The sequence below is a fragment of the Marmota flaviventris genome, chromosome 1 (genome assembly GCF_047511675.1).
Source record: "Marmota flaviventris isolate mMarFla1 chromosome 1, mMarFla1.hap1, whole genome shotgun sequence".
Lineage (NCBI taxonomy): Eukaryota > Metazoa > Chordata > Mammalia > Rodentia > Sciuridae > Marmota > Marmota flaviventris.
Genome location: NC_092498.1, coordinates 192,184,870 through 192,452,346, shown reverse-complemented (window position 1 = coordinate 192,452,346; position 267,477 = coordinate 192,184,870). Strand labels below are relative to the sequence as shown.

At 43.1% G+C, this 267,477-nt stretch overlaps 5 protein-coding genes, 1 long non-coding RNA gene and 1 other non-coding gene across 9 annotated transcripts; 4 read left to right on the top strand and 3 right to left on the bottom strand.

Moving 5' to 3' along the window:
* Positions 1–7,073: 7,073 nt before the first annotated feature.
* On the bottom strand, positions 7,074–28,481 carry Crtap (cartilage associated protein). The gene is made up of 7 exons (XM_027932455.3): positions 27,926–28,481; positions 22,401–22,550; positions 19,051–19,222; positions 12,344–12,472; positions 9,966–10,111; positions 9,005–9,088; positions 7,074–7,635 (listed from the first exon to the last, which is right to left on the bottom strand). Exons 1-7 carry the CDS (start codon positions 28,394–28,396, stop codon positions 7,582–7,584), a joined length of 1,206 nt encoding a protein of 401 aa, XP_027788256.3. The 5' UTR covers positions 28,397–28,481; the 3' UTR covers positions 7,074–7,581.
* Positions 28,482–41,111: 12,630 nt separating this feature from the next.
* Glb1 (galactosidase beta 1) lies at positions 41,112–133,479 on the top strand. Its single transcript, XM_027932161.3, has 16 exons — positions 41,112–41,330; positions 65,663–65,832; positions 67,504–67,654; positions 68,154–68,214; positions 69,735–69,829; positions 76,833–77,013; positions 80,747–80,805; positions 83,006–83,127; positions 83,217–83,257; positions 88,053–88,165; positions 102,134–102,208; positions 105,224–105,313; positions 108,860–108,973; positions 111,415–111,546; positions 113,718–113,972; positions 132,898–133,479. Exons 1-16 carry the CDS (start codon positions 41,250–41,252, stop codon positions 133,165–133,167), a joined length of 2,010 nt encoding a protein of 669 aa, XP_027787962.3. The 5' UTR covers positions 41,112–41,249; the 3' UTR covers positions 133,168–133,479.
* On the top strand, positions 41,554–49,578 carry Tmppe (transmembrane protein with metallophosphoesterase domain). 2 transcript variants are annotated; one of them, XM_027932163.3, is made up of 2 exons: positions 41,554–41,634; positions 43,446–49,578. In XM_027932163.3, the coding sequence occupies exon 2, from the start codon at positions 43,554–43,556 to the stop codon at positions 44,919–44,921; it is 1,368 nt and encodes a 455-aa protein (XP_027787964.3). In that variant the 5' UTR covers positions 41,554–41,634; positions 43,446–43,553; the 3' UTR covers positions 44,922–49,578. The 2 variants fall into 2 exon arrangements, with proteins under 2 accessions (XP_027787964.3, XP_071475805.1); XM_071619704.1 differs by having other exon boundaries at positions 41,570–41,634; positions 43,961–49,578.
* A 1,519-nt stretch (positions 133,480–134,998) lies between the features above and the next one.
* On the top strand, positions 134,999–173,015 carry LOC114090306 (uncharacterized). 2 transcript variants are annotated; one of them, XR_003582319.2, is made up of 7 exons: positions 134,999–135,259; positions 135,331–135,437; positions 160,219–160,352; positions 163,429–163,529; positions 163,869–163,964; positions 165,759–165,882; positions 171,406–173,015. It is a non-coding gene; the product is annotated as an uncharacterized lncRNA (long non-coding RNA). The 2 variants fall into 2 exon arrangements; XR_011709242.1 differs by having other exon boundaries at positions 163,869–165,882.
* On the bottom strand, positions 158,024–163,746 carry Ccr4 (C-C motif chemokine receptor 4). The gene is made up of 2 exons (XM_027932461.3): positions 163,685–163,746; positions 158,024–160,960 (listed from the first exon to the last, which is right to left on the bottom strand). Exon 2 carries the CDS (start codon positions 160,908–160,910, stop codon positions 159,828–159,830), a length of 1,083 nt encoding a protein of 360 aa, XP_027788262.1. The 5' UTR covers positions 160,911–160,960; positions 163,685–163,746; the 3' UTR covers positions 158,024–159,827.
* A 13,223-nt stretch (positions 173,016–186,238) lies between the features above and the next one.
* On the bottom strand, positions 186,239–251,055 carry Trim71 (tripartite motif containing 71). Its single transcript, XM_027932085.3, has 4 exons — positions 250,204–251,055; positions 205,486–205,653; positions 192,392–192,526; positions 186,239–187,690 (listed from the first exon to the last, which is right to left on the bottom strand). The coding sequence occupies exons 1-4, from the start codon at positions 251,053–251,055 to the stop codon at positions 186,239–186,241; spliced, it is 2,607 nt and encodes an 868-aa protein (XP_027787886.3).
* Positions 251,056–263,513: 12,458 nt separating this feature from the next.
* LOC114090414 (U6 spliceosomal RNA) lies at positions 263,514–263,620 on the top strand. Its single transcript, XR_003582340.3, has one exon. It is a non-coding gene; the product is annotated as a U6 spliceosomal RNA (small nuclear RNA).
* Positions 263,621–267,477: the final 3,857 nt, after the last annotated feature.

The following is a 267,477-nucleotide window of genomic DNA, read 5'->3' as shown; positions in this document are numbered from 1 at the left end:
TCCCCTCACTAGGCAGGAAAACTCATCTTCCAGCTGCTACAATGCTCATAAGCACATAACTGTACACTCCTCACCCAGAGAACTGTCTTCACCCAGGAAGTGAGACCCATCTTCTACCCTGCTAGACTGGATATATAGGGATAGAAAAGACCAGACTCCTCGCCTCCAGCAGGGACCAGCTTAATGGTGTAATCTCCAGGGATCCCAGGAGATCAGGATGAAGCTGGTCCAACGAGAACACATCCTTGCTGGCTCCTTCCTGCTTCCCTCCCACCCCTTCTCTTGAGAGCACTCCATCACTGGCATAAGGCTTTGCTTCAAGGGATCTGGACATAGCACAGTGATTCACACTCAAACTCTTCCTCCCTACCCTTCTACTCCTCCTCAATCCAAAATCTAAACTCTTTCGCTGTGTGCTCTGGGATTCTTGGGTTAACATCGTTTAAAAAAAAAAAAATTGTTGTGTTATCAACTTCTTCTTCAGAGAGCCGAGGTCTGCACCCACCATAATGTGGACTTCTTTGTTTGGGGCTGGCTAGTTCCTCCCTTCTTCTCTCCACTTTCTCCTTGCTTGCCCTTTAGAGACATGCATGGTGCCGTTGCCATTGGCAGGCATCAAAGAAGATGCTTTGAATCCAGTTTTGAAACCGATTCCAGACTTTTTTTCTTTTTTTCCTAGTGAGATCCCAGATCTCTGAAAGAGAAGCTTCCCGGGGAGAGGAATGAGCCCCTGCTGCCTTACCATACCTCAGCCAGCTCCCGGCTAGCCAGGACCGCCTCTGCTTCGGGCAACCCAGGAGTTCTTGGTATGAAGGTTCTGCTTTGTTAGATGACTGTCAGAAATTTCATGGACCTGAGAAAACAGAGCTCATTACAACATGTGTCCTGAAATGACTGGGTGTGGCTAAGATATTCCCATCCAGTGGATAGAAAAGAAAACAGTAATAAGGAAAAAAAAAATTAAAGTGGTTTTTGTTTGGTTTGGTTTGGTTTAGTATGAGGAATTGAACCCAGGGATGCTTTACCACTGAGCTACATCCTCACTCCCTTTTTTAAAAATTTATTTTCTATTTTGAGACAGGGGCTCACCAAGTTGCTTAGAGCCTCACTAAGTTGCTCAGGCTGACCTCAAACTTGTCATCCTCCTGCCTCAGCCTCCGGAGTGGCTGGGATTACAAACGTGTGCCACCACATCTGGCTAAAGTGATCTTTTTAAAGTGTCTGTTTCCAATTATTTTCCAAGTTCTAATTTTCTTTCTTTTTTTTTAATTTGCTTGAATTATTTTTTTAAATTTTATTTATTTATTGGTATGTGGGGCTGAGCATCAAACCCAGTGCCTCACATATGTCAGGTGAGCGCTCTGCCGCTGAGCCACGACCCCAGTCCAAGTTCTAATTTTCTACAAGAGTGAGATCATACATACCACCCTGAAAAAGACAGCAGTAATAACTTTTATAATTTGGTCCAGGGGCAGCCACCCCTAAGTGAGAGATGAAACTCTGGGATCCAGTTGGGATCTATTGGCCACAATTGCCAAATTCCTTCCTATTCTTTTCTTGTAAAATGAGACACCAATATCTTAGCATCAGCTCTAAGAAGATACTGAACCAGATCATTCATTCAACAAGCAACCAAAGCCAGGTACCTGTTGGGGGACAGGTATAGGTGCTAGGGTATTCCTGCTCATATGCCTTCCCTGGAGAGCAAAGCACTCTGTCCATAACCATCAGTGCTCCTGACTCTTATTTTTTGGCACTGGGGATTGAACTCACGGGCACTCACCACTGATCCATGTCCCCAGCCCTATTTTTTATTTTATTTAGAGACAGGGCCTCACTGAGTTGGTAAGCACCTCACCATTGCTGAGGCTGGCTTTGAACTTGCAGTCCTCCTGCCTCAGCCTCCCAAACGGCTGGGACCACAGGCTTGCGCCATCACGCCCGGCTGCTGATCCTGACTCTAATTTCCAGGTAGGAATGGGTCAGTGAAGGCAAAACTGGGTTATTGTGGTGTCTTCTTTTGCAGGGAGATGCCACAGGGACAGGCGTGGGGACCAGTCGTGCCCCCGGCTACAGACACAGGAAGACCAATGCACAAAATCTTTGAGGCCTACTTTAGTCTCCTCCCCCCACACCCTTGTACATAGTTTAAACTCTCCACACTGGGTCATTCAAACCCAGAGTCACCAGAAAAAAGAAGTCGCTGTTTGGGGGATGGCAGATGATCAAGAGTTCAGACAGCTGCGATGAAGGATTAGTTGTGGTTTTTTCTCAGTGCCTCACTACAAACTGTGCTGCAGACCCATGTTCAAACACTATTAAATGAGAATGTTTTCCCTGGCACCGATCCACCTTTTCTCCACAGTTTAAGTATTGAATTTTTTTTTTTCTCAAACTGAAGTAGCTTCGGTTTACAGCTCACATTTAAAACTTAAAAACGTTATTTCCATAAATGTTGGCAGAAACCGGCCACCGTTTTTTATTCCATCGGCAGTCATAATAAAGTCTTTCCCATTGACAATCTAACAAATCATTTTCTGTTTGCCACTGAATGGGGTTCAATAAAATTTTTGTGCTCTTAAAATTCCCTTAATAAGAACTCATAAGAGCACACATTTCCTTCCTAAGGCAGCCTTTGTGGTCTGTCCCCAGCGATTCTCCTTTTAGATCCCAGAGGTGAGCAAAGGTTAGTGGCAGTCTCAAAATTTAGAATATTCACGTGTCAAACAGGATATCTTGCGCTACATTTCAGTCCGTTGGTCATTTTTAAATATGTGCATATTTATAAACCGCCCCTCAGCCCTGAGCAGTGACCATGAGGGGTGGCCTTTGGACCTTCATGGTGGGTGTCTTCCACTTGGATGCCCGAGTGGCAATGGGGCTGGATAGACAAACCCCAACGGCAGTCATCTCCCCAGGACCAGCCTGAGGAAACCAAACAGGGAGAGCATTGTGTTCCGTGCCGTTGGGGCAGAGGGAAAATGAGGCATCTTAGACCTGGACCCTCCTACAAAGCTTACAAATGTGCTTGGTTTTTCAAAAGACCAAACTGATGCTGAACCTATGGAGTCTCAATCCAGAAGTCTCCTAGGCTCTTCCAAGAAACACACTCAGGGAGCTGTTGGGTTGAGCTATTGAGTGCAGCCTCACACTGGGGTTTCATGGTAGTTTAAGAGGAACCAGCCGCTTAAAAAAAAAAAAAAATCTGGTTTTGTTTTCTTTGAAAAAGGTTTAGTAACTCAGCTCCTTAGTCAAAGATGTTGACCACACTGTCACCAGGGGATATTCCTAGGGTAGAGGTAGAAGAGTCCTTTTATTGTGTATGTGTGTGTATGTGTGTGTGTGTGTGTGTGTGTGTGTAGGGGGGGTTCTGGGAATTGAACTCAGGGGCACTCAACCACTGAGCCACATCCCCAACCCTATTTTGTATTTTATTCAGAGACAGGGTCTCACTGAGTTGCTTAGTGCCTCACTAAGTTGCTGAGGCTGGCTTTGAACTCGCAAATCTCCTTTCTCAGCCTCCCAAGCCACTGGGATTACTGGTGTGCACCACCTTGCCCAGCTGAGGGGGCCTTTTAACCCTAGTGAAAGGGGAACAACTTCAGAGAGTGAAGGAGGACCTCCCCCACCCCACTATGTGGAACAACATCCTTTACTAAAACTCACCCCAGACTCTAAGGATGAGGACCAAATGGTAGCTCTGCAGGGCACATGGAGGAGGAAGCAGGGAAGCCCAACCCAGGCTGGTCCCTGTGGATGTTTCCTGCCATCCGTTCATGCAGCTGGGGAGGACAAGTGCAGTCAAGAGCTACAAGGACAATTAAGCAGCTGCTGGGTACACTATCTGCACATACTCAGGAACCCCAAGAAAGGCATCTACTCACTGGGTCCCCCACTCCTTCATAGTCTTGCTTTATGACCATCCTTCCCACTAACTTCAAAAGGAAATTTTTTCCTGGTGGAGTAGAGGGGTGGGGCAAGGACAGATAGAAGAACCCAGCAATCTGTGGGCAAAGACCATCTCCCTTACCAGGAAGCCATATAATATCTGACTCATCACTGGGCAGGAGGGCACCCCCAACTGGAAGGATGCTGTGGTCACAAGTGCACCCATTAAAAACACTGACTCTATAGGCACCACTGTCATGGTGCATGCCTGTAATCCCAGCGGCTTAGGAAGCTGAGGCAGGAGGATCTTGAATTCAAAGCCAGTCTCAGCAATTTAACAAGGCCCTAAGCAACATAGTGAGACCCTGTCTCTAAAATAAAATATAAGAAGGGCTGGGGAATGTGGCTCAGTGATGAGTGCCCCTGGATTCAATCCCCAGAGAAAAAAAAAAAGATAAAAAAAAACACTGACTCCTTTGGCCAAATAGTCCCATAGGGGTACGAACTGTTGCCTGTAGGTTATTTCAGCCAGACAGGAGTGGTAGGTTAATGTCATGGGCTGAGAACTCTAGAAGATGACCTGCCATGGGGATTCGGCGGATGAAGGGTGTGAGGGGAGCAGGCAATGAAGAAGTACACATAGAAGGATCTAGAAGTTGCAATAGTATGGTAGAGGGTGAAAAAGAAAGCTAGAAAAACACAAATGTGTTTATTACACCCAACTAATCACCATGCTACCAAGACCCAAAACATCATCTTCTTTTGTTCCTTTCCGGGGCACTATGGGAAAAATCTTGTCTCCCAGTGGGGCGCCTATAATTCCAGGGATTTGGGAGGCTGAGACAGGAAGATCATAAATTCAAGGCCAGCCTCAACAACTAACTTAGTGAAACCCTAAACAACTTAGTAAAACCCTATCTCAGAATAAAAAATAAAAAGGGCTCAGGATGTGGCTCAGTAGTTAAGAGCCCCTGGTTTCAACTAGACAAGTAGTTTATGTGAAGGAATAAGTTCTAATAAAGTTGTTTCCAGAACCCCACACTTTCCTGGTTTTCCAACCCCCTTCTCAATCTCTTTGGCTGATTTCTCATTTCATAGAGAGCCTGGTACTCTTTCCAATTTTTGTTTGTTTCTTTGTTTTTTGTTGTTGGTGGGGTTTTTTTCGGGGGGGAAGGTACTGGAGATTGAACTCAGGGGCACTCGACCACTGAGCCACATCTCCAGCTCTATTTTGTATTTTATTTAGAGACAGGGTCTCACCGAGTTGCTTAGCACCTTGCGGTTGCTGAGGCTGGCTTTGAACTCCCGATCCTCCGGCCTCAACCTCCCGAGTCTCTGGGATTACAGGCATGTGCCATGGCACCCAGCTTATTTGTTTGTTTGTTTAGTACCGGGAATTGAACACAGGGGCACTCAACCACTAAGCCACATCCCCAGCCCTATTTTGTATTTTATTTAGAGACAGGGTCTCACTGAGTTGCTCAGCCAATGCTGAGACTGGCTTTGAATTCATGATCCTCCTGTCTCTGCCTCCTGAGCTGCTGAGATTACAGGCTTGTGCCATCGCACCCAGCTCAAATTAACAAATTGAGCCTCACGGCTTCAGGTGTTATTGCCATGCTGATAATTTGACAGTCAAACTCCTCCCAGATCCCTCACAGCCGAACTCAGGACCCCAGCTGAAACATGTTGGCTACTGGTGACCCACAGCTCTTTTTCCAAAACTGCCCGAAGCTGAGGGCAGTTTTAGAAAAGGGCTGAGGGTCACCAGTAGCCACATGTTTGCCTTCAAAGATTTCTATACCTCCAGGGAACTTCCCACAGCCAACAATGGACTGTCCCGGATTTCTCCCGAGAGCACCCCCACAATAAACAATGTGTGCTCATGTGATATCCCTGTCTCCAGCTCTGCTGGGGACCTCACCTCAGAAATCTCTCCAATTCTGTTTGCAGCCTGGACCTCCCATCCCAATCTCAGACCACAGGCTTTGCACCAAATTCCTTCCTCCCCACATACAGAATCTTCCCCATTTTAGTAAATGCAACTCCATCTTTCTCTTCATTCAGGCCCCAAACCTTGACGTCATCCTTATTCCTCTGTCTCCTACTCCAACCCAAACTGTCAGCAAATTCCACAGACTCTGCTTTCAAAATAAATCTAGACTCATGATTTTCACCACTGCCACTGCTATGGCCCCAGATCCAGGCCTGTGATCTTCCAGTATCTCCTCGTGGCTCTCCCTGATCCCACCCCATTCAAATTCATGTTTCCTACAATATGGCAGCTAGAGTGATCCTTGAAGAGTTAGTCAAGACACTCAAACTTCCCAATGGCCTGCACCTTACTCAATACAAGCCAAAGACCCTGCACAGACCAGTTAGACCCGACACCCTCTATTCTGGACCCTGACTCATAGACATGTCTGGCCTTTATTCCTTCTGCTCCCCCTTGCCTGCTCCTCTGCTTGGCCTCCTGTGGTTCCCTGGTCACACCAAGCACGTTCCCACTTCCAGGCACTGCACATGCTGTCCCTTCTCTGCCCTGAGACCTGCTGCCCTAAGGCCTCTGTTCTATTGTCACCTCCTAGATGAGCCGCCCAGAGCACACTGCAGCCTCATCTCTAGGACTCCTTACCCTCTTCCTTGCTTTATTTTTTTCCCATAGCAATCATCACTGTCTGATACCATGTGTATATTTCTTCCTGTTGGCTGGTTGCCTTCCTTGTCCTATAGAATGTAGGCTCTGTGAGACCAGGATTTTTTTTTTCCTGTTATTCTTTGCAGTATCACTGGTACCCAGGTCAATGCCTGGCAACAGCAGATATTCAACAAATATTCGTTGAAAGAATGAATGAAACTAGATTCCCTCTGGCTTTCTTCCATTTGCAACTCTTAAGACTTATGACGCTAAGACTTTAAGACTGAGAATTGTTCTCAAAAGAGGTTGGCTGATCCTTATAAGATTTTTGGAGATTGAAAAGTGTTGGGGAAAACCCATATTTCTGTATTCTGCATATTCACCCAACTTGTTTTTCAATAGGTGCAAGAAGTGGTACAGGTTAGATCAAATAAAGACCATCAGGAGGTTTGGAGAAATTTAGCCTTTGCCTACTTCCATTTTTTTCCTGGGTAGGAGAAGAGATTAAAATCTGGAAGAGCAAAGGGACCAAAAGGAATTTACACAATTATCATCTTTTAAGAGTGTTTTTCTTATTTAAAAAATAATACTGATTTTTTGGGGGGTGGGGGGGACAAACCATGGAAAACTGCCCTTCCAGCCAAAAGTAAGAAAGGCATGTATGAACACAGAGAAAACAGATGCAAATTCAGGGGAGACAGGTGTGAACATGGGTAAGACAGGTGTGAAGAGGAAAAGACAGGTGTGAAGAAGGGAAGACATGTGAACATGGGGAAGACAGGTGTGAAGAAGGACAGGTGTGAACATGAGGAAAACAGGTGTGAATGCAGGGAAGGCAGGTAGGAATATGGAAAGAGAGGTGTGAACATAAGGAAGACAGGTGTGAATACAGAAGACAGGCTCACCCTGGTTAGATGTAGTGAAAGAGATGGGGGCTTCCCTTTTACTTTGTAAAGGGAAGGCTTTGAGGTATCAAAAATCTGGGCTTTTGGGAAAAGGAGGACAAAGAATCTGTTTCCTGAACTTCGTAAGGAAGTCTCTTTGGTTGCCCGGGACTAGTCAGTCTCCTCCAGGTCCAAGAGGTCATCCACATATTCCACAACCTCTCCCTGTAAGAGACAAAAGGACACCTGTGTGATTTACCTGAACATAAAAGCGCTGGTGGGCAGAACTGTTTGCAAGAAGCCACTGCTGGCTGGCTGCTTGGGCCAAAGCAGGTCTTCTCCACTGGCCTGGGGTCCAGAGGACGGACCCTGCGGAAGGTATCTCAGCTCCCATTCCATGTGAACTCCATGCCAAGCACTCTCTTTCCCACCCCACAGCCAGCCTCCGTGAAGTGGACAGTTCAGCCACCCTCTGTAAAGTCCTCTGGGCTTCCCTCCCTTTCATCTGTCTCTTTCTGCCTCAACCACCAGACCACATCTCCCAAACCACAGTAGCCAACATTGTTGGTATCTGGCCAGCATAACTGCCTTTGGAGACTGGCCCCAAAGTATTCCTGTGACCCCTCAGTCTCTGCTTCAACCCAACCCAAGACTTAGACCCTCACATCACATCCTGGTTTACAAAGTGCTTCCACTTACAACCCTGGGAGGGGGATATTATTACTTCTGCTTCATAAGAAAAGAATTGAGGCTCAGTTCCTTCATGCTAGTGATGGATCTGTCCTACACAAATCTGAGCACAGAAGATTCCCTGATGATGTCTTGTTCGGAGGTGTTTCACCTAAAACCAGGAAAGTTTTAGGTGAGAGAGCATCCTGGAGGCTGGGCCTCTGGGTCTAGCCTCACAGGTCACAGAACTTTTGGTCTCCCAGACTCCTCACCTATAATGTGAAGGGTCAGACCAGAACAGGGTCTTAGGGTTCTTCCAGCTCCAACATGGTAGGTCCTCAGCTTTTCTAGAAAGCAGTTTTCAATTTGTTCCAAACCCATCTCTCTAAATAATACTCCTAACGATGGCTTTTCTGTGGCTTCACTGCCCCTCCACTAAATGGCTAGTCCACAACCAGTTTAGACTAGTCAAAAAAGGAGTTGGCTAAGAGACTTAAGACTTAATCAAACTTAAAATGCTTACAGCAAGGACATCATTTACCAAAAAAAAAAAAAAAGATAACACTCTGATAGAAAAATTGGAAAGGGGAGTTGAAGTATTTTCAGAGTGCTGAGCCATTGAAAATTCACTGTGTCTTTATAAAGTTAAAAGATGATGGCTGGCTGGGTGACTGCTGCAGATTCCTGGAGCGTCACTCCATACATGGCACCTTCGGGAAACGTGGCACTGCAGCCTGGGTTTCCTAGAAAGCCGGGCTCCTCCATGCCAGCGTTCTGCCTTTCATTAAAACACTCACAGCAACTGTCTTTCTCAAGGTCCCCTTCTGTTCCTTATTTCAGGGACGCCCCAGCCTTGCAGTGACTTTAGCAAAGGCGTGAGTAATATTTTCTCTCAGCCAGACGTGTGCTAAGCATGAAAACTTACCTCATCATCATCCATTATATTTTCCTTAGCAAAGTCATACAGCTCTTTCTGGAGGGTAGTCACATTAAAGAACTGAACTGCTTCCTGTTCAGACAAACAGAGAACAGCTTATAGGACCCACCTTTCCATGTCAGAAATGGGAGGAGGAGGAGGCAACGGGTATGGGATTTCTTTCTGGGGGGACGAGAATGTTTAAAAGGACAGAGTGGCAATGTTTGGAGAACTCTGTGAGTACAGCAACAGCCACTGAATTATACACTTGAAAAAGGTGAAGTCTATAGTATATGAAATACATTTCAATTTTTTTTTTTTTTTAAATAGCCACCTTGGGTAAAGGAGAGGAGTTTGTGAGCATGTGTGTAGTAGTGGGAGAATGAGATGTGAAGGAAGATGTATTTATGACAACCCAGGACAGCATATAAAAATCCCAATGGTCTTCATCCCAAAGATAAACCAGAAAAGATCTCTCGAAAATCACACATAATTAATGGAGTCCTTAACAAAACATGCAAAACTTTGAGTTTGTCCATTAAGGAAATTAAATGATAGTCTGTTCACAAGAGAGCCTACCCTGGTGCTATTGAAAAATATTAGTAAAGTGAATCTGTGGGTATGGCCTAGAAAAGTCTTCATGCAAAACAGTGTGTGAAGCAGGATCCTATTTTTTTAAAAAAATACAGGCTGTATATACGTGTAAATGTGTAGCCTTATTATAAAGTTCGGGATAAAGTGAAGGTGTGAGATTTTGAGAGAATCTCACTTTCTAAGTAAAATATTTCTGTTAACATTTGACATATGTCATGTTTACAGATTCAGAAACCAGAATAAAGCAATAAAATGTTAAGACCAAAACACAACAGAAACCAGTTTGTTCCTGAAAGAACTCTTTCTCTTAAGTCTTCTGAAAGTCAGGCTGAAGAGAAGGAAAGGAAAAGTCAGGGCCTGGCTGCAGGGCACTCACTGGTCTGGGCTGGAAATGCTCGTCCGAGAGGCCCCACTTGTCCCTGTGGAACTGGTAGTACACCAGGTTCTGCTGCATGACCTTGTCATTCTGGTCAAAGAGAAGATAGCTGACCGCACAGGGGGCTGCATTCTTCAGGTCACTCACTGGATCCGGGAAAGAAGACGATGAGCAAATCAGCAAGCCTTGTCCTGCAACCTCCCCCCAGTTATCCCCAGCTCTAGCTCTCCTTCCTAGGGTCATGAATGAGCCCCTTCTTTGCAGCTCCTGCTCTGGAAAGCCTGTGACTGACTGCAATCAAGGTGGAAGGTCACAGGTAAGGACTCCATGCAGCCTGGAGGCCAGATTCCTTGGTAGGCAGATGCCATGGCAGTCCTGCCCAACACTTCAGGCTCTGGGGACATGGGCTGGTCTCAGGCCCCTGGCACCAGCCAAAGAAGGCGGGGTCCCACACCCTGGACTGTCCTGGGCTCAAAGCAGATAAGTGGCTCAGCAAGAAGATCCAGTTCCTGGGTCTATAATCTCCAGATACAGGTGGGCCCCTACAACTAAACCAGATTTGGAAGATGAACGACGGTGGATCCTCAGAGATGGAAGAAATTTAAAGTCATTGGGTCCTGCTGCCTCGTAGGACTGGGGTTCCCACCTCTGCTTCTGTATTTAGCTTTCAACACTTTCAACAAAGGATCTGAAGGGTTAGAATTTACCTTGGGAGTGGGGCAAACGGGAAGATATAATGATACAGAAGACCCAGGGTATTCATTCTGTCACGTTCCACTCCAATTTAAAACTGAGGAAGAACATTTCTGCCAATGCTTTGGTTGGTAGGTGTGACCTGAGCTTGGATATGAATAAATTGTGCCACCCAGAGGTTATTTCTTGTAATGACAACTTCAAACCCAAGCTTAGGGGCACTTACTATTCACAAGGCCATCAGGGCCACTAAAGGGTTCAATCGTAAGGAACAACACTTGCCCTTAAAAAACTTAGTGAGGTCGGGTTGGTACCTATAATCCCAGAGATTGGGGAGGCTGAAGCAGAAGGATTGCAAGTTTGAGGCCAATCTCAGCAGGCCTCTTCAAGGCAGTGAGTTTTATGTATACTCTTTATAACTCCAGAAAACAAATACTTTGGGGGAGTAACATGCAAAGCTGGAGGTTTTGGTCTACCAGTGTTTACAAGTGTTTGCCACAGTTTTTGACATGCAGGGAGATTTTGAGCTGCCAGAGCCAGGATACATCTACAATACTCTAAACGCCTAAGACTCTAGCTTTGTGCACTCAAAAAAGGCCATGGAAACCTAATGGACTGTTATGTAACATACAGGTATATATATATACATACATACATATATACAGGAAGAGGTAGCATGGCTTCATGCTTTAGGCACAGACCTTGGAACTGTGCAAATCTTTAATCTTCAACAGGCAAAGATTTCAATGTGTCCTAAGGAATGTAGGAATGCAGTAAGAAGGATACAACAAAGAACACAATAGCCCCACCAGGAAAGGAAAGCCACAGAAGCTAAGGTCCTCTCTCACTCTTCCCTGGGGCATCCCTAAGACCTGCCAATCCTGATTGAGAACAGCGAGACGGGAGGCATCTATTCCAGCCAGAATCCTGCCACCTCTGGACCCTGCTACTTCCCCACTAGAACAGAACTGTTCCTGCTGCATCTGTCCATGACAATCCTCCAGTACTTGTAACCAAATTGCCAAGGTGCACCCTGCTCAAACAAGTGGCACTCGGCACAGTAGTGGGGAGCAGAGGCTAAGGCTCAAAGGACAGGCTCTGAGTCTCACTCTGAGTGACCTTTTCTTCCCTTTGTCCACTTGGAATGTTCTCATTGACACACTCCAATTTCAGGTCCAGGGAAGACCGGGTGGAATGAGGCTCTCACAGTGTGAAAAGTAGAGCTGATTTTGGGGAGAAAGGGAAATGACAATAGAGAAAATGAAAAATGAACCCTTGCAGGGTAGAGTTGGCTGAGTGCCAGTGTGTGACTGATCACCCTCCGCATTTAGCATCCATTAGCTCACTTGATCCTCAAGATGATCCTGAGAGGTGAGTACTATTACTGCTGCTTTACTGATGAAGAAATGGAAGCATAGAGAAGTCAGTAAATTAAAAAGTTGAAGTTCAAACCCAGGCAGTGTGGTCTCAGGGTCTGTGCCTAAAACATGAAGCCATGCTACCTCTTCCTACACAGCACGTCACCAAGGCTGTCAAGGTGGCTGATGAACTCTCAGCAACCACAGGTAAAGGCTGTCACCTCTATTCTGCTGACAGGGAAGCTGAGTCTTAGGAGGATTAAACTGAGGAAACTGAGTCTTTGAGGATTAAATACCTTGCCCAAGATCCCATAGAAAGTTACTTACACTTATAATAAGCAAACTGCAAATAATGATACATGGTTGCAACAAATTTCTCCACCGGATAGCCTCCTATAACTGGGGTGAGGCTCTCTTCACACTGTATTTTGCATTCCAGAACTTCTATGTAATGATCTGAAAAAGAAAAAAAAAATCCACAAATTTTCAGAGCAGCACATGCATTGCTCACTTCTCTTCTTCCTTCTTCCTTTCTCCTTACCATCCTTCCTTTCTTCCCTTCAGTGCTGGGGATCAAACCCAGGGCTTTACATATGCTAGGTAAGTGCTCTACCACTGAGCTGTGTCCCCAGCCCCATTATTTTCTTAATACACTACTTCTGCCTTCCATGAAAATGAGAAAAATATAAAAAAAAAAAATATTTGTAACATTTACAATAAGAAGCTAAAATATTTAATATACAAAACTCCTTAAGATCAATTTTAAAAAAATGAGGGGCTGGAGTTATGGCTTCGCGGTAGAATGTTTGCCTAGCATGTGCAAGGCCCTGGGTTCGATCCTCAGCACCACATAAAGTAAATAAATAAAATAAAGGTATTGTGTCCAACAACAACTAAAAAATAACTATTAAAAAATGACAAACACCCTCTATAAAAATGGCCAAAGTATGTTAACAGAAAAGAAATTCGAAAAATAGTGAATAAACATTGTGAAGAGTTGCTATACCTCTTTTGTAATTAAGAAATATAACCTGGGACTAGGGAAACAGTTTACTTGGTAAAGTGCTTGCCTCACATGCACAAGGGTCTGGGTTCAATCCTCAGTGCCACAAAAAAAAAAAAAAAGAAAGAAAGAAAAAAAATACAATCTAGCTCAGAGAGGTGGCACACTCCTGTAATCCTAGCTACTGGAGAGGTTGAGGCAGGAGGATCATGAGATTGAGGCCAGAGTGGGCAACTTAGTGAGACCCTGTCTCAAAATAAAAAATAAAAAGGGATAGGAATGTAGCTCTGTGGTAGAGCACTTGCCCGGCATGCACAAGACCCTGGGTTCAATCACCAGTACAAGGAGAAGAAGAAAAAAAATGATTTAAACTGGGGGCTAGGGATGTGGCTTACTGATAAAACACTTGCCTAACATAAGACCCTGGGTTTGGAGGGCCTGGGTTGTGGCTCAGTGGTAAAGCACTTGCCTACCATGCATGAGGTACTGAGTTCAATCTCTGGCACCACATAAAACAAACAAACAAATAAATAAATAAATAAAAACAAGGTCCTGGGTTTGATCTCCAGCAAGGCAAAATAATAATAATAATAATAATAGGCAAAATTTTAAAAATTTATTAGCACCAATGTTAGGGAAAGAATGGTAAAACTTACACTTATATTCTATTGGTGGAAGCAAAACTGGAACAAACAGAAATTTGTTTTGGAAGACAAATTTTGCAAAGTTAACCAAATGTTAAAATATACATATCCTTCTAACTTGGCACTCTACTTCCCTGAAATAATAACAGCAAACTTAGAAGCAACCTAAATGCCAGTCGATAAGTTCCAGTACATCTAAACCACAGAATCTATATAACCTTCAAGAGAATAAGGCAAACAACACATATAACATATATATAAAACATACAACAACATAGAAAGATGTCAAAGACTACATTTCCCAGCCTCCCTTGCAGTTAGAATGGGACCATATGACTAGTTGTAGCCAATGAAATGTGGATAGCAACAACTACTAAATATTTCTTCAGGCCTGGTCCCTAGTAACTCCCAGGTGATCCTGCATCCCCCCTTTTATCCCTTTTACACAACAAGAAGGAAAAGACCTCAGGATGTTTGCATATATTTTTATTGGCAAGACTGTAGAGAAAAAGCCTCTCATATATCACTGGTAGGAATGCAAAATGATACCTTAAAATACTAAATAGTTTACAGAAACATTAATTCTTTGAACTATTAACCCAGTTCTATAGACTTTGAAAACATATCTCTGTACTTAGCAAAAAAGAAAAAAAAAAAACTTCAGTTATCCATTTCAATGTAATATGTAATAGCAAATGATTGGACAACCCAAAAGTTGATGAATAGCAAGCTATTACAGTCTTGTTGTTAATAAATAACTTCAAAAAAGAAAATACTAACTAAATTGTAGAGAGACTAGAAAACACCTTAACCAAACAGATATCACCAATAAAAGAGTAAGCAGACAGCATACATGTCTGAATGTGATATCCTAGGAAGGTTACTTCTACAGTGACCCAATCAAAAAAGCACATCCTGGAGAAAATTGTGAATTACAGGACAGAAACCCAAATTGAGGAATATTTATAAAGTAACTGGTCTAAATACCTTAAAATTTCACTGGCATACAAAGACAAAGGAAGGGTAAGGACCTGTTACAGATTAAAGAACACTAAAGAAACAGCACAACTAAATAGGAAATATAAGGCTGGGGTTGTAGCTCAGTGGTAGAGTGCTTGCCTAGCACGTGTGAGCCCAGGGTTCGATCCTCAGCACCACATAAAAATAAATAAATAAAATTAAGTTATTGTATCCATCTACAACTACAAAAAAAAATTTAAATAGGAAATATAATTCTGGACTGAGTCCCATACCAAGGAAGAAAATGTGACAGAAAGGACAAGATTGGGACAACTGTCAAAATTAGAATATGGATGGTAGATTGAACAAAGGTACCTAAATTAAAGTTCCTGAATTTAATTACTGTGAATATACACATTAAATTTTTGTCCTTAGGAAATATAATGAAGCATTATGGGTAAAAAGTCAAGATATCTCCAATCTACTTTAAATGGTTCTGAAGGAAAAATAATTACACACACAATGCAGCTGGACAGAGTGATAAAGTTAGCAGGACATAATCAATTTTAAAAATTGGTAAATCTGGGTGAGAACATAAAAGTATCTAGTACTACTTTTGCAACTTCTTTACAGGTTTTAAATTGCTTACAAGTATAATCTAGGCTTAGCTGTTTCCCCTTATTCTTGGGGGGCCACATTCTGGGACCCCTTTCCCATGCATGTCTGAAACTGCTAAACCCTATATATATTATGTTTTAATACCAAACCATAAAAAAAAAAAAACTGTTTTCTGGTATACATGCATATAATAAAGTTTAATTTATAAATTAGGCACAGTAACATTAACCATAATGAAACATAAAATAGAAGAATTATAACAATATACTGTAATAGAAGTAATGATAATGTGGTCTCTCACACTCAAAATAGCTTCCTGAACTGAACTCATCCTTGTGCTGATGTGAGGTGGTACCATGCTGATGTGATGAGAAGTGAGGCAGATGACAGAGGTTTTGTGATGTGACACCACACGAAAGCCATGTGAGCACAAGCACTGTACTAAGGTGGCATACATCTGCTAAGCAGGACAGCTTCTAAGTGACTGCTGGCAGGTAGGATATACAGTGTGGATATGCTAGAAAAGGAATGATTAGGGCTGGGGATGTGGCTCAAGTGGTAGCATGCTTGCCCGGCATGCGTGCGGCCCAGGTTCGATCCTCAGCACCACATACAAACAAAGATGTTGTGTCCACCGAAAACTAAAAAATAAATATTAAAATTCTCTCTCTCTCTCTCTCTTAAAAAAAAAAAAAAAAAAGTTTAAAAAGAAAAGAAAACGAATGATTCATGTCCCAGGAGTAATGGAGCTGGATGGTGATAGATTTTATGACACTACTCAAAACTTATTCACTATTTATTTCTGGAATTTTCCACTTAATATTTTCAGACTGTGTCGGGCACAGTGGGTCATGCTTGTAATCCCAGAGGCTTGGGAGGCTGAGACAAAAGAATCGTGAGTTCAAGATCAGTGTCAGCAACTTAGCAGGGTCCTAAGCAACTCAGCAAGACCTTATCTATAAATAAAATATAAAAAAGGGCTGGAGATACAGCTCAATGGTTAAGCACCCCTGGGTTCAATCCCTGGTACCAAAATATATGTGTGAGTGTGTATTTTTTTTTTTTTTACTATGGTTGACAGCAGGTAACTAAAACCATAGAAACCACGAATAAAGGGGACTGCTGTGTATCAAATATAGGTAAGAGAGACACAGCAGACACTATGTACTGTTGTAAAAGAGTCTTATTTCCCCAACTCCCATTTAAAAAAAGAAAAAGAAAGAAAGAAAAAGAAGATTAAAATTGGACCTGACCAAGTGTCTACATGCAAGTACCAATTTATAAGAAATATAGAGGGCTGGGATTGTGGCTCAGTGGTAGAGTGCTCGTCTGGCATGTGTGAAGCCCTGGGTTTGATCCTTAGCACCACATAAAAATAAATAAATAAATAAATAAAGGCATTGTGTCCAATTACACCTAAAAAATAAATATTAAAAAAAAATAAGAAATATAGAGCATAGTGGATCATGGAGATACAATCAATACACTCTACACAGTAAGAATCTCTATAGGAGAAATAATTCAGTTGTTTCAACAGCAAGGCGGAAAAAAAGATAGAGAAGAAACTATAGATTAAGAAAGACTTAAAAGATAACAAAGTAGCCAGGCATGGTGGCTCAAACTCAGTACCACACACACACATACACACACACACACACACACACACACAAAAAAAAAAAAACAGAATGAATTTGCTATAGTACAGATGAACCTTAAAGACATTATACTCAGTAAAATAAGTCAATCACAAAAGTGCAGATACAGCATGATTCCACTTACATGAGATAGCCAGAGTAATCAAATGCATAAAGCAAATGCATAAAGAAAGAAAGAAGGTGGCTGCCAGGGGATGGGTGGGGAGAAGGAAGGAGGGAGGTATTTATTAACAGGGACAGAGTTTCTGTTTGGAAGGATGAGGAAGTTCTAGATACAAATGACAGTAACAGTTGCACAATGATGTGAACATACTTTAGGTCACTGGACTGTTTATTTAAAGGTGGCTAGAATGGTAAATTTCATATTATATATATTTTACCATAATCAAGATTTTAAAACTAGAATCTATCACAACATGTGGACCTTATTTGGATCCTGATTCAAACAAATGAATAGTAAATTATTGATGATGTTTTTTGGTGATGTGGACACTGAATAGTTGATGGTGAGATTAAGTAACTATTGTTAAAATTCTTTTAGGTGTAACAGTGTAGTGGCTATGTTAAAAAAAAAAGAGTCCTTATGTTTTAGAGGTATATACTGAAATATTACATATGAAGTGACACAGCATCTGGAATTTGCTTCAAAATAACCTGAGAGAGGGCTGGGGTTGTGGCTCAGGGGTAGAGCACTTGCCTAGCACATGCAAGGCCCTGGGTTTGATCCTCAGCACCACATAAAAGTAAACCATAAAGGTATTGTGCCCTACTGCAACTAAAAAATAAATATTAAAACAAATAACTAAATAGCCTGAGAGAAGAGAAGTAGATAAACTCCAAATGGCCATGAGTTGATAGCTATGAAGCTGGATCGTGGTTACCAGGGATTCATTGTACTCTTCTATTTTTTTACAGGTATCAAAAATTTTTTTTTTCAATTTTTCTATAATAAAAGGGGTTACTTAAGGGGGGGAGTATTTTATAGAAAAAAGAGATTTATGAACAAAACATGACTTCAAGAAAACAAACCTCTCTTTGAAAGAGCTTCCATTCTGCAGGATCTCTGAAGAGCCGTTAACCATTAACATGCTCAGTGACTCTGCAGAGGGAGACACAGCACTCAGCCCACTCCGAGACTTATTTAAGGAGCACTGTACAGAGATACAATACTCTTTTTTATCTATGGTATGGTCCAGACTTCTTTACCCTTTTTGTAAGGAACAGTTCTAGGTTCAGGGTCCTCAGTCCATTTTGGGAACTCCTCTCTTGGCCATTCCTCTCATGTACTGGAGTGACACTGCCCAATGAAGGTGAAGAGCAAATGTCTGGGCCCTCCAGAGAAATCTGAGCTATCTATGGGGTGGTGTTTTAGGTTTTCTTTCCTTCTTCATTTTTTAAAAATATTTAAAAAAAATTTTTTTTAGTTGTAGATGAGCATAATACCTTTATTTTATTTATTATATGTGGTGCTGAGGCTGGAACCCAGGGCCTCACACGTGCTAGGCGAGAGCTCTACTGCTGAACCACAACCCCAGCCCTCCTTCTTCATTCTTCTTTCTTATGTTTTCTGAACATCCTATAAGAAGCATAGCTTGGGAGGCTGGGGTTATGGCTCAGTGATAGAGTGCTTGCCTCACACATGTGAGGCGCTGGGTTCAATCCTCAGCACCACATAAAAATAAATAAAATAAATAAAGATATTGTGTCCATATTAAAAAAAATCTTAAAAAAAAAAAAGAAGAAGAAGCATAGCTTGTTTTATAGTCAGAAATTTTCAAAATGTTCTTAGTCATGTTTATTATACTCTTCACGCTACCTCTGTAACAGTTGGAAGATGGCCATCATCCAAGTTATCTTAGTAATGGAAGTTGTTACTGAGTTGCCCTAGGACCTATTTTTATCTTTCCAAAAGCCTTGGGGAATCTGTAATCAAGCAGGGCTGATACAGCAGTCTATCAGCTCTTTTACCAAGTTGAAGGCTTATCTAGGTAACTGTTAACTTCCCCCATATACTCATTAATATTTAAGCTCAAAAGTTCCTCAAAGGCAGCTCAAGACACTCAGAAGGCATGTGGACAGAGGGTAGACATCTGAGAAGACAGATCCACAAGGGGGATGGTCCCAGTTAACACCAGGATGCAACCCACCACCAACCTGCTATGGAAAGGTAGAAATCTTTGAAGTCCTTGATCTCCCGGGAGCCCTCGCAGGCTGCGAGGCATTCATAAAAAGCTTTGAAGAAATCAGGAAGGGCCAGCTCCATGTCTGTGATGGACGTCCTCCAGTTCTCACCATTGTAGGCCCGCACAGCTCGGATGAACAGACTCTGAAAAGCAAGAGAAGCCATGAAGTTTGCTCCCAGGCAGGAAGGGAGAGAGGCATGACCCCTCCAAAAGAATGGTGACCATCACCAAGCTCTGCTCTCATTGGTCCTAAAGAAGCCACCCCATCCTTAACAAAGATTGGATTCATAAACCAATCGGTGACTTGCTTTATATCTAGATTTCCCTACACTGTTCGTTATAGGTACACTTCTCATACAGTTTAATTCAAAAAGAAACAGGTGTTTGATAATAAAATCAAATTCAAATCAAAGGGTAAGGTAGTGAATGCCTGCAATCCCCAGCAGCTCAGGAGGCTGAGGCAGGAGGATCACAAGTTCGAAGCTAGCCTCAGCAACTTAGTGAGGCTCTAAGCAACTCAGTGACACCTGTCTCTAAATAAAATTTTAAAAAAGGGGTGGTTATGTGTCTCAGAGGTTAAGTGCCCCTGGGTTCAATTCCCTGTACAAAAAAAAAAAACAAGGGGAAAAGTGACAAATCAGATCTGCAGTTGCCAGGAGTCTGGGGCTGGGGCAAAGTCCTGACTCCTGAGAAACAGCAGGGAGCTTGTTAGGGTGATGGCAATATTCCACATTATGATCACAGTGGTAGTTATAAGACTGCATATATTTGTCAAAACTCATCGAATTATATACTCATTGAATTGTAATTCAAAACTCATTGAATTAGTAAATATATTGTAAATAAATGAAACCTCAATTAAGCTGAGTTGAGAAACTGAAAGGAGAAAATACAAGTTTGAGAGCAGGTGCCTGATACCCTGTTCCTCCAACAATAAAGAAGGCAGGAGCAGTGTGCATCAGCACCAGCTATTGGGAAGATAACCAGGTGCCTGAGAGTGGAGACTTGACTGACTTTCTGCTGATTGATGATTGGACCAAATAAAAATAAATAAATAAATAATTAGGACTGAGAAAGCAGCTTGGTCTCCAAGAAATAAGTAGAGATCCTGGATAGAAATGAAAGCCTGCTGACTTGGAGAAGCCAAGACAGGCCTTGCAGCAAGCCTGGGATGCTCCACGTGGACTTTATTTTCAGCAGCTCCTGGATGGGGACCTATGAAAGCCACTTTTGACCTGCACTTTTCCCCAACCTTCAGGCCTCAAGCAGAAAGGATGGATCTCCTGGAGCCCGCTAGGCAGGCAGAATTCCCTGGAAATGAGACAAGCAGAGAACTGCCTGAGAACAGAGAACAGGAGCCTTCTGAAGACTGGGTAAATGAGCAGCAACTCCAGGCAGTAGCTTTCCAGAAGCAGCGTGGCAGCAGCAGCAGCAAGAAGGAAAGCCAGTAGTCAGGAAGATCCTGAGCATGCAGGAGGCAGCCCAGCCACAGCCAGCAGGGCTCCAACCAGGGACCAAAAGAACCAGCGGACTTCCAGGTAAGCACTCTTCCATGGTGAGCTCAGCTCTGCACCCCAAATCCAGTGAACACAACAACGAGGAATGCATGAAGGCACATGGCCTTCTTAAGGAAGAATAGGAAAGGGGCAAGCAGCAGACAAGAGGTTTCAACAACTTTTGGAAAGAAGAAAGGCAAATGATCATAGGGGAGGGTCTGGGGGGGAAGTGAGCTACTTACCCTGTTGGCATTTGCAGGCACCAGAAACCAGGAAAGGCAGGGAAGACACAGAACTGCAAGCAGAACTGAAAGCCTGTGCAGACTGCTGGAGCCTAGTTCCCTCCCAGGACCACATTCCCCCCAAAGCCACTCTTCACTACAGACTAGTAGTTGATTCTAGAGACTCTGCCCAGAAAGGCTGAAGAGTCAGGGACCAGGCACAGCAGAGGTTGAGCTGAATGCATGGGACTAAAATTTCTGACTCAGCTGGGAGACCCCTGCTGCTATCCACAGACTGCCTCTCAGGGGCTGCAGACAAGCGTGGGCTCCCCACCAGCCCTGTAGAAAGCTGGCCAAGTCTTCCCTGGAAAACTAAAAGGTCCCCCATCAGTAAAAAGTGAGCTTGTAGTCTAATCATACTACTGGAAACCTGTGGCCGGCTCCTCCTTTCAATACATCCCTGTTTTCAACCTTGTCCTAACCTTCCCTGGTGCTCTGGCTGATGATACCTAAGTGACAGTCCCTGGCCATAATTAGTGCTCAAAAGAGATTCTTATTATTGTTATGATTAATTATCATCAGAACTTTTTGCAGATGCATAGATTTAAGTATCCCCTCATTTGTCAACTCCTCTTTACTTTAATTTTCACCTTAATACATATGGTGTGTGTGTGTAAAATATGTCTCCTAGTTTCATCAAAATGTGAGGTGTATTTTTCTTTTCTTTTCTTTTTTTTTTTTGGTACTGGGGCTTGAACTCAGGGGCACTTAGCCATCCCCAGCCCTTTTTGTATGTTATTTAGAGACAGGGTCCCACTGAGTTGGTTAGGGCCTCACTAAATTGCTGAGGCTGGCTTTGAACACATGATCCTCCTGCCTCAGCCTCCAGAGCTGCTGGGATTACAGAAATGTACCACCACACCTGGCTGCAGCTCTCTTCTTGAGGTGTATGTTTCTATTCTGGCTGTTCCTGGTCATTTGGTGGTGATTTCCAAAATACGTCTTTACTATCTTAAAACTGAATGATCAAATGATCAAATTTCAAAAATGAATAATTTAAAGGAAAGATAGCTTTAAAATCAAGTAAAGTAAAAACTTATTTTAAATGGATCAATTTTCAGCTAGAAAGCCAAAATTTCTATTATCATAATGTTCATCAAATGTCACCCGAAAAATCACTAGAGCCAGGCATGGTGGCACATGCCTATAATCCAGCAGCTCTGGAGGCTGAAGCAGAAGGATTTTTGTGTGTGTCTGTGTAGTGTTGGGGACTGAACCCAGGGCCTTATGCATGAGAGATGAGCACTCTGCCAACTGAGCTATATCCCCAGCCCTGTGAAGTATAGGATGGTAAATCCAAAGCCAGCCTCAGCAACTTAGTGAGGACCTAAGCAATGAAGTGAGACCCTGTCTCAAAATAAAAAATAAAAAAGGGTTGGGGATGTATCTTAGTGGTTAAGCACCCCTGGGTTCAATTCCTGGTACCAAAAAAAGGGGGGGAAAAAAACAACACTAGAAATTGCTTGGATGTCAACAGCTGTTTACTGAGATACACTTCTTAAACAATTCACATTGCACTAACCGCTACAAAAATCTGAATATACCTCATAGGACTTGGTTTCCAAGTCTTTGATGTAGTCTTCGGCACCAGGCAGGCTCTTGTAATACGCCATGTTTCTCTTCATCATTTCGTCATCAGGATGCTTCAGGAGAAAGGTGTGAGCTGCTGCAATGGCCTTTGGGAGATTATTTGCCTAAGTACAAAGAAGAAAGATGAGGCTGCTGAATGTATGCATGCCGAGCAGAGAGTTTTGTAAAATAGGAACTTGTTTTCAGTAACAGTCCTTTAGTGACTTTGGTACTAAACAGTGTCTCCAGCTAAGGGCTCAGTGACTTCCAGGGCCCCCCAGAATCTCATCCAGCCAATCTGGATAAGTGTTTGTCCCCACCATTTGGATGGCCTTACAGTGCCTTTCCCATCTGCGCTGGGCCATCTCCACCCTGTCTGTGTCCCTGGAGGCTGGCCTGTGTGGGCTTTTCCAAGACTCCCTTCCTTGCCCTCTCACTTCCAAAGAGGCTCACCCATGAAGAGCCCAACAGGAGGCTCGGGCTGCAATGTCTCTTAACTGAAGGTTACATATTCTCTCAAGATGGCCCTCTCCATACAATCTCTCCTTTCAGGTTCCGGTAATTGCTCTCTCCCTTACCCCTTTGACTGAGGCTTGGGCATGCCCTACTAGTACTAGACCTGAGGACACAATGTCCCTTGTGGGTTCCCCACATGCCACACCCACCTTTGTAAGTAACCACTGTAGTAAACATCCTTCAAATTACTCAGTATGTCTGTACCACATCTTTTCCGCTGGAACCTTGAAAAATATATTAATGTTTTTCCCCACTTCACACAGAACCTTCTGCTTCTATTCTCAAGTGATCCCAAATACCTCCTCAATGACTCATCCAATCACTGGGGAAAAATCTGTAGAGACCCTCCTATAGGCAGGAACCCTTTCTAGGAAGTGGATCTTTAACAATAAGCAATCCCTGCCTTTATAAACAATACACCTGAATAAGTTCTCCCTTTCTCCCAGCAACCTCAATTAAGAGACTCTCTCGTGTGTTATTCCCACTTTTCACACCTTCCCATATTCTCAGCTAATGCGTCCATCTCCCCTCTCCCCTTCAATCCTTGGAGGACACAGTTGTGTGCCACTCACGTCTATATTCCTGGGCCCTGGTACAGTTCCTGGGACAAGGCAGGACATAGTAAGTATCCAGGATTTGAACATAATGACATTATGGCTATAGGACATTTTCATAAAATTAATTCATATGTTCCTTATTCTCTCTCTCTTGTTTTATTTTATTTATTTATTAAAAGTTTTATTTATTTATTTACTTACTTACTTATTTATTTTTGGCACTGGGGATTGAACCCAAGGGTGCTTTACCCTTGCACTCCATCCCCAGCCCTTTTATAAATTTTTAAATTTTGAGACAGAGTCTTGCTAAGTTGCTGAGAGTCTCGCTAGTTGCTGAGGTTAGCCTCAAACTCAAGTCTCCTGCCTGGGTCTCTCGAGTTGCTGGGTCTATAGGATGTGCCACTTTGCCCAGCTCTCTTCTCTTTGAAGCAGAGGCCAGCGGGTATAGCTCAGTGGAAGAGTGCTTGCCTGGCATGTGTAAGGCCCTGGGTTCAATCCCAGCATTGCAAAAAATAAACAAATGAAGCAGCAACCAGCTAGCTCTGAGTTTCCCTGACTCAGGACAGAGTAGGGGTCTGGTCAGAAGGCAGAAATAATCCATATGACAAGCAACTTGCGCGGTTCAGAGAATCTAGCAGGTTTGAAGAAAGGAGGAAATAGAGGACGAAGCTTCAGAAAAAAGCTTGATTGACAGGGAGAAAAGAAAGAAAGGAAATCCCCAAGCTGGGAAAAAAAGTTTAGGAGCCGAAAGGTCCAGGGCACTGAAAATTCAGGGCTAGCACCCTGGTCAACGGTGGTGCCCAGAAAGGTACACAAGAACAGGTGTGCTGTGGAGGAATTTTAAGCAGGAAGGCAGTCAGGGAGGCAGATACCTCCCTGTGGGGATGCATGATGAACAACGAGGGGGCCCCCACATTGTTGGAATCATGGCTCAACCTGGTAGGAGTCAGGGTTGTCACCATGCATGCAAGTAGAGTCTCTTTCAGCAAATCCAGAGTGACACTCAGAAGCAGAAATTGGAGGGTGAGATTTGGAGAAAGGAAATAAAGGATATCTGAGAATCATAGGGTGGCACACATCTGTACCATACTGCTCCCTAATTGGAGCCCAGTCATTTTTTTTTAATGTTTTTTTTTCTTTTTTAGTTGTAGGTGGACACAATACCTTTATTTTATTTATTAATATGTGGTGCTGAGGATCAAACCCAGGGCCTCACACTTGCTAGGTGAGCACTCTTACTGCTGAGCCACAACCCCAGTCCAGAGCCAAGTCATTTTTGAGATAAGGCCAGTTGCTGCGTTGGAGAAGCAGTGGCTGGAGACAATGACAGGCTCCCAAATGTCAATGCTGATATTTGGGGAATATCAGCCTGTAGCAAATGGAAATGCTTGTGAAAGAGTGTCACAGACAGAAAGTTCTCTACCCTCTATACCCAGCCAGAAAAAAACCTAGTTCATCAGCCAGAAAGAAAGGAAGGGAGCTGAATGCAGCCTTTTAAAAGCATTTGCCAATGAAATTAGAGTCTCATTCTCCAAAGAGCCCTCAGAAAAGGGCATGGAGTGGGCTTTTTAAGGTTCCTGACCTAGGATCTGACTTTTGCAAAATGGAATCTCCTCCCGAAGAGAAAAGGGTAGTTTTATTTACATTGACTCAGGCTCTGCCAGCTGGGACATGAAGACACATCTTGGCAGCCATGGAGAGAACTTCCAGATAGTGACAGGGACCTAAAGTAGACTGGTCACATGAAACCGATGGTAGTTTGAGGGTAAACAGCATGGCCTTTTTCCTACAAAATCACACATCCAAGCCACATCACCTCATTCCAACAGCCTGAATTCATTAGCCTCACTTCCATGTTCAACTTGGGCATTTGTCCTTAATTGCCAAAACAGACCTATGAATCAGAACAGCACAGTCGCATTGACCCAAGTCTTCCCCAGCAGGCAGCACCATCTACTGCCAGCCTTCAGGTGACAGGTGGAGTGTGTGTGCTTGTCACCAATCTTTTTTTTTTTCCCCAGCCATAAAGAGTTCAAGAATATGCTGGTTACAGTGGCACGTGCCTATTAATCCCAGCAGCTGGGGAGGCTGAGGCAGGAGGATTGCAAGTTTGAGACCAACTTCAGCAACTTATCGAGCCCCTAAAGTCTCAGTAAGACCTTGTCTTAAAATAAAACATAAAAAAGGGCTGGGGATGTGGCTCAGTGGTTAAGTGACCCTGGGTTCAATCCCTGGTACAAAAATAAAAAATCAAAAGTTCAAGAATGTAAATATCTTTGAAGGAAAAAAATAATCAACATCTCTACCAAAAAAATGATTTTTTGAGTTATATCTTCAGTTGAAACAAATGGAGTAAACATTCATGTTTATTAATAAAATTCTTAACTTTCTCTGACCAACAAGAAATCTTACCGTGCTAAGACACATAGTACTTAACTAACTTTTAAGTGATGGTTAAGGCAGGAGGATCTCAAGGGGTTTTGAAGAGATGTTACAAACCTCCTAAGCTCTGCAGGCTACCATGATGGAGAAAACCCATGCCTTACATTCATGTAACACTAAATGCTCTCTCCTGCTTCTCACTATCACTTCTTCAAGTTTATCTGTATATTAGTGGGTATGGTGACACAGGCCTGTAATCCCAGCAACTCAGGAGGCTGAGGCAGGAGGGTCACAAGTTCAAAGCCAGCTTCAGCAATTTAGTGAGGCCCCTAAGCAACTCAGTGTGACCCTGTCTCTAAATTAAATACAGAAAAGGGCTGGGATGTGGCTCAGTGGTTAAGTGTCCCTGGGTTCAATCCCCAGTACAACTCCCCCCAAAAGTTCATCTGTATAAGAAGTCATAGTGGGCTGGGGTTGTGGATCAATGGTAGAGTGTTCACCTAGCATGCTGGAGGCACTGGGTTCGGTCCTCAGCACCACATAAATGTAAAATAAAGATATTGTGTCCACCTAAAGCTTAAGAATAAATATTTAAAAAAAAAAAAGAAGTCATAGTTTCTACTATTCTCCAGGTTAAAAAAAAAAATGTTTTCACATCGATTGTGTGATTTAAATTTGGTTCAGACTGTATCTGCTAAAAAGCTATTCAAAAAATAAGTAGAAAATCTTTTTTTAGCTTAAAAAAAGTCATGTGATGCCAGGCATGGTGAAGTACATATATAATTCCAGAGACTTGAGAGGTTAAGGCAGGAGGATCTCAAGTTCAGGGCCAGCCTCAACAAATTAGGAAGGCCCTGTCTCAAAATAAAAAAATAAAAAGGGCTGGGGATGTAGCTCAGTTGTTAAGCGCCCCTGGGTTCAATCCCTAGTACCAAAAAACAAAAAAATAGTGTGAACCAGCTGTCACTTTCAACACTATGGAATTTTATTAAATTCATGCCCTCCCCTTCTATTTTAAAACTGTTTTTTATTTTCAGGAAAACATTCACAAAACTGATATTTTATGTAAAACTACAACTAAGCTTTTTTTTTGGGGGGGGGGAGTATTATGTTACTGCACATATGAATGCAACATATATGTGGCTCTGTCTCAGTGGAAATATAAAAAACAGAATTTATAATCCAAAGACTCAAAAACAAAGCAAAAAACACCTATACCTCTGGTGTCTGGGATATGCCCTGAAGCTGTTTTTATAGTCATTAGAATAAATGCGATATATCCCCCTAAAAATCTTTTTCAAGCAGAAAAAAAAAACAACAAAAAAAAACGGGGTGCCCTCTTGGCCAAACCTTATGAGGTCCTACCAAGTTGCACTATCCAGTAACCTGAAATACAGTCCATTCTTAAAACTTGGTGGGTCCCCAGAGTAAGGACTCAAAGGACAGAGAATTGCAATTTGTGGCTATTTTTAGCCAGCAATCACAGACCGAATTTAAGCAGCCATAAAAAGGAGGCAGTGAGCTGTGTTAAATTTTAGATGAGAGAGCAAGCCCAGGGGTCAGCCCTGATGAATCACCACGCAAACACCTCTAAGCAGAGATGTGTCCTCCCAGAGTAGTTGCCCCACCCTGGTCTCAATTCCTCCTATTTAAGAGACACTTGCTAGCTCCTCGGGTCACCTTCCGCTTTACTAGAGCAAGTTCTAACTCCATTTTAAAAAGTCCACTTAAATGGTATATACTGAAAAGTCTGTCCTCAAATAATAGGTAACATTCATCAGGCATTTTTGTGGGTGCCAAACACTGTTCTACGTCTTTGGTACCCTCTACCTTAGAAAAACGCTTCAGGAAAGGTATTTTCATCTCCTTACAAAGAAGGAAGGGCAGGATTTGGAGGCGACCCGTGGCACCACTGAGTGGGTGAGAGCGGGGTCAGGAACCCGCGGTGGAACGTGGCCCAGGGTGAGGGGCGGGGCCCTAGCCTGGGGGCGGGGCTCGAGCCGTGGGGCGGGGCCGAGCCGAGCCTCGGGGCGGGGCGGACTTGCCTTGAAGTAGGCGAACTGCAGAAACTTGTAGGGTTCTCGGCGCTGGAAGTCCGCCAGTACTTCGCGGCTGGGCTGCGACTGGCGGAAGGCCGGCAGGCCTTGCTTGCAGCGCTTGAGGCAGTGCGCGCGGCGCAGCAGGCCCCCGAACAGGCGCAGCTCTGGGTAGCGGGCGAGGCCGGCGGCGGGCTCCGGCTGGGGCACCGAGCTGCAGTTGCGGTGGCAGAAGGCCTCGCTGTCGCGCAGCAGGCGGTGTAGCCGCAGGCTGATCTCCAGGTAGCCCACGCTCTCAGCCCAGTGCTCGCCGCTGTACTGGTCCAGCGCGTGCCGGTAGGCAGACTCGAGTGGCATCAGCTCGTCGCGCGGGAAGCTGCGGAAACTGTAGCGTTCGTATTGGGCGCGCCCGGTGCGCCACGCACAGCCTGCGCACAGAAGCGCCAGCAGCGCCGCGGCCGCCCGGCGCCCTGGCTCCATGGCACCCGGCGGAAGGAAGGAAGGAAGGAAAGAAGGGAGAAAGAAGGAAAGGAAGGAGGAGGACCGCGCGACGCAGCAGGCCGAATCTTGGGAGGCGGGGACCCAGGCCGCCGGCCCGCCCCGTCCGGCCGCCACTCCCCACTTCTCCTGGGGATCCGGGCGACAGCTACCGCGTGGAAAGGGTGCTTTAGGGAAGGTGCTCAGCTCCCTGGTTCTGGCGCATTCCCAGTGTAGGTTCCCGCGCTCTGCGGTTCATTTTTTGGAGGTTGCTGTCGGCAAGCCAGATGCGGCCCTACAGCATCATAGATGACTGATACTTAAACTTGTATAATCACTTGAAAGACTTGTGAAAACACAGATTCTTGGGCCGCGCTCCCAGAATTTTGATTCAGCAATTCTGGGGAGGGGGGAGCTGAGGATTTGCATTTCTAACGAGCATCCCGGTGAGGCTGATGCTAAGGTTTTGCGGACTATACTTTGAAGAGTGCTGTCATCGACCTCAGTTTTAGAGAGGATGCATATATAAAATTAGGAAGGATGACAAAGCACTTTGTAAGCTGTGTAGCTAGTCAAGTTAAAGATGTGCACGCCTTATGACTGCCACTCCACTTTTCAGAATATAATCTTGAGAAACTTTTGCGAGTGCATGGAAAGATATGAGAGGAATGTTAAAAGCAGCACTTTTAAAAAATCTATTTTTTTTTTTTTTTTTGGTGCAGATCAAATCCAGGACCTTGAGCATGCTAGACAAGTGCCCAAGTGTTGCCCCAGTTCCCAAAATAATAATAATAATAAAACTAGTTTAGAAATAATTCACAGTAAGAATAGAACAACGACAAAATACAAAAACAAACTCTTACACACCATTCACTAAGATTCACAATCTGGGAGTTGGGTGTTTAGCTCAGTGAGAAACATCTACCTAACCTGTACAATGCTGTGGGTTTGATCCCCAGCACTGGGGGGGAAAAAGTTGGAAAGATAAATCAGAAAACTCAACATCTAATCTATATTTGCTATTCCAGTTTTGTCAACTGTCCCAATAATGCCTTTTCTAGCACTTTTCCCCCTGGACAAGATGCAGTCCAGGACCATGGTGTCATCTAATTGTCACCTCTGTTTCACATCCCCTAATCTACGCTGGTTCCTTAGCTTTTCTTGTCATGCCACAGGCATTTTTTTGAAGAATACAGGCAAAACCAGACATGAGATACCACTACACATTTATTATAATGGCCTAAATCCACCACACTGGCAGCTTCAAATGCTAACCAGGATGTAGAGCAACAGGTACTCTTCATTCATTGTTGGTGAGAATGCAAAATGGAAATGAGCTATTGAGCCATGAAGAGACATGGCAATGAATGCATATTGCTAAGTGAAAGGAGCCAATCTAAAAAGGCTGCATGTGGTATGAATCCAATATACGACATTCTGGAAAAGGCAAAATTGGGAATATAGTAAAAGGATCAGTGGCTGCTGGGGCTACATAAAGAAAGAGATGAAAAAGCAGAGCACAGAAGATTTGGGGAGCAATGAAACTATTCTGTATGATACTATACTGGTACACACATGGCATATATTTGTAAAAACCCATAGAATATACAACACCAAGAGTGGGTTACAATGTAAAACTGTAGACTTTGGGTGCTAATGCTGTGTCAACACAGGATACATTAATTGTAATACATGCACCACTCTGATCACTGATAGAGGGGTTGATTGTTCCTGTCTGGACACAGGGGTTCTATAAGATCTCTGTCATTTTCCTCAGTTTTACTGTGAAACTAAAACAGCTCTAAAGAAAGAGTCTGCCTGGGCACAGTGGCACACACCTGTAATCCCAACAGCTAGGGAGGCTGAGGCAAGAGGACTGTGAATTCAGAGCCAGCCTCAGCAACTTGGCAAGACCCTATCTCTAAATAAAATACAAAAAAGGGCTGTGGATGTGGTTTAGTGGTTAAGTGTCCCTGGGTTCAATCCTTGGTACCAATAAATAAATAAGTAACAAGAAATAAAGTTCATTAAGAAAACAGGCAATTTTGTTTTTTTATAAAAGCTTCTTCTTTGGGAGGTCACTTTGTTAAGATGTCCACTTTTTCCACTTCATTTTTTATTTTGTAATTGACAAGTATTTGTGATAAATTCAGCAACATTGTTCTCAATAGCAGAAACTTTGTTCATATACAGAATTTTTTTAAAAAAGTGTGTATGCATCTAGGAGAATATTTAAAGCAATGAGAAGTGAAAGAACGACAGCTATACATAACAATTCAATCTGGGGGCATAGAGGATGGTTCCAATTGTTTAAAGTTTAAAATATGCAAAAGAACACAATATGTATTTAGAAATATAAATAACACATGGCCACATCCTCAGCCCTTTTTTTTTTTTTTTTTGTATTTTTCCTTTCTAAGGAAAAAAGAAATGATAAACAGAAATTTTATGTGTTTGTTTGCAAGACTAGAGTTTAAACCCAGGGCCTTACACTTACTGTGCAAGTTCTCTGTCATTAAGCTACCACTCCTACTGTAATAAACAGAAACTTTGGATGCTGGTTTTCTATCCAGTTGGGAAAAGGAAAGACATGCTATTGGGAGAAGTTCAGACTCAGATGAGGGGATGGGGAGCGAGTATAAGGATGCTCACCTGCATCATTATTTTTATATATTTTGTGAATATTATTTTATATCTTATAATTTTTTAAAAAAATTTTTAGTTGTTGATGCACCTTTATTTTTTTATTTATTCATATATATTCAGCACTGAGAATCAAACCCAGTGCCTCATGAATGTTAGGCAAGTGCTCTACCACTGAGCTACAACCACAGCCCTCATATTTTATATGTTAATATTATTATTTTTTAAAATTTTTGTAGCTGTAGATGGACAGAATGCCTTTATTTTATTTGTCTATTTTTATGTGGTGCTGAGGATCAAACCCAGTGCCTTACACATGCTAGGCAAGCGCTCTGCTGCTGAGCTACGGCCCCAGCCCTTGATATTATTTTAAAAATAATATTTGGGAAAAGAAAAATTTGGGGCTGGGGTTGTGACTCAGAGGTAGAGTGCTGATCTAGCATGGGTGAGGCACTGGGTTCAATCCTCAGCACTACATAAAAATAAATAAAATGAGCCTGGTGCGGTTGTTCATGCCTGTAATCCCAGTGGTCCCAGAGGCTGAGACAGGAGGATCATAAATTCAAAGCCAGCCTCAGCAAAGGCAAGGAGCTAAGCAACTCAGTGAGACCCTGTCTCTAAATAAAATACAAAATAGGGCAGGGGATGTGGCTCAGTGGTCAAGTGCCCCTGAGTTCCATGCCAAATAAATAAATAAACAAAAATAAAGGTATCATGTCCAACTACAACTAAAAAATATATTTTTTTAAAAAAAAGAAAAATTTGCACTGGGCACAGTAGCAGATGCCTCTAATTCCAGCTACTCAGGAAGCTGAGGCAGAAGGATTACCAATTCAAGGTCAGCATCAGCAACTTATCAAGACCCTGTCTCTAAAGAGTTTTAAAAGGGCTGGGGATGTTTGTAGCTCAATGATAGGGTACCATCATGTTCAATCCCCAGTACTACAAAGAAAGGAAGGAAAAGGGGGGGGGGGGGGGCGAGACAGGGAAGAAAGAGATTGAGGGAGGGAGAGAGAAAGGAAGAAGATTGCTATAGCGATTTGAAGAAAAAACAGGTGAATGGGATGGTAAAGGGGAAGACATGAAGTGACATCTAAAAAGAGTTCTGAAGTGGGGAAAGAGCTGAGCCATGTTTACATGGCTTCCTGGAGCCTCTTGCCCTGTGACTCCACGGTGGCCATCTTGCTTGGCACTTGAGATCCTTCATGTGTGGAGAATATGAAAAGGCCGATGCCCTAAGTCAAACAGACACACAAAGAAATGTCCAATCAGTAGGAAAAAATTCAGTCCTACAAGCAAACAGACTCAGTGGCTGAGCACCTGCTGAGTTCACTTCCTGGTACCAATAAATATATAAATAATAAATAGGGTTGGGGATGTAGCTCGGTTGTAAGAGTAGTTGCCCTGTGTTTACTGGCCCAGTAAGGGAGTGGGGGAACTTGCTAATCAATTCTCTCTGTCTGCAAAGTGTTATTTGCATTCTAGTGTGACTAATAAAGATAATTAAATGAAGCAGCATGTACCCTGAAGGGGAAATGATTGGCTGCAGAGCAATTTCATCATGTTCAATAAATAAGGATCTCATCTAAGCTCCTAGAAAGCAGATCTTGTGATAAAAAGGAAACATTCATTCTTTTTTTTTTTTTTTTAAAGATACAGTGCATGACAGTGAGAGCAAGAAGAAGAAGAAATGAGGCAAGGAAGGCTGAGAAGCAATGGAGCCGGATGTTAGATCACCATGCAGGCTACATCTTTATGACAGCTTCAAAGATAGACAGCCAGCTTCTTAGCAGGTGTACTCTTTAGACCACATGGAATGTCTGTACAGGCTCTACGGAGAATCTGCCCATTGAAACAGTGAATCAGAGGAGAGGAAATTTATTTGCTGGCTTTTTCCCACCCTGGTCTTCCATTTCCCTGAACTTCTCCATGAGAGTTAACTTGCCTGCTGTTCTGGGCTGCACTGCCTTAGACTCATTGGCAGCCATGTGGAAGAGACGGTGCTTCATTCCAGTGAATCCAGAGGCATACGGAGGAGCCAGAGAACACAGATAGTTGGCTTTGGGTAGTAGATATGCTGTAACAACAGCTGCAGTGGAACAGGCAGCCTAGAGTTGAAGAGACAGGTGACTAAAGAATTTGAGTATCATATAAGCCGTCTGATAACAGCAATCATAGAGTTTATCATCAAATCAGCACTGAAACTCTCTGACCTAGAAGTTGCAAAGGTAAATCCATCTTGGGGCCTGTGCAGGTCCTGTCAAAAGTGAAGTGGACCATATGGTGGGGGTGGGGGTGCATTGCCAATTACAAGAACTTATTCTGCCTAGTGAATGTCTCAAAGCATAATTCTGGTCTATTATTACCCTTTCAGACCTTTGTCTTGGTGTGGCCAGACCTTCTGATCTTTGATGAGAAACCGGAGATCCAGATGGTGTCAATTCTCCTGATTAAATGTTGACAACTACAGAATTTTTTTTTTTTTTTGACGGACACAACGTCTTTGTTTGTATGTGGTGCTGAGGATCGAACCCGGGCCGCACGCATGCCAGGCGAGCGCGCTACCGCTTGAGCCACATCCCCAGCCCAACTACAGAAATTTTTTAAAATTTAAGATACCAATAGGCCAAGCCAGGTGTGGCAGCCTTTACCTATAATCCTAGCAACTACAGAGGCTGAGGCAGGAGGAACATGAGTTAGAGACCAATCTCAGTCACTTATCAAGAATCTATCTCAAAATAAAATAGAAAGTACAGAGCTGGGGTTGTAGCTCAGTGGTAGAGCGCTTACCTCGCACGTCTGAGGCCCTGGGTTCAATCCCTAGCACCACATAAAAATAAATAAATAAAATAAAGATAAAAAAATAAACAAATAAAAATAAAGATATTGTGTCCATCTACATATAAAAAATTTTTTTAAATAAAATAAAAAGTACAGGGGGTGTGGTTCCGTGGTAAATAACCTCTGGGTTCAATACACACAGTACCATAAAATAAAATAATATACCCAGTGGGCCAGAATAATGTTAAATCGAATTTTTTTTTCTGTACCGGAGATTGAACTCAGGGGCAGTGACTACTAATCAGCCCTATTTTGTATTTTATGTAGAGACAGGGTCTCACTGAGTTGCTTAGCACCTTGCCTTTGCTGAGTGAGGCTGGCTTTGAACTCAGATATCCTCCTGCCTCAGCCTCCTGAGCTGCTGGGATTATAGATGTGTGCTACCACGCCCAGCAGTAGTCGTAACTTTTGATCTACTCAGAAAACTATGGTGATCATTTAAGGAAGAGGTAAATCATACATGCAGATGTGGTTATAAAAACAGAGAAGTTGGCTAAATAAATCTAGGAGACCCAGGTGAAGAAGAAACATCAGGCTTTGGAAATAGAGCAGATGTAAAAGGGAAAATAGAAAAACAATTACCAAAGATACCTCCAAACTTGCAGCTGAGAGACAGTGGGAAGCAGATGCCCTGGACAGATAGGAAAATTATAGTAAAAAGATAGGAAAGAAGAATGTTGCAAACAAAGTCATTTTCGTTTTCCCCTAAGGCAGGACTCCCCAGGGGCATTTGATGTTTTCAGGTGTCTCAAACTCCTGAAAAGACAAACGGGGACAAAAGCACCCTAAAACACATGACTGTCATATGGCTTGGTTCAGTTCCTGATATGTAACTATTGACTTTTATTGGAATCTGTGGGGAAACGGTTGGTTCATCATTTCATAATTTTATCACTTTTATTATTTCATAACCATACCTATCAGCTTCTTGCACAACTTAACCCCAAGACAAGGGGTTCAGGACTTTCTGGGTAAAAAACTTAATGATAGGAATCAAGATAAGGGATTGCTGCACAGTAGAATGGTCCACATTTTTTTGCTGAAGATTTTATTGTTGTTGTTTTTTACTTTTTTAAAAATTTAAATTTTCAAATGAGAATTCCTGTATGCCCTTTACCTGCTTCACCAATTATTAACATTTTACTTCATTTACTTTATTACTTGCTTGTATTTTAAACTTGTGATATATGTGTATTATGTATGGTATATAATTACATATACAGGTATAAACATGGAACTATTATCATCTGAGAGTAAGGTGCAGGCACTATGCTTCTTTACCCCTAAAGTATTTCAGGGTACATGTTCTAAGAACACAGCCATAGTACTTATTGAAATTAGGAAATTTAGTGTGGCTACAATGTTATTTTCTAGTCTGTAGTCTATACTCAAATTTTGTTAATTGTCCCAATGATACTTTAGAGTTATCTGTTTTCTGATCCAAGATCTAATCCAGGATCACACATCACATTTAGTTGTCATATCTTTTTATTTTTTTCACCTTTAATATATATCAATTAATTACCCCTAAAACCTATTTCAAATTACAATCATTTAAATGGCATTTTAAAATATTAGAAACTTCAAACTGTTCCTGTCCCCAAACCCTTGAAACTAAAAAAAAAAAAAAAAAAAAGAACTTGGAGAACAAAGTTTGTTTAGGGAAAATATGAAAATATGAATCAGGCCACATATCAAAAAATCTGATGAAAAATTTTTGTAGCTAGTTCAGTAGGTCGGAATTTTCCTGCTAGTTCCTAAAGCACAGATAGAGAAAGATCTTTCTGCATGGCTCTGATTAGACCTACATTGACTAAGAAAATTAGAGTGAACACTTTGAACTGATATTTTGTGTGAACTTTAAAGCATCCAGCACAAACTATGTCTAATTTGCATCTCTATTTCCATCTATCTTTATAGTGCAAAACAAAGTTGTTGGGTGCAGAGCAGGCTGAACTGTGTTGTCTGCAGGGCAGGCTGAACAGATGTTGGCTGCAAGATAGCCCACTCACTCAAACCCCCCTCTATCTGGTCCTTTATCACCTGTTTGCCTCAAGTCTGAACATTCAACCCTGCTTAAGGCTGAACACTTAACCCCCCCTTGGGCCAACAAGGCAGCTTGCAGACCCAGAGGCCCCATTAGATTTGGGCTATAAAAACTCCCTCCTGCCAGGCCCCCCTCTCTCTTGCTCTTTCTCTCTTGCTCTCTCTCTCTTGCTCTTTATCTTTCTTACGCGCGCTCTCTGTCTCTCTCTTGCTCTTGCTCTCTCCCTGTTCATCTCTTCTCTTTTTTTTCTCTCTCTCTCTTTCCTTCTTTCCTTTCTCTTTGTTGCACTGCTGCAATAAAGATCTTTTGGTTGCTCCGAGTGTTGTGGTCACTTTCCTTTCAAAAGTGAAACCTGAAAATTCCAAATGTTCTTGTGTATAAACATTTGAATCTAGGAGTCCCACACTTGGGATACAAAGTAGGTTTAGTAAAAGGGTGAACTCTGCAGAGTATCAAAAATGTCCAATAAAAAAAGTGTTTCAGCTCAAAAAAAAATATTAGAAACATAAAGTTAGGCAAAATTTTACACTGATTAGAACAAACATTGGGAACTGAACTTTGTTAAGTGGGAAAGTTCTGCCAAGGCCAAAAAAGAAAATAGAGCAAAAAGTCAGATTGGTTCTTAATTTGTGAGCAGAGTCCGTTAAGGACATAAAAACAAAGTGTTCATGTATATTTCTGGCCAGTACATGTCTCTCCCCTTGTTGTTCTTATCCTACTATTGAGGCCTCTGTGCTTCTCAAACCACCTTTAGTGAAGGATCAGGTTTTTGTTGCTGTTGTTTATTTATTTATTTTTTAGTTGTAGACGGACATAATATCTTTATTTTATTTATTTATTTATTTTTTGATGTGATGCTGAGGATCGAACCCAGTGCTTCCCATATCTGACACAAGTGCTCAACCACTGAGCTACAACCCCAGCCCTGAAGGATCAATTTTGTGTCTTTTTATCAGTGCTCTTTTCCATGTATCAAGGACTATTTTATATAAAATATAATGAAAATAAATTAGAAAAATGAAATGATAATACACATACACAATTCCCATCTATGTTTTTATCTTTAGATTCAACACACTTACTTTCTTAAATTGGTATAAGTTTCTAAGTGCCATATCTGAATTTCTGTATTTATCTCATTGCACTGATCCACGGACCACCCTTTGAGTAGTACTGGTCTGTAATAGCACAAGTACCACATTTAGTTGTGTATGTGGCCATCTTTCTTACTAGAGATGAGTCTCTACATGGTAACATTGCATATACCCGGCAGCCTGCGGCAGGGGACTTTGTATCTCATCATATTCTACATATGCATGTGAACAGGAGCTCAAAATAAAGGATAAGTGGAAGCACCGCCTTAGGAAAGTAACTCAGACTCTAAAGTCAGCAATGTGAACCAGACATGGAGGCCCACTCCTGCAATCCCAGAAACTGAGAAGGCTGAGGCAGGAGGAGCAAAAGTTTAAGGTCAGCCTCAACAACTTAATGAGACCCTGCCTGAAAATTAAAAAAAAAAAAAAAAAAAAAAAAATTCAACTACAATACAAAGCCAAGTACTAAGAGGCCCTGCCTGAAAATTAAAAAAAAAAAAAAAAAAATATATATATATATATATATATTTTTTTTTTTCAACTACAATACAAAGCCAAGTACTAAAATCTCAGAAACAAACTACAATCTATATTCTCTTGGCAAGCTTTACTATAAAGGGCCAGATAATAAGTATTTTAGGTTTGTGGGCTCTGAAGTCTCATTGCATTGACTTGTCTGTGCCACTGTAGTGTGAATAAAGCCATATGCAGATAATTGGAGGCAGTCGTGTTCCAATAAAATTTTATTTATGAATACTGATATTTAAATGTCATATTTTTTTTAAAAAATATCATATTTTAGCAGAGTATGGTGGTGCATACCTGTTATTTCAGCAATTCAGGAAGCCAAAGCAGGAGTATTGAAAGTTTGAGTCTAGTGGGCTGGGGCTGTGTGTAGCTCAGTGGTACAGCTTTTGCCTCCCACATGTGAGGCACTGGGTTTGATCCTCAGCACCACATAAAAATAAATAAATAAAGATATTGTCTCCAACTAAAAAACAAATATCTAAAAAAAAGTAAAATATAAAAAAGATCGGGGATATAGCTTAGTGGTATGGTGCCCCTACATTCAAGTCCCAGTACTGGGGGAAAATCCCATATTTTCAGTCATAAGATGATTCTTTTGATTTGTTTTCATTCATCTAAAAAATGTAAAATCTATTCTTAGCATGGCAGACCATTCAAAAGCAGGCAGAGGGCTGGATTTCGTCCTCTGCTCTTTAGTTTGCCAACTCTGCTCAAAACCCTGTCCATCTCAGTTCAGCTAAATAAATCTATTGTACATTATAACCTTGAGTCTATAGGCTGGGGAAGGTGGAAAAAGTTGAATTTGTTCTGTGCTAAAATTTTTTTTAGTTGTAAATGGACACAATATCTTTTTGTATACTTATTTATTTTTTAAATTTTTTTTAGTTATACACGGACACGATATCTTTTTTTTTCCACTGTTATATATGGTTAATGATTCTTCGGACACAATATCTTTATTTTGTTTATTTTTATGTGGTGCTGAGGATTGAACCGAGCACTCTTTCACTGAGCCACAACCCCAGCCCCACTTATTCATTTTTTAAGGTGGTGCTGAGGATTGAACCCAGTGCCTCACATGTGTGAGACAAGCACTTTACCACTGAGCCACAGCCCCAGCTCTGTGCTAAAAATTTTTTAAACTTCATTTTGCAGTAATTTCAGACTAGAAAAAGGTTGGTGGGGTGGAGGGGGTGGGGCGACAACAGTACAAAGAATCTCTTCACTGAGTCCCCAAATTTGTTAACATTTTCCACATTTACTTACCTTTCCTGCGTTCTTTTCATGCCTAGACTACCAACTCTTGAATCCTGTTTTCTCTTTCCACATTTTTAGTTTTGGGACTTTCTCTTTCCACATTTTTAGTTTTTTAGTTTTGGGACTGGTAGAGTCAGTTGCAAAGATCATGTCCTTTTGTTTCCAAACACCAAGAACATTCTCTAACATATCTACATCATTGATCAAAATCAATACAAAACTACTATTTAATCTTTAGATTCTGGGCCATTATGGAGATGAGGGACATTAACATCGATGCATGATATTATCTGATCTACAAATCTAATTCTGATTTCATCAACTGTCCCACTAATATCTTGTATTTGCCAACCATTGTCTCTGGTGACTCCCACCACCACCACCATTACCCAGTGAATTTGATGTTGTTATGTCTTTTTCACCAATGAAGAAACTACAGCTCAGAGAGATTATGCAACTTGTCCACAGTCAGATAAATGGTAAGTAGCAGAGGCAGAATTCTGACTAAGTTGCCTGTCCTGAAGTCCTTCCTCTTTTGGGGGGGGTGGGCGGGATGTTGGGAAGGAGTAGTTGGGATTGAACCCAGAAGTGCTTGACCACTAAGCTATATTCCCAGTCTTTTTTAATTTTAGTTTTGAGTCAGGGTCTTGCCAAGTTTCTCAGATTGGCCTTGAACTTTTTATTTTCCTGCCTCAGCCTCCTGAGTAGCTGGCATTACAGGTGTGTGTCACCTTTCCCAGCAAACTCTTGCTCTTCAGTACTGGATTAGAATTGCAGAGTTAAGAAAGGACTTCACAGATCAAGGAGGGGGAGTTGGCATTATATGCATGAATAGAAGGAAAATCAGTGACTGATCCTGTCCTGGTCTCTCAAGGAAATGTCCAGTGGGAGAGGGCATGGGCAAACAGGAGGTTTGGATATGTTGTTATACAATATGAAAAAGTTTTTTTGCAACATCAAGAGATAAACTAAGATTACTATTTTGACTCCTTAAAAAGTAAAAACTTTTTACTTATTAAAAAAAAAAAACTATTAGATACAAAAAGCAACACAAAACAAATACATGATATAAGGAGTTACAAGGTGACAAGGCCCAGCAAGGGCAAGACAAAATAGGAAGGCCACATTGGAGACTTAATTGAGAAGAGAGCTCAGAGGAATCTAACTAAAGTCTGGTCAAGGGGAGAGTCTTTGTCAATAGCATAATTAGACCACACGTTTGTTTTTCAAAATAAAAAGTTAACAAAATTAAAAGTTAGACAACGACATCTAAAAGATTGGATTTTATGTTATGTAAGTTTTAACTCAACACAACTGGGAAAATTTAAATACATATACTTAAAAGCAATATCCCTAGAGTTTTCTTCCCTTAAATTTTTTTTTAATTTTTTTTTTTTTTAGTTGTTGACAGACCTTTATTTTTAAATTTATTTTTATGCGGTGCTGAGAATCGAACCCAGTGCCTCACACATGCCGGTCAAGTGCGCTTCCACTGAGCCCCAGTTGAAACTTGGGTAGTGAAAGAACAGCGGGATTTTCAAAGGGTGCAGGGAAGCAACCAGGAAAAAGAGGGTAACTTTGCATTAAAGTCTGGAAGTTTTCTGAGGCCCGGGACAAGTTAGTTTACAACGAAACCTTTCTCCAAATGTAAAAATAGTGCTGTTCATGCCCATTTGACAGATCTGCCCACAATGCAGAGATGACAAGAGAACCAAATGCAAAACTGAAAGGTGGGAGGCACTGCTGCTCTTATCACTCAAAACTCCATGAAATAAACTGCAGACCCAACTGTTTTGGAGGGTGACATTCGAATAAATTTTGCCACAGCTGAATCACACTTCTAAATTTATCCGTAATTAGAGCAATGGTTCTCGAACTTCAGCATAGATCATAATGAGTTGGAGAGTTTGTAAAATTAGAGATAGCTGGGTTTCATACCCCCACCCCACCCCAGTTTCTGATTCAGAGTTTTTTGGGAGGGGGCTCCAGAATTTGCATTTCTAATAAGTTCCAGGTGATGTCGATTTGGTTGGACCATAGACCACACTTCGAGAACCCGTGCTTTAGAGTTTTAGGATCGGAGTTAGGTTTAGTGTTATCAATTTCGCCCTTGAGTTCTCTCCAAGCCGCCAAGGTAAAAGGAGACCCCTTGGCAATGTCCAGCTCCCGGGAGCGTTATCAAGCTGTTGACAGTAGGGCCTCTCGATCGCCATTCCAAAGGGTTCTCCCCTAGGCCGTCACTAGCAAAAAACAGATAACCCTGCGCTGGAATCACGCGGAGGCGCATGGCGAGGGCTCTCCCTTTCACCTCAACCCCTGGCTCTGCTACCGCGGGGTGGAGCCGGGGGCGGAGCAGGCGAGGGGGCGGCGCCAGGCTGCGGGTCCTCAGCCAAGAAAGGCCGAGCGGCTGGCCCCGGCGCCGACTGCGGAGCCGAGAGGTTGGAGAATGGTTATGATTGGGGTCCTGGTTCGCATCCTCTCTTTGATGCTGGCGCCGCTGCTGCTGGGTTCTGCGGGCGGCTTGCTCGTAAGTCTGCGGGACTCCAGCGCTGGGACGCACTGCTGGGGGCAGGCTGATGGGAAGCCAGACTGAGGCCGTGGTCACTTCAGGTCCTGGCAAAGCCGGGAGCTTGAGACCCCGGAGTGTCCCCGAGCAGGCAGGCAACAGGCCGAGCTCAGGCAATGGACTGGCCTTCCTGTCGGGGGCGGGCCGGGCAGATCGGGCGGGGCGCGCGTCCTTCCCTGTAGCTGGGTCGCCTGTGTGTTCCGCTCGGACTGCTCCTTTTGCATGGACCTACTTCCCCATTTGTGTAACGAGGTGGGGAGATGAGGTGCGCCTAAACCTATTCAATTTCGGATTTCCAGGAGAGGGAATCCAAGTCGCGCGGGCTATTGGAGGGCTCAGTGGACTCCGGTTTGGTGCGCCCTCCCTTGCCTAGTTCCGTGCTCTGCGGAGCGCTCCGGAAGGAGATAAATGGGGTCAGGAGAGGCCCCCTCAAAGATGAACCTTGTAATGTTTTTCTGGAGGGTGATCTTCCTTTCAAACATCTGGTCTCCTCCTCGCCAATCCCCCGCCGCCTGCTATTGGGCATGGTGTTTCATCGCGTTCGTGGGACCCTTTTTCTTTAGGGTTTTGCAGGCCAGATTGAGGGTGGGAGGAGGCAGGCTGCAGGTGGGCACCAGCGTTGACAGATCGTGGTCAGAGAGGCTGTTGGGGCGTGGGGGCGTTCACCTGGGGAGCTCTGCGTCACATCTGCGGAAAGAGAGGGAGTAGTTTGGAACGCGGCAATTGCCTCACTGCACGTTCAACAAATCAACTTCGGTTGGGTTCCTCCAGAGTTCAGGTGCATTGAGTCTGGGCACCTTTTAATACAGGTTGGTGGGATTTGAACCTGTTGACTTATGAGTTACACCCTTTGATAAAAGGCTATCAATACGCGCCCAGAACAAAGTTATTTATCTAAAACCAAGATGGAAAATCTTAAGTATTTGGAAAACAGCTGCTGAGAATATTTTCATTTTGGGAAAAGGTTGTCTCAAATTGGGTATTGGCAGCTGCTGCTCCCTCTCCATCTGTCTGTGGTTCTCCTGCCCCCATCTCTCTTGCCTCCCCCCCGCCCCCCTTATTAAACATTTTTTTTTTGTCATAATTGAAAGGTCTAGAGGAACTCTGAGGTTGGAGCTAGACTACTATAAGAAGCTGTTGAAGGTGGAACTGGGAAATAGTTCAGTGGCAGAGTGGAGTGGGGGATGGGAGGAAGATCTTAACCAGTATCTGAAGAGGGGTAGATAAGGATTTGTGGATGAAGAACAGGTCTACAGAGCAGCCCTCTGGGTAATAGATCATCACTCTCCTAAAGCATCATTAAGTGGGTGGGGTGTACCCTGTCTGAGGCCCTCAAGGGGAGGCCAGCATCACTTCAGGAATTCTTAGGTGTCCCTTCTGGGCTTCTGTGTCTAGAGCTGAAGACTAGAGCCAGCAGCCTAGCTTTCCTTTATTGCCTTGTTTGCATTTATTGCTTTCAATGTCCTGGACAAAATTTGAAAATATTTATCAATTTCTTTTAGAAGTAACAAGACTATTACATAGTAATAAACATATTCTTATGAAAGATAATAGTATTTCTCAATATCAGGGTGCAGTCACATTGTTTTACATTCTGTGTCTTAATAAGAGACATTTTTAAATGTACTTCTGCATTTAGTCCATTACCATATGACATGTCATGTAGCTTCAGGTGCATACAGTAGAAAGCTCTACTGTATATGCATGACAGTGAGAATGGAAAAAGTGGTGATGGCTTAGTAGTAGTATGAAAATAGTGTCTGACTAAATGGATCTTCTGAGAGGGTGTCACTTGAGAACTGTTGATGTAGAATAATGTCTTTCTTATTTTAAAAAAAAAATGTTCAAGCTTACTGTGGAGAAAGTTTAAACATACAGAACGCTGTGCAAAAATAAAAGCTGCCCATCATGTCACCATGCTGTGTGTTTGTATTTAAATAACAATAGTGTAGTACCTGACTATATGAGTGGCTTAGATTTGAGGCAGGTTGGGCAGATATTAGTGGCCATCGGGTTTTGAATGGGGATAAAGCGACTCTAATATCCCACAAAGCTGACACCAGTTCCTGGTTGCAGGCCGAGCTGACCTGGAAGCCTCTCGTTGGCCACTGTCCTTTCTAAGGAACTCGCCTTCCAGAGCCCGCCTGCACAGAACTGGTGGGGACTCTTCTAGGAGCAGAGAGAATGGCGTACTTCAGGCAGCTCTCCCTGGGCTCGAAGGCTGCCCTGGCTGCGGTCACTGTCTTCGTGTCCATGATCCTCTCCCGCTCCTATCTGGCACAGAGCCTGGAGCTCAGGGCCTGGCGATGGCTGTTCCGCCTGCAGCTTGCTCTCTTTGTCAACTCGCTCATGCTCATTGGTTCCCTCTACATCTGGCGTAGCACAGTGAGCAACCTCTGTCACCCCCCAGCAATGGAGTCCACCTGTTTCCAGCTTTGGAAACTGGTCGTGATGGTGTTTCTGGCCCTGGCCCATTCCAGTTTCTTCACCATGCTCTTTCTGGTGGCCGAGGAGCCCTACTTCTTTTCCCTGGCGGCCTACTCCTGCCTGGGTGCTTACATCATCATGGTTTTCTTCCTCTGCATCCTCAGCGGCATGGAGCAGGCCTACCAGCTCTTGGCCTGGCGCAGCGGTAGGATCGTGGGCAGCCTTGACAAGTCGAGGAAGCTGGTGCTCAGGCCCGCCCTGGCGGTGGTGGTGACTGCCGTGCTCAGCATGATGGGGCTCCTGAATGCTGCTAAGCCCCCAGCAGTGAAAACCGTGCAGCTGCCCATCCCTCAGCTGCCCCTCTCTATGAACAACCTCAAGATCGTGCTCCTCTCTGACATTCACTTGGGGCCCACAGTGGGCAGGACCAAGATGGAGATGTTTGTGAAGATGGTGAATGCATTGGAACCCGATGTCACGGTGATTGTGGGTGACCTCTCTGATTCAGAAGCCTCTGTCCTTCGGACGGCTGTTGCTCCTTTGGGCCAGCTTCATTCACGCCTTGGCACCTACTTTGTCACGGGCAATCATGAGTACTATACGTCGGATGTCAGCAACTGGTTTGCACTGCTGGAGTCCCTGCGTGTCCGGCCACTTCACAATGAGAATGTGAAGATTTCTGCCACGGGGGCCCAGCGTGGCGGTGGCGGTGGTGGTGGTGGTGGTGGTGGTGAAAGTGAAGACTGGATCTGCTTGGCCGGAGTGGATGATATCGAAGCAGACATTCTGCACTACTCTGGCCATGGCATGGATCTTGACAAGGCCCTGGGGGGCTGCACCCCAGACCACACCATCATTTTGCTAGCTCACCAGCCCCTGGCTGCCAAGAGAGCCCTCCAGGCGCGGCCAGATATTAACCTGATCCTTTCTGGGCACACACATGCTGGGCAAATCTTCCCGTTGAACGTGGCAGCATATCTCCTGAACCCCTTCTTTGCAGGTCTCTACCAAGTGGCCCAGACTACGTTTGTATATGTCAGTCCAGGGACAGCCTACTATGGGATTCCCATGAGGCTGGGGAGCAGGGCAGAGATCACAGAGCTCATCTTGCAACAGGCTCCCTGAACCAGCCCTGCCCTCAGTACCCCTGCCCTCCCCTACCCTTCCCCCTCTGTCCCTCTTCAGAGTTATTTGCCAGCTTTACCCCTCCAGCCATGACAGCACCCCCTTGGTCACAAACCTAACATGAACAGTGATTTGTAGTGGGGTTGCCTGGCAAGTTCAGGCTGGTTTAATTCTTTAAGTGGCTACTTGCTTTTTGGTATGCACCTATGAGGCCACTTAGGTCACCTATAAGAGGACATGCTTCTGTTTTCCAGTTGGTGTGAAGTGAAGTCCTCCTGCAGAGCTCACAGGGAAGAACCCCAATGTGGAGTTGCTCGTTTAGAACCTGAAAGGGGTAGGAGTGTGTCTTCCTCTTGGTGTTTTTTAAACCTTCTTTAGGACTTAGATCTAGAACCTTTCTAGAGGTGGTATTGGTAGGTAATGTGGGACAACAGGTAAGCTCGGAAGCCCCTTGGATTGCTGGAGAATATTGTCTTATTCTGCTGGGTTCTGATGGAATCAGCTTTATTGAGGGCATTAGCAAAAACTGCTGGAACACAGAGGGCCTCTCGTGTTCAGGTCTTGAGTAATGCCGTTTGTGCTCTTGGGTGGCCTGGGATGGGGCTGCTTGAGCAAAAAAAAAAAAAAAAAAAAAAGAGCTCTCTGGCAGATGATGGTAATTCTGCTGCTTAGGACCTCGGGGTTTTACCTCCCTTGTCTTTTATACTTGGGTGAGGTAATTAGGGACAGGTGGCCTCTGTATTTATAGATGAGGAAACTAAGAGGCAAGGCACCCACAACATGACAAGGTATGTTGAAGGGCTGGGGACGTAGCTTACTGACATAGCGTTTGCCTAGTATATGCAGGGCCCTAGGATAGATCCCCAACATCATGAAAAACAAAGACAGGTTGGAGACTTGGGGCTAGAAGCCAGGTCTGCCTCCTACTGAAAGTTCTTTCCACTGTCTGGTGGTTAAGTAGCTTTATCATTATATTTGAGTATAGAGTCTTGCACAGTTAACTGCAAAAGGAGAACAAACCAGAACCTGATGTTCCTTCAGAGTTATTTGCTGAAGTCTGACTTCAGTTTACCCACCACTACGTGGAACAGAGCCTACAAGGAAATTAGCTAGTTTGGGTGTAGGCTGTTAACATTTGAGGAAGAGTCAGGAAACTGGGGCCCCCTACTTCTCACCCCAGGTTGGGGTCTGATGAGAAGTTAAGGTTCACAATCCACCCATGGGGAAGTTGAAGCTTTCATGGGGTGTGGCAGGGCTCTATGCCTCTTGCAGGGCCTTTCCAGCTTCCCCTCCTGAGCCCTGGAGTTCAGGAACTGTTCTTCCTGCTGGGCAGATTCCAATCCACCTGTCTTGCCCCAGGAGAGCTGCCCTTAGACTCTGGCAACAGAAATAACAGGATCATTCCTTAATGACCTCTAGACTCAGAAAAAGAAGTAGGGGTGACTGCCCTGGAGTGATTCCCAACCTCTTGGCCTAGACCTTGCCAGAAGAAAGAACCTTGGACTTTGGAATACCAATAAGCCCTCCTCTTAGAAAGGATTGAGAAATCTGAGGGCTTGGGCTCAGTGTTAACTTCTGAGTAATTTTTAGACATGGGGCTGACAGGCTTTCTGACAGGGAACACAGACACACTCTGATGGGAGGGTCTCACTCTCCTGCTCACTAGTGGGGCATCATAGGTCAGTGAGGTGACCTCACAGAACTGTGGCTTTCAAGATTGTTTCGTTGGGGTGGGAATCAAGACATGGTGCCTGAGTTCCGTGTAGCACTGTGCATAGTTATGTGAATATATCGACAACATGTGAGCTTGCTAAGGAACTATCCTGTGCACAGGTGCCCAGAGAATTTCTGGAGCAACTGATCCTGGGGAATGTGGGTGAATAGCATTCCACCTGTTACCAGGGCCCCGTGAGATGTTGCAGCAGCAACTCGTGGGAAGTCATCTTCCCCTCCCCATGTTAGTCTTCTTGTGTATGCTCTGCCTGGCAGATGGAGTGTCTTCGCGTTTTCTTTGTTCTTCTGGGTTCTCCAGAACCCCATCCCTTGTTCCTGGGTAGCGAAGGCATCAAAAGTGAACCATCCCGTCAAGTTTAATAAATGTCTTTGAGGTGAAACTGATGGTTTTCTTATTTTTTTTTCCCCCTGTATAGAATTTCAGAGCAATGGAAGGGACCCTGGAGAACCTTTTTATTTTATTTAACCCAGGGGTGCTTTACCACTGAGCTACATTCTCAGCCACCACCCTGTCCTTTTAAAATTTTTTATTTTGAGACAGGGTCCAAGTTGCTTAGGTCCTCGCTAAATTGCTGAAGCTGGCCTTGAACTTGGGATCCTTCTGTCTTAGCCTCCTAAGTTGCTGGGATTATAGGCATGTGCCACCACACTTGGCTGGAGAAGCTTTAAAAATAATGATAATAATAATAATAATAATAATAAAAACAACAACAACAACAAAAAAGTTTTACAAATGGTGGAATTCTAGGAATGGACACAGCACAGCACCCAGTTCCCTGACTCTCTTTGCAGGGTACCACTGCCAAGCCTGCCACACCTCCAACTGCTCTTCCGAATGTTCTCTCTCCTTTGTGACCCAGCCTCAGTTGGGGCATCATTCTTACTGCCTTTTTCAGTTCTCCTTTGTTTGAGATTGCACCTGACTAGGCTAGTTGTTGACATTTCATTCCTACCTTTTGGTTCTGTTGATAGCGACTGACTTCCCTGCTGAACTTGATATTTTGCTGGTTTCTGGATTTCTAGATCTTTCTCAAGTGCCCTGTGCTTGATGAAATCAGCCTTCATCAAGTTCTGTTGTTTATCTTGGATCCTTGTCTCTCTTGGATGTCATCATTTTGTGGTCTGTGTACCCTTCACCCACTCTGAACTCCTTGCTTGATGGATTGCTTTTCTATTAACAGAAAGGAAGTAAGGCCACCCTAGGAATCCAAGAAAAGGCATTAACATTCTCTTATTCTTGGTTTGTATTCCCTGACTTGGGGTAGGGGGGTAGGGGAGAGGATGTTCCCAGAAGAAATTTCTCTATTATTGTTCAGATGTGTCCCTGTTGCACCCTTTGTCCCTCTGTTCAATGCACTGAATGGACTAGTTTTCTTCATGCTTGTGGCTGTGATGAAGAACCTTACTTGAAGCTTGATCATTCTGTTTTGTTTTTCTATTCATTAGATGCAAATTGAAATGTAATGCTTTTTATAATTAATAATAGCATGTGTTATATGATATTGTTATAAAATACAAAAAATTAGGGCTGGGGATATAGCTCAGTTGGTAGAATGCTTATTGCATGCACAAAGTCCTGGGTTCAATCCCCAGCACCCTCTTCCCCCATCACACACACACACACACACACACACACAAAAAATATATATATATATATATAAAAAATTAATTCTGCCAACCATTTAAAACATCCATCCAGCCTTTTCTTCTTTGATTTGTTTTAAACTTTTTATTATGGAAATTCTCATGAAAGTAGAATAGCATACTGACATGTCCCTGTCACCCAGCATCAACATTGTGACTCTCCTGCCACTCTTTCCCATCTGCCCTTTTTCCACACTCTTTCATATTTCTTTTTTAGCATAAGCATATTAAGTCTTAGGAAACGTAATTTTTTCCCCCATAAGCAATTCGGTATAAATCCTTTGCTTAAAAAGCATAACCATATGCCATTATGATATCCACTAAAAATAACAGTGGTTCATAATATCATGTAATATCCAGGAGATTTGGAGCTAGAGAAGCCAGATCTTTTACCTCCCAGTAAAATATTGGAACTTTCCACTCTCCTTGAGATCAATTCTTCTCAATACTGTCAGATATATGCCTTCAAGTGGAATCTTGCTGGATCATAATGGCAATCATTCTGTTTTCATTTTTTGTGGACCCCACCTCCCCCCACCCCGCCGCCATCCCATACTGCTTTCCAGAGCAGTTGCACCATTTTACAATCTCACCAACAATACATGGGGCCCCAGTTTCTCCACATCTTTGGTAACACTCATTTTCTGTTGCTTTTTTTTTATAGTGACCATCCTAATGAGTTGATATTGTGATTTAAAAAAAAAATTTTGTTTTTAGTTGAAGGACCTTTATTTATTTGTATGTGATGCTGAGAATTGAACCCAGTGCCTCACGCATGCTAGGCAAATGCTCTAACACTGAGTCACAACCCCAGCCCTTATATTGTGATTTTGATATGTGTGATGTAGAGCAGTTTTCACTGCCGATTGGCTTTTTTTTTTTTTTTGTACCAGGAATTGAACTTGGGGGCACTCAACCACTGAGCCATATCCCCAGCCTTATTTTATATTTTATTTAGAGACAAGGTCTCACTGAGTTGCTTAGTGCCTCATACTATCTTTGGAGAAATTTCTATTCAACCCTTTGCATATTTTCAAACCTGGTGGTTTTGCTTTTGAGTTGTAGGATTTCCTTATATATTCTGAGTATTTATTCTATCAGATACTTGGTTTGCAGATATGTTATGCAATTCTGTGGGTTGCCTTGCCTTTTCACTGTTGATTTGTCTCTCTCTACCCCTAAAACCTAGGGGTGCTCTACCACTAAGCTATATCCCCAACCCCTTTCTTTTTTATTTTGAGACAGGGTCCCACAAAATCACCCAGTCTGACCTCAAACTTGTGATGCTCCTGCCTGAGCCTCCTGAGCAGCTAGGATTATAGACATTTGTCACTGCACTGGGCTTGAACTAATTTTGGATGTCCTTTCCCCATCAAATGATCTTGGCACCTTGGTTGATAATTGTTTGACTGTATACAAGAGTATTTACTTCTGGCCTCTGTTTTCATCCATTGTTTAGTCTGTAGGGCATTGACACTGTTTTTGATTACTGTAGCTTTGTAATATATTTTGAAATAAAGAAATATAAGTCTTCAGACTTTGTTCTTTTTCAATATTGTCTTGCTCTTTGGGTTCTTTGAGATTCCATATGAATTTTAGGATGAGTTTTTCTACTTCTGCAAAAATGCCTTTGGAATTTTGATAGGGGCTGTGTTGACTCTGGATCATTTTAGATGATATGGTCATTGTAAATATATTAAGTCTTCCAATCCATGAAGACTGAAGTAGTGTTTTGTACTTTTCACTGTGTAAGTCTTTTGTCTCCTTGGTGAAGTTTATTCCTAAGTATTTTACCTTTTTTAAAATTTATTTTTATTTTTTTAAAATTCATTTCCTCTAGTAACTGGGGATTGAACCCAGGGGGAGCTCTATCACTGAAATACACCCACAGCCCTTGTTATTTTTTGAGACAGGTCTTGCTGAGTTGCTGTGGGCTAGCCTCCAACTTGGGATCCTCCTGCCTCAGCTGTGGAATAGCTCTGAATATAGGCGAGAGCCACACCCAAACTTCTTGATGCTTTTGCACATGGAATTGTTTTTTCTTATTTCCTTTTAGGATTGTTCAGTGTCAGGGTATAGAAATGCAACTAATTTCTGTGTTGATTTTTGTGTCCTTCTACTTTACTGAATTCATTTATTAGTCCTAGCAGGTTTTCTTTTCTTTTTTTTTTTTTTATGGAATCTTTAGTGTTTTCTGTATGTAAGACCATGTGACATACAAAGAGGTAATTTTACTTTCTTGTTAGTTTGAATGCCCTTTTTTTTTTTTTTGGTGTAGTTGGACATAATGCCTTTATTTTATTTACCTGTTTTTATGTGGTGCTGAGGATCAAACCCAGGGCCTCGCACATGCTAGGCAAGCGCTCTACCGCTGAGCCACAACCCCAATCCTTGAATGCCTTTTCTTTCTTTCTTGCCTAGGTGGTCTGTTTAGGACTTCTAGTCCTCTGATGAGTAGAAGTGGCAAAAACAGGCATCCTTGCTTTGTTCTGTTCTTATAGGAGGAGATTGCGCTCTTTCCCCATTGAGTGACTTTAAGCCTTTATTAGGTTGAGGTAGTTTTCTTCTTTTCCTGGTTTGTTTTGTTTATCATGAAAGGGTGTTGTGTCTTGCTGGGTGTGCTCTTTCTGGCTCAGCTGAGTTGATCCTGGTTTTGCCCTTCTTTCTGATAATCCAGTGTATTACACTGATTGCTTTTTCATATGTTGAACCATTCTTGCATTCCAGGAGTAAATCCCATTTGATCATGGTATATATTCCTTTTTTTTTTTTTTTAAACGTACCTTTATTTATTTTTATGTGGTGCTGAGGATCAAACCCAGTGCCTCACACATGCTAGGCAAGTGCTCTACCAGTAAGCCATAACCCCAATCCATATTCCTTTTAATGTGCTGTTGTATTCAGTTTGCTAGTATTTTGTTGGGGATTTTTGCCTCAGTGTTCATTAGGGAGATTGGCCTGTGGTTTTCTTTGTCTTTTTTTGGCTTTGGTATTAGGACAAAATGGGCCTCATAGAATGAACTTGGAGGTGTCCTCTTCAGTTTTTTTGGAAGATTTTCAGGAGAATTGAATTAATTATTTAAATGTTTGGTAGAATTCCCTAGTGACACCATCTGGTTCTGGGTTTCTCTTTGAGGTTTTTGGTTACTGATTCAATCTCCTTACTAGTTATTGCTGTGTTCACATTTTTTCTTTTTAAATTTTTTTTTTTCTTTTTAATACTGGGGATGGAACCCAGGAGCACATTACCACTGAGCTACATTCTCAGTCCTTTTTATTTTTTGAGACAGGGTCTTGCTCAGCTGCTTAGGGGCTCACCAAGTTGCTGAGTCTGATCTTGAACTTGGAATCCTGCCTCAGCCTCCGGAGTTGCTCGGATTATAGGTGTGTGCCACCACACCTGGCTCTGCTCAGATTTTCTACTTCATGATTCAGTCTTGGTAGGTTGTGTGTTTCTAAAAGTGCATTCATCTCTTGTGGGTTACTCCAAATGTCAGCATATGGCTTCTCTTGGAATTCTCTTACAATGTTTTTTATTTCTATGGCATCAGTTGTAATGTCCGTCTTTCATTTATGACATTTATTTTTATTAAACCATCTAGCTAAAGGTTTGTCAATTTTGTTGATCCCTAAAAAAATCCAACTTTTATTTTTTGCACAGGTTTTCTATTCCCTATTTCACTTACCTTTGCTCTAATCTTTTATTTCCTACCTTCGCCCAACTTTGTGTTTAGCTTGTTCTTTGTCTAATTTCTTGAGGAATTACAGTATTATATATAGTTCTTCTGTTTGAATCAGGATCTAAAAACAAGCTCCCTTTACTGTGTGCGACATATTTCTTAAGTCTCTAGTCTGTAACATCGCTTATTATGTTGCCCTTCTTTGTTCAAGTTATCCGGGTTGAATGTCTTGGAATTTCCTACATTTTATATTTGTGGTGGTTTGGGGGCATGTTCCCTCCCTCATGTTTTCTGTGGACAGGTGGAGCTAGCCCTCTGGAGAGGTTAGAGCGAGAGGCTGGATGGATTCAGGTTCAACTCTTTTGGTGGGAAGACATCATTGCCTGGGTGATGCTAAGACTGACCAGGAGTCATCAGCTCCATCTTGCCACTAGAAAGTTCCTCATCTTTCATCAGATGATGATTCAGCAGTCGTTGGTGATTGTTGCCTATAGTCCTAATTTCATCAAGGGTCACAAAATGGCAGCTTTTCAATTCCATCGTTTCTTCTTTATTTACTAATTGTGGTTCTCCACTAAGAATTCCCCTGACCAGTTGGTTACTCAGCAAAAGTGTATAGCATAAGCAAGGCAGATAGATGCTAGATTCTTTCACTTTACTTTTGAGTTGTTAGAATCATGAGCTGATACCCCAGAAACCTTCCAGCATGACCAGTAAGCTTCTGTTTTGGGTAGGTGAGAATTTTATTATGAATGTGGATATTTTTAGTTTAGTTTTTTTTTTTTTTAATCAAAGAGGTCTTTTGATGCTCAAAATATCTCATCTTTACCAATTGGAGTCCCTTCAAACTGGCGTCTGTTAATTTGATGTGACCATATTTTAAAAAATATATAATTTTGGACTTATTCTGTACATATTCTGCTATAGTTTTAGATTAGTTTCATGAAGAAGTTGTCCTGGTTCCTTATAGTGAGAAATATTTAGAGATCACAGTTTAAGTGCTAGATTAGCAGCTGGGTTAGATCACTACTAGGTTAGATTGCTTAGATTAGCTTGTTCCTGGACAGTATTGTTTTTTAAGCTCTTGCCCTGGGTATTGCTAGGAAATAAAATACTTGTTTAGAAGGAGTGGGGGAAGCAAATGTTAAGTGCATTTTAGTATTTCCAATTCAAGTGGAAGATTACTAGGTTTTTAAAATAGACTTTTTAATGTTTTGAGCAGTTCTAGGTTCACAGCAAAACTCGGTGAAAAGTTGTAGATATTTCCTCTATACCCCCTGAATACAGGATTTTTTTCTTTTGGTTTCTTTTACACTGCAAATTTTGATTCCTGATAACCTGATGTAATTACCTTTTTTGTTTTTTTTTTTTTTTTGTACCAGGGATTGACCTAGGAGTACTTTACCACTGAGATACATCCCCAGCCCTCTTTTTTATCTTTTATTGTGAGACAGCATCTTGCTAAATTACTAAGGGTCTTGTTAAGTTGCTTAGGGCCTCAGTAAGTTGCTGAGGTTGGCTTTGAACTTGCAATCCTCCTGTCTTAGGCTCCCGAGTTTCTGGGATTACAGGCGTGTGCTGCCATGCCCAGATGTAATTACTTATTTAGTGTATCCTACTACATATACTTTAGATTGTAAGTAGCAATATCAACATTATCACTGAGATGAAGACTACTGAATGTAGTTTGTTTTGATTTTTTTTTTTTTTGCCTGTATGATTTAAGCTGTACTTTTATCTATAGGCTAAAGAGTCAAAATTGTACTTCATATTCACTTGGAATATTTTTTTGGTATGGAAAATAAGGTCTATTTTTAACTTTTAAGAATTGTTTTAGGGCTGGGACTGTATATAACTCGGTGGCAGAGCACTTGTCTGTCACATGTGAGGCACTGGGTTAGATGCTTAGCACCACATAAAATAAAGGCATGCTGTCTGTCTATAACTACAAAAAATTTTTTTAAAAAATTGTTTTAGCTGGGCATGATGGCACACACCTATAATCCCAGCTACTAGGGAGGCTGAAGCAGGAGGATCAGGAGTTCAAGGCCAACCTGGGCAACATAGTGATATCCTGTCTCAATAAATAAATGTTTTATATTTTCAAATTTTATTTGTATAAAGCTATTTAATTTGAGATAAAGGGGAAGAATTAAATTTGTAAATGTCCATAAGTCCCAAAGGATTGGGAACCAGTTCAGAACTCGTCCTTCTCCATCTTTCATTGTCTTGTGTTGTTATTTACCCATCTTACCCACAGACTTTTGGAATGTGGAACAAAAACATTTTTGTCATAAGACAGGCATGAATAAATTGAATGGGTAAGCAGGTCACCTACAGACCCTCTCCCTGTCACTCTTTTTGGTACCAGAGATTGAACCCAGGGGTGCTTTACCACTGAGCCACATCCCCAGCCCTTTTATATATTTTCTTAGAGACAGGGTCTCACTGAGTTACATAGTGCCTCGATAACTTGCTGAGGCTGGCTTTGAACTTGTAATCCTCCTGCCTCAGCCTCTGAGTCACTGGGATTACATTTAAGCGCCACCGCCCTCGGCTTCCCTGTCACTCTTGACCATCACTGTGGTCTGTCTGTCTTGCCTCTCTAGGCTGGCTGAGGAGACATTTCTATTTCACTTGAATCTTTGAGACGTCTGAGATCCCATGGTGTGGGATCTAGCCCTTCCCACTCCACTTCCCTCAGTTCCTCTTCCCTTAGCCCTGGGTGCTAGCCAAGGAAAAGGATTGGGTCTCTGCCACCATGGAGCCAAATAGCTCATGCCAGAAGTTCCCCAGGCTCTTGGGCTTCTGGGGTGAATGGAAAGGAGGTACTGGGGATAGAGATCTGCTGAATGTGTTTTCCAGTTATCCTGGGGGGACTTGAAGATAAATCGTCTTCACAGAACCAGCATGACCCTTGACCTGTGATATCACTGAGTTACTTTTCTTTCTTGCTTTCTTTCTCTTATTGTACTAGGGATTGAACCCAGGGATACTCTGCCACTGACCTGCATCCCCAGCCATTTTTATTTTTGAGACAGGGTTACATTAAGTTTTTGAAGTTGGCCTTGAACTTGTGATCGTCCTGCCTTAGCCTCCCAGGCATGCATCACCATGCCTGACTTATTTGTATTTCTTTATTCAAGTCCAAGGAACATGCTTAAATAATGAAAATGTACTTTTAATCCTGAGGATTAGGAAATCTGATGATGTGAATACTGTGTTGTTTAATGCTTTAATGTTTATTTACCACTGAAATAGCTTTAAAAAGTTACATTGGCCAGTATTATGTTCCTGATATGTATTTGACCCAAGAATGTTTGCTTATACTGCTGTTTTCCCTCCAGTGATATACACGTTATTGGGGTGGGAGTGGGAGGTCATCTAGAAGGTATGAGTTTGCTTTGCTTAGAATTGCTTTTTGTTTTATAAGTTTTCTGTGACTTCATGCATTGCAAGTATTGTTGCTGCTACACCTCTGCAAGTATGAAATAAAAGTCTATTTCTTCAGTATTTTATTCCAGTGCCAATTCATTTCAAATGGATAGTTTGCACACTGGGAAAATTTGGGGCTGTTTGGGCTTTGGGGGAATAAACTCTAAAGGCAATTTTCTCTTTTTCCCCTTGTTCCTCCTCCTCCTCCCTTGTTTCTTGATCACCTTAGTTCTCAATAGTGCCCCAGTTTAGGAAGCTCAAAAGAAGCTGGCTCTAGATCTTCTCAGGTCCTTAAATATAGGGAGGCGTCACTTTGGGTCCATGAGGTCGGTTTTCCCTGTCCATGTTGGCCATGACAACAGTTATAAGCTGTCTCTGTTGATGCTGCCTCTGACCTGTCTTTGCTGATCCCCTCTGTGCTGCTTTTCTAGATGCCTATTTCAGAGACTTGGCCCTACCCCCCCCCACACACACACCCATCCAAATAACACAGTGTCCTTCATATATCAGGTCAGAAGACAGTCCATGAATGTCCCTGACAGTGAACATAGCCCTGGGGCAAGTGGAAGAAGGTATACTGTTGTCCCGCCCACTTACAAACTGCTTTTGATCCTTTTTATCTGTAGGATTTGAAAGATTAGAACATTAGCTGCAAATCAAGTGCCAGAGGCTATGGTATCTTTTCCAGGAGCTTCAGCACACCCAGGTGGTAGCCGTATTGGAACTGTACTTGGCTAATTAAATAGCTCACGGTCATTCACCATCATTGGTGTTTTGTAGAGACTCAAAGGTGCCATGAATGGGGATAGGATGGCAGTCATCTTTAAATCTCAATGGAAAGGGCACTGAGGGCTGCAATCCCAGGAGGACTCTGTGCTTGCTTCAGATGTATCTTGGGAGTGGGGAGTGAGCAGTTCTGGAACCTACACAGAATGGCTACTCTTACTCATCGTGAGGGTTCTGCTGGCTGTTAAAACCATCCCGATTTGAACTCGGGACCAGGGAAATAACCACAGGCTAGTGCTTTAACTTGTTGGACCTACCCTGAGAAGTCTTTAGCTGAAGCTCCTGTCATCCCCTGGCTTAAGAGTAGTGGGGGCGAGTGATAGCATTTTACCTACCTTGGTACTTGTGCCAGCTCAGACTGTCCAGCAGTCCACAGAAGGCTTTGGATACCTGCTTACTGAGGACACAGGTATCCTAAGTCCCACTAGGGAAGATGTGAGCTGCGGGAAATTTGTTGTGGGTACTTAGGTTGGCCTTTTTTTTTTTTTTTTTTTTTGAGGGGGTTACCAGGGCTTGAACTCGAAGGCACTCCATCCACCACTGAGCCACATCCCCAGCTCTATTTTGTATTTTATTTAGAGTCAGGAGTCTGAGTTTCTTGACCCCTTGTCATTCATTGCTGAGGCTGGCTTTGAACTCAGGATCCTCCTGCCTCAGCCTCCCAAGCCACTGGGATTATGGGCATGTGCCAACACACCCAGCGGGTGGCCCTTTTTGAAGGCCATCTTTCCAAGCTTTCCTTTCATCCAGTTGGCTGTGTGTCAGAGACCTGGCTCAAACCTGGGACCTGAATGAAGACATGGTGACTTTCCACTGCTGACAAGTTCTTAACTTTTTTGTCTTGTTAAACATGTCAGGCAGCACCCTTGCCAACTCCCAACCATCTTGTCCCATAGGGATGCTGAGGTTTAAGAGCCATTGCCTAGGTTCACTGCTGGTTGCCATCTGGCCTTGCTGGTGAATGTAATTGTGTCCACCAGCAGCAGCTGCTGCTTTTTTTGAGGGGGTGGGGGTGGGGGTTGGTTGGTACTGGAGATTGAACCGCTTAACCACCAAGCCACATCCCCATCTTTGTTAGTTTTTATTTGGAGAGAGATTCTTTTTTTTTTTTTTAATATTTTTCAAATATTTATTTTTTAGTTGTAAAGTTGGACACAATACCTTTATTTTTATTTATTTTTATGTGGTGCTGAGGATCAAACCAGCGCCCTGCGCATGCCAGACGAGCTCGTTACCACTTGAGCCACATCCCCACCCCCTGGAGAGAGATTCTTGCTCAGTTGCCTATGGCCTATGTAAATTGCTGAGGCTGGCCTTGAACTGGCGATCCTCCTGCCTCAGTCCTGAGTTGCTGGGATTGGAGGCGCAGACCTTGTGTCCACCATCTTCTGCCTGGTAGAATGGCCCATCTTGATTGTGCCAAGATCTCATCAACCCCAGTGATACTGGGAACATGGTGTTATGGCAGCATCTCCTGTCATCCCTTGCCTATAGAGGACAGCACCACTGGTGTCTCAAGGGTGCCATGGCCTTCCTCACTAATACATTCATGACTGAAGGGAGCAGTCTCTGGGCTTCTCCTGGGGAATATGGTCTGGTAGTAGGTTCATTGGTCATCTTTACATTCCCACCTCTCTGGGCCATCCCGTGCCTTTTTTGGAATGCCAAGGCAGACCTGACATCATTTCATTTCCTATAGGCCACTACCATGTCTAGGTTCCAGAGAGCTGTCCCAACAGCATGGGGCAGGGTTCAGGAGCATTTTCCAAGATAACCCCTAAGTCAGGGGTGAATACACAAGGTCAATAACTTCCCCCCGTCTAGCTTTGTATTCAGCCCCCTCAAGATCCATTTCTGTTGTCCCCTGTGGCTAAATCCTGGACCTTACTTTTTCTGGTTGGAGTTGTGGGTCTCTCTGAACGTTGCCATAGAAGCCTCTGGCCTTCACAAATGTCCTGAGTGATCGGCTGACCTGAACCTGTCAGTTTTCTTCAGAGCTCCCAAATTTGTTAACCAAAGCTAGTCAACCTCACAGCCCTTAGTTGCTAGTAGTCCAAGGCCGCTGAACACGTGCCAGCCCCCTCCCATCTACACCTCCTCACAATCCTGCACAAGTGAGGGACTCGGTATTAGCTCACACTGAGCACCATAGGGTTCTTGTTATTTGTCATCTATGAAAAATACAGGTGCAATGGGTTGGGTGTAGCTCAGTGGTAGAGCACTTGCCTGGCATGCATGAGACCCTGGGTTTAATCCTCAGCAACACACATACTTTTTTTTTTAGTCATAGATGGACACAATACCTTTGTTTTATTTTTTGAGATGCAGAGTTTTGAACCCAGTGCCTTACACATGCTAGGCAAGTGCTCTACCACTGAGCCCCAACCCCAGCCCCAACACACATTTTTAACCCAGGGGCACTCCACCACTGAGCTATATCCCAGCCATTCTCCCCACCATCTTTTTTTTTTTTTTTTTTTGGTACTAAGGATTGAACCTAAGGGCACTGAGCCACCGAACCATATCCCCAGCCCTTTTTATTTTATTTTTTTATTTTGAGACAGGCTCTCATTAGGTTGCTTATAGCCTTGCTAAGTTTCTGAGGCTGGCTTCAAACCTGCAAGCCTCCTCCCTCAGCCTCCTGGGACGCCGGGTTTACAGATATGTGCCACCTCATCCGGCCCATGTCCAATGGTTAGTACAAATGGTACCAGATATGGTCTAATCTGGGATCCTCTGGAAGCAGAACTTGAATCAAGGCCTTGGGTACAGGTGGCTTGAGGAGCCATCTAAGAGCACAGGAGTGGGCTGGGGTTGTGGCTCAGCAGTAGAGCGCTGAGCTACACTCCATAGTAGCATATTAAGATATTCCTCGTTGCTTTAAAAAAAAAACAAAACAAAACAGGAGTAAGGGACAAAGCCTACATAAGAATGTGTAGAGTGATTATCACTCTGGGTAACAAGAACATGATTTTGCCAAGACTTTCCTGAAAAGTATACAGAGTACCTCCAGAGTTGTCTGAAAGGTAAGAATGTAGTTACCCACCCCTTTCTGTCTGCTGTTGGTTAAGGTGTACCCCAGAGGTGTGGACTTGCCAGCACTCTTGGGCTAGGACACTCAGTAGGCTCCCCCAATGTTGGGGCAGGAAGACGTGAGCTGTGAGTTTGAGTCGACATGCTGTCGGCACGGTGCATACTGAGTTTGACCAGGACTTTCTGCAGAACTGTCACCAATGTGGCTATGTTTCCAAAAACCCTACTCTCCCTGCTTTTTTCACCCTACATATCTTGGAGATCTTTGTTCACAGGCAGGGGCAAAGGACCTTATTACTCTCAAGAGCTGTGTACCATTTCATCATGTATGTGTGTTGCTTGCAGCATACACAAATGTGTGCACATATGTACTTGTACACACCTACAGGCACATGCAGTACATATACCTTATGACCACAATTTATTTCATCAGTTCACTTTTCTATTTGTGTCGATATTTTACTAGGAGCCAGGCATGGTGGCCCACACCTGTAATCCCAGCGATATGATAGGTTGAGATAGGAGGATCACAAGTTCAAAATCAGTTTGAGCAACTTAGCAAGACCCTGTCTCAAAATATAAAGGGCTGGGGATGTGGCTCAGTGGTTAAGCGCCCCTGGATTCAATCCCCAGGGGCAAAAAAAAAGAAAAAAAAAAAAAAGTTTTCAGACCTACAGAGGGTTGGAAAATTTCACTGTCCAAGTCCATCAATTTGCTTTTTAGTTGCATTTTAAAGTAAGTTGCAGACAACAGTGCCATTTTCAACCTCAGAATACTTGAGTGTGCATGCCATTTATTAGGGGGTCAATATTTTTACTTTATTCCTTTTAAGGTAGAATTTACATATAAAAATGCACAAATTAAGTAGACTACTTGAATTTTTTAATTCATTTTCTAGTTGTAGGTGGACACAATATTTTATTTTTATGTGGCGCTGAGGCTCGAACCCAGTGCCAGGCAAGCGCTTTACCACTGAGCCACAACCCCAGCCTATTTGAATTTTAACAAATGCCTATATCTGCATAATCCAAAGCCCTTACCCAGCTGGAATATTACCAAGACCCCCAGAAAGTTCCTTCATGTCTCTTCCCAGGCAATACCTACCCCCACTCTCCTATAGGTGCCACTATGGTTTGAAGATGTCCCCCAGAGTTCATGTGCCTAGAGGCTTTATTCCCAGTGCAGTAATGTCAAGAGCTGGGACCTCTAAGAGATTAGGCCATGAGGACTCTGCCCTTGTGGGTGGATTATTATTGCAGGAGTGGTGGTGTTATCACATGAGTGGTTTTATAAAAGCAAGTTGGATTCATTCTCTCTCTCTCTCTTCTCCCTTCCTCCCCCGCTTCATTCCTCCCCATCCCCATCCCCCTTCCCTGTGAACTCTTGCCCTTCAACCTTCTCCCATGGGATGAGGCAGCACAAAGACTCTTGCCAGATGTGGTTGCCTGGATCTGGGACTTCCCAGCCTCCTGAATTATAGGAAATAAATTTGTCCTTTATAAATTACTCAGTCTCAGATTTTCTGTTATAGCAGCACAAATGGATTAAAATAACAGGTAACAATTCTGACTTTTCCTCCAACTTAGATTAAGTTTGTTCTAGGTTCATGCAGTGCACAACCTTTGTGTAGGTTTCTTTCACTGAACACTTTTGGGACTTATTCATGTTATTGCAAATATCAGTAGTTTTTTTTTTTTTTTTTTTTTTTTTTGGTGCTGGGGATTGAACCCAGGGTTTTGTGCGTGTAAGGCAAGCACTCTACCAACTGAGCTATCCCCAGTCCCATGATTTGTTGTTTTTTTTTTTTAACTGCTGAGTAGTGTTCCATCATATGAATACGCTACAGTTTACACATTTTTCTATTGTAGAAATTTGAGTTGTTTCCAGTTTTTTGCTGTTACCAGAAAAGCTATTATTTTGGGGGCTGGGGTTGTGGCTCATGAGGCACTGGGTTCAATCCTCAGCACCACATAAAAAACAAAATAATGTGTCCACCAAAAACTAAAGATACATAAATAAATATTAAAAAAAGAAAAGTTATTATTATAAGTCTTTGAGCATGTTTTTGTTTCTTAGGTCTTCTTATTCTGAAGGACAATTTGGTTTAAACATTGTTGCAGTAAAAAACAAATTGTATATTTATAGGTATAGTATGGAGAAAATTATGGGGTAAAGGTAAATCAAATGTTTCTAATAAATTTTTTATTATACAGCTTTCCAGATAGAATCCCAGAGGTCTCTCCCTAACACCAACTTGAACTTATCCACTTTTTTCTTTGCTCTTTTTCTTTCTTTTCGGCCTATCATTTTGGTTTTTGTTACTTTGTTTTTTCTTGTTGGGGATTTAACCCAGGGGTGCTTTACTATTGAGCTACATCCCCAGCCCTTTTAATTTTTTATTTTCAGACATAGTCCTGCTATTTTGCATAGCACCTTGCTAAGTTGCTGAGGCTGATCTTGCACTTAATAATACTCCTGCCTCAGCCTCCTGAGTCACCACGGCACTCTGCTGGCTTATTAGACTTTAAGGCATTTCTTAGATGTCTGAATATTCTCCTCATAACTATTTCCATATTCCTCTTGAACTTTTTTTTTTGAATGATAGTCTCCATGCCATTTTTTTTTTGAGTAGTTACAGAATTAATGATAATGCTTCTAATACTAATACTGGATGTATGTTCAGATTTTTCCTATATCGGTGTCATTGGTTTGTTTTTGTGGTTTGTTAGGATCCAAACCAGATTTACACATTTTACCAGGTCATTATTCCTCTTAAATTCTTTTTTATTTTCTAATATTCCCTTTCTTTGCCTTTAATCACATTGATTTATTGCAGCAACTGGATCAGTATCATTGGGTTTTTAGAATATTCCACATCTTGGGTTTGGCTTATTGATTCTGTATGGTATCATTAGATCTAGGTTCAATTGTGATTTAGGCTCAATAGTGAGAAAGACTTCCTAGTGGGACTACGTACTTCACGTTGAATCAAAACCTGAGACGTATATGATCTTACGTTCTCCTTTTACTGAGGCTAAAATTGAGCAGAGGGGTTCTGGTCAAATCCAGGGCCAGTGCATGAGAACTAAGTGCTAGGAAACCTTAGAAAGAGAGACAGATCCAAGATTGTACAAAGTGCAATTTGTCGGAGACTAACAGAATCATGGTCCTGGGTGGCAGTAAGTCCAATGCATCCTGTGATTTGGGTCAGGAGGAGGAGGGTATAAAATGGTCAGGTCAAAAGTGACTTCATCCAAGCCCTAATGTACCTGGTTTATCTGAAGCTAATATCAAGAATATTGGGCACATTCACGGCACTCACAGAGCTAGGGGCCACCTACCACTCTAATGATTTTGTGTTTATAGCATGCAGAGAAGCTAAAGAAAAATGGCTGGGGCTACTTGGGGCAGTCATGGCAGTAACAACTCAAGACTGTCAGGGTCTAGCTTAAATTCATTTTACTAAATGTTAAGAGTATTTTCACATTCTTTTATTCCTTCTGCCGTTCTTAGCTGAAATTCTGTGAAGAATTATCCATTGTCAAGGTTTTGGTTAACCTAAAATAGTGTTTACGTGAAAGGGAGGCTCTTTCTTTGTATAACTTTTCAGAATAATAATTGGGGGCTTTAGCAATCTCCTAATGTGACTATTGATGTTTTCCCTCTATTATAAACTTACAGTCCTTAACATCCATGCAATCATTTTTTCGATTTTTAAATGTGGTTCTGGTGAAACCTGAGTTTCCCCACCATTGCTGGTAGATGAGGTCTGCATAACAGCCAGCCTCTGAAATCTGTAAATGTGTTGCAGCTCTTAATGGTGAGCTATGCCCTCCAGTGTTGTAGCTGATCCAAGCAGCTCACCACCAGTTTCTTCTTTCTGGATTCTTGTGAATTCAAAGAATGAAATCTACAGACGAGGATGAGTGAGTGTAAGATAGGATTTATTCAAGTGTGAATAAGAAACAGAACTCCTGTAGGGCAGAGGGGACCCTAGAGGGGTTTCCATTTGAGTGTGTGCCTGCCTAGGGGTTATATAGCACTTGGGCCAATGTGATTGGTACAAATTTATACCCATCAGGGTTTGGCTATTGATATAAATTATGCTAATCAGGCTTTGGAAAAGTGCCAGTGCTATTGGTCAGCCCTGTAATCCCATTTAGGTCTGTGCCTCTTCTGTTTTCCCAGGTCTCTAGGGAAGGGGCCGTTGAGGTCGTGGGATGGTGATTGCTCTGGGGGATTCTGGGATGTACCCTGTAGGGGACAGGTACAGGCCCAGGACTGGCTGCCACCACAGTACAGGTCAGCATGCCCTAGCCTGAGGTGGCCCGCGCTTGCCTGCACTCCAGCCAGACCTGGTCACCACTCTGTAGCTCTACCGCTGCTTTAGGGGCGGTTAGTGGGGCTGGCCACGTGGCTCGGCAGTGGAGGAGCCATGTCACTTGGGAACTGTACCCACAGCCTTGAGCTTGGGACAATTTTGACACTAAGCTGGATTCCTAGAACTTGTGGAAAACCCTTATTTGATAGTTACACACGTAGGATGAGCATGTTTTCAAAATGATCTATTGAGTCACATGCTGTAAGAAATTCTTTATATTTTTGTATTTTTAGGAAATCTTGCCTTTGAATGAAAATTAAAGCTTTATTTACAAAGAGAACAGTGATATTAAATTGACACTTGCCTTTAAAAAAAAAACAACACTTTTTTTTCTTTTTGCTGGGGATGGAACCCAGGGTCAATTTATTTATTTATTTTTTTAATATTTATTTTTTAGTTTTCGGCGGACACAACATCTTTGTATGTGGTGCTGAGGATCGAACCCGGGCCACACGCATGCCAGGCGAGCGCACTACCGCTTGAGCCACATCCCCAGCCCACCCAGGGTCAATTTAATGCTGAGCAACATCTCCAGTTTTCAATTAAATAAATAAGTTTTTTTATTATTTTTATGTGGTGCTGAGAATCAAACCCTGCCTCACGTGTGAGACAGCACTCTACCACTGAGCTACAACCCCAGCCTCCCCTTCCCTGAGTTTTTATTTTGAGACAGGGTCTTGCTAAGTTACTGAGGCTGTCCTTAAACTTGCAATCCTCCTGTCACAGCCTCCCAGCTCACTGGGATCACAGGCCTGTGCCACTAAGCCTGGCTAAAAACCATTAGTTTATTTTGTTTTTGCTTCATTGAGATGTAATCCACACCCAGTGAAGCTTTCCATTATCTCCGATTCATTCTGCTCTGAGTCCTTGGACACTAACTACCTCCCCAGTTGGAGTTCAGTCCAGGTAGGATCTGGGACTGGAACTCTCACAATTTCTTCTAGATATGCCTTCAAGGACAACCCTCACAGCTACCCCAGACTGTGCTACTATAATTAAAGCTGGTATTGTGACCTTTGAAAGCCTAAAGATGCACAAGGAATCTTACCAATAGTGGACACCCGTTAGGTGGATTCTTAACAACCCGGGTTCTGTGGGTACCTGCTGTATGTTGCAGTCCTTTTCTAGCCACCAGAGTGCAGTGTTCCACTCTCCCCGACAGCCCCTTTTGAGGCCTTTTCTTTCAAATCCTGGCACGTTTAGCTCCTGAGGTAGCTGAAAAAAAAAAAGTCTGTTGTAGCTATAAACACAATCTTACAATGCAACCCAGTGGAGACATACATACGATTGTAGTTCCACATGTGTATAGGTGACAAACTTTTCATCCAGTAACCTACTTTGCTGTGTGCGATATATTCTGATACTTTTCTACTCATTTTGAAAAGGTGCTGATCCAACATCCAAGTTGAGTTTATTGCTCGCAAATTGGATTGCAGCAGACAATTTGAAAAATATTACCTTTAAAGTTCCTCTAGTGGTACCCTGGATAATTGTAGATGAGTTGTAGGGTTAGAGGAAACTTTCCCAGGTAACTCTGGGTCTCCGTGCAACAGCTACAGTGGGGCTTTAGGGATGCAAACTTGAAATCCTTTGCTATTTACCCTGTACTTTACACTTAAAATTTCTCCTGATGCCTTTGTGGTGCTGGGGATCTAACCCAGGTCTTAGTGATCCCAGTGACACTAATGTTGAGTTCATTCAAGTACTTAGATTGTAGCCACAAATGTGTGCATGATCTGTTCCTAAGTCCTTTGAACAGCACAGTGACACATAATCCCAGTCACGCGTATCTGATCAGGGCTGGCGTCTGGGATCTGAGCCCTGTAGAATCCTGTGTGTGCATCTTCCTTAAAGACTTCTGTTCCCTGAGGGCACACACGGTGGGCCTGGCTTGGCTGGGGTTTGTTTGACAGCCCAGAAACCAAGCATGAACTCCGTCAGCACATTATGTAAACTAAATAGACAGGGAATCACCTGCCGCTGTCAAAGCATCTGCTTCTGAAATGCAGAAAATGGAGATTCTTTAATGTCCTGTTCTTGCTCTGCAGAATGTCACCAAGAGGACATTTGAGATCGACTACCAGAAGGACCGCTTCCTCAAGGATGGCAAGCCATTTCGCTACATCTCAGGAAGCATTCACTACTTCCGAGTGCCGCGCTTCTACTGGAAGGACCGGCTGTTGAAGATGAAGATGGCTGGGCTGAATGCCATCCAGACGTAAGTAGGAAGGCGCTTGGCTCTCACCTGAGACTGAACCACCCACACCTGGAGAAGGTGCTACTGCATTTCCCAGAGCAGCTATTGCACTGCTCAGAAATGGCAAATAGTATAGTGTGGCCTCCTGGGGGGGGCTTATCATGAGCTCGCCTGGCTCTTCAGATAACTAAGCACTTCTTCCAACCTTGAACTGTGTCACCTGAAGTTGTAAAATAAATATCAGCTTAAAAAGGCAAAGGTAATGAAGACACGAATTGATGTGAATATACTATGTATACAACCAGAGATATGAAAAATTGTGCTCTATATGTGTAATAAGAATTGTAATGCATTCCGCTGTCACATGTAAATAATAATTTTTTAAAAAGGCAAAAGTAAGTAACAGTGGGCACTTACCAGGTACGGGGCACTTGACCCAAGTGATCCCTTTCTCTGAGGTAGGCATTACTGTTCCCATTTATGTCTGGTAAAACTGAAATTTGCCCACTGTCATAGCTTTGGTCAGAGGTCCAGCTAGGATTTCAACATGAGTGTGTGTAGGCAGCCAAGGCTTCTCTGAGCTCTTAGCAGAGTGAACTTGGGCTAAGGTAGAGTCCTGAAGCCAGTTTGTCTTCTTGATTCTGCTGGAGTAATTGTATAAGGTCAGACTATAGAATTACCCCATCTCTTCTGATGTTGCCTGGTGACTAATTGGGAAGAAAGTTGGGGTGGCTGGCCACTCTGGGTTTTGCAGTGCTGATGTGGATTGCAGATAACTTTTCAAAGATGAGCGGTGAGGAAACCTTTAGATGGTTGAGGAGATGGTTAGGGAGAGTCCCACTCATTATTTCTGGGTCTAAGGCCATTAGTAGAGTGAACCCAGGTTCATCTGTTAATACTTTCTGCACTGAGTTCTGGTGGACCAGACCAAGGCTATCTGTCCCAGGGAACTCAGAAATCATGGGGTTGTAGGAAAAGGACATAAGCTACTGTCATCAAAGAGACTTTTATAAAGGGACTGAGTGGTTTCACATTTAACTGTGTATCCCAGGCTGTAGGTAGCCAGGGAACTGAGAGTTGTTTTGGTTATTTTATTCCTTCTCATGCAATTCCTGACCAAATCTTTTGTCCAGATGTAGGTGTTGGAGGTTTGCCTACTTAAAGTTTATTTATTTTTTTACCAAGTAAAGGTACCTCTTAAAATATTAGTCAAATATTTTTATTTTCCAGGCCTTACACAGTTGTATACAATTTTTCTAGAATAAGTGTTCATGTAATTATTTTTTTATATTTTACTTTTTAAAACTTATACTGTGTTGAAAGGTTTTTTTTTTTTTCTTGATACATTTTTTTTGGTAAAGATCGTTTTGATGGGGGCCGTTGGGTATAGCCCAGTGGTAGAGCCTACGCTTAACATGCCCAAGGCCCTGGATTTCAATAAACTTTCAAGTTCCTGTGTTACCACTCACATATATTTGAAGTCAAGCATTACGTGGGAATGGACCTTCTTTGTGGGTCAGGAACTTACAAATGTACCCACTAAGTCTGATTGGCTTGGGTCGCTGCTATGAAAACTCTTCCCTAATCAGGCCTCTTCCCTTCCCTCTCTTGTCCCAAGAATGCCCCCTTCTCCTACCCCTCCTCCTCCGTGACTGCCAACTGTCCAGGGACAGGCTGTGTGTGTCTTGGCAGGTATGTGCCCTGGAACTTTCATGAGCCCCAGCCAGGACAGTACCGGTTTTCTGAGGACCATGATGTGCAATATTTCATTCAGCTGGCTCATGAGCTGGGACTGCTTGTCATCCTGAGGCCTGGGCCCTACATCTGTGCAGAGTGGGACATGGTGAGTGTGGCTAGACTGGGCTCTGCCTGCCTGGGAGGCTGGCGGGCAGCAGGTCTGGGCAAAGTGAATTGAAGCAGTTTAAATAAGATTGTAATTCCGGATTACCCGGAGCCTGTGACTATACCCAGCACAGGGATCTGTTACTATAGAAGGAAAGGAACAGGTCAGGGTCAGAGCCTGAGTTCTTTTGGTGGTTCAATCACATAATTCGGTTTTCTCATCTGTCAGAAGTAGCTAGTGGTATCTGCTTTGTCTACCTCAGAGAGTAGCTGTGATGTTAAGTGGAATAATTGTATAAAATAGAGCCTTGATTCTCAACACGTGCATTAAAACAGAATGATAATAATTTTACTATGTTCCATTTTCCCTGAAAGATTATAAACCAAAAAATACAGCTTATTCCTTCTCCCTGAAGCATTTCTTTTCCATGTCTTCTAATAGTAATTTTTTTCTCCTCTAAGTTCCTTTCATGAAATACTTTTTTTGTTCCCTATTCTAGGGAGGATTACCTGCTTGGTTATTAGAGAAAGAATCTATTGTTCTTCGCTCTTCTGACCCAGGTAAGTTGGGGAGAGACATTTTGAGAGAATTTATGAACGATAGATAATTGATATTGAAAGGGTCAAGTGTCTTGAAGTCTGAGCTACTTCTGCACAAATACTTCTGAAATTTAGTCTATTAATTGCCGTTCACTGTCCTACATCAGACATTGAACACATAGTGAATAAAACTTTCTTGGCCCGGCGTGGTAGTGCACGCCTGTAATCCCAGTGATTCGGGAGGCTGAGGCAGGAAGATTGTGAGTTCAAAGCCAGCCTCAGCAACTTAGCAAGACACTTAGAAGCTCAGTGAGACCCTGTCTCTAAATAAAATACCCCCCAAAAAAGGGGGGGCTGGGGATGTGGCCCAGTGGTTAAGAACCCCTGGGTTCAATCCCCAGTACAAAAAAAAAAAATATTACTCTCTTGGACAACTCAACCAGATCTTACTGGTAACTCTTAGAATTGACATTGAGCCCTGTTTGGGGTTGACCAGCTGACTCCAGTGTTTTCTCTTCCTACATGCTTTGTATGTGACACAGCCACTGATTGCACCAACCTAATCAAAATGGCAGACAGAGTTTCTGGGGTGGTGTTGCTAGATTGGTTGGTAGCTACAGTGTTGTCTTTTACAGAGAGAGATGTGAATGAGAGCTTTTTTTCTTTTTAACCTATAAGATATTATTTTAGCTATAAGCTCTGAATAGTCAGAAGAGCCCATGTGGCTGCATTTAATTTCAGAAGACTGATTTCTCCTGGGGATGGTGGAGGTGACCGAGATGTTGTTGGTAAGGGACACGTTATAACCAGAGCTAAAATTGACTAAGTCTAGTGTATAAAAGGCTAGAATATTATGTTGTATATGTGTTTTCCTCTTACTGTATCACTCTTCTGTGTCTTTTTTGTTGTTTGTGGTACTGAGAATCAAACTCGGAACCTTGCAGATGCTAGGCAACTACCTCCCCAGCTATTTTTTAAATTTTATTTTGAGGCAGGGTGTCTCACTGAGTTGCCCAAGCTGGCCTCAAACTTGAAATCCTCCTGCCTCAGCCTCTTGAGTAGTTGAGATTACAGGCATGGGCCACCATGCCTGGCTCACTCCTCTGTTTTGCACTCTTAATGTATCATTAATTTCCACATGTATTTCTCATTGATCTTCATGACACATTTAAAAAAAAATAGTTTTCATTGTAGATGGACACTGTACCTTTACTTTTTATGGGGTGCTGAGGATCGAACCCAGTCAGTACCTCACACATGCTAGGAGAGTGCTCTACCACTGAGCTACCAACCCCAGCCCCTGTGACACATTTTCAAAGTGTGGGCTTTTATAATCTCCTTTTGACAATGTAAATATATAATTTATTTTAAATTTAATTATATAATTTTATTTTAAAAAGAAAAAAAGCCTTACTGTGATTGAGGCGGGAACATGGCCCGATTTGGTCTTGTTATATCCTGATCGGTGCTATAATAAGGCCTTATCAGCGTCTCTTCTAACCAACCACTGTGTGATGTGTTAAACCTCTCTTGTTGTCCAGATTACCTGGCGGCTGTGGATAAATGGTTGGGAGTCCTTCTACCCAAGATGAGACCTCTGCTCTATCAGAATGGAGGGCCGATTATAACAGTGCAGGTAACCGTGGAACTGAGTATGGAGGCAGGGTCGGGGCAGGTCTTCATCCATCTGCATTATATCAGTGATAGGACTGATGCAGACATGAGCCTCAGCATTCTGTTATTCTGAGGGGTAATGCCACAGATGATAGTTACTTTATCTGCATTGGGGGAAGGCATTGGCATTTCCGCCCCCCCCCCCCAAAAAAAAAAGAATAAGTCTCTCTCTGTTGCTCAGGTGGCCCTGATCTCCTGGGCTCAAGTGATCCTCCTGCCTCAGCCTCCCAAGTAGCCAGGACTACAGGCACATACATGGTCATGCCTGGCTCTCACATTACCGTTTTTTAATGCCTGTGCTCTGTGCTGGATGCCCTAAAAAATGCTGTGCGGTTCTTCTAGTCACCGTCTTTGAAATGAACAAGTTCAGAAAGGTTGAGTCAGCCAAGGTCACCCTGCTGGTGGCAGAATCCAGATTGCACCCTATTTCTGCTGATCTCCTAGCCTGTCTCTTTCTCTCTTGCTATATCTTCTGGATGCAGGAATATTGCAGGAACTGAAATGCTTTGGAGTCTGCCTTGTGAAGGCCATCAGTTATTCCTGGAATAAAAAGAGAGTGTGATAGGGGCCATTGTGTTTTCTCTCCAGCTTCCTGATCCCACTCTCCTTCCTTGTGTTCTTAGTTCTGCAAACACTAAGAACACTGTGGGATCCATCCTGTGGCACATATTTTCCATATGAAAAATTGGGACACTTGACCTGGAACAATTTTTGGTGTTTGCGAAATCACTTAGGTGAGATGTCAGACCACATTTGTTGGCCATTTACAAGGGTTGTTTTTATTGAAATGAATAAGGTGATGTAAAACTGCATCTTGGAACATCAAAGGAATGCAGTGTGGCAATCCCTAAGGGAGTGTGGACCAGACTTCTTTTCGACAAATGGTGCTGTGGACAGGTTGTAGGGACTGGTTATTGTGAGGAGGGAGCATGCTCTCTCTTGTCCCTCAGTTGAAGGTGGAATGAGGTATTGAGAGGGCTGAGCGGGTCAGGTGGCCACTAGGCCAAATGCACAGGGGAAGGAGATGTCCTCTTGTGCAGGCCAGGTGGCTATTCACAGAGCAGTGTGCACGTAGCCCCAGGATGCCCCTTATCTTTTATTCATCTGGAGTCTGTACTGGTTAAGCCGAGAGAGAGCGGCATCTTCCTGTGTGGAGATAGGTTGATCAAGTTTCAGACTTACTTTGCTCTGCACAGCTGGGTTTTCTTCCTTTTTCCCTCGTCTCAGGTGAAAACCCTCCTTTTAGCTGCTACCATTTTTCAGTCTCTGCTTCTCCTTGAATCACTTTCCATTTCTGCACCCTTTGGTTATGGAAATGCCCCCCAAAATGGAATCAAGTACTAACTCTGCAGAAGAAAGCAAAGTTGACTGTCTTGGGGACATATTGTTCCTTGTGTCCATCCCAGTGACCTCAGATGACTTTAATTTGACCCTAGATCTGGTCAGGTGACTCTGCCCTTCTTTCCCCCTCATCTCTACCTGCTTGAATTCCCCTCCTCCACTCCACCATCATTTTTGCCCCTTGGTTACTAAATTGACAAGTACAGAAGAATACCAGAAAGAGCAAAGACAACTGTCCCTCAAACCTCAGGAACAGAAGAAAAGCACTTCACATTTTTGGGAATTTCCTTGGATATGAATATTTTACCATAATCTCCCCCCCGCCACACACACACACACACTTTTTTTTTTTTTTCTTTTTACAGAGTAAGTTGATGCTGTATGACCAACTTCCTGTGTGGCTTTTCCCACTTCATTCTTACGTCAAAAGCATTTTTTCATATCAATAGAAGTTCTTTGTGAATCACCTTTCATGGTTGCCCCACTTGTATCTTTTTTTTTTTTTTTTTAATTTTTTTTCTTTTTTAAATCAAGGATTGAGCCCAAGGCCCTTTACCACTAAGCTATAATCCCCAAGCACTTTTAATTTTTTTGAGACAGAGCCTTGCAAAGTTGCTGAGGCTGGCCTCAAGCTTGTGATCCTTCTGCCTGAGCCTCCCAAGTCACTGGGATCATAAGCGTGCACCACCATGCCTGGCTCCACTTAATGTCTTGAGGCTGGTGCCTGTCTCCCTCTATCCAAAAGCTGTTCTACTTGACTGACTTGGCTTCAGGAGGACTCTCAGATCCTTTGGTTAGTGCCTCCTGCTGGGAAGAACATGTGGCAGTTCATCCTGTTTCATCTCTGAACAGTTGTTTTTCTAGTCTCCTCAACTCTGCATGTGTCGGCCTGGCAGCCATGAGGTCACATGAGTTTATGAACATATCCCAGACCCACAAGATGGTTCTAGAACTGACTAGAGGTGGATAGGTTGGATAGGAAAGACCTGAAGGATTGTTGTTTCTGTGAGTAAAAGTTTCTTCAGGTCAAGAGGTAGAAAAGAATGGATTTACTCACTTCACAAGGTTGGTGCTTCCTCTGCGTTCCCAGGGAGTTTTGAGGAGGCCCTGGAAGCTTTGCAGTAGTTAAGGTCAAAATGAGGTAGTTTGGAATGCTTCCTTCCTGCTGAGGTCATGTGGGGTCTTTACTGCTGGTGTTTTCCAGATGCAGAAAACCAGGCTTGCCCTTATGATTCAGCCTTGATGTGCCCTTATGATTCATCCAGATCTGCAAATGTTCCTCTTCTGGAGGGATTAGCAAAGCCAGTGCCACCGGGGTGGTTGGCACACATAGATGTTCATCTCAGTTTGTACCCAAAACAAGCCAAAGATAAACACCTACCGAAAACATTCAAGGTGAAAATAATTTAGGAGTTTTACCTGAAACTTGGACCTCATACAGTTAATGAGGTATCCATCATGACGTCACGGGCCTGTTTATGCCTATTATTTTTAAAGAGCAACAACTTTAGAAGTCTTTGTGTGTAATACTGGATGAATATTACTAATTCCTAATCACTGTAGAAAGAAGACCTGCAAACTATGGCCCATGGGCCAAAACTTACCTGCCACCTGTTCTTACCAGAGTATATTGGAACATGGCCACGCTTAGGGCTGCTTTGGAACTACATTAGCAGAGCTAAGTAGTTGAGGAAACCTATATAGTCCCAAAGCCTAAATTATTTACCCTCTGCCCTTTATTGAAAAAGTTTGCTGACCACTGCTCTAGAAAAAGCAGCATTCCTTTGAATCTCTGACTTTTTCTGTGGGTCTTGCAACCCCTTTTCCATTTGTATTTCCCCTGCCCTCACCCCAGCCTTCCCATGCCTCTGTTTATTTTTCTCTAACTGGCAACAGTATAGAGCTCCAGTAAGGTCTTACTTGCTAGCTTTTCAAGCACTTCGTAGATGCCAGGTACTACAACATCATGCATTGACTTTCCTCCTAACAACCTGGTGAGATAGGCACTGTCAATCTCTTACAAATGAGGACATTTTGCAGGTGGAGTCCCATGGATAGGAAGTGGTAGAGCTCAGATTTGCATGTGGACAATTGGGCCTCTAACCATGACCCTATGCTGTTTTGCAAATGTACTTCTCCCTCCCCATTTCCCTCCATCCCCCTCTGTCTCTCTCTACCTCTCCCCACCCAAAAAAAACTACCCAGGAATTTGGGGTACAGCTCACTAGTAGAGCATGGTGCTTAACATGTAGGAGTCCCTGGTTTCAGTACCCAGGACCTCCCCCGCAAAAAATCATGTATTTGCATTTACTACAAATCTCTTTCTTTTAAGATACATAATGCAATGGTAATAATTGAATAAGACTTGAAAAAGTGAGATTTTGGGGGAAGAAAACCAACATTGGTAGCTATACAGCTGAGAACATACATGAAGAAGCTCTAAGCCGACTTAATTGCTAGAGCTGACCCTTAAATTTAGCTGTGAACTTCTAAATCCTAAAGGGAGCCAGTCATTTGAGTAGCAGCCTAATCATAAAGGGAGACAGACATAGTCACTTCAATAACTCTTATTAAAAGAGCGGAAAGACAGAAAATAAGGAACAAAGAAACTTGCCAGTATTTGCAAAGCTTCTCTTAATACTGGGCTCGATTATTTCAAAAAGATTTTTCTCCTCCAAATACCTCCTCCTTCGAGATGGCTTTTTGACCAGCAAAGATCTTGGTATTGGGCATGCTTGCTGGAGTCTGTTTTGCTTCTTGAACTCATAATAGGAATGTCTTGCCAGAGGGCTCCTCTCTGAGAAAATGGTCCTGCATGAAACCATTCAGGAGGGGGACTGTGCTGATAATGATGGTGGCTTCATTAGCCAGGTTTCTATCAAAATGAACAGAGTACCTGAGAAAGTCAGCTTATAAGGAGGAAAGGATTACTTTGACTCATAGTTTCAGAGGTTTCATTTAGTTCATGGGTCCTTGATCCTGTTGCTTTGAGCCTGTGGTGGCACAGAATCTCAAGGTGGGAGCACCTAGTAGAGGTGGCCTCTATGCCTCCTGGTAGCAAGAAAGCACAAGAGAGAGGAAGGGGTCAGGGGTCCAGCATCTCCTCCAAGGGCATGCCTCAATGACCTAACTTCTCCCACTGGTATCATAAGCTGGTGACCAAGCCTTTAACTTCTGGGCTTTGGAGGGTTGTTTTAAATCCAAACTACAATAACAGCATTTAGTTCATCTTCATGGCTCTCCAACTCTGCCCTGGGCCTCATCAGGCTACTGGTGGTTTGGAATCCTTTCCAGTTCCCCAGCTAGATGCTTTTCCTTCCATAGCACCTGCAGGGACGCTTCCTTAACTAACTCGTCTAGCTACCCTCAGGCTGGATACCTCTCCTCTGGGGACTCACTCGGTTTCTCGTGCTTATGTTTAAAAGCAATGTTTTCACTGGATGCAGTGGCACATGCCTGAATCCCAGCCCAGCGACTTGGGAGACTGAGGCAGGAGGATGGAAAATTTGAGGCCAGCCTTATAACTTAGCAAGACCCTGTCTTAAAAAAAAAAAAAAAAAATTGGCGGGGAGAGAACTTGGGCTATAGCTTAGTGTAGCGCATGTAAGGCACTGGGTCTGATCTTTAGGACTGTATTAAAAAATAAAGGCATATTGTCCATCTAAAACTACAAAAATAATACTGATAAAACAAAAAGGGCTGGATAAAGATCTGTTCTGTATTTTTGTGCAGGTTGAAATTTTGGGGTTGGATAGTTTTTCTGAACTTTCATAAGTTATGGAATGCAACATACATACATAAATGTGCAGTATCATAATGTGGGCACCCCCATAACCACCAGCCAAGGATGGGAAACAGCACCTAGCAGCACCCAACAGCTCCCCAGGTGCTCTTCCCCTCCCAACTGCCCTGGCTTTGATGCCGTCAGTATCTACCTTTTCTTTATATACTTTTATCACCTATGTGTGTACTCAAACTTAATTGTCTGGTTTTGACCTTTCTGTAAGGGAGATTGTCCAGTATGGATTTTTTTTTTAAAAAAAGAGAGAAAAAAAATTTAGTATTTATTTTTTCAGTTTTCGGTGGACACAACATCTTTATTTTTATGTGGTGCTGAGGATCGAACCCAGCACCCCGCACATGCCAGGCGAGTGCGTTACCACTTGAGCCACATCCCCAGCCCCCGGTATGGATTTTTTAAAAATATTTTTAGTGGTATATGGACACAACACCTTTATTTATTTATTTTTATATGGTGCTGAGGATCAAACCCAGTGCCTTACACATGCTGGGCAAGTGCTCTGCCACTGAGCCCCAGCCCCTAATATGGATTTTTCATTGTTGGGCATTTTTCACTCAACATGAAATCCATTCATCTTATAGCTCAAGAGCCAGGTTTTTTAACCTTATTTTTTTCCATTGCCCATAAAGAACCTTTTTAGACATTTTTTTTTCTTATTGGTCCTCCACAAGAAATTTTAATACCTGGGATATTATATATCTGTTCATGTACTATAAGTACATCTGTGTAAAGAGAATACGATTTTTTTTTTTTTTGTACTTGGCATTGGACTCAGAAGCGCTTCATTCCAGCTCTCTTTTTTGTATTTTGAGACAGGGTCTCACTGAATTACTTAGGGCCTTGCTAGATTACTGAGGCTGGCTTTGAATTGTCCATCCTCCTGCTTCAGCCTCCTGAGCTGCTAGGATTACAGGCATGTGCCACCGCACCCGGTGAATAACATTTCTTTAGTCTCATAAGAATCAATTTTCACTCCCTGGGTGGGGATGCTCTCTTCCTCACTGGGAATACATGCTTCAGCAATATCTCCATTTTGCACCTGATAATGCTGTGTTGTGAGACTCCTCTGTGCCCTGGAAGGTGTTGAGCCATTAGCTACTGGATGCCACTAGCACCACCCACTTCCCTGTTGTGACAACCCAAAATGTTTCCAGACATTGTCAAATGTCTCCCCGGAAGAGGGCAGAAGTGCCCCTGGTTTAGAACCACTGAAGTTATTGAGCACAAACCAAGTACTGGTAATGAAGCACAAAACCGGAACACCCTCGAAGTTCAATCTGAGGATATGGGATAAACGATGGGGCATCTATAGCCAGCATTGGTCCTTCCTAAAACTTTATCCTATTCAAAAACTTTCTCCAGTTTTGAGGAAAGAAGACATTTGTGTTGTGTTTATAAATCTAGAAGGCAAAATTCTAAAATGCTTACAATGGTTATCTATGGATCATTGAATTAGCAGATCTTTTAAAATTTTTTTTCATTTTTCTCCATTGCCCAATATTTCTACCACTGGAAGGCATTTCTGTGTAATGCTTAAAGTACCTATTCTATGAGACAATACCACTACAATTCATAAACCAATTTGCTGTTTTGGTATTTTTTTATGTAAGTAGTAGAGGAGGGTTAGTAGAAAATAGCTTTGCTTTGTATGCTGAATGGCTTTTTGGAAAAGTCGGTTTGACAACTGAGGAAAGGACATTTTTCTGATAGTCATTAAGCCATGCCATCTTGGCAGGTGCTTAGATATATTCCCTAAACCAAAGCTTGCATTAGAGTGGCTATATTGGCATCTCCTAATTTTTCCTTCTTTTTAAATTTGCAGGTTGAAAATGAATATGGCTCCTACTTTGCTTGTGATTTTAACTACATGCGTTTCCTGCAGAAGCGCTTCCGCCACTATCTGGGTGACAATGTGCTTCTGTTCACCACTGATGGAGCTCAAAAAAGCTTCCTGAAGTGCGGAACCCTGCAGGGCCTCTATGCCACAGTGGACTTTGGAACAGGTTGGTGTTTGTAAAAACAGAAAACATAGCTTAAAATCAGCTCTTTACTCGGTTAGTATGGGCAGCAGCTATTTTATATGGCATGGGAAGATTGAATGAGTTTTCTCAAGTTTTCCCTTATCAAGTGTGCTTGTCAGCTTTCTGTTACTGTAACAAAACACTGGAGATTAAACTTAAAAAGAGGAAAAGTTTATTTTGGCTTACGGTTTTAGAGGTTTCAGCCCACGTTCAGCTGGTCCTATTGTTTTTAGGCCTGTGGCAGTGTAGTATGTCATGGTGGGAGTACATGGTAGAGAAATTCTGTTCACTTTATGGCTGCGAATCTAAAGAGAAAGAACAAAAGACCAGGGCCCCACATTGTCTTTAAGAGCAGTACCCCCAATGACCTAAAATCTCCCAGTAGGCTCCACCTCTTAAAGGTTCCACCACCTCCCAAAGCATCAGGCTGAGAACCAAGCATTTTAACACAAGGGCCTCTGGTGGACATTTAAGATCAACTGTAGCATTAAGTAGAAAGTAAAAGAATAATCGCACCCCTCCGTTGCAGAGGATTGACTTATTTAAGCCCGTAGGACAAGAGTTTCCAGGCTAGCTTCATTTTCAACACTTATAGAGCTAGACCCTGGAGTGGGGTCAGGATGCAGGCGAGCAGTTACAACTGTGAGATGTCCTACCCTGGAAAGCTCTGTCTGGAGCAGGCTCTGCTGCCCTCATCTACTTCCCCTGTCCCCCCCACCTTGTCAGACTTGCGCTGTGTTGTAGTCTGAGCACAATTTAAAGTCGGCCACTGGCTGGTGTCGAAGGCCTGTCAGCCCTTCTGTGCAGGAACTTTGCGACACTTCTGTTATCTTTCTACATAACTCATGACTCTGAGCTGTGAGGCCCAGAGGTGTCTGCCAGATGCTTCAAAAAGTGTCTTGGCAGACTCATGTGTAAGCTGCAGAGGTTTAGCCAATGAAATTTCTGAATGGGTGGGTAGTGTGACTAGGAGGCTTCTGGCTTTAAGAAATGTCAGGGAGTCTTCATTTAGACTGAGAGCAGCTGTCATAAAGGACATAACCGATAAATGTAGCATGTCATTCTGAACAGGATCCTAGATTGGATTCCACCCCACCTCCCACCACACAGGATATTACTAAGTCAGTTACAATTTTGAGTAAAGTTTGTAGATTATAGTACTGTGATTGTTAATGTTCTGATTTTTATAATGGTATTGTGCTTTTAGAGAACGCCCTTGTTACCGGGTGTGGTGGTACATTGCCTGTCATCCCAGTGGCTTGGGATGTTGAGGCAGGAGGATTACAAGTTCAAAGCCAGCCTCAGCAACTTAGCAATTCCCTGAGCAACTTAGACCCTATCTCAAAATAAAAAAGGGCTGGGGATGTAGCTCAGTGGTAAAGCACCCCTGGGTTCAATCTCTAGTACCAAGAAAAAAAAAATGCCCCTTATGGCTTAGGGAACACACATCGAAATATTTAGGGACAAAGGGCCATCCTGTCTGTAACTTATTCTCACACAATGGCTCAAAAAAAAATTATGTATATATTATATAGAAGGAGAAACTGATCAGTAAATGTGGTAACATGCCAACAATTGGCAAATCTTAGTGAAGAGAACATAAGTGTTCTTTGTACTATTTTTCCAATTTTTATAAGACTGAGATTATTTTAAGATAAAAAGTTACCAAAAAAAAAAAAAAGACCAACTCTGCAAAAAGCATGAAAACCCTGCTGCTCTTCCCCTAAGGTATAAGCCACTTCAAACACATGGCATATCTAATGGTTGTCCTCCCTTGAGAGGGACCCACAGGAGTCTGAAGTGGTGGGAGTTTGACTGAAATTGTATGTTTAAAGAGTTTCTTCTATGTTACCAAAAAGGAGATGAAAAGAATGGACCTTAAGTCAACTGAGTATTTCTAGAAACGTGGTCTATTGCTCAGAGCATTTGGTGACGGAGTAACTAACTCATCTACAAAGAGCTGAAGAGGAAGAGGCATGCTGGTCTCCTCCCACATTGGCACCCCGCCCGCCCATCACAGTCATGAAAAAAGCACAGTATTTTTCTGTCAGAAGGAACAAATTGAAGAGTGTTATGAGTCTGTTATAAGCAGGATTTGTCAGTGAAGTGACTGATTGTTCCCATGGGGGCTGAAGAACAGGCCACTGCAAAGTGAGGGTGCTGGGACAGGTGGCCCCCAGCCTGACTTATGCCAGCTCCGTTCACTTGTGTGGGAGAAAGGGTACTGACCCGTGATGGTGGTGGCTGGATCTTAGGAGGAGGCTCCTGAGGACAGTGCTGAAAGATCTGAATGTCACCTCATGCTCCACAGTGAGAAATACAGCGAGCGAGGTTCTGTTCTTTCTTGCTCAGCACCAAAGGCCCCGCTGAGAGCAAGCAGTTATTGAAGGGTCTCACAGGTCTCGCCTCCACACTGGGTGGGATACCTTCTGTGGATCACAAAGTGTCAGGCGGGCTGGCACCTGCTCCTGTTGGTGTGGACACTGGACATTGTCACTCTTTGCCAGACGTGAGGCAGCCTGTTACCTCTCTGGAGAAATCCTCTTTAGAGGAGGAAGAAATGTAGAAGACACAGGAGACAACGCTTAGGCATCCTACTGGGATATTTCACAAAGAAAAATTGAGAGCAGGTGGTTCAGAATGGCTGACAATGTGCACATGAGGATTCAGGGTGTGCTTCATTGTTTGGGGAGAAACACAGCAAGAGCACCCACATCCCTCCTGCCCCGTGACTTATTAATTAGCTGGCAAGTATTTGTGGTACTTTTATATGTGTGGTGCTGAGGAGGCTTCCAAGGAAGTGTCTTCAGGGCAGGCCCATCCCTTAGGGAACATCTAAGGTCGACCAGCTGCCCATGGGAAGAGAGAAACACCCATGACCTGTGTGGAAGCCTGGGGAGAGCAGGTTTGTGAAGGGAAGGCCTAAGGCAAGTGGTCAAGGGAGACCACAGGACCTGCTCGGCGAAGAAGCAATGTTCTCTGGCCCCCACATACCTTTTAATGGATGATCGGAGTCCAGCCTAAAGCCAGTTTGGAGAGTGTTCCAGGCCCATGAGGGTGTGGAGAAGGGCAGGGGGCCTGTCTCCATCAGTTTGGGCTGTTATAACAAAATTCCTTAGACTAGGTCATTTATCAACAATAGTGATTTATTGCTCATAGTTCTGGAAACTGGAAGTGCAAGATCAAGGTGCCAGCTGATTCAGTGTCTAGTGAGGATCCAGTCTCTGCTTCAGTGATGTCACTTTTGCGTGTGTGTGTGTGGTACTAGGGATTGCTAGATGAGTGATCTACCTCTGAGCTATATCTTCAGCCCCTTTTGAAACTACTTTGAGATAGGGTCTCCCTAAGTTTCCAAGTTTGGCCTTGAACTTGAGAATCTCCTGCGTCAACTTCCCGAGTCATTGGGATTACAGGTGTGCACCACCACGCTAGCTTTACTTTCATACTGTGTCCTCACATGATAGAAGGGGCAGTGCTCCCTTGAGCCTCTTTCATAAGGGCCCTAAATCCCATTCATGAGGTGCACTCATGACTTAGCCATTTCCTACAGGCCCCACCTCTTAACACCTTTATCCTGGAGATTGGATTCCAACTTAGGAATTTTGGAGGGATACCAACATTCAGACTTCAGCAGGGCCTCAGGCTCAAGGCATTTGTTATTTAACTTCTTATCATTCCCATGACTGACTTTTCTTTTCCCTCTCATTATTTCCAGGCAGCAATGTCACAGCTGATTTCCAAACTCAGAGGAAAGTGGAGCCCAATGGACCCTTGGTAAGAATCAGGGTTGAGGTTTGGAGACTGTCATCTCATACCAACTCCATCTCAGCTGTCGAGAGGGAGGGTATCGTGCCGCTGTAGGAAAGGTGTAGCACCAGATGGGATTGTAGTGTTATCCCTCTGGATTCGTGGGTGACAGCCAGAAACAGTGCGTGGAAACTGAGGCCCTGCGCTGGAGTGGAAGGGAATGCCAGCTAACGTGAATGGCCAAGGGAATTCCCATAAATGGTCCTGTTGTCTCCTTTTTCGGTGAGGCTCAGGGAACATATGTCACTTGCCCCTGGTGGTACAGCCTCCAAGTGGCTGGGCCAGAGCTAGTGTGTTTTTTGAAAGCTCTGCTGCAGAACTTCTCTACCTTTCAAGTGTTCACCAATTACTTGGGGATCTGATTGAAAAGCAAAGTTCAGCCAGACATGATGGCGCACGCCTGAATCCCAGCGGCTCTGGAGGCTTTGGCAGGAGGATCTCGAGTTCAAAGCCAACCTCAGCAACTTAGCGAGACCCTAAGCAACTCAGTGAGACCCTGTCTCTAAATAAAATATAAAAAAGGGCTGGGGAGGGACTGAGACTGTAGCTCAGTGGCAGAGTACTTGCCTAGCATGTGTGAGGCACTGGGTTCAATCCTTAGCACCACATAAAAATGAACAAATAAAATAAAGGCAAGCTGTCCATCTACAACTACCAAAAAAAAATTTTATTTATATATATATATACACACACACACACACACACATACATACACATACATACATGCTGGGGATGTGGCTTAGTGGTTGAGTGCCACTGGGTTTAATCCCTGGTGCCGCCAAAAAAAAAAAAAAAACAAGTTCAGTCTGCTAGGTCTAGGTGGAGCTTGAGAGTCTGCATTTCCAACAACTGTCCTGGCAGCATGGAGGATGTCGTTTGCTGACCACACTTTGAGTTGCAGGACTTGATGGCATGCTATGGGGACTGCTAGGAGGAGGAAATGATGGCAAGGACCAGGCGGGTGTACATATCTGTCAGCGCTTCTCTCTCTGCTCTTCCTTTTTCAACAGTAGTTGTTATTGTTGACTCAGCTCCGTGTACAGGGTCACATCCTGTGCCTGTTCTGCCACAGGTCAGACTGCCCCACCTGTGTGCAAGCCTTATTTACAAAACAGCCTTTTCTGAGTCTGCTCTCTGCTTAGTGAGTGTGCAGGGGCTGCATTCACAGACTTTGGGTGGAGCCATTTCCCAAAATCCAGCGTCCAGCGTCCTTTATTTCTTTGTAGAACAAGGGCTTGGCAGAGTAATGCTTACGAGAAACATGAAGTGTTTGGACCTGCTTTGTAGAATATTTGTACAAGGTGGGGCTGGGGTTGTGGCTCAGCGGTGGAGCGCTCAACCCTCACTTGTGAGTTGCTGGGTTCGATCCTCACCACGTAAAAATAAATTTAAAAAAATAAAGGTATTGTGTCCAACTACAACTAAGAAAAAAAAATTTTAATTAGAATATTTGTACAAGTCTACCTCATTGTAAAGTCAACCTGAGATCTCAATATCTTTAGGCACACAAAGATGAATTTGGAGCTATTTTATAAGAATATTTTGCCAGATTCTTTGCCCAACTAAACTTTAATACTGTGGAATTGGGGAATGGTTAACAAAATTGATGTAGATTAAACTTTTTAGAAATACAGTTGTTTCTCAATGTCCTTTGGGGATACAGTTCATAGGTTCTAGGACTCCCCCTCAGATCTCAAATCTCAGCTGCTTATACAACATACTGGACAAAGGCAGTATTTTCATATGACCTACACATACCCTCCTACATTAAATAATCTTGAGTTTACTAATACCTAATACAATGTAAATGCTATATAAATAGTTGTTGTACCATATTAGAGAATAAGAAAAAATCCATACGTTCAGCACAGATGGAGTTTTTTTTTTCCCCCCTATCATTTTTGATCTACAGTTAGTATATCCACAGACGCAGGACCCACGGGGTACAGAGGGCTGACTGTACTTTATTATGTAAGATGAGATCTCAGATTGGGTTGACACCTGAGGACTGAGTACAGGCAGTATTGCTGTTGGCTCTGGGTTAAATGGTACCCATCAACACCCCTTTGCACTGGACCTTGGTGGAGTAGATGGGACATTACAGGGACAATTTGGCCTTTGAAGGCCATTCGCCTGGCCTGAGCTCCGTGTCTTTTTCTCTTTTTAGGTCAATTCTGAATTCTATACTGGCTGGTTAGACCATTGGGGTCAGCCTCACTCCACAGTCAAGACAGAAGTACTGGCTTCCTCCCTCTATGAAATACTGGCCCATGGGGCGAGTGTGAACTTGTATGTATTCAGGGCCCAAGGTGTGGAGGAAGCCCTCCTAGCTGTGGGCTCACAGTGAAATACTATGTGTTCTCTTTTTTTCTTTGTAGGTACATGTTTATAGGTGGAACCAATTTTGCCTATTGGAATGGTAAGAACCATTTAACGTATTTGTTATGCTGTGTTGCTGATACTTGATTTGGGGGAGTATGCCTATGGATAGTTTTTTTTTGTTTTCTACTAAATTTTCTAACATTTGGATGAACCTATATAACCATTTTTCTTTTAAAAATTTTTAAGGGACATAACTTGCTTATTTAAAAGCCTTATTATTTTAAACCAGTCTAGCCAGGCAGGCTTTAGTTGTAGTCTGTGACTATAGAATATTTGTTCATATATTCTGTGGTCTTTTTTCGTTTTTAGCAATTTTTTTAATTGAGATATAATTCACATACTGTAAAAATTCACAGTTTTTAATTTTAATTTTTTAAATTTTTGCAGTATTAAGGATTAAACCTGGAACATTGTATTTTCTAGCCCTTTTCATTTTTTTTCATTTTTTAAATTTTGAGACCAGGTCTCACTAAATTGCCCAAGCTGGCCTCAAACTTGTGATCCTCCTGCCTCAGCCTCCTGAGTAACTGGAATTACAGGTGTGTAGAATTGTGCCAAGCCAAAATTCACAATGTCATATAAGCATTTAGGCTGGGCATAGAGGCATAAGTCCCAGGCTATTTATTTTGGTAGTAAAAATGATGACACATTTCTCTGTGTCATCATTAACTTTTGCAAAGACAAATTGTGCTGTATTATATATATATATATATATGTGTGTGTGTGTGTGTGTGTACACACACACACACATATATTTACATATATATGTAAACTTCATTCCTCACCTTTCTCTTCATCTGCATTTTTCTCTCTGGATCATTGAAGATGCTTGACCATTGTATTTTGGAGGCTTAGCTTAAGCCTAAATCCCTCAGGATCTGAAATTGAATACTATCAGCACTTAATACAGTTTTTCCTTGGACCTGCTATTTTGCAAGGTGGGATGGGCTGGAAGACATTGCTTATAGCATTGTCAGTTTCATTTCTATTGTTAGAGCTAAGAAATGCTTATAAAATTCAAACACCAGCCAGGCATTATAGCACGTACCTATAATCCCAGCTCCTCAGGAGGCTGAGGTAGGAGGATCACAAATTCAAGGGCATACTGGACAAATTAGTGAAACCCTGTCTCAAAATAATAAAAGGCTGGGGATGTAGCTTCAACCAAGAATACTTTTCTAATATGTATGAATCCCTGAGTTCAGTCCCAGTACTGAAAAAAGAAAAAATCTTCAAAGGTCACTGCTTAAAAGATGATAGTATGCCAAGATTGGTCATTGGTATTTTAAAAAATCTCCATGTGTCTATCTTCTGGTTAGAAACAGTTAAAACTCTGACACCTTCTCTTTCCTCCTGCTGCCATTGATGGAATTCAGCCTGTCCAGGAATAGTGGTTTTTTGTTTGTTTTGTTTTTTTGGCACAACTTTACAGTTCTTGACAGTTTTTGAAAATGTGCTATTTTTTTTTAATTTTTATTGTTGGTTGTTCAAAACATTACATAGTTCTTGATATATCATATTTCACACTTTGATTCAAGTGGGTTATGAACTCCCATTTTTACCCCATATACAGATTGCAGAATCACATCAGTTACACATCCATTGATTTACATATTGCCATACTAGTGTCTGTTGTATTCTGCTGCCTTTCCTATCCTCTACTATCCCCCCTCCCCTCCCCTCCCCTCCCCTCCCCTCCCCTCCCCTCTTCTCTCTCTACCCCTCTACTGTCATTCATTTCTCCCCCTTGTATTATTTTTCCCTTTCCCCTCACTTCCTCTTGTATGTAATTAAAATGTGCTATTCTTAATGCATTCTTCTTAGCAAAGAAACTTGAACAATATTAAAACTGTCATTAGAACAGAAAAAGCTGCCCCTAATCCTTTCTCCTGCCCCTCCTCTGGTATAAGCAATAGAAGTCTCTTTTCTGCCTCTGTTTTCTCATTTAGTTTGCACATCATTCTCATCAAGGCTAGAGATGATGGACACTACTTTACAGATAAGAGAATCTGCATGCAAAAATGGGGTCTACACATTCCTGTTCAGCTGGCAAAGGATGGGGCCTGGATTCAAACTCAGGCTTCATTGAACCAGAGTCGCTGCCCTTTGGATAACTCTCTACAGCCTGTAGCCCTTGAACCAGCTCCAAAGCAGCCCACTTGGGTTGTCCAGGTGCCTCTGGACCTGCCCTCTGGCCCTGGCTCTTTAGGGAGTTGAGGGAGGGCCAGTCTGTCCCTAGTAGCTATTTTTCAGACCACTTCCCAGAGGACAGTACAGAGAGAACAACGTCTGGAGGGGCTCACTGCCCATCCTACCTAGGGCAAGTGCAGGCGTTTGTGCAGTGTGTATCCCTGTGGCCTGTGCCTGTGAGTGTCCGTGTCTGTGTGATGGCAGCCTGCAGGACCCAGGTGTCCTAAACTTCCATGTGGTGTGGACAGTTGGAGAGTGCCAACCTTTGCCATTTCTCTTGCCTTCCTGCCTCACTCCCATTCACATGGCGAGAGGAGGATTCCATACGCACCGTTTCTCTATGACACTGCCCTGTGCTGCTATGAACTAGAACAAAGTCTTGTCTTCCCATCCATCCTTCACCCTCGGACATGGACCCTCAGCCCCTAATGGTTATTTCCAGAAGTCACACTTGCTTAACTCAACTTGACCCACTGGTTGAGCATCTCCTTCATGCCTGGCCCTGATGGAGGACTCAAGGGTCAGTAAGGCACAGTCCACCCTTAACGTGCATACAATTTAGTGCAGCGTGAGACAGAAATACGAAACCTAGGCAGCACAATCCATGCCACATCAGAGGTAGAAGATGAGCCACGAAGAAGGTGAGCTCCTTGCAGCAAGGGATGTGGTTTTATTTTTCTTCAGGTCTCACGGGAAGGGATGCCTTTGAACATGTGCTTCCCCGGAGGCGGGTAGACCTGTTGGCTGTGAGCTGTCTCTTGTAAGAAATGGCAGGGAGTGATAGACGCCTGGGTCAGTGCAGTTGGTTGAGAATGGTCCAGGTCTTTCAAAACAGAGATTCTGTCTAAACAATGAATGAAAAAGTTCTTAGATCCTTAACTTCATTCATCCATCCATCCAGAGGATCCGCTAGGCTCCATCATTTTTGAAACTTTGTCCAAGGAATTTTATTACCTGTTATATTTTGTACCTCATTTATTTAAACATTAGTTGGGACAAAAGAGGAATCCTAATGTAGCTTCACTGTCACACACTTGCATTGCGAAGTGATTTCTGAAGTAGAGGAGAAAGGCACTAAGCCTTGCTGATCCACAGAGGGCAGCATCAGCACCCCCTGGAACCTATTAGAAATGTAGTCACAGGTCCCACTCTGACCTGCTGGATCAGAATCCCCGGGCTAGGGCTTGGAAGGCATGTTTTAACAGGTGACTCCCATGCATGGGCAACTTTTCAAAGTGCTTCTTGCTATTGCACATGGCTTCATACATGTGAACATCCTCTCTGACGAGGTTAGGAACCTCTGATCTAGACCCTGCCCCTTGGACGTTAACTACAAAAACATTGCTTTTCTAGTCCTTTTGAATGCCTAGTACTGCTACAGTGCCTTGGTCTTTATGATAGATCAAGTTCCCAAGGAAATAGACTCCTTTACCAGGCAGGAAGTTCACTCTGTGTGCCCTCGGGAGCAACACCCATAAGAGAGATTGTGGCAGATAAATTGGGCTGTGTTGCAATTTCATGAGTGGACTTCGCACATCCCAAAGGGAACTCTGGAGCTGGCATGGCCCTTCAAGGCAAAGGGAGCCGATTTTTATGTCCCCACACTGGTCAGTTGTTGGATATGGGCTCTGAGGGAGGTTGTAACATTGGGTAAGACAGTAGAGGCCAACACTCAGAGGGACACATCTGGCACCTGGGGTAATGAGCGAGTGCCTTTGTCTTCAAGGGGCTTACAAGGGTCATCTCTCTCCACCAGATCTTTTCTCTGCCATATAGTTGGAGGACATGAGAAAGATCAGGGATTGAAGGGTTAACAGATGTGGGTCATGTTATGAGCCCTACTATTACTATTTGTGAGATGTTAGCAGATTTTTCAGGGAGCATCAGATTCTCTGCTTGTCCAGTGGGGTTGTTTTTCTGTTAGGATCACAGCTATGAGGTTCTATAGTTGGGGGTGGGGAGGAGGAAAATGCTTTGTGAACTCTGGTGTTATTAGCAAGTGCCATCTGTAGGAACAATTGGTTCCTCCAAATTTGCATGTCTCTCTTTTTTTAAAATTAAACCTTTATTTACTTATTTTTATGTGTTGCTGAGGATCGAACCCAGTGCCTCACACATTCTAGGTAAGCCCGCTGCCACTGAGCCGCAACTGCACCCGTACCTCTGTGTCTCTTAACAATTGGTTTTAATGTGTTCTTTTTTTTTTTTTTTCGCATTTTTTTTTTCGATTTGACTTACTACGTAACAATAGCATTACATACATTACTTAAATCATTATCCTTTAGAATTTGCATATATTATTAATGTTTCATATCTTTAAATAGCTTACAAATGTAATTTCTAATGAAAACTATATTTTTTTAAAGAAAGAGAGAGAGAAAGAGAGAGAGAGAGAATTTTTCAATATTTATTTTTTAGTTTTCAGCGGACACAACATCTTTGTATGTGGTGCTGAGGATCGAACCCGGGCTGCACGCTTGCCAGGCGAGCGCGCTACAGCATGAGCCACATCCCCAGCCCTTAATGTGTTCTTTATTTCTTCTTCCCATCATCCTGTAACTGTAGCTCCCAAAGAACTTGTCCCCGAGCAGGGCCTTCAGTAGTAACTGGTGGTACATTTTTTTTTTTTTTTTTACTTCTAGGGGCCAACACGCCCTATGCACCACAGCCCACCAGCTACGACTATGATGCCCCACTGAGTGAGGCAGGGGACCTCACTGAGAAGTATTTTGTTCTGCGAAAGGTTATCCAAATGGTGAGTGCTCCATATGGCAGGGTGGGGTGGGGTCCCTGGCAGAGCCTGCCTGGAACTCGCAGTGGCTCGGTAGTCACTTTCCTGCCTGGAACCTTCAGGTTTAAAAGGATGGATGCGGGGAGGTGGCAGGTAACTTTGTGGTTGAGTCTTGGCGCCACTTGACTTAAGAGTTTATGAACAAGTTACTCTACTGACTTTTTAATTTATCAAACTGGTATAATGACACCCGGCTGTGTTAGAAGGATTAAAAAGAGGGCTGGGGTGGTGGCTCAGCGTAGAGCGCTCACCTAGCAATTGCTGGGTTTGATCCTCAGCACCACATGGGAATGAAGGAATCAAATAAGGGTATTGTGTCCAACTACAACTAAAAAATAAATATTAAAAAAAAAATATGTAATCCATCCGGAATAATCCCTGACAACACACACATGACGAGTAAGTGTTAGCCTGTTAAACTATTTGTTGTAAATGGCTCAAGTATGGAGGGGGGAAAAGAAATCTGTGGACACTGAGGCACATCATAATGGGAGCTGTGCAAAAAATGAGTGAAGCTTTATTTTTCTATCTGGGGCAAATGATTGCTGTTTCCTCCTGGCCTGCTCCTGAGCTGCTTGTATCTGCCTATTTCTAATCTTTTGAGGCACTTAAAGCTCCCAGGTAGGGTTTCCTGTCTCCGTGGTGGGGTTTAAAAAAAAAACCCACAATTTTTCTGCTCAGTCACCTGAGTTTTGAAGTTTAAAAAAAAAAAAAAGACTTTCTGCCTATAAATTGGTAGGGTTTTTAAAAAATATGATGTAATCTGAATTTTAAGTAGGTGTTAACATTTTATATTATGAAATATTGGGGGTATATAGAAAAATAGGATCCAAACTTAAATACTCTTATAATTTGTCTAAATTTTATCTAAATTTTCAAATACACTGTGAAATTTTTGTACGTGTTATTCTTTTATTGTGGGTTTCAATCTCGGCAAGTTGTATCTCCCAAACTTGCTCTCATACCTTTGTTCAGTTTCAGAATTTTCTGTTTCTGTATTTATTTTCCTTTTTGTTTATTGCAGAACTGGGGATCAAACCCAGGGCTTCACTCGGGCGAGGCTAGTCTTTAACCACCATGCTACCTCCCCAACCCTTTTTATTTTCTTGCAAAACAGGGTCTCTCTAAATTGTGGAGGCTGGCCTCCAACTTGCAGTTCTGCCTCAGCCTCCTGAATTCTGGGATTATAGTCATGTGTCACCATGCCTGGCCCATGTACCGCTTTCTTTTGGGTTGTTTGAGGGTTCCCCACCCACTTCTAGATCTTCTAGTTTGGATGACTTTCACTATATTTTTTATTTTTGTGGTGGTTTTCCACTGAAGTGTGATATGAACGCCTACCAACAAGCACAGCTCTCCTGTAAGCATTTGGGTGAATTCCTAAAAGTGAACACAGCACTATGACCAGCACAGCTCCTGGGAGCCCCTCTTACACCCCTTTCTAGTCATCAGCACCCAACCAACCTCCCCAGTTAACTACTCTCCTGATTTCTATCACCATAGGTAGATTTTGCTTGTTTGGGCACTATATGCAAATGGGTTTGTACAGTACGCCTCTGATTCTCAAGAAACTTTAACATTCAGTTTTAATTTACAGTAGTTAAAAATTAGTGTCTTTACTTCCTCCGCATTACATCTTTCTTTGGGTTGCTCTAACTGCCATTACATCCCTGTTGTGTTATTTACTGTGACATATTTTAGTTCTCTGAATTTCATTTTCATGTATTTTGGTTCTCTTTAAAAAAAATAAAACTTAGAAGCCCTTACTCTGGTGGCTTCTGATAGTATTTGACCTTACCCACATTGTTCATTTATTCATAAGTGATTTAACAAATCTTCATCAAGCATCCTCTGTGTGCCAGATGTGGTCTCAACTGCTTGGTGTATGTAGACCTCCTTGAGAAGGTGAAGCTTAAATAGAGACTTTAAGATGGCGAGAGAGCCATGTGGGTGTCTTAAAGCATCCCTCTTTTGGGGAGGGTAGGTACTGGGGGTTGAACTTAGGGGCACTCAACTACTGAGCCACATCCCCAGCCCTCAGGGGTCTCACTGAGTTGCTTAGCACCTTGCTGTTGCTGAGGCTGGCTTTGAACTTGAGATCCTCCTGCCTTAGCCTCCAGAACTGCTATGATTATAGACATGTACCACCGTGCCCGCAAGCATCCCTTTTACTTCAGAAGTCCGGCAAATAAAATGAACCAGCTTTTGAGCAAGTTTTAAAGAAATGGCCAGTATGTAGTTTGATACCTCTCTTTCCAATCTCGGTCTTGAGAAAAAGTCACCCAGCATTGTGTGAGGAGTGGACTTACAGAATAGCGAGACTTTGGAGGGGAACAGAACCAGATTGGAGTCTTGAAGTGGAGCAGGGTACCCCACTTCCACATCTGAGCGATATGGTCCACACTTCTCAGGGAATGACACATAGGAGCTAGTTTTTATTATTGTTCACTTATTCTGTTTTCAGCTAAAGTTAGAAACTCTCTGGAAATTGTGCCCACTCATCCTCAAAGCCTCTGTGGACAGTTTCCTATATATAGGAGCTGCAGTAATTGTTATTGCTCAATTGTTCCCAAGAAAATCAAGGAGGAATATTACTCAGTCATTCCATTAGTGCTTATCTGGTGTCCAGACCCAGAGGGTTTCCTGTTAGAGCTTGTGACATGAACACCTAGTGTTTTATTCTGGACAAGAGTTAATTTTTATAAAGAGGAAAGGTTTATTTTGGTTCACCATTTTGGTGGTTTGGGTCCATGAGAGAGAGCATGATGGTGGAAGCTCAAGGTAGAGTAAAACCGCTCACTTCTTCGCCTGGAAGTGAGAGGAGAAGGAGGGGGCTGGGGTCCCACAATCCCCTTTGGGGTATGCCTTAATGATCTAAAGACCTCCTGAAGGGTCCCACCTCTGAAGATTTCATGAGCTCCCAACAGCACCAAGCTGGGAACCATGCCTCTGACACATAGGCCTTTGGGGGACTCTTACCCAAAGGGTAGCATCCAGGCAGGAGTATTTTAAACTTCAGTGTGAACTTGCTGGGACAGAGATTTGTACTAATAATTTGGATCTTTAACAATCTCCCATTCTCTTTTGTCCCTGATCATTTCTGCTTCTCACTGTCTGGTGTAAACCATCACCCTAATACTTGCACAGGTGACATTATCTTCTACTTTACTAAGATGATAAATGCAATTGAATAGGCCATATTAGGAATTACAAGTAATAGGGTGAAATACAAGTAATAGGGTGCCATTGAAATATTATAAGTCAGAAAATGATGTAGGTAGATATACATTCTAGTGAGGGATCAAAGATGAATGTGTGTTGGGGCTGCGGCTATGGCTCAGTGGTAGAGCACTTGCCTAATGTGTGAGGCACTGGGTTTGATCCTTAGCATAAAAATAAAGACATTGTGTTCAAGTACAACTAAAAAATACTTTAAAAAAAATTATTGTGTGTTTAGAGTTAGTAAAGAAGTCATTGCAATTTGCATGTGTCTTAGTTCAGGATGCCGTAACACAGTACCATAGACCAAGTGGTTTGCAAACAACAGAGATGGATTTCTCACGGTTCTGGAGGCTGGAAGTCCTCCAAGATCAGGACATCAGCACAGTCAGGTTCCAGCAGGCACCCTCTTCTGCACTGCACCCTGCTGGCTTCTAGTTGTACCCTCATGTGACAAAAAGAGGCCTGGGGTCTCTTTCATAAGGCACTGATCCCATATCAAGGTTTTGGATTTCAACACAGGAATTTGGGGAAGATACAAATATTCAATACAAAAAGTTTAAAAGAAGCACAGATATCACTATTTATGACCATCGCTGGGGATTGAACCCAGAGGGGCTTTACCAATGAGCCACATCCCAAGCCCTTTTTATTTTTTACTTTAAGACAGAGTCTCACCGAGTTCTGAGGGCCTCACCATGTTGCTGAGGCCAACCTTGAACTTGGGATCCTCCTGCCTCAGCCTCCTGAGCTACTGGGATGACAGGCATGTGCCACTGTGCCTGCCTGAAACATTTTTTGAATTTTTTCACTCTTTGAAACACCTGTACCATTCTTCCCTTATGTGTGTTTGGGCTGGGGTTGTGGCTCAGTGGTAGAGCACTTGTTGTCTTTTCAGATGGCAATAGTTTGTGATCTTTTTATCTAGAGAGAATGGAAATTTTTCACTTGACTACGGTGATTGAAGTTTGTCAGTATTGGTAGTTGGGAAAAGCAGAAAAGCTTCACATTTTATTACTGATAATATCATATAAATTTTTAGAACTGTTATCAAAATTAGGAAATCTCTTTCAAATCCTTTAATGTGTGAGCTGTAATATTCCAAAGAAATTTCCTCAGTATAGGTTCTGGCCCCATACATTTTGAAACTTGTTTTTCTTCCACAACTTACCTACTTCCAGGCTGGGTGCCCTAGGGCATGATTGCATTGCTATATGAGGTCAAGAGAGTCAGCACTTTGGATGGTAGGAATAGTCTCTAAGCAATAATTTACCTACTTATGGAAGCAACAATGAACCCTGCAAATAGATCCTACTGTACTCAAGTTAAATAAATCCCCACCCCAGCTGCTCTGTAGCTGAATCCCAAAGATGCCTGTAGCACTGTAAAGGCCTCTGATGTAAGAGGACACATGACAGAGAAATTGGAGCCACAAGAGACAAGAGTCTTAGCTTATTATGGTTAAGTTTTGTTTATTTATTTATTTATTTATTTTTTTGCAAATCATACAAAAACATACGACAGTGTGAACGTACCACTAGGACCCCTCCCTTGGGGTATCTCTGGATGCAGAAGATGAGTTGGGTGGCTGTATCAGTAACCTAGAATGAGATGATGGCAGGGGCAGCAGGGAGTGGAGAGAGAGTAATGGATTTGAAAAACAGGAAGTACAATCGGTAGGCCTTGGTGACTGGCTGGATGCAGGCATGAGGAAGAATGAGGAGCTGTTGATTTGTCCAGGTTACAACCTTGGCTACATGACAAAGTGGGTATTGGGGTCAGCAGCTAAGAGAGAGGATTGCAGAGGAGGCACAAGTGGGAAGAGGGAGGCAAGCTCAGCTCTGGGCTTGCTCAGCTCAAGGTGCCTCTAAGGACATCCAGATGGAATATCTGTCCCGCAAGCACCAGCACTTAAGAGTGAGATCCTCCAGGGAGACCTCTGCACAGATTCAGGGGTCATTAGTGAAGATGGAAGCTAATGTCCAGGGAGAGACTCAGATGGTGAGTGGAGAGTCAATGCAGAAGGACAGAGGACCACGCTTTAAAAAAAAATAAATAAAACCCAACAACAACTCGGGGATCCCAAGTATATAACCAGTGGGCAGAGTAGGATGAACCCCTGAAGGAGACAGATGTCAGAAGTGAATACAGTGGGGGATGGGGTTGTGGCTCAGTGCGAAGGCACTTGTCCAGCTCATGTGAGGCACTGGGTTCAATTCTCAGCACCACATTAAAAAAAAGGAATTCGGTGGATCACAGCTTAACTGTGTGGTTATCATTTTCCACTTTTCTTCCTTCCTTTCTGCCTCTTCCTTTCTTTCCTTCCTTCCTTGTTTGGAAGAGAGAAATGGCCTACCTCAAAAGTTTTAGTGGGTTTTTTTGTTTTGTTTTTGTTTTGGTACCAGAGATTGAACCCAGTGTGTTTAACCACTGAGTCACATCCCCAGCCCTTTTTGTATTTTATTAGAGGCAGGGTCTTGTTAAGTTGCTCAGGGCCTTGATAAGTTACTGAGGCTGGCTTTGAACTTGTAATCCTCCTGCCTCAGCCCCCTAAGCCCCTGAGGTTTGCGCCACCACACCCAGTGCCTTTCTTGTGGACATTATAGCTATCGAATTGACTGATAAATGGTATTCAAAGTATTTGCTTGCATCAAGGAAAAGAAATTGGATGGCAAATACCTCGAAATTTGCTCCCTCCTTTCATCAAAGACCTAAGGAACAGGAAGTGTCTCCTTATTAACCCCTTTTAAGGGTGTGTTAGATGGTGGTGGACACTGTCTTTCACAGATGTGCACTCGGAGATGACAATTTCCCAGAAGGCTGCAAGATCCTGTGTTCAGTGGTGAAGGACCCAGGCAGCCCTTGGTGTATGAATCTTTAAGGCATGACAAAGCTCATGACATTTGCGTTTTTCTAAGGTAGTCTCTTTGGTGTGGGTAAAACTCAACCAGACATGGTTAACACTTTGACCTCGGGGATGAACCATAAAACTATAGGGCAGCGCTCTCCTCCTGCTTACCTACTCCTGATGGGACAGTGGTGAGCTTGTTTTGTGTGCTTTTGAATAAATTTAAGACCTGTTTTAAGAGTGTTCTTCCAGTTTTTCAAAGGGATCACCATCAATGAGAAGAGTTCAGATGACTTTTTGAGGATGGGCCACTCTGTAAAAATTAATCAAGTGGTAGTTGAGGACCTTGACAGTTGCAGTGGATTCTGGGATTTTCCAAAGGTAGAAACTGGGGCTGGGTGGGAGAGTGGGGACAAGAGAACAGGCACTGTGCTTTTCAGTATTTTGGAAGTTTAATGAAATTTGAAACTTGATCTAGGATCAGTCAGCACTGGCTGAACTGTTGTCCTGTGTTTATGACTAGAATGACATTGGATAGACTCCATGGACAGACACAGGTAGTCTTTTGCTGACCCATGGTGCTGATGGAAACATGATTTATAGCTGATAATTTCAGAAGTCTTTTAAAGCATTGGCTATACTCTCGTGTCATTTGTTCATTCATTTCCCATGACTTGGATCTTCTCATTCATCTTTCAGAATGATTTCTCTCAAACAATGATCTGGCCTCCTGTGACTTGGCCGCCCCCCACCCATTTTCTTTTAGCTTTGTCTTTCTTTTTTTTGTTTTAAATATTTAATTTTTAGTTTTAGGCCAACACAGTATCTTTATTTTATATTTATGTGGTGCTGAGGATTGAACCCAGTGCCTGACACATACTAGGCGAGCGCTCTACCACTGAGCCACAACCCCAGACCCTTGTTCCATCTGTATTTTGTGTGTGTGTGTGTGTGTGTGAGAGAGAGAGAGAGAGAGAGAATGGTTTTTCATATCTATGACCAAAATTTCTGATATAAACAACTTGGAGGAAGAAAGGTTCATTTGGGCTCATGGTTTCAGTCCATGGTTTGCCGACTCCATTGCTCTGGGTCTGAGATGAGAACATTGTGGTGGAGGAAAGCCATTCAGTTCATGGCAGCCAAGAGGCAGAGAAAGAAAGTGCATGCATGGAAGGGGCTAAGGACAAGATAAACCCAGGGCACACCCCCAGAGACCTACTTCCTCCAACTAGGTCCCACCTCACAAAAACCCATTCAAATTATTATTCCATCAAATGGATTAATCCACTATTGAGGTTTAGCCCTCAAGATTCAATCGATTCCCAAGAGTCCACCTTTGAATATTGTTATATTGGGGATGAAGTCCTCAACATGTGAACTTTTGGGGAACATTGTAGATCCATGCCATATGCTTTTCTGTTTTCTTTTATTCTTTCTCTACCCCCACCGTGTGTATGTGTGTGTGTGTGTGTGTGTGTGTGTGTGTGTGTGTGTGTATGTATGTATGTAATGGGGTCTTACTAGTTTGACCAGGCTGGTCTTGAACTTCTGGTCTTTACAGTCCTCCTTCCTCCTCCCGAGTAGCTGGGACCACAAGCATGCACCACTGGATCAAAAAAGAAAAGAGATCCCCCCTCCCTCCCAAAACAAAACAACAAAAAAAACCACCTCAATGGAGCAGTGCTGTTTATACCTTCTGGCCTTTGCACATAACTGTTCTCTTGGAGAATGAAGCCATGCCTCAGTGACCTTCTCTGGGGTGTCGATTCTGTCTCTCAGCAGAATCGATCACACGCTGTCTTCTCCTGCTGTCTTGCAGCGTGGAAATCTTTAACCCATGACTTCTTATAGTGTGTGAATATAACTTGTTTACAAGTATTTCTCACAAAGCTGGGAGCTGCTTAAGCATAGAACCGACACAATGTACTTTCTAAGTAAGAGTTTGTTAGATGAATGAAAATGGGACCTTGGTGAAGGAAAAACTGGTCACCACTGAATCTGCTGGATTTTTGTGGGGAAGAGCAGCTTCTTATGGGGAATTTATCCTTCTAAGTAAGTATGGTGTGAAGCAGTATTTATGGTTGGTTTGAAAACTATGATTGAAAACACATTATTAGGAAGAAACAAAGGTTCAGAAGTACAGTGTTTTGGTATGTTTGCCTATTTTCTGAAATGTTAGAATAAAACAGTTTTTGCTAAATAATTAGTATAAATGAAAAGTCACTACAATTAAATTGAAAAGGAAAATTGTAGCAAGTGGGATAGACAGATGGATACTTAATATTTATATTAAAATGAGCTACTGATTAAAATGTCAAGATCCAAATGGATAATTGGGTGCAAAACATAAATATTTCATAATTTGGTTAAAAACTTGGATATGTACCATTTAAGAGTCATATGAAATGTTCTTAGGCTTTTACCTACTTGGTTATTGCTTGGGGCTTTATTTTTATTTATTTTAAAAAATTTTGGTACTATTTAAAAAATTATTTTTTTTAGTTGTTAATGGATCTTTATTTATTTATATGCTGTGCTGAGAATCGAACCCAGTGCCTCACACGTGCCCGGCAAGTGCTCTACCACTGAGCCACAACTCCCACCCACAGGGCTTTATTTTTAAAAGTAAAAATTTTAAAGAAAGGCTGGGGTTGTGGCTCAGCGATAGAGCCCTTGCCTAGAACATGGGAGGCCCTGGGTTCGATCCTCAGCACCACATAAAAATAAATAAATAAAATAAAGATATTGTGTCCAACTACAAATAAAAAAAAAATTTTTTTTTTAAAGAAAAATGTTAGGGCTGGGGATGTGGCTCAAGCGGTAGCGCACTCGCCTGGCATGGATGCGGCCCAGGTTCGATCCTCAGCACCACATACAAACAAAGATGTTGTATCCGCCGAAAACTAAAAAATAAATATTAAAAAAAAAGAAAAATGTTAGACATGAAGTTGCTTATTGTAACATTATAATACTAAAATTAGAAATAATTCAATTCCAAATATAAAAAGATGGTCATGTAAATATTGTCAGTATTTAGCCATGTCAAAAATACTTTGGGTAAGTAGCAGTATCAAATTATAAAAATATCACTTAAATTTATATTCTATATGTGCATAAGGGGAGGGTCTAGAAGAGAAACTGGGAGAGGAAATGTGATTGGAGGTTCAGACTTTTTAAAAAAAAAAGTCCCTGGGTTCAATCCCTGGTACTGGGGGGTGGGGGCAGATGATAGGGGAGTGGAGACTGAAAATGGAGGGCAAGAAAACCTTGGATTCCAGTGAGAGTGACAGGGCTTATAGGTTCAGGGAGCAGGGATATACCTCAAAGAACCCTGGATGTGTTTTGTCACCCAGTGTTTACATGTTGTTATATTAGTCCCCAGAGTGGCAGTATTGGAAGGTAGTATGGGAGACTGTTTACTGGGAGGTCCTTGGGTCAAGCAGAGGTGCTGCCCTTGGACACGGATAGGTACTTCTCTCCAGACCCTAGTTTGTTCTTGTGAGAGGGTGGTTATAAAAGTATGAGCCTGGTCCTACTGCCTCTCAAGCTTCCTGTTGCGAAATATGATCTCTTCCTCCTGTCCATGCTTCTGTTATCCACCAGGAGTTCCTCTCCAGGGATCAGCCTGTGCTTATTAAGACTTGACTTGCCAGAACTGTGAGCTGAATAACTTCTTGTGTTTTTGAAGTTAGCATACCTTAGGTATTTTGTTACAGTAACAGAAAACAAATTAATACACAGGGTCCTGGAAATGCAGATAGGTGAAAGGATAGAAACAAAAGGGAGCTAAAAATGGGAAGTTTAATTGCACCCTATGTATTTCCTGGAAGGTTCTCCCTCACCCTACTCAGACACAAAGTGTTTATCAGGGAGCCATCTTTCTACCAGGCAGAAATTCAGAGAACTTTTTTTTTTTTTTTTTTAACTTTTAATGGAGCATGATGCTAACTTCATCTGCCAATTTTTTTATACTGTTAAGTAGGTTGTATCTGTGCCATTTTTATTATAGTGGATGCTATGTAATTGCATATAAAGTTTTTTATATTATGCATATTCAAAAATAGAGTAGTTATGTTAAAGATTGCCAAATTGATGGTGAATTTGTCTGATGGTGAATTTGTCAGATAAACACTGTTTTGTGGTGCCAGTGGTTCTAAGCATCAGGTGACAGGGTATCTTCTCTCTAATCAATTGAACTTGATAATGCACCACAATTTATAAAATAACCAGCCATGTCTGCTTTTCAGGACCCCTTTAATAAATCTCTGAGCTATATCTTCCAAAAAGACTTTTTTTCCTTACAGAAAGAAAAATGTGTAAGAGTGTGTGTATATATATGCATGTGAGGTACACATTGAATGGCCTATCAAGGGAGATATAAAATGTTTTGCCAATAAAACAAATGTTGTATCTCTAGGTACAGAGATGACATATGTTAAACATTTAAATATAAACTTATATTTAATCTCTTGGATATGTTACATAGGTAGTAATTTGCTTAGATTTGAATGCAAGGACACTTACCTAGATTTAGGCCTGATGATGTGTTTGTTGGATCAAGACTGAGAAATATTTGTTTTTAAAATTTGTTAAAAATATTACCACTCTTAAAAATATAGACTGTCTTAAAATAAAAAGGGTTGGGTGCAGTGGTACATGCCTCTAATCCCAGAAGATTGGAAGGCTGAGAGGCAGGAGGATCATGAGTTCAAACCCAGCCTCAGCAAAAACGAGGCACAAAGCAACTCAGTGAGACCCGGTCTCTAAATAAAATACAAAAAGGGGCCAGGGATGTGACTCAGTGGTCGAGTGTTCCTGAGTTCAAGCCCCAGTACCCACAAAAAATAAAAATAAAAATAAAAATAAATTTTAAAAGGCTGGGGATGTAGATCGGTGAGAAGGTGCTCCTGAGTTAAGCCTTCAGTACCAAAAGAAAAAAATACCAAAATATGTTAAAAATAAAAAATAGGGCCGTTCTTTTCAAGTGTACCATTTAAAATGCTCCAAAATGTATTTTTATTGTCCCTTGTGAAAAAAATTTTTAATTTGCTTTCATAGGATTTATTACATTTCCATCCCAGAAAAATTGTGCCAAAGAAAGTTAAATGAAATCAAAATGTGTTATAAAAGGGAATGTATACAACATGAACACATTGATCAAGAAAACACTTTTGAAAGAGTTCATTTAATTAAATTTGAATTTAAACATTTTTAAAGGAAAAATGTTTCCTTTAAACATTAAAAATGTTTCCTCTTAAAGCAAAGACCCTCCCCATATTACATCTGACTCTCAAGTTAAATTGCTCTAAAACAAACCTTGCTCTGTCACAGAGCAGGACTGTTACAGGTAGAATGATTTAAGCAGGTGCTGATACATTTTGTTTGCTTTACCATTGAACATTAATGGACGACCAATGATGGCCAGCTATTTGAGCACAACCGTAAACCCGACCTACAATAGGAAAGGGAAAGACAAGATGAAATAGAGAGAAATGACCCTAGAGGCAACAGAGAATCAAGGGACAAGAGAGATCTTAAGTAAAAGCTCTCATATCTGAAGGATATATCCTTGTCTCTTTCCAAGAAAGTTGAGAATATATTGTATACATAAAATAAGAATAGAATGCTCTGAAAAAGTAGCCACTAGAGAATGAGGAGTTCATGCAAATTAAAAATAACTTCATGGCTGGGGTTGTGACTCAGTGATAGAGCACTTGCCTAGCATGTGTGAGGCGCTGGGTTCAATCCTCAGCACCACATAAAAATAAAGTCATTGTGTCCATCTACAACTAAAAAATATTTTAAAAAGAGAATTTCAGCCTGGCATATCGGTGCATACCTGTAATCCAATCGGCTTGGGAGGCTGAGACAGGAGAATCTTGAATTTGAAGCCAGCCTCAGCAACTTTGAGGCACAGTTTAGTGAGACCCTGTCTCTAAAAAAAAAAAATACAAAATAGGGCTGGGGATGTGACTCAGTGATTGAGTACCTCTGAGTTCAATTCCCAGTACCAGAAAAAAAATAATAATTTCTTAGAATTGGAATCAGATGACAGATGAAAAAATGGGGAAAAATGAAGATATAGCCAAGCGCAATGGCACACACCTGAAATCCCAGAGGCTTGGGAGGCTAATACAGGAGAATTGCGAGTTCAAAGCCAGCCTCAGCAACTTAAGGCACTAAGTGACTCAATAAGACCCTGTCTCTAAATAAAATACAAAATAGGACTGGGATGTGGCTCAGTGGTTGAGTACCCCCCGAGTTTAATCCCCAGTACAAAAAATTGTATATATATATATATATATATAAATTTTTATATATGTATATAGATAGAGGAGCAATCTAAAATGTCCATCTTGTTACTTTAAAAAGGAAAAAGTGGCCAGGTGTAGTGATGCACACCTATAATCCCAGCGATTTAGGAGGCTGAGGCAGGAGGATCACAAGTTCAGGGCCAGCCTAGGCAACTCAGTGAGACCCTGTCAAAATCAAATTTAAAAATAAGGATAGGCATGTTATTCAGTAGTAAAGTACTCCTGGGCTCATTTCCCAGTACCCACCCCATCACATGCACACAAGAAAAAAATCCAAATTTAAAGGAAAGTCATAAGAGCAAAATTTCTGTTTGGTTTATCATTTGTTCTCCTTCCCCCGCCACCCTATGTATATGTTCTAAACCACTGGAGGGTTGCATACATCATGAATCTTTACCCCTAAATACTTTAGTATATGTTTTGTAAGAATTTGTAGACAGCTGGACATGGTGGTGCACACCTGTAATCCCAGTGACTCAGGAGGTTGAGGCAGAAGAATCATGAGTTCAAAGCCAGCCTCAGCAATTTAGCAAGGCGCTAAGCAACTCAGTGAGAGTTGCCACATGTCTTGGTTCTTTTTTCCTCACCCCATTATCTGCTGTTGACCCTCATTCTCTCCACTTGATTTTTCAGCCTTGTTCTATAACTATTTGGATGATTGATTCCCCACGTTTCAACCACAGACACACACTTAATAAAATAAAAACTCTACCTGAGGGGCTGGGGTTGTGACTCAGCAGTAGAGCACTCGCCTAGCACATGCAAGGTGCTGGGTTCGATCCTCAGCACCACATGAAAATAAATAAATAAAATAAAGGTATTGTATCCAACTACAACTAAGAAAAAAAAATTTAAAAAAACAAAGTGGGGGCTGGGGTTATGGCTCAACCATGGAGCGCTTGCCTAGCACTTGCGAGGACCTGGGTTCAAACCTCAGTGCCACCTAAAAATAAATAAAGGTATTGTGTCCAGTTACAACTAAAAAATAAATATTTTTTTTTAAATTTTAATATTTATTTTTTAGTTTTTGGCAGACACAACATCTTTGTTTGTGGTGCTGAGGATCGAACCCAGGCTGCACTCATGCCAGGCGAGTGCACTACCACTTGAGCCACATCCCCAGCCCCATAAAAAATAAATATTTTTTAAAATATTTTTTTTTAAAAAGGCTAGGGCTGTAGCTCATTGGTAGAGCACTTGCCTTGCACATGTGAGGCACTGGATTCAATCCTCAGCACCACATAAAGATAAAATAAAGATATTGTGTCCACCTATAACTAAAAAATATTTTTAAAAATACATAAAGATATTGTGTCCATCTACAACTAAAAAAAAAAAAAACACTAAAAAAAAAGAAAGGAAAAAAAAAAAAAACCTCTACCTGACATAATTTTGGAAGAAATCTTTTGTTCCTTTGCCTTTCCAAAAATCACCAAGTACTGTTGTTTGAGACTTTGACCTTCCTTTTGAAAAATGAATTTTACAGGTTGGTTTCTGAAGGTTTAATAGTTCTTTTCTTTCCTCTCTTCTCTCCCTCTGGTGTATGTATAGTTTGAAGAGGTACCAGAAGGTCCTATCCCTCCATCCACACCAAAGTTCGCCTATGGAAAAGTGTCTCTGAAAAAGGTAAGAAAAATAAATAAGAAGCGTTGAAAGTCAAACAGGAATAAGAAAGTGTAATTGAGCCGCAGTGAGTGAAAGTGCTGTGTTGGGGAACAAAGTCGTTATTTTTCTGTGAATTTGTTTTCCACGAGCCAGATGGGGTAGGGGATGTTTCTGGGGAAATGGAGCAATGGAAGATGAGAAGATAGGGGTGTGTGTTGACAGGATATGCACGTAAGACATAAACAGGAGTCACGGGTGTTCTTAGATCATTCAGGTCATTCTGGCTCAAGGATCAGCTGTCCAAAGAGCAGTGCCTGCAGCCCTTGTGGAAAGGGGGTGGGTCTTTACTTTATAGTGAATTTACTATAATTCACTCTCTTTTTAAAAGAGTTGCTCCTAACCACAGGAATTTTAATAAACCTCTGCCCTCAACTACACATACCCCTTCTTCTCAAAACCATGTCCTAACTTAAAGATGTATTGGTATACAGGACATCAGGGGGGAAAAACGCTAGAAATTAATCATAAGTAAAGTTAAAGGCATTATAGTCTAAGGAGAGAGAAAGAGATTTTATTTAATAGTCAGAAGGAGTGACGTAAGCCAAAGTCAGTTTGTTTTGACCATCTCTGCCTTTAGGTTTTCCCCTCATAATTCCTAACTCCTACATGTATTCACTCATAAGAAAAAGAAATGAAGTTACTTATTTCTTAAGAAACTTGAGATTCTAAAATAGCATCGTAACTTTTTATCTTGAAGCAAAATGCCAAACATGATTGTATAATTTTTCCGTTCAAGAAGCCCTTTGACACTATAGTGGGTTGGTTGAGCTCTTGTGACATTTTCCACCTAGTGTCAGATACATGTGCTACATTCTACAAAGAATGTGGTCTCTGTCTCTGATAGGAATCTCTCTTTAGATTAATCAGACTTTAATCACACTTGCAAAGGGAGCACCTTCTACTTGTTCGTTGCTATAGCTTATTAAGGAAAAGGTTAGTTGGTTTTAGAGCCATGAAAATTAGGCAACAGAAAATAACTCTAAATATTTAAAATGACAGCATTGCTTTAAATACAAAACAAAACAAAACAAAAAAAAAACCTAACTTAATCCCAGAAGCACATTTGTTTACCATGAAAGAAAGTTGTGTGAGGGCTGGGGTTGTGGCTCAGCAACAGAGTGCTTTCCTAGCACGTGCAAGGCCCTGGGTTCGATCCTCAGAACCACATAAAAATAAATAAAATAAAAGTATTGTGTCCGACCAACTACAACTAAAAAATAAATATTTTTTTAAAAAAAGTTGTATGTCTAGAAGTGACCTTTTCAATGTGTACAATTTAAGGTTACCAAATTGGCATATGACTAAATGAAATCTATGTAGGATGTAATTTATATAGAATAAAAGCTTTTACTGTGAGTTGTTATTGCTTTAGTTATCCAAGTGGGTAAGAATCCATGTGAGTAGTCAACTTGATGAACTGGTCATTAAGATTATTTTCCTGGGCTGGGGTTGTGGCTTAGTGGTAGAGCACTCTCCTCGCACATGCGAGACTCTAGGTTCGATCCTCAGCACCACATAAAAAATAAATAAGTGAAATAAAGATATTGTGTCCAACTACAACTAAAAAATAAATATATTTTTTAAAAAGGATTACTTTCCTAGGGTGTAGGGCACAGTGGCACATACCTGTAATCCCAGTGGCTTAAGAGGATAAAGCAGGAGGATCCCAAGTTCAAGCACAGCCTCAGCAACTTAGTGAGACCCTAAGCAACTTGGCAAGACCCTAAGCAACTTAGCGAGACCCTGTCTCAAAATAAAAAATAAGGTTGAGGATATGGCTCAGTAGTAAAATTCCCTCTGGTGTCAATCCCCAGGACAAAAGAAAAAAAAAATATTCCTAGATGCTGCACATCAGCAAGAAACCATGGAAAATGGATGTAAAATTCCTAACCAGTATCATACGGTAGAAAGCCTTGGGTTTTGGAGCCAAATATAACTGCAAATCCTGGCTCTGCCATTGCTCTTGTGAGCTCTCTGAGTCTCTACTGCCACAATTACAAACGGGGACTGAAATACCTGCTTCATGGGGCAACTGAAATCTAATGAAATAGTGGGTGTGAAATGCTCCATCTCATCTGAAGGGTGTAGGCGATCAATGACTGGGAGCTGTTATTATTGGTGGTGTTATTGCATCAGAGTAAACATCCTGGATTGCAGGAATACACAATCCCTTGGAGTGAATAAGATAAATGTTTATCATGTGTCCTGGGAGCTGGGGCAGTGGGGGTGAGCACAGTACATGTCTTACCCTGAAGGACCTGGTAGTCTGTCAAGGAAGACTAACAGCCAAGAATGGACACAGGCTGGAACACTTGCTGCCAACAAGCTCAGGGGAGGGCAAAATAACTATAAGATAGTTATAGTGAGCTGACATAAGAATAGCATATCTAATTTTAGCATAATTTGCCTCTAGTTACTATCTCTACTTCCCAGTTGTTTTGTCAAAGATGTTGTAGAAAGCTTTACAAAGAAGGCAGCCTCAGAACTTTGGTTTTCGTTCATTTTACGGCCTTTTATAGGCAGCTCTGAGCAGGTTGTATTTCTGAATGGGCATGTTTAAAACTCTTTTTAAGATTACTATCATTTAGACGGGCACAGTGGCGCATGTCTGTAATCCCAGTGACTCAGGAGGCTGGGGGAAAAGGATCGCAAATTTGAGGTCAGCCTCAGTGACTTAGCAAGATCCTGTCTCAAAAAGGGCCGGGGATGTAACTCAGTGGCAAAGCACCCTTGGGTTCAATCCCCAGTACCAAAAAAAAAAAAAAAAAAACTACCATCATTTACATCTTCATCAAGAGTTGGGGAGTGGATAGAGGAGTGGAGGTAACTGGGACGCAGTACTTTAGTTGGAATTTGAATGACTTGGTTTTATTTAGGGGTTTGGTCCAGTCCACTCATGTCTTTGATAATTTGGATATAATGTTCCTCTCTGATTACCAGTGTCACTGAGTGAATCCTGCTTTTGTTTCTTTTCAGTTAAAGACAGTGGAGGCAGCTCTGGACATCTTGTGTCCTGGTGGACCCATAAAAAGCCTTTATCCCTTGACATTTATACAGGTGAAACAGGTAGGTCTTCAGAGGTAATGCTTTATCTTTTTTCTTCTGGCAAAATTGTGCCTTCTGCCTTGTAGTGCTTGTTCTGAGTTCAGGGGCCAAAATGCTGAGCAAGTGAGTCTGAGCCCCAGGTTTCCAGTCCTCTGGCTTGAAGCAGTGCACTGTGGGCTGATCTTTCTACACAGTGGACTGACCTTTCTACACAGTGGACTGACCTTTCATATGTTTTTCTCCCAGTCCTCCTTATCACAGCCATTGGAAGTGGCTCAGACTGCCTCAGCATACTCCTGGACAAGTTAGAAATTGAGTGCATTGACTGGTCTAGTTAATCCTTATTGCTCGGCCTCAGTGGAGAACTACTATTTTAATACCCAACACAATTATTTGTTCTTAGTTAGCCCAGTGGTGTAGGTGCTGTGTTCTTGGTAGCCTGGGTTTCTAAACATTCTTTTCCCTGCTTTTGGAGCACATCTGATTGTTAGTACCTGTATATTTGTACATGTTGAATCTCTAGGCACTGCCTCATCTTTTTTTTTTTTTTTTAAAAAAAAAAGAAGGTTTCTCCAACTTTTTATTTCTGAAAGTCTTAGCTCTAAAAAAGTTGCAAGGGGGGATCTAGGGTTGTGGCTCAGAGGTAGAGCACTTGCTTAGCATGTGCGAGGCACTGGGTTCGATCCTCAGCAGCACATAAAAATAAATAAAGGTATTTAAAAAGTTGCAAAAATAGTACAATAAACACCTGTATCCGTTTTGGTCAAGATTTACCAGTTGTTAGCAGTTGTTTTGCCTGCTTTGTTTTTCTTTCCAGGCGTGTACATAGTCATCAGCTTTTCTTTTTTTAATCATGTTTAGTTGTCAATCAACATCACCTTTAAATAGCGCAGTGGTTTTTGTTGTTTTTTTTTTTAGAAAGAGGACATTTTCCTATATCACCACAGTACAGTGATCACACTTAGGAAATTTTGACACTGATCCCATCCTATTATCTAAATATATTCTATATCCAAGCTTCCCTGGGCATCCCAGTATTCTCCCTTTTAATTTTTTTCAATGCAATCTTCAATCTATGATCTCACATTTTTATTTAGTTATAATGTCTCCTTAGTTTTCTTTCATCTAAAACGGTTCCTAGGACTACCTCTCATGACACTGACACTTTTGAGGAGTTCAGGCTGTTTATAGGCTGTCCCTCACCAATTAGACTCAGTAAAATGGTTTGGTCATTAACGCAACAGAGGTGACATGTCCTTTTCAGGGCAGGACGTCGGAATGGCCATGGCATTGGTTTGTCCCTTTGTTGCTGTCTTAAAATGGATCTCAGCCCCATTTTTTGAAATGTTGGTTATTGAATCTTCCTTTCTGATTTTTTGGTGTAGAGTGCTTTCTGGAAGAAGTCTGAACAGTAAGGTGACATAAAAACAGCATATCTAATCTTAGTATATTTCACCTCCAGTTACTATTTTTACACTTGTGATTTTATTTCAATAAATCTTATTTTGTGGTCAAGAAAGTGGACAATTAAGCTGGGTGCGGTGGCTTAGGCCTCTAATCAGGCCAGCTACTCAGGAGACTGAGGCAAGAGGATTGCAAGATCAAGGCCAGCCTCAGCAACTCAGTGAGACCGTGTCTCAGAATAAAAGGGTTGGGGGTTTAGTTCAGTGGTGGAGCACTCCTGAGTTCAATCCCCAGCACCAATACTAATAATAATTTTTTAAAGTTAACTTTTAAAATATTTATTTTTTAAAAAAAAATACTTATTTTTTAGTTATAGTTGGATACAATACCTTTATTTTATTTATTTATTTTTATGTGGTGCAGAGGATCAAACCCAGGGCCTCAAACATGCTAGGCGAGCATTCTACAACTGAGCCACAACCCCAGCCCCCAAAAGTTAGTTTTTTAATTTAACATTGGATTGGGTTCTTTATTCAGTTATAGTACACACTAGCAGTACATCTGTGTTCTCATCTATAAAATAGAAGTTGCAGGTTGGGGATGTGGCTCAGTGGTGGAGCACTTACCTAGCTTACGCAAGATCCTGGGTTCAATCCCCAACACTGGAAGAAAAACAAACAAATAAACTTATTTTTACTTAGCAGCATCATGGAGCACACCAGGCTTGGAGTCTGGAGAGTGACCTCCAGGTTAACGTTCAAACACCTGCAGCCACTGTTCTTGGTCAGACCCTCTGCTCTAGAATTGGTTGGAGCTCCCTGGGTCCTGGATCTTTCAGGTCTAGGGTAAGCAGCCCACGGAACATTTATTTTCAGTGAAACTGTGGGGGCACAGGCTGCAGGAGTGGGGCCTGGCCCTGTGCCTAGCCACACCTGTGCAGGGAGCAGCCCTGTTTCCGCTCCCTCCTGGAAGCCCTGTGCAAAGTTTTTCTCAGCCTCTGCTTTAATACCCATCACCTTGGTTAGTCTCAATAAGTAGCTAAACAAGATGAAGATAGAGATTTGGTATCTGGGAGCAGGTAATGCTTGTGCTTGAAGTCACAGTCAGGTCCTGCAATGACAGGAAAGTAGATCAACATTTTTCTCAGTGCCCACAAATCACCTTTCCACTTCAGGCCCTAGAACCGGAGGACTTTTTTCTCTTTTCCACGTTAGATTTCAATTTGGATTCTCATCTGTGACTCAGGATTTTTGTCCCAGTGCACTTTGGTTAAACGTCCATAGCAAGAAGCAAATAGGCAAAATCGATAACTGTAATTCCGTGGACTCTGAGGCTGATGGTCTGAGGTGTTCCTTTAGGACCAGGGATGTCAGGATCTCAGAGTAACTTCTGACTTAGCAAAGTCACAACCCGAGTCTCTCAACCCTCTGCCCCTTTTTCTCCACTTGTAATAGTTTCAAATTGAGTCTTGTTTTGTGAGTTAGAGCAGATTTAGCTCAAGAACTTGGAAAATATTTTACTGAGCAGAATTTCATCTCTTGGTTTTATTGGTGCATGTTTATCTTGGTTGTTTTGTTGTTGTTTTCTTGGTTTTGTTTTTTGAGTTAAAATCAGCAACCTTTGACATATATGAGCTGATCTTCTGAGTCACTCTGGGCAAATAACTTAACCTGCCCAGGGTCCAGTGCCCCCTTATGGGAAAGGGGTGCTCCATGAGGCGCTCTGCAGAGTGTCGTGCTGCTGTTGAGATAGTTGTTCTAAGATCTAAAAATCTGAACTACTTCTCTTCTTTTTTCTTTCTTTTTTTTTTTAGCGGGAATTGAACCCAGGGGTGTTTAACCACTGAGCCATATCCCCAGCCCCTTTTTTGTATTTTATTTAGAGACAGGGTCTCACTGAGTTGCTTAGGGCCTCACTAAGTCGCTGAGGCTGACTTTGAACTCCCGATCCTCCTTCCTCAGCCTCCTGAGCTGGTGGGATTACAGGCATATGCCACTGCGCCCGGCTGCTACTTCTCTTCTTGCAGATTGTATTTTGCTAGGGATGGGGGAAGCTCTTCATTCCTTATGGTTTTTGAAATATCTCTTAAAGACAAGAGAAAACAGGTTCTCTTTAAATGAACAGCAGGAGTGATGCATTTTTCTTAAATCCCTTTCTATCCAGTATTTTGGGTTCGTGCTGTACCGAACAACTCTTCCTCAAGACTGTAGCAACTCAACATCCCTCCACGCACCCTTGAGTGGAGTCCACGATCGGGCCTATGTCTCAGTGAATGGGGTAAGAATCATCTCTGACTGGTGCATTTCTGCCCCAGCTGGGGGACTTGTAGACTGCACCTGTTAACATGGCCGTTGAGGCCTTTGCTCCCCTACGCAGCCTCTACCTCTCTCCTTGATGCCCTTTAGTTGTGCCCCTCCATTGCTGAGGTGGCCTCACACTTGGCCCATCTGCCTGGAATGCACCCAACACCCTTCAGAGGGCTACGCTCAAAGACCCAGCCTCTGGGAGGCCTTTTGAGCTCTCTGACCCCAGCATATTGCCCAGGCCTTTGTTAAGGACAGGATCCATTTCCAGTTGAGTTTTGTACCTGCCACGATACAAAGTTCATTGAAGTTGGAGCCTCATCTTGAATGAGAAATTATATTCTGACAATTATAACTTAAAGGGACCAAGAACTCTGTTTCATCATGAAGCCCAGATACATTTTAAGATAACTGTTCCTGGGGCTGGGGTTGTGGCTCAGTGGTAGAGTGCTTGCCTAGCATGCACGAGGTACTGGGTTCGAGCCTCAGCACCACATAAATGTAAAATAAAGATAATGTGTCCACCTAAAACTAAAACATAAATATTAAAAAAAATATATATAACTCTTCCTGTCATAGAAATAGTCATATGAAAGAACACATAAAATGATTTTGCTAACCAAGGAAAATGGTTCAGAAGGTTTTAAATTAAGGCTGGCACAGTGGCACACAACCATAATGTCAGCAACTCAAGAGGCTGAGGCAAGAGATTACCAGTTCGAGGCCAGCCTCAGGAAGTTTAGCAAGACCCTATCTCAAAATTAACAAGTGCTGAGGGTATAGCACTTCAAACAAACAAAACAACTTTTTAAAAATGAAAATATTTTCCTTTTTTTTTCTGAAAGCATAAAATTGTCATTATTTACAAATGATATGATGGTCCTAGAGAATCCTCAGGAATTGTGTTCATCAGATCTTTGTCGCTAAAATATTTCCATTTGTAATCAATATTAATTGTGGTGGGAGCCAGTTGCTAAGACACTGTACTACATTTAATGATTCTTTCTTGGCTACCAATTTAGAAATTGTCTTATTGAATTGCGATCAGTGTACATCAGTTAAAAAAAAAAACTAAAAAACTTTTTTAAAAAATTAGGAATGTGTTACAGATAAAAATACCTGTTGTTTTCCTTCACTCTGTTATATAATTTTCGTGGTTAATGCATCATATCAAGTATTTTGAGGTGAGACTACTCCACCTAACTCTCTGATTTTATCTCTGTTATCTGATTTTTGCCTCCTATCTCCATGTTGTTTAGAAGTTTTTCTTTATGTCTGACGGTTGTGCTGTGGAAACACAAAGCGTTTCTCTCATAGGAATCCTCCCCTGGGATTTGCCTTCATTCCCTTTCCTTTAAAAACAGATTCACAGCTGGGTGTGGTGATGCACACTCATAATCCCAGCAGCTCAGGAGGCTGAGGCAGGAAGATTTTGAGTTCAAATCCAGCCTCAACAATTTAGTGAGGTACTGAGCAACTCAGCAAGACCCTGTCTCTAGACAAAATATTCAAAAGGGGCTGGGAATGTGGCCCAGATGTTAAGCACCTCTAGATTCAATCACCTCATCCAAAAAATAAAAAGTAAAAATCAAAAAAGTAAAAACAGATGCAGAGTAAAACATTCCAAGGGAGGAAAGTGGGTGGACATATCCTCAGTTCCTCCAAATCACCTTTGTGCTTCAGGCCCTAGAAGCAGGGGACATTTTCTGTTCCCTGCTGGATTTCTCTTTGGATTCGTTTTGATAACTCAGGAGACCAGCCTCTCTTTTTCCGTGCTCGAAGCTGGGTCTGGAGAGTTTTCTGTTGAAGAAGCAGTGACTGGGGAAATGTGGCCACTTGGCCAGTTTGGGCTAAGGAATATCAAAGCACTCTCAACAAGTCTGTCTTCAAGGCAGGAGGATGAGAGAATGAGGAGCTCTGAAGGCTGAGGCAGGAGGATCACCATATTTGAGGCCCTGAGCAACATAGCAAGACCCTGTCTCAAACTAAAATGTAAAACAAGGTCTGGGGATGTTGCTCAGTGGTAATGCGTCCCTAGGTTCAATACCTGCTGGCAAAAAAGGGGGATGCAGGAGAATGAGTGCCAAATTAACTCAGTATGCTAATTTTTGTTCTTTTTCTTTTTGGGGGGGCGGTTACTGGGGTTTGAACCCAGGGATGCTTAATCGCTGAGCCACATCCTCAGCCCTTTTTTTTAAAAAAAAAAAATATTTTATTAGAGACAGGGTCTTGCTCAGTTGCTAAGTGCCTCACTAAGTTGCTGTGGCTGGCTTTGAACTCGGGATCCTCCTGCCTCAGCCTCCTGAGCGGCTGGGATTACAAGCTTGCGCCACCGTGCCTGGCTGGCCTGCTACCTCTTCACTGGTCTTTTTTTATCTTCTAAAATTCAATGCTCTTTTGGTTTTGAACCCACAGGTCCCCCAAGGAATCCTTGAGCGAGCCAGTGTGACCCCTCTAAACATAACAGGGAAAGCTGGAGCCACCCTGGACCTTCTGGTGGAGAACATGGGGCGTGTGAACTACGGCAGATATATCAATGATTCTAAGGTGGGATGACCACTCTGTCAGGTCTGAGGCTCAAGAGTGGACAGGGCTGTGTCTGAGCAGTCAGAAAAGAAGTTTATGTATCCATTTAAAAACTCACATGTACCTTCTTTCTATCTTAACAACATAGGGGCAGGTTTTGATTTTAGTTTTTGTTTTGTATTAAGGAATGGAGTGTAATGTTTTGCTGTATTCACACATTGTGGAGTGATCCCCACCGTCAAGCTAGTTAAAGGTCACAGAGGCCCTTTTAAAGAGTACACGCTTTGCCAAGCTTGACGAGTGAAACACCCTGATTTGTTTTGCAGCCTGGGAGGGGACTTATTTTGAAGAGCTCTTTGCCTCTGCAAGTGGTGAGAAAGGTTGAGCTTTGCAAACAGAACCTTTCCTTGTATTTGAGTTTAGTCATAATGTCGAAAGAAACGGAAGGAGGAAGCCACTCTGCCCTGCTCTTCCTCTACCCTGAAAACCCACCTGGCTCACCAGAGGCACCCCCCCTTTGCCAACAAAGCTGGCTTAGCTTTTGGTCGGTTCTGTTGTGTAGGCTTGGTTGGTCTGTCCATGCCAAGCTGACCCTAGAGGAAGTCTGTTCCCTTGCTGCACTGACTCTAGCCTCCATGTTGTGTCTAAATGTCTAGTCCAAATATGTTGTTCTTAGAAATACTTCTAGATCATTATCCAGCAAACTTTTTTAAAGCTCACACAGAGCCCTCCAGGGTGCTTCATTGGGTGCGGGCAAGAGGAGGGATGGCTCATTGAGAACACTCTGGCACCATCCAGTCTAGGACAGAAGAGGGGGCCAGAGCTACTTCTTTGACCCTCTTGGGGCAGCTCAGAGGTCAAGCAGTTGCATACTTAGGCATGGGGAGGTGGCTAACACCTCATCTGGGGGTCCTTTTTCCTGCCCAGGAAAGTATAAGCCACCAGAGAAAATAAATCATAAATAATTAGTGAAGAATAAAAAGACTCAGAAAGATAGTTTTCAAGTAGAGCACCTGATAGATCCAGCCCACACAGGAGCTGGAGATGGACAACTGGGGATACATCAAAGGCAGGGATAAGGTTTCAAGGGTGGAGTCTTGCTTCATGATATCTTGCGGTCTGCAGGTTAATGGCATCTTGGCAGGTCACACCCATCTCTGAGAGGATGTGTGGCTGCAGCAGGTCACCCCTTTTCCGGTGCTGTGTGGGACCAGCCAGAGCTTGAATGGGACTCACAATGTGTCTGGGCAGTCTTGGCCAGAGGAAATTCCCACTGGAAGCTCCCAGATACCAGATTCTCCTATTCACTAGGCTGCAATGCTGATGAAGTCCACACACAGCCCATGATGGCTCTCAACATTCAGGGAACGTTGTGTGGGCAGCCTCTATTGCCAGGATGAATGTCTCTCTTACTATCCTTCTCTTCAGGCTGCAGTCACTGGGCCTCCTGCCTGGCTCCCCCAAGCCTCACTGACCCCTGGAGTGACTAGGACTCTACTACATAGTCTCTGGATCCCTCGTACCCAGCAAAGAGCCTGGCACACAGCCACTTGCATAATGTTGATTGAATTACTAATGGGCAGTTGAGACCTAGTATGGGATCCCCCTAAAAATGGAGCAGTTCCCATCTGAACAGCTGGGAATGAGAAGATAGATGAGCCATGAGCATAAACTTCTGTGTGGTGGCTACTGCCACAGTTGCCTCATCCCCCATCCCCTGTGAATCCAGTCCTGAGGTTTACTGTTGTCCTCATTACCATTTATACCTTATTTTTTTGGGGGGAGGGGGTACCAGGGATTGAACTCGGGGGCACTCCACCACTGAGCCCCATCCCCAGCCCTATTTTGTATTTTATTTAGAGACAGGGTCTCACTGAGTTGCTTAGCACCTCTATTTTTGCCGAGGCTGGCTTTGAACTCTCAATTCTCCGGCCTCAACCTCCCAATCCACTGGGATTACAGGCATGCGCTTCCGCGCCTAGCTGCGTTACCCTTGAAGGTATCTTTTACAGATACCAAAGCATGCTCATCTCTCTCGTCCATGCTGCTTGGAGGTACACAGAGTTTGAGACTCGTTACCGTTGTGGTTTGTACCCCAGTTTGCTTTTCGTAGGACTTCAGCACAGGATGCAGAGACTCCTAAAGCCTTTCTCCTTCCCTCCCCAGCTCATGGTGCTGTTTTTCCTTTGCAGGGTTTAGTTTCTAATCTGACCCTCGGCTCCAGTATCCTCACAAACTGGACCATCTTCCCACTGGGCACTGAGGATGCAGTGCGCAGCCACCTGCAGGGCTGGGGTGGCCAGGACGCTGGCTGCCATTATGAGAACTGCACTGACAGCTCGCCCAACTACACGCTTCCGGCCTTTTATGTGGGAAACTTCTCCATCCCCAGTGGCATCCCCGACTTGCCCCAGGACACCTTCATCCAGTTTTCTGGATGGACTAAGGTATGTGTCTTCATGGAAAGAGATTGGATTTAGGCCTCTAAGATCTGGTTTAAGAAAGAATCAGAAGAGCTATTAATGAAATACTGTGTTTGCCTTTGGGGCACGAGGGGGTTTTCATTCCTCAGGAATGAATTGGGGCCAGTCTTCAGCGATTTGGTGGGCAGCACGGAGGAGCCCCATCTGCCCCATATTCACTGGCTAAGAACTTTGTCAATGAATGGCGGCTTTCCTGCCTATTCTATGAAGAACCAAGGCCTCTCTGGATGTTTCTTATAAGAACCTCCTTAACCTAAGGAAATTCTGGTCCAGGAAAAAGGGTGAATCTCTCCAGGAAAGTCTGCTTTTCTTTCATCCAGGCCAGATTGAATACTCCCAGAACATCTCCTGCCCCACACACATGCAACCCACACCCTCTGGGGCTTCTGCAATTATCTGAATTATCCTCAAGTCCATCCCTGACCATCTCACTTCCCTGTCACTCCCCTTTAATCTTTGAAGATACTGGTACATCTTCTTTCACTTAAGTCCTGTGTTTATCCTAGATTAATTTATCATCACTCAGTCATTGAAAACATCTTTATTCGGTGGCTGCTATAGTGCCCAAGGCTTGTACCAGGCACTAGGTATACAGTGATGGATGTAACCGCATGTAGGATCTACCCTCATGGAACTTTCAGTGTAGTAGAGTACAGACTTGAAGGATAGCTTTGAAATGCGATCCTCCAGCCTCAGCCTCCCGAGCCACTGGGATTATAGGTGTGCCTCACTGTGCCTGGCCTCTGTTTGGGCTTCTATAACAAAATGCCATTAACTAGGTGGCTTATAAACAGCAGACATTTATTTGCCATTGTTCTGGAGGCTAGGAAGTCCCAGATCAAGGAGCCAGCAGCTTCATTATCTGGTGAGGGCCTGTTCCTCATAGATGGCAACTTCTGTGTCCTCACATGGTGGAAGGAGCAAGGGAGTTCTTGAGGGTCTTTTATAAGCACATTAATTCCATCCAGGAGGGCTCCACCTTGAAGCGCTGATCGCCTCTGGAAGACTCCATCTCCACAAAACACTGTGGGGGTTAGGACTTCAACATGGGAATTTGGGAGAGGACACAAACATTCAGACCACAGCAGGGCCTTTTAAGAACAGCCGAGAGCTGGGTGCAGTGGCACACACCTGTGTGCCAGAAGTTTGGGAGGCTAAGGCAGGAGGATCTCAAGTTCAAAACCAGCCTCAGCAATGGCGAGGTGCTAAGTAACTCAGTGAGACCCTGGCTCTAAATAAAATACAAAAATAGGGCTGTGGATGTGGCTCAGTGGTTGAGTGCCCCTGAATTCAATCCCTGATACTGAAAAAAGAAGAGCCAAGAGAAGATCCTGGAGGGGAGCAATTGGATCTGTGGATTGGGATTTCAAAGGAGGGATCTGGGATGGGAATATATGAAAAAAATTCTTTGCATATAAATGATCCATTGAAGACATGGGATGAGTGAGATTCCCTGAGGGGAGAGGACACTGAAGGAAGAAAAGACCTAAGGGCAGATCTTCCAGGGACACAAACATGACAGAGTGAGGAGAGACCAAAGAAGTAGGAGGAGGGCCAGTGTTGATGCTCCCAAGGGACAAGTGAGGTGAAGACAGAGGCGCTGCTGCTGGATCTGGCAACAAGGAAGGAAGTCCCTGGGAACCTTAGTACTGCTCCAGTGGCCAGAAGCATCTGGAAGCCAGATTGCATTCTACTGAAGAATGTAGTGGAAGGAAGTGAGCACGGACACTCAAATACAAACATTCTTTGAGAAATTTCACCCTGAAGCAGAGAGCAAAAAAAGGTACATGGTGTATGTTGAATACATGGCCTGTTATAATTTTTGTGCTTTTAAAAACATCTTAGTGAAATATATTTTCATTATCATTGTATTTGAAATATTTTTTTTAAATTTTCTTTCTGATTTCTTCTTTGAGCCACAGACTGTTTTCAAGTGTGGTGTTTAATCTTCCTATATTTGTGGGGTTTTAAATATTGATTTCTTAATTCCTGTTAAACTTCTAGAAGGAAGAGAAACATTGTTGTGGACCTAGGGTTAGGGAAAGTCTTCTTAGACTTAACACCTGAAGCATCATCCTCAAAGGAAAAACTTGGTCAACTGGACTTTAAAGATGTTTTCTCGTCCAAACATATCCAGAAGATGAAAATCTAAGCCACAGACTGGAAAAAGATGATTTTCAAATCATATATCCAACAAGGGACTTAAATCTAGACTATATGAAGAATTACTTCAGGGATAGGGTTGTGGCTCAGTGGTAGAGCACTTGCCTACCACACATGAGGCACTGGGTTCCATCCCTAGCACCACATAAAAAAACAAAATAAAGGTATTATGTCCATCTACCTCTAAAAATATTTTTTTTTTAATTCCTTCAACTCAATAATAGGAAGAAAACCCCATTTAAAAATGGGTGAAGGACCCGAGTAGACATTTCATCAAAGAAGCTATACAAATGACTAGGAAGTACATGAAAAGATTCCCCCTGATGCTCAATATTGTTAATCATCAGAGAAATGCAAATCAAAGCCACAGCGAAAGCCCAGCACAGTGAGCGGCGCACGCTTGTGATCCCAGTTACTTGGAGACCGAGGCAGGAGGATTGCAAGTTTGAAGCCAGTCTCAGCAACTTAGCAAGACCCTGTCTCAAAATATTAAAAACGAAACAAGCCGGAGATACGGTTCAGTGGTAGATTGCCCCTGGGTTCAATCCCCAGTACTAGAATGAAAACAAAATAAACCAACCACACACAATAAAATGTCCCTTCACTGCAAACTAATGACTCTAATAATAAGAGGGACAGGAACTCAACACAGCTCTATAAGGCTGTACATCCCTGGTCAATGTTGACCAATATTCACAAGGATACAGAACAGAAGAATGCTCCTGATTGTTGGTTGGAGTGTAAAATAGAACAACCATTCAAAACGAGAGCACAGTTTGGCAGTTTCTTCAGGAGTTAAATGTAGAATTATCATAGGACCCAGAAGTTCCACTTCTAGGTATAGACCCAAGAGGTAACAACAATAATGTCCACATAAAGACTTATATGTACATTTTCATAGCAGCATTTTTTATGATATCCATAAACTAGAAATAATATCCATTAACTGGTGATCAAATAAATTGTGGCACATCTATACACTGGAAGAGTATATTCCTCAGTAAAGAAGAACAGAATACTCATCTCCAACACAGATGGGTCTGAAAATATGCGGAATTAGAGACCAGACTTAAGAGGCCATGTATTGTATGATTTCATTTATCCTAAAGGTTCTAAAAAAGGCAAATCTATAGAGACAGAAAGTGGATTAATGGTTGCCTAGGACTGAGGGTAGGAATGGACAGTGGCTATAATTAGGTATGGGATTTCTTTGGAGGCTGACAAAATGTTCTAAAATTAAACAGTGATGATGTGATGCAACCAGGGATATAGGGGTGGTAAGATCTGTGTGAGGCCCAGCACCCTCAACCCCCAGCAAGACCAAAAAAAAAAAAAATTGTGATGATGGTTGCACAATCATTTTAAACCTAAGGAGACTCGCTTTTGGCCCAGGACATGATGAACATGAGTTTTAAGCTTTTTTTTTTCTTTCTTAGCTCCTGCTTAAGTTTTAGCTTTAATCTCCTCTCTGCCACCTCCGTGTTTCTATTCCCCAAATTGCTCATATCTACCAAACCTGCTCCTAGATCTTATATAATGACCTGAAACTCTCTACCTTAAGGCTGCAGTTTCTCCTCGATCCATTCTAGATATCACCACTAGACTTTTTTTTTTTTTTTTTGCGGGGTAGGGGATATAACCAGGATTGAACTCAAGGACATTCAACCCCTGAGCCACATCCCCAGCCCTATTTTGTATTTTCTTTAGAGACAGGGTCTCACTGAGTTACTTGGCACCTCAATTTTGCTGAGGCTGGCTTTGAACTTGTGATCCTCCTGCCTCAGCCTCCCAAGCCACTGGGATTATGGGCACACAAAACTGCACCTGGCCACCACTAGGTTTTTTCAAGAGCTGTCAGCCCACTTGCTCTGCCCCCACCCTCCTTCTCTGTCTTCTTCTTTCATCCTCCTTTTAGAAGGTGTCCACCACTGGCCTTCTCCACTGGTTCATCTCCCAAGCATTCACCAGGCTCCATCCCCTCTCATTGCCTGCAGCCTCCAGAAGCTCTCAGACATGCCCAGCGGTCTTGGGCTCTCTCTCCTCCCTTTTCCTATTGGCTTTTCTAACCTTCACCTCTCTCCTTAAGCCACCTTACTCTCCCCCGCCCCCTCCCCCAGGACCTCATCCTCTTTGACTGATGTCAGGTGTGATTCCTGTGTTCCCTGGGCTTCCTGTCAGACTTATCTCTCTATCTCCACCTTCACTTCCTGCCCACTGGCCTCAGGAGGAAGTCTGAGATCTGAATCCCCTCCCCACCTTCTTCCTCCAGGCCAAGATCTGCTCCTCCTCTGCCTTCATCAGCCTTTCCATCTTTCTGCCAGCTACCGTTCTGCAGCTAACAAATGTTATCTAGGGACTCTGTGACCCAAAAGCAAAGGAAACATCTTCCCCCTTTAGCTGGCAAACACGTTCTTGCTCCCTTGCCCCGTTGTCGTCTCTCTTCTCCTTCCTCAGTGGAAGCAAAGATATGGAGATGGGAAAGGTTGGGACGTTTTGGAGGTCAGTGGGTCGTGAAGGTGTCACACTCAGGAGTTCCTGACCCAGGCGTTGTGCTGAACACTTTGTAGACACTATCTCCTTACTCAGCAAAGCAGGCACTGTGTAGGATGGCCCGGTGTTATCTCCAGTTTGCAGATGAGCAGCAGAGGCTTAGAGAGCTGAGTAACTTGTATAAGATCCTCAAGTAGGTGGCAGGAGTCCCAGGTCTGCTTGACTGGGAGGCCCATGTGCAGAGGCAGGTAGCATTGCGCAGGGCCAAGAGGGGCTTGTGCTGATTATCTAGACAGGGAATCTTCCTGGAGGCTGGTCTATGTTGCCTAGGCTGGTTTGAACTCATGAGCTCGGGTGATCCTCCTGTGTCAACCTCCCGAGTTAGCTTCCTCCCAAGTAGCTGGGACAATAGGCATGTGCCACCAAACTTGTCTTTAAGCAGGAGCTCTTTACTACTTTGGTCAGTCTGGTGAATTCTCTGCACTTTCACGCTTGAAAAATGCATAGATATGCAATATTTGTGAGTGTGTCACCTCTGGGTTCAGACCCCAAAGATCATCTAATCCATATGTCCACTCAAAAACACAGGTATCCACCGAGCATGGTGGTGCACACCTGTGATCCCAGTGACTTGGGAAGCTGAGGTGGGAAGATTTTTAAGTTTAAAGCCAGCCTTGGCAACTTAGTGAGGCCCTGAGCAATTTAGCAGGACTCTTGTCTCAAAATGAAAAAAAAAAAAAGGGCTGGGGATGTTTCTCAGTGGTTAAGCACCTCTGGGTTCAACCCTGGTACTAAAAGCAAAACAAAATAAAAAACACAGGTATCCATATCAACATCAGTCTTAATTGCCAAGAAATTGAAACAGTCCCTATGTCCATAGACTGCCAAATTCATAAACAAAATGTGGTACATCCATACAATGGAATGTTAATTGGAAGTAAAAAGAAATGAAGTACTGATAGATGTTACAACACGTGAGAATATTAAAACCTAATGCTAAGAGAGAAGCTAGTCACAAAAGACCACTGCTGTGGTCTGAACGTCTCCACCAAAACCCATATGAAATTTAATCTCCATTATGAGGTATTAAGAAGTGGGACTGCCTGGCACCGTGGCCTATGCCTGTGATCCCAGCAGCTTGGGAGGCTAAGGCAGGAGGATCGTGAGTTCAAAGCCCGCTTCAGCAAAAGTGAGTTGCTAAGCAACTCAGTGAGATCCTGTCTCTAAATAAAATACAAAATAGGGTTGGGGATGTGGCTCAGTGGCTGAGTGCCTCGAGTTCAATCCCCCAGTGCACTTCCCCCCCCCCCAAAAAAAAAAGGTGGGACCAAGTAAGACCTTTAAGAAGATGGTTAGGCATGCAGCCTATAACCTCAAGACTGTGTTTTTCATTCAAGAATTAACAAGTTATCTCAAGAAGGGGTCTGTTATTAAAAGCCAGGTTGGCTCTCTTGTATGCCACCCCCTGGCCGTGAGATGTCCTGCATTGGCTCACTATTCTACAGAGTCCCACAGCAAGAAAGCCCTCTTCAGGTGTGGTTCCTTGATCCCTGGACCTTGGCCCATGGTTCTGAACTCCAAAACTATGAGCTAAGTAAACCTCTAATGTTTCTAAATTATCCAGTCTCAATTATTTTGCGATAGTAACAGAAACAGGTTAAGGCAGGCATAGATTATGTGGTTCTGTTTATATGAAATGTCCCAAATAGGCAAATCTATAGAGACATGAAGATTTGTGGTTGCTACAGTAAAGAAGGTCGGGGAGCACTGTGGGAAAATGGAGAAGTGAATACTAAAGCATACAGGATTTCTTTTTGGAGATGACGGAAAATTCTGAAATTATGGTAATGGTTGCACGGCTTTAAGGCAGTCTAAACACCACTGAATTGTATATGAATTATCTCGGTAGCCCATCCAAGGGATTTGTGGGCCTGGAGTTGAGTGGGTTTGGAGGATACATCTGCATCATACACATGTAACAGAATGTATGTGGGGGTTTTATTTTTTTCTAGTATCCTGTGGTCCCTGTTGCTGGGGACAGGCCAGAGCCAGCTCAGGAGAATTCTGAATGACCAGTGCAAGTGCATAAACATGTGCCCACCCCAAATTGAGTTCTGACATTTGGGAGAATGAGCAATTAGGCAGATGGTTTTGGGGGAGAGGTGAGCCAAACAAAGCCTGCGCCCCAGCCTTTGCTAAGACTGCTGCCAGGCTCGCTCCTCCATCAGGGGAGGTGCCTGTGGCAGGCCACTTGGCTTTTACTATTCATTCGCTTCAAGAAACCAGTTCGATGTAGTGAATGAAGTCACTGATAAGGGTGATTCACAAGATAAAAAAATCACTTCTGATGACTTTGGCTTGGCTTGGGTCGGATGTGGCTTTCTGGTTAAGGCCAAGTGAATGTTTGCTGGATTCACTGGGAAGAGGTCAGGCGTGTTTCACTCCATCCAAGAAACAAGGTCAGTGCTTTCGCACAGACTTATCTTGACGGCAGACTCCTTGGGTAGGAAGTGTCCTCTGTGCCCAGAGACGTGGCATGCTGGGTGGCATGCCCACAGTGTTGTGTTCTGCCCGGGCTATGACGTTGGTGCTCCTTATCTCTCTTTGAGATGGGTGTGGACAGGTCTCATTGAAATCCTGGGTAGCCTTCTTGCTTTTGTTTAGTTTCTGCGGTTGGTTTGGGTATACGATAATGTTGTGGTGAAAGAGGCAAGATGATGTCCCATTTTTCCTCCCCTAAAAAGTAGGCTTCAGAGAGTTGGAAATCTAAATGCAATACTGGTTAAAAGCAGTTTTCTTTATTTTTTTTGCAGGGGGCAGGGGGGTACCAGGGATTGAACTCAGGGGCACTTGACTACTGAGCCATATCCCCAGCCCCATTTTGCATTTTATTTAGAGACAGGGTCTCACTGAGTTGCTTAGCACCTTGCTTTTTCCCGAAGCTGGCTTTGAGCACAAGATCCTCCTGTCTCGGCCTCCAGAGCCGCTGGGATTACAGGCGTGCGCCACTGTGCCCGGCTCCTTTTTTTTTCTTCTTTAGTGATGCCAGGGATCAAAGGGATGCCAAGATCTCATGCATGTTACACGTGTACTCTACCACTGAGCTACATACACCCCAGCCCACAATTTTCTTTTTAAAAGGCAAATTATTTCACAATCAATGGGTAAACATACACACATGCACAAATTTTTAAACATTTATATTAAAGGGATTAATTAATTAATATAAACATTTATATTAATATAATTTTTAAAAAAATTGTATTAAATTAATTAATATAAACATATTAATATAAATTTTTAAAAAATTATATTAAAGGGATGAAAAAAAATCCCTTCTTTTAACTATTCTTGAATTTTACTTTTGAAATCTTCTTACCTTCCTAAAGGTAAATAGAGTCCCTGGCTTATGATTTTTTGACTTTATGATAGTGAAAAGTGATTTGCATACAATAGACATGACTGTGAGTTTTGATCTTTTCCCTGGCTGTCACTATACAAAGGGACATGCTCTTTCTATGCTGGGCAGTGGCAGCAAGCCACAGTTCCTATTTAGTCATGGGATCATAGGTAAACAACAGGTGCTCTATTGCTCAGAAGTGGCCCCTGGAGGAAAATAGAGGCTGGGACTTGAAAGTAGCCTTGGAGATGGAGAGGTGCAGCTGTGGGAAACGCTAATCCTAGCAGCTACGTGAGAGACCCTAGCACATGCCAGTCACTGTGGAGTGCTCACAGCCATCCTCTCAGTCCTGCTCAACAATCCCTGGAGAGGCACAGATGTGGCTGAGGGGGCCCTGGCAGGATTGGGTGATTGACAAGTGAAAGAGGAACCCGCAAATACAGGACGACTCTAATGTTTTTGTTTTGTTTTAATTTCCTACTTTTGAGATAGGGTCTGGCTAAGTTGCTGAGGCTGGCTTTGAACTTAGAATCTCCTGCCTCAGCCTCCTGAGCCGCTGGGATTACAGGCATCACCACCATGCCTGGCTCCTGTAAACTATCCTGGGAAGGCATTTTGAGACTATGGAGATGTATACACATTATCTTTTGCTGCATAGCAAGCCACCCAAAATTTAGTAGTTTAAAACAATGATTTAGCCCACAATTTTGAATATTGGCAAACTGGGTGTTTTTTCTGCTGGCCTCAGCTAGGCACGACTACCTGGATGTTAGCTGACTATCAGCTGAGCAATGAAAAGACCATGTCTCTCTCATCATCCTGCAAGTTAGCCTAGGCTTGCTCACCTGGTGCCTGAGCAGGATTCAAAGAAAGAATGCATATATGTAAGGCTGGGGGGTTGTTGGTGCATATCTGTCATCCTAGGGAAGCGGGAGGCTGAGGCAGAAGGATCACAAGCTTGAGGCCAGCCTGGGCAACATAGGGAGACCCTATCTCTTAAAATGAAAAAGGGCTGAGGGTATAGCTTGGTGATAGAGCACTCCTGAGTTCAATCCCCAGTACCTCAAGTGATGAAAGGCTGCTTGTGGCCCAAGTCAGAATTCACATGACACCTCCCCCTCATTGTTTGGCAAAAATAAGTCGCTAGTTCAGCCATATCCAAGGAATGGAGAAACAGATTCTAGCTCTTGATAAAGGGAACTTCAAAGAATTATGCCCATTTTTTTCCAACATGCCACAAGATTTTAGCACTGTTTGACCCTCCTTTACTTCTAAATTTGATATGCTAAGTTTAAAAAAAATTTCTTGCCTAATTTGCAAGTCTGCACACCTCCTACAAGATCTGCTTACTCTATATAACTCATGCCCTTGGATACTAGATAATCAGATTTGTTGCAACAAATATATACTAATTCAGGTACAAAACTCGTTAGCATAATGTAGAAACAGGAATAAATAGGCTGTACGTGAAGGAGAATTTCCTGCAATTTTTAGTTCATGAACTTTATCACAAGCTTTGTGTGGCAGCCTGGAGATAGTTTTGCTTCTCAGCTGTTAGTATGTGAGGTGGTTTCGTGACTCGTTCGGTGAAGAACTATATGAAAACAGCAGTGATGGAACTCTTGGGTGTCAAGAAGGAAAGGACTTTTTCATTTTGGATGTGATGAAGAAAAGTGATTCCTCTTTTACGGTAATATTTTATGCTTTTGATGCCTTCAGTTCTGTTTGTTTTTGCTCTAGTTGGATCTTAAGCATCCACCTAAAGGGCCATGTGTTAAATTTTAGGCTTGGTTTACAGTGTGGTGCTATTGGGAGGTGGTGAAACCTTTAAGAAATGGGGCCATAGCGGGCTGTATCTAGGTTATCAGGAGCATGAGATCCCAGGGGATCCTGGGACGCTGTGTCTTTTCTCCCCCTTTCACTGCCCAACCTTGAGGTGAGTGCTTTTGCCCCACCCGGTATTTCCTGCCATGATTCTTGCTTCGCCACAGTCCCAAAAGCAACAGGGCCAAATAAACCATGGACTGAAACCTTCAAAACTGTAAGCCACTCTAAACCTTTTCTCTTTATAAGTTGATTGTCCCAGGTATTTCTAATAGTATTGGAAAGCTGACTAACACAGGATTTATCCTAAAATACAGAAGAAAACATAAAGTTATTTAACTTTATTCTCTAAAGAGGAAGCAGAGAAATGTGACTGTGCCATTGGGACTCTGAAGGAAGGAGGATATTAATTATCTTTTGTGTATTCAGGGAGATCTATTTAACATCTCTGAGCAACCGTCCTCACTATTTTATCTTTTTTTTTTTTTATTCTCTTTTTCCCGAGTTAGTAGCTCAGTGATTCATGAGTTGTGTGTGGTGAGACTTTAACCTTGGGAACTGAAACTGTCTTTTCCATTTCAAGTCGTCTACGTGTCTTTGAGAACGTGATCAAGTCGGCACTCAGCCTGCGTTCATGGTCATTTTTAAAGGAACTCCCCCTGACAAAAAATGGAAAAAAAAATTTAAATAACAACTGAAGACAGTATTTTGCTTTAAACTCTTCTGAGAAGATAGTATTTATCCAGATAACTTAAGACAGAAAGGCAGACAGGCACACATATCAGTCTGATCAACAAAGAAATAGGTCAGGTATTTCCAGTAACCTCAAATTTATTGAAACTATTATTATCACTGTGATGTTAATAGCTAAGGGCAGGGAGTCTGCCGGGGTCAAGACATGGTCAGCAAAGTCAGACTTTGCCATGGAACACTTTAGACGGACCTGTCTTGGGACATTCCAGAAGCCACTGATATTCATGCATAAATACTTAGCCCCTGATAGGATCCTCCTATTAATAAAGAAGGTATCTTTTTAAGTCACCTATATTAACAATAATTTCAGCATGACTTTTTTTTTGTGGGGGTGGGGGTATTGGGGATTGAACTCAGGGGCCCTCAACCACTGAGCCACATCCTCAGCCCTATTTTTTTTTCTCAACCCTATTTTGTATTTTATTTAGAGATAGGGTCTCACTAAGTTGCTTAGAGCCTTGCCGTTGCTGAGGCTGCCTTTGAATTTGCAATCCTCCTGCCTCAGCCTCCCGAGCTGCTGGGATTATAGGCATGAGCCACCTTCAGCATGACCTTTTAAAGAGAAACAAAGATTAGAGTGTTTGTATTTTTAAACAGAATTTGCCTGAAGTTCTATTGTTTTAAAGTGCTATTTTGTTGTTGTTGTTCTGAATCAAGGCAGGAATGCCAGCATTTAATTTTTCTTTTGGTGAGCAGTCGTCTTTAAAACTCTTAAACTGAGAACAGAGTGTCACATGAAGTCTCCTTTTCAGTACGATTTTGTGTCACCTGTTCAGCAATCTTTTTTCCCAGGCACAGTTATTAACAAGTGTTATGTAATGAGGGAGGCTACGTGTTCTGTTGAACGACTCTGTGTCACTGAGTGCTGACAGTATCACCTCATAACAAAATGTACAAAGCCCTTCTCTACATAGAGACCGTGTTACAGCTTTCAGTGGCTGATAAACCAAGTCAAATGATGCAACTTTCTACTAATGGTCAGAGCAAGGTGAAGAAGAGATTAAAGGGATAGTGAGGGACTTGGAGGGGAAATCCCAGTCCTAGGAGGACCATGACCCTGTCTGAGAAGGCGAGGGTGGAATTGTGACCTGAGATCTCAGAAGACTTCAGGTCTGGGGGACAGTGTTCCAGTGATGCACAGGTGAGGCCAGCATGGAGTTTTGTTGAAGTAGTGGGGAAAAGTCGAGTGGACGTCTGAGTGAGCAAGGGGAGAACAGCCGAGACACAGCAGGGAGGAGGAGGGCAGGGCTGTGGACCTCGGTGAGGAGGTAGGTGGGAAGCAGGGTATGTGGAAGTGGCCAGATTGACTTCCACATGGAGCCTGGGTTCTTGAATTAAGAGAGGAAGACAGTCAAGTGGCTCACGCCTATAATCCCAGTGGCTCGGGAGGCTGAGGCAGGAGGATCTCGACTTCAAAACCAGCCTCAGCTGCACAGTGAAGGCCCTAAGCAACTCAACGAGACCCTGTTTCTAAATAAAAATATTTTAAAAGGGCTGGGGAGTGGCTCGGTGGTTAAGCATCTCTAGGTTCAATCCCTGGTACCAGAAAAAAGGAGAGAGAAAGAAAGAGAGAGAGAAAGAGACAGAGACACAGAAGGAGGGAGGGGAAAGACAGTCAATGCCTGTAAGGAGGCTTCCTGGATGAGAGGTACAGAGACTGGGCTGGTGATGACATCACAGCCTTTCACCATTCCGGCCCTGCTGTCAATATGGCAGCCTCTAACTATAGGAACATATTTTCATTTATAGTTAAATTAATTAAAAGTAAAATTTAATCCCTTAACATTTCTTTTTGTAACTACTTTCTTTTGCAGGGGGGGCGGGTACTGGGGATTGAACCCAGAGGCACTTTACCCCTGAGCTACATCCCCAGCCCCTTTTGTTTTAATATATTTTTAGTTGTCAATGGACCTTTAGCTTGCTTATTTATATGCAGTGCTGAGAATCCAACCTAGTGCCTCACACATGCTAGGCAAGCACTCTATCACTGAGCTACAACCCCAGCCCTTATTTTTTTAAAAAAATATTTATTTTTTTAGGTGTAGATGGACACAACACAATGCCTTTTATTTTTATGTGGTGCTGAGGATTGAACCTGGGTCCCACCTGTGCGAGGCGAGTGCTCTACCACTGAGCCACAATCCCAGCCCCCCCAGCCCTTATTTTTTATTTTGAGACAGAATCTCACAGAATTTCCCAGGCTGACCTTGAAGTTACAGTCCTCCTCCTTCAGCTTCCCAAGTCTGGGATTACAGGCATGTGCCACCATGCCTGGCTATCACTACTCTTTATATTACTAAATTTAGACATCTGCCTATACCCTGACCCAGGAATTCTCCTAACATTCTATTCTATCAGAAAGATGTTCGTATGTGTCCCTAAGGTACATATAAGAATGTTAATTTGGGCCATGCTATTTTTAATAGTCAAACTAGAAACAACCCAAATGCCCAGTTCTAGCAGTAGAAGTAATAAGTAGATTTCGGCATATTCTGGGCTAGGGGTGTAGCTCAGTGGTAGAGTGTTTGCCTTGCATGTGTGAGGCCCTGGTTAGATCCCTCACACCATTTTTAAAAAGTTTTTTTGTCTATTCACACCATTGAATATCATACAACAATTAAAATCAGCACGGGACTATTCTAGGTAATCAGGTAGATACTAAAAACTACATAAGACATTTACAAACATTTACATGTAGTTCAAAAGTAGGCAAAACTAACCAATGGTAAGTAAAATCAGGATGGTGAACATTGCTGGAGAAGAGGTGGGAGATGGTGACTTCAAGGGGATAAAAGGGTTGTTTCTGGGTGCATATATATTATTTCTTGATCTCAGTGGTGGTTGTACAAGAATGTTTATTTGTTTTCAGCATTGAACAGTGAAATGACAGCCTGCATTTTTAAAAATATTTTTTAGACATCGATAGGCCTTTATTTTGTTCATTTATTTATATTCACTTCTAAGAATCAAATCCAGTGCCTCACACATACTAGGCAAGCACTCTACCACTGAGCCACAACCCTAGCTCATGCATTTCTTTTTTTTTTTCTCTTTTCATATTTTTTATTGGTATTCATAGTTACACTTAATGATGGGATTTGTTACATATTCGTACATACACACAATATAATAATATAATAATTAGCCAACTTCACTCCCCAGTACTTCTCCCACCCCTAGTCCCTTTTCTCCACTTATCTCTCTTTGACATTCACGCAATCCCTGCCAATCCACCTTTTTTTTTCCTTTTTAGCTTCCACATAAGAGAGAGAACATACAACCCTTGACCTTAAGTTTAGCTTATTTCACTTAACATAGTGGTATCTAGTTCCACCCATTTTCTTGCAAGTGACATTTCATTTTTCTTTATGGCTGAGTAAAATTCTATTGTGTATGTATACCACATTTTCTTCATCCATTCATTCATTCATTAATAGACACCTAGGCTGGTTCCGTAGTTTAGCTACTGTGAATCGTGCTGATATAAGTATGGGTCTGCATGTGTCACTATAGTATGATGACTTTAATTCTTCAGAATAAATACCAAGGAGTAGCATAGCTGGGTCCCTGGAGGTTCCATGCCTAGCCTCTTGATGAACCTCCATACTGATTTCCATAGTGGCTTGTCTACTTTACAATCCCACCAACAGCGTAAAAAGTGTTCCTTTTTTCTCCACATCCTCTTCAGCACTTATTATTTTGTTCTTGATGGCTGCCATTCTGACTGGTGTGAGATGAAATCTCAGTGTAGTTTTGATTGGCATTTCCCTAATTGCTAATGATATTGAACATTTTTTTTCATATATTTGTTTTGTTGGTCATTTGTATTTCTTCTTCTGAGAAATGTCTCTTTAATTCATTTGCCCATTTATCAATTGGGTTATTGGGAAGGTTGGTGTTAATTTTTTGAGTTCTTTATATAGTTTAGATATTGATCTTCTGTCAGAAGAGAAGCTAACAAAGATTGTCTCCCATTCTGTAGGTTCTCTTCACATGCCTAATTGATTGTTTTGCTGTGCAGAAGCTTTTTAATTTAATGCCATCCCCATTATTAACTCCTGGCATTATTTCTTGAGCTTTAGGTGTCCTTGGGTTTAATCTATCCCCAGTACTGAAAAAATAAAAAAAAAATTCAAGCTTTAGGGGTCCTGTTCAAAAAGTTGTTGCCTGTGCCGACATGCTGGAGTGTTGACCCTGTGTTTTCTTCTAGGCGTTACATAGTTTCTGGTCCAATTCCTACATCTTTGATCCATTTTGAGTTGATTTTTTTGTGCAAAGTTAGAAATAGGGCTCTACTTTCATTCTTTTCCATATGGATAATCGGTTTTCCCAGCACCATTTGTCAAAAAGGCTCTCTTTTTCTCCAGTGTGTCTTTGGCCTCTTTGTAAAGGATCAGATAATTATATCTGTGTAGGGTTGTCTCTGTGTCTGTACCATTGGTCTATGTGTCTGTTTTTATGTCAGTACCATTCAGTTGTTGTTACTATAGCTCTGTAGTAGAATTTGAAGTCAGGTATAGTGATGCCTTCAGCGTTGCTTTTTTGACTTAAATTTGCTTTGGCTATTCTGGTTCTTTTATTCTTCCAAATGAATTTTAGGATGGTCTTTTTATTCTGTGAAGAATGTCATTGGTATTTTTAAGGGGATTGCATTGAATCTGTAGATTGCTTTTGGTAGTCTGGCCATTTTGACAATATTCTACCTATTCACGAAAATGGGAGGATAGACTGCATTTTTCTGCATGCATGTAATGCTTCAGCCTTAAAGATAATAACAGTAGAATCTAATGAAATAAAAAAAAAAAATGTGCAAGAGAAAATCAATGAAGTCAAAAGTTAGTTCCTGGAAAAAAAAAATTAAAAAGCAACAGCAGCAGCAGCCGCCATCTAACAAGACTGATCAAGGAAAAAAAAACAAAACAGATGGCAAAACTAATCACTAATCTGGTAATAAGAAGCTATGTTACCAGACTTAAGAGGATACTGTCAATAAGCTAAAAATTTGAAAAGATAGATGAAATTGAAAGTGTCCTATACCTAACAAAACTGACAGAAGAAAAAAAAAACGGAAAAATCAAAATAACCCTATATTCATTAAAAGACTTGAATGTGTGAATTAAAAAACTAAACAAAATCTTCCTATAAAGGAAACACCCACATGCCTGTAATCCCTGGAATTTGAGAGGGTAGGGCAGGAGGATGGCAAGGTGGTGGCCAGCCTCAGCAACTTAGCAAGACCTTGCCTCAAACTTTTGAAAATGGGGCTGGCGGTTGTGGCTCAGTGTTAGAGCACTCACCTAGCACATGTGAGGCACTGGGTTTGATCCTCAGCACTACATAAAGATAAATAAATAAAATAAAGGTATTGTATCCATCTACAACTTAAAAAATAATAATAAATATTTTTTAAAAACTGTGGATGTACCTCAGTTGTAAAGCGCCCCTGGATTTAATCACTAGTAACAAATACCACCATCACTACTACTAATAATAATAATATAAAAGAAACTCTAGGGCCAGATAGTTTTTTTCCCCTACATCCCTATCCCTTTTAATTTTTCATTGAGAGACAGGGCCTCATTAAATTGCTTAAACTGTCCTTGAACTTTTTAATATGTACCTCAGCTTCCTTAAGAACTAGGAAGTATACGTGGGTACTTCCCCACCCAGGTTAAATGTTAATTTTACCAAATACATGTATTAAAAATGGGAAAGGGGGCTGAGGTGGTGGCTCAGTGGTAGAGCACCTGCCTAGCATGTGCAAGGCACTGGGTTTGATTCTCAGCACTGCATATTAAAAAAATAAATAAGTAAAGGTCTATTGACAGCTAAAAAAAAATTTAATAAAGGGGAAAAATAAAGTCAAACGTCTGTATTTTTCATCTGAAATTTCTCCCCATATCGGGGTTAAGTTTACATAGCTCTAAGATCCTTGAAGAAGGCACATGAAGTCATGGTTGAGCCTGCTGTGAACTGGGCACAGTGATAACAAGTGGCAAACAGGAGGACAAGGAACCACTAAGCCACATCCCCAGCCCGTTTTTCTGTTAGAGACTGGGTCTCACTGAGTTGCTTAGGGCCTCAGTAAATGGCTAAGGCTGGCTTTGAACTTGCGATCCTCCTGCCTCCACCTCCTAAACCACTACAATTACACGTGTGCTCCACTTTTATATTTTGAGACGGGGTCTTGATAAGTTGCCCAAACTGGACTCGAACTTGCGATCCTGCTGCCACAGCCTCCCAAGTCACTGGGATGACCGGCATGTGCCACCGTGCCCTACCTGACGTGGCTTTGGTTGGGAACCTATCGTGAAGGCTGCAGTCCACACCGTTCCTCATGTTCTGCTCTCAAAGCCCTCTCGCTAATCTGATTTTTGAAGACATCTTCCCCTTGACCACAAAAGTACGGTGGCACTGCTCTCTAATACTGTAAAACCAAGACCCTGACAGATTTTAAACTGATGAAAACTCGACAAGACTGTTGTGGTATATTATCTTTTAGGATAGATGGAGGTAACATCCCGTGGTAAAAAACAAGAGTAAAAGAGTTCTGAGAACTGTGAAACTGTCATCCTTTTTTCTATATGAGTTAATCCAACAGATGAGTGGTTTTCAATCTTGGGCCCCTTCGGTGGGCTGTGAGCAACCTGGGCTTCCATTCCAGACAAGTAAGGAGTATCTCCAATTAGGTGTGCTTTCCCCAGCCAGGCTCTGCAGACCACCACATGTGCACGGTTTCCTTCTGTCACCATCCTCCCCATTTTACTGGTATGAAAAATGGAGTTGAGACTTGCCCCAGGTCTGACTGTTAAGAAGTGGCAGGACTAAGATATGAACTCAGAGGCTGGTAGCTCAGTGTGAGACACTGGGTTCGATTCTCGGCACCATGTATAAATAAATAAAGGCCCATTGACAACTAAAAAAATTTTTGAAATATATATGTGAGGGGCTGGGATTGTGGCTCAGCGGTAGAGCGCTTGCCTAGCATGGGCGGGACCCAGGTTCGATCCTCAGCACCACATAAAAATAAAGGCATTGTGTTGTGTCCATCTACACCTAAAAAAAAAAAAAATTTAAAAATTATATATATATGAACCCAGGTAAGACATTCAGAAGGAGTTAGAATATAGGGACACTGGGGGGCTAAAACATTCCCAAAGGTAAAGTGACTCTAGGGGGAACACCTGCAGTTGTGTCATAGCATGATGGGGACCAGGGTGTCTCCAGCTGTATTTGGACCACTGGGGGTAGCACTTTCTTTCCTCCTTCATCCCATTCCCCCCACCCCCTTCTTCCTTCTTCCCTCCCTCCTGTCTGTCAATCATCCTTCCTTCCTTTCCCGGATTTTGTTTTGCATAGGTATGTGACGACCCCCCCCCATACTCACACATACTTTCTTTGTAATAGAACATTCCTTCTATTCAGCCACCTTCTATGAGCAAACCCTCGCCTGCACAGGGAAGCTATACAGATACACCAACCATGGTCCCTGCCCTGCAAAAGTTTTTCCTCCTCTTTCAGTGTTGTTACAGGAAGCAGCTGCCCCTGCTCCCAGGAATTATCTTTGCAGCTTGTAGGATCGCCTCTGCTGCTTGCAAGGAATGTGAGGTCCATGCTCTGAGAGGGACCCAGCATTCATGAAGATGCCCAACTGAATGGGCCCCTTTGACCTCCTTCCCCCAGACCTCATATCCATCTCGAGGGATTTGTTTGGGGGAATGGCTCCTGAGACCTGCCTGTCTGAAGGCTGCAGGCCCTGGAGTTCCTTGCCCCAGGTGTGTGCACTGAATGTACAGCAGATCATGTGGCCGAGACCCGCCTCCAGGAGTGGAGAACAGAGAAGGAAAGCACATCTCTAGGAGGAAGCAGCTCGGAGGATCTTTTCTGTGCAGAGGAAAGTCAGGGAGCGGTGGTGTACAGAGCCATTAACGCAGGACCCTGGGCCAGGACAGCAGTCAGACACCTGTGACTGCCTCACTGGGCTCCAGGACTGGCGTTTGTCACTGCTGCAGCCGGTCCGGCAGACCAAGCCTCCGTTCTCCTGAAGGAGTAGGTGTCTGGGGCGAGGCGTTGTTGTTCCTGCCCCCCTCCAGCATCTGAACCAAGGCTAGCCTGGGCCTGGTTCTCAGCCCACCTCCCTTGGGGCACTTCTTGCCCCACTGCTGCTGGATTCTGTCCATCAGGTTCCCACGCTCCTCAGGATAGCCCGTACATCCAGGGTTGATGGTTTTGTGTGTCTCTGTCTCTCTCTCCTTCCAGGGGCAGGTGTGGATTAACGGCTTTAACCTTGGCCGCTATTGGCCAGCACAGGGCCCCCAGATGACCTTGTTCGTGCCACGGCACATCCTAACAACCTCGGCCCCAAACAACATCACGGTGCTGGAACTAGAGCGAGCGCCCTGCAGCGCCTGTGGCCCGGGACTGTGCACCGTGGAGCTGGTGGACACGCCTGTTATCAACAGACCTGTGGCCACCAATTATTCCTTCTCAGAACCGCCTACTAAAGACTCATGGCAACACTATGAATGATGATGGTGACGCTTTGGGATTCTGGCCCCCCCGCACAGACCTCGGACATTGTAATGCTGATATTCTCCGGAGAGTTGGTTTAGAAAATGAATTTAGGGGATGTGTTTTCACCTGAGGTCTCCTGGCAGCCATGCTATGTCCGTGCCCCACCCTCAGGGGCCACCTTGGATGTGTGAGGGAGGTGACAGCAGTGATACCCAGACAGATCTGCACAGTCGGAGTGGAAGTATTGGAAGTATTCCTGATTTTGATTTTAATTTTAATTAAGAATCATGTTGTCTTTTTGCTAAATAAATTTATAATGAAATATGATGAGCCTTTTTTTTTTTTTTTTTTTGGTTTCTGGTACTGGGAATTGAACCCAGGGGAACTTAACCATTGAGCCACATCCTCAGACTCTTTTTGTATTTTATTAGAGACATGGTGTCACTGAGTTGCTTAGGGCCTTGCTAAGTTGCTGAGGCTGGCTTTGAACTCACAATGGTCCTGTTTTTAATGTTGGGCAGGTATTAAGCTATGTGGTCTGACTTAAATCACAACTAGACTTGAGTGGGCTGAAGAAGCCACTTCACTAGCTTGAGGATCAAAGGAACAGAAGAGAGTCTTGGTTTGATTTAATGGACGGTTGCTTTTCCGATCCTTATTTGACTTGCTTGTGAATTTCTGTGATATCTACTAGGCAACCTGTAAGTACAGCTCCAAACAGTTATGCAAACAAACTAAGTGATCAACGGTTGCCTGGTGTACGCGGTATGGTGCTTCTGTACAGTAGACAGTATTTAGCTGTGAAAAGGGTGATGTAGCCAGGCGCGGTGGCTCACGCCTGTAATCTAAGCAGCTCGGGAGATGGAGGCAGGAGGATCGTGAGTTCAAAGCCAGTCTCAGCAACTTAGTGAGGCGCTAAGCAACTCAGTGAGACCCTATCTCTAAATAAAATACTAAATAGAGCTGGGGATGTGGCTCAGTGGTCGAGTACCCCTGAGTTTAATCCCTGGTACTTAAAAAAAAAAAAAAAAAAAAAAAGAGTGATGCAGATCTATATTTATTTATATAAAAATATCTTTCATATTGTATCAAGTGATCTCATTCTTCTTACCACAGTCTTGTGTACGTGCCGTGGACAGGCCTATACATGTGGGGGACACTGTTGTATTGTATGCCTGTCTGGACATGGGCAGTAGCTCTCAGTTATTATGTTTTCTTCCATGCATGCTTCTGAGCAGAGTATATGTTTAATTCACTTTCAGAAGATTGCTGAGGAATGTACCATCATCTTCCTGATTTCCCAGATCATACTGTTGTAAGTGGCAGAGATGGAGTTGGAATCTGGCTAGTCTAACCATATGTTGCCTATGTAATCCCCACCTATTCTGCATTGGAAAGGTTTGGCATCACATCAATGAAATGTTGATATGATTATCTCAGGGCCATAGGCATTTGGGAGTGGTTCACTATATATTAGTGGTTCACTATATTTTCTCATCTATATTTGCTTTTTTCTTGTTTTGTTTTTGTTTTTGGTACCAGAGATTGAACTCAGGGGCACTTAATCACTGAGCCACATCCCCAGCCCTTTTTTATATTTTATTTAGAGACAGGGTCTCTCTGAGTTGCTTAGGGCCTCTTCAAATTGCTGAGGCTGGCTTTAAATTCACAATCCTCCTGCCTCAGCCTCCCGAGCCACTGGGATTACAGGTGTGTGCCACCGCTCCTGGCTTGTTCGAAGTTCTTTACAGAGAACGTGGGTTTTGTAAAGGAAGGAGAAGGGAAGGATGTTTTGTGCTGGTCTACAACATTTTCATTGGCAGTGTGTTTTCCCTCTCTCATAGGCACAAATAAGAACTACCTGGGATTCAACAGAGAATTTTAAAACTCTGGGTGAGCCAGCTGCAGGAGGTATATATGGGTTGAGACCAACAGACTAGACCTTAATTTTTAAACTCAGCCTCTTTCTCTAGAGGTCAGCACCATTTGATGTTTGGATGTGGCCCACAAGGTGAAGGAGGAGCTCCCTGGACCCACAGCCTCATTACCCTTCCACTGTTAAATGACCGAAAACATAAAGTCATTCCCCAGGACTGGCCAAACACTGGTAAGTTTTGGAAAGAAATGTGAGGCTGTTCCTTTGAAAGCATATGTATTTAATAAATTGCACTTCCTCAGACACCAGCACAGAGTCCCTAGACGGCGGGCAGTGGAGAGGAGTGACCTCACTGGATGGTGTACTTGCCCCATACTTGATCATCTGATCTTCAGGACCACACTGTAAGGTGGGTAGCAGCAAACCTGTTTTACAGATGTGAACATTGAAAACTTCAGCACAGAACAGTTGGTTCCAAACCTCATCTATCTCCTTCCAAAGCCAGAGTATTTTCACTTGTTGCTGAGAGAATCTTATGGGGTTCCATCCCTTCCCCCTTCTAGAGGGCCATCCCATCCCTTGCCCAGAAGTTTCTGGAATCTTCAAGCATACATAGTACCACACTGGACTCCACTCAACCCATCCTCCTCCTCCTGCTGCCTCTCATAGGTATTGCTTTTGCTATCTACAATGTCTTTTTTTTTTTTTTTTTTTGTGGTGCTGGGGATTGAACCCAGGGCTTTATGTATGCCTGGTCAGCACTCTACCAACTGAGCTATATCCCCAGCCCCTACCATGTCATTCTTAAAAGTAAGATGTGCCTTCCGTCATTCCTAATTTCTCTGAATAACCTTGTTTTGGATCTGTCTGTCCATGAATTAATGATTTAAAAGTTAATTCTATATATGAATGTTATCTCTGAAAATAAGGGCAACTGTATTACCTGCTATTTAGACTTCTTAGATTGAATCTATCATAAAGCAGACTTTAGTATTCCAGGTTTTCTGATCAGGCCTGTGCTAACCTAGCCAGACCATTGATGGTCTCTGAAGTTTACCCCATTCTCCATCACCCTTCCAGTAAACCACGGTGATCTGGGTTTATATGCAGCCCACATTTATATGACCTGCAGAATATCCTGATTTAAACAGTTTTATTGATTTGGAGTGTACATGCCATAAAACCATCTAGATTTAGGGACAATTTCATGAGTTTTACCAAATTTATGCAGCTGTGCTGCCATCACCAAATTAGAAGACTTCCTTCACCCCAGAAAATTCTCTCCTGCCCATAATCAGTCAATGTTCACTCCCACCTCTACCGCTAGGCAATGTTTAGCCTGTTTTCTGACCCTGTAGGGATGCCTTCCTTAGAAATTTCTTAGCCAGGTGTGGTGGTGCACACCTGTAATCCCAGTGGCTCAGGAGGCTGAGGCAGGAGGATCACAAATTCAAAGCCAGCCTCAGGAATTTAGTGAGATCCTGTCTCCAAATAAAATATAAAAACGATCTGGGGATATTGCTCAGTGGTTAAACACTCCTAAATTCAATCCCTAGTACCAAAAAGAAAGAAAGAAAGAAAAACTTTGGGGCTGGGGATGTGGCTCAAGCGGTAGCGCGCTCGCCTGGCATGCGTGCGGCCTGGGTTCGATCCTCAGCACCACATACAAACAAAGATGTTGTGTCTGCCGAAAACTAAAAAATAAATATTAAAAAATTAAAAAAGAAAAAATTCTTGTAACTGGGATCACACGGTATCATCTTCTTTGTCAGGCTTCTTTCCTTTATCATAAATGTGTTTGAGGTTTATCCATGGTGTAGCATGTACAGGAACTGCTCCTTTTCATTGCCATGCAGTATTCCATATACAATGGAATATGCACCATGTTTTGTGTGCCTGATTGTCAACTGATAAGCATTTGAATTGTTTTCAGGTTTTGTTTTGTTTTGGTACTGAGGATTGAACTCAGGGGCACTTGGCCACTGAGCCACATCCCCAGCCCTATTTTGTATTTTACTTAGAGACAGGGTCTCACTGAGTTGCTTAGCGCCTTGCTTTTGCTGAGGCTGGCTTTGAACTCGTGATCCTCCTGCCTCAACCTCCCTAACCACTGGGATTACAGGCATGTACCACTGCACCTGGCTCGTTCCAGTTTTTAACTATTATGAATAATGCTGGTATAGATATTCTTGTTCAATTCTTTGTTTGTTCATACGTTTAACTTTTTAAGAACTCAAGCAAATTCAGGACATCTTTCTGAAGGCCAGTTTAGTGATGAGGAAGAGACACAGTTACCCTTAAAATTACCAGAGTTATGGCTCCTTCTGTCTTCTCTCCCTTCCCTTCTCTACCTCAGGCTATACAGTGTATTTTTCTTCCTCTGTCAATCTGTCCATCTTTGTTTCTTAGTAAATCCAGTTTATTCAGAATGAAAATCGTTGAACACTAATCTGAGGTTGGGTTTTTTTCATTGTTTTCCCCAACAAGCAATATGTCTTATGTCAAATGACACAAATAGGAAATGATCTTGTGTGGTCTTTGTTTCTCCCCTTTATGAAAAAAAAAAAAGTCATTTTCTGAAATCACTTTTAGTCAATGTGAAGGATCTATCTGTCTGTGGTTGAATACATGGCTAGTAGGGACCAGTGGCTCATGCAAAATCAGGTCACTGTCCAGGTGGTGGGAGCAAAGTGACTGACTTTAAGCCTGGCCCCTGCTCCTGGTCTGCCTACGCAACACCCCCTCAGCCACCCCTTGTCTTAAGGGCCTTTCAGTTGTCTGTAAATGCCCAGTGAGGGTTCTGAGCCAGTCCCGCTCCAGTTGCCCTACCTGCATTCTCACATGTGAGAGAGCCTCCCATGAGCTGAAGTCCCCCAAAGCTCCCAAACCAGCTGCATTGTCTCCTAGTGTGAAACAAGATAGGCTTTGGGAACAGAAACCCGGGTTCATGTTCGTACTCACAACTGTCAGCCCAATCACAGGAAAGTGATTCACTTATAAGTTTCAATTTCCTCTTTTTTTGGTGGGGAGGAGTACCGGAACTCAAGGGCACCCGACTACTGAGCCACATCCCCAGTGCTATTTTGTATTTTATTTAGAGACAGGGTCTCACTGAGTCGCTTAATGCCTTGCTTTTGCTGAGGCTGGCTTTGAACTCCCGATCCTCCTGCCTCAGCCTCCCAAACTGCTGGGATTACAGGCGCATGCCACCTTGCACGGCTTCAGTTTCTGCTTAAGCAAATGCAGGCTGTTGAGTAGCCCAGTGCAGGAGGACTTGGCGTAGGATGTGTGAGGCCCCCAGGTTCGATCCCCAGCAAAACACACACAGACGTCATTATAAATGCACCTTGCACAGGACTTGCCGTGTAGCTGGTGCTTATTAAATGCTCCTTTGATTCTTTCTGTCATATGTATCCACCAAAGCAGGGAAGCAGTATCTGGAGACCTGAGAGAGGAGGGTGGGGTGGAGAAATGACACCTCAGGACACCCCATCCTTTTCCCTGTATTTCTTTGTGTTCTCTTCAATAACTTGGTGCTTCTCCTGACCAGCCTCTGTGCTCAGCTGAGGAGACGGGGTGAAAGAGACAGTCTGATGTGAAACAGGACGTGGACCAGAAGGGGAGGGGGAAGTTCTCCCATAGAAAGGGGGGAAGGTGCATCTTCAAGACCTTGAGATTGCTGGTCAGGAGCATGAACCTACAGAAAAGGCTGCAGCTCCAGGGACTGGCCTTCTAAGCCCTCGGTGTGTTCTCTTTTAGTGCTTTGCTTCCTTAAAGCCTCTGTGCACATATTCTCAAGTGTGAGTGTCTTTCTGGTACCGCCATATTGAATTCCTTACCTGAGGGTATCTGCCATGATGGTGTGCTCTTTTGGTGGTTGTCTGCCACTGTGTAACAAACTGTGAGTTAGAAGTGGCAGAAACAGCTGTTTGTCATGCTGAGGATTCTGTGGATGAGGCCTATGGATGGCCCTACAGGGATAACTTGTGTTTTGTTCTGGGAAGTCGGGGGCGGGGGGGGGGCTTTCTGGGCCTGGACTCATCTGGAAATTCCTTCTTGCTCTCATCTGTTGTCTGGGCTGGAATGATTTGAAGTTTGAGCTCAACTGGGACAGGCAACAGAACATGGCAGATGGTCTCTCCATGGGACTGGGACTTAGAGCATGGTAGCCAGGTTCTGAGGGCGTGTTCCAGAAGGGAGCTTCCAGAAAATGAGCATTTCCAAGAGGAGTGAGAGGAAGCTGCATGGTCCTTAAAGGACCAGACTCAGAAGTCACCCCATGTCAGTTCTACTGTATTCTGTCAGAGCAGCCCCAGCATGCCCAGCTTCAGTGGGAGGGAACACAGCCTGGATGACAGGAGGGACAAAGAAATTGTGGCCACTTTTAAGGAAACATCACATGGAGCTCTGTTGGGCTACAGTCAGTCTTGCGTGTTTCTCAGCTCTTCATTAAAAAGTCTGAAGACCCAGTGAGCATGCATTGAGTGCTGTTCCTCCTTGGTCTAGGGCTCCTTGGCCCAAGCACAATTCTTGGTCCATGTTAGTTCCTTCAGCCTATGTTTAATGAAGTGGATTCCTTTGAATCATTTGCAGGTTGCCGGTCCCCCTGGTGGTCTTGCTAGATATGAGTTCACAGGGAATTGTCACTATGAGCACAGGCTGGAAATGCACTGTGCGGACAACACCAGGCCCCAGAATAAGAAGGTATAGAGGTGACGGATGCTTGGTCTGGTTTCTTATGTGTTGATGACATCTTTTTACTTAGATTTCTTTTTTTTTTTTCCCCCTTTGGTACTGGAGATTGAACCCAGGGGTACTTTACTGCTAAGCCACCTACCCAGTCTTTTTGTGTGTGTGTGTGTGTGTGTGTGTGTGTGTGTGTGTGGTGCTGGGGATTGAACCCAGGGCCTGTGCATGGGAGGCAAGCACTCTACCAACTGAGCTGTATCCCCAGCCCCTTTACTTATATTTCTGAACAAGTGGTACAGTTTGTCCAATTTATTGCAGCTTTGATTTTTTTTTCTTTTTTTTTTTTTTTGGTACTGGGGATTGAACTCGGGGGCACTTGACCACTGAGCCACATCCCCAGCCCTTTTTTGTATTTTATTTAGGGACAGGGTCTCACTGAGTTGCTTAGCACCTCGCGGTTGCTGAGGCTGGCTTTGAACTTGCGATCCTCCTGCCTCAGCCTCCCCGAGCCGCTGGGATTACAGGCATGCACCACCCGCGCCTGGATACAGCTTTGACTTAATTTTTACAAAGCAACATGATCCTTTTCTCCAGGTACCTTGGTTCTTGTGGCTTTAAAATCATGAAGTGTCCCAAGGAGTGGCCCTGTAGAATTCCCAAGGTTTTTGGTCTCATCAACTGTCCTGGAGTCCAGCTTCCCTCCTGCCTTAATTTGCTCTTTGACATTCAGCAAATTCCTCAGGAATTTAGCGGAAAAGTGCTATGTGCAGCCCGTTTCTCTGGAAGAAGTGGGCAGAGAAAAGTTACAAGGAATTGTAGTTGAACAGTCAAACGGTAACTCTCAGTTCCTCGAGGGGAGCTGTCTGGGGAGACGTGAGAGTGGGCAGAAAAATACTCCAGATTAACATCAGCCTGGGGCTTCCAGAAGTAAAGAACAGCGTTACTTGGCTCGGCAGCTGCTGGGTTCATGGGTTCATTGCCTGTTGTGATAAGTAGATATCAACACACTTGCAAAAACAAAAATACGGTAAAGTACTCAAAAAACCACATTGAAAAGTTCATTTGTAGTGTGTCAGAGGTCTCTGGGACACTTCCAGGCTCCCCAGTGATCTTTTTTTAAAAAAAAATCCTTATTTTTTAGTTGTAGTTGAACACAATATCTTTATTTTATTTATTTATGTTTATGTGGTGCTGAGGATCGAACCCAGGGCCTCTCACGTGCGAGGCGAGCATTCTACCACTGAGCCACAACCCCAGCCCCTCCCCAGTGATCTTGATGAATTTCTTCATGGTTTTTGGTCTCTAATATTGTGATGATTGCCCAGAACCTAAATGCCAGACTCTTCCACCATATGGCATTTTTGTGGTACTGTCGATGAGACAGAAGAGCTAGAAGGGAGTCATTTTTCCCCACTTTAAGCACCAAAATCTTGTCTGTTAATAGCCAGGGAGGAACCACCCATTTCAGATATTCAAATTCAGCAATGCTTTTGAAAGTAGTCAACTTTTCACTCTGGTATGAAAACTCAGTGCCTGTGTTACCTCTATAGTAACATACGTAGAATGTAAACACCCTTCAGCAGCTATGAACTGAATATTCTAATCCCTCTTCACAGAGCAGAACTCTTCAACATCAAACAAACAAAAAAGAACTCTTCAGCACCATCTTGGTCCCAACTGTGTTAGATTTCTGTTACTAAAACAAAATGCCTGACATAAACATCTTTTTTTCCATATTTTTTAATTTGTTCTTTTTTTTAGATATACATGACAGTAGGGTGTATTTTGACATATATACACAGAGTATAACTTCCTTTTCTTGTGGTTGTACATGTACATGTACTGGTCGTGTGTTCATATATGAACATAGGAAAGTAAAGTTCAACTCATTCTACTATCTTTCCTATTCTGATCCCCCTCCCTTTCCTTCATTCCCCTTTGTCTAATCCAAGGAACTTCTATTACCCCGGCCCTTATCATGTGTTAGCATACACATATCAGAGAGAACATTTTGACCTTTGGTTTTTTGGGATTGGCTTATTTAACTTGTGTGATAGTCTCCAGTTCCATCCATTTTTACCAGTAAATGCCAAGAGTTTCATTCTTCTTTATGGCTGAGTAATATTGCACTGTGTATATATACCACATTTTATTATCCATTCATCTGTTGAAGGGCACCTAAGTTGGTTCCATAGCTTAGCTATTGTGAATTGAGCTGCTATAAAAATTGATGTGGCCACATCCCTACAGTATGCTGATTTTAAATCCTTTGGGTATATACTGAGGAGTTGGATGATTAAGTGAAATGTTGATTCCATTGCAAGTTCAGAGGAATCTCCATACTGCCTTCCAAAGTGGTTGCAGTCCCACCAGCAGTGTATGAGCGTACCTTTTTCCCCACATCCTCACCAACTTTTATTGTTGCCTATATTCTTGATGATGGCCATTCTGACTGGAGTGAGATGAAATCTCAGCATAGTTTGTTTTGTTTTTTGGGTACTGGGGATTGAACTCGGGGACATTCAACCACTGAGCCACATCCCCAGCCCTTTTGTATTTTATTATTTAGAGACAGGGTCTCACTGAGTTGCTTAGCACCTTGCTTTTTCCTGAAGCTGGCTTTGAGCGCACAATCCTCCTGCCTCAGCCTCCTGAGCCGCTGGGATTACAGGCATGCACCACTGATCCCAGTTCTCAGTGTAGTTTTAATTTGCATTTTTCTAATTGCTAAAGATGTTGAATGCTTTTTAATATATTTGTTGACCGATCATATTTCTTCTTTGAAGTACCTGTTCAGTTCCTTTGCCCTTTTATTGATTGGGTTATTTGTTTTATTGCGTGAAGTTTTTTGAGTTCTTTATATACCTTTATTTATTTGTTTGTTTATTAATTTTTAATATGGTGCTGAGGATCAAACCCAGTACCACTGAGCCACAACCCCAGCCCCTAAGATAAACATCTTAATAAGAGAAAAGATTTGTTATGGCTCAAGTTTTGGAGGTTTCTGGCCACAGTCAGTTGGCCCTGTTGCTTTTAGGCATTTTGTCATAGCCAGAAAATGTGGCAGAGGACATAAATTAACTCATGACAACCAAGAAGCAGACAGAGCGAAAACGACTGGCATCCCACCGTCCCCTTCAAAGGCACGTCCCCAGTGACCTAAGATCTTCCACAGTGCCCCACTTCTTAAAGGTACAACATCTTACAATAGCACCAAACTGAGGACCAAACTTTTGATACATGAGCCTTTGAGGGACATTTGTGATCCAAACCATTGCATCCTCTTTTCCTTATTGACAAAATTTTGCTATTTTCTGCACCTATGATTTTACGTACTAGAATCACCTCGCCTTCGTTTCAATGATCCTATCACTTTAAATCCTTGGTATTTGCTCCCTGAAAAGTGTCCAAGATCTATTCTTTTTCTTCTTCTTCTTCTTTCATTTTTTTGGTACTAGGGATTGAACCCAGGGGCTTAACCACTGAGCCACATCCCCAGCCCTATTTTGTATTTTATTTAGAGACAGAGTCTCACTGAGTTGCTTAGTGCCTTGAAGTTGCTGAGGCTCTGGCTTTGAACTCATGATCTTCCTGTCTCAGCCTCCCGAGCCTCTGGGATTACAGGTGTGCCCCACTGTGCCTGGTCCACATCTATTCTCTTTTTAAAATATTTTTTTAGTTGTCAGTGGATCTTTATTTATTTATTTATTTATATGCCATACTGAGAATTGAACCCAGGGCCTCAAACATGCTAGGCAAGCGCTCTACCACTGAGCTACAAACCCAGCCCACATCTATTCTTAATGGAAATGTTATTAACTTCTAATATACATTGTGAAAATGTTTATGACTCATATCTTTGTTAAATCCAAGACAACCTTCATTCATTTAACTATTAATGAGTACTTAATATATGTCAGTCATTGGAGATAAAATGATAAGCACTTTATCACCCTTTCATTCTCCCCACTCCCCCTTTTTAAAGAGTATTGAACTACTATCAATAGCAGTAATACTAACAACATGACTCATGCCTCCAAAAAGGAAGTAAGAGAGGTTAACAGAGTTTCAATGCAGTCTCTTGGGCACCACAGAAAGGGATACTATAGAGTGGTAGAGGAGCACAGAGAGTCTCCCAATCCAGCCTAGGCAACTAGAGCACCTTGATACAGAGCAAGGCAGAAATAGCTAATGACTTAGCCCTGCTAGGTTGTGAGCACAGGTTAGCCTTATTGTGGATTTATGGTCTAAATTTGCATCACTTGGATAGTCCAGTATACTTTAAAGCAGTTAATTAAAGTGTTATACAAAACTAGTAGTGTGGCTCAGTGGTAGAGCGCTTGCCTCAAATGTGTGAGACACTGGGTTCGATTCTCAGCACCACATATAAATAAAAAATAAAGGCCCAACAATAACTAAAATGAATAAAATTTTTAAAAAAAATTTTTATTTTTGTGATGCACTAGTAGTGCCCCTACACATCACAAAAACAAAATCATCTTTGGAATAAGGGCATTTTCATTCTAAATCTTGGAGAAACAAACATACACACCGACACCACAACCAAATAATTTTCAATGTCAAAGAGTGTCACAGATATCATTGAATATACAAGGAAACAAAGCAACACAAGTAAAAATCAGAAACAGACCCATGTTTGCTCTGTATATTGAAATTATGCTACATATTTAAAAACAAATACCCTATAATAGTTAAAGACAAAACAACATTGAAAACCTCTTCAGAGAGCTGAGGATATGACTCAGTAGTAGAGCACTTGCCTGGAATATTCAAGGACTTGGGATCAATCCCCAGCACACACACACACACACACACACACACACACACACACACACAAATAAATTGCAGGGAATAGTAAACTCTGCAAGGAGATACCATCACAGATTTGCAAAAGAATCACATTGCACTTGTATTTTGTTTGTTTATTTATTTAGGTACCAGGGATTGAACTTAGGGGCACTAAACCACTGAGCCACATCCCCCGCCCATTTTTATTATTTTTTATTTTGAGACAGGATCTCACTAAGTTACTTAGAGCCTTGCTAAGTTGCTGAGGCTGGCTTTGAACTTGCAATCTTCCTGCCTCAGCCTCCCAAGCCACTGGGATTTCTGGCATGTGCCACCACATCCAGCTTCCCATAGCACTTTTAGAATTGCACAATAAAATAACCAAATATTAAATCCCAGTGATTCAGAAGGCTATGATCACAAGTTTGAGGCCAACCTGGGAAACCTATCAAGAATCTGTCTCTAAATAAAACTGAAAAAGGACTGGGGATGTATCTCAGAGGTAGAATTCTCCTGAGTTCAATTCCCAGTATTTCTAAATGAATGGAATTATTGAATAAATATAAAATTAAATAAAATAACCAAGTTTTAAAACTTGCCATATGGCCAGGTGTGGTAGTGCATGCCTGTAATCTCATGACTCAGGAGGCTGAGTAAGGAGGATTGGAAGTGTAAGGCCAGCCCTTGGCAACTTAGCAAGACTGTATATATCTCAATATAGAAGAGGTCTGTGGATGTAACTTGGTGATAAAGTGCCGATGGGTTCAACCCCCAGTACCAAAACCCAAAACTCAGCATATGAATTTGGGAGCTGGTTAGACATGGTAGAAGAGAGAACTGGTATAGTGGAATATAAATCAGAAGAAATTATACAGAAAACAAAAAGGGAAATATGGAGGAATGGGTTAGAGACACAGGAGAATTAAGTGAAATGATTGAGCATTTGGATTTAGAAAGCAGCAAAGATAGTGTTTGAAAAAAGAATGGATGATAGTTTTCTAGAATCGATATAAGACCACCCTCTCCACAGATTTAAGAGGACTGTGAAATGCTGAATGTTTAAACAAAAATTCAGACCTGGGCTGGGGCTGCGGCTCAATGGTAGAGCGCTCACCTAGCACATGCGAGGCCCTGGGTTCGATCCTCAGCACCACACAGAAATAAATAAAGTTTTTTTAAAATAATAAAAAATTAAAAAAAAAATCAGACCTGGATGTCATAGTAAAATTTAAGAATATCAGCAACAGACAGAAGCACCTCAAAAGCAGCCAAATAATAAAGGGAGTGACTACTGACTAAGCTGGAATCAGTAACCACAAAATAATTAAAATGTTTAGAACTAACAAATATCTCTAAGGCTGGGGTTGTGGCTCAGTGTAGAGCACTTGCCTCATGTGCATGGGATGCCAGGTTCAATCCTCAGCACAAGATAAACAAATAAAATGGAAGTGTTGTGCCCATCTACAACTAAAAAATTTTTTTAAAAGAAACTGACAAATATTTCTAAATTACTGATGGTTTACTATTAAGGATTGTAGAATACAGTTGGAGTAATAATGAAAATATACAAATTAAAATTGATGAGATATAACCAAAGCTGTATTTAGAGGGGAAGTTACAGCCTTAAATGTGTATTTATTAGGTAAGAAGAAAGTTTGAAGTTTAATGAGCAAATCATCTTCTAGGAAGATCTTCTTCTAGAAAAGAAATAAGTGCAAAAGCATAGATTATTAAAATAAAAAATGGATATCAACAAAGACAAGTTTTTTACTTTCAAAATAAGACAGTGAGCATTGAGTTTATTGACTTTATTGAGGACTGCGCTGTAAGGAAACTCAGTTTACAAATCTGTATTATGAAGACAGAACTTGGAACCTCAGAGAGGGGAAACAGAAACTCAAGGTCACACATCCCATCAGCAGCAGAGAAAAAACAGGGCTCAGATCTAGCCGCCTTTTCTCTTCCATTCCTTCTCTCCATAATCTAAGATCTGTCACATATGAAGTCATTTCAGCTGCCCAAGTGCCTTTCTCTGATGAGTTGTCCCAAAATATTTTGTCTTGGGTTTACTCATTCATTGAAAGAAAGCAGGGTAGCAGGGGGACCCCACTTGGACTTTTTGCGGGGCTGTTACTAAATTCCTGTTGTATACTGGATCTCATGGACCCTCTATGTCAGCAATATAAGATCTTATTTCCCCCTCAATGCTTGAAACTTAGAGAGTTTGTTTCTTTGTTAGTTTTTTAATAGTTTTTTTAGTTGTAAAAGATGGACACAGTACCTTTGTTTTACTTATTTATTTTTATATGATGCTGAGGATCGAACCCAGTGCCTCACACCTGCCAGGCAAGTGCTCTGCCACTGAGCCACAACCCCAGCCCCTCTTGGTTAGTTTCGATGCTGTTACTGTGGTTTAGGAAGAGGGAAAATGGTTCCTTTCATCTCCCACCTTGTGAGACCCTCCTCTTCATGCAGAATGCACTTAGATGCCTCTGTCCAAAGGAGCCTGTCATCTTCACCCCGTGAACATAAAGGCAGTTATCTCACCCAAAGATTCTGAGATAACAGGCATTTTCCTGTTGGGGTGACACTTGTTCTTCATACTCTACCTTCAGTCCTTCACCCAAGCGTTGTAAGGTGGTGGTTATTGCAGCTTCTGCAGTGTATGCAGTGGTCCCCTCTTATCTGTGGCTTGGCTTTCCATGGTTTCGGTTATCCACGGGTAGCCACAGTCCAAAAAGGTCACATGCATATTTTGAGAGAGATCACAGTCACATAACTTTTATCACAGTGTATTGTCATAATTGTTCTACCTTATTAGTACTGTTCTTAATATCTTACTGGGCCTAATTTATAAATTAAATGTTGTCATACACATGCAGGTATAGAAGAAACAATATATAGAGAAAGTTTGGCATTTTCCATGGTTTTAGGAATCCATTGGGGGACCTGGAACATGCCCCTGAGGACTGCATAATTCTGTGCTCACTAAGCAGTGGTCAGCAATGAGAACAGTAATCAGAAGAGAAATCTCCAGCTGGGTGCAGTGGCACACGCCTGTAATCCCAGCCACTCAGGAGGTTGAGGTAGGAGGATTGCAAGTTTGAGGTCAGTCCAGCAACTTATGCCCTAAGCAACTTAGCAAGACCCTATCTCAAAACAAAAAGATAAAAAGGGCTGGGGAATGTGGCTCAGTGGTAAAGCGCCCCTGGGATTAGTTGCCAGCGCGCGCACACACACACACACACACACACACACACACACACAATTAATGCTTTAATTAGGCAAAGGATACATAAATACCAGGGTACTGTGTCAGAAATTTGGACTTGCAACCTAGAGCCATGTTGGCAAAGTATTCTGTGAGCCTTGGGAGGCAGAAGAGGAAGTGGAGAGGATGGGTAGCCAGTTCTGACGCTTCCTCTGCGAGGCAGGTACCTCTCAAGTCCATGGGTGCAGGGGCTGTTCATCTTTTCTCAGGTTATATCCCTCTCTGTGGCCCTTAGCTTGCAACATTGTGCCTTTGTGACAAATATCATATGACTTTTGTTCTTGTATTCGTGGTTTCAATCTGGTCTAGAGTAGGTCCCCAGTCAGGGCTTCTCGGATGAGTGCATGAGGCCCCTGTGATGACACTTGCAGGCTAAGAGCCGGGCCTTCATGATTTCAGTGTCCCTTCAGCCATGTCCAACACAGGCCAGCTGAGGTGCCTTTTTATAAAGCTCCAAGCTTTGTCTTTAAAAAAAAAAAAAAACTAATTTTAGGCTGGGGCTGCAGCTCAGTGGTAGAGTGCTTGCCTTGCATGCATGAAGCCCTGGGTTGGATCCTCAGCACCACATAAAGATAAATAAATAAAATAAAGATATTGTGTCCATCTACACTAAAAAAATATTTAAAAAAAAAAAAAAAAGATTTCTGTGAGGGTTTGCTTTCTGATGGTTTCTTCTGGCTAGACATTCTGCCTCTGCTTCCCCCAAATGAGTTCATGAATGATTTCACCGTCCTACACAGTCTTCTGCACCATCTTGACTCAAATGTGGAACAAAGCACCTTGAGTTTCACCCAAAGGCACCCAATTTTTGCTTTGTAGACACTTCACAGAAGCTTTGAAACAGTGGGGGGAGGGGTGGCCTACATTGCCACAGCGTATGCTCAATGGTATTGAATATTAAATAACCCACTTCTTTTTTTTTTTTGGGGGGGTGGTATCGGGGATTGAACTTGGGGCCATTTGCCCACTGAGCCACGGCCCCAGCCCTCGTTTGTATTTTATTTAGAAACAGGGTCTCACTGAGTTGCTTAGTGCCTTCCTTTTTTTTTTTTTTTTTTTAATTACTGAGGCTGGCTTTGAACTCATGACCCTCCTGCCTCACCCTCCCGAGCCAGGGAGATTACAGGTGTGTGCCCCTGTGCCCGGCTAAATAGCCCACTTCTTAAAAGATACTCTAACATCATCCACTTGCCTGGCCATTCCTTTATCCTCATTCCTCTTCTTTGATCATCTTACCTTTGAATTCCTAATAATATAAGACTAAGCATGTCCTATCCGTATTCCTGAAATGACTCACACACGGCTGCTCCTCTCTAGGTCCAACTCCTTAGGAGGGGGCCCTAAGAGATGTGAGGCTTCCACGGGCAAAGGTAAAGGGACAGAGGACTTGGAAGGAAAGCAAGAGATAGGGCTGGGGGTGGGGCTCAGTGGTAGAGCGCTTGCCTAGCATGTGTGAGGCACTGGGTTCATGCCTCAGCACCACATAAAACAAAGGTTTTGTGTCCATCTACCACTAAAAATATATATTTTTTAATATTTTGTTTTAATTGTAGTTGGACCCAATACCTTTATTTTATTTTTATGTGGTGCTGAGGATCGAACCCAGGACCTCACGCATGCTAGGCAAGCACTCTACCACTGAGCCATAACACAAACCCCCCCAAAAAAATTTAAAAAAAAAGAAGCAAAGCTAGGTGTGATGGCACATGCCTGTAATCCCAGCGGCTCTGGAGGCTGAGGCAGGAGGATCATGAGTTCAAAGCCAGCCTCAGCCAAAAAAAAAAAAAAAAAAACAAGGCACTAAGCAACTCAGTGAGACCCTGAGACCCTGTCTCTAAATAAAATACAAAATTGGGCTGGGGACATTACTCAGGGGTCAAGTGCCCCTGAGTTCAATACCTAGTACCAAAAAAAAAAAAAAAAAAGGTTAGTGTAGTAAGCATCCTGAAGAAGAGTCACAGCACTGTCCCCTCCCATGGTGTAAGGTCAACAGTAGAATCCCCACTCAGGTTTGGGGTTCTGAGCAATTTGGGCTTTCGAGCCACCACTCTCAAGGTCAAGAGTGGAGATGAAGGAAGATCCCCTCATGGTGCACATGCAGAGGCAGCATGCTGGGGATTGATTCTGCAAGCGGACCTAGCCGGCCTTCAAGAGTTCCCAGGAGCCAGACGTGGAGTGGAGAATAGGATGGCTTCCCACACCAGCTAGACCAGCAGGAAACAGAAAGGCCCTGATAGCCCCACTAAGTCTTCTGAGGCCACCAAGCACAACAGGGAAAAAAAAAAAAAAAAAAAAAAAGCATTTCCCATGTCCCAAGAGGAATGCCAAAGGATCTGAGAAGTGGCTCTGTGAAAGCCCCATATTTAGGACCAGCTCAATGTAGCAGATGACTTCATGGATGGATGGTTGAGGCCCAGTAGTTTAAGTACCTGTTAGTGGATACTGACATCAACAAACGACAAAAACGGGAGTCCATTCTTCCAAAATTACAATGCCAGATGTTATTAAAGAAAGGTAGACGAGGTGAAATGCTGATTATTAAATGCCAGCCTTCTGAAGAACCTGGAGTCTTGACATTGAAATTTAAGTTCACTTTTGGTGGAAAGTTTACCGTTGATACCCATGTACATCTCTCCTAACACCTTTGGTGGGATCCGCCCAATGTTTTATAATCGTTTGTTCTTTCTTAGTGGGTGTTATTATTCTCAGATCAGCATGTTTATTTAAAAGCATTTTCACACTTATTGTATTGATTTCATCTCACTCGAGCCCTTGTTTTGATGGTTGATCTTGTTGTTTTAGGATTCTGTTTTCTTCCTTGGGCTATGGAATTTGGGTTTGCATGTTCATTTTTGAGTGAGAGATTTTCTATTAGTTTATAAATATTACTATTTCTTTCTCTCTCTTTGCCTGTCCATCCCTGAAGTTGGCCCTCAAAAATTTGTCGAACAATTTCCCATAGTTCCTCTTAGACCCAGCCATCTTTCAGACTTCTCTTATGATATGTTATCATATTTTAATGAGTTTTGGAAAACAAGACCCTTGAACTATGAATATCTTAATATATCTCAGTTGAAAGTCTTCCTAGTGGTAAAACTGAACAGGTCTGTGACCTTCAAGAAGTTCTCCAAGGCTCAGATTAGCAACAATTCTTTTTCTCACAATTAAAACCCACTCCTTCCTCAACTCACCATCTTTGTTCTATACAGACTCTCTCAAACTCCTCTTTGGTCATTCTCCCAAGAAGGAGCTCAGCTAGACCACAGTCTAGTCTAAGTACACTTCATATTCCTATTGCTGGCCTCCCATGATGGTCTCAGTTTATTCCATGTATTATTGTTACATTCTGCAGGCTCTAATGTGCTATCTTCTACCCATCTGAAACCGGACACTCTGCTCCCCATCCTCGGAAAGGATGTCACATCTTCAAAGCGCTGCACGTCTCTGTGGCAGGTGTCATATGAGGATGACATACATACACATGCTCAGCTCACCTAGGAGCCCTGTCGTCTGGCATATCTCTGTGTGGTTCATTAGTCAGCTGTCATCATCACAAGATCTCTGTTTTTTTCTTGTTCTAAAGTGTAAATATCTCTATTGCTTTGGCAGATTATGAAAGTAACGCCTGTATATTTAAAAAAACAAAAACATAAAATCCTGCAGGCACAGTGGCACATACCTGTAGTTGCAACTACTCACAAGGAGAGGTGGGAAAATTTTTGAGCCCAGGGATCCAAGGTCAGTCTTAGCAACATACTAAGACTCCCTCTCAAAAAACTGGGTGTGGGTGGGGACAGGCAGAATGGCGCATGGAAATTGCAGTCCTCCTGCCTTAGTTTCTCAAGAACTGGGATTACAAGTGTGCGCCACTGTGCTTCACTTGGTTTAGGACTTTCTTTTTTGGTTAAGGATTGAACCCAGTGCCTCACCCATGCTAGGCAAGCACTCTACCACTGAGCTACAGCCCCAATTAACATAATTTAGGAATATTCTCATTGCTCCTCCTATTTTATTTATTTATTTTGGTACCAGGGATTGAACCCAGGGGTGCTTTACCACTGAGCTACATCTCCAGCCCTTTTTATTTTATTTTTTTTTTTATTTTGAGACACAGTCTTGCTAAGTTGTTTAGGGCCTTGCTAAGTTGCTGAGGCTGGCAACTTAGCAACTTGGGATGCTCTTGCCTCAGCCTCCCAAGACCCTGGGATTATAGGTGTGTGCCATGACACTCTTCTTTTAGAGTGGTCTTGGCTATTCTTTGTTGTTGATCAATTTTATGTAAACTTTTAAATCAGTTATGTGGGGCAGGGGATGAAGCCCAGTGTTAGACTATGTGCTTAGCATAACAAGGACCCAATTTCAATACCCAGCACAAAGGGTGTGGCAGAGAGGGAAGGGAGGAGAAGAGGAAGAGCAGAAGGAAGAGAAGGATCAGTGTGTGCACTTTATTTATTTATTTTAAAAATACTATTGATGTGTATTGAAGAATAACATTGAACTTTATAGCTTAGCTTAAAGAACAGGTATTGGCCATGTGTGGTGATGCATCCCAGTGGCAGGAGACTAGAGGCCAGCCTTGGCAACTCAGCAAGATTGTCTCAAAATAAAAAGGGCCTGGGATGTAGCTCAGTGGTAGAGTGCCCCTGTGTTCAATCCCATACCCACCCCTACACACACACAAGCAACAGTATTGGGTTTTGTTTTCTTGTGGCACTGGGAGGATCAAACCCAGGACCTTGAACATACTAGGAAAATGTCCTACCATAGCGCTGAGCCATAGTCCTAGCCCAGAATCAGGTGATTTCATAATATTGCGCCTCCTTGCCTGAAAGCATTGAGGGCCTTTCTGGTCTAGTCCAGCAATAGTGGTTTTTTTTGTTTGTTTGTTTTTTCCCCGTGCTGGGGATTGAACCCAGGGCCCTGTACTTGCTAGGCAAGTGTTCTACCACCAAGCTACCTCCCCAGCCCTGCAATAGTATTTTTTTTTTTAATATTTATTTTTTAGTTGTAGTTGGATACAGTATTTATTTTTATGTGGTGGTGAGGATCAAGTCCAGGGGCCTCGCATGTGTGAGGCAAGCACTGTACCACTGAGTCACAACCCCAGCCCCACCTGCAGTAGTATTTTAAAGTGGGTTTTCCCCATGTATTTTATATCTTACTATATAGATAGAGGTAGGATTTTTTTTTTTTAATTTTGTTTTGTTTTGCTTGTTTTTGTGGCCCTGGGAGTTGGATCCAGAGGCATACTACCAATGAGTTAAATCCCCAGCCTTTATTTTTTGAGACAGAGTCTTGCAGTGTTGTCCAGGCTGCCTCAAACTTGTGATCCTCCTGCCACAGCCTCCTGAGTAGCTGGGATTGCACATGTGCATCATTGCACATTTTAACTGTGTGATTATGTAATTATTAGGATTTATTCTCTTTCAAAATGTAGGTTCTAGGCTAGGTATATAGCTCAGTTAGTAGAGTGCTTGCCTTACATGCACAAGGCTCTGGGTCCAATCCCTAGAACCATAGGGGAAAAAATTAAAATTTAAAAAGTTCTCTATTTCCACCATGTCTTCTGATAGTTGTTTGTAAATATACAAGTAATTGAGTTTAGGTAGTAACATTTTACCCTATGAACTTGTTTACTTTTCTTATTGTTTATAGTAGTTTTTCAGGTGACTCTCTTGGATTTTTCCAGTTATTCAGTACTATCATTGTTACTACGGATATTTTTCCTTTCCAATTTGTACTTTTTTTTTTTTTTTTTTTTGGACTGGGGATTGAACCCAGGGGTGTTCCACCACTGGGCCACATCCCCAGCTCTATTTTATATTTTATTTAGAGACAGGGTCTCACTGTGTTGCTTAGGGCCTCGCTAAATTGCTGAGGCTGACTTTGAACTTGTGATCCTCCTGCCTCAGCCTCCTGAGTAGCTGGGATTACAGGCATGTGCCACCATACCTGGCTCCAATTTTTAAAATAAACTTTTAGACTTAAAATAGGCTGGTAAATTAGTGGAATTCCTATTGAAAGGAAAGTGAGAAAGCAAGAGACAGGCGAGAGAGAAATGAAGGATGGAGACCAAGCAGAGATCCACACGAAAGTTTATTTGTCAAAGTTGACAAATAAAGGCCATCTCTCTATAAAGGAGAGGCCCTGAGATGTTCCGGTGCTGAGCTTTGTGGGGTAAGGGTTTGGAGTTGTAGCTATGGCGCTATGGGACAGGCTGAGGAGGGGTGCTTGGGTCAGAGCTAGGCGAGTGGGACTAGCATGGGATTGGCTTAGGTGGATGGCACCATGGGGCTTTCTAGAGTCCAGGGGTTGTGTCCTTCTGGGATTGGTATAGGATTGTAGTACCATGGGGTAGGTCACGAATGAGGGTGGGGGGAGTTCAGGTAAGAAGTGTAGATGAACACACAGTATCTTTATTTTTATGTGGTGCTGAGGATCAAACCCAGTGCCTGGAACATGTAAGGCAAGTGCTTTACTACTGAGCTACATCCTTAGCCCCAGGAAAGCGAAACTTGTAAGATGGCGGTTAACATTCAAGATGGCTGCTCAGATGTTAAATCAAGACTGTATAACCATATACCCCACATCCAGTTTCCCTGTTAGCGTCATACATTAAGATGGTGCATTTCATATACTTACTGAACCAATATTGGTATATTAATTAATGTTAATTTTTTATTCAGTTTCTTGGTTAACGTCCTTTCTCTGTTCCAGAGCTTATTACTTGTAGTTATCTTGTCTCCTTAAGCTTCTCTGGGAGTTCCTCAGATCTCTGTATTTTTGGTTTTTTTTTTTTTTTTTTAATTTAAAAAAAATTTTTATGTGGTGCTGAGGATTGAACCCAATGCCTCACACATGGCAAGCGCTCTACCACTTGAGCCACAACCCCAGTCCATTGTTTTTTTTGTGTGTGTTTTTGTGGTTGAATATGGACACAAGAACTATTTTTATGTGGTGTTAAGGATCAAACCCAGTGCCTCACACATGCTACGTAAGCGCTCTGCCACTGAGCTACAGCCCTAGGCCCCCCCCCCCCATCCTTGTGTTTTGTCCTCAGTTTTGAGAATTACTGGCTGGCATATTATAGAACACCATTTTCTTCCAGTTGCTGTATCTTTGCTTCATCCTTCTATGGTATGGAGTTAGGATCTCCAGGGAGATGTTCTGTGGAAGCAGAGATAGCCAGTTCTTTCCTGTTCTAAGCTGGAATGCCTCTGGGGTACCCTGTTAAGAATTCTGAGCAAAAATAGATGTATTTTATCAAGTTTGATTGAAAAGGGAATTTTGTGGGTTTTTTAATTAATTCTTCTTGATATTACAACTTCCTAGAGAAGCTGAAAATGCAGGCTCACAGTTGTGTTCATACCAAAAGTCTAAATGAAGAAATTGTTAACCCAAAACCTACCTACTGTTTCTGGAACAATTCAGTCAATCCTTGAACTTGGGCACATAAATTTTTATTAGAAATGCAATTGGGGATTTTGGAGATGTAACTAGTGAACTTTGTGTGGTTAAACAGAAACTTGTCGGTGTAGAACATTTAGTTAAGAGATAGGAAACTCGCCTGTTTGAGAAGTAATCGAGCGGCAGTTTTGTGTTCCCCTGATCCTCAGTTTCTTGGAGTAATAAAACCAATTGTGTCAACGTAAAAAGAGGCTTTGAGTATACAAAAGCACTTGGTAGATATTTGATTTTCAGAGAGTTTGGAATCATTGTCAGCTTTTAAAAGAGTAAAAAGTTACATTTCAGAAACGAGTGCAGCATGCTCCTGGTTGGTTTGAACTGAACGGAGCATCACTGATGTGGTTGGTCTGGGCATGACCAAGGGAAGATTTCAGGGCTTGAGCAGGCAAAGCATAAGGGACAAGGTGAACCTGGGGAGCAAGAGTCCAGTTGGGTCAGTTCCCATTTACATGAGGTGCTCACTTGTCCCCACTGTGTTTCCTGTTTTAGGCTGAGATTCCTGGAAACAATGAGATTGAGATTAGCAGGTAGATTTAATGGGGAGTCCTTTTTTGGGAGTAACACCTGTAAGGGCATAAAGGAAATAGGACTGGGCAGTAAGAAGAGAGGGCCAGTGACGTAGTTGCAACAGAGGCCTCAGCTACTCTTATGGGGAGCTCTGGAGTCATGACAGCCCTTTAGAGTTGTCTCAAATTTAAGCAAGGGAGCAAGTACATGTGTCCCCTCACCATCCAGCTACTGGATATGAACTGCCCCCAGGAAGGACAATTGCTCAGGAGGCAGCTGGTGTCCTGAGGGTTGTCAGCTGCCAGCATCCAGACAGCTAGTAAAGTGTGCTTCAGTAGTGAAAGGGGTGGGGTGGACAGCGCACCCAGCCTCTGTGCAGTCTCAGGGTCTGCCCAGCAACGCAGGCAGCTGACTCAGCAGCTGTTTGGATCCTGTTTTCTTTGATCTTATCTTTCCCCCCACTTTGATCCTCTCCCTGCTCCCACACATTCCCTGGTACTGTCAGAAGCCTGGTCCCTTTCTCCCAGAACACAGCGCCATCCTACCATCCCATGATGTTCCTCAGCTTAGAAGGTCCTTCCTCCCCTCCTTCCACGAAAACCATGCTCCTCCGACAAAGCCAAAAGCTAACCTGCTATTGGATCATTTTGTCCTCCCCCCCAAAACTTTGACTTCTATTTGTCTTGTTTACATGAATCTTGTGCTTTCCACTTATTGGTTTATAAATTTCATGAGCTTACAACTTACTCCTTTATGAAAGCTTTTATTCTCCCCATCACTGAGCATTCTGGTTTAGCACAAAATAGGCATTCAACAGGTGGACACTGATAGCATCAAGTAGTTCCAAGTTGTTACCTTTAGTTTCTTGGGGGGAAAAAAATCTCCCCTTAAAGGCACATCCCAGTGACTTGGGAGGCTGAAGCAGGAGGATTGCAAATTCAAGGACAGTCTTAGCAAAGGCCTGTCTCAAAAATAAAAAGGGGCTGAGAACATAGCACAGTAGTAGAGTTACCTGGGATTAGACCCCTAGGGCTGGAGGTAGAATCTTAAGACCCTTTGGCTCTCCCTCTATTTTTCTCGTGGGAAGGAAATGGAATTTACTTATTTACTAGAATTTGAGCACCAAGTATGGAACAAATATGGTCTGGGCTATTTTAATATTTTTATTAGTTGCTAATGGACCTTTGTTTATATGTGGTGCTGAGTATCAAACCTGGTGCCTCACACATGATAGGCAAGCGCTCTACCGCAGAGTAACAATTTTGGTTTTTTATTGAGATTTAAAAAAAAAACATAAAATTAACATTTTAATATATACAATTCAGTGGCATTTAGTACATTCACAATGTTGAGTAATCATCACCTCTGTCCAGTTTCAGAATGTTTTACATGACTTCACAAGAAAACCCATTTCTATTGCTCTTGATCTGTGCATGACACATCAAGGAAGGGAGGGGCCTGAAGATTTAGTGAAACCCACCTTTGTGCAGAAATGTGGAGGCTTACTTTTGATAGCTCTGTTACTGGATGGGAAGTTACTTTTTGGTGTTCTGAGGGTTATATCTGGATGTCACTTTGAAGTTCCAAATTCCTATCCTCAGGGAACATCCTCCAACTTTCAAACAAGGATAGTTCAGAGCCATGCAGACCACACCTCATCATTGCTTAATATTGTATGTGGCGGGGAAGGAACAGTAAACCCCTTCTGTCAGTCTTTCTCATCTGGTGCCTTAAGTTTCTGCGCCACTGTGATTAAATGAACAAACTTACAAGCTCTGTCAGGAAGGGAGGGGCAGGCTCCAGGGGAGCAGATCCCAAACCCTCTTTCCGTGGCCTGGGTAGCACAGATGCTTTGTGCTAAATATCTTATTTCTCTCTGAATCTAAAATATATCCCATTTTAAAGATGAGGAAGCCAAGGCTAAGGGAGGAGAGTCACATGCTCAGGCTCACAAAGGAATGCAGAGTTAGGATTTGGCAGATCCTAGCATCCCACACTGAGGTTGTTCCAAGGAAACCCTGCCAGGAAGTTGGCCCACCCCTAACTTCTTACCTGTTCTTGTCTCCAAGTGCACTACAACGTGACAGGACTCCTCTCCCTACCCAAACTGAGATGGTAACAGTGAACCCTTTAATCGCCCCTCTCAGTGAGTCCATGACATCTGCAACATGTGACAAAGCAGAGGGGCAGATCAGCAGCTGATTTTTGTCCACATCAGGTCAAACATGGTCCAGAAAATAGGCTCAGTGGAGTAATATATATATATGTTTATTTCCAATGAAGGCAAAAAAAAAAAACAACAACCTTCAATCTTAAAACCACTTTTCTGAAAATAAAATTTTCTGGCCTGGCAGGCTGTGGCATACCTGTAATTCCAGCAACTTGGGAGACTGAGGCAAGAGGATGGCAAGTTCAAAGTCAGCCTCAGCAAATTTGTGAGGCCCTAAGCAACTTAGTGTGACCCCATCTCAAAATTTAAAAAAATAAAAAGGGGCTGGGGATGTGGCTCAGGGGTGGAGCATCTCCCACCCCCATACCCCATAGTTCATCCCCAGTACCAAGGGGTGGGCAGGAATCCAGAGTGAAAATCGGTTTCCTGGAGATGCATTATTTTTAAACGTAACGTTACACATTACATAAGCATTTTAAGTCAGATAATAGCTTAAAAGATTGGATGTTTCTGGAGGGATTGGTGGTCTCCTAGACGTTGAGTCTTTAATTCTGATTAAGGCTATGAATAAGGACAGTATTGCAATTTATTTTATTGGTATAAGTTATACATGATTGAAATAACTTATAAGAAATGACTGGGGATGTAGCTTAGTTGGTAGAGTGCTTGCCTTGCATGCACAAGGCCCTGGGTTCAATCCCCGGCACCACTATTAAAAAAAAAAAAAAAAAAAAAAAAACTTCTGAGCCACCCAAAATTTAAAGATCAGTGCAATACTGGGGTTAAAAACTTATTTCAGGGCTGGGGATGTGGCTCAAGCGGTAGTGCGCTCGCCTGGCATGCGTGCGGCCTGGGTTCAATATCAACACCACATACAAACAAAGATGTTGTGTCTCCCGAAAACTAACACATAAATATTTTTAAAAATTAAAAAAAAAAAAAAAACTTCTTTCATACACCACATCAGCAATAGCTTTTGATTTTTCTTACCTCAACTATTTGCACTTAAGGTAGATTACTGAACTATGACAGTACTTCCTTAAACTTTGAAGAACATGTTTGTAAACAAGTAAAAGATCTAGATGAATGTTATTTTTTCAGGGCCTCACACATGCTAGGCAACCACTCTACCACTGAGTTATGCCTCCAAATCCCTAATTTAAACATCTTGAATATTCATGGTATAATTAAAACATGTCCAAGGCAAATTGAATTTGAACAAATATGTTGGCCTTTAAATGCCTTGTGTTTCAAGTTTAGAAATCAGACCATGCTAATGCCTTCAAATCTTTACATTTGTTAATTGGCAGAGAAAGTGTGGCCTTTGATGAACAAATTATCCTTTACAGTCAAAGTATCAAGATCCACTAATTGTTTCTGTGATCCACCTGACTTCATGGAACATACCATGCTACAGATCTGTTACTAGAAAAACACTATGATAGCATATCAAAACCTTCTTTGTTGTTCCATAAAAGCTAGAAATTAATCAGAGGGCACATTTTCCACAGGAGGGAATAGCTGTTTACCCCATCAGTCTGCAGCTCCTTCTGGAGAACCCCATCAGTCGAGGTTAGAGGGAATGAATGTTCTCTTTCAATATCATCCATAACCTCAGTGAAATGTTGGTCAGAATTTGCAGGTTTACTTCTGCTTGAGGCAGGTCTCATGTGAAGAAGAACACTTGGTCCAGGTGAACCCCCGTGGGGCTCAACTTGCTTACTGGGAAGAGGGAAAAGTTGCAAGGTGAGACCTACACTTTCCACTGTGGCTGTAGGCCTTCCTCCTGCTACCTGCTCTCAGGCGACTCTTACTAAAATACAATTTTAAGTAAGCTCTGAAGGTGGGAAGCTTATTGGCTCTGTGTTTTGCATTTTCTTTTTTTTTTACAGAGCATCACGGAGATCATGATCCACAGTAGACTGTGTGTAAGAGGAGCTGGGGGTGTCGGCAGAGTAAATTTGGAGAAGCCCACAATATTGGCAGAGCATAAAAGGGCCCCTGCAGGTTTTGAAGAGTTGGACAATGTATTTGCGAAATTTCTCCCCCAGAAAAAAGTAGATGACTGGATTAAGGCAACAGTGAACGAAAGCCAGGGTTTCTGTGGCCTGGATGGCGTAGTCCAGATACCTTTCAAAGGTGCAATTCTGAAGGACTTCTAGCTCCACCAGGGTATCCAGGAAAAGCACTATGTTGTAAGGAGTCCAGAACCCAAGAAAGAGCACCACCACAGCAAAGATCATCTTCACCGCCTTGTTCTTCTTTTCATTTTTGCAGTGCTGCAAGGTTCTGATGATCATGGAGTAGCAGAAGAGCATGATCCCCAAGGGGATCACCAACCCAAAGATGTTGATCTCCAGGGAGCTGAGAACCTTCCACGTGGTGGAGTTGACAGAGTACTTGGTTTTGCAGTAAGTGTGGTTGCGCTCGGTGTAACAAGTGCTGAACAAAAGGCCAGGGAGGGAGGCGAATACAGCCACTGACCACGTAGCCACACTGGTGATGACCCCATAGGTCAGGGTTCTCGCTCTCAAGGAAAACACCGCATGCACGATTGCCAGATATCTATCGATGCTCATGAGCATGATGAAGAATATGCCACTGTAAAAGCCCACCAAGTACATCCAGGAAATAATCTTGCATAGACCCAGACCAAAAACCCACTGATCTGCAGCATAGTAGCCCCAGAATGGGAGGGAAAGCACAAAGAGCAGATCCGAGATGGCAAGGTTGAGCAGGTACACGTCAGTCATGGACTTGAGCCGCTTGTATTTGAACAGGACTAGAACCACCACGGAATTTCCAAGCAGACCAAACAGAAAGACCAAGGAGTAAAGAGGGGGCAGGAAGAGCTCCCCGAAGGCCTTGACTCCTTCTTTGTTACAAGGCTTGGGGATGCTTTCAAAGAGGTAGTAGTTGTTGTAGATGCTGTCATCCAGGGTAGTGTCTGCTATATCCGTGGGGTTCATTTTCCAAACCTGTGAGGTTCTCAAGGCAGGTCTGGATGCAACAGAAACAGCTAATGATGGGAAGAGAAAACAAAGATTTCTATAAGAAAAAAAAAATAAGTCAAAATGGTGCTAAATGTGGAACACAGCTCCTCAGCCTGGGAAGGGTATAAAATGATCTGGGGCAAAGCACTTTGTAGCTAATTCCCCAGAGTGCCCTGCAGGCCAATGAAATAACCCAGGCCTTGACCGTCATAGTTTAGGTTCAAAGGCCAGCTCTGCCACTCACTCATTTTCTTATCCCTCTACTGGAACTCAAGTTTCTTTTTCTAACCCCCACCCCACCCCCGGCTTGGTTCCAGAGATTGAACCTAGGCATTTTTAACGACTGAACCACCTCCCCAGCCGTTTTTATGTTTTGAGACAGAGTCTCACGAAGTTGCTGAGGCTGGCTTTGAACTCATAATCCTCCTGAGCTGCCAGGATTACAAGTGTGCACCATCTCATGTGGCCAATTCTCTCATTTCTAAGTGAGGATAACTTAAGACCCCCTTTTCAAGGAAGTGTATTTTATTTTTTATTGAATTTTTTTGATATTTATTTTTTAGTTTTCGGTGGACACAACATCTTTATTTTATTTTTATGTGGTGCTGAGGATTGAACCCAGCACCCCGCGCATGCCAAGCGAGCGCGCTATCCCTTGAGCCACATCCCCAGCCCAAGGAAGTGTATTTTAAAGATTGTATTTAAGCTGGGGACGTAGCTCAGTGGTACTGTGATTGCCTAGCATGCCTGAGGCCTGGATTCAATTCCCAGCACTGCAACAACAACAAAAGATCCTCAAAGATAGAAAAAGTCCACTAACTCCACTTTCCGGGATGACAAGATCAACTGGGATTCCCCACAGAACTGGACCCAGACCCTTTGACAGAAAAATAAAATCTAAATATGGAGAGCTAAATAGTGTAGTATACCACTACCCCAGCTCCTTGGGGGTCTGAGGCAGGAGAAGCATTTGAACCTAAGCATCCAAGATTAGCCTAGGCAACACAGCCAGATCCTGTCTCTAAAACCCAAGCACCCATGAGCTGGAACATGGCTTGGTAATAGAGCATCTGCCTGGCATGTGTGAGGCCCTGGGTTTAATCCCCAGCACTGCAAAACAAAACACAACCAAACCAACCTACACAGAAGGGCTGGGCAAATCACTCAGTGGTAGAGCACTTACCTCACATGCATAAGGCACTGGGTTTGATCACTAGCATCACAAAACCTTATACGAAAGGCCAATATTTCAGTAAGTGCTTATTTCACTAGAAGGAAACCAAGTTGGTCACTTGCCTTTATATAAAAACACTTTGTACTGTATAGACTTCAAAGAATGTTCACCAGTATGGTACAATATATTCCCATATTCCTGTCCCTACTCTACCTCCACCAAAAATCTTATACTCTAAGCTAAGCAAGCTTAATTGGTCCATACAGAAGATCTATGAAAGATTCAGAGAGGTCAAACAACTTCTAGAGACCAAAGAGCTGAGCGTAGAACTTGCTCTTTAGGCTCCAAGCCCAGTGAGCTGCCAGTAACCCAGGTCTCAGGAAGAGATGGGGGAGGAAAATAACTCTTATTAATTTATTACATTTGCTAGTTTCTGCGGTATACATAGTCCCACTATAGCCAATTCCAAACTACCAATGGGCTCACAAAATTTCCGAACAGGTAACGACAGACTCTTGGGAGCTGGTCCAAGCCAGCTCCAGCAACCCACTGGCAAGACCATTGGCTCTAAAGCACATCTCACCTGGGTACAGACCTGACCTTTGGGCAGCAGGTAGCTAGCTGTTCGTAAGCCAATTTGACACTAATATAGCAAATGTATTTTGAAGGGCCTTTTGGGAGGCTTCAAGATTCTGATAATCTGAGGGAACTTTTTGTTCTTTTCATCAAGCTACACATAGAAAAAAAAAAAAAAAAATCAGTCTTCTGCACCAAATCTCATTAGAGTGGGAAGGGGCCTGACAGATCTAGAAAAGATGCATGATAGCCAGACAGAAACTTTCCACCCCCCCAGTCACCTGTGTCTCCCATCTAAGTTGTCCAAAGAGGTTAAACCCTCCTTCCAGTTACACACATGCCCACCTGTGTATCAATTCACAGATGAAGGACTTTCCTCACACCCCAACATTCCTTATTGAACCCTTTTGCATTGTTAATTCACTTCCAATGCCTCCCACCACACACCCAAATGCACAAACTGTTTCTCAAAGAGATTTTGGTTTCTTCCTACAGGGGAATGCTAAAGACCTGTGGCATCAAAGATGTGTGTTAAATGAATAATTCTACTCTTTCCCACCATCTTACCAGTGAAAACTAAAGATCAAAACAAGACTGAGGAGTTAGGAAACTATCAGAAGTAAAAAAAAAAAAAAAAAATTGGTAAATGTTTGGAATTCTGTAGGCCCATGTGTGTGGTGTTTCTTAATCTTGGAGTCTTGATAGAAAGTTTGTATATTTAATGAAAAATATCTGTTTGTTTAGGATGTGTGGACTTAGGCAAGATGTGCTCAAGGGGAAGAGCCCTACATGTATGGCTACCCGTCAGAAGAGGGTTCCGAAGCGTGGGGACAGGTAGAGAGCATGTAAGTTCCAAGACCGCTGTCTACCCTGAGACACAAATTACCTATATGCCCAGGTGTCTGGGTTGGCCAAGTAGCTGGCCAGGATGCGTTGCTGCCTTCAGGCCACAGAAAAGTGCTTGGCTGGAGGCCCCGGGAATGTCCCCATCCCCACTTACCTTGCTTTTGTGAAAGTGACTCCGAGGACGGTCTGTGAGGCAATGCCAAGCCTGATCAAGCAGCACAGCTCTATGAAGGACGAGTGCCTTTGAAGGATGTGTGGCTTCCTGTGAGCACCGGCTCTATCCCTCACCCATCGATGCTGAGTTCAAGTGGGTTTTTTTTTTTTTTTTTTTTTGATAGAAGCAGAAAGCAGAGAAAAGTGACTCATTTCCCAAAACTGAAGGTTAGGAAAATTTGCTTTCTTCTGTAAGAGGAGAAAATGGAGAGGAAAGCCAAGTAAGCTTTTTAATTTTAAAAATTTGTCGGAGGGGCTGGGGAGGTCGTTCAGTGATAGAGCTTGCCTCATATGCATGAGGCCCCAGGTTTGATTTCCAGCATTGGAGGAAAAAATGTTGGAACATGGGGACATAGTTTAGTGCTGGAGCTTCCCTAGCATGCATGAGGCCCAAGATTTAATCCTCACACACCAATTTATTTATTGGCTTTTTGGGGAGGTGAGGTGGGGTTTAACCAGGGTTTGAACCCAGGGGCACTTAATCATTGAGCCTTATCCCCAAGCCATTTTGATCTTTTATTTTAAGACTAAGTTGCTGAACTTGCTATCCTCTTGCCTCAGACTCCAGAGTATCTGGGATTACAGGTGTGCCCTCCCCACTATTTGTTGACTTTTTTAACGTAGAAGGATTTTTTTTTCCTTCTAACTGGCTTATATGCTGTAGAATGTTCCTTCTGTTTTGGGTCATTGGGCTGATAGTTTTTTCCTCTTCATGAATACACAAGGGCAGGTACTCAAGATGTATGATATTCTCTAAACAAGTGGGATCTGAACCAGACTGAGAAGGCCAGGAAAATTCAAGGAAAAGGATATTCCAGAATAGAGAAAAATTTGTCCAAATGAGGGTGTCTATTTGTCCAAATCTTCCCTGACTTGGACGATTTTAGCCAACCACATTCTTAGATTCAATTATTTGTCTTCAAAGTTGTGTCAGTTGAACTCTCAAGTCCCTTCTGCTTAGAAACTGTGCCATTTCACTGATTAAATGAAAATAGCTGAGCCTGATATGTTGCCCTGCCATTACTGGACTCCCAAGAAATATCTGGGTGAGTCCCATCAATTTCTGTGTGTTTAGATTCAAAGTAGGTTTCTAGCCAGGCAAGGTAGTGCATACCTGTAATCCTAACAACTTGGGAGTCAAGGAAGGAGGATCACAAGTTCTGAGGCCAGTGTCAACCAATTAGTGAGGCCCTATCCAACTTAGTGAGACTCTGTCTCAAGAAAGTATTGAGGATGAAGCTCAGTGATAAAGCGCCCCTGGGTTCAATTCCAAGTACAAAAAGGCAAGTTTACAGACCCAGCTATCCCACTCCTTGGTTTATACCTAAGGACTTAAAAACAGCACACTACAGAGACAGCCATATCAATGTTTATAGCAGCACAATTGCTAAATTGTTGAACCAACCCAGTAGATGAATGGATAGGTAAACTTTGGTATATATACACAATGGAACATTACTCAGCATTTACAAGAGAATAAAATCATGGCATTTGCAGGTAAATGGATGGAGTTGGAGAATATAATGCTATGTGAAGCAAGCCAATCCCAAAAAACGAAAGGCCAAAATAAAATGTTTTCTTTGATATGAGGATCCCGGGGAGGAATGGAGGGCAAGGGGGTAGGAATGATTGTGTAATGAGTTAGACATCATTAACCTAAGTACATGTATAAAGGTACCACTTTGTGTACAATCAGTGACTTGAAAAATTGTGCTCTATATGTGTAATATGACATGAACTGCATTCTGCCCTCATGCATTACACATTAGAATAATTTAATAAAAAAGACAAGTTTAGAAATTGTAGAGGTTACTTTTGTGTAGAAAATTGGTCTTCAAAAGTAAACACCCTCCCTCAAAAAAAAGGTATTAAGTTTTTAAGTAACATCTATTTCATACATGAGGAAGCAAACTCAAGAGAGGAAAGGTGGTATGCCATGACATCACACCAGTCAGAGACACAGCTGGGCCAACACCCACACTCCTGACATCACGTTCTATTGGGCTTCATTTCAGAAACCTGAGCAGAAGAAGACTCAGTGTAAACCCTGCCCCAAACTATGATCCACAGCACCTGTTGCCCAACATGAGACCACAGCGACCCCTGGTGACCAGGCTTATTGCAACACCAAGACATCTGGTAAATTCCCTAGCCAACATGTACTAGACCAACATCTCTGAAATTGAAGCCAGAAACTCCCAAAGCTTTCAGGAAGAATCTCATAAGACTCTGCTATAGAGTACCGTGTTAAAATGAGAGAAATGCGCCAGGCAGAGCTACACAGGATGATACCCAGGGACAATGAGACAGTAACCAGAGTTTAAAGTCAGCTCATGTATGGCAGGCGAGGTTAGTTGGGTTACAAGGGCCTTCCATCCATTGGCTAATCTAATAATTTTGTGGGCTCAAAACTAACCACATGGCCCCAGGGACTTCAAGTTAGCACACAGTGGCCTCTGGTTATGAGAACCTAATAAGTGGAGGGGTTGGGTGTGTGGACTAAGCTGCTCTAAAAGGGAAACATTACAGCCAGACATGGTGGTAAATACCTAATCCCAGCAACTCTGGAGGCTGAGATAGGAGGCATGAAGTTCAAGGCCAGCCTCAGCAATTGGACTGGGGATGTAACTTAGTGGTAAACAATTCTTGAGGTTCAAGCACCAGTTTAAAAAGAGTAGGGGGAAGCAGAGAGGGGTAGGCTAGGGAGAGTGGCTACAAACCAGGACTACAAAACTGATTCATCTGAGTAAAGAGAACTTTGGTAAGGAAATAAAATATTGCAAATAATTTTTGGAAAGATAACACATTTTCATGTAAACCTGTATGTCCAAGAAGATTAAGAAAAAACAGAAAACCTGTAACTGATTAATACTACTTACCAGAGTTGTGCTGAGCATCTAAAGTTCTCAGAGAATAATTTAGACCTTAAATGTTTATATTAGAAAAGAAGAAAGGCTAAAAGTTAGGGAGAAGGGTGTTTGACTGGAAAAGGAGGCAAGAGAAAAGTAACAGGGGACAAACCAGGGGGGTCATAAGAAAGAATATAAGAGCAGAAATTAAACAAGTTCAAAGGAAAAGAGACCCATTAAAATATTTGAAAACACAAATAAAACTGACAGACCTGTAAGGAAATTAAAGGGAGGAAAAAACAACAATTTTAGAATGCAAAGGGAGATATGCAATTTTAAAAAAATATTATGAACTTTATCACAATAAAAGGTAGATAAATCTTACCAAAACTGGCTCAAAAAATATATATAAAATCTGATGATTTTTAACATCATCCAGTAGTTTAAATGCTTGACACAAGAGCAGATTCATACACACTCAAAAAAAGGTTCCACGAATTCTAAGTATCCAAGGTATCTACGGTTTTAATCTCAGGCATCTTCCCTCCCCTTCTGAAATAAAAAAAATACTCTAAACTCATTTGTTCAGTTAGTACTATAATTTTGATAACAAAACTGGACAAAGTAGGAAAAACATAAAATTGTTCAATTTCACTCATGAATATATAGGGCAAATATCCTATATGAAATGTTAACCCATAATGAACAAGTTAGTGCATTTCAGAAAAGCAAAGTTGGTTTAATACTAGAACATCTAATTTATGCCTATCACCACATTAACAGAGAAAAGCCATATGTCATAGAAAGAGCCCTGAATAAGAAAAAAAAAATCTATCATTTGTGACAATATAGATGAACCTGAAAGACACAGATAAGTGAAATAAACCAGGCACAGAAAGACATACTATGAGGAGTCTAAAAAACGCAACTCAAAGAAGCAGAGAGTAGAAAAGTGATTACCAGGGCTTGGAAGAGGGAGGAAGGACTGGGGAACGTTGGTCAAAGGCTACAAATTTCAGTTGGGGGGAAATAAGTGCAAGATGTCTACAGTGCAATATGTTGACAAATATATACTTGAAAATTGCTAAGAGATTTAAGTGTTCTCAACACACTTCAAAAAACTATGAAGTAGTTAATGCATACGTAAATTAGCATGATTAAACCTTTATACCATGTATACCATAAATATATATAATCTTTATTAGTTAAAAAAAACAACAGTATTGGTAATTTAGGTGGTGGTAGGATGGGAAGTCAGCTTCCTAAGCACAAAAAAGAAATTTTACTTTAGAAGGTAACTTTTTAAAAATGCTAAAAATCCAACAAACCTGCTATCCAATTGTAAACAGCAAAAGTCATTCCTTTAAAAATTAGGACCATGGCTGGGCGTGGTAACACATGCCTATGATCTAGCAGCTGGGGAGGCTGAGGCAGGAGAATTGCAAGTTCAAAGCCAGCCTCAGCAAAAGCAAGGCGCTAAGCAATGCAGCAAGACCCTGTCTCCAAAGAAAATACAAAATAGGGCTGGAAATGTGGCTGAGTGGTTGAGAACTCGAGTTCAATCCCTAGTACCCCTCACCAAAAAAAAAAAATATATTAGGACCATGACTGTGATGCCCACCACCAATTCTATTATAGCCAGTAGGAAAATATAAGAGTTAAGAAGATATAATGAATTCAACAAATTAAACAAAAATCAGATGTATACTTAACAGTGAACAAAGCCTTTTTAAAATTTTCATTTAAAATAACAGAACAAAAAGCTTAGAAATAAAAGGAGATGAAAGGCTTGTATTCTGAAAACTACAAAATGTTGTTGGAAGAAATAAAAGTTACAAGTAAATGAGGAAATGACCCATGCTTACAGACTGGAAGATTTAGTATAGTATTACCCAAAGTGATCTAAAGATTCAGTGGCATCCCTACCACAATCTCAACATCACTTTTTCCACAAATAGAAAAATCCATCTTAAAATTCATATAAAATCTCAAGGGGCCTGCAGAGCCAAAACAATCTTGACCTACACTTCCTGGTTTCAAAACTTATTACAAAAAGCCATGTTAATCCAAATAATGTGAAACTGGCACAAACACAGACACAGAAATGGAATACTCAGAAACCCTCACAAGTATGGTCAAATCTCTTTTTGCATTGTCTTTATTTCATCCCATTCCCTCTGTATAGTAATGATGTCACTTAGTACATTCTCTGGGGGATGTGGTCAAATTAGCTTTGAGAAGGGTGCCAAGATTATTCAATAGGGAAAAGACAACACCATTTATTGAAAGACTTAAGAAAACTGGAGCTCCAAACGCAAAAGAATAAAGTTGAATGCTTACCTTACACAAATAACAGCTAAACTATAAAACTTTGGGAAAGAAATATAAGGGAAAAGCTTCATGCTAATGAATTTCACAATGATTTCTTGTACCAAAAGTACAGATAACAAAAGGAAAAACAGATGAACTGAACTGCATCAAAATTTAAAATTTCACCACATGGTGGCGCTCACCTGCAACTGAGTGGTAGGGCTCTTGTGGAGCATGCAAGAGGCCCTGGGTTCAATCCCCAGTGACACTAGAAAGAAAAGGACAAAGACTTTTTGATTTGGTGAATTTTAACCAGGTTGAGTTTTTTATGAGAGAGAGAGGGAGACAATTTTTTTAATATTTATTTTTTAGTTTTTGGGCGGACACAACATCTTTCTTTGTATGTGGTGCTGAGGATCGAACTCCGGCCGCACGCATGCCAGGCGAGCGTGCTACCGCTTGAGCCACATCCCCAGCCTCCAGGTTGAGTTTTCAAGAAAATTTTTTAATAAACAGCCAGGTGCGGTGGCACGCACTTCTAATCCCAGTGGCTTGGGAGGCTGAGGCAGGAGGAATGCAAGTTCAAAGCCAGCAGCAGCAACTTGGTGAGATCCTAAGCAACTTAGCAAGTAAAAATATCTGGGGAGGTGGCTCAGTGGTTAAGTGCCACTGGGTTCAATCCCTCGTGCCAATTTTTTTTTTTTTTTTTTTTTTTAAGTTTCTGTGCATAAAAGGATATGATCAAAAAAGTGAAAAGGTGGGTTGGGGTTGTAGCTCAGTGGTAGAGCGATTGCCTCACATGTGCGAGGCCTTGGGTTCGATCCTCAGCACCACATAAAAATAAATAAAAATAAAGATTTTTTTAAAAAGTGAAAAGGCAATCTGCAGAACGGGGGTAAATATTTGCAAATCATATCTGATAAGTGGTTAATATGCAAAATATTTAAAGAAACCCTACAACAAGAAAGACAACCTGATATAAGAATAAAATAAAGTATCCAGAAATGAACTTCAGCAACTAGTCCAAAAACAGATTGAAGCATTTTATCACATTCTAGTCTCCAGATTGAAATCTACTGTGTGAAATTCAGAATTTTTTAGTCCCCCTTGGGAACCTGAAATGGAAAGAACTGCTCTCTCCATACCTGCTAACATCAAAATGTTCCATCACCTAAGGTTAGTCCTTCAGAACATATCCTTTGTACCACTGCCCACTCCATGCCCACCTGATTCACATGCAGACCACTGAATCCCATTCCATAATAACCAATTCCCTCTTTCTGCCTTTCAGTGTGCCCTGACAGACTCTTCCTCCTTCCTGAACCCATTTCAATATTCAGCACAAATGTGTATATTTCAAGAGTATAATCAATAGGCTGGGAATGTAACTCAGTGGTCGAGGGCTTGCTTACATGTATAAGGCCCTGGGTTCCATCCCCAACAACAACAAAATAGATTATAGCATTGTAACACTGCTATATTGTACATGAAGGGACAATGGGGAATAGGCACCGCAGGGATTTTTTTTTTTTTTAAGAGAGAGAGTTTTTTTTTTTTTTAATATTTATTTTTTAGTATTCGGTGGACACAACATCTTTGTTTGTATGTGGTGCTGAGGATCGAACCCAGGCCGCACGCATGCCAGGCGAGTGCTCTACCGCTTGAGCCACATCTCCAGCCCCACCACAGGGATTTTTTAATATAGAGATTTAGCCAGGCGAGCTGGTGAACACCTGTAATCCCAGTGGCTCAAGAGGCTGAGGCAGGAGGATTTCAAGTTCAAAGCCAGCCTAAGCAACTTAGCACTAAGCAACTCACAGTTACACTGTGTCTCTAAATAAAATACAAAAAGGACTGGGGATGTGGCTCAATGGTTAAATGCCCCTGAGTTCAATCCCTGGTGCCAAAAGAGGGGGGGGGGGGAGGGAGGGAAGGAGGAAGGGAGAGAGAAAGAAACTTAGTTGTCATACCATCAAGAAGGTGATATGAAGAGTTCTGAGGGAGCTGGCAAGAAATTTTGTTCCTGCAGCTCTCAGACTCCTTGGTGGGACCTGTGGAGGTAATAAGTACTATGGTGATTGGCAGACAGACTATAGAGGAACATCATCATCTGTGGCTGCCTTCCCCCACCCCCCAGGTGAAAGGAGGAGAAAAACCTATCAGAAAATAATGGTGCCACCTTGAACAAAATAACAGGAATGTCCCACAACACTACTCAGCTAAGTTATATTTCTTTGTTTGATTCTCTTGGCTTACCCAATAGGGAAAAGAGGAAGAAATGTCATTAACTACTGTTGACAAATGATTCCTCTTGCATATAGTTAATTGAGAAGTGGGACCAATTTGGTCAAGGTTCAGTCAAGCTGAATTTTAAGAAAATGTGAAATCGTCTACATTTCATTACACAATGTCAAAATCTCACTGTATAGTTTTCTGTTACTGTTGTAACAAATTGCCACAAACTCAGAGGATTAAACAACATCTGTTTCCATGCATTTTCCAGCTTGCTGAGACCACCAGCCTTCCACAGTCTGTGGGCTCTTCCAGATTCCGTCAGCACTGCGGCTTCTTCTCGCCCCTGGCATCAAAATGTTCCATCGCCTACCTTCATTTTATAAAAACCCCTGAGGGTGACATCTGGCCCACCCAGATCATCCAGGATGATCTCCCTTTCTCCAAGTCTTTAATTTAGTAATTTCTGCAAAGTTCCTTTTGAATGTAAAGCAGCACATTCACAGGTTCTGGAGATAAGGACATGGACATCTTTATGGGCTACAATCCTGTATCACATCGCATTGAGCAATATTACCACTGACACCAGAAAACTCTTACTCAAAAATTATTATATTTGGGCTGGAAATGTGGCTCAAGCAGTAGCGCGCTCGCCTGGCATGCGTGCAGCCCGGGTTCGATCCTCAGCACCATATACAAAGATGTTGTGTCCGCTGAAAACTAAAAAAATAAATAACTATTTAAAAAAATTATTATATGCATACTAACAGATGCAAGTTCTCCAAGATTGTAATTTTTGCTTGAAAGCTCAGAGGGTTTTATTTTGTTTTGTTTTGTTGTTGTTGTTAACCAAGGATTGAACCGAGGGATGCTTAACCACTGAACCACATGCCCGGTAGAGACTGGGTCTCACTGAGTTGCTCAGCACCTCACTTTTTGCTGAAGCTGGCTTTGAACTAGCGATTCTCCTGTCTCAGCCTCCCAAACCACTGGGATTACACGCATGTGCCAACACGCCAGGTGAATGCTCAGTTTTTATCATTGGCAATAGTCAATGGTTTCACTTAAAATGACAAGCTTGCTTCATTGATTTTTCAATATCTATTGAATAAAATTGTGGTTATTTCATGTAAGATGAAAATTCCATAAGAATTCAAGGGTAGAGATAACAAATTTTAGTTTTTACTAAGATTATTAAGTAAAATTGGTACTAGGAGAACAGAGCAAAAAAGAGTTAACATTTTTGAGTACAATTTGAAGGCACTGAATTAATTTGTCCAAAGATCCCAGCAGTTTTGGCCTGCAACTGCTTTTGCATCCTCAGAACAAAGACAAAGAGTGAAGAACAAAGTTATAGTGTCAGTATGAATATTAATTTGATATCAGATCCCCTGGAAAGAGTGGCAAAGACCTACCACCTCCTACCCTCACCAGGGGTCTATGAGCCATATCACACCTTGAAAATTGCTATTTACAGAAATAAAACCTGCCAGCAGATGGCAGTAGGTACAGTAGCATTTCCCAATTTGCATTAACCATTATTTAGGAAACTGATTTCATTAAAAAGGAATTTTAATTTTTGCCTTAAAGTTCAAAGATAGCATCTCTTTTCAGAAATTAAACTAGACCAAATAAATCCATAAAACAGGTTACTTCAGCTTACAACTCAATGACCCAACAACTGTAAGTACTATAGGCCTCTCATTTTGTCACGCAGAACACGAAAAATAGCACATAGCCTTGGTACAGGAACTCTGCCATTTTACTAAATAGTGCAAAATTCAAAAAAGTGTTCTGCCAACTGAAATTACTCTAAAATTGAAGCATTTCCCTTAAAGAATCATGTATAGAGTTTAATAAAACATCATTTTTTCAATTAAATGTTATTCAGTCTTTTTCTTTATTAAAACATCAGGGTACTGAGAAATAGCTTAAAGAAATTTTAATGAGACCATCTATATATTGTCATCAGGCTTCTTGATTGATGCTTTTTTTTTTTTTTTTAATAGAGAAAAGGTAAAGAATTTTATTTCTAAAACAGTATATTGATGAATATCATCGATGATTCTAGAAGGCAACCAGGGGAAATGAAATTTTCTTGTAGGAGCGCTGGTCATAGCTTAACTTTCTTAACTTTTAGTCAAACAATACGAACAGTTTAAATTCGAAGCACATATTTGTCAAATTGTTCTGCGAAATGGTTGTTCCAATTTATATTTCAAAACAGAACTTTTCTGTGCCTATGTGAGGATTCAATTATTCAACAAAATTTTCTAAACATCTGCATATCTAGCACCATGCTGATCTTAAGGTGAATGTAAATTGCCTAGTGGCACTGGTTTCCTAATCCAGTGGAAGAGTCAGTCAAAGGTATATGGACACCATTAACATGTACTATGTAAAGTAAGATTTTAACAATTGGATAGTAAAATGAGATAAGGTTAATATAAAGCATAACATTGAATAAGTGAGATATGAGATACGGTTCTGTAAGAGAACAGAAATCCCACCTGGCTCTTGTTCAAGTAAAAGAGATCTGGGAAGAGTTGCTCTGTGCCTGCTATATTTGCAAAACGAAGAAAACATGACAAGTACTGACTGGCAAAGCAAACCAGACACTGGGGCCAGAGGCAAGGACTGGAGAAGGGGTGTGTTAGGAGTCCACCGGGCTCCAAAGACTAACTTCCCCATCCCCGGAGAAGAACAGTCCAATGGTGAGCACTGCTAGCTCACATGATCCTTACCCACCAATCAGACTAGCCCTGGTGGCTCACGTGATCCTTACCCACCAATCAGACTAGCCCTGCTGGCTCACATGATCCTTACCCACCAATCAGAAAGCACCCCATGCCAACTGTCAAACCCTTCAACCATTAAACTGTCATAACTGTAAAACCTCACCCGGCTCTATAAATATGCAGAGCTGTTCCTCGGTAAACGGGCATTTTCTCTGACGACGAGCCTTGTTCGTTCTTTCAGGGTAGACAACCTGTTCCAGAATGTAATGTTTAGAGCGGGACATTAATGGTTAACCAAAGTTAGTCAGAAGCTTAAGTCATCATAGGCATCAGCACCTTCTGAAATCAAGAGCCAACCCCATAATCTCATCAATCCTCTCACACTGAATGTTAGCTCTTGGTCAGAACACAGTAATGAATATGTGCCTAAGACCTCATCTCGTAGGCTGTCACTTAGGAATATCTCTGGGATGGTCAACTCCCACCTTCTAGTTTCCTTTCGAGTTCCTGATGGGTTTTCTTCTGCCCTAAGGCCAGGCTTCCCTTTCCTACACGCTCATGGGGCTGCAGAGCAGTCTTTCTTAGAGCTTAACAATGACAATATGAAAATCCTTCCAATCCACTTTGTATTGAAGGAACTATATACAAATGGAATGAAGGGGGATTGGGGGGGGGGGGGGGTTCTTGGAGCTGAGGTTGGCTGGCCCCATGGATTTTTTTTCCCCCCAAAGGGAGATGCCATCAACTCATGGCTAGGTCCCTTCACCATCCTGAAATAGGATCTTCCCATGGCCACATAACCAAGACACCTATTTGTGCCCAGCAGAGCTGAAAAGAAATATGGTGGCAGGCTGTTAAGGGTAGCCTCTGCTCTGAAGTTGCAATTGGGGTGTGTCTGTGCACCCTCCCAGCCAAATGCAAACAGGGAAAGAAAGGACACTTCTGCCTCTGAGTGGCTAGCTTCAAGGTACAAGGCAAATGAGTGGCAGAAGCCAGTCACCACTGTGTGGGTTGACTTCAATTTCACAGGTCCTCAAGGCCCAGGCAATGAGGTAATCACGTAAAAGTTACTTGCCTGGAGTTGCCAGCTTTGCAGGATTCACTGGGACATGAGCCTAGTGGTCCATGAGAGCCACTGGGACATCTAGAGCTGTCCCCCTTGCACCCTGTCAGGGCTCAGCCAGCACAATGAACTACAGAGTCTGAACTCATGTCATGCTCTCAGCCATAAAAGCCCTTACTGCTTTCCTTTCGTAGCTGACTCCAGGTCTTCCTCAAAGACCAGTTCGTCGCCATCTTCTCCTCTAAGTCACCTCTAACCTGGGCTTTAGCCTGAAGTCATCCTACATGGAGACTGCTCCATCGTCACCACCCAAAGTGGAACCAGAATTGCACCATAATGACTTGCCAGGGCTTTGGAGTCAAGAGCCCAAACTTCATTCACAGTCAGGTTCTGCAACCTCCAGGCTGTGTAACCCCAAGGAAGGAACTTAAAACTGTCTGAAATCACCTTTCTCATCTTTAAAAAGAAAAGATGGGAAAGCCTCCATCTGAGATACTGGGAAAATTGAACCGTAATGAGGTAAACACTGCGCAGGGATGAGGAAATAGGCATTTCTAGATTTATGGCAGTCCCAGATTGCGCTGGTAGAACTGGAATGACCAGATGGAAGCAGTACTGGGGACTGAACGTAGGGGTTCAATGTACTGAGCTATGTGTCCCCAGCCCTTTTTATTTCTTGAGATGTCATCTTGCTGGGACAAACCTGGCACTTGCCATCTTCCTGTCTCAAACTTGGAGTTGGATTATTTGCAGCATTTAAGAGACCAGTGAGGAAGCCCTTGTCCACTGTGACACAGCCACCAGGGGTCAGTGATGGTTCTCAGTCTATCCAACCAACATCATTAAACACTAACTCCTGTGTGAATTCCTGCGGGTGAGGTGGTTGTCCCATTACCAACACCTTGAGCAACACAATATACCTTTCCTCAACACGGGGAGCCGCCATTGTGAAGCTGGCTCCAGTGGGTCTGGGTTCCCAATGAGCCACTCAGTGAGGTCCTTTTCCATCCAGGACTTATTTCTCATCAGGACCCTGCATAGCAGCCATGTCTTCCCACATGGTCTTTCCTGAGGGATACATGCCACAATCTGGGTGAGAAAGCAGTTCTCCTTTGATTGACCAGAGCCCAAACTCAGAAAGGTTGTGAGCACCATCAGGCCCTCTCTGACCTTGAGCAAATTACTGAACCATTTAAAGGAGGAACTGTTCAATTTTCCTACCTCCATGTCTGCTGTAGGGCACGAATACCCCAGCATCACCACCCTGATTTAGAAGAGCCTGAGTGCGTCCTACACTATCTTCACAGCTCTCCTTGGTAGGATTAAATCCAAGTTACCTCCTCTGGTACTCTTCTCAATATTGTATTTTTGCTTGTCCTCCCTCCTCCCTGCCAAGGTCTCTGCTCTCTTGCAGCCCCACCCCCACCCCAAACTAAGTTTCACAGAGATTCTCGTGGAGTGGTCTGGTTATAGGAATATAGACTACATCTTAAGTAGACAGAATTCCATTGCAGGATGAGGAGGACAGTGGAACTCAAGACAGCTAACAGAGAGGCTGGCCCATGTGGCTGGGCCAGGGGAGGTCCCAGATGCCATGATCCCTTGATGCGAGTGGACCAGGAAGAGAGAAGGGCATTGCAGAGGACATTAGGAAGGAATGGGGATGTCTGCTACTCGGGGGAAATCAGTCAAACTTTATAGCACTTGCCTAGCTTCTCGGCTAGTGGCGGACAGCAATTCAAACTTGGGTCTGCCATGTAGTGACAGAACCCAGGAAGAAAAAGGCAATGGAAAGCGAGGCCAGGAGAACAGAGGTAGAGAGGGCAACTGCTGCAGTGACCGACACATTAACAGAGAAGCACTCATTAGAGTGAATAAAGGAAAGGAGGTCACGACGGGGTCACTTCAGGGGAATGATTTTTAGCGAGACTGGAAACTGGGAACTCAGGATGAGATCCATGGACAGGGAGCCTAGCACACTCAACAACACCTGGCAGGCAGAGGCATTCAAGACATCTGTTTGGATTTGGGGGTGTCATTCAATGGTAGATGCTTGCCTGATGTGTGCAAGGTCCTGGGTTTCATCACCAGCACTAGTGGGGAAAAATCTACAGCAGACAATGAGTAAAGTGAAGAAACGAAAACAAAAAAGCATAAGTGGTTGAAATTATGTTGCTTATTAAATTCTCAACACCTTGCCTAAGTCTGTTCATCTATTCTTCAAATGTATTGAGTGTTTATGCTGGACACGGTTTTAGGCAATGGGAACACAGAAAGAGTGATTGAGCTCAACGGGGAAGGAAGTAGTTATTTTAAAAGGGATTGTTCAGTTTGATCGTGTTGAGTTTGGTGGTAGAATTTTTCCTGTAATCCCAGCAACTCCGGAGGCTGAGGCAGGAGGATAGCAAGCTCAAGTCCAGCGACTTAGTGAGACCCTATCTCAAAAAATAAAAAGGACTGGAATGTAGCTCAATGATAGATCGTCCAGGGTTCAATAACCAGTGTAGTGCCAAGGAGGATAAAGGGGGTGGGTGGGGGCACCTACACTGTCCTATCCTAACTCCACAAATGGCCCCGCCCATTAAGCAGTGGTTATGTTGCAGCGTGGAAGGTGGAGCAATGAGTGGGTCTGGAATCCCCACAGAGCCTATTATTACTTAGATCCTGCTGGAATTGACTGGCAAGCAAGCTTGATGTGCCCCTCTTGCATGAAGGCAAAGAATATAGTGTGTTCTCTTCTCATTCCCATCACAGACCTTAAAGTTGGGGGGCACATTCCTAACTTCAGTTCCCAAACTTCAAGAGGATCTCTCTACACTCCAGGAGTATTTCTGTTCCTGTCGCCCTTACCCCATCTTGCCAAGCGCTCATCCTAGTGCCAGCCCCAGATAACCAGTGATTCCTCTGGCAGAAGGCGGTCCATGTTGTTCTTGAAATCTCCTTGTATAGCAGATCTCCTAGTATGAAAAGTTAAAAAAAAAAAAAATCAGATTAATACTAGTTAGATTGGTCCAGGGAAAATAGAATATAGCCAGTGTAATATTACCAGAAACAGAACTCTGTAAGCATTTGACAGTCATTTCAAAAACGTGTTAGGAATGGCTGGCCATAAAGGTTGCCATGATCTGCCAGGCACACCCTCTATCATCTATAATAAGGCAAGAAAATTACCAAATTCAAGGTCAGCACTGGCAACTTATAAAACTCTTTCTTAAAATGGAATAGGCTAGGGCTGGGGATATAGCTCAGTGGGTGGAGTGCTTGCCTCACATTCACAAGGCCCTAGGTTCAGTTTCCAGCACCACCACCAGGACCACCAACACCCTGCCCCCAAAGGAATAGGCTGGGAATATAGGTCAGTGCTTACTTAGCGAATAAGAGGCCCTGGGTTAAATTAAATGCCCAGTACCTAAAATACCAAGAAAATAACTTTTTTTTTTTTTGCTTATCCAGTCATTAGTTGAAGGACATTTGGGCAAAACTATCAATACTCACATGCTTGGTTCCACATGGATGGGTCTTTGATTCTCTTGATATATCAGGCAAGTGTAACAGGGCTCTGTTTTAACACTATGATGAACTTCCAAATTGTGTTCAAGTGTTTTACTGTTCTGCAATCCACCCACAATGAATAAAGTTCTCATTTCTCCCCATTCTTGTTGATACTTGATACAGTAGCCTGCCACCAAGGACAGTAATCATCCTGAAAGTCTGAGCCCTTCCAAACGCAACTCAACTGTTTAGAATTGACTGCAGGAAGTGCATGGGACTGAGCCGTCAGGAGTAGACTTTTGTTCCCTCAGAATTAGGTACAACATTTAATTAGCTTCTCCTGGAGATTATTAGAATTGAAATTCCTTTCCTTTAAAAAAAAAGGGGGGGGAGGGGGGTCAGCACATCCATCCAAACTTCACATTCAACAATCTCCTGTAAGGGGAAATAAAAGAGTACTGGCACAACACATGGAGAATGGGTGGGTAGAGGCAAGAGTGTAGGGACAGGCATTACTGATGGACAGTTCATTATGTTGCATTCTATCTGAAATCCTTAGGAAAAATTACTACCTGAGATGTGATGCGATTTTTGACACTGAAGGTATCAACGAAGAAAACATTATTCTAAATGTTCAGTGTTAACATGGGATGAAGTAAAGGAAGAGCAAAGTATCCCTATATCAGATACTGATGCCCTGTACTTTTAGAAGCTGTTGTCTAAACCAGGTGCAGAAGAGCATGCCTGTAATCCCAGATATGCAGGAGGCCAAGTCAGGAGGATCACAAGTTTGAGGCCAGCTTGGGCAAATTAGCAAGGCTTCTCTCAGAAGAAAACATTTTAAAAAGTGCTACAAATATGATTGTGTGGTAGAGTTGGCTAACAAGCATGAGATGCTGGGTTCAAACCTCAATGCCTCCCCCCGCCCCGCAACACACACACACACAAAATCATTAAGCTGAGGTGAGCCTAGTTCGATAAAATGTAGTTCAAATAAAAAAGTGGAATTCCCAAAGTAAGTTCTGGACACACAGAGCTTAAAAACAACAAGCAAACAAAACCCCACATTATCCATGTAGCATTCAGAAGGCAACCCTCCACCCCAAACAGAAAAGCCAGGTAAATGACTTGGACCCAGAGTTTAGGCACAAAATAACCCTCTGCCGCGCCTCCACTGCCACAGGCAGATTCTGAGGCTAGCACCAGCCAGAAAGGAGGCGGGCAGCCAGTGGCAAAGGGAAGCACATTTCTGACTCTTAAAAGGTTAAATCACATGAACATGCCCCTCTAAAGGTACATCCACTTCTCAGCTCCTCTGGGAGAAGGTAGGCCCAGGGTTAAAGCCAGATTTTGACTTTCGACTCTTATTAAATATTTCTTCTACTTCAAAATGCTGGCATTTGATTGTTTTGTGAAAACACAGAAGAGCTGAATGTAGCCCGCCCGCCAAAGCTCATGGACTCCCTTTTTCTCAGGGGCAGTGCATACATCCATATTTATTCTGGATTAAATGATCACACAGACACATCATATCCATGGAAAAACCCTCTTGTTTATTTGATTAAACAAAAATAAAATAAGCTGCATAGGAACAATTTTAAAGTCCAAAGAGACACCAACTTTGTTTTAAGGCTGTAGTAGCTGATACAGCATCTCCTTGCTACCTTCTCCAGCCTTCTCTGTGGACCAAAGCGATACATTCAGAAGCCTGTGAGCTAATACAGGAGTTTTTGAACACTTTTCCATTGGTTCTTCATCTGCTCATTGCCTGTCATGCCTGCGGCCTGCAACATTAACATTTAAAGATTTAAAAGTAAAAGCCAAAGGGGGGAAGGGGGGAAAAAACAAACAAAGAAAAACCCACTTTTGCCTACTAAAGGTTTGGGGGAAAATCTTGATTTCCCCGCCCATCCACCGAAATAATGGGGTCAGCATTCCCAAGGCCAAGACCACTTAAAAAGTGGCAAAAGGCAGTTGGCACCCCACAAGGGCCGACAGTCTGCTTTGTGCAGCCAGAGAAGTTATTGTGGTGGTGCGTATTTCTCCTATCAGTTTGCCTGGAACAAATAATAAAAATTAGAGGTTTAATGTAGTCAGTATGACTGACACCGGGCATAAGATCTGTGTTAGAATCCCCCAATCCTGCATTTACTTTTCCTTTAAAAACAAAAACTCAACCGAGTCACATATTCTATACAAAAAAAAAAAAGAAAGAAAATTAAAGCATTTTGCTGACCAGGCATGAGATCTAATGAACAATATTAAACAAGATTTATTAAAAAAAAAAATACTAACAACCCTCCCACCCAACTGACTATACCTATCATGCTAGTTTAAAACATCCCTTTACCCACCCACCCTCATCTGCATTGACTTTAGGGGAAAAGGGGGGAAAAAAAGATATCTTACCACCCTAAACACAAGAAAACCCCCTAAATGTGAAAAACTCTTCCTCTGAAGACAACTACACAAACTGCTAGAAACATAAAGAACTATTACAGAGCTGGTTATTTAAAGAAAGTAAACACTTTGCTACACACGCCAACATTCAGCCAGTGTGCTCTGAGATAGCCTTAAGAAAAAAATACTACCTGAGCTCGTAAGTTAATACAATCATTAAAAGGAGGTCTAAGACCGTGTGGATACACAAAACTTTTAGAACCATTGCTGGTTAAATGATGATGGAGAACATCCCACCAGGCTGGCTTGTTAACCCGTAAGATCAGTTTTTTTTTTTTTTTTAAATAGACATTATTGAGGTATTTCTTCACCGTGACATTTACAAACCCAACTCTCATTATTACAGTGGTGTCAGGACCCTCTCTTCCCACTGAACCAAAAAAATCAAACAGGGAAGAGGAGGGGCAGAAGGTCAATACAGTATATCCTGATAATGTGCTTCTCAAATTTATCAAGTATTTAACAAACAAGTAAAGGGGGAGGGGGGGACCCGTCCACATGTTTACCTTTGGTAGAAAAAAAAAATTAAAACACAAAACAAAAGGGCAACACACACTTCGCCTGTCACTGCTCAAAAGCAACAGTGATTGCTGAGAGGTCATGGCCATGGACATCCTGCTGGGTTCAGAAAGCTACAGTTACAATCATGAAGTCAAAAGGATTCTCATTCCCTTCAAATGTGTGATGTTTTCAACTAGACTTCAAATTTCCCCCTAAAAGGGTATATCTGCAGACATTGGAATACAGAGATAAAACATTTTTTCTCTTGAAGAGAAAAAGAGACCTAAGGTCTTTATTTCTAATTCCTCCTACATCCTCCAATAGATCAGATTAACCAGTAGTTTCATAATACTGAACAACATGGTAAAGGCATATATATATATATATATATATAGTTCTTTTTCAGAGGGGGGAAAGTCTGATTGGTGAGAACTACTTGGGTTTATGACTGCATTTACCTGATGTCTCTTTCTTTTAAAGGTCAATCTGGCGTTTCTCCTGAAGAAACCAGGTCTAGTTTTATGAAAACATTTCTTACAGAGGTAGGTAGCTTCCCACTTCCACCCACTCCCCACTGGATTAATAATACTCTTCTTTCCAGAACCATCATATGCTAACATGAGGTAGATGACTTTTGCCAAAAGTGAGGTAGAAACTAAATGAAAGGAGTTAGGAAGCCAGAGAAAGCCTCAAGGCCTTGGAAGGAGCAGCTCTATGCAACCATCTTGCGCAAGTACACGAGTTTGACTTTTATACAGCCCCAGACTGTTGGAAACTCAGTAAGAGCGATGTTCTAAATAAATACCCTAAATACTTTTTTGGCACCACTGGTTTTGTTTTTTGTTTTATTTTTTATTTTTTTAATTTTTCCTTTTTTAAACAACAGAAAAACAAGCCTAAAACTTTGGCATATCTTTCACTATCTACCAGAACACAGAATCTGAGAATCTTCCAAACAGGAAGACAACACATAAACAAAGAATATTCTGCTGCTTCTAGCCTAAAAGACTTCCCTCTTCCAATAATTAAGCTTTGGCTTAATCAGAGTAAAACACACTGAGCCAATCTCAAGCTGTTCTCTTTCCACTCCATCACAAAGTGCCTTGATCCTGGCAACTTCTTTGGCCCAAAATATTATTTTGATTCTGATTATGGTACCCTTGCATGTTTCCCCAAATAAGTTAGACTTAAAGGGCATTGATTGAGGGGTTAGTGCACCTGGGGTACAGCCTGGGCCACTGGGCTCCAGTCAACTGGGGCATCACCTGTCAGCCACAATTAAGCACAGGTTCTGAGATAGGATTTTCTTGTGACCAAGTTAAAATAGAGAAATGATTCTTTTTATTAAAAAGGACTAAATTTTGAAATGTTAAGTTGGTGTCAAAGCATTTTTACCTATAGGTTTGATTGCCTTCAGACACCTCAATACTCAAACCTATATATGCAATTCCAATGGGCACTCCGAATACAGACTGACCTTAAGTCCTGCCACCTCCCCACTAACCACATCAGACCTACATAGGGACAACTGTGTAATTATCACTTACTCCCTAGAGACATTTTATTCTGCCTCAGGGCACCCAGGACCTAGTCTTTTTCACCACATTGAAGACTCTCTCATCTTTGACCCAATTCCTACTTACCCTGGTATTACCTCTTCTGGGGCAGGAGACAAGCATTTGGAAACATGTGCTTTAGACAGCCTCACGCCAGGGAGTATAACGCGTTGGCTTTTTAAATCATCTTTCTTTGATCTGGAACATTCCATATAATACAATAAACACTCTCCAAAGTGCTTAGCACCAATCCCTATGGGTCAGGAGTCTATTTCAGGCAGCCACAAATGGCAGATTGTTTTTTAAAACAAAAGCTTCCCAAACGTGACCATGTTTCTCAGATGCCACTCATGCCCCACTTCAGGTGCAGAAAGGTAAAGAGCCATTCCACCACTGAGGCCACCGACAAGACCGCTTCAGGGAGTGACCCTACCTGGGTGCTCTAAGTCTGCAAAGTGGTCCATCTATTAACCTGATTATTTCAGCCACGGAAAGGAAAACCTGGATTCACCAACAAAATCCACTGTAAAATGTTAGACAAGTCTTTTTTATCTACTGTTCTTCACCAAGAAAATTTCTCATTCAGGATTCTGATATCTCCCCACATAATAGAGAAGCAGAGGAGAAAAAGAGTAAATGAAGATGGAATAAAAAATTCAAAAAGTGGTGTGACCAACTGAAATAACTTTTCCCAACCACAAATATGACCTAGATTTTTGGAAAACATTTTTATCAAGATCCATTTCTTCAATTAAAAAAAGTTGTATTTTTTTTTTTAAGGCATTTAAAACCAGTTGTTTTGGGTAGGCAGTTGGGGGAGGAAGGACAATCACCTCCAAGCTACTGTAAAAGTCTTTAGTTACAAATATAAAATTAATGCAAATTTTTTAAAAAAGTCTTTAGTTACATGAACTCTCAGAACTTACAGGAAAGACAAAAGGTTAACTGAATAGAAATGGGAAATGATTAACTATTAAGATATCAAAAAGAAGAGAGGGCTTGTACCACCTTCCTAACAACAATTTGAAGTTATTTTCTAATTTTTGGATCTTTTTTTGCATACAGCTCTTCTTTTGTGAGATGAGTCCCCCCGACTCCCCCGACCATTTTGGTCACTCAAGAAAACCTAGAATTAAAAGTGATGGGAGGAGGTAGCCTAGCTTGAACTGAAAAAAATCAAAATCCAGCTGGGTATGCCTATGATCCCAGCTACTTGCTGGACAATTTAGCAAGACCCCGTCTCGAATTTTAAAAAGGGCTAGAGAGATAACTTAGTGGTAGTGCACCCCTAGGTTCAATTCCCAGTACCTTAACAAAACAAACAAACAAATAATAATAAAGTAGAAAGGAGGTGGGTGGGAAAAGCAATTTGATTGACTTGTCACATTATCCTCATCATCATCTTTTCTTTGGGGATGACAAAACTAAATCCCTCCATTTAAGCCACATCCATTTTGCAATAGCTCTTAAACACATGACCAAGAAACTGATCAATTAGTCTTTCTGTTTCAAACATGAGGTCTCCCTCATAAGCTACTGATGTCTGAGAGGACCTCTTTATCCTGAGTATCACTACTTCAGAATTTGGATCTGACATCAGTTATTTGAGGGAAAGAGGAACCCCCCTGGGTTCTAACAAGCAGTGTTACTAGCTCACCAGCTTTCCACTTAGAAGACAGAAAATGCCTAGAAGCACAAAGTTTTATACCCAAGTCCAGCTAATGAAGAAACCAATCCTGTAAAGTGACACAGATGCCATCCCCGCCACCCCGTTCTGCAAGAGGGGGGGACTGGCTTACACAAGTTTTCATTCTTTGGTACCGAGATACAGGTTTAAGAAAAGTTTATCATGGCATACATTTCGGGTTGGGGTGATTTGGTTTACTAATCCTTTACATTCAAAGGCCTTGAGAGAGAGAAAAAAAAAAAATACATGTTAATCATGAGGTCCTATAGCGTCACTCGGGTGCAATGATTCTGTAAAAATGACCAGAGCAGAGGGTATGGGAACGGACTGCTCCAATTAATATGATGGTTAAACATTCTATTTCCCTGAACTTCCGAAGCAGGAAAAAAAAAAATTGTGCTTTAATAGTAAGTTTATTCCTTTGCTTCTCTTCTCAGGAAAAGAAACTCCTAGCATACCAGAACATTCACTCTGGGGTCAGGGCAGAACCCTGCTCCTCCTGAACAGTCCCTGGTTTGGGATGGCCTTGCTTGGCCAGTGCCCTCTACCTACTCCTTCAGCACATGTCAATCCATGCCTGAAAACCCTCTCTCTGAGAATGAGGATAATTTTCTTCTTCCTTCCACTGAACTCTTTCTAACCAATAATAAAATAAGTATAATCAACTTTTGAGAATACTTTTCATTAAGAATCCTGAGCTATACCTACTTTTTTTAAGAAGCCAAAGTGTTAAAAAAAAAAAAAAAAAAGGTTCCTTGGGATGTGCTGTGTCGTTCCCAGCTTTATTATTTTGGGTACAAGATGGCTTAAAATACACGTGTGTGCGCCCATGAGCACACATGTGCGCACACACACCCTCCCTAACAAAAAGATCAGGTGCCCTAAAGTACTAAAGGTCTGCTTTTCTTGGCTAGCAAGCCACAGCCACATCTCCCAGGAATAAAAAAAAAAAAGACGCTGAAGGGATGTTAGACACACTGAGGTAATAAGAGAACAGAGGAAAGTCCTCTGTTGCAGCATTAAAAAAAAAAAAAAAAAATTTCCAAAAACAAAAAGATCAAACCACACAACACAATCTAAACACAGCATTCTCAAGAACACAAATACTCTACAATTATGAATTTTAAATCCTATTTTTCCCACGCTTTATAATTTTTTGCTTTTTTTTTTTTTAACTTAGTAGTTTTTGGGTTTCCTTGGCTCAATCTACAAAATACACCCCGCCACACACATCCAGTGCCCTTGCAGCCATAGAGATGCTAGGCTTGTGCATATCGCGCCCCACATGGGGACAAGGGAAATGTGAACTCCACTGAGGAAGGGAAGAGGGCCTGCTGGAGAAGGAAATGGAAAGATTTATGAGGTAGATAGAAATTATCACTTCACAGGCTCAATCCCTGCACAAAAGACAAGTACATTCATCTGTAAAAAAATAAAGATGAGGTAGGACTTAAGCAATGTTGTACTTTTCTTGTTCTCTTAAAAAAAAAAAAAAAATTTAAGAAAGAAAGAAAACAGAAATTTCCCTGAGACTGCTTCTTCTTTGAAATTCAAAAAGAGAGAGACAAACACGCACACCCCAAACACAGAAACCTAGAAGACGCGATTTAGAAGATGAGGATTCGATTGTTGCCAAAGTCCACCACCACGATCATTCCATCAGGGGTGACTGCGATGCCGGAAGGGCGGTCCATCTGCCCAAAGCCACTGCCTTGAGCGCCAAACTTGCACAGGAAGCTGCCGTTGGCCTCAAACATCTGTACCCGGTGGTTCCTGGAATCGGCCACGATGATGCGCCCTTCCTGGTCCACAGCCACACCTTGCGGACGCAGGAACTGCCCATTCCCGGTGCCCTCGGAGCCCAGGAAGCGTGCCGACTGGCAGTCGGAATGAATGACCAGGAGCCTGTGGTTGTTGAAGTCGGTGACCACCAAGTGGCCCTCGTGGTTGAAGGCCACACCCCGCGGGGAATCAAAGTGCTTCCAGAGAGCCCCCTCGAAGCCGTACTTATTCAGGAAGACGCCATCAGGCCCGAACAGCTGGATCCGGTGGTTCCGGGTGTCTGAGACTAGGATCTTGCCCTCAGAATTCACCGCCACATCCCAAGGGTAGTTGAACTGCCCGTTTTTGGTTCCTTTCTCACCAAACTTGAGGAGGAACTGACCCTCAAAGGTAAAGATCTGGATGCGATGATTGTCCTTATCAGCCACCACGATTCTGCGTGAAGCATCGCAGGCCACCCCAGCTGGTCGGTCGAACTGGCCGGGCCGGGAGCCCAGAGTACCAAATTTGTGATGGAATGAGCCACAGGGCTTGAATACCTGGATGCGGTTATTGCTGCGGTCAGCGACGATAATGTAGCCCTCCTTGTCCACACTGACACCCCAAGGGCGACAGAGCTTGCCATCACTATCACCCTCACTGCCGAAGCTCAGGCCTGGGAGCCCAATGCCCACGTAGCTGCGGCCTGATTTGACCACCACTTTGAAGGGGCTGTTCTCAATATGCTGGTTGCACATGGTCACCGACACCAGATGCTCGCCCTCTAGCTGGGGCCGGTAGCTCACCACATAAGTCCCGTTCTGCTGGTCACTCACCTCTGCACCAAACAGGTTGCCATCGGGGCCAAGGACCACAGCTGACATGAGGTCACCTCCCGAAAGGCGTGGCTCACCATCATGGTCGTAGCCAATGACAGTGAAGGAGGCAACCTTTCCCTGAAGGGCCCGCTTGAGGCCATCACCTGTGGCCTTTGTGAGAGGTGCAAAGGCCCCACTGCTAACAAAGCCAAAGGACTTGATGGCAAGGTACAGTGCCTGGTCAGGGGGTGTGAACATGATCCGATCATCTTCCTGAGGCTGCAGGAGGCTCCCCACGGTCTTCAGCTCCTGCACTTGGGCCAGCATCCGGTCTCGGGCCAGGAGGATGTCCAGTGCCCTACCCTCCTCCAGGACCTGCTGAACGGCACTGATGGTGCTCTCTAGCTTGTTGAGGTTTTGCCGAAGTTTCTCAACCTGCAGATACAGAGACTTGGCTTTCACCTGGCGGATCTTCTCTACCTGGAGGAAACGTAAGAGTAAGAAGAAAGGACATGATTTTAAAAATCAAGCCCTCAGTATCCACAGGCCACATCCATAGACTTAAGCTACTGCAGACAGAATACAATGGTGGTGGTGGAGGGGGTATGTGTGTCTATACTTTTGTGTGTGTGTGTGTGGGGGGGGGGGGGTGCTGGGGATTAGAACCCAGGATCTTGTGCATGCGAGGCAAGCACTCTACCAGCTAACTGAGCTATACTCCCCAGCCCAGTTGTCTGTACTTTTTTCATTGTCAGTATCAGAGACACACTGGGAACCGTCTATAAAAGACAACGGGCTGGGGCTGAGTAGCAGAGCTCTTTCCTATCAATGTGTGAGGTACTAGGTCTGATCCTTAGCATCACATAAAAATAAATAAAGGCATTCTGTACATCTATGACTACAAAAAAAAAAAAAAAAAAAGGACAACTGGCTTGGGGTTGGAAGTGGTAGAGCCCTCACCTAGCACATGTAAGGACCTGGGTTCAATCTTCAGCGCTGCAGAGGACCCAAATAAATAAATAAATCAGATGGGGGGAAAAAATTTTTTTTTAAACCACCAAACCCTTTTGATAAAACAGAATCAAAATAGGCCTGGGGATGTGGTCAGTGGTTGAGGGTCCCTGAGTTCAATCCCCAGTCCAAAAAAAAAAAGTACCACCAGGGCTGGGGTTATGTAGCTCAGTAGTAGAACGCTTGCCTGGCACATGTGAGGCACTGGGTTCCATCCTCAGCACCACATAAAAATAAAAGAAAAAGGTACTGTGTCCATCTACAACTAATATTAAAACAAAACACACCACCCCCAAAAAAGTCTAATAAGCAGTTCCAGGTTACAGGAGATGACTACTAAGATGTGACAACTAAATGCAATCAGTGATTCTGGACTGAATCCTGAGGTGCGGGAGAAACAGCAAGAAAGAACACTATTGAGATAACTGCTGAAGTGCAACTAGGGACTGAGGCTTAGACACTGTTACTGTATTAAGATTAACTTCCAAGTTAATAAGAGTAGCTCAGTAGTAGAGCAATTGCCTAACATGTACAAAGTCATAGGTTTGAACCCCAGTTCATTTAAAAAAAAAAAAAAAAAGCCAGGTCCCAGTGGCTAAGGCAGGAGGATCATGAGTTCAAAGCCAGCCTCAACAATTTAGTGACCGTCTCAAAATTTAAGAAATAAAAAAATGTGGCTGGGGTTGTGGCTCAGTGGTTAATTGCCCCTGCATTCAATCACCAGCAAGGGTGGGGGTGAGGAGAAGGCATGACACAGAAAAAGGAAAATTAACCTTTTTGCGGGGCGTGGGGCCTAACTCAAGTATTTAGGGGGTAAAGAGGCCATTTCTCCAATATTTCAACTTATTCTCAAAATCATATCACATGCATGAATTTAAGCAACTGTGCATCAAAAATACTAGTGGAGGGGCTGGAGATGTGGCTCAAGCAGTAACATGCTCGCCTGGCATGCTTAGGGCACTGGGTTCGATCCTCAGCACCACATAAAAATAAAATAAAGTTGTATCCATCGAAAATTGAAAAATATTTAACCTCTCTCTCTCCTTTCTCGTTCTTTAAAAAAATAGTGGTAATTAATATTAAAAAAAATACTGGTGAAAAATTCTATATTTACTAAACACATACAGACTTTTTTCCTTGTCAACCCTAAATAATACAGAGTAAGAATTATTTACACAGGGCTAGGGTTATATAGCTAAATGATAGAGCAACTTCCTAGCATGCACCAAGCCCTGTATCCCCAATACAGGGGGATAAAAAAATGCAATTATTTACACTATATTTTGTATTAAAAGTAAGCCAGAGATGATTTAAAAAATATAAAGGAATTGGGCATGGTGGTGCATTCCTGTAATCCCAGCTGAGAGGCTGAGGCAGGAAGGAGGATTGTAAACTAGAAATCAGGCTCAGTAAGAAATTTAAGGAGATCTCGTCTCAAAATAACAAGTGGTAGGAATGTAGCTCAGTGCGCTAAAGCACCCTGGGTTTAGATTCAAACCTGGGGAAGGAAGGGGTGGAAGGGAGGAAAAGAAAATGGGGAGAGAGAGAAAGGAAGAAGGAGTGAAAGAGAAAGTAAACAAAAACAGTTTTAAGCAGAGGGGTGAATGGATTTGTATGGCAAAAGTTTGGGTTTGTGGAGCATGACTGGGGGCGGAGGGAGAAAATGAGAAAGTGGACACTAGCTATCACCCAGGTGAGGGATGACTGTAGCTTAGACAACCGAGGTGGCAGTGAAGATGGAGAGCCAAGTGGCAGAAAGGACAGCAGAGGCAGCACTAGAGGGACACAAGATCTGTCTCCATCAAAACACTGAATATTTGAATGCAAGTACACTGGGAGCCAGGGATCTCTTTCTCCCCACCTCTCATCCATGCCTGCACACATGCAAGAAGAGAGATGTCACATGGAGAATGTAAGGAGGGTTGATAAGAGAAGGAACTCAAGACAAAAGCCCCAGTCACACAGAAGCTCTCTGCCCCTGAGTTTGGAGGAGTACTGAAGGCTGAACCCAGGGCCCCCCACACACCAGCCACACGCTCTACCACCCGTACTTCTGTATTTGAAGAACGGAGTTGAGAAACAGCTGGGGACCTAAAATGCCCTGCATCCAAATCTAGAGACAGCAAGCATTTGGAAAGAAGCCCTCTACAACTAAAAAGCTAGACTATAGGAACGTAAACTCCAACCTGTAAAAATAATTTCTTCTTCTGAAAATTCTCGAACCATTTAGAAATATATTTTATCTAAACAATGAAAATAGAACAATTTCTCAATGTTTTTGTTTGTTTGTTTTGCATTTTAAAAGTTCTGTAATTCTAAGTGATTAACCCTGTGAAGGAAGCGAAACTCTCACTGTTTAAGGAAATCCACGCTTCTGAGTGCTCCACTGAAAGCCAATTTCAGATAAGAGCCCACTCTTCTGAGGCCTGGATTTTAATCTGATTTTCCCTTGAGGGGTGATGACGTGGTTTTGGCCCATTCATGCTTTTCCATCTGTTCTCCATGGAACCAGGACGTGTGTACAGAGAGGCCCATGTGGGGTCAAATGAAATTTTTTGTCCTTTGGTCTAATATAGACCAAACTTCTACCTTTGATTCTGACCCATGAAATTATGCAGCTGTAGCTAACCTCATAAGGTGGCTAGCCCAGGCCACTAGAGAGTTAAGTTGCAAGAATGAAGAGGTGTGTCCAGATACATAACTGGGTGGACTGGCAAATTAAGACTTAATCCTTACACTCTTCTATCTTAATGTTCAAGAAACAAACCCTTACACAACAAAGAGAAACCCAGACAGAGACAGGCAGAAAACTTCTCCTAGAGCAGAAAAATTAGTAAGTGGTCAAAGACAGGGGAACTCTAATAGGATCAGGGGCAAGGATCCAAAGCAAAAAAATACCTATAAAACAAGACTGAGCCACCTTGTTTCAAAATTATCACTTAAGAATGGGAGCAGGTAGAAACAACTCTATGAAGAAGGGCTGGCTCTTCCTTCTAAACATGCTAAAGAGACTTGATTTTCATTTCCCCTTAAGAGAACTGCCTTAAGAGAGAAGACAGCGGTCAGCCTCACACAGGAGGGAGCCCAGGGAAGGTGAGGGCCAAAGAAGCCCCCCACACAAAGGCCTTTTTCATCAGGAAATCCAGAAGAGCCAGTTTGTGGCAGAATTCACTACAAAGCTCTCAGGTTGCATGAAGTGGGCCCCTCCAGTTATAATTAACATTCGTGGGTGGCATGAGACTGGCAGACCCAAGGGGACTTCTCAGTGTCTGAAAACTATGTCATACCCATAAAGGCATTCAAAGACATGTGCTGAATTAAATCTTGGACTGATCCGCCCCACCCCACCCTCTTCTTGTTGCGAGGCAATTAAACCATATCTCTTTAAGAAGTCAGAAGGGGCAGGAGAGTTTTGAGGTTAACCAAATGGAAAGTGCAATGAAACTTAAAAGGGTCACTTTCAGAAATGGAGCCACCGTCATACCATCGTACAACCAAGATGAAAACAAGCCCACAAATGCATTAGAAGTATGGCCTGTTATGTCAGCAATGAGGTCGCATCTGTGTTCAGAGAACATTAATTAATTTAGTTAAAAGAACTGGCATAGGGCACCAGCCCATTTATAGACTGCGTCTTCCTGGGTGGGAATGCAAAATCAGAAAAGCAAAAATTGAGATGCAGACTAGGGGTGGGTGAGTGGTCTTTTCGGCTGATTCTTATCTCAACAGCACACCACCAGTGCACTCAGCGCTCTTTCCTGCTCGGACAGGAAGAAAGGGCACACTTGCTGCCCTCCCAAGTGGAAAACTGGCTTTCCACTGGGGTCAGGAAGTGCAACCAGCCAGGACACCAAAAAGAAGAACGTTTCCTACCAGCCTGCCTTGCCCAACAACAGTTTTGATTGTTCTCCCTTCTTTCTGCCTCCTTTTGAGTGTGTGCGATATAAAACTCGAGGCTCCTTCCAGTCTTGGTTACCCAAGTACATCTGAAAAGGCTTGTTGTTTGGCTGCACGCACAGCACCCCCAATGTTCCAGAGACCACCCCCCCCCTCGTCCTTCTGGAAAATGACCAAATGTTCCAAAGCCAGAGCTTGGACTAGGATTCCTGTACAATTCCCTTGGCTGGTGGGGGGCCGAGGTGGGCGTGGGGGTGGTGAGCTCCCCGTTACCTTCCACAGCAGCTCGCACTCCCGCTCCTCCAGGGCCTTCTTATGCCTTGCAGTCACAGCCTTGACCTCCGACTGTACCACCTTCGCCTTCATCTCCACCTGTTCTGCCACCGTCTGGGCCTGCTCGATGCTCAGCTAGAGATTAAAAAGAAAGAAAGAAAGAAAAATCCCTGAGGCCTCAGAACAACCTCTACTCCTCGTGCATTTAATTTCTACCAGACCTGAAGAGCGAACAGCCAGTCCACTTGATCCACTTTCTTGGAGAGAAAGCAGGCACTCAGGGAGAGAGTGGCATTTGTTAGACATGTAACTGAAGGAGCTGCTGGCAAGAGCTGGGTTTCTTGGTATGAGAAATGGCACCTACACGGTGAACGTCAGACTATTAAGAGGCTGACACAGTGAAACCAGTGGAGCTGAGTGGCTGCCGAAAACCAGAAAAAGAGGATCAGATACATCGTGTACAACTCCTGACACACAAGAAACTTCCTTGGATCTGATGGCCTGGCTCCTCGACCGGGGAAAATCCTACAAGCCGGGTCGCTCTCTCGCATGAGGAGATACCACAGTTTAGTAGCTAATCCATCAGGGTCTTGCCCAGTCATCAGCAACTTGGCTTGTCCTGGCCTGAAACAACACCAAGGGCACACTGGGAATATCACCTATTCTAACTCAGAAGCCGTGCCCTGCTGTCAGAGACTGTCTACACACTCCCACACACTCCACAACCTGTACTACCAGCCCCAGTAAATCGGCAGGTTTAATCAGACATATTATTGTTCATAAAAAATTAATCCAGACAGAAGGCTCTGTGTTTTCATTAATATTACATGATGAGTCTTCAAAAGCCACAAGGATTTCTTTGAGGTACTGTGGCATTAAATCAGGGATTCCAACCTGACTGCTAATAGAGCAACAAGTTTTAGAGTAGGTGATCTAATAAGGGGACCCTGGAGGCAAAAGGTTTTGGGGGTTGACCTGGGCTGAAGAATAAGAAAGGTATAGACTGGGGGTAGTCAAGAATATGCCATTGCTATTGCTAAAACTTGGGACAGCCCTGCGCAAATCAGGCAGGTGAGTCAGGTCAGCTTAACCCAGGGTCAAATCCAAGTTCCTACCAGCTCTAAGGACGGGGGCACGTTCCCAGTCCTCTCCAACCTTGGAAAGGGTAAATGGGAGGGAGATCCAAGGCAATAGGTTAACAGGCTAAACCCAGCACCTGTCATGGAGTAAAACACTGTGGTTGCTAATAATTCTCAACTAATAAATGCCTGGAACTCAAGTTCAACCATTTGTCTCCACAGCTTGTATCATAAATGAAGTTGGATCACATACTAGACTTTGCATGTACAAGGCCCTGGGTTTGATCCCCATTCCCACCCAAAAAAAAAAAAAAAATTACACATCAGAAAAGCTACTGTTTTAATGACATTGAGTGTTTTCCAACCATATAACTATCTAGATCCAGAATATTGCCAACACTTAAAACTAAAACTCTAAATCTATGAGGCAGGCACCCACCAGTTTTCCTTTCTCCCATGGAGACCACTAATCTGCTCTCTGCAGATTTGTCTGTTCGGGAGATTTTGTACAAATAGAATCATATAATACATGACCTGGATTTTTTATTCTATGGTACTAGGACTCAAACCCAGGATCTCATGCATACCAGGCAAGAACTCCTTCACTGAGCCACACCCCCAGCCTGACCTTATTCTTATTAATATTTCTCCAGCCCAATAACTTTGACATGTTCCACCAGGTATTGCTGGAGCCTCTACTTGCCACATTTAATCCTCTTGGTCCAGATAACGGTTGACACATTCCTATTATGCAAGCAACACTCATAGTACAAATGCCCAAAACACCCTAGTTTCAAATAATTAACTACCTACCCTCCTCTATCCCCCTCTCCCCACAATCCTTACAAGGCTTAAGAATCCACTGAGATGGTCACATCTGGCACTGAGCAGATATGGATGGTTCACAGCCTGTGATGTCTTCTCACCTTCAGTTTCAAAGCCAAGCTCAGATGCCACTTTTGGGGGGAAGCTAGGGTGTACCACACCTGTTCACAGTGTTTCTGCACTATCTTTACAGCCCTGTCCCAAGTGCTGTGGCATGTCAAACAAAGTGGGGACTAATAAATACATAGTCTACAGCACTAAAGTCAATTTGGTGCAAGTTAAACATTGTAGATTATAGGACAAATCTATAAATTTTCTATCTGCTTATGTCTGGCCATAAGCATGTTTACCAAACTTCAAGTGGCTGAACTGGATTAAATATTGTCCTCTCAAAATAACAGGTATATCTGAAGCCTCAGAATGTAACCCTCTTTGGATAAAGTTTATGAGCTGGGCATGGTGGCACCAGTCTATAATTCCATCTACTCAGGAGTCTGAGGCAGGGAGGACTGCAAGTTGAAGGCCAGTCTGTGCAACATAGGGAGACCCCCATCTCAAAATACAAATTGTATAAGGGGGTTGGGGGGCCCCCATCTCAAAATACAAATTGTATAAGGGGGTTGGGGGAGTACAGCTCAATGGTAGAGCACTTGCCTAGCATGTGTGAGACCCTGGGTTCAAACCAAAGGAAAGAGTGGGAAGGGAGAGAAAGTTAAGCTTATGAAGAAGGAGGTGGGAGAGGGAGGAGGAAAAAAGAAAAATAAGAAGGGGAGAAGAAGGAGGAGGGGGGAGAAAGGAGGAGGGAGGAGAAGGAAGGAAGAGGAAGGGGAGGAGGGAGAGGAAGGGGAGGAAGGAGGGGAAAGGAAAGGAAGGAAAGAAAGGTAAGTTTATGCTATATTAGGGTGAGTCCTGAATCCAAAACTGGTGTTCACAGACAGCCATGTGATAACACAGACACACAGGCGAAAAAAGGGCAGGCAAACCACAGAAATTTAAAGCGATATAGATACGAACCAAAAACTGCTGGCAATTACCAGAAACCAGGGGGAAGAACAGGAAGGAGTCTTCCTCCAAGAGTCAAAAAAGTGCACAGAATGGCTGACTCCTGGATTTGAGACTTCAGGCCTCCATAGCATGCCAGTAAATAAATTCCTAATATTTTCAAGTCATCCAAACTACCCTAAGAAACTAATACAAGAAGCCAACAACAACAAAGATCCATGCAAATGACTTAGAATGACCAAGAAAATGAACATACGCATACAAGCCACAGAAGCCAGGATGGGACCAATACATTTTGAACACGTCAGACTGTTGGTGAGGATTCGATGGGTGGGATAGAAATCTCACTGGACTTTTAAACAGTAACACAGGGAAATGGTTGAATAGGTGTGGGAGAACTGCTAGGGCAGACAGAGATGCTAACTGCAAGAAGCATCCCCTCAGCATGAGCTAGGGGACAAGGGGAGGAAGAAAGCTGCAATTAGAAGGACCCAGATGTAAAGAGGTGGGATCGTATTCAACTAATTCAGGAATGGCCAAAGCTGGAGGCTGGAATCAACATTATTGCCAGGGTGAAAGACAATGTCCAAGTCAGGGTCTGACTGAGCACATACCACCTCTTAACAAACTGGCAAACTGCTTCCTATTTATACCTACATCATACACTTGTCAAAATGATTTTGGTCAGGTCCTTGGAGGCTCTTGTGTCTATCACCCTATTCTATGGGGAAAAAAAAACAGTTTCTTCCATTTTTTTAAATAGATAGGAAGGATTCAAATATTTTATTGAAACCTGAGTAATTGCTAAGCATGCCAAGATAATATCATTCCTTAGCTTGAGAATCAAAAAGAAGGTCATCCCAAGATATGCCGAACAGGACCTGCTGGACTAGTGCCCACTCTGAAACGAGGCTCTGGGAAATAGGAACTTGGTTTGAAGGGAAATGACAACAGGTAACAGGGCTGGGTCAGCTTTCAAGACAGAAAGACACACCTGCAATAAGAAAGAAAAAACAAATTTGGGCTGGGGATATAGCTCAGTTGGTAAAGTGCTTTAGAAGAAGAAGAGGAAGAGGGAGGAGGAGGGAGGAAGAAGGGGGGGAGGGAGGAGGGGGGGAAGGGGAGGAAAAGGAGAAGAAATTCAACAAGCAGATGATTAAATGAAAGAACATGTGATCATCTTTCAGAAGCGAACAGATCTAAGCCAACATTTGAAAGATGAGGGTCTTGGAGGCCCAGTGTGGTGGGGTACACCTGTAATCCCAGAGGTGGAGGCAGGAGGATCCTGAGTTCAAAGCCAGCCTCAGCAATTTGGCAAGGCGCTAAGCAACTCAGTGAGACCCTGTCTCAAATAAATACAAAATAGGACTAGGGATGTGGCTCAGTGGTTGAGTTAGGGTTAGAGTTAGGGCCCTTGAGGAGCCTCCCCGCCTCAAAAAAAAAAAAAAAAAGATGAAGGTTTTAACCTGGGTAGGTGCAATCAGTGCATGTCAGCCAATTACAGAGTTGGAGCTATTTCATATGGAGGAGTCTAAGGCCAAATCTGAGTTCTGAGAGGAAAAATTCCAGGTTCTAACTAGTAGTACCTGCTACACGGACAGTAGTGGCATGATTATTGGTATTTAAAGTTTCCTATTGGTCAGAAGGTAACAGAGAATGCAAACATCATCCAAACACTCAAAGGCTCCTATATTGGATATAAGGAACTACTACAGTCCACCCTAAATTGTTTTTGTCACATTTAATGTCTTTGAAGCTATAATTCATTCTAATATTGTCAGTGGGTTTTTCCCCCCTTGGTTACAGGAAAACAACATCTTAAATGTGATAAAATACAATTAACAATCAAAGCTGTCTTATGTAGAACTACTATTTCTAGTACCTTACAAGATATTATAAGGTACACTAAAAAATGTTACACTTAGCAGGATTGTGATGACACACACCTATAATCCCAGCTCTTCAGGAGGCTGAGGCAGGAGGATTAAGTTTGAGATAAACTCTGACAATTTAGCAAAACCCTGCCTCAAAAATAAAAACAAGGGGGCTAGGGTTGTGGCTCAGCGGTAGAGTGCTGGTCTAGCACCCGAGGCCTTGGGTTCCTTCCTCAGTATCACATAAAAATAAATAAATAAAGGTATTGTGTCCAACTACAACTAAAAAATAATCAAAAAATAAAAAAGCATGCATGAAGCCCTGGGTTCAAGTCCCATTATCAAAGGGGGGAAAATAGTTACACCTTGAGGAAAAGTGAAAGCAGTATAATGTTCTAAAAAAGCAATTATAAAAAATGGGAGACTTCCTTAACACCCTCAAGCACAGACAGGGTGCACTACACACATCTTCCACTCTCCCTGTGTTGTTGGTATCCCTACACACTCAGCTGGGCAGATCCTCTTTACAGGACTACCTGGAATTACAATTATTTCAAAGATTCACAAAGTCTGGATTTCTTTCTAGAATGAAGATTTCTGAAGACACGCTCTTTCAGTTGTAACTCTGATTCATATATGTCAGATGCTTTTATTTATTTGTTTGTGCTGGAGATTTAGCCCAAGGATGCTTTACCAGCAAGTTACACCCCCAGCCCTTTTGTTTTCTATTCTGAGACAGGGTCTTGCTAAGTTGCTGGGACAGGCCTTGAACTTGCCGATGCTCCTGCTTCAGCTCCTGAGTCACTGGGATTACAGGCGTGTGCCACAGCACTCAGCAACATGTGCAATTTTAAATACCAGATAAAAACCACGCCCTCAATGGGGGAAACGTACCTTTAATAGATACACCCTCTCCACCCAAAAATCAAGTTATTGGAAGCTAATGGCAAACATGCAAGCTAATCTTGAAGTAAGTGGATGAGGACATCAAGACTTGAGGAAAAAGAGGTGTCTCAGACCGCTCCTGGGAGGTTAACGGCCTACATGCAGTATGGGGCTGCTAATTCGTTATAAGACAGGGGCTGGGAATACCTCAAACCTCCTGGCACCAACAAAATCACAGAAACATGATCAGTGGTGGTGTGACTCAAGTGTCCCAAAGTGATCAGAAAAAGGCAAAAAACTTCTCCCCCTCTAGGGAAGTAAGAGAGGGAGGGGAGGATAAGAGGCAAATGCTCTTTTTTAATATATTATGTTTTTAGTTATAGGTAGACACAATATCTTTATTTTATTTTAATGTGGTGCCGAGGATCAAACCCAGTGCCTCATACATGGGAAGGGAGCACTCTACCTCTGAGCCACAACCCCAGCCCAGAAGCAAATGCTCTTGATGGAAGAAAGAAGACAGAGTTCCTGAAGTTTCCCCCTTAAACAAAAGTTGGTGGGTTTGGGAGGTAACTCAGATTAGAGCTCAGAGTTTAATCCTCAGCAGTGCAAAAATATAGAAACATAAGTTGGTAACTGGAAATTAAAACAATACCCAGTACTGAGCCCTGATGTACTGTTCTGTGTCACAGATACTGATATGAAAAGTCTTTATGGACTCAAAACTAACTGCAGAGTTGGTCCGCCCAGAATCAATCCTTGACTTTTGGCATGGCTTCTTGCCCGTTCATTTAGAACTCTATTTAATGTCCAACATTCTCTCGGAGGCATGGATTTAAGAATAAGAACAAGGTTCCCATGAAAGGAGGGGCAGAGAGTGCAGTACAGAAGTCTGAGATTCCTTGTACCTAAATCCCAGTCTACGTTCGGAGAGTCTTCTGGTTAGAACCAGTCACTGGTTACCCGGGACTGTTCCTTCCCTTTCAGTTATTTGTAATCAAGAATTCTCCTTAAGACAGCATGTGACTCGCCTGGCATGCGTGCGGCCCGGGTTCGATCCTCAGCACCACATACAAACAAAGATGTTGTGTCCACCAAGAACTAATAAATAAATATTTAAAAAAAAAAAAAAAAAAAAAAGACAGCATGTGAAAGCTTTTGATTAACTCGTAGTGTATCGGTTCTTCAACCATTAATTGTCATTGCCCCTCCACCACCCTTCAAGGATAAGAGGTGGAGAGAGGGAAAGGTGGGAATGCACACAAGACTCCTAAATGAGAAGGACTGACCACTGCAGTGGGTAGGAGACAGAGATGGCATAAAAGTGTAATGCTTCTACACACATGTAACCTCTGGCAAGTTATTTGATCTCTTTGCGAAACAATCAACTACACCCACATTGCATGGAACTGCTGCTTACACACAGAGCACATATTTGAGTGTGTGGGGTAGAGTAGAAGCTCAAACAGGAGATGTTAATTTGATCTGCATTTAATGCAACCTGGGATCCTGGGCAAAGCAACCGAATTTTATCCTTGCATTTCCACATCTGTAATGGGCAACGGTTGACCTACTTCTTAGAAAAATTTAGATTTGATAGACTCATAAGAGCTAGGCATTCTCTGAATTCATTGTGACAAATTTTTCTCTAGCGGCAGGCAAAAGTGTCTTCAGGGCACCTGAACTGTCAAAATGATGAAGACGGGGGATGCAGAGTAATCCAGAAGGTCTAGGTTCACTACTGCATTTATACAAGTTTAAATAACTATGTTAAGACACTCGGCTCAGTTCCTTAATTCCTTTGTGACATGGTGCGTTATCTATTACTCGTGCTCGGAAGAAAGCCAATTATGTTCACTTTCTTAACTAGGAAGGCAACATACCCAATAAATAAAATCAGAGCGACCAGGACAAGATAACTACTGTAGGTTGTCTATAGTATTTACCTCACCTCTCTTACCACTAACACCAAATGAAAAGTAAATGAAGCTCCATCTTACCCAAGGCTACAAAGAATGCAAAGTAAAAGCTCCCTTACAGAGGATGTGGTGCTAAAACTGGGTTTTGGTCAAAGAGAACTAAGTGTTAAGCCAGGACTTGTGGGAAGAGTTCTTTAAAAGGCGCAGTAGCACATGCCTGTTAATTCCACAGACTGAGGCTGAGGCTGAGGCAGGAGGATCCCAAATTCGAGGTTAGCCCCAGCAATTTAGTAAGACCCTGTCTTAAAACTTAAAAAGGCTGGAAACTGGGTGTGGTGGCACACCTGTAATCCCGGCTGCTCAGGAGGCTGAGACAGGAGGATCGTTGAGTTCACAGCCAGCCTCAGCAATGGTGAGGCACTAAGCAACTCAGTGGGACCCTGTCTCTAAATAAAATACAAAATAGGGCTGGGAGGGGCTGGGGATATAGCTCAGTTGGTAGAGTGCTTGCCTCACATACACAAAGCCCAGCACCACCCAAAAAGGTGTGGGAGGTTGAGAGGGGGGTGTGCTGGGGATGTAGCTCAGTGTTTAGTACCCCCGAGTTCAATCCCCGGCCACACACACACACACACACACACAAAATGCTGGAGATGTAGCTCATGGTAAAGAATCCCTGGGTTTGGGCTGTGGCTGTGACTCAGTGGTAGAGCACTTGCCTCACATTTATGAGGCACTGGGTAGGATTCTCAGCACCACATATATAAAATAAAGATCCATTTAAAAAATATCTGAGTTCAATAAACCGTAACTGGCTATAAAATCCTCACTCCTCCTGCCCACCATATATAATGAATACATCTTCAGAACCTGGGACACTTCCCTCAGGGGAGACTCCCAAAGGAGCAAAGAGTTACTTCTACCTTTAAAGCTTTAGACATTTTCCAAAGTTATGAGATATTCAGTTATTATTTATCCAAAATAGTACAGTGGTATCATTTTAATAGTGTTACTGCTCATCTCCCCAAGTTTATAGTTAAGCAGTTCTATTATTCTGGCACAGAATACTATTTATCTGCCATATCATTTCTAAGCATTGAGTCCCCTCAAGCATTTGGAGACTAATATATACCCAACTTTAGTTTAATGCTTTCCTCTTATGTAGCCCTTTAAAGTGGCTGGGTTATATTCTGGTGTGGACTATAATTAATCTGTTCCTTCTTCCTTTTTTGGGGGGTGGGGTGGGGTGGGTGGGTAACTGAGGATTTAACTCAGGGCCAATTTACCACTAAGCCACATTTCCAACCCCTTTTGAGACAGTGTCTCACTACATTGCTGAGTTGGGCCTCTGCCTCAGCCTCCCAAGCTGCTGGGATTGCAGGTGTCCTAGCTTCTATGATTACCTTATTTGGTCTAATGTCTTACTAATTCTACAGGGTTACTAGCAAAATAAAGCCTATTTCAGAGATATCTACTCTGTTTCTTAGGGTCAGTTTGTCAGTACAAATACACAGCTTTTAAATAATGCTGGTAAATGAATAGAAATGGAGAAAAATCGTGCTGTGTGAAATTACCCATACTCAGAAAAAAATCAAGAGCCGCATGTTTTCTCTCGAGTATGGAAGCCAAAGCAAAATAAGGGAAAGATGGCAGGAAGGAGGTTGAATATGATAAAGATGTAAGACATCAGTAGAATAGAAGGAAAAGGAGGGAGGAATGAGGGGAAAGGGATAGAAATGAGGAATCAAATTATAGCTTGTTACACACATGTACAAGGGTGCCAAAGAGTTTTTCATCTGCAATAAATATGTGGAAAACAGCAATCAAAAATAAATAAGCCAAGGGGCTGGGGATAGAGCTCAACTGGTATAGTGTTTGCTTCACATGCACAAGGCCCTGGGTTCAATCCCCAGCACCAAAAAAAAAAAAAAAAAAAAGAAAGAAAGAAAGAAAGAAAAAAATAATAAATAAGCCCAGTCCAGCCCAGTGGCTGGCACACGCCTGTAATCCCAGCAGCCAGGGAGGCTGAAGCAGGAGAATCACGAGTTCAAAGCCAGCCTCAGCAATGGTTAGGCACTGAGCAACTAACTCAGTGAGACCCTGTCTCTAAATAAAATGCAAAACAGGGCTGGGGATGTGGCTCAGTGCTCCTGGGTTCAATCCCCAGTACCAAAACAATAAATAAAATAAAATAAATAAGCAAAGGCATGAAAGAAATATCAGTAGAAGAGAGGAGAACAGGGGGAGGAACCAGGGGAGGGAAGGAGAAGGGGGATGGAGACTGAACCAATGTCCTTGCATACATTACTGTCAAAATGAACCCCAAATACTATGAGCATTATAATGCTCTTTAAAAAAAATTAAAAAGCTCCTAGGATATTGTGTGTTCAAATATATAACAATCTCACAATTACATATGATCTAAACACCAATAAAAACGTGGAAAACTTGTCCAATAAGAGCTCCTGGGGAACTAGGCATAGTGGAACATGCTTGTAATCCCAGCAACTGGGGAGGCCGAGTAAGACAGGAGGATCACAGATTTAAGGCTAGCCTTGGGAAATTAGAAAAAGCAGCTCCTGGTAGCACAGGGTGTAACTGAGTACTACAGCATGTGCTAGGCATGCATGAGGCCCTGTGTTCAACCCACAGCACCAAAAATAAAAGAAACAAACTCCTGAATGACACACTTAATGAATTAATACATCAATAATACAGAGCCAATGAACAAGTCAAGATTCTTACACCAGTGATTTCTACATCAAACTTGTTAATATTCCCTGTTCCTACCATTTAATCATAATAATTCTATACTTATTTAAGCAGATTAAGCAATTTAATATAATAAGGGCTCAAACAGTATATATACACACACCCCCAAAAAAAGGCACTGTCCTCCCCCCCAAATTTCCATGTTAAAGGCTTGTATTCATTTTTTCTGTAATGTTCATGTTAGGACAGTCTGCATTCCTGCACTGCTATACTCTTACTATAAAATTATTAAATGACAGCATAAGAACAAGAGTGAGCTTTGTACTTTTTCGTTATCGTCTCAAAACTTCAGAGCCTGGCCCATTTTTTCCATTGCTCTGTGACCAGAAAAAGAAATACCTGCCCCTTCATACACAAATTAAACCTTTATATAAAACTGTCTTTATATTTTTATATAATGTATAAAATATGTAAACTATATATGTACCAACTCCTCCCCGTTCTGTCTGTCTGAAGAACAGAACGATCACCATTCTTACCAGCAGCCTGTGTACAAAACACCTCTATATGATGAAACCTAGGCCACACCAGTCAGTCTTTCTGGGCTTGGGAATAGTTTGTTTCTATGGTGTGAGGAACAAACTGGATTTTCAGTCAATGGAATGAAGAGCTAGCATGTCCTCAACCTTGAGCAAAGGCCTGTGCAGGCAGCTCAGGAAGGGAATGAGCAGCTCCCACACCCAGGAGCCACTTATGCCACTGACACTGTTTTCCAAGAGGGCTTCTGAACTTCCAGGTGGAAGTTGGAAATGGCCAATGCACTGAGGTTCCATAAACAAATCAACCAACCAAAAGGCCTCAGACAGAAAGATGTGTCTACCACCCAGTCTTCAGATCACTTCTTGAGTATTGGTGCTAAAGCACTGTAACCCAGAGCCAAAAGGTTCGTGTTCGTTCTCTCTCTCCCTCTCACAAACACACACACACACACACACACACACACACACACAGTTATATGAGGACCTTCAGTGTCCCACCTCAACTCATCTGCCATCTGGCTCTTCCACCCAAAGTGCCCCGTGACCTACTACTCAAATTAATGCCAGCCACATACTATTAACTAACATTTGACCCCCATTGGCTAGGTCTAGAATGTTTTCCACTCCCACAGCAGCTTCTTAGCATGATATTTAATTTAGAAAGTTGAGCATGACAAACAGCCATCTTCTGCCCCTTTTCTCAACAAAAAGTTCACCTCTGAGATTTCACCATTTTAACCACCCTTCATAAGGTTCCAACAAATCATGACACTCCTTTTTCTCCAAGAATGGCTGAGCTCACAAAGTGCAGAGAGAACCAGCAGTTCTCTCACTTGTGGTTCAAGGAACCCTGGAATATTTTCACAAGGACAAAAAGGGGTGAATAAAATTTTACCATTTAACAGGTGAGGACGAGACACCTATAGCCCTTGAAGCTTCCCAGGAAATGCACCATGGAGGTTAGGCACCAGAATCTAGGAGGTTCTGGTGGGGAACTGTGGACGTACTAATTGTAGTGGCTTAAAAACAGAATACACACTGGGCTTGGTGGCTATAAGGAAGGAGGATGCAAGTCTGAAACCTCTCAGCAACTTAGACCCTGGTGCAAAAATTTTTAAAGGGCTAGGGTTATAAGTCAGTGGGAAAGCGCCCTGGGTTTAATTTCCAGTAGGGGGAGCGAGGGCAGAATACACAAGCTCTTCATCGGCTCTCTTCATCTGCGTGGACACCAATATACTGTCATACAACAAAGTGACAACCTGAATAGCAACCCCTAGGCATTGTGAAGGTCTTTTTAAGGAAAACTCTGGTTTTCCTTAAAAAACGGTGACAGAATGAGTCACTCCAGAAATACAGACTCTTCAATTTCAAAACTGCAACGTCAGAAAATCTGACTCATAAGAAAAGACTGTTTCAATATCATGCAGATGAACTGATAACTGCTTAGAAACTCATTGAATAAAACCTGCCCTTCTCCAGAGTATATGATCTCCATTCTTCAGCTCTTCCAAATACGGAACATATTTTCTTAAATGATTCACCTATTCAAGTCCTCCAGAAAGTAAATAATAAAAGTTTCCCGTGCAATCTCTGCTAGAGCTTATTGAGCAATTTCTCTTGACTTCAGCCTTATCCTACAAGGGGAATGTATGCCATGATTTTCTGATTCTTAAAACCTTGTCACCTAGATCAGACAAGAAGATTTAAAAACAATCCAGGTACACTATTACCTAACCATTTTAAGAGACCTTTGTCAGCTCTCAATAACACATATGCCCCTCCTTAACCCTAAAATTATAGAAATTCAACAGACAAGGGTTTTAAATAACCAAGTCTTGATCACCCAAAGACACTCTGGAAATTGTATTGAAATGCTTTGTGTTCATCACTTCTCATCTGTAAATAAGCAAATCTGTTTAGGGAGTACCCTTGCCCAAGAAGCATTAAGTGTCCAGTTTCTGCAATCCTGGTTGAAGAATACCAATGTCTACTTGAATTTGGGGAAAAGGCTGAAATTTCAGGTAACATAAAGGTATGTGATGGGGCCCATCTAGGTGTGGGGGGATCTAATAACTTGGGTCACATCCCTATCATCCTCCCAGGACAGTGCTAGGTACCCTGCATGGATGACACATGCGCTCCTTGTGGTCATTATTCCACGTGCCCCCACATCCCAGTCCGCCCAACTGTCTCCACATGCCGACTGACAAGTAGAGGGAAAGGTTCCCGGTAGGATCAGTGAAAGGTACGGAGGCTGACCTGGATTGCCTGGCGTCCCTGCTGGGCATCTGCCAGCAGCTGGATGGTGAGTGCCCTCGAGTCCTGCAGCGCCTCCTGGAGGTAGATGAAGCTGTGGCCACCGTGTCGGCCCATTGTGCACTCCCGACAGATGGGCACAGAGCAAGTGTCACAGTAGAGGTGCAGCACCTGGGGACCAGAGAGAGGACACGTATGAGAGGTGCAGGGTGCAAGAGAGGAGAAAGCAACAGTGGTACCCTGGGTCCCAGAACCCAAAGGACCCTCTTCCCAACAAGCAGGCACCCTCCTACAGGTGCTTCCCTCTCGCTCTGCCCAAAAGCTAGCGGGGTAGCCCACCTTGGGTTGCGGGTTCAGTCATATCCCAAAAATTTTGGCCATAATCATAACTGAAATACTTCGACAAAGATACGGATGGAAACAAAACAACTCTCCGGGCATGAAGGATTTCCCGGCAACTCAGCTTAACCATCCAGATACGTCGTAAAACTATGTCCCCTGATTGCAAGAATATCAAAAGTTTCTGTGGCACTCCAGTCACTGGGTGTGTGTTAAACATACCCAATGGTCAAGAGCCAGTTGATGATGAGGAGGAGGAGGACAAGGTAAATATGGGACTGTAGCTCAGTGATAGATCTCTTGCCTTGTATTCCTGAGGCACTGGGTTCGAAACTCAGCACCACATAAAAATAAATGAAGATAGATATTGTGTCCATCTACAACTAATATATATGTATGTGCATATATATATATATGGTAAATAAATAAAAACACCCCATGTGAAGGGTTAGGCACACAGCTCGCATCTCCTGGGCACTCCACAGAGTTAAGGTACTGGAACGGACATAAAGCTAGTGTTAAAGCCAGCCAGCTTCTTGCCTTTCTTCTTCCTGCCAAGTTTTCCTAAGAAGTTGAACCTGAGAGGCAGCCAGTGCTGAGAGAACTACTGTTATGTGATGTTATACTCTTCCCTGGGGCCCTGCATCTGGGAAGCAGAGAGAAGGGCTGGCGCAACCCTCACCTGTTGATAAACAAGGCACTCTTGAGAAAGCATGCTCCTTGGCACAGGGGACCCGTGTCCGGCAAGGAAACTTTTAGTGTGCAAGGAACCCGGGTGCTTTCCATATAGAGCAGCACATGTATATCTCCGGGTGAGGGGAGGCTGTGGCGTGCTCAAGGGCTACACAGTTAGCAAGGACACAGTCAGGAAGCCAGCTCGGGCCTTCTAAAGAGCTGGTTCCAACAGAAGCATGGTCCTGGCTACCTCATTCACCAGGCAAGGTGGAGCTCCAGGGTGTGAGCCTCAGGGAGAGGCTGAACAGGAAGCAGCCAGGGAGGTGGAAGACAGACTGAGAGGCCTGGAGGCAAGCCTGAGGGCCCCGCCCAGAGAGGGGCTGGGGATGAGGCAAATAGTGGAAAAGAGGCTGCTTCTCTCTTTTGAGGTTTTTATTTTCTTAAACATCCAAAACTGTAGCAGGTCCATAGGAAAACATCCTCCCGCATGGCTCAAGAAGGAGCTGCTCCACTTGGGGCTATTGACAGGGAAGTTTTGTGGTCCACCATGCTTAGACTTAGAAACTTAAAAGTTTAGTAGAAACTTAAAAGTTTAGAAGAAACTTCTGGATTCAGAAACAAGAAAAGTTAAAAGCTTTAGGATATTGTTTTTTTTTTAAATTAATTTTGTAAAGAAGTGGATCTGATGTAGGAGGTTTTACAGACTCCATACGATTATATAGACTCTACACAGGGAAATGTGAAAAAGTTCCTAACTCCACTACCAGGTGAGAGAGAGCACTGCAGTACTTTTCCAACAACAGCGTAGCCTGAAGCCAGGTGGTGAGGATTTGCCTCCCTCAAGGCCAATTGCTTTTTAAGCAGGTCCACCTTTTTAGAGATGAGCTAATCCTTCTAATCTGTTAAAACTAAAAAATTCTCAAGCAAAGTCTAAATACTAACCAAAAGATGCTAAGCTGGATAAATCCAGGAAAAATTCCTGGGCAGCCCTCCTCCACCCACCCAACCCCCTTTTATGAGGTGGTGCTAAAGCAATTCTACCAGTTTCAACAACCTCAGCCACATTCCTTCCCTTTGCTCCCTCCATTTGTCATGGGAATAAAGGGATCAATCCTATGCTAATGTGAAGTGTGAAAACCTTCTATCAGAAGGTTCCTTTTAAAATTAGAATAAAACACAGCTCTGAACCCTCAGAGGTCTTCCCCTTTCTACCAATCAGCTACGCAACTTGAGACCATATCTATTTTCTTTACATCTTTTCTCAGGACAGCTGTGTGGACTGGCCAAAGGCCCCTAGCTTCCTTCAGGCTGTGGGTTCATGCAAACATAACAGCCTAGGACCGATCTGCACTTCAAGGCCGGGGAGTGGAAAAGAACCTCCGGCTGTTAACCAGAGGCCGGCCCCGACCTGGCTGTGGGGCCATCTGTCCAGTCACCTCCTTTGACCTGCCTGAGCTTCAATCTCATCTGTGAAACAAACAGGGGGTCTGACTAGGAGACCCTTTCCAACCCTAAAATCCCAGGACCCCTCTCTAGGGACTTGACAACAGAAACCAAAGGGCTTCCAAGTAATTCTGGGCTGAACTAGGAAGCTGGGCCTGGACTGCAGTTGTGCAATTGCAAGAAGTTTTCTGAAGCTTGTTTGTTTGACCTTAAAACAGCTCATGTGATGTGCATAGGAGATCCCCTGTGAATGGTTAAGTCTTAAAAGACTCTGTAGTTACACTGGCCAGAAAAGAAATTCTGGCCAAAATAGGTGATGGCAGGAAAGAGATAGGGTGTCCAGAGCCCCTGGCACCAAACTTTTCCATACCCTCCCTGGCTTGAGAGCCTGGATGCCTCCATAATATGTCAAAGGAGGCCTTGCATGCAATCCCACCTGGCACCGTTTGACATGGGATCAGAGAGCCAGTGCTTCTGCCATTCCAGGCTTCCCCAGCAGCACCCAGAACTTACTTAGCATGCATGAGTCCCTGGGTTTCATACTCAGCATCACAAAAAAAAAAAGAAAGAAAGAAAATGAAAGTGGGGATGGGTGGGGGGGCTCCAGATAACACATAGGCTATTGTATTTAATCAATTATAATTTTTAGAAAGAATGCATGGTCCAAAATTGTAAGATGAAATCAATTCTTGTGAGTTCTCCAGCTAAAAGTTGGGATAAAACTGGGAAGATTTCACAGCTCATTTAGGAGTTCCACATCTTATCTGCCTATAATTTCTAATATTGAAAAACCACAACTTCAAAGCTTAAAACACAATCCTTAGGTAAGCGTGTACATGGTTGCAATTTTCTTTGCAAGAACTGGAAGATTATTTTAAAGGAAGAAAGTAGACCATTGCAGAGGGTCCTGTGGCCAGAAATGTGGCAGCAGCCATGAACTGCTTCTCCTGGGACTGACCTGGGGTGGGGGTGGGGGTAGGTGGGGGATGGGCAAATGGGGAAGAAGTCCTCTGGCGGCAGGAATTCCAGGGCCTAACACTGCCCATTTGGGGCTTCCCAGGCAGATGCATGGATACGCCCCTTCAGGCCTGGCGACAATCTGGCTGCCCCAGCTAAATGGAGCAGGTTTGACCTCTGACCCTACTAGTGACCACCCTCTTCCCTGCCCCCAGCTTCCAGAACGTCCCACCCACTGCCTTCCTCTCCCAAAATTTCTAAAATACCAGGCAGAGACAAAGACCTAGGAATGTAGGCCCAGCAGGAAAGGAACTGGGGGTGGGGGAAGGTTAAAAGAAAAATAAATAAATAAAAATACAAAGTAGGCAGGTTTGCTTCAGCCCGTGATGAAATAAAGTGCTTTGTTCATGAACAAGGCGTTCATGTGTGTATGCTCTCCTGGAACCCAGTTTTATACTGTCTGTGGTCCAACAAGGGGCACACACACCCTGGGCCTCCTATTGGAGCCCCCCCACACACATCTGAAGAAAGAGCATCAGGTTTAAAGTACAGCTACCCATATCAAAAGAAGAATGTAAACTAAAAGGAAGGAGGGGGCAGCTTCTGATTGCCACGTGGTTTCAAGTTCATCAAAATTCCTTAACTGAGATATAGAAACTGCTGAAAATTTATTTTTTCAGATAGATTCCACATCCCTTAAAAACGATCAAGGCTATTTACTTGGCCTCACACAGACTAGGGCTGTCCAGTAACTCCTGGACAGAAGGAGCTCTCTTTACTCACCTAAGGGGAGGGGGGGTGTCTCGAGTTTCCCATTACAGAAAGGCAACAAATAAAATCATAAATCAAGTTGAGCATGTAAAGTCTACCATGAAACAAAGTCAATGACTTAACATCAAAACCAAATGATTTTAGATATAAGACTGAATGCCACTCTTCTGAAACCCAAAGTCCAAACCCTCAGCGGCCCCCACCCCTCAAAACCAGGCCATGTGCTACCCTGTATCCCTGGCCTGGGAGGCCCATAGAGAAGGAGGGAAGGAAGTAGAAACCTATTTCATGCACCACCATCACCACCAGTTCAAGAGGAGATCTGCTGAGGACAAATGACCCGGGGCTGGGGGGTGGGTTTCCCCAAAATATCTTTGATTTAAATAGATAGCATAATTTATTTAAAAACAAAAATATAAACAAATGCAAGTACTTTTTCTAAATCTCCCCAGTGTAGAGCCCAATGTGGTGGTGTTCCCCTGTAGTCCTGCCTATAGCAGGAGGATCTCCTGAGCCAAGGAGGCCAGCCTGAGGAAGTTTGTGAGATTGTTCATTTAAAAACAACAACAAAAAAAAATCTGCTTCTCAATGTCTACTGATAACCCAAAAATATGCCAATTTTTATGGACTCTACACATTTTTAAGTATGCAGAACTTTTTCACTTAACTATATTATTAACTTGCAGAATGTGTGTCACTCTGTATTATAACTGCCTATTTTTTCCTTAATAGTTGCGGGGTATGTTGTCATACCAATTTATCATAATTTAAAAGTTTTGACAGGCATGGTGGTGCACGCGTGTCATCCCAGCATCTTAAGTTCAAGGATAGCCCAAGCAACTTAGGGAGACCCTGTCTCAAAACAAAAAGGGCTGGATGTAGCTCAGTAGTTGAGCACCACTTGGTTCAGTCCCCATTATCCCACCAAAATCTTCCTATTTCTTTGCAGGGGGAGGAGAAGCAATGCCATAATGAATACCCTTGTTCTATTATCTCAAATTTTTGATTTGGTAATATATTCTTTTTTAATTTTTGGAACTGGGGTGGGGGGGTTGAACCCAAGGACACTTTACATTTACATCCCCAGCCCCTCACCACCACCACCCTGTTTTAACTGCAGAGGCTGCAGCTGAACTTGGATGCTCCCAAATCACTGGGATTACCATCATATGCCGCTGTGCACACCTTCAATTTGGTAACATATTCTAGGTTCAATTGCTCTATCGCTTGATATGAAGACAATAGGATAAATCTATTTCCAAGTGTGGATAGGAAGGATTCCCAAATTTAACATCTAAATTGGGTCAACCTCGACCGGTGACAGCAAAGGCAGTGAAGTGCCAGTCGGGGTGCACTTAGGAAGACCAAACTCAAAGGCAGCAGGGGACCTCTGGCTGAGGGAGACAGTCATGATGGCACCCACGGGACTGAAGAAAGCAGCAAGCCTCACTGGGTCAGTTGTGTACAAGGGGTTTTCCAAAATGCAAGGGTGGGAGGGGTCTTTTTATGAGTCGGGTGCTTTATATTTTTGTTGTTTTTTCCTCATTGGGTTGGTTGGTTTTTGTTTTTGAGTACTGGGGTTTGAGGCCAGGGGCACTTAACCACTGAGCCACACCCCTAACCCTTTTTGTGTTTGGGTCTCACCGAGTTGCTCAGGGCCTCACTAAATTACTGAGACTGGTTTTGTTTGACTTGCAATCCCCTCCTGCCTCAGCCACCACGCCCAGCTAGATGAGGGCATTTTTAGAGGTGGATGGGGTCTCAGGTGAAATAAAATAAAAGGGATGTTAACAATTTTTTTTTAATTATGAACTTAGGGGCACCATAAAAACTTCAGTGAAACAAACTATAAGAAGCCCCATATAAATCCACAATCATCATTCAAAATCAGAAAACTGTGTATAAGGTGACTACAATCTGTTTTGAGGTTTTGTTTTTGTTTGGGTTTTTTTGGTTTGGGGGCTTTTTTTGTTTGGGGTATTGTTGGGTTTTGTGTTTTGTTTGCTTCGGGGTTTTTTTTTTTTTTTTTTTTGGGGGGGGGGGCAGTGCTTGGAATGGAACCGAGGGGTTCATACATGCTAGGAAAGCACTTTATTGCTAGCCCTTACAATTTTTGAAACAGATCTCACTAAATTGTCAAGGCTGGCCTCAAATCTACAATCCTCCTGCCTCAGCCTTCCAAGTAGTTAGGGTCAAAACATGTGCCACAGCAACAAATATCCTCTATTCTTAAAAATGACTAAGGCAGTTTTTAAAGTTCTCATAAAAGAGGAGCACGTGAGATAATGTGAGTGATAATTAGCTCAATATAGCCATTCTACCACAAAGTATCCATATTTCCAAACAATACAAAATTTTTGTCAAAATATTTTTAAATTGGGTGAGGTGGCACAGGACTGTAATCCCAGGAACTTGGGAAGACTGAGGCAGGAGGATGGCAAATTCAAGGCCAGCCTCAGCAATTTAGTGAGACCCAACAAATTAACAAGACCCTGTTTCAAAAAGGACTAGGGAATGTAACTCAGAGGTAAAGCACCCCTTGCCATGTGCCCAATCCCCAGTATCAAGGGGGGGGGATTTTTTAAATACCAGAACTGGCATGAAAATGACTTATGATCTTTACTTATATCATTTAATGAGTTTTTATATTTCACTACTGAAACGCTATTTTTTTTCATTATTTTGTAGTACCCTTGCATATTTTCCACATGCGATATAAACCTTTTAAAATTTTGCAACAATAAAAAATAAAATAAAATAAAATTTTGCAACACTGGTGATTGAATTCAGAGCCTCACACATACTAGGAGAATTGCTCTATCACTGAACTACATCCCCAGCCCTTTCTTTACTATTATTATTTTATTTTGCTAAATTGCCCAAGCTGGCCTCCAACTTGTAAGATCCTCCTGCTTTGGCATCCAAAGTAGTAGGGACTACAGGCATATGCCACACCTGAATAGTGTCAGAAATTTTGAATGTTGAAGCACATGTGACTCCAAGGGTTAAGGTAAGAGTCCCAAGTTATGCATGTAAACGGGGATATCCAACAAGAGTACAACGTGGGGTCAGAATCTTCTAGTCAGTCTAAATAACATTTTTAGGTTCCATGAAGGAAGGTGGCAATTTGGAGCCTGGTGCAGTGGTGCTCACCTAATCCCTCCAATTCGGGAGGCTGAGGCAGAAGGATCAAGTTCAAAGCCCACCTCAGCTATTTAGTAAGACCCTGTCTCAAAAATAGAAAGGGCTAGGGATATAGTTCAGTAGGGCGAAATGAATTATGATTCAAATAATTATACTGATGACTCTTAAAGGCAGAGGACATACTGCACAATTCCACTTACGTGAAGGGAAAATAAATTGTAAAAATATGAAAACAGTAGTTACAGATTAGAACAGGAATGGACTGGGGGTCTGGGACCTCAGTGGAACTGTTCAGGAGTGATGGAAATGTTATCTTTGTGGAAGGGAGGACTACATAGGTGTATATCATCATCAAAGCTCTAATCATACATTTGATATACCCCCAGAAAAGGTACGACCACCCAATAACCTAAGTGTTAACGGGGTGAGGCTTGAAGCTCAGCCTCAGCAAGGACCTAAGAAAATACTCACTAAGCCCATAAATGCCTTTACTCCAAGGGCCCGCAAACTTTGTTTCTAATAGATTGCTACCATTCTTTCTCCACAATTTTCTTATGAGATATTCTTTTTCCTTGGCTCTCCACTACAAATAGTATTTTATTATTTGTTTGTTTGTTTGTTTTTTGGGGGTAGTATACCAGGGATTGAACTCAGGGGCACTTAACACTACTGAGCCACATCCCCAGCCCTTCCTATTTTTTTATTTTGAGATAGGGTCTGGCTAAGTTGCTCAGGACCTCCCTAAATTGCTGGGGCTGACCTTGAACTTATGTTCCTCCTGCCTCAGCCTTCCTGAGAAATACTATATTAATTCTGTCTCCCAAGAAGGAAGTATGGACTAATTCCCTGGAGGTTTTCAAAAAATTAGAACGAGTCCGATTTACAGCGCCACAGGCAGCCAACAGTCAAGCAAAGCCCTATGAAATCATTACAGTCCCAGCTGCCACCCAGCATGCATCTGACCTCTGGTGTACTAATGAGTGGCCCAAGCAGCTTCCAGCCACAAATAAAAGAGATTTGCCCTAACACTGAGATCACTGCCCACATAAATTATAGATTTTCAAGCCAGATGTAAAAAAGATAGATTTTGACAGAGACACAGAGTTTTCCTGTTGCCCCTAAGGTTGCAAAAAAGCAGGGCAGGTTTTAATCTGTTGAGTCCTGGATAGGAGTCAAGAGTATCTGGGAACTAACTTGGGGTGGGTGGTAGGGATCCAGACTGTAGGTGGCCGTGTAACTCAGTCCTGCCTCTTAAACAGAGGATAACATTGTACACCTGAAACCCTTCCGCTCCCTAAAGTAGCAAAGGAGGTTTCAGTTGCGTGTGTGGTGGGGATCATGTAGACAGGTGGCTTTTTTTTTTTTTTTTTAAAGCAAGGGAAAAGTACTCATTACCTGGGGGAAATTATCCAAGACGAAGAGTAATAAGAACACAGATAAGAGTAAACTAAAGTTTTTAAAAAAATATTTAGAGGGCTGGGGTTGTGGCTCAGTGATACAGCGTTTGCCTGGCACGTGTGAGGCCCTGGGTTCGATCCTCAGCACCACATAAAGATAAATAAAGGACGGGCTGGGGATGTGGCTCAAGCGGTAGCGCGCTCGCCTGGCATGCGTGCGGCTCGGGTTCGATCCTCAGCACCACATACAAAGATGTTATGTCTGCCGAAAACTAAAAAATAAATATTGAAAAATTCTCTCTCTCTCTCTCTCTCTTAAAAAAAAAAAGATAAATAAAGGTACTGTGTTCATCTACAACTAAAAATTTTAGAAAATATATTTGGAAAGCCACCCTTTCCACTTTTAACAATAGAGTCAAAATTCTCTTCTCTCTCCCATTCCAGTATTATTTATATCTTGGGTAGCTGGACCCCCTACATTATACTCTGTTGCTCTCTGTTCTGGTTAAGGCTCATGAGTCAGTCATGGGGTAAGAAAGATCCAACTCTGCTCTTCCTGGTGGTCCATGATTACAGGCCAGATCTGTAGCCAATGTTACAAGACCGTTACCTTCCAAGCACTGTGTCTGAATCAACAGCCTAATCAAGTATTTAGTGATGTAGGAATTTTGTTTTACTACAGAGTTACTCGTTGGTGAGGATTATTTAAACTGGGAAGGGGACCAGGGACCAATCCTAGGATGACCCACATATGGCCTCTAATCCTTTTCAGGGCAGTGATGGGCTCCTTGGTAAGGAGAGGCCAGGGAGGGAACTGGGGCTTGTCTGTGAGGCAAGGAGATTTGTTGCCAAGCCCCAAGTTGAGCTTGAGCTGCAGTACCCAAAACTGCCTCTTGGAGAAGGGTATTCAGATCAGCAGCCAGAGCTGGGCGGTGGAGCACGCGGCTGGGGGATCCTGTGTTCAAAGCCAGCCCCAGCAAAAGTGAGGGACGCTAACCAACTCAGTGACACCCTGTGTCTAAATAAAATGCAAAAAAAATAGGGCTGGGGATGTGGCTCAGTGGTCGAGTGCCCCTGAGTTCAATTCTGGGTACACACCCCCCCCCCCAAAAAAAAAAAAAAAACAGAAGCTAGGCTTGTTCTTGCAGCACTTCCTCTTTCCCCAGAGCCTTTCAACAGTTTTCTCAAGTAAAAGGCAAAAATAAGCCAGAGCAAAGAGACCTCAAGCAAAGGCTCTGGTGCAGAAGAGATGCCCTGGCCCTGTCAAGAAGTTTGTTTTTAAAAAGCCCTTTTAAAATACCAGTGTGTTAGGCAGAATATTCTAGGCGCCTCCCTCTACTAGGAAACCTAACCCCATGGATACCCCTACAAATGACAAAGGGGAAATGGGGCCAGCCACAGAGCCCAGGCCAGGCCAGCTGCTTCAAAGGACTTCCCAGAGATGAAAACCACCTGTCTGTCCCAATATAGGAAGTAACCTGAGGAAGGTTCTCTGGTGAGGGCAGGTACCACTCCACCTACCATCCCCAAAAGGAAAGCCCACACTGGCCAAGTGTGGTGGGCACATCTGTAATTCCAGTGGCTCAGGAGGTGAGGAAGGAGGATCTCCAATTCAAACCAACCTCAGCAACTTAGCAAGACCCTAAAGCAACTTAGATCCTGTCTCAAAATAAAATATACGGGGATACAGCTCAGTGGTTAAGCATTCCTGGATTCAATCTCTAGAAAGTAAAGGAAAGAAAAAGAAAGCAAAGACAGACCCACACTGCAGAAGAAAACAGTGTCCTTCTATTAGCCATCAATGATGGAAAGGGGTCCTAGGAAAGACAATGGGGAGAAGGCAAGTGAAATTGGACATAAGCAGCTCAACAGAGGGTGGCACAGGGAGCCAAGGTGAGCCAGCAGCACTAGTCCAACACACAGAAAAAGAACTGGGCAGCAGAAAATCGGAATTGCAGAGCTAAGAGGTATGTGACCTAGTGAAGAAGGGCTCAGCCTAGCTGGGACCAGATGGAGAGAAGTCTGCTAACTGCACTGGGTCACTTTAGAGGCCAAACCAGGAATGGCTGTTGGGCCTGGCTCAGACCAGAAATGAAGCCCCAGCCCCTTGGAGTTCGCCCATTCTCTTCCCACCAGTGTGCACAGCTCTCCACAGCTGCACCCTGCAGAAGCAGAAATTACAGTGGGTGCAAGGACCAAAAGAAATGATCCCGAGAAAGTCAGGGAATCCCAACACAGCCAGGCCAGCAGGACACAACTAACTGGCCATCAGACAAATCAGAAGAGCATCACTTGGGGGCATGGAAGCCAAATCACTGGAGCCAGACTCCTCTTTAGAACCTTGAATTCCTGGTATTATTCAACATTTTTCTTCTTCCTTCTTTAACTTGGGGAGGGTGGACAACAAGGATTGAACTCAGGGGCACTTAACCACTGAGCCACATCCCCAGCCCTATATTATTATTATTATTTTTTTTGGTTGTAGTTGGACCCAATACCTTTATTTCATTCATTTATTTTTATGCGGTGCTGAGGATCAAACCCAGGGCCCCAAGCATGCTAGGCGAGCTCTCTACTGCTGAGAGACAATCCCAGCCCCCGCAGCCCTATATTCTATTTTATTTAGAGACAAGGTCTCACTGAGTTGCTTGGCACATTTTTGCTGAGGCTGGCTTTGAACTAATGAAAGCACTACGTAGTATCAGTCGTAGTATCAGTCGTGTAATCCAAGGTTTCAGAAATTAGGGAACTAGAGAACTTAAATTGGTATCTCAGTGGGTCCTGAAATCTCTGTCCGGTTGCATCTGGATGAAAGTCTTCCTCATTTTGGCTATAACCTAAATCAGTTGAGGGAAAGATAAAAGGCAAGAAAACATTTGGCTCAAATGGACCCTCACAATGAATTCCTGGCCCCTGCAGCTTTTTCCTTAGTCTTCCACCACATTCACCCTGGCTGCATCTAAGGCTCCTCCCCTGCAGGTGCTGGCCTGTGGCACTGAGCAGCTGTGGGGAGCACCCTGGCTCTCCCAGGTCTCTCTCCTTGAGTCTCAACCTGATCCATTTTAAGAGGCAGCTCTTACAACTTAGCCTACACTCAAGTTGTGGCCTTTAAGGCCGCCATATCCTTATCTAGTATGCTGTGTTTACTGCTAATGTTTATCCTACTCACATGGAATTTAAGAGCCTTGGGAGGTTATAAAACAACTCTTACCAGCAACACCCTCTTCACTCCCCAAAATGGCCTGGTTTGGAAAACACATGGCAGAAAACCAACCAGATTATGCTAAGCAAGGTAAGAAAAATTTGCCCAAAATTGACAGGAAAATTATATTTTGTATAACTGACTCCATTCAACCACAGAAGCAAGAGACGCTGTGGAGAGCCGATGTGGGAAGGGCTTCCTGGCACCACACGGTGCCAGAGGGTGAAACACAGATCAGTTAAAAGTGGCATACTGCTCCTGGCCCATGTGTAGAAGAATCTGGAGTAAAAAGGAGGAGAAAGCTTCCCAGCAAGGGTGTACTCCCTGGCCAAGTGGCCTTGAGGAACAGAAATTACACTAACTCTTCTAGTCATCTAGACATGGAAGAGGGCCAGAGCATGCATTGGACCATCTTGTGTTGAGTCAGGAAATCTGGGTTCAAACATCAATACCACGCTTCTCCCAATTCTTCGTGATAAGTTGGCTGCTTATCAAGTGACTCTGACTCAAGTGCTTATAAGCGAGCTGCTTATACCCATGAACCAGGGATCAGACACTGGTGCTGGAGAAGAATCCATCCTAAGAAACTGCATGAATTTTAAATGCTGATAACAGTTCTAAACAGAAAGGAGAGGGAGGCCCAGAGGGCTCTAAGGGTTCAGGTTAGTAGGGTTCGGGTTAGTCACGTGCAAGGCAGGATGGAGAATGAGCTGGGAAGCCACTCAAAGGCCTTTTGGCCAGCCTTCTCCAGGGCTATTATTTTGTTTGCTCACTGAAAAGAATAGTGAAAGATTCCTTAAATAAGATTGGGGGCGGGGCTGGGGTTGATGCGGGACACTGGGTTCCATTCTCAGCACCACATACAAATAAATAAAATAGGGGCTTGGGGATGTGGCTCAAGCGGTAGCGCACTCGCCTGGCATGTGTGTGGCCCGGGTTCCATCCTCAGCACCACATACAAACAAAGATGTTGTGTCCACTGAAAACTAAAAAAATAAATAAATAAATATTTTTTAAAATAAATAAAATAAAGGTCCATCACCAACTAAAAAATATTTTTTTAAAAATTGGGGGAAAAGACACTGAATAACAACCTCTGGCCCAAACATGGCCCAACATCCTCTGCAGGCCACACTGCCTGCCCACAAGGCCAGTGACCCTACTCCTGTCATCCCCACCTGACAGGTCCCACAGCATGTTAACCACGAATCCCAATGCATGCACTTCCTCAGGTCCCAGTCCGGTAGGAGGAAGGACTGACTTAGGCCAGCAGTTACAGGTTTGGGGGAGAAAACGAGAAACACTGGGCCTGGGATGTAATTTCAATGGACTTCTTAAGATGTAAAGTCTGACATCAGCCTACAGGTGTAAGTAGGAATGGGTGTGGTGAAAGCTCCAGACAAGGAAGATTATTAGGGGGAAAACATGTCAAGTCTTGCTCTGTCAGCACCCATGTTAACTACAGGCCCTGTTCAGTATGACGCCACAGGAGATGCTAGCCACCCCACCTTTAGGCCTCTCTCTCCTCCATGCTGGGTGCTACTACCCGTTCTGGACTATAGAAAGTTTCCGAAAAGTCTCAGAGGCACCTAATTAGCACTGCAAGGCCTCCTTTCCCTTTCCAAACAACTCTAATTTAGAAGCAGTAAGCTCCATAAAAGAAGCCTTCAGCATGACTCCTAGGGCCCTGAAAAAATAATCACTTTCTGAATCATTTTATATGTAACAAAATTATTAAAGTTGTGTTCTTTTAAAAAAAAAGATGATGATGATGGTGACGAGGACAGCTAGGTGCAGAGGCACACACCTGTAATTGCAGTGGCCTGGGAGGCTATGGCAGGAGGATAGCAAGTTCAAAGCCAGCCTCTGCAACTTAGGGAGGCCCCTCTCTAAATAAATGAATAAATAAATAAATAACAAGGGAGGCTGGAGATACAGCTCAGTTTGGTACAGTGCTTGCCTCGAATGCACAAGGCCCTGGGTTCTATCCCCAGCACCACAAAACAACAAAACAAAAAACAAGGGCTTGGGGATGTGGCTCAGTGATTTACACACCCCTGGGTTCAATCCCCAGTACCAAAAAACAAACTTTCAATTCTAAAATCATGAATAAATATTCAGGCTATTTTAGGGAAATCCAAATTCAATCATGAGCGGTAATATCTAGGTGAATTTATGGATTTTCCTAAAAAGGCCACTTATAATCAATTTAAGTGGACTGCACTTATCTCTGTTCCTCCCAACAAAACATGGATTCTAGCCAGAACACTGTGGTGCTTGTGCATGCCTGTAATCCCAGCAAACTCAGGAGGCTGATACAGGAGGATCACAAGTTTGAGGCCAGTTTCAGCAACTCAATGAGGACCTAAGCAACTTAAAAAGACCCTGTCTCAAAATTAAATAAGGGTTGGAGAAGGGTTGAGGTTGTAGCTCAGTGGTAAGGCACCACTAGGTTAAATCCCCAGTACCAAAACAAACACCTGGATTCTATTTCCCTTCCCCTTCAATCGAGGCTGGCCTTGCAATCTGTCTTGCCTAACGAAATATGGAAGAGTTTCAAGCAGGGTAGACTTCATGTTCTGGGAAAACTCAGAGCCCAGCAGCCCAATCTGAGAAGACCAGAGAATGGCACAGAGGAAAACCCAGTCACTCTGGTTGTGTTATCTATTAAAGAACAGAATCAAGGATTTCAAAATAGGGCTGAAGGTGTGGCTCAGTGATTGAATCAATGCCCTGAGTTAAACCCCTGGTACCAAAAAGAAAGAAATCCATGGATTCCATCCCACAAAGCCTTAATCAGAAAGAAGGCACAAAGAATAATGAAAGGAAAAAATCAGGTCTCTAAACCCAACAGCTGCTCACATCCTCTCAGTGTTTCAACTGACTAAAGCATTTTTTAACAAAAACTGTTAGAATGAGAAGGTAACACCTAGGCAGGCTTCCCTAGGGGCCAACACTGAGATTTCTTCCTACTGGTACACCCTAAGCCACATTCTCTCACCCAGAATCAAACTCCAAATGTGACATGCCTGTGGTCCAGATACAATCTTGTTTCTGGTTTTGTGGTGCCAGGGACAGAACCCAGGTCCTCACCAACCAATCTTATTTCTATACTACTTGCTTGATAGGATTTCAGGAAAAACCTCTCAATCTCCACCTCTCCGGAACAAGAAAGGGCTTACTTCTAAGTAACAAGAACCATTACAAGCTATATCTTTGCATTTTAAGTCATCTGGGTAGCAATGAGGTACTTTCTTTAAAATGCAGATTGATAGAGGGCTGGGTGTAGCTCAGTGATAGAGAACCTGCCTAGCACTGTGTGCCAAGGCCCTGGCTTCCATCCCCAGCAATGCAAAGAATAAAAATATATGTGGTATCATGTTGCAGAAGCAAATTAAATGTCTATCAATAGGGGAACTAGCTAAATAATATGCCAAGACACATATCTATGGAAAACATAGGGAACAGAGTAATGTATATGGTATGCTACAACTTGTTAAAAAAGAGAGAGAGAAATAGGTACCAGTATTTCTTGCTCAGCAAATCTACAGTGAGATGTATGTATGTCACAGATTAATTGTGTATTTTTTTTAACCCCACACCAAATGGGTGTTTATGTAGTTGCCTGGGGGCGGGGGTGTTACTGGGGACTGAACCCAGGGTTTCTCAAGCATGCTAGGCAAGTACTCTACCACTGTGCTACATCCCCAGCCCTTCTTATTCCTAAAAAACTCACCAAGACAATACTACACATTTAAGATATGTAATACCAGATATTAACATGATGTAATGAAAACTGAAAGAGAACAACAAAAATATAAGGGAGTGTTCACAGTGTGATCTTGTATTTGTGAATGGATGGATGCCCCCCCGCCCCCCCCCCCCACTCCCAACCATAAAAGTTAGAATGATATATACCAGGTCATTAAAAGTCATCCTTGGGGGGCTGGGACTGGGGTTCAGCAGTAGAGTGCTCACCTAGCACATGTGAGGCCCTGGGTTCGATCCTCAGCACCACATAAAAACAAATAAAATAACGATATTGTGTCCAACTACAACCAAAAATAAATATTTTTTTAAAAGGGGCATAAATACAGACCTTAGCCACTGAGCTGTGTCTAAGTACTTACTAGAATCAAGCCCTGTGCGAGGTGCCTTACATGTATTAACTTGTTTGATCCTGACCACTACCCTATGGGATAGCTGGTTAACACACTCTTTTACAGATACAGAAGAAACTGGCGCATGGACAGTTTACTTTGCCCAAGGATCGACTAGAACGTGGTTTCAGGGCCCATATAGAAACCGCTAGGCCTTGCATACCTAAAAAGAACAAATTTTTAAAATACATAAATTTAAAAATTAAAAGAAAAAAACTACTAGGCTTTTGATGCCTCTAACAATAATAATAACTCCCCCTGGCACTGCCCTGAAAAACATCTCTAGAAACCTTCAGGTGTCCGCTTAGGGTTTATAACTCGATGGCAGAGGCATTTCTATCTGTGCATCATCAACCAATACTAAATCAAATTGCATTCTTTCTCATAATTTCCAAACTCAACAACTCTCCACGGCACATGCCTGTAATCCCTGAGACTCGGGAAGGCTGAAGCAGGAGGATGGCAATTTCCAGGCCAGCACTGTCTCAACGTAGACAAATACAAAGGGGAGGGTGTGGGGCAGAGTACCTCTGGGTTCAACCCCAGCATGGGACACGAACATGGACGGACGGGGACACACGGACACACACACACACACACACACACACACACACACAAAACCCTTCCATAGCAGTGAACGTAATACAATGTCTGACCAAACGTTGTTCTGTTTTGGGTCCCTGTTCCTAAGTCCTCACCTCTGAGGTCCCCACTCTATCATACTGAACCACTCACTCATCCTGGCTCCCAATATCTCAGATTTCTATAAAACCCCTGGGGCATAAGCCCAGTAGTGGAAATGTAGAGAAGCTGGAAAAACCTATGTATCTGCCTCCCAATCCCCACCCTCCCCCTGGTCATAGTAAAGGAACACAGTCCTTAATGTTCTTTTCTAAGATGTGCCCCAGGGGCTGCAGCTTGGGCCGTGACACTGTCCCTGTCACCAATTTCACTCATGGCCCCATGATCCAAAAGGCTACCCCCAGGGAATCTGTGATCAATTTAGTCCCAGGCTGAGGAGCAATCAAGAAATAGCAGAGTCCAAGATGGCAGCTGGGCCAATACACTCTTTGTTCCTGCTGGTTCCCTGGGGCCCACTGCAGCAGGAGAATAGCTTCTTGCAAGTGGGAAGGGAACACAAAATTCCTTCCTGGTCCTCCAAAACAGAAGGCTGTTCCTATGCTTGGGGGATAAAACTCAGTTTGCATTTCTTTTGCTCCCTTTTTGCTGTTTTGAAATAAAATTAAGTTCCAAATAATTTTTCTATGATTAATGTCACCAGAGGTAATTAATTTAAGAGTACAATTGCCTGATTCCTCTCCAAGCTGCCAGCTCTCCAATAGGAAGAGGAAGAAAAGACAGGCCTTAAACAACTGGATATTTAGCCAAGAGAATTCAGTTAAAATGAGGGAAGGTATTAATAGGCATTAAGTCAATTCTATAAATTCTTTTTCCCCACCATGGTACTGGGCATTGAATCCAGGGCCTCACACACGCTACCACTGAACTACATCCTCGTCCCTTTTTTTTTTTTTAATTCATTCATTTATTTACTTATTTATTTAGAGACAAGGTCTGACTAAGACAGAGGTTGGACTCAAAAATTGCAATCCTCCTTCCTCAGCCTCTTGGAGAGCTAGGATTACAGTTATCTGCCACCACACTCAGACATATTCTCCTTGTTGGCATAGCTATTTGTCAGCTGTATTCAGCTCTGTTGCTAATGGTATTCAATTCTTTTGCTAATTGTAGCCTGAAATTCAAATTCTATCATCTACTTAGGAAATAAATTTCTTTAAAAGCCCCCCACCCTAAAGAAACACCTCCAAACAAGGTTTTAAAATGCTCATTTTGAACATTTTTGTAGTCATGTTTTATGAAATGGAACTTTTCTCAAAGGCCTGCTCACAGAATTAAAAAAAAAAACAGGGAGGTAGAGAGGCTTCTTTTTGAAATAATAGTAATTTTTTTTTTCCATTTCGTACGTTTTGATAAACAACTATTCTATTTCAACCCTTCTCCCTGCCCACACCTCAGAGTTTCTAATTAGAATGGGGTGGTAGGTGGGGGTGGAGAAATGACTTGAGATTTCAGGATCTGATCAATGCAACATGTTAGGGGCAGAGCACAAGGTCAAAAGGAAATGATTAATCCCACAAGAGAAACAAGCGGATGGGGCAGGGAATGGTCCCCCTACAAAACCCTAGCTAATAAGTAGGTCAAAACACACTCTGCTTAGCAGGGCCTTTCTTCCCAACCAGAACTCTGCAATTCATCTGAAGACACATTTTTTAAAATCCAAAGAACTAGTCTACACAGGCTAGTTTTTCTTAAGAGGTTATTTTGGTTTGACAATTACATTCCAGTTGTTGCAAAAGGGAGTCCAGAACTAAGCAGGAAGGAGAATGACTCTAGTCATCAGGATGACTAAGACATTCTATGACAATTTCCATTTCTGGCAGGAACCACGCTGGTCACTACTAATGCAGAGAATATTTCGGGCCTATTTAAAAGAAGTTGTCAAGATGTACAATATCCCTTTGAAATGCTATGACATCAGCACTCTGAAGTATATAAATAGGTCAAACCCAAAAGGAGAGGGAAGGGAAATGGCTTGCCAAAGTCCTTTTGGGAAAAGATTCTTCTCTTTAGTTTTTCACACTCCCTCAGGCTGTCAACGAATCACACACAAAAATCTGTATTCCCGATGTTGATGAAACTTGCCCCTCTAATCACATCCACCCATACAAAACCTGAACTGCTTCAACACCTTGCCTACCTCATCTCCAAAAGAGGCATGGAGACAGTGAAGCTGAAGGCTCGTCACCACGGGCCTGAGGACCACAAGGCCTAGGTTCTGAAACCATTCAGGTCAAGAGGGGTTTGCTTCCACTTTTCTTTCTCCTCACTCCCCCAAAGGAAGTGGGGGCTGAGGGCTGAACTTGGCACTTTACCACTGAGAAGCATCCCTAGCCCTTTTTATTTTTCTTTTAATATTTTTTAGTTATACACGGACACAATATCTTTGTTTATTCATTTTTATGTGGTGCTGAGGATTGAACCCAGTTCCTCACATGTGCGAGGCAAGCACTCTGCACTGCGCCACAACCCCAGCTCCCTTTTTTTTTTTTTTTTACTGTTTGAGACAGGGTTTTGGTAAGGTTTCTGAGGCTGGACTTGCAATTGTCCTGTCTTAGCCTCCTGAGTTGCTGGGATTGCAGATTGCAGGCATGTGTCACGTCTAGCCAGTTTCACTTTTTTTTTTTTTTGGGGGGGGGGGTTGAATGCCTTTATTTTATTTGTTTATTTATTAATTTTTTTAATGTGCTGCTGAGGATCGAACCCAGTGCCTCACACATACTAGGCAAGCGCTCTGCCACTGAGCTACAGCCCCAACCCCTGGTTTCACTTCTTTATTTATTTATTTTTTTTTTTGAGAGAGAGAGAATTTTTTTTTAAATATTTATTTCTTAGTTTTCGGCGGACACAACATCTTTGTTTGTATGTGGTACTGAGGAAGGAACCCGGGCTGCACGCATGCATCCCAGGCGAGCGGCTACCGCTTGAGCCACATCCCCAGCCCCCCCTTCACTTCTTAAATACAAAAACATCTTGCTTGGAAAGGAACTGAAGATAAACTCCAAGAACACTTTCGGTCAAAAAGTCAAATGAGCGAGATGGGAGCCGCCTTCAACCTGTGTGCACAATTTGTCCTGGGACCTGGCAATCCCTCCACTTGTGTGCACAATTATGAATATGTTCTTTCTGGAAAGTATATGCACAGGTGCCAGACTGTCAAGATGGTCCCAGCAAACTGCAAGACAGAGGCCTCGGCAACTTAGTGAGGCCCTAAAGCACATAAGATCCTGTTTCAAAATTTTAAAAGGCTGGGTTGTGGCTCAGTGGGTGAGTGCTCAAGTAACTGCAGCCTAGCAGTACCTGGTTCTTCCCAACCTTATCCATCCAAAAGGAGGTCTCTGCAGCTTTCAAATCTAAATTGGAGTACTGGAGTTATCCTGTCCTTAAATCTCCCCACCCCCATAGCCCAGGGCCTGTTTCTTGAATTAAAACACAGGAGTACCTAGGGTGTGGTGGTACCTGCTGGGTATCTTAGCTACTCAGGAGGCTTAGAGAGAAAGGATCTCTGTTCCAGGTCAGCCTTGGCAACTGAGAGACCGCATCTTAAAATGACATTTTTGAAAGGGGCTGGTAAAATGGTAAAGTGTCCCTGGGTTCAGTCCCCAGTATCTAATGGAGAGGGGGGCGCTTTGAAAAAAATTTTTGAAGTCTCATAACTCCTCCCAGACCCTTGTACTGCAAGGGGACTCACAGTCGGGCGGGGGGGTGGGGGCTAGGGGGGCTCTGAATTCCATGAGTCTCCATTACTCTGCCCTGGTTCCACATGATGCTTTCTGGGAATCAGCATCCCAGCTGCTCCCAGCTAACCAGGGAATCCCACTACCCCCAAAGACCACTTAAGCTTTGCTCCTCAGCCTGTTCCCTGCCCCAGGTGTCTCAACCTGGTGACTGAGACTGAGAGGCATCTGGCATTTAGAAACTGCCTGGGGAAAGAGAAAGTAACCTCAGGTCCTCTGCTTCTCAACAAACCTAGGTGCATTTTTGAGCCTCCTTTCTGGAAAAGAAGCATTATTTAGTCACATAAAATGCTGGGGGAAGAGGGTGAAGAATTAGCAAAAAACTGCCCCCTTATTTCTGCAGTAAGTAGGACCCTTCCCACAGCCTCATGCCCTGGGAGACAAGTGAGACCAGCTAACTTCTCCAGACACAAGTTTGTGGACCAGACCCTGCAGAACTCCCTTGACAGGATTCCTCTGACCTGCAGAACCCAAGGAAGAGGGAAATGCACCCTACCCTGGGGTGCACAACTGCTGCGACACACCCTGGTTTCATCTCATTGTGTGTAGTATGCCATTTAGATATAGGCAGTGGCTTTCCTTATCTCTAACAAATATGGAATCCAAGGCAAAGAGAGGTGAACTCACACCAAGTGTGATTAGCTGCTCTCAGCCACTCTTGTAGAAACTGCTTCCAAACATGTTATTTCTAAAATGTGCCCTGTTGCAACAGGCAAGGGAAGGGAACAGGGTTCCATGTTGAGAGTCAGCTGAGCCAAGACTCAAGGCAAATTTGGGAAGAGCCAAACCACAGGTGAATCTCTTTAGGGGTCAGCACATTCTTCTGACCCATGAGAAAGGGACAGCCATCAACTGAGCACAGAGCTGAGCTCACAATAAATGCTGGATGTGCACTTGCCAAAGGTCTAAAGGCAAGTCAGGCACTGGGCAGGGTGCTTTCCATATAGCATTGCAACTTTAAAAAAGTAGAACCATTAAATAAGTACAGCCATTATGGAGAACAGCAGGGAAGTCCCTCAGAAGACTGGAAATAGAATTACTGTATGACCCGACAATTCTACCTCTGGGTATATATTTAAAAGAACTTAAATCAAGCTGGGCACAATTGCACAGGCCTGTAATTCAAGTGCCTGAGAGAAAGGCCAGGCGGGTCAAAGTTCCAAGCCAGCCTCAGCAATACAGTGAGACCCCATCTCCAAATAAAAAATAAAAAGGAATGGGGTGGCAGAGGGCTCCTGGTTCAATCCCCAATACCATTAAAAAAAAAAAAGCTTAAATCAGTATGTCAGACATTTGTACTGCAGCATTATTCATAACAACCAAGACAGAATGAGCATTAAGTGTCCATCAATAGATGAATGAATAAAGAAAATGTGGTACTATGTATGTAGTGTGTGTGTGTGTGTATATATATATAACATAATATATAAACACACACAAAATGCAATACTATTCAGCATTTTTCTGGTACCAGGAATAAAACCCAGGAGCATTTAACTACTGAACCACATCCCCAGCCCCACTTATTTTTTATTTAAAACAGGATCTCACAAGTCACAGGGGTGCATGCCTATAATCCCAGCAGCTCAGGAGGCTGGGGCAGGAGGATTGCAAGTTCAAAGCCAGCCTCAGCAACTTAATGAAGCCCTAAACTAGGTAATTTTAAAAGGGTGGGGGTGTGGGGGTGGGGGTGCGTGCTGGGAAAATATCTCAGTAGTTAGGCACCCTTGGATACAATTCCCGGTTCCCCCTACCTGCCCAAGAAAAGCTGGGGTCTCACTGAGACCCTGAGGCTGACTTTGAACTTGTGATCCTCTTGCCTCAGCTTCCCAAATTGCTGGGATTACAGGTATGAACCATCACATCCAGCCTATTCAGCCTTTTTTTTTTTTTTTTTGGGGGGGGGGGGAGTCTATCACATAGGACAACTTCAATAACCCTGGGAGAATACTATGCTAAGAGAAATAACCGAGGTACAGAAAGAGAAATGCTGCATGAATTCACTCATACTAAGAGCTGATCTCATAGGAGCAGAGCAGGATGGTGCTTTCTAGGACCTGGGCAGAGTGGTAGAATGGAGAGGGAGATGTGGGTTAATGGGTCCAAAGTTTCAGTTAACAAAGGCAGGTTTTCGAAATCTACTGCATAGCAGGCTGACCATAGTTATTCCTCACGTGTTGTTTACTTCAAAATGGCTAAGAGCTGGGCAGAGCAGTACCCACATATACCAAGCTGCTTGGGAGACAGAGGCAGAAACATCAGCAACTTAGTGAGCCTGTCTCAAAATACAAAAATAAAATGACATTGTACTGTCATGTGTAACTAATTAAAACAAAATTTTAAATAAATAAATAAAAATAAAATGGACTGGGGGTTATAACTCAGTGGCACAGTGCTTGCCTAGCATGTGTGAGGCATGGGGTTTGATAGCCACCATCATGGAGGAAGAGGGTGACCAAAAAATAAATTTTAAATGTTCTCTGTACCAAAAGTTTCAGTACATGAGGTGATGGATAAGTTAACAAGCTTAACATAATCATTCCAATAAAACTGTACCCCCACAAATATTAAATAATTACTAGAAACTGAAAATTTTTAAAAATGGTTTATGGGTTTTGGTTTCCTACTCAACAACATAAGTAAATAAATAGGGGCTGGGGATGTGGCTCAAGTGGTAGCGCACTCGCCTAGCATGCATGAGGCACTGGGTTCGATTCTCAGCACCACATAAAAATAAAAATATTGTGTCCACCTAAAACTAAAAAATATTTTAACCAAAAAAAAAGTAAATAAATAAATGTACAACCTAATAGACCATAGTCTTCATCTCCATTTTTAACATTGTGGAAACTAAATTTTTGCCCAGGGCACATGGCTGGCTTGCAATTTGACCCAGAAACGTCATGAGAGATTCCAAAGCCTTATTCTCTCACAGGACTGGACACGTTGATATTTTCAAGTCCACAATACATACAACTGGCTTATAATCTCCTACAATGCTCAGTGTACTTAGTATCTCCTGTATTTAAGAAAAGTCTGTGCCTGTGAGTAGCCCCAAAGTCAAGATTCCCCACAAATCTGATGATAGTGTGGAAGGGAAGGGGAGCGGGGGTGTTAACCACACACGGCTGCCACAAGACTGCCCCTGATGTGGTGGTAGGAGATACTCAGCCAGATCAGGAGCACTGAGCCACTGCTTTCTCTTCCATTTCCTTTGACCGCACTTTTTCTGGAGAGTCTTAAATCTTTGCAAAGTGTTTGTGGGCCCAGTACTACATCAAAAGCAGCTTCTGAGCCAAAGGTCCCCAGCATTTTTCCTCAAGTGACCTAGGAGTAAATGGCAGCCCAGGTTTGGTCTCTGAAAACCAATCAAGCTCCGAATTTCAGCTTTGTCTTAAAAATTACTCTACTCCCACACTGGGAATATAACTCAGTTGGTAGACTGCTTGCCTTACCCACATAAGGCCTTGGGTTTGATCCCCAGCACCACACACACAAAAGAATTACTCCCCTCCAAAGAATAGCACCAGAGGTTTCGAAACAATCCTCCAAAGGATCACCTGAGGAGAAGATCTGGGTTTCTTTGGGAGCACTGCAATCATTTACTCTGTCTGACTCAGCAAGGTGTTGGCCACCCTTCTTCTCCCAGAAGCATACAGCTGCTTGGCTGTCCCAAGACTCCCCTGCAAACTCCCAGCATCTCCCCAAGTGCCTGAGCAAGCCCCAAGGGCTCTAAGCCCTCTAGACAGGTACCTGGAAGGACTCCAGGTGGCTCCCGGTTCAGCTCTATTTAGACAGAGAAGAAAGATGCCAAGGTGAGGTGAAATTAGAAGCAGAGACCAGACAAGGCCCCTAACCCAGTTCCTAGCTGCCTTTGTCTATGGTGAAAAGCAGAGCCCTGCATGCAAGGGCTTTGGGAAGTTTCACTCAAATTCAGGCTGAAAACTCCCGGTATTCATTAACCAGTCTAAATTGAATTTTAATCATTATGTCATTAAGTTTTGGGAACTTGCCAGGCACAGTACAGCACACCTGTAATCCCAGCTACTCAGGTGGCTGAGGCAGGAGGATGACAAGTTTGAAGCCAGCCTGGTAACAGCAAGACCTTGTCTCAAAATAAAAAGGACTAGGGATAGAGATGTGGCTCAGTGATAAAGCACAGGGTGGGAGTGGGGGTGGAGGCACAAAAGGTGCTCAGACTCTGCTGTGACCTGAAGTCCCCCTCCCAGGGGGTTTCTCCTAGGGACCAGCATGAAAATCCCCAGAGATGCTTATGAAAGATGTAAATCTGAGCCCTGCTCCAGTTGTAGAGAATCAGAATCTCTGTAGAACAGGAAGCCCCAGGGTTAACCAACCCCCCAGATCATTGTTAAAAGGAGGGAAGGCTAATTTAAAGACTACACAAAAGAATCAAGAATGAAAGGAGTCGTGGGCAAAGACATAGACATAAACCTGTATACCCAGTGACTCATCAGGCTGAAATAGGAGAGACCCAGCCTGGATAATTCAGGGAGACATGGTCCCAAAATTTTTTAAAAAGGGGGGGTGGTGTTGAGGATGTAGTTCAGTGGTAGAGTACCTTGGGTTAATCCTCAGTACCACAGGAAAACAAAATAATTACTTCTTCTCCAATAGTTTTTATGACACTTTTTTTTTTTTTAATTTTTCGAATTTAGGCATCTTGAGCCTTAACCAGAATAAGTACAGCACCTGGAGTTATCTGCATAATATTAAATCCAGCAGGGTTTATGGAGCTCCTGCACAAAGAGGCAGTGGGCAGAGAGGACCACATTAATAATCATAGCTGCTTTCTAGGTTGGCTTCCCATCTTCCCAAAAGGCAGCAAAACAGGAGAGAATACTCAGGGAGGTTCCCTCAACTAATGCCCCTTGGGGCAACTGGCTCCTCCAGAATGGTACTTGGCCTCGCTGGGCTGCAACAGAAAACCCAGCAGGCTCCAGGATAGGCAGGCACTGGGGGCATTAAGCCTGCTTCCCTGGAAAGATTAAACACAGTTAATTAAAACCCTGCAGAAGGGGAGGCAAGGGGATTAGCTGACAGAGGAAAAGGGGGGACCTGCTTGCAGAAGAGGTGATGCCTGCCCTGAAGATTTCCTTCCAGAGCTCCTTGGCCGCTAATCAAGATTACAGCCCAGCTATCCACCGAAGGCCATTCTGTGAACCTGTCCCAAGAGCTGCAATCCCCAAGCATTTTTTTTTTTTTCCATCAACAACTAAGCTTCCTGGGGGGCTGGGGTACCGCTAAATGGTGAAGTGCTTGTCTAGCACGTGCAAGGCACTGGGTTCGATCTTCAGCACCGATTAAAAATAGCAGAAAAACAAAAACTAAGTTTACTGGGTAGTTTATTGCTGTCTTAAAACCCTGGTGATTGGAACAAAGTAAATGGGAGGGGGATCCTCATAGTTAGTATAAAAGCTGCTCAAACCTCAATTATGGTCACCTTAACATTTCTTTTACCCTGTACTACTGCATAAGCCAGAGAGGATAGACTGAAAGCAACAGGAAGCAGAGGGCTCCCTTGGCCTTGGAGGACCAGACCTGATAAAATCAGTCAAACCCAGCTCCAGTACCCAGGCCCCTACTTGGTCTCAAGGTTCCCAGCTGCAAGAGCTCTAGCCACTACACCACCCCAGTAATCCTACAAAGCCTCCCACCCCGCCCCCCAATTACAGAAGACCAAGGGTAACATCACGAAAGTGTCAGGGACTAGAAGGAAATTCTCCTTCAAAGATTAGCCTGACAGCCCCCTGGGAGACATCCTGCCTGGGAGGCATCCTGCAGCTACTTATCTCACCTGAGACATCCTGCGGCCACCTATCTTCCTGAAACCTATCTTCCTGAAACATCCTGCGGTTATCTCACCTTGTGCAGACATCCAGCAACTGCCGATAAGAGAGCTTCCCCATTCCCACCATATAAATACCCCTGTGTGAACAATAAAAGTTTGCAGCTTGATCAGAACTTTTGTCTTGCTGTCACCTTTCGTGTCTCTTGTCCCTTCATTCCTCCCCATCTAGGTTCGCTGCCCACGTTGATGTGTCCTGTCAGACGGGACACGAAAGAGCACTTATTAAGCACCTAACTGCCTCAAGTCCAGGCAAAGATTCACAGGGGCCTGGCCCTTCCCTGGGAGAGGGTCATTTATGACCATTAAGACCAGAGTAAGGCAGGCTCCCAGAGGCCCATAAAACTCCCAGGGAAGGAAGTGGGGATTAACCACTTCCTCCCACCTCTCAAGAAGGGGTTTCAAGCTGTACCAAATTGCAGAATAGTGGGTTCCTGGGAGGGGGGTAGGGAAACATGGATCAGAAGAGCTTACACCTGGCTAAGGCCCTCCCTGCAAGGGGACATGGCTAACCCTGGGGTTTCTCAAACTGCTTTGATTCTTACAGATGAGGACTCTCTAGTCCTTGCTGCCCAGGCATCTCTGTGAAGCACATCTAGCAAGTCTCTTTACCCACCCCTTGGCATAGGTCTGGACTCTGTCCAGGAAGGGAGCAAAGAATGCATGAGGATTAGGTTTGTCTGCCAAGGGCTATGATGGCTCAATAATTCTTTTACATACTCAGTCAGACGTGCTGCATCAAACTGTCCCCAGCCTAAACAGTGTGCCACCCTTCATGCTTCACTCTATTTATATATATATATTAGTTGAAGGTGGACACAGTACCTTTATTTATTTGGTTTTACGTGGTGCTGAGGATCAAACCAGGAGCCATCACACATGCTAGGCGAGCGCTTTACCACCAGTCCTTCAGTCTGTTTTAATTGAGAAATTATTTCAGCAATTTTTACCCAAATCTTTTTAAAAGCAGCTTATAAAGCAAAACAATTATAAGCAGAAGAAAGCTTAAGTCAAGGGGGAAAAAAAAACATCCAATGGGACTTGAGCTTCCTAGTAGTCACAGCAAAATGAGAAACTCTCAACACCAATTATGTCATTATCAAGACATCAGTTTCGGAGAGGGCCAAACATTTTCCCCTGGAGCAATCTACACACACACGGTAAAGGAATCTGTAAATTCCCCTCCTGGACAGCCCCAAATGCACAGCCAGAAGCAGGAAGATATGCCAACCTGCACCCAGGAACTTCCCTTCTCCCCATTCTTCAGACCTGTGGAAATCCCTGCTGAAATCAAACAATGGGCAAGCATTCTTTTTCATGCTGGAGAAAAGCAGAGAGAGGTGACCGGAACCTAGTGAGTTCTGGGGTTCAAGTTAGGTGAAGCCCCAAAAACCTCTTGAAAAGGTGACCTCAACCTCTTGTGCCAGGCGCAGTGGTGCATGACTATAATCCTGGAACTCAGGAGGTAGAGATAGAAAGATTCCAAGTTCAAGGCCAGCCTGGACAACTTAGCAGAGAGCCTGTTTTCAACTTTAAAGTGGAGGTGATGGGGTGGGGTCCACACCTGGGGGTGCAGTCCAATGGTAGAGAACTTTGCCTAGCATGCACAAAGCCCTGGGTTCATCTATCCCCAGTAAAAGGTGGAGAAAGAGAGAAGCGTGGTGGGGGTGGGGAGTCAAGGAGCAGAGGGGAAGGGGTGTTTAGTTTGTGTCAGACAAAAGCTAGCTGACTTAAGTCCAGCCTATAGGGTGACCGAGAAGGGAGGTCAACAGTCACAGCCAGGCACATACCCTCTTTCATCCCTTCCAAGCCCTGAGAGCTCTCAGGAGCACAGAGACCAGGCTTCAATGGTGCTGGCCACTCCGGCCAAGTGATCCACATTCCAAGAGGCAGCCATTCCCGCCCTTTAGGGGGAACAAAGAGCCCAGGGAGGAATTCCTGCTGCTCCAAGCATGTAAGAATGGGTGGTATCCAAACAAAACTGGGCAAAAGCAAGCAAACCCCCCCCCCCCAAGAGAGGACCCAGGAAGCCCACTCCCTTCCAGGTCCTGACAGAGAAATTAGAAGACCCAAGGAAAAACCTCTAGGCAGATATTAAAAGCTGGACATTATCAACATGGAATGCAATTTGGAGTCTCAAAACGTGAGGGAGCGAAGTTCAGGAGAGCAATCTCCATAGAAACAAGCCCAAATCCCTGCATTTAATCATTAACTTTATCTTGAGGGTCTTCTTTGTATTCATGCTATGTACTGGGCTTTTACAGTAACCAATGCAAACACTTTGCTGTCCTTCAAAGCATGGAATGTGGCATTTGTTAGTTTATTTTATTTTTTTAACAGCAGCTCCTGCATCGCCACAGGACATGACTTCAGGGAGATTCCAATCAGATCCTCAGCAGAAAGGGTCCTTGATAGGGCAGAGGGTTGGGGAAAAGGCAAGATGAATGACTCTTCCGACAAATGCACTCTTTTCTGTTTAGTGCTGGGAATTGAACCCATAAGTTGCTTTACCACCGAGCTACATCCCAAGCCCTTTTATTTATTTATTTGAGACATGGCCTCACTAAGTTGCTGAGGCTGGCATTGAGCTTGTGATCCTCTTGTCTCAGCCTCCTGAGGTGCTAGGATTACAGGCATGGGCCATCACAACCAACATGCTGCACCCTTGTTGACAGTATAGTAGGTAGATCTTCAGATGGCTTCAAATGGAGCCAGATAAGTCACTTGGACTTTCAGAGCAATCAGGAAATAAGGTTCTCTTCTCTTGCTTTGAGAGCGGAGATAGCTGGTTTTAAACAGAGCTCAACAGCTCCCTGGAGCCAATCTGAATTAACTGTAAAAACACTACATTTGCTTTTACAGACATAGCTTTAGTTGCCAATAGAAATATTCTGCTTAGTACTCCCCACTTTTTCAAAGGCCCAATTCCTCAAAGGCTCTCAGGTCTTTCTTTTGGGACCCTCTTCTCTCTGCCTGCCTGGGTACCCAACCTTTAATTCAGTTCTCAATGGAGAACTCTGGAGTTCAGAGATCATACATAAGAAAAGCAGTAAAGATAAAAGGAAATGGAGAAAACAACTGTGAATCCTAGTAAGGGACCCCCCTCCTCCACAACCAAGCTCAACAACCTACAAGGAGGGTTCTACCATTCTGCCCAAAGAAACTATGGGAAAAGCCCCCGCCCCCGCCCCCCCAGATAGATCATGTCACTTCCTGGCAGGACCTCATCATCCACTAAGGCACAGTCCTGAAGGGCAATTATAGCAGCCCATCCATGGTAGCAAACTCCCAACCCCTCAAATGAAATACCCTCTGCAAATTTTGAACTCCTATTAAAAAGTTCTAAACCAAAAATGTTTCTGAAAAGAAGGCTCTTCAGGAACAGAAACCACCAACCTGTCGCTTTTAATTTAGGCCTCAAAAGCTATGAATTTCCTCTGAAGGGCTCAGAAGCCTCAACAGAGAAAAAGCAGCCTCTTCCAAGGACAGCAGAGCCACCTTTGGTAGAATGCACAGAAACTGGCATTCAGCTCTTTAGGATGTCATTTCTCCAATGCATTCCCCATTTTGAGTGTTTCATAATCCGCCCCACCAGAGAAGCGTACAGTACCAAATCAAAAATAATGCAGTACTTTTACAAATACATTATTAGCCAGAGTACCCAAAATCCCCAGTAATTCTGTTTTCCCTTTGTAGGGATGCAAAGGTCCCAGAAGGCAAGCTCTCTTCTATTCCTTTATGTCCTCATAACACCCAGAGAAAGAGCCAGGCACATGGCAGATGCTCAATGAAAAGTATGTTGATTGAATGGAATTCACTTCCACATTTTCCAAGCAATCCTTGAGGAATTTGCCTCCCAGCAGGCATCTGCTCACTGGAAAACAATATGTCCCTGGCCATTTGCATTGTGGCCCTGAAACAGCAAATGTTTTTTAAAAAGAGAGGAAAGAGACAGACCCTGCAGCCCCTGGTAAGCTAAATGTTTTACAGGTAGATTTTAGGGAGCTATCCTCCACTGGACCTAGAGACCAGTACATCAAACATTGCAACTTCCCCTCACCACATCCACAGCCCAGGTGGGCTTGATTTTCTATAAAACCTTCTGAGACCCAAATTCTCCAGAGACCTGTGTTAAAAGGTAATTCAGCAAAGGAATTCTCTGGGGTGGCAGAAATAGTCTATCTTGACTGCAGTGGTTTTAGCAGAGATGTGAAGATCTGTCAAAGCACATCAAAATGTGTTTTAGTTACAACTATGTAAGAAAATGAGTGCAGCTTATTGTGTCCAAACTAAGATGATCAAGAATGAGAAAATGGAACTCTGCACTATTTGTCACACAAGGATATGCCAGATCCATTAATTTTAAAATGCAAACTGACGAACTACAGTATACAATGTAACACATATTTAAAAATCTTTCCATCACCCTGTACAAGATTAAATCAGACACAAGGATAATGTTGCATCACATAGGAATTAAGACCAACAAAACACTCCCAACTGTTCACAGTAGTTACTCCTGAAAAGCAGAATTGGTAATTACTTTTTTTTTTAATAACAACTTAGGACTCGCCTGTGTTATTACCACTACTTATTTCTTCCGCAATTTAAAAATTCAACAAAGATAATATTGAAGGAGTTAAAGGCATCAGCAGGATTGCAGCTCTGTAGAGCCGGAGCACTTATCCATACTGAAGGAATGAAAGTTTTCACGCAGGCCTAGCTAGACCAACAGAAGCACTGTCACTTGTCTGCCATGAAGAAACGAACATCTGCAGAAACTATTTCCTTAATAGCTAAGAAACACTGAAGATGTTTATAAGTGATTACAGGTATATACAGCCATGAAGAACAAACACTCCACTGATACACATTAACCTGTGAGCCAGGTAACACTCTGGTTTAGGGCCTTCCTGGACCTGCTCTCCATCCCCAGCCAACAGCTATATTCAGAGTGATTTCCTCTGATAACTAAGGAAAGGACCATTCACTCTAACAGAGTCAGGACAGCAGGCTCATCATTTGTTGAAAATAAAAATCACACACCAGAACATATTCTAAGATGGGACTAAAGACACAAGACACAGAATGTAGAAGACCAACCGCGGTTGATCACAATGAAATCTAAATTTATTTATTTGGTACCCGGTATTGAACTCGGGAACACCAACTGCAAATGGAGGTAGCTCAGGGACTCCTTTGCCACACACAGTTAGTACAAAGTATTTATACAAAATACCCACCGACTTTTTTTTTTTTTTATCATCCCAGAAACTGGCCACAGAACCTAAGCAGGAAACTGAGAGGCAACACAAATGGCCAATAAACATATGAAAAGGTGCCCCCACCTCGGGGCACTCCAGGAAGTACAGGGTAGGACAACAGGATGAGCCACTTTTCTCCCAGCAGATTGATGGCCCCAAGGATGGGCCCGGAGGGAAATAGCTCCAGGAGCCAGTGCTAGGATCCATTACCATTTCAATAGTGTTGTACCCGGGTCCTAGGAATCCCCTAGCTGCAGGCAGAGGCCGGAAGAGAGGATCTCTCCTCTAGGGAAGGGCTCCAGAAGGGGAAGGGGGGGGCGGGGGTGCTGCTGCTGGCAAGGACCTAAAGTACCAACAACCCCAAAAACAGTACAGGGGAGGATCCATTTCACATCACCAAGTCTAGAGCAGTCAGCAAACATAGAATCCGTGTATGTTTTTGAGACTCTTCACTCCATATGTCTGTGTATGTAAAGGGTTGTCAGAGTTTAGAAGAAATTAATTGTATCTAAAAAGATACAATTTTTTAGCCAGGCATGGTAGTACACACCTATAATCCTAGCTACTTAGAAGGCAGCATAGGGGGATCGCATTCAGAGAAAAAAGAAAAAGGGCTGGAGATGCAGCTCAGTGGTAGAGCACTTGCCTAGAATGTGGGAGGCCTTGGATTCTAACCCTAGCACCAAAAAAAAAAAAAAAATTTGTTTAAAATTTACTGAAAATCTAAAGATAAGACTTTTGTACAATTAAATCAGGATTAGAATTAACAAATTTAAACCAGCTGTTGGTGGTCCTCACCTGTAATCCCAACAACTTGGGAGACTGAGGCAAAAATGGATCACAAGTACAAGGCCAGCCTCATTAACCTATTCTCAAAAAATTTAAAAAAAAAATTATGGAGATGTAGCTCACGGGGGAGTTCAATCCCCAAAACCGCCCACCCAAATAAATAAATAAGAAAATCCTTAGGTATTGTTAAAGGAACACAAATTTTAAAACCTCATGCTTCTCTCTTAATCCCTGTCAAGTATTTACAAGTAACTTTGGGAGGAGGGTGGTTACTAAGGACTGAACCCAGGATTTGCACATGCTAGGCAAGAGGTCTAACCCTGAGTAACAGCCCAATCCTACAAAAATACCTTTTCATTAAGCATTCATTTATTTGGGTTCCTCCTTTCTGTTAACTACGAGCAAATCTGTGTTTATCCTCAGGATGGAGAGAAAGCCCTCACACAGCTACACTTAAAAAGTAAGAAAGAGACCACGAAAGGGTCAGGCTGAGAGGACAGGGGCTACTCCATCTCCTTGGGGTTTTTTTTTGTTGGGAAAGAATGTGATATCCCAAAAAGCAAACCATCTTGAAAATAAATTCTATGGGACTAGGACCAATGAACTATGAAGACAAATGGAACCCAAATCCTATGCTCAGGTTTAGCCAATTAAGTGCAGTGTGGAGGAGGACCCTCACACACAAACTGTGAGCACCATCTCTCCTCTTACAAGGAAAATATGTTTTCCAACATTAAAACTGGAAGCAACACTCCCCCATCTGAGATGTCCAAATATAAATAATGCCTTTCACTGTGTCTTACTTTATTTATGTCTGTTTATGTAACTAAAAGTTAACATACAATTTAGTTTAGCAAAGATGCAGAAGAGGAAGACGGGTAAGTTCAGTTCTAAGATACCAAGGGAAATCTATATTGTGTGCGTAACAGAGGGAAGAATGGGTAACAATAAGATTAGGAAATTTACAACTATTGCAAGCCCCAAATATCACCTAGGATTAACCACTGCATCTCCAGCTATTCCATCTTATAGCCAGCCACATAAACAAAATTAACCCTTCTCACCTACCAAACCAGTTTATTTATTTATTTTATTATTATTTTGGTATCCAGAATTGAACCCAGGGACACTTAACCATTGAGCCACATTCCCAGCCTTTTTTTTTTTTTTTTTTTTAATAAAGACATGATCTCCCTTAATTTGCTGAAGCTAGCTTTGAACTTGCCATCCTTGGGCCTTAGCCTCCCAAGATGCTGGGGATTACAGATAGTGCCACGGTAAGCCAGCTTTGAATCAGAGAAGACTCTTAAACCTTACTTGATACTGCATGGAGTGATTCTTTCCCCTAGATGCCATCAAAGTTCCAAAATATTTGCCTCAATTGACAGTGAAACAAAGCTGTGGATTTTCATTATATTTCCTTACACCCATGTGGTTTAAAAAAAAAAAAAAATCAGGGACTGGGAATATAGCTCAGTTGGTAGAGTGCTTGTCTCACATGCACAAGGCCCTGGGTTCAATATCCTGCATCCAGATAGATAGATAGATAGATATAAATGTTTTTAGATGGACCAAATTGGAAAAATAAGTTGTCCTCTTAGGATATTCCCCTAAATCCTAGAAAGCTTTGATCAAGCTAACAACAACAACAACAAAAACAAAACAAAAAGAACAAAAACTTACTGCTTTTTCTGGGGGAAAAAATGATTAAATATAAAGGGATGCACACAGAAGGGGATGGGGAGGCTACAGAGCTTCAACTGGCTTGCCTGCTACACTGTCCTCAAATCAGTTCCTTCACTTCACAATTTCTACATAGCCTGGTACACTCTTGTAATCCCAGGAGCTCGGGAGGCTGAGACAGGAGGATCCCAAGTTCAAAGGGAGGCACCAAGCAATTCAATGAGACCATGTCTCTAAATAAAATATAAAATAGGGCTGAGGATGTGGCTCAGTGGTTAAACACCCCTGAGTTCAATCCCAAGTAACAAAAACAAAAAACAAAAAAACACTGATCAGAATAGTAGAGGTGAACCTTTCCCTGGACAGGTGAAGTTACGCAGCACAGACTACAGGAAAAAGACCTAGAATGTACTGAGCGTTCCCATTTCACAAGACACCATCTATACTGTTAGGGAAATTCCTCCTCTCACCAGAGGGAGACCCACAGTCTAAGGGTAGTCACTCCACAGTTCCCTAGCCGCCAGTTCTATGAACCCAGAGCAGCTCCCATTCAGGGATCAGAACCATATCACAACAGGGCACCACCCTCATCCCAAATTGGCTCCCAAACTCTAGAAGGCAGGATTCTTGGATTACTTTGCTCCTTTTTTTTTTTTTTTTTTTTTACCCCTAAAAGTCTTCTACTTTACCAAATCCGTTTTCATAATGATTTTCTGCACTCATCTTTCATCTTTACTTCACTTGGGTAGCTGTAATCAACAGGTGTAACAACATAAACATGTCTGGGCACTAAACAGCAATCCCCCTTGGTAGGTACAACTCAACTGGAAGAGCTAGAGGGTACAGAGCAGACTGCCACACGGCCAGTACAGCCTGGGAGCACAGGTCAGCAGCAAGACCCAGCACGGGAGGAGGCTGGGGTCTGGAGACTGGACCACTCACCCCACCGCTAGGACCTGCCAGCTTTGGACATGTTCTCTTTTGTGAGGAGTCAGGTGATGCTGCCAGGAGCCAGGGTCTAATGCTAACTCCAACTCACTGTGTGAGCCCCAGGCCCATTCCTCTTCCTCTGGGCTGAGGCAGCTGGGATTGAGCAAACCTCACCTCTGCTTTGCCAGCTAGGTCCCTGCCAGGTTCTGCCAACAGGTCCCACGACAGGGAGGAAGGGTCTGGCCTTTCTTAACTGTTTCCTGGGTGATGTTCTCAGCAGACTTCCTACCAACACGGTTCACCCCAGAAGAGGTACCAGTCTGGCACAGGCTGAACAGCCTCCATTTCAGGTGCAAGGCCCACAGGAAGCCTCCTAAGTATTAGCACTTGGAACCTGTTCCTTTCCCATCCCTGGATGCTTCCCAAAGCTGCTACTTCCCCAGTACCCTAGTGTTCTCTCCTTTCAGCTACCTCCTTAACAACTCAACACCAGTCAACAATTTCTTACTTGGGGACTAGTTTCTGACAGTTACTACTACTTCTGTTTATCAATAACCCACCCTCTACTAAGGGTGAAAAAGAAGGGAACCCTACCACCTTACTTAGAAAAGGGAAAAGACTGATTCCATGCACACGCACAGCTAATCCAGTGGAAATCACCCTACTTATCAGTCAACTTTTATCTAAATTCCACCATGCTCCCAAGATTCCTCTACCTTCAGGCCCAAACTCATCTCATCTAAACCTGTTTAGATACCATCTTTAGCATTTAGACTTTTTGTCTAGTTTGGAGGGGGGGGATTGTGTGTGTGTTTGTGTGTGCACGCGCGCGTGTTGGGGATTAAAGCCAGGGCATTGCGCATGCAAGGCAACCACTCTGCCAACTGAGCTGTATCCCCAGCCCTGACTTTTGTCTAGTAATTTAAGAACATATACAGCCAGGCACAATGGCACTTGCCTGTAATCCCAGTGGCTCTGGAGGCTGAGACAGGAGAATCAAAAGTTCAAAGCCAGCCTCAGCAATTTAACAAGACTCTAACCAACTTAGTGAAATTTTTTTGAAATTCAAAAAAAATTAAAAGGGTTGGGAGAGGTGGCTCAGTGGTTAAGGACCCTGGGTTCAATTACTGGTACCAAAAAGAAAAAAAAAAAAAGCCATATTGAGAAATTGAGAATCTCCTTCCTCCATTCATCTTCTCCTTCCCATTTTTATATTCCCTGACAAACCATAAGGTTCAAGCAGTGACTGCTCTCATCTTTAGGATGGAACAGAAAACAAACATTCAAATACTGTTACGACAAATCTTTTTTGGTATTGAGGCCCAAACTTGCTTTGCCATTGAGCTACATATATCCCCAGTCCTTTTGAGACAAGTCTCATCAAGTTGCTAAGGGTACCACTAAGTTGTAAGGCTAGTCTTGAACTCGCAGTCCTCCTGCCTTGGCCTTCCAAGTTGCTAGGTTTACAGGTATGCACCCCCAGCTTCATGATAGATCTTAATAATACATCAAGTGCTGTCAGCAATACAGTTTCTGATCAAGTCATTGTCACCCTGGCTTCATTCAGTCTCTCCAATTGTAATGTAGCCGCTTCTTCTATAATAATTTAAGGCTTTTCTTGTGATAAATTAAGATTCTTCTTCATGTCTCCTCCAATACATGCACACATATACACAAAAGTAAAGCTGTAAAACTAAAGCTTAAAATATTAAGGTTTAATTTTAAGTCCCCTAAGTCAGACTGCTCTATGGAGCAACTGAAATGCCATAATTTAGAGGGAGTATGCCAAGCAGTGGTGCAGGCCTGTAATCACAGGGACTCTGGAGGCTGAGGAAGGAGGATGCCAAGTTTGAGGCCAGCCTGGAAAAAAAAGGGGGGGGGGGGGGTGAGGATATATGTAGCTCAGAGGCAGACAGTCCTTGGGCTCAATCCCCAGTATTGGATGGGTAGGTGGGTGGGGGGTAGTGGTTCTCAAACAGCTGAAGGAAATCTCTAAATGTATTTGTACCCCATCTTCTCCAACACTTGGGAAGCCCCACAACCTTCAAATGATCGAAAGCTAATTTGAGGAGCATACATGGGCCCTGTGTTCAATCCCAGCACGGCCACTAGTACCACCCCCCACAAAAAACTGAACCGGATTTCCAGGTTTTCTAAAAGAAAACAAGTTGTATGCATCCCCCCCCCCCTTCACCTTGCATCACCATATGAAGGAGATCAGTACACAGCTTCCAATTTATGATGGTGAATTGGTAGAATGCACAGCTCAGGTTTTCTTTCTTCTGACCCTGAAGGTTTGCCCCCCCCTTTTTCTTTGGCGGGGGGATAGTTTGATAATAAAACTAACATAAATGTTCACAATTGCCTTCAATGTGGGGGGCACACAGCGCTATGATACCTCATATATTAGCAGCTCTAATAATCCTTACAGCACTGAAAGGGAACTTTTTTTTAATCTCTTCTTACATTTAAGAAAAAAAAAATGAGGCACAGCAGAATCTAGAACCACAATGTGGAAAGTGCTCAAGTAAAGCTAATTAAAAGACTCGTGAATTAAAAAAAAAAAATTCACTACCTGAAGTTCCAACTATTACTCAAAATTTCTTCACCATATCCACTTTTCTTGCTTTAACCTTACCCACACATGTGGGGCTATTCAGCGCAAGCCTATAGATGGCTCCAATAAATTATCTCCCTCCTCATTTTGGCATTGATCTCAGAGGGCACGAATTAAAGTCTGCAGATGTAGTCAAACTACAAGCTTCCTCTAAATTCCCAACACTCTAATAATGACTGCTGATGCTCTTCCAAAGTTCTCCTGTGCTTTAAGTAGTTAGCAGATTCATATTTAGCAAAATGAGTCTTTTTTTTTTTTAAATACAACAGCATTTTAAGAAGTATCCCTATTAGTTTCAAAAGAATATGAAAGAGTTCTCATTTCAAGAACATTTCAAGAACAACATTTTTAACTTTGCAAAAGGTTAAATCTAGAATAGAAGGAAATGGCTGGCCAAATTTTCCAGAAGTTAACTAAGATACATAAAGCTGGTCACACGTTCAGGCACACAATCTTCCTTCCCAGGGGTACACCTCACCTAGTCAGGCTCTAAAATTAAAGCAGGAACCTCCAGAATTCACCGGGGGGGGGGGGGGGGCAAAGCTACAAGGCCCTCAGTCTATTTCATTTTCTGTGTACATATCTTTGCTTCATTCAAACTCCAGAAATACTATTCTGCGGAATATGTTATTCTGCAGAAGCCCTTAAATAATCAAGATAAAGAATTGTCCACCCTTCTGGCTGGCCATGGTGGTGCACACTTGTAATATCTGCTACCCTGGACACTGAGCCAGGAAGACCCAAGTTCCAGGCCAACCAGGGCAATTTACTGAGACCCTGTTTCAAAATAAAAATTAAAAATGGCTTGGAGGGGACAGGGTTGTGGCTCAGTGGTAGAGCGCTTGCCTAGTATGGTAAGACACTGGGTTCGGTTCCCTGTACCACATAAAAAATAAAATCTAGGGCTGGGGATGTGGCTCAAGCGGTAGTGCGCTCGCCTGGCATGCCTGCAGCCCGGGTTCGATCCTCAGCACCACATACAAACAAAGATGGTGTGTCCGCCGAAAACTAAAAAATAAATAAATATTTTAAAAATTCTCTTTAAAAAAAAATCTACAACTAAAAAAAAAAATTTAAGGGGAGGAGGCACTGGGGTTGTGGCTCAGAGGTAGAGCGCTTGCCTAGCACGTTGGAGGCCATGGGTTCAATCCTCAGCACTACATAGAAACAAATAAAATAAAGGTACTGTGTCCAACTATAAATAAATAATAAAGTTAAAAAGGGCTTAGAATGTTAGCTCAGTGATAGAGCACTTGCCTAGCATGTGCAACCCCAGTGCCACCAAAAAAATGTTTTTTAATGTATTCACACACCCTTTTCATAAAAGCCCCCTCCCAATAATCATAACTTCAATTAGCTAACATATAATTACTGAAATCAGAAATTTTATCACTAAAGACTACCGCTTCCATAAGGCATCTACATGGAAAATTATTTCTGAACAAACTACAACTGGCTTTTTGTGCCTATTGATAACTGAACTGAGGTCATTCTACAGATTCAACAAAAACAAAAAATTGATGGGAATGGATCTCAGGTTAGGAACTACCTGGGTTAGCAAAGTTGAGGAATCAAATAATAAATGAAAATTATCCAACCCTTTGTACCCTGGCAAACCACTTCAACAACAAAGCATTTCGGCCAATTCACCTCTTGTTTACAAAGGTTCAACAAGACCTTCCTTACTATAAATGTACAATTAAGAGGGTTTTTTTTTTTTTTTTTAAACGATGAAAAGACAAAACTAAGTAAAATTTACATGTCAGGCAAAAGTTGCATCCATTCTAAGGAGATCTTTATGAAACCAGATATTTTAGACTCCTGAAATCTAAAATGCTATTATTTATTTATTTATTTATTTGGCAGGGATTGAACTCTGGGGCACTCAACCCAACACTGAGTCACATCCCCAGCCCTATTTTGTATAGGGCTAGGCAAGTGCTCTATACACTGAATTGCGTTAGTGCCTCACTTTTTTTCTGAGGCTGGCTTTGAACTGGAGAGATCCTCCAGCCTCAGCCTCCCAACCCGCTGGGATTACAGGCCTGCACAGCACAGCCTTTTAAAATGCTTATAAATAAGCAAAATGGAAGGGGGGACTGGGAAGAAAAAAAGGCAATTTTACTCAATATTTAGACACTATGATATTTCTATACTCCAAATATAACTGATGTTTAACTCTGAAAATATCTCATGACAAATAAGGTAGTGTCAAATGAAGGCCGGACATCAAAGAAAGTACTCACTTTCTTCCCAAAATGTTCATTTTCCAAAGTAAAACCCTAGACCTGGAAATTGAAATTTCCTAGATAAAATACAACACAAGGTCACAAAAGGTCCCCAGACAAGGCTGGTAACACACAGCCTCCACATTTCTAGCAGTTAGACAAGCTGCCCCTTTTGAGGCAACCTGTGCAGCAGAAGGTGAACTATCCATGGCCTTCTTCCTGGAGGGTCCAAGCTGATAAAATCCACTTCTATGCACTTTAATGTAAGATATCAGCTCAAGCATAACTTTTCAAAGCCCAAAGATTATACTCAGAATGGAATAACATATCCGGCACAGGGTATTGTTCAGTGGTAGAGCACATGGCATGCATGCATCACAAAACTGAGGCCTGGGTTCAATCCTCAGCACTGCAAAAAAACTACCAAAAAGGGGGGGGGGGGAGTAGGGGCTGGGGTTGTGGCTCAGTGATAGAGCGCTTGCCTAGCATGCATGAGGCACTGGGTTCGATCCTCAGCACCACACAAAAATAAATAAATAAAGATATTGTGTCCATGTATAACTAAAAAAATTATTGTAGGTATTGTGTCCATCAACAACTAAAAATATTTTTTAAAAAGGGAGGAGGAGGAATTAATACATCAATAATGAACCATTTCCCTCCAGTATATTTTCATCAAGCACTCTTAATCCAACAGACTTCAATTTACAAATATCTGCCTGCTGAACTGGATTTAAAAGCAGCAACCTCAGTCACTTCTGAGGTATAGAAAAGTTTAATTTTCTGACCAATAGGTGTCAGGTATGAATTATAAGGGCACTACATTAGAATACCCATTTCTACTCATTTTCTCCCCTTACCATTACCAAAACACACAAACAAGAAACCCTTAAGAATAAACTTATGAGTCATTAAAAAATTTATAGAAACTCAAACTTTACCATAAAAATCTGTCAACTGTATTTGAGCACCTCTTGAGAGAGATGGAGAAAAGGGTAGAAAAGTGAGTCTTTACCTTTATTTGTATTTCATTTCTTTAAAAAAAAAAAACTTGACATGTAGCATGACTAAGAATCAAAACACTTTACAGCATTTTGGTAGAGGGCTGCAGATATGGCTCAGTGGTACATACTGTGCTTGTCTAGCATGCCCAAAGTTCTGGTTCAATCCCGTAAGCACCCCCTTCCAAAAATCATTTTGGTGTAGATTTTATAATTTACCCGAGAACGTGCACATAATTTTTTAATAAACATGCATACAACTGAGTATACAAATACCTGAGAAAGCTTAGGTTCTAGGAATAAAACACATCATGATGAATACAACTTAAGACACAAGAGAGGATTTCATACAACCAATTATTTTAGGCAGCAAACCGATTAGGTTTCCTGGTTGTAGACAGTCCCCAAGAGAACTCCATATCAGTTTGGAATTACAGAACTGTCTTTCCAGGAAGCATTTTAAAGCCCAACTGCAGAGAATGAATATAAATTTTATCAGCACCTGTACCCCATTTTCAGTACAAGAGAAGAACTGGGCCAAATCCCAGTCCCTGACCTTAAGGACTGGGAACATAGCCATCATCTGGTGGGGTGGACTACATACAATGTTTCCCTTGACTCAAGATGGCAACAGAGTCACTGAGTCCCTGCCTCCCCCTACCCTACTAATGACACAGCCTTTCCTGGGGACCCAGCATGTTCCAACTCTGCTAGGCTACCTCCAATTTAGAGAACCCTGACACACAATGACTTCATTCCCAGTGTCCTCTCCCAAGCAGCAAAGGGCTCAGGATAAGTTGCAACGGGTGGGGGCGAGTTAAAGGGCTACTTATGAGCAGCAGAAGTGGCGCCCTTAAAGCCACACATTTAACCCCCTCAAGTCTTCCCCTAAAACGCAAAAAGAACCTTTCTCACGACCTAAGCAGCCTTAAGCACCGACCTTGGGTGCCCGCGGGAGAAGAGCAGCCTGGAGCCGGGCTGTGCCCCCTCGCCAAGTCTCAAGAACCGAGGCGGGGTCTGGGTGACCCGGTGGCTGCGCAGCCCGCAGCAGCTCTACCTCGGCAGGACTCTCGCCCGACACCAGCACGCAGGTAGTGCGTGGCCAGCAGTTCCTGCGGCCTGACTGACCCACGAGGCACAGGACTAGCGAAAAAACCCAAACTGTTTTTGTTTTTTTTGTTGTTGTTGTTGCTGTTGTTTTAAGAACCAAAAACGAGATTAGACAGTGGCAGCAAGCAAAACTCTTTATTCCGCTGGAAAACGCAACTGCCTCCTTTTAGGTTTTCAATTCATCCTGAGTTTTTAAACTAAAGATGACGCCTCTCTTGCAGGTTTGGAAGAGTCTTTTCCCGGGGAGATGCTTAAGGAAAGCAATCTCCCCGGTGAGCCTGCCTTCTGCCTGAAATGACAAACCAGGTATTCACAGAAGAAAAGAGTCGCCCAGGATTATTTAATGGAGCCAGTTGTCACAGAAAGCAACTCAGTAAAATAGCACATTTTAAAAACCGAGGTAGACGTACATAGAGTAAAACCCATATATGCATTTAGGCGTTCAGTGGGTCGTCCCAATCCAGACAGGAGTCAGTCTATCCTTCAAATTGCCCTCAAGCTCCTTCCCAACCAAAGGCAGACTTTTAAAGGAACAATATTCTGAAACACTTAACAATCACTTCCATCAAAAGGAAAAAGGAAGAATTTCAACAGCTTATAGGAACTTCACTGCCTGGTCGTGCTTTTTTTTAGTCTTCGATTCGAAACTAGCTTATCACCTCTGAAACTCAAATTTTCTAGCACTGTAATTTCAAATGAACAAAGTTTTCTTGTTTTAATGAAAAGCTAAAGACATGAAGTAGAATATCGCTCAAATTTGTTTCAAAAAAATTGTATTTAGTTCAAAACCCTAATATCTAAATGCTTTCTAAAACTTCAACCTAGCACTGAACGTGTTAAAAAGTGATTTTTAAAAGCATCCAGGTATCTCAAGGGGTGGAGAGGTTCACTTCTCTCTTCGAGCTCTCCCACACTGCTTGAGTTTTTAAAAATTTATAGTTTTGTGATTTAAAAAGTGAATAAGCCTCTCACAAGTCTGGTAACACGGAGCGCCTACAGTACCCGCACAGCTAAAACACAGGTAGATCTTTAAGAATATAAATAAAAACTGACATTTAAATTCAACCTCCCTTCTAGGAGGGGAAATCTCGCGACTTCAGAGCACCCTGTCCTCTAACTCCCCTCCCCCCCCCCCCGCCCTCCATTTGATCCTAATCTGCAAGTGAATTGGCTCCATCTTTCTGTTCCTGGGATTTTCTAAAAGTAATGAAAGAACATACTAGAAACATTCACCCATGAATGTGAGAAAACTGCAAGAAAGTCCATTCAAAGCTTAAAAAAACGAAGCAATCCCTCCCGCCCCAAGCTCCACACCTAGAAGGAACCTTTTGAAATAGGGGTGCCCACAAGTAGATTAGAATTTCAACTTTTTCCAATAGGAGAAGTCGGCTTAAGGCCATCGGGCAGTAGCTCCGCCCTCTTACCCAATAACAGGTTAGAGTGGCCAAGGCTGAGCGCGGTGCTTGTCTTGGAGGTGCTCAGTATCACCCAACCCACTCCAACTCCTGCAGGATTTTTAAAACCTTTGCCATCTCCTGCTCTCCCGCGGAAGCAGGACTACACGCCGAATCTCACAGGTCTACAGCTTTAAGTTACCGACTCTTCAAGAGAGGCTGCGCCTCAAAATTTTTCGTTCCTTATCCCGTGAGTTAGGGCGAGTGGAAGGTGCTGCTCAAAACCAAAGTGAAAAAAAAAGTGTCACACAGTGTCCACAACCCAAAGAGCGAAATCAAGCCCAAAAACCGCTGTGCAGCCCTCAGATGCTACTCACCCCCAGGTTCAAGCCGCGTGTAGCTGCTCGGTTTTTTTTTTTTTTTTCCCAAGGGAAGTTGCGCCTGTGGTTGACCAGAGTGGGGATACCTTCTAACCAGGGAAACAGGTTCCCGAAGGGACATAACCTGGGGCGCTGTGTGAGAAGCCCAATAGCAAGAGTCTCAGCCGGGTAAAGGTAATGGACGAGGAGTTCGCCCCGATTCCGCCTCTATCTCGGGGTACGGTCCACAATGCCGAACGTTAATGCCACGTGAAAGCTCAGGGCAGACCATGCGTTTTGACACTACGTGAAACAGCTGCGGAGTAGATATGAGCTCAAGACCAGGGGCCCTTTGGCCCTCAAAGATCCACAGACGTCCCTGACTTAACACAAGAGGGAACAATTGCTTCTGTCCAAAAAAAACAACAAAACAAACCAACAACAACAAAAAAAAACAGTCCTACCCCCCGCCATGCACATGGAAAGTTGATCTATATAGGCACAAACACTCCACACACCAACTCATCCACACAACCACTCCTTCCCAGCTCACACCCTACTCAAAAGCAATAATCTACAAGTTTCACAAATAAAGAAAATGAAGGAGAGCCCTCTCAACGCTTTGGGAGGCCTCAGGCCGGCCCACACAAGGAATTCAAGGCTACACTCACACTACACACCTATCTCTCCCACCTCATGTCTAAGTTAATTACAACGGCTGCCACGTTTCGCTACAGTGAAAATATGGAACAGGGGAACCCACATTTTGGGACTCTCCGAAGGCCCCTCGCGGCAGGCATACAGAAGCCAGATCTTCGACACACATTTTAGGTCGTGATCTCCTAGATACCAACCATTGCCACTATGCTCAAAGAAAAATGCAATATATCTGGTTGAGGACCCACCTTTCCTCACTTTGACACAGGTAGGGAGGACCCTGTCCACAGGCGGTCACCGATACGCAAACACACACTAAACCCAGGCGCAGCCCACTCTCAAGCAGCCCCACGACTCACCTCGTCGTCGTGGTGCTGGCAGAAGCCGAGGCGCTCCGGGAACACCGAGAGAATGGAGAAGGGCGCACCAGGGAAAGGGGAGCCGAGCCCGAGTTGCTGCGCCGCTGCCGCGGCTGCGGGACCCGGCGGGCCGCGCTCTATATAGTGATCCTTGGTGAGACGCACGCGCTGGTGCGCGCGGACGCAGTTGTCGCACAGGTGCTCCTGGCAGTCGAGGCAGCGAGAAGAGGCCGCGTTGCCCTCATCGCACGAGCTGCACCCATGCGGCCGGCGCAGCAGCAGTGCAGACGGGGAGGCTGTGGGGCCACCCGACGCTGAGCGAGAAGGTGCGGGCGGCGGCGGCGCCTGCGGGAGCGGCGGCGCGGAGGCGGATGCGCGCGGGTGCGCGTGGTGCGCGTGGTGCCGGTGATTGCTGTGGCCGCCGGCGCCCGCTGGGGCGCCGGCGCGCCCGTTCTTGGGCGGCGGCTCTTCGGCGGTGGCCACCACGGCGTCAAGCAGGTTGCTGAGCAGGAAGGCGGACGAAGGCAGAGCGTCCATGCCAGCCGCTTCGGCTAATACTACTTTCTGGTCACACACGGGGCAGCGCAGCTTGAGCGGTTCTCCGGGTGCGCCACCGCCCGCCGCCGGCATCCGATGCGCCTCGAGGCAAGGGCGGCAGAAAGCGTGTAGGCAGGGTAGGACGTGCAAGCGGCGTGCCGCCGCCCCAGGGCCCCCTCCGCCGCCCCCAGACGACGTGGACGTCTGCGACGACGAGGACGACGCGGACGAGTTGGAGGAGAGCGGCGCCGGCGAGCCGCACATCTCCTTGCAAAGCAGGCAGATCTGGAAGTCGGTCTCGGGGAACGAAGCCATTTGCAACCCGGCCCAGAGGAGGGAGGAGACCAGAGAGGAAGAGGAGGAGGAGGAGGAGAGCGCGGACGAGGTGGGTGGGGAAGCCACCGACTCACTCAGAAAAATGCATCGATTAGGCCTGAAATCCGGGAGCAGACACCAGAGCGACGCAGCCCCCTTGGCCTCGCCACGTCCGGTCCACGCGCTGCCAGCTCCAACACTGCGGGCATTAAATGCCACTAACCAGAGGTGACACAGATTCCTCCCGGAGGACGTGGGGGCCGCGTGCCTTCCGAAGCTGTAACGCCAGAACAAGCCCCGACACGCGAGGGGCAAGCAGGGGCTGGGAGGTCAGTGTACTCCCCGGAGCAGCTGGGGCTTCGCTTCGCGCTAACCAAGAGGAGTCCCCAAATTGAGAGTCCGCTGTGTAATTCTAGTCCCGGCGAGAGCAGAATTTGGTTCGACGAGTATTTGGTGTGTTGCTTTTCTTTTAAACAGATTTAGTCTCTTCTTGGGAAGGGAATGTGCCCCAAACTCGTAAAGGCGGGAGCAAAGCGTCGCCAAGCCGGTGTCCCCCCGCGCGACGCCGACCGCCCCACCGCATGACGCGGAGGCCAAGGGCTCCTGGGTGGCCCGGCGTACTGCGCTCGGGGCTTGCGCACCGCCAGGCGCAGCCTATCCTGCAGGGCGGTCGGCCCCGGCGCAGCTGCACCTCGTGCGGGTCTGACCACGGCAGCACGCGTGCAATACGCACGCGCGTTCCACGCGCTTCGAGTCTCCCGCGCGCCGGCCCAACCCGGCCGCTGCTATCCGCGCTAACACGCACGCGCGCCCCACGCGGCCCGGGGCCCTCGTGCCCCAGCCTAGCCCGGCCGGGCCTGGGCGCCTTCCGCGCGCTCTTTCCTCTCCGGCTTAGCCCCGCTGCAGCGCGGGGCCGCAGGTCCCGGCGGGCCGCACTGAATTATTCATCGGCAGGAAGATATTAGATGTACCCGCTGCCCGCTCTGCGCGGGCCGTCGTGCAATGCTATCCGAGCTCCGCGCGCGCCCCGCGCCCCTCCTCCTCCTCACGTCCGTCCTCTCGGAAACCTTGGCAGCGAAGGGGGATCACATTTCCTTTGTCATAGGGCCATTTCGCCCTCGCCCTGGTCCCCCCTCCGATCCCGAGCCTCGGGGACGGAGCCTCCTCCCGGGCGCGTTGGAATCAGTGGAACCGGCAACGGCCCCGCGCCGCGAGTTCAGAAGCCGCGTGGCCAACGCCGCCGGCTCCCGCCTGCGTCATCTTCTTTCTGAAACGAGTCGCCGAGCAGGACGCGGGTGGCCAGGCTGCGCTGCGCCTACCGGGGTTTGCTCTCGCCGTGCCCTGGCCTCCTGGGGCTTTGCACAACTCCCCCAATTCGGGCTGCGAGCGCGCGCACGCGCGCCCCCTCTTTCTCTGCTTTGCCGCCTCTTCCTCCTCCTCCTCCTCCTCTCTGTGCGCCGGTTATTGGGACTGATCGGAATTCGGAATCCTTTTAATCTCCAAAGGAGCAAACTCACTTCCGCCCGAGTGCTGGGAGGGGGCTGGGGGAGGGGAGACAGGGGAGGGGGTTCCAGGCAAACAGGAAACATTAGCCCTCTCGGCACGGCCCGCTTTTGTGTGCTCCCTCCCTCCTCCCATCAACCTCCTCCCTTCTCTAGGCCGCTGGGGAGATGAACGCCCCCGGGCTTCAGTGTGACGACCTTTGAAACCTTCAGAGCGAGGAGCTGAGAGCGACTCTTCCGTTTATTTAAAAAAGAAAAGACTTCATTCTGAATCCCTGCCTCATCGGAGGCTGATATCCACTCTCCCGGGGATCTGGGTTTTCCCCCTACCTTTTTTTCTCCTTCCCTTGTCTTAAGGACTCTATATCTGCCATCAACACCAAAACATCATACGTTGGATGCGTGGAATTAAACGAATCTGAATTCTGATTTTGAGTTTTGACGGGGGAGGGGACAGCTGTTCAGGGGAGGCCACCCAGCGGCCCCATGGCCATCTGGGTGGTGCCCAAGAATGGGCGGTTCTAGGAGAGGAACTTGCGTGGCCCTAGAAGAAGCCTGACGTGGAAGGGCCAACAGGGCCACTTACCAGGATTTAGGGAGTATCTGGCCCAGAGACCAACAGGCAGAACAATTGTCCCCATCTTCACACTGTCAAACTGTTAGTGGTATCTTGGTTCTATTTAAACTGGCCCAGGCAAACAGTCTAGACGAATTTCAAAACATCATGTTGGGAGAATAAAGCCAAACAACAAAAGAGTTCATACTCCATGATTTCAATTACAGAAAAATTCTAAAACAAGCAAACTAAACTATGGGGATAGGAAAGGTACCCTTGGGGATGACGCCTGACTGACTGGAAAAGGTTATATGAAGGTATCCTCTGGGGTAATGAAGTAAAAATATATCGGTGTATTCACTTATTCTGACTTAAAAATGCTATTTAAGCTCTGCAAAATTTCACTGTAAGTTATATCTCAAAACAATTTTTTAAAAAATTTTGGTTTCCAATTTGAATCACTATACCTGCATCATAATGATAGGGTAGAAATACCTATCTCCCATTTTGTCATCAGAATCTAGGGATAGATCAATCTGGAAAGAACCCTTAAATCAACCCAACTAGATAAATGTGCTGAAAAGATAGAGCCTTGGGAGGAGCCCAGGTGCTGAGGATAAAGAACTTCTGGCTGCAAAGAGTCTGGCAACCCTCTGAAGGTTCAAGTCCTTCATTGCCCTCCAGATCACCCACCTCACCACCCAGAGCAAAGCAAACATCAGTCCCACCTACAGTAACCTGTGAACAGTGAAACTGTTGACAGTAAAGCCAAAATAGCCTTCTCTATCAAATTAAGAAAACTTTCTTAATTTATTATTTTTAATATTTTTTTAGTTGTCAATGGACCTTTATTTTATTTATTTATATGTGGTGTTGAGATTCCAACCCAGTGCCTCACACATGCTAGGTAAGCCCTCTGCCACTGAGCCACAATCCCAGCCCCAAACGTTTAAAATTTAAAATTAGGGAATGGAGAGCTGACTTTAGTGCCACACACATCTAATCCCAACTGCTTGGGAGGCTGAGGCAGGAGGACTGAAAATTCCAGGCCAGCCTGAGCAATTTGGCAAGACCATGTCTCAAAAATTAAAAAATTTGGGGCTGGGAGTGTGGTTCAGTGGTAGGGCACTCTCCTAGCACATGTGAGGCCCTGGGTTCTATTCTCAGCATAAATAAATAAAGGTATTATGTCCATTTACAACTAAAAAAGAAAAAAATAATAATTTTAAAAAGGAAGAGCGCTTGCCTAGCATGGGTGAGACACTGGGTTCAATTCTCAGCACCACAAACAAATAAATAAAATAAAGGTCCATCAACAACTAAAAAATACTGGGGGTGGGGGGGAAGGACAAGATATAGCTCAGTGTTAGAGTGCTCCTGGTTATCATCCCCAGGACTAAGAAGTAAATAAACATAAATTAGGGGTTGGAGGTATATCTCAGTAATCGAGCGCCTTCAAATGAGAGTCCCTATACTCAATCCTTAGCACCAAAAATAATAAAAAAAAGAGGAGCCCAACACCATAGCTCATGTCTATAATTCTAACAACTGGAGGCCAACCTTAGCAAACTAGAGAGATTCTCAGCAATTTAGTAAGGACCCTATCTCAAAATAAAAAATAAGGACTGCAGATGTAGCTTGGTAGTAAAATGCCCTCAGGTTCAATCCCCAGTACAAAAAAAAAATCTCATGCCATCATCTATTGCCAATAGAAGTTTCTTTCATAGTAATTTGAGACCTATGTGTGAACAAGTAAATCTACGCACACCTATAATTTTCTACTATACTAGCTTTACTCCAGAGTTTTTTATGTTTTTTTTTTTTTTAATTTTGTTTCTTTTCCATTTTTCCATTGTTTTTATTTTTTTCTTTAAAACAAGAAGAAAACAGATGGGGGGAGAGAATTGCCAGAAGGAAGATGGCCCCAGAGGGTCAGCAGAGAGATGGACCAAGACCCCCTGCCTCCTTCTTGGCTTGGCCCCACCCACCACCAAAAAAAATTTAAAAAAAGAAAGAAGATGACAGAGGAAAAAAAAAAAAAAAAACACCTAACAGTCTTCCTGATACTAAGACTCAAAATGTCTTGATAGCAGAGGTGAAATGTCAGCAGAGCCATCAAGGAGGAGCCGGAAGGCTGTAACTCCAGAAAGAGGAATCAAACTTGACAGCTGTTGGTGGGCTGGTGTCCTGGGGACAATTGCTCAGAATAAACCAAGAAAGAGAGAGAGAGAGAGAGAGAGACTGCTGGGGGAGGTTTGATTTCTCTTCACGAAGTAGCTTCCCTTCTCTGCTTTCTTGAATTGACATCATATTAACAGAAAGCAAGTGTGCAGTGTAAACTGTTAAATTAGCGCATTCCTGATTTCAGTGAAGACTTGATTTTACCACAGATAGGAAAGAGGAAAATCTTTAAATCATCAAATTTAACTCCAATTATATGGAAATACAGTTATTGTGATTTTGTTGTTGTTGTTTTTTGTTCTGAGGACCAGGGATTGAGCTCAGAGGCACTCAACCACTGAGCCACATACCCAGCCCCCCACCTTTTTTAAAATTTTATTTTATTTAGAGAGGATCTCACTGAGTTGCTTAGCACCTCTCTGTTGCTGAGGCTGGCTTTGAACTCGCTGTCCTCCTGTCTTAGCCTCCTGAGCCACAATGGGACTACACACAAGTGTGCACCACCATGCCCGGCTATCATGATCTTTTTGAATGTGGTATAATAGTAGATAAATAATAAATCAGTATTAGAACCTAATAAGGTTTAGCTTATCCCTGAGAAGAGGCAGATCTTCAGATCTATGCATCCAGAGGAAAGGATGCATAGTTCCCTCCTGCTATAAACTACATTGTATTAATTTTTTCATTACCATCCTAGCCAATGAACAAGCAAGATAGGAACAAGCAGCCTCCCAGTTTTCCCTTCGCTAGTTTTCATTAGAAAGTGGGTCCTATATACCTTCCTGAATCCTGAAAATAAATCACCTTGAATTTTAGTAAGTAACCACTTTTTAAAGGAAATCAGTCCTGAAATTACATAAGCAATACATTTGCATTCTTTCCCCAATGCATCTGTAATCTTTTTTTTTTTGGTTTTCCAAGATGACACCAGAGCCAGCCCCTGAAATCCTTTCAGACAATGGGTTGCAGATTCGGCTATATTTCCATCAGAGTAACTTGAATCAGTTTTTTCATCATTTGATTGTTTAATTGAATATGTGATGTATTTGCTTTTTTATTTTATTTTTTTAGGGGTTCTGTGGATTGAACCCAGGCCACCTTAGGCAAGCACTCTACTACTGAGCCACATCCTCATCCCCACCTGCTTATTTTAATATCAAAATTGTACCTTTCAGCCGGGTGTGGTGGCACACACCTGTAATCCCAGTGGCTCTGGAGGCTGAGACAGGAGGATCACCAGTTCAAAACCAGCCTCAGCGAAAGTGAGGTGCTAAGCAACTCAGTGAAACTCTGTCTCTAAATAAAATATAAAATAGGGCTGGGGATGTGGCTCAGTGGCTGAGTACCCCTGAGCTCAGTACCCCTCCCCCAAAAAAATTGTCATTGTCTTTCATTGTCTTCCTCAGTTTACATTCGCATAATTTCTAAATGCATAAATCCACCAGAGTGCATGTGTTTTTTTGAGGGGTGGTACCGGGACTGAACTCAGAGCCCTGGACCACTGAGACACCTCCTCACCCCTGTTTTGTATTTTATTTAGAGATAGGGTCTTACTAAATTGTTTAGCACCTTGCTTTTGCTGAGGCTGGCCATGAACTAGCAGTTCTCCTGTCTCAGCCTCCCCAGCCGCTGAACGCACCACTTCACCCAGCTAGAGTGCACATTTTTTAAAGTACATTAAATAAACATTACTACGTCATAGTTACTTTTTATTTTTTTTAGTACCAGGGATTGAACCCAGGGGCGCTTAACCACTGAGCACTAAGCTACATCCCCAGCCCTTCTTTGTATTTTATTTAGAGACAGGGTCTCCACTGATTTGCTTAGGGTCATACTAAATTGCTGAGGCTGGCTTTGAACTCTCAATCTTCCTGCCTCATCCTCCTGATCCCCTGGGATTATAGGTCTGTGCCTCTGTGCCCAGCTCATAATTACTATTTTGAACCATGATGGGGGGGGGGGTACCAGTCAAATGGTGACCTATTGAATCATTGCCTGCCTCCTGTCAGTTGAGGGGACATGGAATTCTACATACTGTATCAACTTTACTCTATCCTGACTCTGGCCTTGGAACCATTCAAGTGTGTCATCTCTTTGAACAACGCTGAGTTCCCAGTAGCAACATATCAGGGGATATAATGAAAACTTTAATACCTAAAACTTTATAAACTACACTAAGGAAACTTGAATTGCACATATAAATGATTAAAAGTAAATATCAAGCATTTCTAGTCAAAAATAATTTGGGGGGCTGGGGATATAGTTCTGTTGGTACGTTGCCTGGCACGTACAAGGCCCTGGGTTCAATCCCCAGCATCACACACATACACCAAAAATAATAATAATTTGGAACTCTGATCCCAGCTCCACTACTCTTTGCTGTGTGATTTGGGGCAAGGTACTTAACATTTCTGGCCCCCAGATTTTCCATCTATTTAACAGGGATGATATAAGTACGTAGCTATCAGGGTTAAGTGAGTTCCTAAATGTAAAATGTAGTGCCAAGCACCAATAAGTGCTTAATAAATAACCACCCCTTTTCCCCAAAAAAGCACTTAATAAATATCCACTATTTTTTGGCAGGGCAGGGAGGGTATGCTGGGGTTGAACCCAAGGATACTTAACCTTTGTGCCACATCCCCAACCCTTTTTTAATTCTTTATTTTGAGACAGGATCTCACTGAGTTCCTTTGAACCTCACTAAGTTGCTGAGTCTGGTTTGAACTTGGAATCCTCCTGCCTCAGCCTCCAGAGTTGCTGGGCTTACAGTAAAATTTTTTTGGTTAGGGGGTGGTGCTGGGGATTAAACTCAGGGCCTCACTCATACTAGGCAAGCCCTCTACCACTAAGCTACACTCCCAGCCACACACTTTTAAAAGAATCATTGGTATTCAGCAGAGGGATTCACAAACTGCCTGCCTACTTACCCTTAGGTCTGTCATTGCCAAATCACAGATCCTTGATTGGGATCACATCCTTCCTTTCCTCCACGAGAGAAAGTTTCAGTCTTGTCCCTGTCACTCCCAGCTCCTATGGTTAAAGCTAAGATCTCAGTCTTTATAAATCAGGACAGATTCAGTTCTGAACACCTGTAATTCTAGTGACTCGGGAAACTGAGGCAGGAAGATCACAAGTTCAAGAACAGCCTCAGCAACTTAGTGAGGCCCTGAGCAATTTAGTGAGACCCTGTCTCAAAATGAAAGACAAAAAATGGCTGGGAATGTGGCTCAGTGGTAGAGCCCCCCTGGGTTTAATCACTCTGGTACAAAAAAAAAAAAAAAAAAATCACAGTAATACCAAAAGAGCTAGGGATGTAGCTCAGTCATAGAATGCCCCTGCATTCAATCCCCACAACCAAAACCTTGTGTGTATAAATCAATTACATGCCGTTAATGCCTTACTCCAAGCGTTCTCTGATATTGCAGCTGAAAAACTACCTCCTGTATTCTTCCCTATCTCAGCCTCTTTTCCTCCCTCTTTCCACCTGTCCCCACATGCAAGGGCTCCCTCTTGCCAAGAAAAGCTAGCTCAAGCTGCTTAATCCAATCTGCCTAGGATTTCTCTGCTCTGCCCCAACATATTTCCCAGTGTCACTTTTCTACATAAACCCTGCCTACTGCCAACATACACCCACTGCCAACATACACCAGACAAATTGCTCAGGACCTCTTGTAGCTTCTGCCTGGCCACTCCCACCCACGAAGCCTTTTCCAGGCTCCTGGGGCTCTCATTGGAATTTGAGTTCTTTGTCCCTCCCCTAACATCTGGACTAGACTGTGACCACTTTGACCAAGAAAGTATGGCAGAAGTAATGCTATGTTAGTTCCCAGCCCAATCATTAGGGAGAACTGGCAGCTTCCACCTTGTTCTCTTATAGTCTAAGCTCTCATGCAAGTGGGATTTCCCTTCAAGACAGACCACAGGAGAAGGCCCAGAGTCCAGCTTGCTAACTTGTCCACACCAAGGTGAGTAAAGCCATCTCAGAACCTCCCAACCTGAGTATAGCCCAGCCCAGTAGTCTGAATCCCTAGTCTGCAAAACCATAAAATAGATTGTTGTTTTAAGCCACTAAATTTTGGAGCCATTTGCTACATAGCAATAGATAACTAGAACACCCTTCCACTCCAGCCTACCTGATACACTGTAATAATTAATGTCCCTAAGTTTCTTTCTTTTTTTAATAAATAGCTTCATGGAGGGATTATTGACATACAATAAAGAAACTACATCCATTTTTAAAGAATATTTTTTAATTATAGATGGACACAATACCTTTATCTTTATTTTGTTTGTTTTATGTGGTGCTGAGGATGGAACCAAGTGCCTCATATGTGCTAGGCAAGCACTCTACCACTGAGCTACAACCTCAGCCCCCAAAACTACATACATTTAAGGTACACAATTTGATAACAATTTTTTTTTGTTTCGTTTTGTTTTGTTTATGTGTATGCTGAGAATTGTACCCAGGGATGCTCTACCATTGTGTTACACTCCCAGCCTTTTTTATTTTTTATTTTGAGACAAGTTGCTCAGGCTGACCTTGAACTTGTGATCTTCTTGTCCCACCTTCCATAGTAGCTGGGATTACAGAGAAACACCATCACACTCAGTTTGATAAATCTTGATACATGGATACTCTAATGAAGCAATGACCACAACCAAAAGAATGGAAATATTCTTCACCCCCAAAAGTATGAGGTCCTCCATTCCACACCTTTCTGAGCACCTACTGATTGTCTTTCTGTTACATAATCCATAGTCTTTCATACAATTTGCAATTGGGGCTGGGGAGGTCCCACTTTCACTCAGGATAATTACATTGATGCCAAACTGTACTTTTGTGTGGATCAGTAATTCATCTCTTTTTATTAGACAAAAATGAGTAATTATGAGTAATATTCCATTGTGTGGATGCCATAATTTGTTTATCCGTTCACTAGTTGATGGACATTGAGTCGTTTTTAAATTTTTGTCTATTATAAATAAAAAGTTGCTATTATTTATATACAAGTAAAATACCTAAGAGAGGGCTGGGGATGTGGCTCAAGCCATAGCATGCTCGCCTGGCATGCATGCGGTCCGGGTTCGATCCTCAGCACCACATACAAACAAAGATGTTGTGTCCGCCGAAAACTAAAAAATAAATATTAAAATTCCCTCTCTCTCTCTCTCTCTTAAAAAAAATACCTAAGAGAAGAGGGGCAGGATCATAAGGTAGGTGAATGTTAACTTTCCAAGAAACTGCCAAGTGCTTTATGTTTGTTTGTTGTTGCTGCTGCTCTTTTGGTACTGGGGATTGAACCCAGGTGTGCTTTGCTGCTGAGCTACGTCCGGTTTTTATTTTATTTTATTTATTTATTTTTAGGACAGGGTCTTTCTATGGTGCTGAGGCTAACTTTGAATTTAAGTTCCTCTTGCCCCAGCCTCTGGAATCACTGGGATTGCAGACATGTGCCACCAAGCTTAGCTGGCTTGTTTGTTATTGTTGTTTGTTTTGAGATGTTGGGAATGGGATTCAGATCACCTCATATGCTAGGCAAGTGGCCTGTCACTCAGCTGTGCTCCCAGCCCCTGCCCAATGGATTTTTTTAAATAAAAATTTAAAACTTTTTTTTTTAGTTATAGTTGGACACAATACCCTTTGTGTGTGTGTGTGTGTATGTGTGTGTGTGTGTTGCTGGAGTTTGAACCCAGGGTTTTGTGCATGCAAGGCAAGCACTATACCCACTGAGCTATATCCCTAGCCCTCAATATGTTTATTTTATTTCTTTATCTACTTTTATTTATTTATTTACTTATTTTTGGTACCAGGGATTAACTTAGAGGAACTTGGCCACTGAGCCCCATCCCCAGCCCTATTTTGTATTTTATTTAGAGACAAGGTCTCACTGAGTTGCTTAGTGCTTCCCTTTTGCTGAGGCTGGCTTTGAACTTGTGATCCCCCTGCCCCAGCCTCTGGAGCCACCATGCCTGGCTTATTTATTTTTATGTGGTGCAGAGGATCAAACTCAGTGCCTTGCACCAGCTAGGCAAACGCTCTACGGGGGAGTCACCACCCCAGCCCCTGTCAAATAGTTTTGAATAGTGCACATAGGGTTTTATACTTTAAGCAGTGCATGACAATTCCACTTTGCCCACAGCCCCTCCAATTTATATTCTCAGTTTTGTTTTTTTCTTTTAGTCATTCCAGCAGGTGTGTGGTAGTATCTCATTGTGTTTTAATTTGCATCTCATTAAAAATCCAATGCTGTGGAGCTTCCTTTCCTGTGTTAATTTGCAAATCATAGCTTTTCTCTGATGAGGGTTTTGTTCAGAGCTTTTGCTTTAAAAAAACAAACAAACTGAGTTTGTTGTTGTTGCTATTGTTTGTTTGTGATATATAATTAAGGGGTGAGGGGCAGTAGTGTGAATAGTGCTAGGTATCAAACGCAAGGCCTTTATCACTGAGCTAATTCTTAGCACCTGATTAAAAAAAATTTTTTTTTCCAGCCTTATTGAGGTATAATTGGTAAATAAAAATTGTAGCCAGGTCCAGTGGTGCACAACCCTAATCCTCTCAACTCAGGAGGCTGAGGCAGGAGGATTGTGAGTTCAAAGCCAGCCTCAGCAATTTGGTGAGGCCCTAAGCAACTCAGCCAGATCATCTCTAAATAAAATACAAAAAAAGAGCTGGGGATGTTGCTTAGTGCTAGAATGCCACTGGGTTCAATCCCTGGTACAAAAAAAAAAAAAAAGGTATATATTTAGCTGGTCATGGTGGCACATGCCTATAATTCAAGAGTTGGAAGACTGAGGCAGCAGGATCTCAAGTTCAAGGCCAACCTCAGCAATTTAGCAAGATCCTATCTCAAAAAAAAAAAAAATAAAAAGGTCTGGGGATGTAGCTCCGTGGTGAAGTACCTCTGGGTTCAATTCCAAGTAATTAATGAAAATAAAATTTAAGGCTGGGGATGTAGGTCAGTGGTAGAGAGCTTGCCTAGAATCCAAAGGTCGTGGGTTCAATACCCTGCACCACAAAACAAAACAATAAATAAGTAAAATTTTAAAAAATGGTTGGGACGTAGCTCACTGAAAGAACACTTGCCTAGCATTCACAAAACTCTGGGTTCAATCCCAAGTACTATAAAAATGTGTGTGTGTGTGTGTGTGTGTGTGTGTGTGTGGTAGGTAGGGTACTGGCGGTTGAACTCAGGGGCACTCTACTACTGAGCTCTATTTTGTGTCTATTTTGAGAGAGTGTCCCTAAATTGCCCAGGCTGGCTTCAGGCTTTTGATTCTCCTGCCTCAGCCTGAGTGCCACCACACTCTGCTAAAAACATTTTTTTTTTTTTTGAAGGGGACAGAGGTACTGGGGATCGATTCCTGGGCTTTATGAATGTTAGGGAAATGCTCTACCACTGAGATTACATCTCATCCCTTCGATGTGATCTTGCTTTGTTCCCAGGCTGGCCTCAAACTCTTGGGTTCAAATGATCCTCCTGCCTCAGCCTCCCCAGAAACTGGGATTACAGATGTGTGCCACTGCACCAAGTTACAGTATGACATTTTACTTTATCTATATACATTGTGAAACGATTTCCAAATCAAGCTAATGGACAAGTTCCACCATTTCACATACTTAGTTTTTTCCCAGTGAGAATATTTAAGACCTACTCTCAGCAAATTTCAAGTAGAGGCAACAGTGTGAACTTTAGTCGATTGGTGATATGGTGCAGTGGTAGAGGATTTGCCTAGCATGCACAGGGCCCTGAGTTTAATCTCCAGCACTAAGGAAAGAAAAAGTAGCTGGGTGTAGTGGCACAGACCTATAATCCCAGCTAAGGGGAAGACCAAAGTTCGAGGACAGCCTCAGCAATTTAGAAGACTCTGTTTAAACAGGAAACAAAAAAATAAATAAATAAAAACCAACTAGGAAGCCCTGTGCTGATCCCTAGCCCTGCAAGAAAAAAAAAAAAAGTAAAACTTTTTGGCTCAAGGAAAGAACACTTGTCTACATATAGTCACCATGTTGTACATTAAAGCTCCAAAACTTTTTAAAAAGATATTTATTTTTTAGTTGTAGTCGGGGACATAATACTTTTATTTTATTTATGTGATGCTGAGGATCCAACCCAGGGCTTCGCAAGTGCTAGGCGAGTACTGTACCGCTGAGCCACAACCCCAGCCCTTGCCAAAACTTTTTTTCCTGCCTAACTAAAACAGTTATATAATAAGTGACTGTGCTCACTTAGGCAGCACATATACTAAGATTGGAACCATATAAAGGAGATTAGCATGTCCCCTGTGCAAGGATGACATGCATATTTAAAATAATAATAATATTAACTGACCAACATCTTTCCTGTCCCCACAGCCCTGACAATTATAAGTCTACTCTCTGCTTTCGTTAATTCAATTTTGGAGATCATTCAATGTTTATCTTTTTGTACCTGGCATACTTCTCTCTCTCTCCTCTCTCTTTTCTTTTCTTTTTTTTTTTTTTTTTGGTATTGGGAATTGAATTGAACCCAGAGGCCTTTAGCACTAAGCCACATCCCCAGCCCTTTTTATTTTGAGACTTACTAAGTTGCTTAGGGCCTCACTAAGTTGCATCAAACTTGTGATCTTCCTGCCTCAGCCTCCCTAGTCTCTGGGATGTAAACTCAACCTGTGTCTGACATTTTTCACTAAGCCTAATGTCCTTTAGTTTTATCCACTCTATCACAAATGACAGCATTCCCTTCCCTTTTAAAGGCTGAAGAATACTCCGTTGTTTGTGTATGTTATATATCCTTTAGTCATTCATCTGTCAAGAGATATTTAGGATGATGGCATATTTTGGCTATTACGGATAATATCACAATGAACATGGGAGTGTAGGAACAGCCTCAACACACTGATTTTATTTCCTTTGGATATATATTTTATACATATACCTGAAGTAGGATTACTAGATATGATAGATCTATTTTTAATTTTTCAAGGAGCCACTATAATGTGTTCAATAATGACAATACAAATTTGTATTCCCTCCAACAGTGTAAAGGGGTTCCCTTTTCTCCATATCCTGGGGTATTTTCCTTGACTGACCCTGCCCTTGGGACTCTAGCTGAGCCCTGATGTGGGAGCATGCAGGCTCAGGTGAGAGGCAAACCCCTTGCACAATTCCACCTGTGCAGACTCTCAGGCTCCAGGCTGTTTACCAGCCCCTCACCTTGGGATTTGCTCATTCCTGACCTCTGTGCTTTGTTCCCTACATTCCAGCTCTCTATCTGCAACACGTGGCTTTCCCCATATCCCTGCCAATCTCCTTCCCCAGGTCCCATCTCAGAAACCTTAGCCTCCTCCAAGCCTTTCAGCAAAGACTCACCTGTCCTGCCTCCTGCCTGGTGTATTTCAGCAGCCTTTTTACCCAATATGCTTTTGCTAAAAAGTTACTTGGTAATTGCATACTGTCTCCTCCCTCTGTGATTTTGCAGACTGTCTCCTCTTCCATTGCTCACAACTCCCTCCTTTGGTTTCTACTCAGCCTTCAAAACCTACTTCAAGCATGGCATAGTGGCTCACAACCATAATCCCAGCGGCTCAGGAGGCTAAGACAGGATATTTGCAAGTTTGAAGCCAGCCTCAGCAATTTAGCAAGGCCCTAAGCAATTTATAGAGAACCTGTCTCAAAGTAACAAAAAGAGTTGAGGATGTGGCTCAGTGTTTAAGCACCCCTGAGTTCCAACCCCAGTACCCCCCCCCCCAAAAAAAATAAAAAAAATAATAATAGTGGGTTGGGGATACACCTCTTTGTGGTAAAGGGTCCCTGGGTTGTATTCCCAGTTCTGAAAACAAAACAAAACAAAACACTTCAAGACTGGTGGTGTGGCTCACTTGCCTACCATGCTTGAGGCCCCTGGGTTCGATCCCCATTGCCACAAAAGCAAAGCACCTGCTTCAAGCCTCACATCTTCTGGAAACTAAGTCATTTCTGACAGCTTCCCTCCCTAGTCTGAGAATTACACTCCCACAGTCATATTGCCATTACTGTTCCTGTGGATACTTACCCACAATAATTTTCACCCACTCCCCTCCCCTGTACTGGGGATTCAACCCAGGGGCACTCAGCCTATGAGCCACATCCTCAGCCTTCTCTCTCTCTCTCTCTCTCTCTCTCTCTCTCTCTCTCTCTCTCTCTCTCTCTCTCTTTTGTGTGTGTGTGGTGCTGGGGATTCAACCCAGGGCACTGTGCATGCAAGGCAAGCACTCTACCAACTGAGCTGTATCCCCAGCCCACCAGCCCTTTTTTATATTTTATTTACAGACAGGGTCTCACTGAGTTGCTTAGGATTTCACTAAGTTGCTGAGGCTATCCTCGAACTTGCAATCCTCCTGCCTTGGCCTCCTGAGTCTCTGGGATTACAGAAGTGTGCCTCCCATGCAGTAGCTGGAGGCTTTCAATAATATGAACGCTGGTACTGGATACGTGGATCACCACAAGTTTTTAATTATTGCAAGCAAATCCCTTAGGTCTTCTCAGTTTGGTTACAAGCCTCTCTTGGAATGACTTAGACTTCTTGTGCAGTCTGTTAGCACCTATCTTAGTACATTACTGGGCAGGACCAAACCAACAAAAGCTCAGACATGAATTGTAATTTCCCTATTTGCCAGTCTTTCCTTCCTTCACCTTTTTGATACTGGGGGTTGAACCCAGCGGTGTTCTCCCACTAAGCTACATCCCCATCCCTTTTTATTTTGAGACAGGGTTTAACTAAGTTGTCCAGGCTGACCTTGAACTCGTGATCCTCCAGCCCCAGCCTCCAGAATTGCTGGGATTCCAGGCTAAGTACAAAGAACTCCCATATACCTTTTACCTACAATACCCAAACATTAACTTTTTACCTGATCACTCCCTCTCCTTTCCCCACATATTGATGTACATATTATAATATATACACACACATAAGATGTCAATATTACATGCTCATGATATAGATGTTATTAGACATGTGTGTATGTGTGCATATCTATTACACACACACACACACACTTTTTTTTTTTCTGAACCATTTGGGAATAAAGTTGTGGATATGATGCCTAATCACTTCCTCCTGCATTTCCTAAGATCACGAACATTATCCTTTACAACCAAAGTATAGTTATCAAATCAGGAAATTTAATGTTGATACAATACTATTATCTAATCCACAGGCTGCCTTCACATTTCACCAGTAGCCCCAGTAATGTCCTCTCTGGGCAGATTTGTTTTTCCCTTGCCTGGTGCAGCCCAGGATCACAAGCTCAGTCCCTTGTCCAGTCCCTGAGGTCTCCAGGTGGCCACAGTTCCCCAGGCCTCCTTTGTCCTTCAGGAACCTGACATTCATGAAGCCTCCAAGCCTATTGTTTTCCCTACAGGTTTGCAAAAGGCCTTCCTAAGATTCTACCTCTCACCATGTCGTCCTCCTGGCCAAACTCTCTTCTCCTCCAGACTTAGGGGAGGGACTCTTTGCAGGGCCTTGTAAAACCTTAAATAAACTGCAAGAACAAATTCCACTTTGACCACTATCTTGTTAAAATTCCTTAAAAAAGTTAACTCATTGAGCCCAAAGTACCTTAACAAAAGCCAGGCTATACCTCTCCTGGGAGTCACTGTTCCTCAAAGGGTTTTATGTACTGTTTAATGATTTTTCACAAATAGTTTTTCTTGCCCTTAAAGTTGGATTAATTGAATTTTAATTCGGCAGGATCACTCTCTAAAAAGAGAAACACTGACTGTGCAGGTGGAGTTAGGGCTGCTCCACCTAATTAAGGCCTTTCCCAAACACAGTAGGATTCTTCTTTTCTTTATTTATTTTCGGTACTGGGGCTTGAGCCCAGGGGAACTCTACCACCGAGCTACACCCCAGCCCTTTTTATGTTTCATTTTGAGACAGGGAAATCACTAAACTGCTAAGGCTGGCTTCAAAATTTGCGATCCTCCTGCCTCAGCCTCCAGAGTCTCTGGGATTATAGGAGGGTGCCACTGCATCCAGCCATAGTAGGATTTTAAAGGTGGGAAATCCAGTCCTACACACAACACCTTAAAGTTACCTTTATTTTGGATCATAATGAGAAAAGCCTCTTTTATGTAGGGCACGTTGACACAAGCCTGTCATCTCAACAATTTGGGAGGCTGAGGCAGGAGTTTCGAAAGTTTGAGACCAGCCTGGGCAACTTAGT

Excerpts from the sequence above, each read along its gene's own strand:
- Crtap (XM_027932455.3), bottom strand. The coding sequence starts at position 28,396 with ATGGAGCCAGGGCGCCGGGCGGCCGCGGCGCTGCTGGCGCTTCTGTGC. Across the intron at positions 12,473-19,050 it reads TTTCTACCTTTCCATAGCAG|ATCATTACATAGAAGTTCTG; the intron begins GTTGGTGGTGGG and ends TTTCTTTTTCAG. Across the intron at positions 9,089-9,965 it reads AGCATTTCCAGCCCAGACCA|GAAGCAGTTCAGTTCTTTAA; the intron begins GTGAGTGCCCTG and ends TTGTCTGAACAG.
- Glb1 (XM_027932161.3), top strand. The coding sequence starts at position 41,250 with ATGGTTATGATTGGGGTCCTGGTTCGCATCCTCTCTTTGATGCTGGCG. Across the intron at positions 69,830-76,832 it reads GGCCGATTATAACAGTGCAG|GTTGAAAATGAATATGGCTC; the intron begins GTAACCGTGGAA and ends TTAAATTTGCAG. Across the intron at positions 105,314-108,859 it reads CATTTATACAGGTGAAACAG|TATTTTGGGTTCGTGCTGTA; the intron begins GTAGGTCTTCAG and ends CTTTCTATCCAG.
- Tmppe (XM_027932163.3), top strand. The coding sequence starts at position 43,554 with ATGGCGTACTTCAGGCAGCTCTCCCTGGGCTCGAAGGCTGCCCTGGCT.
- Ccr4 (XM_027932461.3), bottom strand. The coding sequence starts at position 160,910 with ATGAACCCCACGGATATAGCAGACACTACCCTGGATGACAGCATCTAC.
- Trim71 (XM_027932085.3), bottom strand. The coding sequence starts at position 251,055 with ATGGCTTCGTTCCCCGAGACCGACTTCCAGATCTGCCTGCTTTGCAAG. Across the intron at positions 205,654-250,203 it reads GCCAGCACCACGACGACGAG|GTGCTGCACCTCTACTGTGA; the intron begins GTGAGTCGTGGG and ends TCTGGTCCCCAG. Across the intron at positions 187,691-192,391 it reads AGTGCGAGCTGCTGTGGAAG|GTAGAGAAGATCCGCCAGGT; the intron begins GTAACGGGGAGC and ends CGTTTCCTCCAG.